General features: G+C 58.5%; 83 protein-coding genes and 1 non-coding gene across 84 annotated transcripts; 42 read left to right on the forward strand and 42 right to left on the reverse strand.

Moving 5' to 3' along the window:
• Positions 1-2,550: 2,550 nt before the first annotated feature.
• On the reverse strand, positions 2,551-4,458 carry PSEUBRA_003466 (protein of unknown function DUF21; the record flags this gene model as incomplete). Its single annotated transcript, XM_016436585.2, has 1 exon — positions 2,551-4,458. The coding sequence occupies one exon, from the start codon at positions 4,456-4,458 to the stop codon at positions 2,551-2,553; it is 1,908 nt and encodes a 635-aa protein (XP_016292007.2).
• Positions 4,459-5,116: 658 nt separating this feature from the next.
• PSEUBRA_003467 (uncharacterized protein) lies at positions 5,117-8,209 on the forward strand (the record flags this gene model as incomplete). The annotated part of the gene is made up of 1 exon (XM_016436568.1): positions 5,117-8,209. One exon carries the CDS (start codon positions 5,117-5,119, stop codon positions 8,207-8,209), a length of 3,093 nt encoding a protein of 1,030 aa, XP_016292008.1.
• A 175-nt stretch (positions 8,210-8,384) lies between these two features.
• Positions 8,385-10,085, reverse strand: PSEUBRA_003468 (Golgi pH regulator, conserved domain protein; the record flags this gene model as incomplete). The annotated part of the gene is made up of 1 exon (XM_016436581.1): positions 8,385-10,085. One exon carries the CDS (start codon positions 10,083-10,085, stop codon positions 8,385-8,387), a length of 1,701 nt encoding a protein of 566 aa, XP_016292009.1.
• A 491-nt stretch (positions 10,086-10,576) lies between these two features.
• PSEUBRA_003469 (DASH complex subunit Duo1) lies at positions 10,577-11,902 on the forward strand (the record flags this gene model as incomplete). Its single annotated transcript, XM_016436569.1, has 1 exon — positions 10,577-11,902. One exon carries the CDS (start codon positions 10,577-10,579, stop codon positions 11,900-11,902), a length of 1,326 nt encoding a protein of 441 aa, XP_016292010.1.
• Positions 11,903-12,139: 237 nt separating this feature from the next.
• Positions 12,140-14,215, reverse strand: PSEUBRA_003470 (uncharacterized protein; the record flags this gene model as incomplete). Its single annotated transcript, XM_059465086.1, has 1 exon — positions 12,140-14,215. The coding sequence occupies one exon, from the start codon at positions 14,213-14,215 to the stop codon at positions 12,140-12,142; it is 2,076 nt and encodes a 691-aa protein (XP_059321406.1).
• A 1,150-nt stretch (positions 14,216-15,365) lies between these two features.
• On the reverse strand, positions 15,366-15,968 carry PSEUBRA_003471 (uncharacterized protein; the record flags this gene model as incomplete). Its single annotated transcript, XM_016436580.1, has 1 exon — positions 15,366-15,968. One exon carries the CDS (start codon positions 15,966-15,968, stop codon positions 15,366-15,368), a length of 603 nt encoding a protein of 200 aa, XP_016292011.1.
• Positions 15,969-17,428: 1,460 nt separating this feature from the next.
• On the forward strand, positions 17,429-19,837 carry PSEUBRA_003472 (TRP-like family; the record flags this gene model as incomplete). The annotated part of the gene is made up of 1 exon (XM_016436574.1): positions 17,429-19,837. The coding sequence occupies one exon, from the start codon at positions 17,429-17,431 to the stop codon at positions 19,835-19,837; it is 2,409 nt and encodes an 802-aa protein (XP_016292012.1).
• Positions 19,838-20,298: 461 nt separating this feature from the next.
• Positions 20,299-21,385, forward strand: PSEUBRA_003473 (Protein of unknown function DUF1749; the record flags this gene model as incomplete). The annotated part of the gene is made up of 2 exons (XM_016436579.1): positions 20,299-21,119; positions 21,199-21,385. 2 exons carry the CDS (start codon positions 20,299-20,301, stop codon positions 21,383-21,385), a joined length of 1,008 nt encoding a protein of 335 aa, XP_016292013.1.
• Positions 21,386-21,468: 83 nt separating this feature from the next.
• PSEUBRA_003474 (Glutamine amidotransferase) lies at positions 21,469-22,893 on the reverse strand (the record flags this gene model as incomplete). The annotated part of the gene is made up of 1 exon (XM_016436582.1): positions 21,469-22,893. The coding sequence occupies one exon, from the start codon at positions 22,891-22,893 to the stop codon at positions 21,469-21,471; it is 1,425 nt and encodes a 474-aa protein (XP_016292014.1).
• A 655-nt stretch (positions 22,894-23,548) lies between these two features.
• Positions 23,549-25,636, forward strand: PSEUBRA_003475 (CASP, C-terminal; the record flags this gene model as incomplete). Its single annotated transcript, XM_016436571.1, has 1 exon — positions 23,549-25,636. One exon carries the CDS (start codon positions 23,549-23,551, stop codon positions 25,634-25,636), a length of 2,088 nt encoding a protein of 695 aa, XP_016292015.1.
• A 327-nt stretch (positions 25,637-25,963) lies between these two features.
• Positions 25,964-26,890, reverse strand: PSEUBRA_003476 (Homeobox domain protein; the record flags this gene model as incomplete). The annotated part of the gene is made up of 1 exon (XM_016436591.1): positions 25,964-26,890. One exon carries the CDS (start codon positions 26,888-26,890, stop codon positions 25,964-25,966), a length of 927 nt encoding a protein of 308 aa, XP_016292016.1.
• Positions 26,891-31,349: 4,459 nt separating this feature from the next.
• PSEUBRA_003477 (Cytochrome b5-like heme/steroid binding domain protein) lies at positions 31,350-33,132 on the reverse strand (the record flags this gene model as incomplete). The annotated part of the gene is made up of 3 exons (XM_016436586.1): positions 31,350-31,727; positions 31,830-32,370; positions 32,477-33,132. The coding sequence occupies 3 exons, from the start codon at positions 33,130-33,132 to the stop codon at positions 31,350-31,352; spliced, it is 1,575 nt and encodes a 524-aa protein (XP_016292017.1).
• A 486-nt stretch (positions 33,133-33,618) lies between these two features.
• Positions 33,619-38,046, reverse strand: PSEUBRA_003478 (LAG1, DNA binding; the record flags this gene model as incomplete). The annotated part of the gene is made up of 1 exon (XM_016436590.2): positions 33,619-38,046. The coding sequence occupies one exon, from the start codon at positions 38,044-38,046 to the stop codon at positions 33,619-33,621; it is 4,428 nt and encodes a 1,475-aa protein (XP_016292018.2).
• A 4,529-nt stretch (positions 38,047-42,575) lies between these two features.
• Positions 42,576-44,852, forward strand: PSEUBRA_003479 (PAS domain protein; the record flags this gene model as incomplete). The annotated part of the gene is made up of 1 exon (XM_059465075.1): positions 42,576-44,852. The coding sequence occupies one exon, from the start codon at positions 42,576-42,578 to the stop codon at positions 44,850-44,852; it is 2,277 nt and encodes a 758-aa protein (XP_059320621.1).
• A 1,007-nt stretch (positions 44,853-45,859) lies between these two features.
• On the forward strand, positions 45,860-49,675 carry PSEUBRA_003480 (AT hook, DNA-binding motif; the record flags this gene model as incomplete). Its single annotated transcript, XM_016436576.2, has 1 exon — positions 45,860-49,675. The coding sequence occupies one exon, from the start codon at positions 45,860-45,862 to the stop codon at positions 49,673-49,675; it is 3,816 nt and encodes a 1,271-aa protein (XP_016292020.2).
• A 105-nt stretch (positions 49,676-49,780) lies between these two features.
• On the reverse strand, positions 49,781-50,432 carry PSEUBRA_003481 (Signal peptidase 22kDa subunit; the record flags this gene model as incomplete). The annotated part of the gene is made up of 2 exons (XM_016436589.1): positions 49,781-49,940; positions 50,023-50,432. 2 exons carry the CDS (start codon positions 50,430-50,432, stop codon positions 49,781-49,783), a joined length of 570 nt encoding a protein of 189 aa, XP_016292021.1.
• Positions 50,433-52,703: 2,271 nt separating this feature from the next.
• On the forward strand, positions 52,704-53,609 carry PSEUBRA_003482 (Mediator complex, subunit Med11; the record flags this gene model as incomplete). The annotated part of the gene is made up of 1 exon (XM_059465076.1): positions 52,704-53,609. One exon carries the CDS (start codon positions 52,704-52,706, stop codon positions 53,607-53,609), a length of 906 nt encoding a protein of 301 aa, XP_059321407.1.
• Positions 53,610-54,097: 488 nt separating this feature from the next.
• PSEUBRA_003483 (Arf GTPase activating protein) lies at positions 54,098-55,423 on the forward strand (the record flags this gene model as incomplete). Its single annotated transcript, XM_016436572.2, has 2 exons — positions 54,098-54,296; positions 54,540-55,423. The coding sequence occupies 2 exons, from the start codon at positions 54,098-54,100 to the stop codon at positions 55,421-55,423; spliced, it is 1,083 nt and encodes a 360-aa protein (XP_016292022.2).
• Positions 55,424-55,810: 387 nt separating this feature from the next.
• PSEUBRA_003484 (Alpha/beta hydrolase fold-3) lies at positions 55,811-58,807 on the reverse strand (the record flags this gene model as incomplete). The annotated part of the gene is made up of 1 exon (XM_016436583.1): positions 55,811-58,807. One exon carries the CDS (start codon positions 58,805-58,807, stop codon positions 55,811-55,813), a length of 2,997 nt encoding a protein of 998 aa, XP_016292023.1.
• A 632-nt stretch (positions 58,808-59,439) lies between these two features.
• Positions 59,440-59,521, reverse strand: PSEUBRA_006474. Its single transcript is given in 2 exon segments — positions 59,440-59,475; positions 59,484-59,521. It is a non-coding gene; the product is annotated as a tRNA-Gly (tRNA).
• Positions 59,522-60,335: 814 nt separating this feature from the next.
• Positions 60,336-62,375, forward strand: PSEUBRA_003485 (Squalene/phytoene synthase; the record flags this gene model as incomplete). The annotated part of the gene is made up of 1 exon (XM_016436570.1): positions 60,336-62,375. The coding sequence occupies one exon, from the start codon at positions 60,336-60,338 to the stop codon at positions 62,373-62,375; it is 2,040 nt and encodes a 679-aa protein (XP_016292024.1).
• A 264-nt stretch (positions 62,376-62,639) lies between these two features.
• Positions 62,640-64,811, reverse strand: PSEUBRA_003486 (Flavodoxin/nitric oxide synthase; the record flags this gene model as incomplete). The annotated part of the gene is made up of 1 exon (XM_016436584.1): positions 62,640-64,811. The coding sequence occupies one exon, from the start codon at positions 64,809-64,811 to the stop codon at positions 62,640-62,642; it is 2,172 nt and encodes a 723-aa protein (XP_016292025.1).
• A 3,679-nt stretch (positions 64,812-68,490) lies between these two features.
• PSEUBRA_003487 (uncharacterized protein) lies at positions 68,491-73,668 on the forward strand (the record flags this gene model as incomplete). Its single annotated transcript, XM_016436575.2, has 1 exon — positions 68,491-73,668. One exon carries the CDS (start codon positions 68,491-68,493, stop codon positions 73,666-73,668), a length of 5,178 nt encoding a protein of 1,725 aa, XP_016292026.2.
• Positions 73,669-74,055: 387 nt separating this feature from the next.
• PSEUBRA_003488 (uncharacterized protein) lies at positions 74,056-75,793 on the forward strand (the record flags this gene model as incomplete). Its single annotated transcript, XM_016436577.1, has 2 exons — positions 74,056-75,342; positions 75,422-75,793. The coding sequence occupies 2 exons, from the start codon at positions 74,056-74,058 to the stop codon at positions 75,791-75,793; spliced, it is 1,659 nt and encodes a 552-aa protein (XP_016292027.1).
• A 109-nt stretch (positions 75,794-75,902) lies between these two features.
• On the reverse strand, positions 75,903-76,497 carry PSEUBRA_003489 (Galactose-binding domain-like protein; the record flags this gene model as incomplete). Its single annotated transcript, XM_016436588.1, has 2 exons — positions 75,903-76,329; positions 76,412-76,497. The coding sequence occupies 2 exons, from the start codon at positions 76,495-76,497 to the stop codon at positions 75,903-75,905; spliced, it is 513 nt and encodes a 170-aa protein (XP_016292028.1).
• Positions 76,498-77,097: 600 nt separating this feature from the next.
• Positions 77,098-77,592, forward strand: PSEUBRA_003490 (Ribonuclease H domain protein; the record flags this gene model as incomplete). The annotated part of the gene is made up of 1 exon (XM_016436592.2): positions 77,098-77,592. One exon carries the CDS (start codon positions 77,098-77,100, stop codon positions 77,590-77,592), a length of 495 nt encoding a protein of 164 aa, XP_016292029.2.
• Positions 77,593-78,155: 563 nt separating this feature from the next.
• On the forward strand, positions 78,156-78,743 carry PSEUBRA_003491 (Ribonuclease H domain protein; the record flags this gene model as incomplete). The annotated part of the gene is made up of 1 exon (XM_059465077.1): positions 78,156-78,743. The coding sequence occupies one exon, from the start codon at positions 78,156-78,158 to the stop codon at positions 78,741-78,743; it is 588 nt and encodes a 195-aa protein (XP_059321408.1).
• Positions 78,744-79,415: 672 nt separating this feature from the next.
• Positions 79,416-80,387, forward strand: PSEUBRA_003492 (Ribonuclease H domain protein; the record flags this gene model as incomplete). The annotated part of the gene is made up of 1 exon (XM_059465078.1): positions 79,416-80,387. One exon carries the CDS (start codon positions 79,416-79,418, stop codon positions 80,385-80,387), a length of 972 nt encoding a protein of 323 aa, XP_059321409.1.
• A 112-nt stretch (positions 80,388-80,499) lies between these two features.
• Positions 80,500-81,236, reverse strand: PSEUBRA_003493 (Ser-Thr-rich glycosyl-phosphatidyl-inositol-anchored membrane family; the record flags this gene model as incomplete). The annotated part of the gene is made up of 2 exons (XM_016436587.1): positions 80,500-80,840; positions 80,909-81,236. The coding sequence occupies 2 exons, from the start codon at positions 81,234-81,236 to the stop codon at positions 80,500-80,502; spliced, it is 669 nt and encodes a 222-aa protein (XP_016292030.1).
• Positions 81,237-82,008: 772 nt separating this feature from the next.
• PSEUBRA_003494 (uncharacterized protein) lies at positions 82,009-82,495 on the forward strand (the record flags this gene model as incomplete). Its single annotated transcript, XM_059465079.1, has 2 exons — positions 82,009-82,290; positions 82,388-82,495. 2 exons carry the CDS (start codon positions 82,009-82,011, stop codon positions 82,493-82,495), a joined length of 390 nt encoding a protein of 129 aa, XP_059321410.1.
• An 812-nt stretch (positions 82,496-83,307) lies between these two features.
• PSEUBRA_003495 (Vacuolar protein sorting-associated protein 26, Vps26) lies at positions 83,308-84,519 on the forward strand (the record flags this gene model as incomplete). Its single annotated transcript, XM_016436573.2, has 5 exons — positions 83,308-83,457; positions 83,539-83,611; positions 83,700-83,856; positions 83,926-84,090; positions 84,168-84,519. The coding sequence occupies 5 exons, from the start codon at positions 83,308-83,310 to the stop codon at positions 84,517-84,519; spliced, it is 897 nt and encodes a 298-aa protein (XP_016292031.2).
• Positions 84,520-85,184: 665 nt separating this feature from the next.
• Positions 85,185-87,011, forward strand: PSEUBRA_003496 (uncharacterized protein; the record flags this gene model as incomplete). Its single annotated transcript, XM_059465080.1, has 1 exon — positions 85,185-87,011. The coding sequence occupies one exon, from the start codon at positions 85,185-85,187 to the stop codon at positions 87,009-87,011; it is 1,827 nt and encodes a 608-aa protein (XP_059321411.1).
• A 115-nt stretch (positions 87,012-87,126) lies between these two features.
• Positions 87,127-88,719, reverse strand: PSEUBRA_003497 (WD40 repeat; the record flags this gene model as incomplete). Its single annotated transcript, XM_016436641.1, has 1 exon — positions 87,127-88,719. One exon carries the CDS (start codon positions 88,717-88,719, stop codon positions 87,127-87,129), a length of 1,593 nt encoding a protein of 530 aa, XP_016292032.1.
• A 293-nt stretch (positions 88,720-89,012) lies between these two features.
• On the reverse strand, positions 89,013-91,268 carry PSEUBRA_003498 (GPI mannosyltransferase; the record flags this gene model as incomplete). Its single annotated transcript, XM_059465081.1, has 1 exon — positions 89,013-91,268. One exon carries the CDS (start codon positions 91,266-91,268, stop codon positions 89,013-89,015), a length of 2,256 nt encoding a protein of 751 aa, XP_059321412.1.
• Positions 91,269-91,560: 292 nt separating this feature from the next.
• Positions 91,561-93,036, reverse strand: PSEUBRA_003499 (Transcription factor TFIIH subunit p52/Tfb2; the record flags this gene model as incomplete). The annotated part of the gene is made up of 1 exon (XM_016436633.2): positions 91,561-93,036. The coding sequence occupies one exon, from the start codon at positions 93,034-93,036 to the stop codon at positions 91,561-91,563; it is 1,476 nt and encodes a 491-aa protein (XP_016292033.2).
• Positions 93,037-93,488: 452 nt separating this feature from the next.
• PSEUBRA_003500 (Diphthamide synthesis, DPH1/DPH2) lies at positions 93,489-95,438 on the forward strand (the record flags this gene model as incomplete). The annotated part of the gene is made up of 1 exon (XM_059465082.1): positions 93,489-95,438. The coding sequence occupies one exon, from the start codon at positions 93,489-93,491 to the stop codon at positions 95,436-95,438; it is 1,950 nt and encodes a 649-aa protein (XP_059320622.1).
• A 149-nt stretch (positions 95,439-95,587) lies between these two features.
• On the reverse strand, positions 95,588-96,751 carry PSEUBRA_003501 (protein of unknown function DUF125, transmembrane; the record flags this gene model as incomplete). Its single annotated transcript, XM_016436624.1, has 1 exon — positions 95,588-96,751. The coding sequence occupies one exon, from the start codon at positions 96,749-96,751 to the stop codon at positions 95,588-95,590; it is 1,164 nt and encodes a 387-aa protein (XP_016292035.1).
• A 901-nt stretch (positions 96,752-97,652) lies between these two features.
• On the forward strand, positions 97,653-103,133 carry PSEUBRA_003502 (DNA replication checkpoint mediator, MRC1 domain protein; the record flags this gene model as incomplete). The annotated part of the gene is made up of 1 exon (XM_016436595.1): positions 97,653-103,133. The coding sequence occupies one exon, from the start codon at positions 97,653-97,655 to the stop codon at positions 103,131-103,133; it is 5,481 nt and encodes a 1,826-aa protein (XP_016292036.1).
• Positions 103,134-103,252: 119 nt separating this feature from the next.
• On the reverse strand, positions 103,253-105,376 carry PSEUBRA_003503 (Peptidyl-tRNA hydrolase; the record flags this gene model as incomplete). Its single annotated transcript, XM_016436631.2, has 1 exon — positions 103,253-105,376. One exon carries the CDS (start codon positions 105,374-105,376, stop codon positions 103,253-103,255), a length of 2,124 nt encoding a protein of 707 aa, XP_016292037.2.
• Positions 105,377-105,810: 434 nt separating this feature from the next.
• PSEUBRA_003504 (NADP-dependent oxidoreductase domain protein) lies at positions 105,811-106,955 on the forward strand (the record flags this gene model as incomplete). Its single annotated transcript, XM_016436613.2, has 2 exons — positions 105,811-106,713; positions 106,797-106,955. 2 exons carry the CDS (start codon positions 105,811-105,813, stop codon positions 106,953-106,955), a joined length of 1,062 nt encoding a protein of 353 aa, XP_016292038.2.
• Positions 106,956-108,287: 1,332 nt separating this feature from the next.
• Positions 108,288-109,700, forward strand: PSEUBRA_003505 (uncharacterized protein; the record flags this gene model as incomplete). Its single annotated transcript, XM_016436617.2, has 1 exon — positions 108,288-109,700. One exon carries the CDS (start codon positions 108,288-108,290, stop codon positions 109,698-109,700), a length of 1,413 nt encoding a protein of 470 aa, XP_016292040.2.
• Positions 109,701-110,055: 355 nt separating this feature from the next.
• PSEUBRA_003506 (Mitochondrial substrate/solute carrier) lies at positions 110,056-110,973 on the reverse strand (the record flags this gene model as incomplete). Its single annotated transcript, XM_016436632.1, has 1 exon — positions 110,056-110,973. The coding sequence occupies one exon, from the start codon at positions 110,971-110,973 to the stop codon at positions 110,056-110,058; it is 918 nt and encodes a 305-aa protein (XP_016292041.1).
• Positions 110,974-111,345: 372 nt separating this feature from the next.
• On the forward strand, positions 111,346-112,143 carry PSEUBRA_003507 (Exosome complex RNA-binding protein 1/RRP40/RRP4; the record flags this gene model as incomplete). The annotated part of the gene is made up of 1 exon (XM_016436598.1): positions 111,346-112,143. One exon carries the CDS (start codon positions 111,346-111,348, stop codon positions 112,141-112,143), a length of 798 nt encoding a protein of 265 aa, XP_016292042.1.
• A 192-nt stretch (positions 112,144-112,335) lies between these two features.
• PSEUBRA_003508 (uncharacterized protein) lies at positions 112,336-112,943 on the reverse strand (the record flags this gene model as incomplete). The annotated part of the gene is made up of 3 exons (XM_059465083.1): positions 112,336-112,367; positions 112,451-112,715; positions 112,941-112,943. The coding sequence occupies 3 exons, from the start codon at positions 112,941-112,943 to the stop codon at positions 112,336-112,338; spliced, it is 300 nt and encodes a 99-aa protein (XP_059320623.1).
• Positions 112,944-113,206: 263 nt separating this feature from the next.
• PSEUBRA_003509 (Autophagy-related protein 13) lies at positions 113,207-117,313 on the reverse strand (the record flags this gene model as incomplete). The annotated part of the gene is made up of 1 exon (XM_016436644.2): positions 113,207-117,313. The coding sequence occupies one exon, from the start codon at positions 117,311-117,313 to the stop codon at positions 113,207-113,209; it is 4,107 nt and encodes a 1,368-aa protein (XP_016292044.2).
• Positions 117,314-118,303: 990 nt separating this feature from the next.
• PSEUBRA_003510 (uncharacterized protein) lies at positions 118,304-119,896 on the forward strand (the record flags this gene model as incomplete). The annotated part of the gene is made up of 1 exon (XM_059465084.1): positions 118,304-119,896. The coding sequence occupies one exon, from the start codon at positions 118,304-118,306 to the stop codon at positions 119,894-119,896; it is 1,593 nt and encodes a 530-aa protein (XP_059320624.1).
• Positions 119,897-121,128: 1,232 nt separating this feature from the next.
• On the forward strand, positions 121,129-124,971 carry PSEUBRA_003511 (Protein kinase domain protein; the record flags this gene model as incomplete). The annotated part of the gene is made up of 1 exon (XM_016436611.2): positions 121,129-124,971. The coding sequence occupies one exon, from the start codon at positions 121,129-121,131 to the stop codon at positions 124,969-124,971; it is 3,843 nt and encodes a 1,280-aa protein (XP_016292046.2).
• A 33-nt stretch (positions 124,972-125,004) lies between these two features.
• On the reverse strand, positions 125,005-125,598 carry PSEUBRA_003512 (uncharacterized protein; the record flags this gene model as incomplete). The annotated part of the gene is made up of 1 exon (XM_016436622.1): positions 125,005-125,598. One exon carries the CDS (start codon positions 125,596-125,598, stop codon positions 125,005-125,007), a length of 594 nt encoding a protein of 197 aa, XP_016292047.1.
• A 263-nt stretch (positions 125,599-125,861) lies between these two features.
• On the forward strand, positions 125,862-126,893 carry PSEUBRA_003513 (Ribosomal protein S9; the record flags this gene model as incomplete). The annotated part of the gene is made up of 1 exon (XM_016436596.1): positions 125,862-126,893. One exon carries the CDS (start codon positions 125,862-125,864, stop codon positions 126,891-126,893), a length of 1,032 nt encoding a protein of 343 aa, XP_016292048.1.
• A 720-nt stretch (positions 126,894-127,613) lies between these two features.
• Positions 127,614-128,507, reverse strand: PSEUBRA_003514 (uncharacterized protein; the record flags this gene model as incomplete). Its single annotated transcript, XM_059465085.1, has 1 exon — positions 127,614-128,507. The coding sequence occupies one exon, from the start codon at positions 128,505-128,507 to the stop codon at positions 127,614-127,616; it is 894 nt and encodes a 297-aa protein (XP_059321413.1).
• A 25-nt stretch (positions 128,508-128,532) lies between these two features.
• On the reverse strand, positions 128,533-130,679 carry PSEUBRA_003515 (DNA-binding RFX-type winged-helix domain protein; the record flags this gene model as incomplete). The annotated part of the gene is made up of 3 exons (XM_059465087.1): positions 128,533-128,555; positions 128,630-129,702; positions 129,811-130,679. The coding sequence occupies 3 exons, from the start codon at positions 130,677-130,679 to the stop codon at positions 128,533-128,535; spliced, it is 1,965 nt and encodes a 654-aa protein (XP_059321414.1).
• A 12,827-nt stretch (positions 130,680-143,506) lies between these two features.
• PSEUBRA_003516 (uncharacterized protein) lies at positions 143,507-146,836 on the forward strand (the record flags this gene model as incomplete). Its single annotated transcript, XM_059465088.1, has 1 exon — positions 143,507-146,836. The coding sequence occupies one exon, from the start codon at positions 143,507-143,509 to the stop codon at positions 146,834-146,836; it is 3,330 nt and encodes a 1,109-aa protein (XP_059320625.1).
• A 603-nt stretch (positions 146,837-147,439) lies between these two features.
• Positions 147,440-150,589, reverse strand: PSEUBRA_003517 (Biotin/lipoate A/B protein ligase; the record flags this gene model as incomplete). Its single annotated transcript, XM_059465089.1, has 1 exon — positions 147,440-150,589. The coding sequence occupies one exon, from the start codon at positions 150,587-150,589 to the stop codon at positions 147,440-147,442; it is 3,150 nt and encodes a 1,049-aa protein (XP_059320626.1).
• A 561-nt stretch (positions 150,590-151,150) lies between these two features.
• On the forward strand, positions 151,151-153,070 carry PSEUBRA_003518 (DNA/RNA helicase, DEAD/DEAH box type, N-terminal; the record flags this gene model as incomplete). The annotated part of the gene is made up of 1 exon (XM_016436603.2): positions 151,151-153,070. The coding sequence occupies one exon, from the start codon at positions 151,151-151,153 to the stop codon at positions 153,068-153,070; it is 1,920 nt and encodes a 639-aa protein (XP_016292052.2).
• A 522-nt stretch (positions 153,071-153,592) lies between these two features.
• On the forward strand, positions 153,593-154,216 carry PSEUBRA_003519 (uncharacterized protein; the record flags this gene model as incomplete). The annotated part of the gene is made up of 1 exon (XM_059465090.1): positions 153,593-154,216. The coding sequence occupies one exon, from the start codon at positions 153,593-153,595 to the stop codon at positions 154,214-154,216; it is 624 nt and encodes a 207-aa protein (XP_059321415.1).
• A 139-nt stretch (positions 154,217-154,355) lies between these two features.
• Positions 154,356-156,626, reverse strand: PSEUBRA_003520 (GWT1; the record flags this gene model as incomplete). Its single annotated transcript, XM_059465091.1, has 1 exon — positions 154,356-156,626. One exon carries the CDS (start codon positions 156,624-156,626, stop codon positions 154,356-154,358), a length of 2,271 nt encoding a protein of 756 aa, XP_059321416.1.
• Positions 156,627-157,028: 402 nt separating this feature from the next.
• On the forward strand, positions 157,029-159,104 carry PSEUBRA_003521 (Endonuclease/exonuclease/phosphatase; the record flags this gene model as incomplete). The annotated part of the gene is made up of 1 exon (XM_016436601.1): positions 157,029-159,104. One exon carries the CDS (start codon positions 157,029-157,031, stop codon positions 159,102-159,104), a length of 2,076 nt encoding a protein of 691 aa, XP_016292053.1.
• An 84-nt stretch (positions 159,105-159,188) lies between these two features.
• Positions 159,189-160,321, reverse strand: PSEUBRA_003522 (uncharacterized protein; the record flags this gene model as incomplete). Its single annotated transcript, XM_016436647.1, has 2 exons — positions 159,189-159,611; positions 159,680-160,321. The coding sequence occupies 2 exons, from the start codon at positions 160,319-160,321 to the stop codon at positions 159,189-159,191; spliced, it is 1,065 nt and encodes a 354-aa protein (XP_016292054.1).
• Positions 160,322-160,562: 241 nt separating this feature from the next.
• On the reverse strand, positions 160,563-162,188 carry PSEUBRA_003523 (Initiation factor 2B-related; the record flags this gene model as incomplete). Its single annotated transcript, XM_016436634.1, has 1 exon — positions 160,563-162,188. One exon carries the CDS (start codon positions 162,186-162,188, stop codon positions 160,563-160,565), a length of 1,626 nt encoding a protein of 541 aa, XP_016292055.1.
• Positions 162,189-165,455: 3,267 nt separating this feature from the next.
• PSEUBRA_003524 (uncharacterized protein) lies at positions 165,456-168,530 on the forward strand (the record flags this gene model as incomplete). The annotated part of the gene is made up of 1 exon (XM_016436593.1): positions 165,456-168,530. One exon carries the CDS (start codon positions 165,456-165,458, stop codon positions 168,528-168,530), a length of 3,075 nt encoding a protein of 1,024 aa, XP_016292056.1.
• A 241-nt stretch (positions 168,531-168,771) lies between these two features.
• PSEUBRA_003525 (Mediator complex, subunit Med14) lies at positions 168,772-173,088 on the reverse strand (the record flags this gene model as incomplete). The annotated part of the gene is made up of 1 exon (XM_016436627.2): positions 168,772-173,088. The coding sequence occupies one exon, from the start codon at positions 173,086-173,088 to the stop codon at positions 168,772-168,774; it is 4,317 nt and encodes a 1,438-aa protein (XP_016292057.2).
• A 1,381-nt stretch (positions 173,089-174,469) lies between these two features.
• PSEUBRA_003526 (Protein kinase domain protein) lies at positions 174,470-177,280 on the forward strand (the record flags this gene model as incomplete). Its single annotated transcript, XM_016436600.1, has 1 exon — positions 174,470-177,280. One exon carries the CDS (start codon positions 174,470-174,472, stop codon positions 177,278-177,280), a length of 2,811 nt encoding a protein of 936 aa, XP_016292058.1.
• A 75-nt stretch (positions 177,281-177,355) lies between these two features.
• On the reverse strand, positions 177,356-178,210 carry PSEUBRA_003527 (DnaJ; the record flags this gene model as incomplete). Its single annotated transcript, XM_059465092.1, has 1 exon — positions 177,356-178,210. The coding sequence occupies one exon, from the start codon at positions 178,208-178,210 to the stop codon at positions 177,356-177,358; it is 855 nt and encodes a 284-aa protein (XP_059320627.1).
• Positions 178,211-179,063: 853 nt separating this feature from the next.
• PSEUBRA_003528 (Proteasome component (PCI) domain protein) lies at positions 179,064-181,754 on the reverse strand (the record flags this gene model as incomplete). Its single annotated transcript, XM_016436619.1, has 1 exon — positions 179,064-181,754. One exon carries the CDS (start codon positions 181,752-181,754, stop codon positions 179,064-179,066), a length of 2,691 nt encoding a protein of 896 aa, XP_016292060.1.
• Positions 181,755-182,874: 1,120 nt separating this feature from the next.
• On the forward strand, positions 182,875-183,971 carry PSEUBRA_003529 (ATPase, F1 complex, OSCP/delta subunit; the record flags this gene model as incomplete). The annotated part of the gene is made up of 2 exons (XM_016436604.1): positions 182,875-183,197; positions 183,635-183,971. 2 exons carry the CDS (start codon positions 182,875-182,877, stop codon positions 183,969-183,971), a joined length of 660 nt encoding a protein of 219 aa, XP_016292061.1.
• Positions 183,972-184,326: 355 nt separating this feature from the next.
• On the reverse strand, positions 184,327-185,262 carry PSEUBRA_003530 (Fumarylacetoacetase, C-terminal; the record flags this gene model as incomplete). The annotated part of the gene is made up of 1 exon (XM_016436625.1): positions 184,327-185,262. One exon carries the CDS (start codon positions 185,260-185,262, stop codon positions 184,327-184,329), a length of 936 nt encoding a protein of 311 aa, XP_016292062.1.
• A 710-nt stretch (positions 185,263-185,972) lies between these two features.
• On the forward strand, positions 185,973-186,809 carry PSEUBRA_003531 (Glutathione S-transferase, C-terminal; the record flags this gene model as incomplete). The annotated part of the gene is made up of 2 exons (XM_016436612.1): positions 185,973-186,325; positions 186,407-186,809. The coding sequence occupies 2 exons, from the start codon at positions 185,973-185,975 to the stop codon at positions 186,807-186,809; spliced, it is 756 nt and encodes a 251-aa protein (XP_016292063.1).
• A 354-nt stretch (positions 186,810-187,163) lies between these two features.
• PSEUBRA_003532 (NUDE protein, C-terminal) lies at positions 187,164-189,062 on the reverse strand (the record flags this gene model as incomplete). Its single annotated transcript, XM_059465093.1, has 1 exon — positions 187,164-189,062. The coding sequence occupies one exon, from the start codon at positions 189,060-189,062 to the stop codon at positions 187,164-187,166; it is 1,899 nt and encodes a 632-aa protein (XP_059320628.1).
• A 1,282-nt stretch (positions 189,063-190,344) lies between these two features.
• Positions 190,345-196,884, forward strand: PSEUBRA_003533 (CLASP N-terminal domain protein; the record flags this gene model as incomplete). The annotated part of the gene is made up of 1 exon (XM_016436608.1): positions 190,345-196,884. The coding sequence occupies one exon, from the start codon at positions 190,345-190,347 to the stop codon at positions 196,882-196,884; it is 6,540 nt and encodes a 2,179-aa protein (XP_016292065.1).
• A 163-nt stretch (positions 196,885-197,047) lies between these two features.
• On the reverse strand, positions 197,048-197,923 carry PSEUBRA_003534 (Glycosyl transferase, family 2; the record flags this gene model as incomplete). The annotated part of the gene is made up of 1 exon (XM_016436621.1): positions 197,048-197,923. One exon carries the CDS (start codon positions 197,921-197,923, stop codon positions 197,048-197,050), a length of 876 nt encoding a protein of 291 aa, XP_016292066.1.
• Positions 197,924-198,618: 695 nt separating this feature from the next.
• On the forward strand, positions 198,619-199,241 carry PSEUBRA_003535 (Glyoxalase/fosfomycin resistance/dioxygenase domain protein; the record flags this gene model as incomplete). Its single annotated transcript, XM_016436618.1, has 3 exons — positions 198,619-198,659; positions 198,749-199,115; positions 199,197-199,241. The coding sequence occupies 3 exons, from the start codon at positions 198,619-198,621 to the stop codon at positions 199,239-199,241; spliced, it is 453 nt and encodes a 150-aa protein (XP_016292067.1).
• Positions 199,242-199,668: 427 nt separating this feature from the next.
• PSEUBRA_003536 (Peptidase M20) lies at positions 199,669-203,256 on the reverse strand (the record flags this gene model as incomplete). The annotated part of the gene is made up of 1 exon (XM_059465094.1): positions 199,669-203,256. One exon carries the CDS (start codon positions 203,254-203,256, stop codon positions 199,669-199,671), a length of 3,588 nt encoding a protein of 1,195 aa, XP_059320629.1.
• A 366-nt stretch (positions 203,257-203,622) lies between these two features.
• On the forward strand, positions 203,623-205,188 carry PSEUBRA_003537 (RNA polymerase Rpc34; the record flags this gene model as incomplete). Its single annotated transcript, XM_059465095.1, has 1 exon — positions 203,623-205,188. The coding sequence occupies one exon, from the start codon at positions 203,623-203,625 to the stop codon at positions 205,186-205,188; it is 1,566 nt and encodes a 521-aa protein (XP_059320630.1).
• Positions 205,189-206,340: 1,152 nt separating this feature from the next.
• PSEUBRA_003538 (Glycoside hydrolase, family 45) lies at positions 206,341-207,528 on the forward strand (the record flags this gene model as incomplete). The annotated part of the gene is made up of 2 exons (XM_016436609.1): positions 206,341-206,467; positions 206,585-207,528. The coding sequence occupies 2 exons, from the start codon at positions 206,341-206,343 to the stop codon at positions 207,526-207,528; spliced, it is 1,071 nt and encodes a 356-aa protein (XP_016292070.1).
• A 626-nt stretch (positions 207,529-208,154) lies between these two features.
• On the forward strand, positions 208,155-213,560 carry PSEUBRA_003539 (Pyridine nucleotide-disulfide oxidoreductase, NAD-binding domain protein; the record flags this gene model as incomplete). Its single annotated transcript, XM_016436605.2, has 1 exon — positions 208,155-213,560. One exon carries the CDS (start codon positions 208,155-208,157, stop codon positions 213,558-213,560), a length of 5,406 nt encoding a protein of 1,801 aa, XP_016292071.2.
• Positions 213,561-213,893: 333 nt separating this feature from the next.
• On the reverse strand, positions 213,894-217,160 carry PSEUBRA_003540 (Acyltransferase 3; the record flags this gene model as incomplete). Its single annotated transcript, XM_016436623.1, has 2 exons — positions 213,894-216,934; positions 217,019-217,160. 2 exons carry the CDS (start codon positions 217,158-217,160, stop codon positions 213,894-213,896), a joined length of 3,183 nt encoding a protein of 1,060 aa, XP_016292072.1.
• Positions 217,161-221,046: 3,886 nt separating this feature from the next.
• Positions 221,047-222,888, forward strand: PSEUBRA_003541 (uncharacterized protein; the record flags this gene model as incomplete). The annotated part of the gene is made up of 1 exon (XM_016436594.1): positions 221,047-222,888. The coding sequence occupies one exon, from the start codon at positions 221,047-221,049 to the stop codon at positions 222,886-222,888; it is 1,842 nt and encodes a 613-aa protein (XP_016292073.1).
• A 396-nt stretch (positions 222,889-223,284) lies between these two features.
• Positions 223,285-224,430, reverse strand: PSEUBRA_003542 (Glycoside hydrolase, catalytic domain protein; the record flags this gene model as incomplete). Its single annotated transcript, XM_016436620.1, has 1 exon — positions 223,285-224,430. The coding sequence occupies one exon, from the start codon at positions 224,428-224,430 to the stop codon at positions 223,285-223,287; it is 1,146 nt and encodes a 381-aa protein (XP_016292074.1).
• A 1,866-nt stretch (positions 224,431-226,296) lies between these two features.
• On the reverse strand, positions 226,297-230,811 carry PSEUBRA_003543 (Protein kinase domain protein; the record flags this gene model as incomplete). Its single annotated transcript, XM_059465096.1, has 1 exon — positions 226,297-230,811. The coding sequence occupies one exon, from the start codon at positions 230,809-230,811 to the stop codon at positions 226,297-226,299; it is 4,515 nt and encodes a 1,504-aa protein (XP_059320631.1).
• A 2,315-nt stretch (positions 230,812-233,126) lies between these two features.
• Positions 233,127-237,026, reverse strand: PSEUBRA_003544 (CAP Gly-rich domain protein; the record flags this gene model as incomplete). The annotated part of the gene is made up of 1 exon (XM_059465097.1): positions 233,127-237,026. The coding sequence occupies one exon, from the start codon at positions 237,024-237,026 to the stop codon at positions 233,127-233,129; it is 3,900 nt and encodes a 1,299-aa protein (XP_059320632.1).
• Positions 237,027-237,844: 818 nt separating this feature from the next.
• On the forward strand, positions 237,845-240,589 carry PSEUBRA_003545 (Phosphatidylinositol 3-/4-kinase, catalytic domain protein; the record flags this gene model as incomplete). The annotated part of the gene is made up of 1 exon (XM_016436597.1): positions 237,845-240,589. One exon carries the CDS (start codon positions 237,845-237,847, stop codon positions 240,587-240,589), a length of 2,745 nt encoding a protein of 914 aa, XP_016292077.1.
• Positions 240,590-240,708: 119 nt separating this feature from the next.
• On the reverse strand, positions 240,709-243,654 carry PSEUBRA_003546 (Protein kinase domain protein; the record flags this gene model as incomplete). The annotated part of the gene is made up of 1 exon (XM_016436645.2): positions 240,709-243,654. One exon carries the CDS (start codon positions 243,652-243,654, stop codon positions 240,709-240,711), a length of 2,946 nt encoding a protein of 981 aa, XP_016292078.2.
• Positions 243,655-244,895: 1,241 nt separating this feature from the next.
• On the forward strand, positions 244,896-246,482 carry PSEUBRA_003547 (Peroxisome membrane protein, Pex16; the record flags this gene model as incomplete). Its single annotated transcript, XM_016436599.1, has 1 exon — positions 244,896-246,482. One exon carries the CDS (start codon positions 244,896-244,898, stop codon positions 246,480-246,482), a length of 1,587 nt encoding a protein of 528 aa, XP_016292079.1.
• Positions 246,483-246,621: 139 nt separating this feature from the next.
• Positions 246,622-248,352, reverse strand: PSEUBRA_003548 (Protein kinase domain protein; the record flags this gene model as incomplete). The annotated part of the gene is made up of 1 exon (XM_016436639.1): positions 246,622-248,352. The coding sequence occupies one exon, from the start codon at positions 248,350-248,352 to the stop codon at positions 246,622-246,624; it is 1,731 nt and encodes a 576-aa protein (XP_016292080.1).
• Positions 248,353-249,090: the final 738 nt, after the last annotated feature.

The raw sequence follows: 249,090 nt of genomic DNA on the forward strand, positions 1-249,090 counted from the left end.
ACCGGGTCAAAAAGGGGGTCAGAAAATAGGTTCCTAATCAAAAGTGGGGTGCTCACGCCGTTTGGCAGGCGCCCGAAATTGGACTTGGAAAATCAGATTTCGAAATCGCGAGCGCATTGGCCACTGAGCGAGAATTTTCGATTTTCAAAAGAGCCAGTCGGCCAGCGAACCATTTGGTCCACTGCGTGAATGTTCGAATTTTCGAATTTCACCTTTTTCTGGCTAGGCGACTGACTGGGCGGGTCACGGCATTTTTCATTTTTCGCTGGCTGGTTGGCGGGCGGGTTCAAATTTCCAAAATTGCGGCGGCGTGCTAGGCTGATCCGCCAGCAGACCCCACGATTCATTTTCGAAACTCTCGTCTGGCCTCTCGCTCAACCGTCCGCCAGTCGATTCAAAATTCAGAAAAGTCCAGCGCCCACTCACTCGAGAAAAATTGCCGTCTCGCTCCGCCTTCTTCATTTTCGCCAGCTGCGTGATAATTTTTTTGAAAGTTGGCTTCTCGCCAGACCCGCTGAAGAGAACAGAGCGAGATTGCAGCGCGAAGCAGCGCAATCGCTCGTCACTCTTCTGGTTCGAAAAATGGAAACGGATCGATGCATTCCTTCAACATGAAAATCGCATCGTATCTAAGTAACTTTCTTCCAGACCATGGTCGATCTCAATGGGAAAGGTCGTTGCCGGCACAGAATGGCGAAGGTCTCTGTTGAGCAAGCAATTCAGCTCGCAGCGAGCATCAAGGATTCGCAAAGCACATAATTATTCGCTTGCTCGCTCTTAAGAACTGTATATAGGTGTGACATCGCATTAGAGCGATTCCAAATCCTCAGACACAGGCAGGCAGAAGCGTCGATGTCCCTCGTCATGCTGGGTGAGCGATCGCCGAGCTTGGTCTCAAAAGGGAGGCAAAGAGATCGTTTATAATGGCGAAAAGCCCATTGACGAGGCGGAGAGTCGAAAGTGTTCGGCAGAATTGCGGAGCAAAAATTGCGAGCGAGAAAGTGAAATTGACCGGCAGGCGCACTGAGACAGCGGCGTTTACCTTCGACGACGGCATTTTGCAAAACAATTCGTTGGCACGCAGCTGCTAGATCAGTGCGAGCCGAACGACGAGAACGAATGCCGTAGCTTGAAAGCCACATCGACGAGTTCTATGCAAGCTTTTGCTGGCGGCAGTGAAAGAACAGCCGCTTTTTGAATTTATCGATGCGCGGTGCTTTGAGATTCAAACCGAAGGCTCACTTCGAATCAGCAGATCGCGGAGTTGCTTGATTAATGCACACGGTTCAGACCTGGCGCAAAATAGCACCTCGGCGGCAATCGGTTTCAATTCAACTATGGCAAACGCCAAAGTTCTTGGATTGTTGTGGCGTTTGTGTGAGAAGTCTAGCATGAGAACTCGCGACGCCATGCAGAAAGTTGGTAGTCTCCCACCCCGCATGTCCGAATCGGATCATGCAGGTCTCACTCCTCGCCGTCAATCGCAAAAGTCTCATCTGGACCGCCTCGCATTTTTGCACATCAAGTTGTTTCGCTCCGGATCTCAAGATGTGGGTTCGAGTCTGTATATAGATCGACAATGGTGCTTAGCAGCGAAAATCGAAGCGAAATGCGTGTTCAAGAAAAGGGCAATACAAGAAGGCGAAAGGTCAATGGCGACCTTGCAAGTCGTCCGTTGTGCGAATGATCAAAGAACAGAAAGCAGATGCCGAGTGCTCTGCTTAACCTTTCGACCTCGCCTCGCACGTGATGTTGCTTCTCTTCCAACCCATCGCGGAGATCTGCTTCTATTATACGTACGTCCGGTCAAATGTAAGGAGCCGGGTTCGGTTTGACGCACCGTTGAGCGAGCCGATTTGACTTTCAACTCAAAGCTAGTCGATCATGTCGTCCGCCATTCCACGTTTTCAGTGCCTTGCCTTGTCGTCGATGCGTGACTCGCCCAAGAAATCAACACTGTCGAGGGTACGCTTCTTTTTCGCGACTGCAGCTCCACGCTCGACAGCGTACCTCACCTGCCTTCTAGAATCTCTTCGGACTCTGATGCCAGTCGCTCAGATGCCGCCGGTCTCATGCTTCTATGATTGCAAGACCGCGATAAACCCAGCTTCTCCCAGACACGCTGCTCATGTATAACACATCATACGAAAAGGGCCGCCAGCGAGCCTTTGTCAACGAGGCTCTTCCTGATCGATTCTATCAACGCTTAGTGTGGGTGACGGGGTTGACGCTCACTCCTTTGCTTGCAGCGGTAAAGGGATTGCTTCCCGGATCGCGGTTGGGCTCGATGACATGAGCTTTCGAGGACGTCCAAACAGAAGTCGAGTCTGTGGGAGCCTTGCAACTAGACTCCATCAGTATTCGTCGACAGGAGACCCCGTGTGCCTGGTCTGCTCAAGTCGACAGCCCGGGGCAAATGCTGTGTAATTCATTGAGTTGAGTCGGCGGCCGAATATAAGTGATCTCAATTGGATTGCTGATCAAAAGTCCATTGATAATAAGTTATGCATGAGCGACACGAGTACTGCGAGCCGCCGAAGTTGGACGAGACTACTTGTCTGCTCCCAACACCTTCTTCGCCTTGTCCAGCAGAGGTCGTCTCTCTCCGTCGTCCTCAGTGTCGTCGCGTTGCGACCCGTTGAGCTTGTCCTGCTGCTGTTCCAGTCGTTGCCGCTCTTCATCTCTCTTCGCTTTCGCTTCGGCGCCTGGGAACTCTTGGATGTCGGATATCCTGACGATGCGAGTCGTGTTGTCCGGGCTGCCCACTTCGACGATGAAAGGCTCCTCCGTGTACGAGTTCTGCGCGCTGCCAGTCGCCTGACCCAAGACGGCGGCGCGATGCAAGTCTTGATAGTTCGTGCCGTCAGTCGAAGTGGCCATCGACGAGGAGCTCTCGCGACGCATGGGCGTGCTGGGCTCGTACGAGCCGGATGCTTTGCGAGAGGGAGTGTTGAGAGACGAGGGCGAGCCGGGCCGCTTGATGGCAACCTTGTCGACGGCGCGAACGTTGTTGGAAGGGAGACCGTACTTGCTGGTGCTGTTCTTGGCGCTGCCGTCGTTGCCCATCATGCCCATGGTGCCGTAGGTGCTGCGTAGGGGCGCCTTCATAGGACCGCCGAGCTTTCGTCGGCGCTCGATGATGCCGCGGATGAGTGGTTGCCAGTTCTGGCCGGCATTGCTGTTGGCCCTGGGGTTTCGGACGACCTTGATCTTGTTGTGCACGTCGACGTAGATGTCGGTCTCGTCAACGATCTCCTCTCCAATCATCTCCTCGATGACATCTTCGAGCGTGACGACGCCAAGCGCACCTTGCGATTCGCCAGGGTGAGTCGAAACGAGGATCATGTGGCTGCGACCTTGCTGGAAGTAGTTGAGGCAGTCGAGGAGGGTGAGGTCGCAGCTGGCTTCGGGCAGTGGAGTGAGGTGGAAGCTGGAGACGGCCTGCGCGTCTTCGGGGTCGTACTGAATGAGGTTCTTGACCAGGAGCATACCGACAATGGCGTCCTTCTTGCCAGGCTCATGAATGGGGACACGCGAGTAGCCGGATCGGACGAGCTTGGCGACTCCCTCTTCGTCGAGAATGGTGTCGCTGGACATGATGAAAACGTCTTCGATGGGCGTCATGACGTCGCGAACGGTCTTGTCGTTGAGCTCGAGCACGGCGCGGATGATGGTGACCTCGTCTTCGTGAAGATGCTCGGTGCCGATCTGTTGATGGAGCGAGACAAAGGTCTTGAGCTCGGCCTTGCGGTAGGTGGTGCCGTGCTCTTCGCCCAAGCACCAGTCGAGGAATTTGGCGGTGGGCCAGGCGATGGGAGCGAGGAGGAGCATGGTGAGGTGAACCATGGGGGCGCAAAAGGCGCCAATGGCGAGACCGTAGCGGGCGCAGATGCTCTGAGGGACGATTTCGCCAAAGATGACGATGAGCAGGGTCGAGGTGAGGACGGCAGCGATGCCACCGCCAAAGTCGGAGAGGAAGACGGGCAGAGTCTCGTTGACGATGACGTTGCCGAGCAGCAAGACGACGAGGACCCAGTGACGACCCTTTTCGAGCAGTCGGAGCACCTTGGTGGCATGCTTTCGTTCCTTGTCGGAGCCAGAATGAGCGAGCACCTGCAGGTTGACCATGTCGAGACCCATGAGACCGAGGGTGAGTCCAGCAAAGATACCGCCGAGGACGACGAGAGCGGCGATAGTGAGAATGTCGAAGGTGAGCTTGAGCGGGTTGTCGCTGACGGGGTCGTCCTCTTCGTGGTTGTGACGTGCGGCCTCGGATGAGTTCGAAGCGGAGAGAGCGTGATTCGATGTGAAGGAGAATGGCGCCGAGATGACTGGGACGATGAGGTGGACCAAAGCTGTCAGCGCTACGATGGCGAGCTTGATGAAAGGCTGAGCACGGTACTGCATTGAGCTAGCCGAGATGCCGTTTCGAGCCGGGCTCATCCTTGCTTGCCCCATTGAAGGAGCGATTGATGTGACCATATCGAAAAGAGCGTGACCACGAGACCTTGACGTGGATGTATGGAAGGAGGGAGGTGAAGGTCGGAGAGGAAAGAAGATGGTCCCCACCGAGCCAAGAAATTGGAAGGATTGTGAACCGTCGCCTAGGCTCTGATCAGCAAGAATGCGTCACGACGAGGCAGAAGCGACTCAGCTGTGCAACGTGAGAGCTCGAGGCTCGAAAAGAAAAGGAATGAGACGCCGCTGCAGGCTGAAGCACGTTATCGTGCATGTAAGCTTTCTTTTTTCGGTTTCGATTTTGTCTGTGCGTTTCAGGGGCAAACTGCCTGAGCAAAACATTAATTGGCACATGTTAAGCTCGGAGCTTGCGGGACAGATCGTAATCGAATCGGGCACAAAGCATTTCACGCAACAGCGAGACAAGAAAGAGCAACGGCAAGCCAAGAAAGAGCAACAGAGCAACACACACAACTGAGCTTTGACTGTGCGGCTGAACGTGAACCTGCGTGTGAGAAAGGCTGCCAGGGTCCTACTCTCCCTCGACTCGCACGGCCTTGTGATCGCAAGGCTACCTCCATCGTCTGCAACATTCCGCTCATCGACCGCGGATCGTCTCGCTCTCATTTGGATCGCACATGCTGTGCTGTCACCGGTCATGACTGACAACGAGCCGCGTCAGCTCTTGCCCGAGACCGAATCGCACCACAATCTCTCGTCCAAGCTCGGTGCTTCTCGACCTCTTCCACCAAGAAGCCGTGGCAGCAAGGCGGCCAAGTCGCCTTTGATTGGATCGAAAAGTCTCGAGATCAACGACGCCGACGAATCAAGTCAACATGCAGATGACGACAACCTCGGTAACTCGCACGACTCTGAAGCAACAGCCAGAAGCCCCGATGGCGAGCGCGCCGACCTCGAGGCAAGAGGCACCGCATCGCCTGTACCCATGGCGGTGCAGAGGGTCGTATCTAGCAGCTCAGTACGCAGCATGCGCTCCAATGATGCGATGACACCCGACATTCCCAAAGAAGAGATCGAAAAGGCACTGGAAGGGCTCGACCGCGATGATCTCGTCGTCGCACTAGGTCGAGCAAAGGTGCAGATGGACGAGATCGAGGCAAGGCTCGACCAACAGGTGCTCCAGAACGAGACCCTTCACGACTCGACCGCCTCTTTGACGCAGGAACTTGCTCAAGCCGAAGCACAGACCCAGTCACTACAGACGCTCGTGAAGCAGAGAGAAGAGCGAATCGACGAAATCATGGCCGACCAGGAGCGAATGGAGGGCGAAGTCTACTCTACCATGCAGATCATCGAACGTCTTCGCAAGCAGCTTTCCGACAGCGAGAGGAGTCGCAGCGATGCCGAGAAGCGCTACCTCGATCAAACAGCCACCATGGACAAGGAGCGTCAGTACTACCAGGATACCGAAGCGCTTCTTAAGTCGCAAAAGGCTACTCAAGCCACCGCCTACGACAAGCTTCTTTCCGGTCACAACGAGCTGCTTCGTGAGCACGAGCGCGTCACCAATCGTTTGGCTTCGATCAAGGCCAGTGCAGGTATGCCCGACGTTGACTCGCCTCTAAATGCACCACGCGACCTTGCCTCCGATTCGACGGCCACATCGGACAGCATCGCACCAGAGGATGTCGCGGACGCTGATCAGCAGAACTCGAATGGCGATGGCGAAGCGACCGCTACATCGCAGCGAGCTCGCATCGAGGCAACCACAAACACCGTCTCCTTCGCCGAGGAAAGAGATGTAGTTGCTCTGACCGAAGAGCTCGCCACCCTTCAAAAGTCTCACTCCTCGCTCTCCGAAACCATGTTTACCTTGCAAGCCGAGCTCAGAGACGTTCGGGCCGAAAATGTCACCTTGCGCGACCAGAACGAGACCTTCATGGACATTCTGCAGGAAAAGACTTTCAGCGGCGCCCTGCTCAACGAGAGTGCCATGCTTCGTGGCATCCGACGAGCCTCGCTGGGCGGCCGCCTCCGCGCTCGCGACGGCCTCGATGATCCCTACGACGACGAGTACACCACCGAGTCTGACTCGCTGAGCATCGATGTGGATGAAGATGACGACGACGATCGCACTGGTGGCACATCCGTACCGTCCGGCACCATCCCCGAGGAGGACGAGGAGGACCTCGATGATGTACCTGACACGCCCAAAGCACCACCCAAGCAAGCAACGAGCTCTCGTCGAAGGCGTGCCGACTCCATCACTGTCGTATCAACCACCAACTTGGCCTCTGAGCTCGAGGGGACTTCCGGCACAACAGCGCCCGTCAGCGTCGAGGACATAGCGACCCGAGAGAAGCGCTCGAACCATCGCATCGGCACTGTATCTGACAGCGTTGAAGAATTGCAGCAAGAGGTCCGAGAGCTGCGCGAAGCCAACCAAGCGCTCACGCTCTACATCTCCAAGATCATCGACCGCATCATCTCGCGCGAGGGCTACGAACACGTTCTCGCCATCGAAAGCCGAGGAACCGCTCGAGGTCCACGCCACAAGTCTTCCCGCGCCAATCTCTCCCTTGGTCCCACTCCCAAGAAAGCAGCGAGCAATATCGAAGACGACCCTGGCTCGCGCAACGTCTCGAACGCCAGCAACACTTCGAACGCTTCGAACGGCAGTGCGACCAGTTTCGGCAGCAGCCTCTTCGGCTTCGGCGCAGCATCCAGTGGGCCTCCACCAACAACAGCGCCCAAGAAGAGCAAAAGAACATCGTCGATCGACTGGCGCAACCTGCCCTTCCTCGGCGGTGGCAGCAGTAGCACGGACAAAGCGCCCGAAGCCAACGCCAACCTGCGACCTCTGGCCCTGCAGCCGGACAACCTGCTGATCCCCGCCCGCGACAACTCAGCTCGCAAGGTGCGCACCAGCGAAGAAATCGAAGACGAGCACGACGTCGCCGAGCGCGAGCGCATTCGCCAAGAGCTGCTCACGCGTGGCATCCAGCCTCCTAAGCATCAGCTCGTGCAGAGTCCTACCAGTCCGCCTTCCAACCGTCCTCCCAGCCTCTCGCCTGCTGCTGGTACCGGAGGCTTCGCAGCCTTCTTCTCCCGCGTGGTAGGCGGTGCAAGCGCCAGTACGCTCAGTCCGACGGGATCAGACTTCCAATCGCAAGCGTCGAGCACACCTGTTCGATCCGCGGACTCTGGTCTGGAGCGCGCTATCTCATCAACACCTGCAGCGTTACGCGACGCCGAGCGAACCCGCGCACTCCAGCTGTCGGCAGGCAGCGGATCGAGCCTGACCAAGCTCAGCGGTGGACCCGGCATCGCCTCGCGCGCACGCCAGCAACGCGCCGAACGACACCAGCAGACACTCGATGTCGCCGCCGAATACCCGTTCCCTTCCTCCCTGCGCAGCAGCCCCGACAGTCGCAGCGGCGCGAGCAGTGTTGCGGAGAGCTCGATGTTTGAGACGTCGATTGCGGGAGATGAGAGCTACTATCTGCCGAGTGGACCGCCGTCCGAGTCGGGCCGCTCGCCGTTGGAGGCGTATGGAGGTGCTCTGCCGCCGCTGCCGCACGAGACGACTGGAGAGGAGGACGAGAGGGCCGTTCGATCCCCGGCACCGACGAGCAGCCAGGACCAGGGATGGAAGCGCGCGTTCAGGCGGATCAGCCTGTTGGGCGCCACGTCGCCCGATGCGCAGCAGGGAGAGGGAGAGCCGCAGCGCAGCCCGCTTGCCACACCGACGGCATTGCCCACCACATTGGAGCACGAGCAGGAAAAGTAGCCCTGCGAGCAACTCTGGAAACTGAGGATTTCGGCCCCAGCCTGTTTTGTGGCTCTAGCCTCACCATCGCATGTTACCACCATTCATTGATACCCACGACCGTAATCAAGTCACCGTTTTTTCACCGGCACAATGGATGCAGGGACTGATGAAGAATTGTCTATTGCTCTCCAACTCATCGCATGCTGGCACCAAACAAAGCGCCACCGTCACCCGAAGACGGTCTCTGCATGTAGACCAGATACTTCCATCCCGCCGTGACTGCCGCTGCGAGCAGGAAGGCTGAATCGAAGAGACTGCCGAAGACGACCTGGAAGCTGGGCAGGGTTGCGATGAGCGGCGGCGTCGTGGTGTCACCGACCGTGTCCCGCCGCATCTGGTCTGGTGTCAGCACCGGCGTCGGGTTGGCCACCGATGCGGGTAACGACGAGCGCAGCTGGATGAGCGTAGCTAGCAGATACACCGTCATGATCTCTGCCAGGAACAGCACGAGGAACGAGCTGGATACGCCCGTCCCTGCTGCCCGGAAGGCCGACCCGAGATAACTCAATACACTCCCTATCCTCCCCCAGATCAGTATTCCCACAAACAACAGCGACACCTGCTTCGTCCACGCATCCACGTCCAAATCCACATCAAAGATGCGGATCATCTCTGCGACCAACAACGAGATAAAGTCTGGCGGCGCGGTGTCGCGGTAACCAAGGATGAGCAGGTTGAGCAGCGACAGAGCGATGCGGAACGCGCAGTAGACCGCCCAGATCCATCCGATGAGGATCCACACTTTGCCGATGGGCGTGGACTCGAGCTGCGCCTTGTGCTGGAGCGCCGTCATGCGGTCGAGGTCGTCGCGCATCGCAGCGGCGATTGAGGACAGACCGAAGATTTCCGACTTGAGCGACTTGATCTCCCGACTGCGGCTGGAGCCACCCCAGAGACTGCTGACGCTCCACCGGGCGTCAGTCTCGGGCGTTTCATTTTCGAGTCGTGCGAGGTTGGCTTTGGTCGAGGCAAGATCGGCGCACGTCTTTTGGAAGGATTCTTGCGCGAGAACGATGTCTGATGCGGAGGGAGACCGTTGTGACTTGCCCTTGAATTGCTCGAATGCCTCCCAGGCTGCTTGTAGCGCTGCGGAGCCGGATAGGACAGCGATGAAGGTGACCCCAATGACAGCCGTTCTCGCCATGAGGCCGTCGAAGATACCTGCGCCGCTACGAGCGTCCGACAGCGCAGCTGGGAGCGGCACCTTGAAGAACAACACGAGCCACGGGAGGAACGGGATGAGCAGGTAGGCGATGCGGCGCGGCAGAGGCGTGGATGAGTTGCTGCGATACGTGAACAGGAGACACACAGCGAGCGGGATGAACACGATGGCTAGCGCCTGCACTGCAGCTAGAGAGAAGCGCCACGACTTGCGTAATGCCGTGCCGTTGCCTGCCGAGAAACCGGCTGTTTCGAGCAGGACCGCGACGTAAAGCGATGCAGACTCCTCGAATGCGAACGAGAAGAGAAGCGCAGATACGCTGGCGAGATCAAGAGCGCCGGAAGTGTTGCGAATGCGCACAGGAGCGAGCAGCGAGGCGCGAAACTGCGTCCAGGAGGGACGGGCTGATCCTCTTTTGCCGGCTAGGAAGGGTGAGGTGTCGGTAGCGCTGAGGCCGTCGTCCGTGTCGTCGTCATCGTGTATCGAGTCTGAGTGCAGCGGATGTGAGTTTGTCGAGGCTTGTGCAGTGGCCGGGGTGGGTAGGGTGGACGCGGGCTTGGTGCTGACGTCTAAGGAGGCATGGCGAGCTTGTCCGAAGAGGAAGGGGAGGGCGGCTCGAGCTGAGAGGTAGAGCGCCAGCTTGATGGCCAATATGAAGAGATAGTCGATCATGGTCGTGAGGCTATGATTCTGTCATGCTGGTGAGTTGTCAGATCGTCGGTCGGCTGCTCTTGGACGAGGATGGTGGTGGGTGGCTCGAAGGCGAAGGAAAGTGACACTTTTGAGGTCATGCCGCCTCCACAGGGCCGGGATGCGGGAAGCTGTGCCGAATTTCAATAGATGTTAGACTTCATACACTGATGACTGGAGGGATTTGTGCTTTCGCCCGAGACATGCCGACGCGTCAAATGTGCGCTTGAGTGAGTGTTGATTGCCCAAGAGCAGTCAAGGGAGACGCGCGCCGCGTAGACTCAGTTGGTCACTTCATCAGTCAAGTGGGTTGGTTGCATCGGGGCGCGCGCGCTGCTCTTCCTGTTGGTTGCGCAGAACAACACTTTTTTGGCGAGCAAAGGTAACACGCGGACAACAGAGTCAGGGTCAGCGACGATCTTCTCCACCATCATTACCGTCACCAGCTCTGTCGCTCGACCTTGTCGCCCATCATGCCGGCACTGCCTCACACACCAAAGCCATCCAACCCAGATGCAGCCGACTCGTCCTGGCTGCTCGACGAGAACCTTTCGCCAGCACTCGTGCAAGGCTCCTTGCGCGATCTCAACATCTCCGACTCTCCCGTCAACGGTCCTCTTCGATCCGGCGCATCCGCCAATGCATCAGCAACCACCGTCTCGGGCATCAAGAAGCCCATGAAGTCACGCCCATCTTGGGGATCCGCTGCGGTGCTCGACTCGACCACTTCTACCAAAGGCATGTCGAACATGCGCCTGCTCGCCGGTCTCGATGTGAACGACGAGAACAAGCCGCCCATTTCGCGGCGCGCACCCACCGCTTCAGGCGCTGGTCGACCACGCTTCTCGCTCTTCGCCAAGCCCGGCGTGCCGACCAACCTCGTCCCCAAAAAGACTGCCACCTCCGAGCCGGACGAAGACGACGATGACGACCTCACCATCGCCGGCCTGTCCGATGCCTCTGCACTCGCCCCCACCGCCCTCGACTCGTCCGCCATCGACGTCGACGATGAGTACATCCGCGAGGCTCTCCTCGGCACCCGCTCCTCCGCTCGTCAGTCCATCGGCGGTCCCACACCCACCGAATCCAAGGAGTCGCAAGAACAGACCGCACGCCAGCTCACCGAGCTGCGCCGCATGAATGACGTCTTCGAAGCCTTCGAGCGCATGCTCCGCGGCAGCGCGGGCCAGATCAATGCCTTTGCCCGACGCGTTCAGGAGACCGACGACTTGCTCAATATTTATATCGGACTGCTCAGACAGACGGAGAAGACGCAGCAGCTACTGCAGGATCAGGACTGGAAGGGCACGAGCGAGGATGCGTCCGCGCATGCGCTCAGTGTCGCACTGGCAGAGAGGGAGACGCAGCGATTGCAGGCAGAGGCGGCGGCGAGGGAGGAGGAGGCTCAGCGCGCAGCTGAGGAAGCAGCGATGCGGGCAGAGGAGGACGAGAGGAGGAGACAGGATGATGCGAGGCGCGCCGCGGCGGGAGGCGGGCGTGGAAGAGGTCGCGTTGTGTCGACAGGAACGAGAGGTACAGCGAGGGGTGCGGCTCGAGGTGCGTCTACTGCTGCCACTCGCGGCCGCGCCGTCAGCTCTCGAGCCGCCACCACAACGGACGCAGCTTGCGGCACAGCATCGACAAGAGGCGCACCCGCTTCGACGCGTGGGCGTTCGGCTTCAGCTACGGGCACTGGCATCTCGCGCCCATCAGGCATCCCTACACGCGCCACCTCGGGCAGCGCCGGTCTCGGCGGCCAGTATGCCAACGTCAAGAGCTCTGGGTATGGGCCGCGATGAGGTTGCTCGATGCGCCCTCGGTCACCTCGATCCTCGTTACTTTGTCTCTCGTGTACGATACCTGCTCAATGTACTTGTTCCCTTCGCCATTGACTGTCGACCAACTGACAACTCACAGACACGATCACGACGAGGAGGTGAGAACCACAGCGATGATGACATTGATATGAAGATCCAGTGGAGGTGATAGCAATTTGTCGCCTATGCTGACTTTCGCCCCTCTGCTCTCGTCGACGCTCATCGATGAAGGTAGCGGAGGTGCTCCTTCTCGAGCCTCTGTCGCTCTTTCTCCGCATCGGTCTCTTTGGAGCTTCGCCAGGCAAGGCACCTCGTCCAGCGCTCCTGCATGCGCTTGTCCTTGAACGAGATGTCGAAGAGCAGCCCGGGCGGCGGTCGGTCCTTCTTCTTACGAGGTGGCTGCGCCACCTCCTCCGGCTCGCCTGGGTCCGGTCGATGCTCAAGAGGGAGCACGGTAAGTGGCCCGACTGGGCTGCCGCCGCCCACCACCTTCTTGATCCAGTCCGGGATGATGGCGTCTTCGACGTCAATCCTCAGGTCCAGTTTCTGGCTCTCGTCGGTGCTGGCGGGAGAGGAAGCCGGAGAGGAAGCGGCTGCGGGGGTTGCATTGTTGTTTGACCGGGGCCGAGGCCTTCCGACCCTGAGGTCGAGCGAGAGCTGCGGATTTGCCAAGTACGTCTTCGTCTTGATCCTGTGGAAGGCATCCAGCACCTCAGCTCGGGCGTTTGGCTCGTAACGGCGCAGCACGAAATCGTATGCCGCCGGCGCTTCGAGCGACCGGGATCGACTACGCGACTTTTGCCTCAACCGCGGGGACCGGCGCAGGAGTAGGCTCTGCTCGAAAGACTCGGCAAAAGCTCGGTCCATGGCCACGTCCTGTGCGCACTTGTACGCAGCATCGAGCGGCACGTCATCGTCCGAATCCTCCGAGTTGCTGAAGGGGAAGTAGGCGGCAGCATCGAGAGAGCTGTCGGAGTCGTCAATGATCTCGATAATGGGAACACGACGCGCTTGGGCCTTGCTCGGAACGGGGCGAGGCGGAGGGTCGATGGCGCGACTCTTTTCGCGACGTCGGTCTGAGATTGGAGCGGGAGCGGATGGTTGATCTTGTGGTGGAGCGGTAGGTGGACGAGGCGAGGACTGCCCGGCAGGGCTGGTTGCCTGGCGTCGCTCCGGAGGCGCTCTGCGAGGGGAAGGAACCTCTCCACGATCATTGCCCTTGGGTTGCTCTGACGACTGGACTCGAGGCAGAGGCTGCACGATTTGATCCTGCTGTCGACGCTGAGGGTTGACTACTCTGCGAACGGAACGGGTACCAGTGCCACTATGCTCCTCCTGACCTATCGAGGAGACGCGCTCTTGAGGCTGTGTCGATGGGAGCGGACCTGCACGCTCTCTACCGGTACTGCCCATCGATCCAACGGTAGGAGATGTTCGCTGTCCACCATGTTGATTTCGCTTGACACCGCGAGCCAAGGAAGCAGCAGAGATGCTGCGACGGGGCGTTGAGGATTTGACGGTACTCGTGAGAGCCGAAGCCGCTGACGAGGGGCTGGAGTCGTGACGAGGAGCCGTGAAGGCGGGGGCGCGGCGAGCTGCTGCGAGTGGATCGAAAGAAGTGGTAGCGCTGCTTTGGGTGATGCCAGGCGGCGCAGACGTTATCGGTGATGGAGCTGTGGACACGGATGGCGCAGTGACCGAAAGAGAAGGCACGTCCTGACCTGGGACTGAGCTTTGTCGAGGTGCCGATGCAGGCTCAACATCAAGACCAGAATCCTGCCGTTCATCCGTCGAGTCGATCTTGAGCGACGCCAGAACTTCGTGGAGGTAGGCGTCGCTATTGGCAACTTGCCAGTTGCGTGGCTGCGATCGAACAAGGAACCCCTTGGTGTGGCCGCGTCCGTCGTAGGCGCCGGTGTCCGTGAGTCCCACAACCAAGATCCAGACGAGGTCTGTCTTGCCAAACTCCCACTCCTGCAAGTGAAACCTCCAGCACGGATCGAGTCGCCCAGCCAAGGTCGGATCGTCTTTGTAAAAGTTCCAGACATCGTCCCTGATGCCCTCGAGGAAGCGATCCGTGCGATTGGCCTTTTTGCGCGTGTAGATATGGACGCCGTTCGGATAGGCGTCCTTGCTGACGATGAGGTTGAAAGCGTCGCCCTCAAATCCTCCAATAACGCACTTTGATAGCGGGATGCTGGTGTCGGGCAGCTCCTCGTTCAGCTCCTCCCTAATTCGCTGACCGCTGTGGGTGAGCGAGAGCCAGAAACGGCTCTCCTGGCCCGGCGTCGCCATCGCTGCGGTGATTCGGAGTGCAGGGCTTTGTCAAGTCCTGAGAAGAGAACGTACTGATTGTGATGAAGCGGGAACGCAGTCGCTACTGATGTGAGGAGTTGATGTACTGCGCTAGGGTGGGCGACAGCGAGGGATGCAAGAGGCCCGGCGTCGATGGGGAAAGCCGGCACTGCGACGAGGATGGCTTGAAGGTGCGTCGCCACGAGTGCTGGACCACAGAGCTGCGGTGATGGGGCGGTCTGCCTGTTGATGATGGTGCGGCGTTCGGCCTCGCGTCGGAAGCTTCGACCTCGTAAAGAAGGGCGAGCAAGGTGGAGGCTACTGGATCATATAGGCGTGAGGAAGCTGAGCAAGAGAAGAGGGAAGAGAAGAGGGAAGAGAGAGAAAGAGTGCGGTGACAGGTGCAAAAAGGGGCCCAAGCGCGCGGCAGGTTGCTGCGCTGCGTTCCTTTGTTCTAGCGTCTCCTTGCTTCGATTCTGCTGGGTCGGGAATGCTCAGCCTCGTCCCACTCATCCCTTCGCTCGCTCACTGCGCCGAAGGTCACTGAAATGAAGTGGGAAGAGCAGCAAGTGGGCACTGCCGCTCTGTAGCATCTGACGACCTTGGGCGAGAAAAGCGTGGGAAAAAGCGGCGTGTCATGGTGCAGGCTCAGTCGGGTCGCGCCGTCTCAGTAAGGCAGCTCGGACAGACAGGTAAACTCATGTCCGAGTCGAACGTGATCCATCATCTTTCGTCTTGGCACGGCAAGAGTCTGACCACAAGGAGCAGTCGTCGTATCACATCCGACGGAAAGCGAAGGAGACAAGCCTTCATGCGTACAGTCCAAGCGCAGTTGCTTGGCAGTCTGACTGCCATTGCAGTCATATCAATTTAGAGTCGGTTCGGCACGATAACCAGGCTCAGCCAGTTGTGAACCGGCCAAATCTTGCGATTAAGCTCGGTGGGTCACCTGCAACGCTGCCGAAAGGCAAACTCAACTCGTCTCATTGGGTGTGTGGTGGAAGCTCAATCGCTGGTCGTCGCCTCGCTGAAATGAGCCGCAGGTGAGAGCCACCCTGGGGCGACTTGACCGGCCCGCACGATGCGATAACGATTTGATCATGTTTGTATTGAACTGTGCGCGCAAGATACGATCACGGGGCCAGCGTTTCTAAGCGTAGTTCTCGGCAGGGTAGTAGGCGTGAGGGTCGTGGGGCACGGCACCCTTCTGCAGCTTGAGGATGTGGTGAGGCTGCTTGAAAGGAGGGCGTGGTGGCAGGTTGGAGGCCGAGTAGAAGCCTGCCGACGAGGCATCCGACGACTTGTGAACCTGGGCAAGCACGTCCGTGAAGGCGGTGGGCGATTCAAGATCAGCAGGGCGGGTGAGGGCGGTGGTGTTGGAAGCGTCCTCGGGGGCTTGCAGGCTTCGGGTGCCGTCCTCATTGGGCGAGGAGAGGAGGAGCGTGGTGAGGTCCTTCTGGGTGATCATCTCGAGCTTGGGGTATTTGCGACGGAAGTCTCGGGTGTGGTAGAGGTTGCCAGCCGGGTCGGAAGCGGCGCTTGGAGGCGTGTGAGAGCGCTCAGGGCGGGAAGCAGGTTGTGGCCATCGGTTCGACTCGATCGAAGGGATACCGGAAGAGATCTCGGGGTTGGCAGAGAAGATCTGACGGAACTTGCGCCAGAAGGGGGTCTTGCCCTCAACGTAGGTGAAGCTGTGCGACGAAGCGTAGTTCTTGGCGTCGTTCAACAGGGTGCGAGAAGCTCGGAAAGCCATGGTTGCTGAGTCAGTGCCCGAAGGTGGCAGCGGAGGGTGGTGCTGATGTGGTTGAGGTGATATCAAAGACCAAGTCGGAAGAAGCGAAGGAGCGATCTGATGTCAGTGCGGATCGCTCGCTTGGTGGTGAGATGTCGGTCCTGGCTTGTTCGAAATCTCCCGTGCGTGTCGTTGAGGTCAGTGATTTTCGAGAAAACTGCAGTCCATCGAGATCTTACACTTAGTAAATCAATCAAAATTGCACGCGAGCGGCAGGGTTGCATCATCGGACCATGCGGTCGCGGCAAATTTCACTCTTGTCAAGTCGGATCAATTGCGATAATGATGGTGAAGTCATAGACAGACCTTCGCCATTGTTGTGATCACTGGTCGATGATCTTAAATCTGGCTCGCACGCGCCTTCCGACTTGATCTTGATGTTCGACAGTTTGCTTCACGTTCAGCTGACGGCAAGAGGCGCAATGAAGGTGCACAGCTGCACGGTGCTGTTGCGCGCTTAAGACAGCGTTTCGAGAATTCTCGGCAGTGTGCCGGACCCTCGTCTCTCTCTTAAAGATGACACTTTTCCACTCAGGCTGGCCAGGGGATGTGTTATTGCCGCATCCTCTTCGTCGGCGACGCCGAGACGGTCGCACTCAAGGGCCGAGCAGAATGATCGTGGCTCGAGTCAGTCGAGCAAAGAGGTCCGAGAAGAAGAACGAGAAGAAATGAACGAGATCGTTATCCGCGGGCCGTGACGCTAAATTTTTGTTTCAAAGTCCGATGGCCAAGAAGCTTGGAGATTGGGCGGCTGATGGTCGCTGTCTCTGTCATCATTAGACCCTTCTTCGTGTGTTCACTTGTCTTGCTCCGCTTGCTTACTTTGTTCGGAACGCAGCTCCCTTTTTGTGCAAGCTGCAAGAAGGTGACGCTTGCTCGCAGAGTGACAGCAAATTTTGGAAGAAGTGTGCGGCAGAAAGCATCTCGGCTGCTGACGCAAAGCTTGCTCCTCCTCCCCTTTGTCCGCTACACCATCTCTCGTGGCTCGCTGCATCGCCTACCACCACCACCACCATCATTATCACGTCCTAGAGGACTCATGGTTGCCTCGCTAACTTCGGATTTCGGAATCGCATTCGGTCTCGCCGCTTTCTCGATCACGACCCCTGGAATCCTTCATCGGAACAACCGCGCTTCACAGCTGGTAACACGGCTCGACTTCCGGATAGGTAGCAGGTTCCGCCCTCTAGTCAAGTCGCGAGCATCACAGCAGTCTGACTGACTCGCGCGTGACTCTTTCAGCTCGCTGACAACCGTCGCCTGCATCCATCGCTCGTCTCACTGTCCGATCTGCGTTCAGCACCACACACCAACATCCAGACGACAATCCCTCATCCCATCTAGCAAGCAGGCGGGCCCTGCGTTGAACCACAACGATGCGTTGGCGATCGAGCAGAGGGGAGCCGTCCTGGCTCTCCCCGATGTCTGTGCTTCCGGCTCTTCTCGCCATCCTCCTAGCCAGCTTGCCCTCCACCACGGCTGCTCGTAGCGGCATTGGAGGCGAAAAGCAGCTCTACACATCGTCTGCAGTCTACTGTAGTCCACCCGAGGCCATCTTGATATCCGCCCTCGACCTCAAATTCTACCAAGAGAACCGCACGCTCGAATTCGACATTTCAGCCTCCTCGGTCGCCGACGACCTCCGAGTCTCTGTCTCCATCAACGTCAACGCATACGGGCTCGGCCTCTTTTCTCTCACCATCGACCTCTGCGACACCATTCCAGCGCTCTGCCCGTTGCCCACATATCAGTTCGCAGGCGCCGGCGTCTTTGCCGTACCCGAGCAATTCGTCCAAAAGATCCCCGCCATTGCATTCAACGTCCCCAATCTCGAGGCGGTCGCAACCGTCGAGCTCACTGATACCTCCAACAACTTCGTCGTCGGCTGCGTTCAGGCTACGCTCTCCAACGGCAAGACCACATACCAGCCTGCTGCCAAGTATGCCGTGCTTGGCGTGTTCCTGCTCGCTGTCATCAGCTCGCTCCTTCACACGTCGCTCGCCGCCAGCCTCGGCGCAGCACAATGGCGCGTCGTCGATGTCTTCACCACCATTCAGCATATTCCAATGTCTGCACTGCTGTCTCTGAACTATCCGCAGGTCTTCCTCGAGTTTGCCCGCAACTTTGCATGGTCCGTCGGTCTCATCGACATCCCCGCCGTGCAGAGATCCATCCTCTCGACACGCGAAAAGACCGGAGGCACTCAGGACGGCATCTTTGGCGCCCTCCTCACAGCTGAGAGTGGCAAGCGATTCAACCCCTTCACCACCGCGGGCGTCGCGTCGGGTGCCTCTTCAGCTTTCACTTCGACGCGACCCTTCTCTTTCCTCAGCCTCCCTCAAGGCGCTCAAGGCCTGAATGGAGTTGCTCAGCAGGCCAACGCGAGCGGAGCCGCTGCCGCCTACAGTCGATTGGCCGAGCCCATTAGGTTCCACATGACCAATCTGGGCAAGCGTCAAATCTACGCTCCTAATACCGGCCCCGGCGGCCAGATCGATCAGAACGTCGGCTCCGATTACCTTCCGGTCATCTCTTCCAGCACGCCATCACCCAACGGACTGGGCTACTTTGCTGAGCTCAACAACATTTCGCCTTCCAGCGCGTTCCTCACGGTCCTCGTCAGCTTGGCTATGCTCTTCGCCGCTCTCCTTGCCATCTGCATCATCGTCTACCTGTTCGCTGCGGTTCTTCACCTGGCCACACGACGCCGACATGGTCGAGTGGCTGCCTGGTCGTCGCGTTTGGCGGGCCGGTCGTTCTTCGGCACGTTCTCCCGCCCACTCTTTGGTCGCTTCCTCATGGCCACTTTCCAGGTCTATCTAGTTTTCGCCTTTTGGCAGTGGCTTCGTGGCGATTCGTGGGTGCCCGACTTGCTCGCCGCCGTCATCCTGGTGGTCTACCTTGCCGGCATCGCACTCATCTATGCGCCCGTCTTTGTCGCTTCTCGCAGAGTCGGCAAGGAAGAGCTCTTCTACGGTGACACGCCTCCCGCAAACGCCGGACGCACAGCGACCAGGTGGGGCGCCATCGCGCATCCTTTCCGTCCACGCTTCTTCTGGTTCGGCCTCGTCTTTTTGCTCGTCTACTTCATCCGCGCCTGTTTCATCAGCTTCGCCCAGGGATACGGTCACGGCCTGCGACAATCGATCGGACTCGCTGCGACGGACCTGCTCTTCTTCCTCGCGCTCTGCATCTGCCGTCCCGGTCGCGACAAGACGAGCGACTTTGTCATGATCTTCCTCATGGTCTTCCGCGTCATCTCGTGGGGCATCTGTATCGCTTTGACGCCGCTTGCGGACATCGAGACGATTCCACGCGTGGTGCTGGGTTTCGCACTGATTGTGGTGACGGGCATTCCGATCATCTTCCTGTTCTTCCTAACGGTGTGGGATCTCATCTCGCCGTTCATCAGGAGGAGGCAGTGGAACGCAACGAGGGTCGGTGACGCAGAGATGAACGAGAAGCCGTCCTATGCATTTGGCGCCGTTGGAGCTGGCGAGGCTACTCCAGGCACGACGTACCATGCTCAATCCGAGGCTGTTAGCACGCCCAGCTCGACAGGCTCGGACAGTGCATCGTCCGAGCAGATGGGTGCTGCCTCGCATTTGAAGCCCGACGGGCCCATGCCAGTACGACAGAGCTCCTTGTCGCGAGAGACGCCCGTCAACCACACCGCTGCTCCGACCACATCGTCGGCCAACGTCACCGGCCACCCAGTCGAGCACCCTGCAGCAACACCACAGCATCTGTCGCGACCAGTCCCGTCCCACGCCAACTCGGCAGTCTCGAATGTGTCTGGCCAGACGGTCTACTACGAGGCGAGGAGTTGATCCCCGACCTTAGCCCTGAACCTTCCTTTTTTCGCATACTTTCACTGGCATACCATAGACTGTCCCTATCTGCACACAGCATAGACCACTTTCTTTTGCCTTGTCTCGTCGCTCTCGCTCTGCATGTTCATCGTTGCATCGACTCATGGAATTCAATCTGCATGTATATCTGGTTCGCTGGTTTGGTTCGCTGTGAAACTCATGAACGCATGTCATCGTTGATGCTGTTTGCGCTGCGAAGGTCTGAATACAATTTTTTTTGCTTCAAGGTGTTAGAACGCCCGCGCACGGCTCAGCTGGACCCTGACCTCCCCGGATTGAAAGCCTTGTGAAGCACTTCTTGCACCTTTGGCCCTCGCCCTCGCTCTCATCTTGACATCGCTCCCTTGGTATCGCTCACCTTGACGTTGCTCACGTCGATCACCAGCTCCGCGATCACGCGCATAGAGCTCGATCCCACGATGTCTTCCAAACCCTTTCCGGCGCCCATCAGCGGCACCCTCCAGCTGTACCGCCGCACGCCCATCGCCTTACCCTACTTTGACACGAACGCTTCTCTCCCCCATTCACTGGTCTTCGTCCCCGGCCTGAGGGACACAATGGGTACCCTGCCCTATCTACCTGCGCTTTCGCGCGTCGCTGGGGAGCACGGCTTCTCGCTCGTTCTCCCGCAGCTGTCGTCCAACATGGGCGGCTATGGGCAGTGCACGCTCGAAGGGGATGCGCAGGAGATGGCGAGCTGTGTCGCGCACCTGCGCCAGCAGGGGAAGAGTGGCAAGATGGTGCTGATGGGTCATTCGACGGGGTGTCAGGATGCCATTGCGTACCTGCTTGGCGCTGAGCGCGCACGCGGCGAGGCGACGCGTGTGGATGGGGCGATTCTGCAAGCGCCCGTATCCGATCGCGAATGGTACGAATCGCAGCGAGACGTCGTCTCTGCGGCTGAATGGGACAAGATGGAGGCCGAGCTCGAGCATGCCACGAATCTAGTTCGATCGGGTCAAGGGTCGAAGCTGCTACCGCGCCAAGAGGTTGTGTTGCCCACCCAGCCGGGCGATGCGGGCGAGGGCAACGCCGCTGCGATGCAAGATCCTGCGATGACAGCCTACCGCCTCTGGTCGCTACGCGCCAAGGGAGGCGACGACGACTTCTTCAGCCTCGACCTCAGCGATGAGGACATCACAGCCAAGGACGAGGGCGCAAGGGGATTCGGAAGGGCCGTAGCAAATCTTCAAGCTGCAGCATTGACAGCAAAGATCCTCGCGCTCATCGGCGATCAGGAGTAAGTAACCGCCCCCATCCACAGCTACTTAGAAAGACCGATGGCTGATCAGATCTCTGCTTGCTTGCGCGACCAACAGCGACTCCCTGCCCGAAGGCAATGCAGACCGGCTCCTGGAGCGCTGGACGCGCCTGCTCGGACCCACCGGCGGGTTCGAGGCCAAGATCCTCCAGGGCGCCAACCACCAAGCTTCGAGCGACGAGGCGACCGCCGCGCTCGCCGAAGCCGTTTCGGCGTTCCTCGCGCCACTCGGCACACAATCCTGACTTGACCACTTTGCGAGAGACGGGCGACAATTCTATTTCATCCTGACAAAGCACAAGAGTGTTCGGACTGGTGCAGCGATCTCTCAAAGATGAGCAGGGCTCTGACCAACGATGCCAAACTCGCTGGCAGGGAACTTCGGCGCGCCCTCTTTGACCTTTGTCCCCTCGGGCAAACCCGTCCCTGCCTCGCTGCGACCCTGCTGACCCTTGATCCTCACCACCTCCTCGACAAAGTCCTCAAAGATGCCATTGGTATCCTCCGGCCCACCTGCGTGCTCGGGATGGAACTGAACACCCCACACCATAGCCCTTTGCTCGCTCAACTGCGTCCTAATGATGCCCTCGACACTCGAATCGTTCGCGTTGACGAACCAGGGCTGCCATCCCTCGGGCCACTTGTCCTCATCCGGCGTCAAGGCGTAACCGTGGTTCTGACTGGTAATGTAGACGCGACCGCGCTTGACAAAGTTGCCGGCGCTCTTGAGGGCGACGACGGGCTGGTTGTGACCTCGGTTGCCGAACTTCATGCGGTAGGCCTCGACGCCGGCGGCGATGCCGATGACCTGGTTGCCCATGCAGATGCCGAAGATGGGGCGGTCCCACTCGGCGATGGCGCGCTGGGCCATGTCGAGCGCCGGTTGGATCGAGTAGGGCGATCCGGGGCCGTTGGAGAGGAACAGACCGTCAAAACCGTTGCGCACAGCGTTGAAGTCGTAATCCCAAGGAAGGACGGTTACGGAAGCACCGCGGCGCAGGAGAGAGCGGAGAATGTTGGCCTTGCAGCCAAAGTCCATGAGCGCGACGTGGGCGCGGGCAGCCTTGGCGCCACCGACGGGATGCAGCACGTACGGCTCCTTGGTTGAGACCTTGGCGATGAGGTTCTCGGCCATGGGGTCGATGTACTGCCCCACGTCGGGCGACTTGTCGTGTCCATCACCGACGAGGATCGCGCCGAGCGTCGAGCCCTGGTCACGCAGAAGCGAGGTGATGGCGCGGGTGTCGACACCAAAGATGCCAGGTACGTTGTGTCGCGCACACCACGTGGCGAGCGATTCCTTCGCGAGGTAGTGCGAGAAGCGCTCGGCGAGGTTGGAGACAACCACACCGGCAGCCTGAACTTTGTTCGACTCGAGGAAGGCGCCAACGTCGACATCGGCAGGGTGTTCGATGGGGCTCTGACCGGAACCGTTGTCGGGCACACCGTAGTTGCCCATCAGGGGCTGGGTGAAGGTGAGGATCTGACCCTGGTACGAGGGGTCGGTGAGCGATTCGGTGTACGACGTGATCGACGTGGTGAAGACCGTCTCGCCAAAGACGCTGCGAGGAGCACCAAAGGAGCGACCGGTGAACGAGTGGCCCGACTTGAGGTGGAGCGTGGCGGGCTTGGAGGCCGGGGCTTCGGTGTAGGTGATGGGACCTTGGTTGGCAGCGTGCGTGGCGAGCGAGCGGACGGCGCCGACGCGGACAGCGCCACGCTGAAGCAGGATGTTGCGAATAGGAGCAAGCATTGTTGTAGGATAAGACGTTAAAAGAAAAAGCGATTGCAGGCAGGCCTCTCAGTTGTGAGAGGACTTGTAGACGGAATCACTGATGTAGTCGTCTCGGGTCTGCTGAACGAACATGCGCTATACAGCCCTGTGAAGGGGCGGGAGGATGTGTTTGGGTTGGTGGATACGATGGAGGCAAAGATGATATGCCTTGAAGATGTGCGAGGTAAGCTACGAGAGAAGCTAGGTGCTTGACAAGAGAGTGGGACGATGATGATGAGGAGAGGAGAGAAAGGTGATTCGAGCGCTTTCAAAAGATAAGGAAATTGCTCGACTCGACGTGTGCCAACTACGCTGCGCTGTGCTGCTGTCTTTTTGGCTTTGCTCGTCGCGAGGTCGAGTCAACTCTTTCTCATCTGAGCGAAAGCACGGACGCCTGCAAGAAGAAAATTTCCTCGTCGAATCAGATTTTGACTTTTGGGCGTTTGAGCCTAAGAAGGCCGAAGCACGATGAAATCACTCAGTCATCCAAGCAGCGGTGTAACAAGGCTCCATCGAAAAATCCGACGCCTGTCCGTGCGAGACGTCTGAACCACTTCCAGCAAGGGTCCTCGCTCTCCTCGTTCTTTCTTCAACACCAACAGTCACTATGGCCTACACCGCACACCGCTGAACCATGGCCGCAGCACCGCCACCATCCGCGGCGCCATACACCATCTCCAGCGATGGCGCCGGCGCCGGCCCCTCTCGACCCCCCATCGACTTCTCCGCGGCTCTCACCACCTGGCGCACCCTCAACCTCCCTTCCCTCCAAGCGACACTCAACACCGTCGCGCCCACTCTTCTCTCATCCCAAAAGTCCGCCGTAGCATCGCGCAAGCTGCTCGCTGACCAGACTCGCGAGTTCAAGAAGCAGCCCGATGCCGGAAAGCTCGAATCCTTCAAGCCGCTACTCAAGTCGTACCAGGCGGAGATCGACGTGCTCACCAAGCGAAGCAAGGTCGCTGAGAACGCATTCCTTCAGCTCCAGGGCGCGATCGGCGAGGCACCGGATCCGTACCCACTGCTCGAGATTGTACTCGAGCAGGCGGCGAGTCTGAACGACCTCGAGACGTTGCGGAAGGAGAATGCGCGGTTGAAGGAGGACCTGACGAAAACCTCAAGTGAGGCGGAAGCGAGCAAGGCAAGGGAGAGCGAGAACGCCACGCTGCAGCAAAAACTCGTGTCTCTAGAGCAAGATTTCGACTCGAGGTTGCAACAGCGTAGCTCAGCGTTGGAGTCGGAGCTATCCGCCAAATGGGACGAGAGGATACGCAATCTCAAATCGCGCGAGGCCGATCTGACAAAGTCGCTCCATGTGGCGCAGGAGCAGTTGCAGCTGCTCAAGTCCAGAGACGAGAGCGCCACGGCGAGGCTGCTCGAGAAGGGGCCGGGTGAGGATGCGAGCAGCGGCAATGGCAACTTTGCCGAAGTCGAGATGCTTTCTCGGGATCTAGAGCGCGCACAGGCGAGGGTGGAGAACGTCGAACGCCGCAACGAGCAGCTGCGCGTCGAGATCGAAGGCGTCAAGAGCGGCCGCCAGGAGTCCGAGAGCCTGCGCAAGCTCGAGATCGAGGCGAGCGAGAAGGACCGCAAGCTCGCGCAGATGCAGTCCATGCTCGAGCACCAGAAGAAGCAGAGCGAGGAGTTGGCGAAGCAGATCACGACAGCGAGGGAGGACAAGTCCAAGGCACACGCCGAGAAGCAGGCCGAGCTCGATGCGCTTCGGCTCAAGCTGCAGCAGCGCGGGGACTACGACGAGATCAAGCGCGAGCTGGACATTGTCAAGGCGGTGCATTTCAACGTGGAGGATGAGGAGGAGGGGGATGCGATCAATGGGGATGGCGATCAGAGCTTTGTCCGGCGAGCAGCGGATAGTCTGGAAGGCCGGCTACTGGAGAAGAACAAGCGGCTCGAGGACCGACTCGCTACCATGCGTGTCGCCAACGCCGAGCTGTCCACCTCGCTCACGCAGCTCAACGCCGACCTAGCACAACTCCGGCAAGACCACTCGCACCTCAAATCGCTCAACGAGAAGCTCGAAGTGGACCTTGCCTCTGTCGGACGCGATCGTCGACCAACCAAAGGCGTCGCAGCTATGAGCGCCGAGGAAGCCCTCCGAGAGATGGAGTCTCTCGAGGCGCAAGCTTCGCAACCACGCACCATCACACCGTCCGCCGCACCTCGCGCCTCCCCCTCGACCCCCTCGGCGGACAGCAACGAAGGCATCCTCCCCATCGTCACCTCGCAACGCGACCGCTTCCGCGCACGCAACGCCGAACTCGAGGAAGAACTTCGTCGTCAATCCTCGACGATCTCCGAGTTGCGCGGGGAGATCAAGACGCTGCAAACGGACAACCTGGGGTTGTACGAGAAGGTGCGGTACTTGCAGTCGTACGGTCCTACCACTTCTCGGGAGGCAGTGATTCCCATGGGCGTGGCGGCGCGATCCGTCGGGGAGGGTGATAAGTACCGTGCGCGGTACGAGGAGGCTATGAACCCGTTCGCTGCGTTCAGAGGCCAGGAACGCAGTCGTGCACTGTCGCAGCTGAACCCGTTGGAGAAGGCATTGCACGTGCTGACACGCGTCGTCATGAGTCATCGACGCATGCGGGTGTTCTTCATGGCTTATGCGATCGCGCTGCATCTGCTCGTGTTCGGCATGCTGTTGGAGGTGAGCTCGACGAGCTCGGCCGACACTTGTGCGTTGCCGAAGTCGAAATGAAGTGGTGGTTCGAAGCGACGAATTGGACGTTTGTAAGTAAGGGTGGGTGGGTGTGTGGTGAGCAATGAGCGCCATCGTTGTGCACCGGCTCAAGTTCGGCCTGATCCTCAAAGGTCGTGTCCGTCGGGTGAAAGAAAATGTGCGCTTCACAGTCGAAAATCGGCCTTGTCGCCATGGATCTCTTGCGTAGACTATTCGTCCTACGCCGGCTCAGACGTGTGCATCTTTAAAATGTGTATGGTGCACGATATGGTACGGTGCCTACTTCGAGCTCAGCTCAGACGTGTGCGTTGCTCAAAAGAGTGTTTAGCGTGGCTAGTGATACATCTATGAGGAGGATCGATATCGTTCGTCGAAACCGCGCGGATCACGTTGGTATGCTGCACGATTTCGATCGGGCATGCCAGCGCTGAGGGTGCTTTCCTCGAGCGCGCTGGTGCGGTCCGCATACTCCGCGTAAGCCGGGTTGGTGACCGAGGCGCCTGCCATGGCTCTTCTTTCGCGCAGCGTCGCGGATCCAGAGCCGGCGAGGGAGGGGAGGGTGACATTCGAGGACCCCGAGGCGTAGCTCTCCTGCCTGCTTACTGCATCGTTCGGAATACGCAGTGGGGGCAGGTCCATCGATCGACCCGTCCCCCGTGCTTCCTCGTATCTCTCCTGACCTCTCTGCCTCTCCTCCCCTTGCCCTTGCGCAGGACGCTTCTTCTCCACAGCCTTCGCTTTAGCCCTTCGGTTCTGGAACCAGATCTGCACCGCGCGCACAGGCATATCCAGCTGCGCACTGATCTGCTTGCGCAGCGCCGCGTTGGGCTTGGGAATCTCGCGAAAGGTCGACTCGAGCACGCGGAACTGCGTCTTGGTGGTGCGTCGGCGGTGTTTGATCTCGAACGGGTTGAGCGGATAGAAACCGCGCGAGTCGGCGCCCATCGCGGGCGGAAGGTAGGACACGTACTGCGAGTGCTGCGTAGGGAAACCCGAGGAGGAAGATGGGTAGGCGTCATATCCTGGAACCGACGAGGAGGCGGAGGAAGGGCTGTACATGAAGCCGGGCGAGGGGAGCGGGTTCGAGACCGGGTAGGGGAGGCCGCTGCTCGTGGGAGCGTAGTGTTGCGTCGACATGCCCGAGTTGATCGACAGCGCGGTGGGAGGACGGTAGTGGTGGTGTGACTCCGAAGCGGTGCCCAGGTAGCTGTGCGAGTTGGCACTGCCGCTCACGTAAGAGGAGGACGACGGGTGGGCTCCCGTCGGCGACATGGCGGGCAGCGATGCCGCACTCGAAGCGAACCGGCTGTGCATCATTTCTGGCATGGCTGAGGAGGATGCCATCATGCCGGGCTCGCCATCGCTCACCGCGCCTTGCTCCCAGTACGACATCAATGACCCCGACGAGGACGACGAGAGCGGCGCGGAAGAAACTCCAGCGTTGTTGCTGGTCGGCGTGATATGAAGCTGCACCGATGGCGGTGCATTCGAAGTCGATGACCAGGCGGAGGTATTGATGCTGCGAGGCACGCTCAAGCCCTGGTTGGCGCCACGTTGCAATTGCTGTTGACCGTCCACGTATGCCTGTTGCTGCGCTTGCGGGTGAAGATGGTGGCTAGCGTGAAAAGCTTGTGGTGCCTGCAGCGATGGTGCTTGCTGCGATGGCGGCAGGTAGTGGTGACTCGACGGGTAGGCCGGTGCCCTCGGCTGGTGTTGTACTTGATACATGGACGGCGACGATGGAACTGCTCCAGCTGCTGGAGGGTGTAGCGTAGTGGGTGCGGATAGCTGCGGATGGTATGTCTGCGACTGCGATAGTGTTCTAGAATGCTGCTGCTGAAAAGATTGCTGATGTTGTCTGGTGGGATCGGAAACGTCGGCGGCGTGTGGGTCCTTGTCGCTGCTATTGCTGAGCTGAATGAAGCTGGCTTGAGATGGTGGACTGCGCTCCGTAAAGCCCGTGTTCATCGTCTGGATGGTAGTAGCTCCGGAAGAAAGAGCATGTGCGATGCTGATCAGACGAGCAAGAGACGGCGGAGGGAATTGGTGAAGAAAGGAGGGCGGCAAGGATGTGACTTTGCAGAGGCAAGGAGTGAGGACGTGACGTGGACCGTGATGGGGCTCAGCTCAAGGCAACCCCCGGAAGAAGATGGACTGTTCGCGTGCAGGTGGCTGTTGTGGTTTGCTGGTCCTAAGGAACCCGGAAAGGTTCGCTCTTGAGCTCGAAGGATGGGAGTTAGACGCGGCGTTCGAGCACAATACGGGGGCGGCGCACAATTCACTCGTTGGACAGGCGAGCTGGCACCGACGGATTTCGCTTTGAGACCGAGATTGAGCAGCAGCAGGGGCACCTTTGGTTGAGATGTTGGTGCAGTCGAATGTTGTACGGTCGCAGAGGATGATCTCGAAAGAGGTTGCCCGAGGAGAAGGCAGCCGGGAGGCGAGGAGGCGAGGGGGCAGGGCGATTCGATGCAGAGAGCCGAGCGGGGATGGATGCGGACGGGGAGTTATATTGGTTCAAAGCAGATGAGGAACCGGAAGGAAGGGCTCAGCCACAACGCAGGAAGTGGCGTTCAAGCGACAATGAAGCGGAGACTCGGAAGAGGGCAATCGGATCGAGCAAGGAGCGACGGAAAAGCAGGGACAATGGGGAAAGAGACCGAAGGGGGGTTTAGATGAGAACCGGGTCAAGAGGTTGCGCAGAAAAGATCGTCGGGCCCCTTCTCAGGAAGCAACCAGGGCGTCCGTCGGGACTGAAATCTGGGACGGGATGCTGTGCCTCGGTTCAAAACGGCGTGGGGGGAGAGAGGGTGCTTGATGACGCCGCATGAAGAGACACGAGGCTGACAGCAGCTGAGACTGCATCCGAAGAGGTGGATGCCACGTTAGCAAAATGCCTACAGTAGTACAAACAAAGAGCAGAAGCGAAACGAGCGGAAGCGAGACACGACTTTTGCAACTGGTGCCGCTGCTGTCGCTGCTCCCTATGCAGCGAGAGAAGGAGCATGCTGCCAGTTGCGGACTATCAAAAGAGCCAGCGTTTCGGGAAGCCAAGCCCGGCTCAAGTAGCAGCTGTGCAGAATAGCGATTAGGTGCTGTCAAGCTCGTCGCTACACAGGCTTGACGCGCAAGAGGGACGGGTCGAGGCGTGGCGTTGGTTGCGAGATCCGAAGTGGTGTGCTGCATCAATGCGTGAGAAGGCCAAGCGGAGCTCCAACTGACATGTGGGAGGGGCTCGCATGCTTCGAGGCGAGATACAAGATCAGGCCAAGTCGTGATGGAAACAGCGGGACTCGGGCATGACTAGACGAGCGGAGCAAGAGAGAGGTATCATGAGATGTTTCACAGCGAATGGACCCGGGAGATCAGCCGACCGGTTCGATGATCTCGGTTGCGGGGAGCAAAGCGGTCTAAAGCCAATTTAATTGGCAGAATGCATCCTAAGATTGTCTAAGAAAGAGCTTGTATCAAACAAGCATTGGAAGAGGCACGCTAGAAGATCTGGCGATATCTGGCCGAGTTTCCTCCGGCAGGGATCCGGGGTCTGAACGAGCTTGTCAGTGTTGGCTATTGTTGTCATGGTTTTTATCGACCAGCCAGGTGGAAGCGAGGGGGAGGCGGGCGCGGATATGGATACAATAGCGTCGATGATGGGGCCGGCATGGCATCCATTGTGCTGAGTGGATTGACCGAGACTCCGCCTTTGCGATCTGCCTCGTGGCGATTGCTCTGCGGCTGATGGATGGAATCAGCGAGTGCAGACCGAGAGACGGCGAGAAGCAAGAGACGCAGTGCCAGGTGATTCTGCGCTTTCAGTGGTTTGGCTTGGGGACTCGGTCGGAGTTTGCCCAGCACAGCGCAACAGCGGGAAGCGGTGCTGGAGGAGCAGCAGCAGCAGCAGCAGCGTCGTCTACGAGAGTCGGCGATGCACCCCTCTACCGTCTGAGATTGCATTCGGGGATCAAGGAGAGCGGAACAATGGGACAGCGACGACACATGTTCTCGACTCCGCTCTGCGTCACGAGCAGTCGAAATGCATAAGAAAATCGAACTTTATCCGAGCTGCAAAAAAGGGCGGCACCAGAGCAGAGAAAGTCGAAAAAGAGGCGTGACAGATTTGCTATCAAACAGTGCCGATGCAGGTGCTGTTCCCGCTTTCTGGCTTGAGAAAAGAAATGAAAAGCTTATCCGCTCGGCTCGAGTCGAGCTCGTCTCGGTTGTTGGTGGTCGTATCCCCCACAATGATCATCAAAGCAGACGCAGGCGAATCATGTCTGGCGATGCCGCGAGTGTTTAGGCTCAGAGCGATCACCAAACAAGCAGCAGCCGATGGCGCACTCTCGGGTCGAAAGCTGGGCTGATCAATTCAAGTGAATGTGCCGCGCAATCGAGGAAACTGGCACGGGAAGGCATACCGGCGCCAGCTTGAAACTCAGAAGATCGACCGTGGATTTCAAGTGCAGCGCTGTCAGTGCAGCCATGTGTCGCTGCTTCAAGTTCGACCCTCGATACCAGAGACCTGTTCGCGTGCCCTGAGGCCACCGTCATCCATGGATTGAGACAGCGACGAGATTCAGGAACGCGTTGTGTGGACAACTTAAAGTGGTGCTCGATCCCTGACTCCTTAATACTCAAAAGCCTGTCTTGCACTGCCGCCGTCAACACCAACTACAGTAGATCGTCATACATGTTCCAGACATTCGAGCCTGTGATAACAATATGGAACCGCAAGTTCGATGCGAAGCTCGCTTAGCAAGCCGAGATGCTTGTGTCAAGTGCAAACAAAAAGAAATCTCATCTCGTATCCATCCAATGGTCCAAATGGTCCACTGTACTACCTTGTTTTAGACTTCTACCATATCATCCCAACGTCGCTTCTTGATAAGTATGTCTCACGACAAGTCCGAGTTCCTGAGACAAATCTTCGACCCTGGCTTGGCATGATGTCGAGCAAGATGGATTATTTCTGATCCCAGAAATTGTGAGCGGTGTTGGAAATGGGGGCTTCCCGTTGCAAACACACACAGACACATAACGCGAAGCCGCGAGCCCGTGGACCACGGAGGGGGGCGATGGTGGCTGGCTCCTAAAGTGCTTTACACGTGTCGAAACACCGCCCCGCTGCCAATCCGCGGCTTCCCGTCCTGATCCTTAGCCGAGTCATGCAAGATGCTTGCTAGCCCTTGGATGACCGAGCTCGATCCAGCCCGCACCTTTTCTTGCCAGCTGAGACCTGTCATCCTTTTCTTTCCCATCCCTGAGGGGCGCCAATCTGAGACCGTCATGACGAATGCATCCGCACACCACCCCAGCGTGCCTCGCGCGGAGTTTCGAGTGCCGAATGCGTGGGTCCTTCGTGTGCAAAAGGAGGAGGAGAGAAGATTCGATCCAACCGTGGTACCTTCCTCCAGCTCAGCAGGGGTACAGTAGCGATTCAAAGTCCTACCTCGTCGCTGGGGAGCCGAGCTGCCCTACGGGCCACGATGCTCAGCGCAACGACCTTGTCCTCACGCTCCGCTTCATGCCACCGATTCGTCCCGCCGTCGTGACCAATGTCGATCGTGCTTGGCACGTCGGAGACACAATCGTCCAGCCCAACATCACCGGTCACCATGGGAGCGCGCGGGTACACAATCTCAGCTTCTCGGACATCGGGGGAGTCCACCACCTTTCACACCTCTTCGCCCCTGAGCCATTCGGATGAGAAATGACATCGATTGGCACACCTCGATCAGCTTTTTGGCGCCGAAGGATCCTCGCATGGCTCCGGCAGGGGCACACTAGCATCGATGGGCGGTAGCACCACCCGTCCCACCTTGAAGTACTTTTCGTGCTTGTCGTAGAAATCCCTCCAGGTGACGAGATCGCTCATCTGCTTGGCGTCAAAGTCGCGCACGTCGTGCGTGAGGTGCGTCTTGAAGCAACCCGTCACGTAGGCGCGACTGGCGTCTTTACCGCTGAAGAACGAGTAGAAGCCTCCGGGCCCGTAGATGCGTCGTCCCTCGGTGACGTCGTACACGTCGCCCAGGATTGCCACGTAGATTGGCTTTTTCGGGTCGCGACCGTTGTACATGGCCAGCTCCGGGAGCGAGAAGATGCGTTCGCGGTACTGTTTCGCGAGAAGGCGAGGTGAAACGGAGCATTCGTGGGATGGTATGATTGGATCAGCGTGTGTAGTGGGCGGTAAGGTGTCGGATCGATCGTCACTTACAGGCAGGTACGTTCGCAGCTTCGTATACTTCCCACGATAACCCCAGAGCGGATCGCCGGCAACAAAGAACCCAGATGCCATCACCAACGCCGTCGCCATCATCAAAAAGCGGAACAGCTTCACCATCACCCGCAATCCTCCTGTCAGATCCGTCGTTTGCTCCTCAAACTCCTCTGCTCCTTTGCTGCCCTTGTTGCCGGTGCTGCTAGAGCCGGCCTCTTCCGCCGCCTTCCTTCTTCGCAGCTCCTGCTCCGCCTTCCACTTCTGATGCACCAGAAACGGCGAATTGGCTTTCTTTTTAGGAACACTTCGCGAGGGGTTCGAGGGATCGATGTCACGCTCACCTGTCGTAGCGGCGGCGGCAGTGGTCGCCGCCTCGGTGGCTTCGGGCGTCGGCGTCACTGTGCCGGATCCGGCCGGCGTGTCGTTCCCGCGTGGTCGATCGGATGGACCAGGGATCGTCTTCCATTCCGAGTTGGGCGTGTATGGGTCCGAGGCGAAGGTCGTGAAGAAGTCGCGGAAGAAGTTGCGCCACGGAGCTCTGTTGTGAGGACGCGATGCACAAAGCGTCAGTCGATCGGGTCAGTAAACGTCAATTGATCCACCTCAGTAGGTCAACACTCTGGCTGCCACGTCAGACCACTTACTGAGAAGGCAACGAATGTCCTCCGTCGTGCTGCTCAACCCTCGAGTTCTTGCAAACATCAACGAGCGTCTGGGATCGTTCGAGATCCACGATCTGATCAGCGCGACCGAGCACATGCAGCATAGGTGTCTCGATGGGCTTCTCGAACAGCTTCTGATGCAGCTGGTCGCGGCTGCGGAAGCCAGAGACGGCGACTGCGAACCTGAACGGTCCCTGATCCTTGGGCAGTTTGAGCCCAGGCATGCGGCTAGAGTCTTCGAATGCGCTCGCTAGGATGCCCGTCAGGCACCCGCCTTGGGAGAAGCCAACGATGCCATCAAACGGACCTTCTTTCTTAAGAACATCGTTGATGTAGTCGACCGACTTGTCCCAATCCAAATAATTGCCGTCGTCGTCGGCCCTCCACCACGCCCGAGGCTGCTCTTCAATCGGCGTGCTCTCGTCGACCAGCTTGCCGTCTTCGACATCGGGTGCGTCGAGGTCTCCAGCGGACGTGATCGGTTGAACGATCAACGGCCCGTTGATGAAGGTAAAGTCGGCCACGTCCCGACACGCTTTGCGGATCGCACCGGAGCGCTTGAAGAATTGGAAACTGTTGCTCGTGTAGCCATGGGCCATGAGGATCTTGAGCTTCCTCGTTGCGCCGGCGGTCGTCATGTTTGAAAACGGTGGCGTGGAGGTGGTACGTGCGCAGTGGGTGGAAGCGTTCGCTCCTCTCGCTCTTGACGTACGGCGGCGTTGGCGATCTACAGCGGCAACGCAGATCGAGAGCTTATTTGATGCTCTTGCTCAAGGCCTGAAGACGAGTGACTGTCTTGGATCCGTATCGAGTGGGGGTGATGCGGACAGGAAGAAGAGTGCGATGTATTCACACTTTGAGCTTCTGCCGTCGGCAACGGACCCTTGCGATCCGAGCTCACAATTTCCACATCAGCGCGGCTATCTCCCTTTCGGCCGGCTCAACCACTTCAACTTGCACAACATCGCTCTTCTGTGACGTGCTATCGAGAAGGTACTTCTGTAGATTCGCACTGCAAGACTTCTTTTGCATGCAGACCCTTGACATGAAGCTGAACTAATGTACGAGACGCTCCGAGACGCTCAAAGCTGTCCAGCAAAGTGGACCAGGAGGCTCACGCTGCATCAGCAGTGGTACTGAAAGTCGGTCGGGAAGATGACACCGTCGTGCCTCACGACCAGAACCGGCACCTGTCCTCGTGGCAGTCCCTGGTCCAACGGCGGAGGAGCCGCGCAGATGATCGTCTGGCGGCTTCTGACCTCGACGTGCGTGCTCTTCCAGTCGCCGAAGAAGATGAACAGGTTCGGATGGAAGTTGTCGCCCAAGATCGTGACCAGCCCGGGGCTTTGATCGCTCGAGGGCGCTGGCATGGGCGATCGGCCGTCCTGCGGGGGCGGCACCACGTTGGTGATGATGGGAATCGGCGTGATAGGCTGCGCGGGGGCAGGGACCGTGATCAGATGCGCAATGTTGCTGTCGGTGATGTTGGTCTGCGGCTGGGCTCCACCGACGATCTGAGGCGGTACGTAGAACGAGTGGCGCGCAATATCGGTGCCCACCACCGTCCAGATGTCGGAATCGGCCACATCGACCGACCACATTGCGCCTGGTGAGATGCTGCTGCTGCCCGCTGCGGAAGAGTCTGATCCTACCGAGTTGGCGTACGAGCCTGTTCGACGGAGGATCTCGACATCAGAAAGACCTTGATGCTGCATGGTGCTGATCGAAAGCGACTGGCCACGTCGACGATTCTTGCTGGCAGCGGCTGCAGCAGCGGCACGTTCCTTCTGCACCACGATCGAGGACGAGACGCGGCGTGGACGCTTGGCTTTGCCACCGTCCGAAGAGGGCGGCGGCTCCATCGCAGACACGTCGTGCGAAGAGGAAGAGGCCGACGGCGACATCATCGGCCCTCCTCGGGCAGCGGCGAGAGAATAGCGAGTCTGCGCCGCTGCATGCGCAGCCGCAGCGGTCGGGCTCATGGGCAGGTGATCACTCGATCCGACCCCTGCGCCCTCCATGGCCAGGCTCATCGATGTCATCGGCGTCGTCGGCGTTGAGGGCATGCTGAGGCTGCTGCTGCCGGTCACCCACTTCCTCGGCTCGCTGGGTCTATGCATGCCCACGGATTCGTTGAGGCAGGCCAGGAAGGGTCCGCTATTGCCAGGCGACGCGGATTCGCCAGGCTGCTCGCCCGTCGGTCGGGGATCCTCGAGCACCTCGAGCGCAATCTTGTGCAGCTGCGACACAGGATCGCCAAACGCTTCGCGAGCAATCGAATCGGTAGAGCCTGCTGGAGCGCCTCCGAGTACTGATGTGCCCTTTTCCACCTTTCGCACCACCATCACCGGGCTCACGACCGCCGTGTTGAGACACTGAAGGACGATGGGCTGATTGTAGTGGATCGTCATTTGCGAGCTCGTCAGCCCAGCCGTAGGAAGGGCGTTCGGAGGCGGTGGTGGATAGCCTTTGACGGGGGGTTGTAGCGGCTCGGACGGCGTAGCATCGGCGCGCCTCTTGGGATCCACCAGATAGACGATAAAAGGGTCCCAGCTCGACATCTTGGCCACAAAGCAGCTCGGTGGCTCGGAGCTCTTCTGGTCCCGTGGATTCATGTTGAGGAAGGGCTGGTTGTCCGAGCCCTTGAGCCACGACGGTGCCCCTGAGACGCACAGGTAGCGCGTCGATACGGTCTGCGATCGCAATCGATGGAAGAGCGAAATGACGGTGCCGTGGTTGACGCAGAGCTCTGTATTGCGGGAAGACTGTCGCTTCTTGCTTGGCTTGCTGATGACTTTGATGGGCCGGCTGGGGAACGTGCCGAGCAGACGACGATCCATGGGAGAAGGACCCGGAACGGAGATCGCGACGAGTGCCTCGACGTGACGTCTCTTTTCGTCCACGTCCGAGATGTAGAGCTGCTTGCCGATGCAACGGCCCGAGATGGCCATCTCGGACGATGGATTGCCGACGTCGATGAGACGACCGCTGCTGGATGCCCACTCGAGCGCCCCATCCTGGATGCCTGGCTCACCGCTGATATTGATGGTGACGCGTGGCGGCGAGAGCACCGTCGGTGCCGGCTGGTCAGGATCGGGCGGACCGGAAGGCGAGAAGGGAGACGGACGCGCCGAAGCCGGGCATGCGTTCCACCAGCTGCTTCCCACCAAGATGACAAGAGGTGGCGGGCACAAGAAGCGCTTCTCGGCACCGTAACTCTTCTGTGCCACCCTCGTCGTCATGATCAGCACATTCCTCTCTCCAAGACCAAGTCGACTGGGGGTCGAGATGTACTGCCGGACATAGTCTTCGATGAAAGCCGAGCAATCGCCCAGGCTGCTCTCCGAGACGCCCAAGCCGTGGATCTGGCGAATCTGGTTCATCTCGCTCATCGACACCTGTTGGTACAGGCTCGGGCGCATGCTAGGCGGATACGCCATCTGGGTGCGTAAGCTCGGCGGTGCGTCCATAGGGGAGCCCGGGATCTGGTCGGAGCGAGAACGCTGTAGAACGTGGGGGATCGAACCCGCCGCGTATTGCTGTGGAGACTGCTGCAGTTGCGGGTGATGATGCTGGTGCGGATGCGGATGTGGATGCTGATGTGGACTCTGGAATGGATGCTGATGCTGATGCTCGTATGCAAGCGGATGATGCGGGTGGTGCGAAGAAAATGCAGGGTCAAAGCGAGGGTCGTTCGGCGCCTGTCTCAGGACCGTAGCACGGGTGTGCAACGGATTCTCTTCTTCTTCCAGAATTGTTGGTGTGCTATGGCCCTCGCGCTGATGGCCAGCTGTCGGTGGACCAGAACTGATCGATGCGCTGTTGGCTAGCGCAGACGAGAGATGCTGTTCGTTGAAGGCTGCCATCTCGAAGCCATCCTGGCCTCCGCTCGAGGACGCGAATCGATGCGTCGTGTCAATGGGAGGCGAGAAGAAGGGCGGCATGCCCCCGGCGTGTGGGCCCATGTGCGATTGCGGCGAGTATTGCGACTGCGCTGGCGAGGTGAGCGTCGGACTGAATGGTTGCATCTGGGGTGTCTGAAAGCCTGGACCTGTGTACGGAGCGCGGAAGCTAGACGGCGGCGTCATTTGCGATTGGACGGGGCTCCACGGCTCCGTTCCGTGGAAAGCGGGATGACCAGGACTCGCCAGGGGCCCCGACAAGGCTGGACTGTGCATCTGGCCGAGGTTCTGGACGCTGCGACTTTGCGGCAGTCCCTGGTGCGAAGGGTCATTCGGATAGGAGGCAAAGTTGTTCTGCATGCTGGTGGTCCTGGTCAGCGCCGAGATGGGACGACCAGCATAGACACTGCCCGAACCTGAGCGTTGGCGGCTGGACATGGCATCGCTCCCGGAAGCTGTGCCTGTTCCAGCCGACGAAGTGAAGCTGGCGACCGACTTGAGTCCGCGACTGGCGGGACGACTACCGGGCCGCGACGAGAAAGCGCCTGATAGGGTCGAGCTGGGGCTGTGATGAGCGCCGCCGATCAGCGGCGAGCTTGGAGATGCAGACACACCCAGGTGGCTGGTGGACGGACCGAATTTGTCCGCGAGTCCAGGTACGCCAACATATCCCTCACTTTGGGTAATTTGAGGGCTGTTTGTGACATGCTCTGGGCCTTTCCGCTGTCGACTATCCGTATTCGAGATCGAAGCATCGTCCTTGTAGCTTAACTCGGCGCCAAATGCTGGCATGAGGCCGGAGCTGGAAGGCATGCTGGTGTCGTTCATGGCGAGCTGGTCGACGGTATTGGAGTGCTGCTGCTGGTGCTGCTGCTGTAGGTGGTTCCCTCCGTACATCGACGGGGGAGCAAAGCGAGTTTGGAAAGCATGCGGAGTGACTGCGCTGCCTGGCTCTGCGCCCGTGGATGCGGTCGTATCGTGCAGCACGCTTGGGGTCAGAACGCTCGGCGTTAGAGGCCCTATGTCGATCTTGAGTGCTGCAGGGCGAGATGGCCTTTGCAGACCTGATGGAGGTGCTGCGCCCAGGCCATGCTGATGCGCATCGCTCGAAGCCGCGACTTGATCCGACCAGCCTTGTTCCGAGCCTGTGTGTGGGCGTGAGCCATGCGGACCGTTCTGCTGCGCGTGGAAGTTGTCATTCGGGAGTTGCGAGGGCTGCTGACCGCCACTTGGATCGAAGCCAGAGCTGTTGAGGCCCGTGGACGAGCCGTCGAAATACAGCGAGCTCTCGGATTGCATTCCGTGAGGATGGCCTAGAGACGTGTTTGGCGGAATCTGAGCACCAAAGCTGTGATCATGCTGCTGCGGGTCGTGCATATGGTGGAGATGGTGATGTTGGGACTGCTGCGGTTGCTCTACTGGATAGGAATACGACGGAGCGCCGAAAGATGCCGCTGCATTCGAGTCTGGTATCGACGAGCCTTGGAACATGGGGTTCTGCCCTGATGCAGGGTCATGTGCGATCTGCTGGCCGTCGTGCTGCATCTGTTGAGAGAAGTGCATGCTTTGAGAAGCGAAGATGGCGTCCTGTTCTGGAGGGTTTGGCTGGTGGGATGCCGAGGCCTCTTGGGACCATGTAGGCTGGAACATGCCGTGCTGTTGGCGGCGCGCTCCGCAGCCTGTTGCGGGGCCTTGACTGATACGATCTCAGCGCAGTGCAGCGGAGTAGAGTTGGGGCCAGCACGACGCCAGAGCCGAGTCGGGTCCGATCCAGGTCGTGTCTATGTCGTTGAATGCACCTTGCTGACTCGTCTATGGTCTAGGAGGTAAGGCGCGTTGGGAGTGTGCCGATGCGGCGAGCTGTTGAGAAAGAGGGTCGGAAACAGCAGGCCATCTATGAGCACCGTTTATGAAGGGTTGAGCTGGTGAGCTGGGCGGGGAGGTGAAGAAGAAGAACACGAGTGAGGGTGTGCTCGTTTGCTGCCGCCAGGCGCGAATGGGGTGAATGTGCCAAGGAAGAGGTCGTGTAGCAACCGAGAGGTGGTGGCGATGAAGGTGAGTGTGGGAACGGCAGTGTCAAGATGAAGCAAGCCGCAACAGTAAGCCAAGCAAACAACGGCTTGAGCTGACGGCAGCGTGCGAAGAAAGATGAAGTCGGGGCCAGATCTATCTCGATAGGCGAATCAGCGGCTGATGGCGGGTTGCTGACGGTTTCTGGCACCGGCTGCAGCTATGAAGGCGTCCAGGTAGAATGAGCTGCGAGTGCCGAGGTTGCCGATGCACCGCGCGGGAAAGCGATGAATGGACGGGGCCGATGCTTGCTCGTAGCCGACCGTTGAAGCGGGATATGAAGTCGGGCGGGCGAGCGGCGTCCGGATAAAGCGATCTAGAGGCGCAAGGATGTGGGAAACCACTGCGACGGGAAAGGATGGCTGCAGAGGGACTTGATGATGCGCAAACGTCGACGCCAGGAGGGAGTTGGAGGCGCACCTAGTTGGGCGGCAACGAGGCTGCGATGGAAAGAGTGTATATTGGTTCAGCCGGTGAGGAGATGGACGGGGGAGAAGCCGGCTGATGGTATCTAGGTGTTGGTGGCGAGATGGAGGAGATGATCGAAGAAGCGAGCCGTGGGCGCTGCTGCTGCTGCGGAGGGTGACAGTGAGGAGAAGTATGCCGAAAGGGTGCCATGCGGATCAGCTCTAAAGAAAGTGTGACTGAACTCAGAGCCAAGACAGGCAGCCAAGCGAGCGAGCGAGCGAACGGGCGGCAAAGCCAAGCAAAGGCAGACAGCCCAGCCAAAAAGCAAACGCCTCACTCGAGCTGGACCGTGTGTCGAGGAAATCAAATCCAATTCGGCTCTTTCGCCCTCGCTTCTAAGCTTGCCTCTCTGTCTCGGCACACTTTGCAGTGGCAATCGTCACTCCTCCGTTCTTTGTCACACGCACAGACAAATGCAAACTTGCTTCTTGCTCACTGCGGCCTTTACCAGTCGATCAGACGACGTTGCCTCCCCATTTGATCTCGGTCAGTAGGCGTCTACTGGGTACTGTCATTGCCGCGCCGATCTATATTTTAGAATTGGTGCAGCAGTGAAGGTCACGAGAGGTGCTGCTTTCAGCCACAGCCGCCAATCGTAGGCAGCGAGACACGCCATGGATCGAATCGAGTCGCGAGCTCGATATGGGCCTCATCCACTCCCCACGACAAATGCGCTGAAGGACGAGTCGGTTCGATGTCGGCAAGCATTGCTGGATGCACATAGTGTGGCGGCGACCAAGAAAGCTCGGCGTGGACGGCAGGGCGGCTAAAAATCCGACTTGACAGGCCAGAAAGACCCTGTTCGGGGAAAAAAGGCGCATGGAAGGGCTGCATGAGGGCCAGACGAGCGAGCACGGTGGGAGGATCAGCGAAGCCAAGGGCGATCCATCTTCTTGTCGATCCATCCGCTCAGCCAGGGGCAGCACGCACGCAACCTCTTGAGTGGGCAGAGGAAAGCGAAAAGGTCGTTTATTCTTAGGCGAGCTCGCTTCCTGTCCGCTTGGCCTAACGGCGCTTTCAAGCCTGGCTTGTCAAGGCGCGGGCGAGAGCTGTGCCGCGCGCTCAGACATGGAGAAGGAGGGTCCATCGGGCCACAGCCGCTCTATTTCACCTCGATCTTTTCTTAGCAGAGTGCCGCCCTGTGATGGGCTGGTGTCGTATACGCTGCCTGCTGCTTGCTGTCGCTCTTAGACCACGCTGTTCCCCCCGTCAACTGCTTCCATGCCTGACTGGGTGGATGGATCGATTGTAGGAATCTCGCTGCTCAGCGTCAAGGGATGAACCCACCCAACCTCCAAGAAGGCTCGTCACCGCTGCAGATCGGCGATCCACGCCCGTAGCTGCAACTCGATTTTTGCGACCCCTTTTTGTTCGGGCTTTTCTTGCCGCTTCTGATTCTGTCAAAAATGAACCGACCATCTCATCTTCACCTGAGCTGGGTTACGCCTTTGGACCCTGCTGAGAGCTCGGCATTCGGGGTCAACACCTGGCGATCTAACAGCGGCGCGCCTTTGCTCCGGACGAGACCGAGATGGCCGATTGAGCGAGGCACTTCGTCAACGGACCCTCTCCCGCAGTCCGGATCCCTCAGCGACGACAGCATGTGGTGTATGCTGGGACGGACTGCCATCGGTGCCTTTTTGACCGACGCGGAGGGAGCGGCAGAAAGAGTGGGTAACCCGGGACGCGACGGCAGGCCGGTCAACCTTGGCTCGCTGCGGGGGAATCGCCGTTTTGCTTGCTTCTTAGACAGGCCGGTCTGCACTGAAAACAAAAAGCTGGTGCTGAACTGGCAGGCTTGCCGTGCAAAGATCGTCGAAAAGGACAAGTCCCATGCCGCTGCTAGATAGACCGGCTCGAATCACAGAGCCTGCTTGCTAGACGTCGGGCTGTTCTCCTTCTCCCTCACACCTAAATCTGGAAAGGAGAGTTTTCGGTCGAATTGCTCTCGCTCACCTTGTTTTCGCGGGGGAAAGCAGCGACGCGGGGCGGAGACTTTTTTTCGAGAGGCGTGAGCTGGAATGCAGCCGAAGTTGAGCCGTGATCCAAAGCCGACGACAGACAGACTGCTCACGCGGACGGAACGACGAGGGCCGACCGACCTTCAAGCAAGAGAGCAAGAGCAGGGAGCGGAAAGTTCAGTTGACCGCGCCTCCCCAGCCACCCCCTGCGCCCCCCCCTTTTTGAGAGTCGAGAGCTGCCCCTCGTGGCCGAGCAAGCAGGCACAGGCACAACAGCCTCTCCGCCAGGGTATTCCAATTTCGTCGGCAGCCGGCCATCTTTATGCCCTTGCTCCGCTCTGCGCGGCCCGCACTCCAGCACCTGAGCGTAAGTCTGATCGAATGCGTCCCTTGCACCTTGACAGTCGAAGAAAGAGGCAAGTGCCTCTGCGCTTGCTTCAAGCTGCTAGGCCGGGAGCAAGCGAAACAGCGTGTCGTCTCTCTGGACCCCACTTTTGGATCTCGACTCGTGTACTGCTGCGCTTTTGCGTTTCTCCCCGCGTTTTTGTTTTGCCTCGCTTCGCTGTGAGCTCGGCTGAGATTTGCATGGCATTCGCGGAGGAAGAGGACAATTTTTGGCTATTTCTCCGTTCTCATGCTTCGCCCTGGCTTTGCCTTCGAGTGCCCGCGCAGCCTGCGCCATCTCTGAAGCCATCTACCCCGCTTGATCCGAGGAATCCAGGCCAAGCCCAGGGACAGTCTTGCCATGCCACGCCCACGCCTTCGCCCTCGCCTGCGCACCTCTTTCTCCGCTCGACCCTGTTACCCTTCCTTTCTTGGCCGCTCGCTCTCTCGCTCGCTCTCCCTTCGCCGGTCAAGCTCTGTCGCTTGGAGCTGCACTTTAATTTCTCCGTGTCACCGGTTCATCTCGAGCTGGTTGTTCGGACCGTGCTACGGAACTCTCCTTTGCCCCATTGTCTCGGCTGAGCCTTTCTGTCATAGATTGCCCACCTCTCTGTCCCTGCTGCTGCTGCTGCTGCTGCTGCTGCATTGCGCCTTCCCTTTTCTGCGCATCCGCAGCATTGATGTCCATCAAGGTGTGTCTCGTGGCTCACAGCTGCTCGTCCCAGCTCAGGAACCACGCTTCTCCGCATTTTCCCTCGGGCCTCTCCTCCGACGCCTTTGCCCTTGCCCTTGCCCTTGCCCTTGCCCTTGTTCGTCACCCAAGCAAGCTTGTCCCTGTCCGCCATCACCATCCTCATCACCGTCATCATCCCATGCGCACATCCTTGCTTCAATCCGTTGCTCGCTCGCCTGCAAATTCGACCTGACTTGCTATCGCCGACCTCCTCTTCAGTGCCGAACCGAGCCGCACTACATCACATTTGCGCCGGCTGAGCCCCGTATCATCACGTCAGCAGCCTCATCTTGGCGGCCAATCCGTGGCGAACTCATTTCGGACGCCCCGAAAGCGATCTTCCAGCGGTGATTCATCAAGATTCGTTAGAGCACAGCCCAGCATATCCTGCGTATTCGAGGCAATCTTCTGATCGCATAGCCGCGCAGCAGCATTCACGTAGCAAAGCCGCGCCATATCCGATCTTACGACACGATTGCTAGACACTGCGTGACAGTGGACAGACGTGGTGCATTCCCACGCCCGCCATCTCCTCTCTGCTTCGCTCCTTCGACACCGCCGCAATGACGGAGTCTGACCAACGTGGCGGTTCCGGCCAAGCCAAGCTACCCTCGCTGGGCTCATCCCTCTCTCGCCCATTCGACTCGTCCAGCTTGCGACGCCAGCCGCTCTCGCCGCCTCTTCTCCCCTCTTCCTCATCCGGGCCTCTGCCGCCACCACCACCCACTCGGCTCCACTCGTATCATCACCCTATCGCAGCATCTTACACCTCGAGCAGCAGCTACAACGAGCGCAACCGCCAGGCAGCACCATCACTCTGGAAGGAGCCTCGTCCACCTCCCCTCGAGCATCGAGTCTCGGAAGGCGCCGGCGCTTCTTCCTCCTTTTCCCGGCTTCTCCCGCCTCTCACAAGCTCCAACTCGAACAGCAACGCCTTCCAACTGCCTTCCTTGTCGGCAAGCCTGCCGTCCTCGACATCTTGGCATGGTCGCGAACTGGCCTACCAGCCCGGCCAGCATACCCAAGCAGCTCATATCGCTTCCTCGCATGCATCGAGAGACGCATACTCTAACGAGCAGAGATCCGTCGGCCAGGATCCAAAGCTGCTGTCGCTGTCTGGCCAGCTCCGCGACTTGAACAGGCCCCTTCTCGTAGACTCGTCGCCCTCTGGTCTCACCTCTCCCGGCGCCGATGAACGCAGCCAGGCCAGTCGCAAGCAAGCAAAGGCGCATGTGCCTTCTGCCTGTCTCAACTGCAAACGTGCACATCTGGCCTGCGACGTGGGCAGACCGTGCCGACGCTGCATCAACCTGGGCAAGAGCGACACCTGCATCGATGTGCAACACAAAAAGCGCGGTCGACCTCGCTTGAAGGACCGACCTTCCTCGCAGGCAGGTGTGCCCACCTTGCAGACGCTCGAAGGCAAAAGCGACAACTCTGGCTCGCCCGCCTCCGGTCCCTATACGCGCCAGTCTCCTGGCTCTGAGCAGGGCTACTTCCGATCGCCCACGCGCACCAACGACATGGTCTCCCCGCCGCTGCTTTCCTCGAGCGCCGTCATGCAGGTCTCTGGTAGGACACACGGACCGGGAGCGCATCCTCGCAGCGCTTCCAATTCGGTCTCGGCTTCGAGCTATCCCTACTCGCGACCCGACCATCTGCGTCATCCGATGGAGGTCTCGAGCAGCCATGGAGCCGGTCACCCGATCGCACCTTGGTCGTATCAATCACAGCATCCAACCCACGTGCCCGACCGTACGCATCCGATGACCGGACGACATCATTCGCATTCGCTGTCGTACGAGCAGCCGCAGCATCCACATCACCATCAGCCGCAGCAGCCGCAGCAGCACGGTCTGTACGCTCACCCTGCATCGCATCCTTCATCTAACGTGCAAACGGCCGATGCAGCGGCGGAGACCTCTGATGGCATCGTGTCTGCCGTGGTCACGATGATCTGCTCCACCAATCTGCAGTGCGCTCGCAGCTCGGAAGAGTGCATCGCGCTGCTCGGGTACAAGCCGAGCGAACTCAACGAGCGATCCTTGTTCGAGCTGGTCCATCCCTCCGAGACGAGTCGATTGCAAGAGATTTGGACATCGCTCATCGACCCGGTGGGCGTGATTCCTCAATCGGTACCGGCTGCTGCGGACGTGGTGATGAGCACGCCGGCCGCTCGTCTGATGGCACCCGCTGCCGGTACGATCTTTGTGCAGGAGAACATGCGTCTGAGGCAGCGCAACGGCATGTACGACTTCTACAGCGTCCGACTTCATCTGGGCGGTGGCTTTGGCGTGGATCTGTATCGCAGAGAGACGCTCGACCGAGCTTATATTGTGGCCAGCCTGCTCAAGCTGGGTAACGACGCTGTGCATCCGGATCCGTCGATTTTGCGTGCTCCGTACTCGCACGACTCTTCTCCATCGCAAGGCTTCCGCACCCCGGCGGGACCACAAGCACACGGACGCGCCATGCAATCTGCTGGACAGCATCAGCGTCATCCTTCTGACTCGCTTCATCAGCGTCCCTCGCACCTCGAAAGCAACACTCGCAGAGACGACGAGCCACCGCAGTCTACGTCAGTCCCCAATGGGCTGTCACGTCAAGACTCTTCACGAGGCGTCAAGCGCAGCAGCGCCGAGATGGACCTAGACGAGCCAGCGGCGTCATCGCATCCGGCATCGTCTCGAACTGCGTCGCATACCAACGGAGCAGCTGCAAATGCATCGACATCCTACCCCGCCTCCAAGACCGCTGCCTGCTCGCCGCCTCCTGTCGTTCGCTCGCTGCTCACGGACCGAACGCGTGGCAACACCGGCCGTGACGGCATTCTCTGCTGAGGGCTCGGATCCCAGATCGACTCTCTTGTATTTCTAGCAATGTTATCGCATACGCATCATCATCAAGGTCGAGTCAGTCTGTGCCGGGTCTCGCATGAATCTCCGAGTCAGTTGATACAGGGTGACGTCGACTTTGTCGCCATCGTTGATGCTCAAGGGCAATGTCAGCGTAAGAGTGTTAGAACGTAAGAGGAGACCCGTAGGCGAGCAGTGCAAAAAAGACGTGACCGAAGAGAAGAAGTCGAAGGTCGAAATTTGGTCGAAGCCCACCAACCCACCTTTCGGCACCTCCACGCTCTCGATATCCTCGGCGCTTCCGTGGTTTCATTTGCTCCATCACATCCTCCTCATCCTCTACCGTTTGTCAACATTGCCACCGATAAGACTCGACCTCTCCGGCATGTCAGAGTCTCACTCAGCCCAGCAGCATTGAACAACCTCTGAGTCCATCACAATCTTGACAGTCTTCAAAAAGGCGCAGCAGCAGTCGAAACAAGGTTGACCACCGATCTGCGCCCAAATCGACCAACAGCATTCGACCTTGTCCTCCACCACCAACTTCGACAGGCTCGGTGGCTCTCGATCCATCTGATAGCTTGAAGCCGCATACATTCATTCGCTTCACTCCTCACTTAACCCCACGCCCGGCCACGGAAGCGACTTTCGCGATGGACTCTCTCAGCCAGCACTCGGCACACGCCACTCCTCGCGCGACATTGGATGCGTCGGCAAAGGCAAGAAAACGTCGAGCTCGCGGCCGACCATCGACTGCGAGCATCGTCGCCAGCTTTGACGATGAATTGCCTCCATCAACTCCTCTCAACAAAGCTGGTTTTCGCCCACACGCCGGGGCCTTCTCGCCCTTCAGTCACCGGTCCTCTCAAGATTCACCCCGACCGACACATCTTTCCTCACCCTCTGTCATCCTCTTCAGCGGTCCTGCTGATCGTGGCTTTGAGCGTGTACACGATGACAGCTTCCCACAAGATCTACGAAGCCTCCAGAGCATGGCTCGATCCAAGTTCAGATTCGCGCCCACGCAGCCCATCGAGATGAGCTACATCAACCCCGACGGTATCGTGTGCGAACTCGACGACGAGCACGATTTGAGGGCCCTTGCAGTGCATGCCCACCTCGCGCCAAAGCTCCACGTCCATGTCACCTCTGCTGCATCGGATCTACCAACAGCATTCGCCAACGGCAAGGCTGCCCTCGCCTCGTCAGCAGTCGCACCGCAGATCCTCTCCGACGGAGCCACAGCAGCCAATGAACCGCAAAGTGCGCCCGTCGCAGCCTCCAAGGTGGCCACGCAGCCAATCACTGCCATCATGCCTCCTCCTCAAGTACCAGTCCCTGCGCAAGCGAATGGTCACTCCAACGACGCGGCGTCACCTCCCAAACCGCAAAAGAAGGGCCGAGCGAAAGCCGGCTCAACTCAGCTCACATCCACTCAAGTTGAGGGGACCCAAGCATACACTAATGGCTACGACCATCAGTTCGAGGCCTCGCAGGTGAATGGCAGCTCTGCGCCGCAGCCTTTGACGCCCGTCGCCAAGAAGACGTCCAGCAAGCGCAAACGCACCAACGATTCACCGCCATCTTCCGCATCTGCTGCTCGACCTTCGGAGTCCACGGCCGCCCCGACCAGTCCTTCGACGCCGTCTGCACCTGTTCACAAGAAGCCGAGAGGGCGCCCGAAGACATCGCTGGCTTCCACTACGGCTGCCGGAACTGACAATGTCCCAGACACCGCGAGCGTTTCAACAGACCCCGCGTCTTCTACCTCGGAAGTGTCCGCTCCAGCTCAGAATGCTGATATGACAGTCTCCGCTTCGCAACCTGCCGAGACCGTAGCCGTGCCGCAGAAAGAGGCTGCCATCGAGACCCGGAAACCCGGCCGTCCTAGGAAGAGTTCAGCAACTACGACCGTTCAGCCCACCGAGAATGGAACGGTGCGCAACGACGTCAGTGCCGACACACCGAAGCGAGGGCGTGCAAAGAAGCTCGCACCGATCGAGGAAGCTGCCTCTGTTCAACAAGCCCCTCTCGAGACACCGAAGCGTGGTCGACCGAAGAAGGCTGCCACTCTGGCCGCGGATCAGAGCGCCACACCCGCTTCTGCAGCACAGCAAACCCCCACGCAGACTCAAGAGTCGTCCAACGGTAGCGTGACCGCAGCAGCGAGTACAGAAATCGAGTCAGCTGTGCCTGCAGTGAACGCACAGCCGGTTGAGGTGCCTGCAGCTTCACAGCCAGAAGAGTCGTCTCTCGAGCAAACACCTGCAGCGAAAGCCGCAGCCAACCCCAAGCCGCATGGAAGAGCTTCCAAGAAGGCGATCGCAGAAACAGAGTCGATGGCAGTAGCGCCTGCGGCTGCCTCCGAAGAGGCCAGCGCCCCGTCGACGACGGCAGCATCCCAGCAGACACCCTCCGACACTTCTCAGACAAACCCCGACCTGCCGGTCAAGAAAAAGCGTGGTCGTCCCTCCAAGGCTGACTTGGCGGCCAGGGCGGCGTTGCTAGCCTCTGCTGAAGGTGCCAGTGCGGTGGATGCCGCCGAGACGCCAGCATCGGGCGCCAATTCTCAGGCGCAGCCGGTATCGACAGAGAAGCTCGCAGAAAGCCCGGAAGCTGCTGCTGCGGTGGTCGCGACACCCAAGAAGGTCGGCCGCCAGCCAAAGACTGCGAAAGCAGCAAGGGCGGCGGCAGCTGACGTTGAGCCCGTCACCGAGATCGGTGCAGCGGTGACAGCACCAATTGCAGACACCGTAACATCACCGGTCGCGGAGCAACCAGGCTCAGTAGAGGCATCAGCGCAACAAATGACGGCAAACGATGACGAGCACAGCACGAACGCTGCACAGCCCGACGAGAACGCAGCTGGCACAATTGACGCTGCTCCTGCTGCTGCGCCTGCACCTGCAGAGGTCGCACCGAGCAGTTCCGCTCCGTCTCAAGTTGACGCGACTTCCCTAGAATCGACTGTGGCCGCGACTCCAGCAACTTCAAAGCGCGCTACCGCTGCAACAAAGCCTCGAGGCTCAAAAGCAAACGGGACCGACGCTGCAGCTGCAGCCTCCGAATCTTCAGAGGCGTGCGTTGTCTGTGGCGCTACTCCCTCCCACGGTCGTAAAGACTGTCCGATCTGGAAAGGCGGCTCAGAAGCGATTCTCGAGCTGCTCGCCATGCTTCGCAAGAAGAGCTACAAGAACAAAAAGGACAAGGAGACCGTCCGGATGCTTCAGGATTGGCTTTCGTTGCAGTTCAACGCGCCTGCTCTCGATTTCACCATCAGTCAAGACTCAATCCAGCCCTCGCAGGACATCTCACTCCCACCGGCTGCTGGTCAGCCTGTAAAAGACGCTGCCGCGGCCGTTAACGAGAGTGCGGACCCCATTGTATTCACGCAAGAGTCGGCCGTCGAAAGCGCACCGGCGTCCAGTCCGACAACCGGCAAGAAGGCTTCGAGCGCGAAAGCCAGCGTCGCCAAGAAAAGTATCCTTGCGCGTGCGACGCCAGAGCCCGAATTGCCACCCCCTTCTGGCGTTGCGGCCCCAGCAGAGCCGCCATCAGCATCAACAGCCAAGCCCACCGCAAAAGCACCGCGAGCTCAAAGCAAAAAGGCAGCAGCAACAGCGCAGGCCAAAGCGGCCAAGAAGGCGGTTGCTTCAACGATGTCAGAGCCCAACATCGCCCTGACGCCCTCCTCACCACTGCAACCAAGCCAAACGCAATTTTCGCAGCCGCCCGGCACCGGACTCAGAGCGCCATCCGAGTCATCCGAAGCGGAGCTGGCCACGAGCCCCCTCTTGTCGGCTGTGCCGCGAGCAAGTGATGACATGGACGTCGACGAGCTTCCATCCAACACACCGTCTCGGCCGAGCACAGCGGCGCAGCAACTGGAGGAAAGGAAACGCCGGATGAAGCTCGCCGATGCTGCAAGCACTTCGAGTCCCAGATCGAGATCTGCTTCGATCACCAGTTCCGACACCTCGCACGGTGGGCAGAGCAGCGATGACGAGTCGGATGCGGACAGTGATGCCGGGGGAACCGCTGCGAAGGTCGGTCGCAAAGGCACAGGCAAGCAAGCCAAGCCCGCTTCAAGCAAGCCACCTCGCTCGCCGGTGGCCAAGAAGGCGCGCACTGCCGCTGCCGCTCGCAAGGATGCCTCCTCGGGGACCGACACGAGCTCCTCTGATTCCGAGACGGAATCCGAGCCCGACACGTCGAAGAAGAGCACTTCGCGCGCAAAACCCAGCGGCGACAATGCCAACGTCAAGACGCCCGCGAGCAAGACGACCAAGCGTCTACCGCCACCGGACAATCCGTTCCTGCGAGGACTCACGCCGGTCTCGTCCCGACAGAACGGTGCGGGCAGCAACAAGTCGACGCCGTTTACGCGTTTGTCGGAGCTCAAACCGGCGAGTCTGCGCCAGAACCTCTCGCAACCGGGATCGCCGTTGAGCACGGGTGGATCGACGCCGTTGAGCGCTTCGGGTCAGACGCCGTTCTTCGCCAGCCAGCCGGTGATGAACGGCGACGGGAATGGGAGCACGGATAGCAGTGCTGCTGCAGGAGCATTCACGACGGCAGCTGCGACCCCCGAGCCAGCCCAGGCGGAGACCGCGTCGGAGGACGACGATGAGAGCGATTCTTCGTCCTCTTCTTCGTCGGAGGATGAGGCGCCCAAGAGAGGAAAGGCGTCAGCGAAGGCGTCAACAGGAGCCAAGCGTGCAGGCAAGGGCGTAGGAGCCAAGACGGCCACACCCGCGGCAGCCAAGAAGCGCAAGAGCGTCTTCGACGTGTTTGGCAAGAGCGGATGAAGACCATCGTCGTTCTTCTTTATCACATTGTGTATGGGCAATGTATGCTTTTATGTGCTTCTTTTCGTTTGATGTGATGCAGATATGAGATTGAAATTGCTCAGTCTAGTAGTATAGTCTTTGCAATTTGGGCTGTTCTCCGTTGGGGAGGAGCTGCTTGGCGGGGATGGGGATGGAGCGGGAGGTGAACTCATCGCCGTAGTGTAGGAGTCCCACTTTGGGCATGATGTTGTATTTGAGCGTGAAGGTGGTGTTGGAGATGTCTCTGTGCTAATTCAAAAGCAAATGGAGTCAGTGATCTGTCGAGCGGGAGGCATGTAGTGTGCGTGTCTTGCGAGGGAACTCACTTGAAGGAACGACCGACTTCACGAAAGCCGTACTTGTTCTTGGCGCTGTTCAACGCGACATGGGCGTCCTGTTTGCTGCGCAGGATTCGGTCCCAGATGACGACCTCGTTCCTGGTGTGTCGCTTGCTATCGTAGGTCGCAGCGAGGCTGACAAAGACCTGCTTGGTGTTCCAATCGAACAAGGGCGCAAAGTCGGCATCGATGTCGAATTCGACCTCGACAAAGTCCTGGATGTTGCGGTCCATGTGCCAGGCGGCTTTGGCGCGCACCACCTGGAGTTGGTTGATGACGACCTGGCCGGTGGGCTTGTGCGTGCCAAGGCGGGAGAAGTCGATGAGCACCACGAGGATGAGGACGATGGTCGTCGCCAACGCCGAAACGGCGTTGAGACGCGAAAGCGTGCTGTGCATCGTCGCGACACCAGCGAGGGAGGCAAGGGTGTTGGTTGGGTGTTGGAAGGGATGAAAGCCACGTCGGCGGAGCTTTGGCCAGCAAAAGTGTTGGACCCTTGTCTTGCAGATCTGCCACATCGGGCAACTACGAATCTGCAGATTCGCTTTTGCACCAGACGGTAGGTCTAACATACTAGCAATTTACCGCACCCGTCGAGCCATGGTCCGAAGCTGCACCTCTCTCACTCTCGCTCGCCCTTTCGCATCGGCTCCCATCCGCGGCCTGAACCGCTACTTATCGCACGCATGCTTCGGCATCGAGTCACCCGAAAACAATGGCGCTGCTCAACGTGATCGTGGTCGCATATCACACGCAACCTCGGCTAAGCACCGAGCTTGCATGGAACGAGCACTTTAAAGTTTCAGACAACGCTTGGGTCGCTCGGCAGACCTCGAAGGTCTAGACAAAGGAGCAATCGACCAATCGGGCGCCGCGTCGTCAGGGCTCGGCAAGCTTGTGATGGTGTCGATCGAATCGACCATGGGGAGCTGCGGGTCTGACTAGCCGAGGTGGGATGATTGGGAACGAATCTGTTTCGACTTGTCTGCGATCTTCCCATCCACAGTCTGACGCGAGTGTTGGGATGGAGCATAGCCATTTGGCTGCCATGTGCGTGCCGTGCGGGGGCATATATGATCAGCTGGGATCGAAATGTAAGACAGCATGAAAGATGCTCAGCTCTGGTAGCGAGGAAAGAGGAAGGAACGAGGGACGATTCGAAAACAAGTTGCATTCACGCCCGAAAGATGAGGTCATAGGTAGAGGCTCGCGGTGGAGTATTTTTATCTTCAGCCTCTTCGCCCTCGTCCTCGACGGTGACTTTGGCAGTGTCTTAGCCCTTCGAGTTTACCGGTGCACACACGTTTTTCCGTGGCCAGCGGAGGTCCAAGTACCACCGTGATAGACAGCTCGGGTTCAATTGACCGAGCTCGGCGCAGAGAGAGAGGGATGTGGTAATTGACGCTGACAAGCAAAAGCTGACGTCTTTGGGATGGTATGGTGTGGGTGCGCTTCGCTTTGGCTCGGCTGCGTGGATTCGGTGCGATTCATGCGCTGCTCCTCGTCTCCCTGTCCACACATCGTCCAAGGCTGGTTGGCTTGTTCATGTCATCCTGTTGGAGGGGGACTGTCGACCCCTTCTCGCTGCAGCAGTCACCTGAGAATCTTGTCCTCATCGAGTCTATCGGCATCGTCCGGGCATCTACCCCTGTCTGCTGCTGTGAACGACATAAGGCAGCTCATGCGATGGCGTGGGAAAGCGAGAGGAGGCGAGTTCTTTGGGCGTGTGATATGCACAATCCATCGCGAATATGCACGCTCGGCCAGTCTTCGGAGAGACGAGCCGATCTGTGTGAAGCAAATTTGCTTTTTGTACCGCCAAACAGGCGAAAGATGGTCCTTCTTCGTCGCAATTTAAAATTTGGTTTGTATCAGTCACCCTTTTTCTGGCGGTTTCGATCGGTGGGTCGGCTGGCTCCGACGCTGCTGCTGCTGCTGCTGCTGCTGCTGCTGTTTTGAGACGCAGAAGCATCATCATCATCATCGCTCCTTTCGCTCTTCTTCTCTCGCCCTCTCTCCTGCTCCCACGTTTCTGTTTTCAAGCGCCGACGCAGCGGGTGACATTACGATTGTCGAGCCTTGTTTTGCATCTCAGCCCTGGGCCTGTCACAGCTCCTCTGCCCTCGGTCTGATCGCAGCCGAGCCCCCCAGCAGCAGCCCAAGCAGCAGCAAAGCGCACATCTTTCTTTGTCACGGATAAGCGAGCTAATTAAGGCTTGCCTGCCTTCTCACTCCTGTCACACTGTCACTCACGCACGCCCACCGCTGACGCCTGACCCGCCGCGCCCTCGCCCTCTTGTCAATCGGGTACCATTGTCTTGCCAGCCCACCTAGCGTTCCTCCGGTACACCAGCCCCGCTCAGCCTCCCACCTGACAAGCAGCTTCTTTCTCAGGCGTCACTCGATCCAGGCCGCAACTTTGCCTTGCCTCGCTTTCAATATAACCAGCTCGCCCGTCGCTCTTTTCCCCCTTGTCTCCGCTCCCTATCATCACTGAACAAACACCATCCTCGAAACGCCATTTGGATCGCCAGCACCTTTCTGCTCATCCTCCTTCTCGTCGTTCGAACATCCATCTCACTCCCACCAGGCTTCCCATACACGACCAGCCTGCTCTCGTCTGCACCACCGCACCTCACTCAGCATCCCCAGCTCATCCGAAGAACAACATGTCGGCAGCACCCGCCGTCGCACCCGTCGTTGCACCAGCTCCGATGGCTTCCCGCTCATCCCCGTCCCGCCGCCCGGTTGAAACGAGCCTGGACGTCCTGCCCGCCGAACTGCAGAACACAATCATGGAGCAGAAGTTCGCTCAGATCAAGGAGCAGCGTCAGGATGCACGCACCGTTCTCCGCGAGGCCAAGCAGCGTACGCGCAACCAGCAGACCGATCAGCAGATCCTGCAGCTAATGCAGGCGGACGAGCGACTGGCTGCCCTCCTGTCGCAAGCGGCCGACTCGATGCGCGCTCTGCTGCCCGTTCCGCCTCCGGACGCTGCCGATGGTGCCGACGCAGCAGCTGGCAGCAGCAGTGCTTCCTCAACACACGGCGCCAAAGCATTCGAAGAAAAGGCCCAGCAGTGGTTCTCGATCCTCAACGAGGTACAATACTCGCTCCGCAGCGCGGTTCGCTACCTCCGCGAAGCGCAACTGTCGCCCCTCACACCGCCCGCCGGACCCGAAGCGCGCCTGCGCGGCCGAGCAGGCTCGATGAGTCGCGGCCACAATCTGTCGCTGCTCGAAGTGTTTGCCGACATCAGCGGTCTCGATGGCGCGACTTTCAAGCTTCCCCCCGCCGACCCGCGGCCGACTTCGCGGTCCCCCTCGTCATCAGGCGCCGGAACGCCAACGTCGATGACCTTCCCACCAGAAGGCAGCCTCAGCCTGCACGCGCTGCGCGAGAGGCAGCGCAACTGGAAGGCTCTCTCCAGCTCGTTGCAGCAGATCCACCAGAACCAACGCGCAACCTCACCCAAGCCGAGCGCCGAGATCAGTCTACTGGAGAGCATCAAGAATGGATGTTCGAGCGATCGGATCTTGATTGAGGCGCTGGTGAATACCAACCACTTGGCGTGACGACGGCGTCGTCGTAGCAGTAGCATACACCGCGTTTCGATAGCATGCCTTTTGGCATACACCCTTTCTTTCAGCATTGTACTTTTATTCCCTTGCGTCGAGCACCCATCTAATACCTGCATCTTACTTTCATCCGGGATGCATGCACGAGCGTGTTGAGAGAAAGACGACGAGGACGAGGACGGACGATGGTCACGGGGTGAGAGAAGATTTTTGAGTGTGAGATCGGCATGCGTTGAGCTGACGCAAATTGGTCGGCCGTGTGTGTGTTGCTTTTGCACAAAGTGAGGTGCGTGCGCGGGTGCTGGAAGCTTTCGAACACGACACCACCACATCACCTCCCACCCTATCTCACCGCATCATTTCTCGCCGATTTCCACTTCGCGCCCTTATCACGCCGCCTAGTCGAAGCAAGAACTGCCTATCGCTCCTGGGCTCGAGGAGAATCCGACTATCTCAACCAACTCTCCTCCACAGCAGACGCCGCGATGTCCCGACCAACGCAATCGCGCCAGCAGACCGAGGCGAATGCCAAGATCCTCCGCGCCCTCGTCAAGTCGCCGGACAACAAAGTGTGCGTTGACTGCAAGAAGAACGATCCGCGCTGGGCGAGCTGGAATCTGGGATGCTTCCTGTGCATTCGCTGCTCCGGCATTCATCGATCTATGGGGACGCACATTAGTAAAGGTATGTTCACACACTCATCTACCTGCTTGGGACACCGCCGAGTGGAGCATGGACTCTGACTTCTTGATTGCCTCCTCAAATTGATACTCATGCTCTGACACTCGCTTCACACCTCTCACTGCGACACGTTGCGCTCGTCCCTGCCATCTCACCCACATTCCGCGCTCGCTTCAACCATCTGCATCACCTCGAATTCGGTCCCGTCTCCTCATCCTCGACCACATCTCCATCGAACCATCGCAGTGAAATCCATCGACCTCGACATCTGGACTCCCGAACAGATGCACAGCGTGCAAGTATGGGGCAATCGGCGATGCAACCTGTACTGGGAGGCGCATCTCAAGGCGGGCCACGTACCCGCCGATCACAAGATCGAATCGTTCATCCGGTCCAAGTACGAGTCGCGGCGGTGGGCGAAGGATGGGCCTGTTCCTAGCGATCCTAGCGTGCTGGATGCGGGTGAAGGTGCGAGTGTTGCAGCTCCGGCGGCGAGTGCGGCGGTGGAGACGGTGGCAGTGAAGAAGGTGATTGCGCCAAAGGTGGATTTGTTCGATGACGAACCGGCTGCGCCTGCACCAGCACCCGTGGCGGCGGCGGTGAAGGCAGCTCCGGTACCAGCAGCACCAGCCAAACCAGCGGCCCCGGCAGGAGGCGGAATCTTCGACCTCGACTGGCACGATCCTGCCCCCACTTCCGCTAGCGCTACTAGCCCGACAACAACCGGCGCAAAGGGCAAGAACGATATCATGTCGCTCTTTGCGGCTAAGCCTGCTGCGCCCGCACCTGCACCGAGCACGGCCGGTGGGAATGGTTTCGGTGACTTTGGCGCGTTCGCTGCTGCCCCCGCCGCTGCATCCAATCAGGGTGTAGCCGGGTTGAACGCGGGTTTCGGCAGTCTCGACCTCTCCTCCACCACCTCATCAAAGCCTGCACCTCCGACAGCAGGGTTCGCCGGCGCAGGCGGCAACCCCTGGTCCACCCCCGCCCCCACCTCGTCAGGAGGCCAGGGCGGACTGTTCGACACACAGGACGTCTGGGGCACCTCCTCCAACGCCACTGCTCCCGCTGCGAGCAGTAAGCCCAAGGAGAACGATGCCTTTGCGGACATTTGGGGCGATTTCAAGTGATGCTCTCTGTCGAGCGGGGGTGGTAGACGCAACAGAAGCTTTCTCCTTCAGCTTTGTCGAGCGAGTGAGATGTGTGCAGCGTGTGAGTGGAATGGACGCAAGTTGGAGAGTCTGACATGAGCATCGCTCAAGGTTTTGTGGCGGACAGTGAGAGGCAAACAGCTGGAGATCAACAGCTAGAGGCAGACCGTGGGCGGTGAATGAGTTGAGTGCGCAAGGGCCGTCCACAGTGCTTCCTTGAGAATGACTCTTGATGCCGCTTGCAAGCGTCCTCACTATGCTTTGGCACACTTTCACACATTCGACACGGTCGAACAATGGGCGTGGAGAAGGAAGCCGTGCATGCACATTTGAGAGTCAAATGCATCCCGAGAGAGGCTAATCCCGCTAACCGACCACCCTCAACTCTGTGTCGCCACTCGACTCACCCTCGGTCGCACTCCTGTCCACCGTCCCACTCCCCCTCGTCCCCCTATCCTCCTCCACATCATCATCGTCCTCCCCGCCCACGACAGCACTATTCCCCTCCAACCCAAACAGCACATCGTCCCTGCGCCTCGACAGCAGGCTCGCCTCCTCAACCAACATGCTGCGGTACTTTTCGTCGATGCGCGAGGGGCCGTTCTTGCTGCCGCGGCGTGCGGTAGGACCACTACCGGGGAAGCCCGAGCGAGCGGCGGCGTCAGCGAGCAGGTTCGTCTCGCTCTCGGCTCGACTCGGGGGAGCGAGACGGTTGGCGCGCGGACGAGTGGTTTCGCCATCGCTATGTGCGCGCGTGTCGGCGTCGTCTGCGCGCAAGGAGGCGATCTGCGAGTGGGGCAAGGGCCGAGTGGCGGGTTTGGGTGAGGCGTCGTCCATCTTTTGAGGGCTCGCCGCGTGGGATGCGCCTGGACGATGCTTTTTGGGAATCACCATGATTGGGCCGTCGTCCTCTTCGTCATCGTCATCCTCGTGGTCTTGACCCTCGTCGTCTGCGTCTTCCTGCACGGCTTGTGGCGCCACTGCAGCGGTCTGATCCACCTTGTCCTCCGTCACTGTGTGGGTATCACTGCTGCCGACTGGGATGCCACTGGCGTGTCCCGCGGAAACAGAGGTTGGCGCATCACCCAACGTGGCATTCTGCGGCATCAACGGCGACGTCTGTCGACTAGCACGCCCACGGGCCTCCACCAGCTTCTGCCTCGCCTGCGCCTCCGCCTTCTCCCTCTCCTCGTCCAGTTTGTCCCTAAACTCCTCGAATACCAGCGACATCCACGTCCCCAGGAAGCCGATCACTTGCTTGGCTTCGGGCATCAACGACGACATCTGCAAGAATCCATGACTCCATCCTTCGATGATCCTCATCTGGACCCAGTCCTCGGGCGATTCCTGCTCGATCGGGTCGATGGGCAGGTTGCTTCGAGCCGCTGACGACGAAGCAATGGGCGTCGTGCGTAGGCCCTCACCAAATCGCGCAGATGCCATCGCTCGACGTCGTGCGAGATCGGCCTGCTTGGCGAGCTTGGCTTCTCGGATACGACCAGCCATGATGACGGTGTCGTCGCACAGCGGGTCCTTTTCACCGCAGATGAACAAGACCGGCGGGAATTCTGCGAGGAGATGTGCAGGTGCAAGCACCGGCGAAAGGAAGTAGTCGTGGTCCAGATCCGGCTGACGGCGCGGTCCGATGTAGAGAATAGCCATGGCTCGAAGCATGCCTTGCGTGATGATCCGGTCCTGAAAGTAGCCGGCCATCGAGGTGACTGTGAGGCGTGTGTTGAAAGGTGCTCGCTTCTGATCCTTGTTTTTGCTATCCGCTGCCTCTGCTGCTTCCTGAAGCGCCAGCTGCTCCTTCTCGAACCGAGCCTGGGCTCGTTTTTCCTCTCGATCCGCAATCTCGTCCAGCATGGCCTGTTGTGCTACTTGACCCCAGGGTAGACCACCCTTCTCCCAGGACGGCGTTAGAGCCCCTTCAGCCCAGATGCGGTCGTACGACGAATCAGGTGTTGGAGAGAAATCGTTCTCATCCGAGGTAGGCTCGACCTCTGCGTAGCGTGCACGCTCGTCGAGATGAAGCTCGGCGGTTCGTGTGAGAGACTGATACGAGCGAGGGTCTTTGGATCGCTCCTTGCTTCGAGCACGGATCGCCTCGGCACGTTTGCGATCGGAAGCGCTGCTTGTGCCTGCCAAGTTAGCCGCCGACCTGCGCCTCGAGGAGCGCAGCGAGGAGGAAGAGGAGGAAGCAGCGATGTTGGACTGGTGCTGCGCCAGATTGTCGAGATTGACCTCGCTCTGTTGACGCAAGAGGCGTAGATGCTCGGGCTTCATCCAGCTCGAGAAGCCAAAGTTGAGACTCGGATAGCTGAGCACCACGCCGATGGGTTTGGGCAGCGGAGGCGGCGTCTGAGGTGGCTGAATGCTGCTACGGGATGAGAGGGACGAGTATGCCAGCTGTATGCGCGGCTGTGGGTACTGGATGATCTTGAGAACGACGCCTGTAGCCAGATTGCCGCCAGCACTGTCGCCAGTGAGAATGATGCGGAAGTTGGGCGAGCCTGACATGCCAATCACCTTGCCAGCTGTCTCGTTGAGGGTGCGATACAGGTCGAAGCACTCTTCGAGTGCGAACGGATAAGGGTATTCGGGTGCTTTGCAGTAGTCGACAGCAAGCACGGGCTTCTGCATCTGCTTTGCGAGCTGTCGAAGCCTCTCCTCGTGATGTTGCGGATTCATGCAGATGTATCCTCCTCCGCAAAAGTCGAGCACCAACTCCTCCTCCATTCGCAGCTGACGCTCGCTCTTTGCGTAGAAGAGCCATGCTTTGCTCGGGCGAGTATGATGTGCTCCCACCTGCGGTCTCGGGATGAGAAGCGGCCGCGCGATGGGAAGCGATGGTCGGTGGAACCACGTCACGAAGCGCACGTACGGGTTGGTGGTCTTCTCCCAAGTGGTACGCATCATCTCGACGGTGCAGAAGGCTCTGTACTTTCTGAGCTTCTCGTCGGCCTCGTTGGCATAGACGATGTAGTAAGCGGAGAACACGAGGCTCATGATGTCCCGCAACCACTTGGGCTTGATGTTCATGGCCGTGGCGAATCCAGCATCGAGGGCAGTGACCATCCAGGTGGTCCTGTAGAAGTTGCGCGAATACATCCTCGCCAGCGGCTCTGGTGCACCGAAGCCGAGGAGCGAGTCGAGGTGTCGAATGGTGTAGATACCAACGGAGCTGAAGACGACAATCTGCCATGGCGAGAAGCGTTTGAGCTTTGCGTTGATCTTGCGGATCAGCGGGCTGGGACCATCGCGGTTGCCAGTGACGAGAAACCAGAGCCAGAAGAGGATGACCGAGAAGATCTGTACCCGTTTGAGCTTGGTCGACGGACGACCGAGTAGATGGTCGATCATCTTGGTGGTCTGCTGAGCGCTCGGGCAGCGTCAAAAGAAGATCAGACCACCGCTGCTGTTATCCGCAAGGGCGTGACTCGATCCAGATCAACTGAGCGTTGATATGACTAAGGGGTGATCAAGAGATGAGCGACCTGCATCGGAAGGCGTGATGGTTGTCGCGAAGAAACGAAGACTTAGCGGAGTTGCTTCCGTCAGATTTCAGCTTATCGGCATGGTTCCGGCAGTCTGGTGTGTCACTTTCCTGTTCGCCAAGGCAAGCGGGAGTGCCGTATGTGGCTTGTTGGCTTGAGCACCCGCTTAGCGCGACAGCCGAGCCTCCACCGCAACCAACACCTGAGCAAGGACCCTGGCTGAGGTTAATTTCAAGCTACGCGCTGTCACAATTTCCCACGCCCCCTCGCTTTCACGCTTCTGAAAGTGATGCCTCTTTATCACATCTTGAGAGCTTAGCCAGTCATGCAACTCGACGGTCCCACGTGTGATGTGTGACGGTACAGAGTGCCTAGGCATTGAAGTTCTTCCGAGGTCGGACGAGGTTGTCCAAGATCATCATCTCTCGTCCCCAGTCCTAATCATCGTCGTTTCTGAGACCAAAAGACATGGCCTTCATCGACAAAAAAAACACGCCTTGCGTCCAGCGGGGATCGAACCCGCGGCCTCTGCTTAATCCGCGTGGGAAAGCAACGTGATCAACCGCTACACTATGAACGCTCACGGTCTAACGCCAATTAGGCAGTACATATAAACAGCTTGAACCACCATGAAGGGGGAATTCTTGTCGAAGCCATGTGAGCCGACACAGAGCTTTTGCCGGGTGAATCAGAACAGCTGTGTTTGTCACAAACATGACAGACAGGTGCGGTCAGTCACAGCTGCACTTACGACATGAGACTGATAAACATGTTGCAGTTGAGCACGGCAGGTAGGTCCAGCCGATCCGGAGATTAAGGAAAGCTCGGTGGAAGCGGTCATCGGCTTAACCGAAAAGCGCTTTGCCTGCCTCGCGGAAATCAAACATCGCCTGTGATGACCGTGATGACCCTTTTCGACCGCTTTTGGACCCTCTTCCGTCAGCCGCCGTTGCCTTTTTCTCACGCACGGCGGTCAGCTGCCGAAGTGAACCCGTCTCGCCCGTCATCATCACACAGCGTCACGTCCATCATCCTCAACCTCCTCATCGGCCTTGTACAGAGCTTCGAAGCTCTTGGCTCGCACGTGCGTCTATCAGTACGACCTTGCGACACCGAGTTCTGCTTATAACGCCGACATTCATCCCTGTCGAGCCCTCGAAGGTCCGGACCGGCGGCTTGTAAGAACGAGCCACAATCCTCGCACCATCCACACCGAGGCGCCTTCCAATGGCGCTGGCTGCCTTCGCCATGCATTGCGCATAACGATTTCGACCCTGCCTCGCCCCTGCCTCGTCCATCAACACGGTCCCGCACCGAGTGCCGCGCTGTCATCAAAAAGGCCCCGGCTTCCGCAGACCTGAGCCTAATTTTGCAAGGCTAACACGGACCTAGCCATGACGAAACTTTACCAGCCCAATCAGGACTGGCCCGCTTGCACGCTCAGCTATCGCCACTTTCATCTACTCTGGACGCTGCCGCTCTGTGCCGTGCTCTTCCTCATCGCAAGACCGTTCCTCACCAAGCTCGATCGCGCCAAACTCATCCTGCTTCCCATCATCGCCTTCGTTTGGACGACGCCATGGGACAATCTCATCGTCATGAACCGCGCATGGTTCTACCATCGCCACTGCATCTGGTTCACCATCGGCTACGTGCCCATTGAGGAATACTTCTTCTTCATCATCCAGAGCCTTATCTCAACCCTCTGGTGCACTCTTCTCACGCGATGGACCCTGCCGAGCCTCTACATCGCGCCCACCTCGTCTTCGCGACAAAAGCTGGCTACACCGGCTCTCGTCGCCTGCCTACTCTGCTTCGTGCTCGGCCTCAAGGTCGCCGTGCCCGAGACGCATTCGTACTACTTTGGCATGATCTCCTGGTGGGCCTCGTTACCGCTTGCACTTCTTCTCTGGGGATCGGTCGACTTTGTTCGCAACATGGGCATCCGAGCTGGACTGCTACCCTTTGCTTTCTCGGTGCTCGTCCCTACTGTCTATCTGTGGGCCTCGGATGTCTACGCTCTGCGTCGAGGGACATGGCACATCAACGAAGCAACCTCGCTCAACATCTTTCCCATCCCGGATCTTCCGCTCGAAGAGATGCTCTTCTTCCTCGTCACCAACCTCATCCTTGTCAGCGCTTGCTTCACTTTCGACCGCTGTGTAGCCATCTGCAGGCAATCAGCACCCATCGATGCCCCTCCTTTGTCGCCCAGCTACCTGCCACTCGGGTCCTTGGCCACGTACAGCAAGCTTTGGTCCGCCTTCGTCTCCTCAGACCATCAAGCGGCACAGACCGCTGTCACGTCGGCGAGCGTAGCGCCACATGATCTTTCAGCCTCGCTCAAGGTGCTGCGCGCCGCTTCCAAGTCCTTCAACGCCGCCAGCCTGCTCCTCCCCTGGGACCTTCGCACCGATCTCGGCTGCCTCTACGCTTTCTGCAGGGTTGCGGATGATCTAGTAGACGATGAAGCGGAAGGGCTGGACGCCAAGACAAGGAATCTACACATCATCCGCTCTATCGTGGACAGCATCTACACCGACTCCAAGCTCGGTCGCAAGCAAGCAGAGGACGCCCCTGTCAGCGAACGAATCAGTCTCATGCTCGCATCGGCTGCGCTCTCGGACAAGATCAAGCAAGACATCTGTGCAGCCGCAGCATCAATAGCACCGCTCGCGCGGTATATCCCGAAACGACTCTGGTACGAAATGCTGGATGGATACGGCACGGATCTGCGCTTCGAGCATCCCGACGCGGACAAGCGGACACGGTTGCGGAGCATGGATGATCTGGTCGAGTACTCTCAGTGTGTAGCTGGCGTGGTAGGCGAGATGTGCACGCGTGTCATTCTTGGCCGATGTGGCCTGTTGGTGCCGTTAGACCTGCAGGTCGATAGGAGGATAGCGCTGCAGACGACAAAAGCGACGGAGCAGGAGTCAAGGCCATTGGATCTCACCCAGCCAGCCGACCTGCACACGTTGCTCTACGAAGCAAGAAGAATGGGCGTCAGTCTGCAGCTCGTCAACATCGCTCGCGACATTGTGCCGGACTCGGTCGAGTTGCGGCGCTGCTACCTCCCCTCTGACATGTTCGACAAAGACGACGCAGACATGCACGAAGCCCTGTTGAACGGCGATCTCAACACCTCCAAGACCCAAAGCAAAGGTCTTGTGCAACCGGCAGAGGTGCGCAAGTACGCCCTTCGACTGCTGCAAATCTCACGGCGACTCTACGACCAATCCTATCCCGCGCTGGGTCAGATACCCAACCGTCCCGCACGCGCAGGTCTCAAAGCCGCCTGCTCCGTCTACGCCGCCATCGGCACCAAGATCGAGGCGCAGTCCGAGGCCGAGATCGCGCTGGGGACGAGAGCGCGCATGTCAAACACCGATCGCATTCTCAGGGCTATCTCGGCTGTGTACTTTGGCGTCTGAGGCTTTTATGTAATTGATTCGAATGGAATGGAACAGTATAGCTTTGTCACCGCGTGTGTGTGCCATGTGAGAAGCGCGAGGGTGGTTTGAGGCAGACCAGGAGCGTCACGCAGGGCCAGCGGAAAGAATTCAGCGGGACCCGCCAACTGCGGTAAGCAGAGCCAGCCAAGCACACACACTCACACACCAGCGGCTACCGTCAAACACACAGCGGACGAAACCATTAGCACAACGACTCTATTACGCACTTCACGAAGCGCCAGACTAAGACCAAACATCGAGCAACAACCTCGAACGCTCCTTGAGTAGCTTCATCTCCTTCTTGCCCTCCCCAGCAGATCCCTTGGCCTCCTCCAGAATCTTGCCGAAGATAGCCTCAACATCCTGAGCCATACCCTTTGCCTCACCGCAAATGTAGATGTAGGCCTTGCGCTCGAGGATGTCCTCTGCGATCTGCTTACGTCGCTCCCAGATGAGGTCCTGAACGTAAAGCTTGGAGCCATCAGGCTTGAACTTCTCGCGGGAGACCGAGGTCTCCATGAGGAACTTGCCGCCGAGCTTCTGTGCGTACTGCGGCCACTCATCGCGGTAGAGGAAGTCCTCGTCCGTCTTGCGGCAACCGTAGAAGAGCCAGATGTTGCCCCAATCCTTGAGCGTCTCCTCGGGTGTCTTGCCGTTGGACTTCTCGAGCGCCTTCTCAGCGCTGCAAACACGGTCCTGAACAAAGGAGCGGAAGGGAGCGACACCAGTACCGGGTCCGACCATGATGACAGGGATCTTGGGCGAGGTGGGCAGGCGGAAGTTGGATCGTCGGATGTGGATGGGAGCACGGAACTTGCCGTCCTTGGTGTAGGCGTCGCGGGGACCGTTGAGCGAGTACTTGGGAGTGCCGAAGCGAGGATCGGTCGAGCCAGAGGGCTTCTCGCCGTTCTTTTCCATCTTGATGCTGCTGATGAAGTTGGTGGCGAGGCCGTGCACCCAAGGGCTCGAATCGTTGGCCTTGTATCGAAGCACGACTGCGGTGATGTGGACCGACTTGGGGTGCATCTTAGGGCTCGACGAGATGGAGTAGAAACGAGGTCCAACGCGCGGTAGGTCCGAGATTACACGGTCGAAGGGGATGTTCCACGGCGTGATGGAGCTGGCATCGGCCTGGAGGTCGTCACCGGCGATCCACTGCATGGCCTCGGCAGTCTTGAGAAGGCGGCTGCCGATCTCAGCCTGGAAAGTGTCCTTGTTGGCGCAAACCTTCTCGAGCTTCGCCTGGATCTCGGGGGTGGGTGCAAACTTGGCAAAGCTATTGAGCGTCTGACGGGAGGCGGTGCTGGTGACATCGATGTAGTGTCGGAAGACGGCTTCGTAGGTGGTGGGAACGGGGAAGGGCACCTTGGCGAGAGTAGGGTCAAGCGACTCGACATCGATCACAGAGAGGCGCTTATCCAGGAGACCAAAGACGGCAAGCACGCGGTCGACCTCCTGTTCAGGATTGTGCGCCCACACAGCGATATGGTCACCGTGCTGGTACGAGATGCCAGATCCTTCGATGTCAAACTCGACGTGAACGCAGGTGCGGTCGGCGGTACCCTCGACGAAGAGCTCGCGAGCTTCCTGGATGACGGCGTTGTATGGGTTCTTGGCATCGTGGATGCCCTTGGTGCCGAGCAGCGCTCGAGCCGAAAGCTCTCCATGGTAGACCTTATCCTCGGGGTGATCGGCGAGCTCAGTGACCTTGAAGTCGGGCACGTCGCCTCCGCCGCCCTCTTCGAAGTTAAGCGAAGAGGCGAGCGCCTCAAACATGGAGTCCTTCCACGCCAGGTAGTCCTCCTCCATGCTCTTGTCGTCATCACCCTCACCTCGTTCGCCGATGCGCTTGGCACCGAGAGACTGAAGACGGGTGTCGAGCTTGCGGGCCACGGCGTTGAAGTGTTCGTAGGTTCGGTTTCCGAGACCAAAGATGACGTAGTTGAGGTTCTCGAGACGCTCGCTGCCGTTGGAGAACTCGGGTGTCTCGTTCTCGAGGAACTCCATCAAACCGACGGCGTTGTCGGTAGGCTCGCCCTCGCCGTAGGTGGCCATGACGAAGACAGCAACCGAGTCTTCGGGCATCTGATCAAGCTTCTCGAACTCGTACTCCTCGGGGTCCAGTACAAGCGAGGAGGTGCCGAAACGAGACTTGGCCTCCTTGGCAAGCTTGGTAGCGTACTCCTCGGCAGTACCCGTCTGGGAGCCGTAGAAGATGGCGATGCGCTTCTTTTGGGACTTGAGCTTGGAGACAAAGTCGGAGCCGCCTTCCTCGGTAGCAGCAGCGAGAGCAGAACCGTTCGCCAGCTTCGAGGCTACATCCTTGGAGCCGCCAAAAAGGCTGTCGCGGAAGAGGTAAAGGACAGCGAGCAAGCCGCCAAGACCGAGAACGATCAAGTCGAGCTGCGAGGCCATGTTGAGAGTCGTATCCTAGCGAGACAAGGCGATGACCTGATGTGCGGAATCAGAAATGATACCGAGTGTGAAGCTTGAACAGAGCGAACACTGGTCGGCGAGATAGGTGAAATGGTGTGATGATGATCGTGAGAAAGATATCCACAAAGAAGGATGGGTCCGAGTTGTTGAAAGCGTGCGTTCTTCCTCGCTGGTCTCACAGTCTTACACTTTCGCTGAAAATCTCAGAGGGCTCAGTCAAACGTGGGGGCGGCAAACACGCAGCGCAGCGCGACTCGCTCGCTCGCTCCGCGAATTTCACCGCCTCAGCTCGGCTTGGCTAAGCTTTCGCCACGTCTTCAAAATATCGAGCCACAAACTCAGCTCGGCGGTCACTCGGCGGTCACCCGCTCTGAGCTTCAGGTCCCCACCCAACCTGGGAGTCTTCCTTCAGCAGGCTCCAAACCGAGAACCTTCCAGTCCTCGAATTAAGCATCATTGTACTGCAAGCGTGGTCTGACCAACTCAATTGAGAACTTAATGGAGAAGTTGACCCCGCAATATCATTGTGCTTGACGAGGTGAGCATGTGGGAGGGCGGGTTCCGGCAGTCACGGCGGTGTTGCGGGCGAGTTGGAAAGGACGCGGAATTATGGGCCGGAAATCTGTTCCGCTCAGGCCTGTAACATGGCTCGCCCATGATGGCGAGCCAGACTTGGAAGCAAAAGGTGTGAGGTCTGACGAGGCAGTCTTCAAGCAAGGGTCCTCAGGGCCGCTGAGCGCCACAACTGAGAACTTGACTCGGCACAAAGACGTTGTGTACACCAAACGGCGTAATGTGATCTTTGGTCCGACAAAGGCACATCTCAAGAGGTTTGCAGCTTAACACGTATCGCCGAATATATAGATCGACGGATCGGCAGACCCGACCTGTCATCTTGCAGGGAAAAAGCTTCCTTTGTTAGTTTCACCTGCCGAGCAACTTGACGGGCCGAGAGAAAGTCTTGAAAAGAGAGACATCCTTTCCTTCTGACGGAAGCGTCTCAAAATGGCATCCGCGATACCCGCACGCGAAAAGATCAGCCGACAGAGCGCCAACGTCAGCGTGCGGCATGCATCAGTCGATGGTTGCCTGCGCATGAAAGAGAGACTCTCTTCAGCAGCCCGCGAGATCGGAGAGATGCGCGTGGGGCGACGATCATAGTGACGATCATGAAGGGTCTCGACAGGCACAAGCGAGGCTCGAGCGACAATGAGAAACAATGGACGTGATCTCTTGTTGCTATCTGTAGACCGGGATGGATCTCCCGGGCACGGTAAGGTGGATCACTGTCGCCTTACCGCAGCCTAGAATCGCAGCCGATTGCCGCTGCGCTGATTCGACGCGTTCCATGCAGTCGCGTCGGCAGAAGCCGCTAGGGTCGGGTTCTATACCGCTATCGATCAAAGAGGCGAGCACACAAAACGGGACGGAAGGCTTTTCGCTTTGAAGGAAGAACGTCGGTCTGCATGGATTCACAGCTTCTGTCGGGGCGCCCAGCAAGGAACGTGCTGCAAAACAGAGCCTAGCTGAGACAGTCACTCTGTACCAGTGCACGCCTGATGGCGAGCCAAGAAGAGCCAGGCCGGCTGTGTGACTTTTCCCGACTCCGCTCAGTTCATCTTGTGCTACGCAGCGCTGGACACCTTTCTCTCTGGGAACATCGGGTCACGATTCACTCCGACAAAGGAGCGACTCCAGTTCTTGCTCTTGAGAAATTACAGAGGGCAGAGACACGAGCCACAGGTGGAGCGACACAAGGCTCGTTGCGATCAGACGATACAGCGCTGGCAGAAGCTGTTCATCGTGCTCGCTGCTCGACTGCAAACGGATCACGGACCGAGGGATGGGAATTTCTTGTTGCACTAGCGCGCTTGACTGCTCAGCGGCGGATGCTCTTCGGAACGGTCGCACTTCGCCTTGTCCATCACTGTCATCGTTCCCACGATGGACATGGTCCTCCAATCAGAGAAGACAAGAAGAAAAGCGAGCCGAGGTGAGGATCGGAGGACCCTTTGCACGTCGGAAGTTGGACGGGTTAGCAAACAGAAGGGTACAGATTCAAACTCGGCTATTCCTTACCTCATACTTTTGTTTGCGGTTCATGTCCGCTGCAAGCACGGCTTCTGCCGACAATCTGGACCCTCTTTGCTAGCTCAGCTGCTCGTCGGGTCGGCCGCCCTTGCTTTTCCCGGCGTATCGCGGCTCCGAAAGCAAGCCAAGACGAAATGGGTCGTTCCGTGGATGATCCGACGCAAGATGCTCGCCAGAGACGGAAGGTGACCGTGCCAATGACCGGTATCGAGTACGTACAATGGCTGCAGAGGCGAGGCGAATGCAATGGATGCTGGTGGCCTCTTTTCAGCGTTGTGCGAACTCCGAATGTGCTTAAGTGAGACATGGCCTTGGCCTCAGGTCGAGGTCACTACTGTATTTCACACGCAGCAACCGCCAAACTCAGACGGTCAAGTCATGCACCTTCCATTGTGTTCCGGGGGGCTGCACTCGCTCTATCGCGAAGCCACACTCACAATTGATCCATCTCCGTCCAATCTCACAAATCAGGTGATGACAATAGTGGATGCTAACAAAGGAGAGAACAGCGGTGGCGTATGTGCCCGTGGAGTGCTCTGCCATGAAGGAGCTCAAGCCGAAGCTCAAGCTGATATCCAAATGCGATTTAATTAAATTGCCAATTATTCGGTCAAGGCCCTGTCTCAAATTAGAAAAGAGAGCCACCTCTGAGCGGATGCGCGAGAGGGCAATAGACACAGAGAGAGCTCAGCCAGGGCCGCCGCCTGGCCTCATTCACTTTCCGTCAAGGGTACGTACGTATGCAGTCCGTGACCCTGCTGCCTCCGCTCGGAATCGCGACACGAGGACCTTTTGACTGTCGCTGCTGCCTTGATTTTGTTGGTCCTTTGGCTTCCGCTTCGGCAACGCCGTCGAGTGCCTTCGCTTGGCGTGTGTGCGTGATTGATTAGTGCGTCTCTCTCCCTCCTCTCTTTCTCGCTCGAGCTGTCCCTCGCTTCCGCAAGCACACGCTTGGTTTTTGATCATTCCATCTCTTCGTCCAATCATCACCATCATCATCAGCGCGATCGCAGCTTCGAGGCGTGATTGGCTTTGCTTCATTGTGCTTCGCCTACCTTTGGTCTCATTCACCATCTCCTGGCGACCACCTCAACTGCGACGACCACGGACCGCGCCTTCCCTCGATAGTCCCCTACCGCTTCAACCTGTCATTGCACCGCCTCGCAACCACAGACGGATCAAGCGTTTCGCATCGCGTCTAAAATCGGATCGAAAAGCATTTCAGACCATCATCCGCTGCCTCTGCTGCCTCTCGGCATCCTCGATTGGTCCTCTGCCGAAGCCCAAACCTCACATCGGCTTTCCCACGCCGAGTCAGCCTCAGTCACAGTCTTTCGTCCATCTGAAGCAAACAGCATCCTAGCGCATACCTACGCATCGACTTCAGAGCATTGCAAAGCACTGCCCACCGCGCGACGCAACCTCCTTCTGCCAAATGCGACGTGTTAACGCTTCGGCCTTGTTCTAATCTCGAGCTCTTGCTGAGCCGCCAAAGCGCTTCGGCGCCGCATCCGCATCCTCAAGCTGCGGCACTTGACTCGAGGCCAAGGTCCTCGTTGTTTGCAAGATGCAGCGCACGCCGCTCTCGCTAGCTTCGCCGTACAGCGCAAACGGCCTGCAGAATGCTCCCAACGGAGATTCCGACAACGATCGTCATCATGGCGCTACGCTTCCCCGTTCTTCGTCCTTGGCATCGCATCTTCCAGCATCTTTAGGCATCGGCACACCTCAAAAAGCCGTCACGCCATTAAGTGAGCGCCTCAAGCTCTCCAAATCCACTTCCTCCTCCTCCTCCTCCTTGACCCGCTCCACTTCCAGTGCGGATGGACTCCAATTCTCCAATGCTACGGCCGCATCTGGCCGTGATGCGAGCGACTACAGCTCTCGCCCCTCCCTTCCCAGCTGGGGCTCCTCCGGCTCCACCTCTTTCGCACAAACGCCGCGAGGTCTTTCTGCAAGCAGCAGTACCGGCTCTTTTGGTTCGGCATCCTCGTCCGCCTCCTCGCGCAACTTTCTCGTCCCCATCGGCGCAACAGGCGCACGTCAACGACTGTCGATTGCCAATGCATCTCAGCAACGCAAGGTGTCTGCTACCGAGGACGGCACGTGGTCCGTCGACAGTCCGACGGGCTCTGTCGGTGCTCAGCCGCAGCCTCATCAGCCACGGAACGGGCTGGGTATTGATCGATCTCGATCCGACATGCACAGCCTCCAGGTGCAACAGCGCACGTCTAGTCAGGGCTTGGTCCGATCTCCTACCACGAGTGCTTTGGCGCCACCCTCAGGCGCAGCAAATATGCGTCCATCTGAAGAGTCGACTACACCGATTGCCGACCCGGCAGAGCAGGTCCAACAAGCTGCTTTGAAGCGCCTCTCTTCGCAGCGCATGATGCCTTCCCCCAAGGATCGAAACTTTCCCGACTCAGTACCCACTCGATACTCGTCTGGTCGCCCATCACCGTTCACGTCCGGTCCCTCGACACCTGAGCGCGAGCAGTTTCCATCCGCCGTATCAGCGATCTCGTCGGCCACATGGAGACGGACGGAGCCAGTGGCCACGAGCTCACATCCTCCCGTGCAACCACCAACCGCCGTCACAGTTCCAGACCGGACCGCATCCAGCCTCGATCCTTCTGCGTTCCAGGGCGCAGGAGCTGCCACTTCGTTGTCCAACGCCGTCCCGCGTCGACCCGAACCGCAGCCACGAGGCGATGTCCATGACCTTGGAGATGACGGAACGATCACATCGACACCCCTCACACTCGCCGAAACCTATAAGCGCGCGATGCTCGAGCGCGAAGCTGAGCGTGCAAAGTCGATGCCTCGTCCTATCATGCCATCGTCAATCGCGTCTTCGCAAAAGTCAGCGCCGATCTTGGACCTCAACCTGCCAAGTTCGAGCCTGTTTGCTTCTTCCGACGAAACCATCCAGACAAGGCAAGACTTCGAGCCTCAACCATCTGGCTCGACCCTCCCCTCTCGCAACGACGAGTTGATGAATGCAAGGACGCCAGCACGCACCAACGGCCCTGCAAGCAACTTGATATCCCAATCAACACCCTTGCCCCGACGCGTTTCGAGGTCCACCCGTACACCACCAGCGCAAGATGCTGTCGACTCGTCCGACGTGCCCAAGCCGCAGAACGAAGCGAGGGGCACTGCGGACGACAATCGTCTGATGACCGACCGAGCTTCCGCTACTGGCGTGCTCGTTGATGGCGTGACTGACTCACCTGCAAGGCGTCCTCACGGGCAAGTTGCAGGCTCATATCTGGCTCTTCGTGACGATGACGACGATCGCTCGGAAGCTCAGAGCAAGACGACGCCCAAGCAAGAAACGATGACGTTGAGAGAAGCTCGACAACAGGCACAGCGGCCCTTTGCATCGACCCCTGTCAAAGAAGCAACGCCAGCTATCCAACCACCACGGACGCCCCCGTCCGACAAAAGCTTTGTGGAATTCTCCACACCCCCGGAAGAGGATCTCACCACTCCGAAGGCGGAAGCTCCGTCGATCGAATTTGTATCGCCATCCAACGGTGTCCAGCACGCTTCTCAAGAGGTAGACACGACCGAGATCACCGACGTAGATAGACCCGGCATGTCGCGCGATCCATCGCTCAAGACATTGCAGCCGCCGCCCCACAAGCTCGAAGCGCAGCCCGCTCCTCGTGAAGAAGCGGCTCTCCAAGCTGGTGCAACGGCGGCTAAGACGACTTCTCCGATCGTGCCAACCCAAAGCAACTTCTCGAACCCGAACCCGTTCAAAGCCGCGTCCCCTGTGATCAACGGCGAGCGAACTGTGCAGGCTTCGGACGAGACGGCAGACGCAGCAAGATGGAGACGCGGACCAGAGTCGCTTGCCACCTTCTCGCCACTTCAGCAGAGTCGCTTCTCCGAGGCCAGCACCGATCTCTCCGACTCGCGAGCGCCCACACGCAACGAGGACCGCTGGTCGAGACGCGCTTCCAGCGTCTCGAGCAACGATGCGCTCGAAGACGAGCCGAGTGACGCACAGATGCTTCCTGCCAGCGCATGGCACGAAATCGAGAACGCCCTCCGACGCTTCCGCGACAAGGCATCCAGTGGCATGGCCGCGGAGCGCGGCAACCTCTTGCGCGCCATCCTCTTGCCGTTCCTGGCCCTCGAGGCAGAGACGGCCACGGTCGATGTCATTGGTTACGGGCTCTATGTTCATGGAAAAGCAAGGAGAGCGTTGTTCTTCGACTGGATCCGTTCGCTGCTGTTGGAGCTGCAGCACGTCCAGACGTCCGCCGACCGCGGCGCGCTACTGGAAAGCATCGCTTGCATCATCGAGAGCCGCAATTTCTCTGCCTCGATCCTCAGCACCGATCCCGAGGACGAAGCACGCTTTTCGTCCGTCTTTGGCCACATCCTGTCCTACGCCATCGGCGAGCTCAACAAGAAGGGCGTTTACCAGAACACGCTCATCTTCTCGGGCCGTCTGTTGGCCGTCGCCTTCTTCAGGGTCAACGGTGTCGCCAGCAAGCTGCTCCGAGCGCTGCCCGTCAACCGCTTTGCCCTCGAGCGAGTGGCACGAGAATTCAACTGGCATAAGAGGAAGCCTACGGACTTTACACGCTTCGCCAACCGTTTCCCTCCGTCGCTGCGTCAGCTCTGCTTCAAGGACTCGCGCGAGTACCTCAAGATGCTCGACAGCGAGTCTGTCAACGTCAATGACTCGCAAGGTCCCGACGACGACAGGTACTTGGTATGCCAGCCCGAGGTGGAGGTCGAGATGTCCGGCAATTGGCTGCGTCGATGGCAGTCGGACGACTCGGAGCTCTTCTTCAGCTTCTGTCGCAGCTACCACCGACAGCTGGCTGGCTTGTTTGCAAGTTCCAAGTCGCTCGAGAGCGTGTCTAAGTACTTCTTTGGCGGGCCTGGTTACGCCCATCTCGCCACCTGCGTCCACCAGAAGTGCTTGGCTCTGGTGCACCGTGTCATCCTCTCGGTCACCACACTCTCCTCGCAGAAGAATTTCAACCCGGCTGGCGAGACGGCCAATGTGCTTTCGGGAAGCACCGCAGGCAAGCCTCGCATCCTCGAAGCAGCCAACCGCCGATGCACGGCCATCGTGGTCGACATTGTGCGGGCACCTGCAGGCACCAACATGATCTTCGCGCCTATGCTCGGTCTGCATGTGAAGGCACTGGTCAAGCGCACATCGCTCTACGACGTTCAGGGCGTCTTTTGTCTGCTCGACTGGCTCGACGGAGTGCTCAGCCACATGGAGTCGAACGATCTCATCAACGAGGGTCTGATCGACGTCTCTTTCGTCATCACCACCATCGGCATGCTCCTCGAGAACGCCGACCACGCCCTAGCCCTCATGCGCACCATCGCCTTCTGCTACGCCAACTTTGGCGTGCTGACAGCGACCGCCGAGAACCGCGTTCACTTTTGCGAGCAGATCCTGCTCAAACCGGGCGTCTTCCATAAGCTCTTCCTCTCGTGGTCGTTCACCATCCGCGCCTACTACCTGCATCTTCTAGTGTTCCGTCTTGCGCGCATTGGCGACTTCCCGAAGCCCAAAGACGATCCTACGGGCAAGTCGGCCATCCATGTTGTCCAGCTGTTCAACCAGCGTCTCGAAGCGCTGCGCAAGCGGCACGACATGCTTTCGCCCGAGATCGAGTCGAGCTCGGACGGCACCAAGTCGGACGACGGCACCAAGTCTGGCCGGTCGGGCTCGTCGACGTTTGTCAGCACCATTAAGCGCACCTCGTCGGAAGGGACGAGTGTCGAGGGCAGCACCGATGGAAGGGTCAAGGCGGAGAAGATTATGCCCATGACCGCGGTCGCGCCGGCGGTGACTACGCCTCAGGCCAAGGCGGCGGAGGGCAAGAAGCCGGGTGGACATTCCAAGACCAAGAGCTGGCTCAAGGCGTTCCGCGGCTCGGGCAAGGGGGATGGCAAGGGGTCAGGTGGGAACTCGCCAAGACAGTCGCAGGCGTTGAGCTCAACGCATGGCAAGATGGGGTCGACCGAGTCGGACGACGATACTAAGACGATCGGCAGTTCGCGGACAACGCCAAGGACGTCGTTCGATTCGGTCAGCTCGGATGCTATGTCGGACGTCTCGACGCTGGCAGGGAGTGTGCGGGCTGGCAAGACTGGTAGGAGCAGCAGTGGCGGGTATGAGTTCGACATCAAGGAGCAGCAGCGACAGCAGCAGCAGTCGGGTCGTCCGTCGTCAACATCGCAAACGGCCAGCAATGGGTCAAGCTCGTCGCCTTCGTCGTCGCAAAGGGTCAGCAACGGGTCAAGTTCGACATCGAACATCGCACCACCTCTCTCTCCAACGCACGACGCGGGCATTGCCAAAGACACCGTGTTCGATTTGCAGAACACGCATGCGCAGCTGCCTACGCCAGGACGCACCCCACCGTCTCCTCGCATCTCGCGCGCCTTCTCACGCCGCGCATCCATCCTGCCGGCACACGCATCCGAGCTCGTCGCCGGCCTCGACGCCGAACCCGTGCCGCCGATGCCCGACCTGCCCGCAGAGCACTTCGGTCTTGGCCTCACCGGCGTCCATGCCGACTCTGTCGAGAGCTACAGCGAGAGCCTGCATATCTACGCCGTCCAAGGACTCAGGGAGTATGAACAGACGGTGCAGGAGCACGATGATTTCTTTGCCTCGTTGGGTGCAGACCAGTCGACTCAGGTGCCTAGGCTGCCGGTCAATTGGCCTGCCATGTGGTCCAGTACGGGCGAGTGAGTTTGGAGTTAGATGGGCTTTGGGAATATATTGTCATTCGTATTGTCAAGCGCCAGTGTGTGAGTGAAGATGCGGTTTGACGGTTGAAGGGTGTTGAGCTCCGCGGATGCGGATGAGCCCGATTTGGAAGCGCGGTGATAGCCGCGCCTGAACATGGCTTAGGGTAAGGGAAGCGAGATCTCCGTCAGACGCCTCGCGATCGTCAGTTTGCAGGAAAATTGTGCTGTGTGGACCCTTGTGCTGGCCGACTGGTAAAAGCCGGTGAGGGAAGAAGTTGCCGAGTTGTAAAGCCGAGATGTCGTCCGACCGAATCTGACTGAGCGTCGATCCCTGCTGGTGTCGTGAGTACCACCATCTGCTTCTTCTCAATCAGGTGTCGTTGCGAGCATGTCGACCTCGTCCACACCAGCGCCCGGTGCTGTGCAAGTCACCAACTTCGCCCTGCCACCTCCCACCGCCAGCAACGGCTACGGCACCATCCCCACCCATGAGACGCCGACCACCAAGCCGACGAGCACCTCGACCCGCGTCCTCGCGCCCGATCTGCTGCGCGGCCTCATCCTGCCGCTAATGTCGCTCGACCACGCCGCCCTCTTCATGGGCGCCTGGCTCCACGGCACACCCGAACAGTCCGAGTCCGCAGGCACCATCTTTACGCGCTGGAACTTCAACGCCGCCTACATCAGCCGCACCGTCACGCACCTTTGCGCGCCTGGGTTCTTCTTCCTGATGGGTATGGGGACTGTCTACTTCCACAGGTCCAGGGCGAAGCTCGGCTGGGGTCGGGGAAGGATGACGAGGCACTTTGTGGTCCGGGCGCTTGCGCTGACGGCGGTCAATGAGGTGATGGGCCTGACGCTCATGTGGGGAAGACACTTTTGGTTGATCAACATTGTGCTGATCGGGTTGGCGGTGGACTATCTGTTGACGGGGCTGCTGTGTCTGGTGGTGGATGGGACTGAGAGGTCGGTTGCAGGGGCGATCGATGGGATGCTTGTGAAGGCTGGAAAGGGCAGCGATGATGCTGCGAGGAGGCCGCTGCTCGCGAATGGCGGAAGTGCGGCTGCTGAAGAACAGCGTGGTCACAGCAACGGCAACGGCACGACAGCAGCGACACCGGTAGCATCAGCTCGAGCTCAGACTCTCTCGTTCTGGCTGCACAATTTTGTCCTCGCCGTGCTCACCTACATCACCATCTTTTGGAACGTCTGGCTGTCACCGAGTGGAGGACACTGCTCCGCCACATCCGCTCAGCCCTCCTCCTTCAGCCAATCGCCAATCGAACTCCTCGCGCTCGCCCCATCGTCGGTCAGCACCATGGCTGAGCAGCCACCCTCTCCCCCAGGATCGCGCTTCGGCCCCTGGTTCGATTTCTGGTTCTACTCGGTGCAGAACAAGCGGGTCATGTCCGGGTTCCCGCCGCTCGCCTGGATCTCGTTCTGCATCTTTGGCATGCTCTACGCGCGCGTGATGCTGTACAAGCGCTGGACGCCTCGAGCTGTCGTCGCATGGAACCTGGGCGTGGGCGTCGTGCTGGCAGCCCTGTTCGTCGGCACGAGGGTGCTACACTTTGGCAACCTCTCAGAGGGGTGTCTGCGGATGCCGGAACAGCTCGCACACCCCGAGAGGAACCAGTACCTCGTCTCGATCAAGAGCTTCTTCTACATCACCAAGGTATGTTTCTCCTCATTCGAAAAGATCTTTCGTTCTACGACCCCCGAGACTGACAATGGCATCTTTGACGACCGAACAGTACCCGCCGAGCCCGGCGTTCTTCTTCCTGACCATGTCGGTCAACTTTGCGCTCCTCGCCCTGTTCAGCGCCATCCCACCCGCGGTAGCAACCGCCATCCCGGGGTTGATGAACTTTGGCGGATCGGCGCTGTTCTTCTACGTGGCGCACATGTACCTGTACTTCCTGCTGGCGATTCCGGCGCGCTACTTCTTCGAGCACGACCTGCCGGATACGCCGCCGAACGCGTGGGAGAGGACCAAGGGGTTGGGCGCCAGCGCTCCGTTTTGGATCACGTGGATCGCAGGGCTGTTCATTCTTAGTCCCATGTGCCGCGCATACGGGAGGTTCAAGGCTGCACAGTCGGCGGATTCGCTCTGGCGCTTCTTCTAGATGCTGGTTGCTATGTAGAGGCTGGTAATACAGATGCTGGGTCTATATGCTCGGGATCGTCGTGGGTATCGTTGAGACAGGGATTGTTCCTGTATCGAGAGGTTGGGAGTTATGCCGAGCTGCTGGCGCCAAAGATCTCGGCTTGATAGATGGTGACGCGACCGTAGTCGTCCGTGCTGCCATTGAGCTCGAATCGCAACCAGCTGGCTTGCTTCGCTTCTCGGGCTATCGCGCTGATGTCGAAGTATTGCTTTGCGTTTGTGTCCTTGGGGAAGAGGTCGGCGACGACAGGGGACCACGTCTTGCCGTCCTGTTCCGAAGCCAGAATGTTGAAGGACATAGGGCTGAAGCCGCCTGCAAAGGTGAGCGAGAGGCTGTGCAGGTCCGCTATCGAGATTGGCTGAGCCAATTTGAAGGAGAGCAGGTAGTGGGCGGAAGAAGGGTCGCTGTTGGGTGGGAGGTTGTCGGATGTCCAGCAAGTTTCGGGCGAGTCCGAGAGGATGGACTTGCCATCTTTCGAGGTGCCTGATGAGACTCTGTGGTGAAAGACAAAGGAGCAAGCGTGAGAATGTGACAAGAGGGAAGGTGGGTTGTATGCGCGGAGGAGGGTCGACTTACTTGACTTTCACCTCGCCGGAGAGGAGATTGATCAAACTCGCACCCTGCGGCGCCGCGGGAGCACTAAGTGTGGGAGCAAGAGTCATCTTGCGACTCAGCTTCGACGGCTGCTCTCCGATCTGAAAGAAAGGGCGACGTGCAGATGGCGTGAGAGAAGCGATGCGGGTGATCCGAAAGGAAGATGGTCAATCACGAAATCGGTGTGGCTTGCTCCACCTTTTTGTCGGTCGGAAGACTCCGCACAGAGCAAAGTCGGTCTGGACCCTGAATTTTGGTCAGCAGCGTGAGAACCAGAAAAGCTTAAATCGAGACAAGCAGGTGACCTGTTCGCGTTCACAGGTCAAGAGGTTGGGATGGTCCCTTTGTCCGCTTTGTGCTCCGACGATGGGCCGATGACAATGAGACTTGCATCTGCCGCAGGACATGCACTCGCTGTGAAGGCATTGTAGCAACCCAGCATTGTCCTTCATTTTGCCTTGCGCCCACATGCTGCTCGGTCCTCGCCGTGCCCCGTGCTGGGCCGAATCGGAGGCAGGGAATTCTTGAAAGGGTGCCTCGCCGCTGCTCACCATCAACTCGGCGTGATCAACCTTGACTGATTCAGCATCAAGCAGGAGTCACTGCGAAGCGACCTCCATTGCTATCAGACAACTGCTGCTGTGCTCACGCCAACACGAATCGTAGCGATGTCGTTCTCCTACGATCCGGACGAGACAGTCGTTTGCTACGTCGACGGCTCATGCCTTGGCAATGGCACAGCTAACGCGCGAGCAGGCTGGGCCGTATGGTGGGACAACTACGACCTCAAGCATCTCAACAAGGCCGGTCGCCTGACTGGCGACATTCAGACCAACAATCGGGCCGAGCTGACTGCCATGATCGAGGCCGTCGAACGCTTCCCTGACGATGGTCGCAACTTCATCATTTTCACCGACAGCTCTTACGTCCTACGGGCCGTGAATGAGTGGCTCCCGTACTGGGAAGAGTATGGATGGAACACTTCGGCCGGTCAACCTGTCAAGAATCAGGATCTCATTGCGCTGCTTGACTTCAGGATGAGCAGATGCGATGTGAGACCTGAGCTCCGAGCTGTCAAAGGACACTCCAACACCTTTGGCAACGACAAAGCGGATCGTATGGCCAAGTACGGCGCCAACCTCCCACGTCCCGACTATTACTGATTTGTTGCGGCGCCACAAACAGCCAATATGCGCCCTTCCTGTTATCGGCATCTTTGCTCCTGCTCGAACACACAATCAAGCTTAGTGTCAGAAGTCCAACAGCAGTGCCTACGAGGTGGTAAACAGCAATCGCAGCATCTTCTCCTTATGTGTTCAGGCTGAGGAAGGATCTGACAGTGATGTGCAGCTTGCCGTGATACGAGATGCAAGCCACAGGCGCTCGGACCTGCCGAAAAACGCTTGCCCTCTGAAGTCACACAGCGAAGCAGAGCCAGAGCTCCTCCTCAACCAAGATGCGTAGCCGTCACACTGTGGCTAGCAGCTGCCTCGCAGTATGGACACGCCGGCGATATGCCTGTATCAGCTTCTGCGGGCGCAGCTCAGCTCTTGCTCCTCGCTGAAGCAGACTGAGGGTGCGCCTGCTATAAAGGGCGTTCCCTCGCTGTCCCGCCTCTGTGTCTGCCTCCAGACATGTCTCTCTGTGGTCAACGCGATCGATTTCACAGCCGCCACCTCTCTCTTCCCCAGTCTACAACCTCGCACTGCGAACAACAGCATACAAAATGCGACGATCCACATCCTCGAGATCGCTTCGGTCCGTCTCGTCTTCGACGAGCGACGAAGACAACACCATCATCGTCTGGGTCCACGGCGCCACCATCGGCGGGCGCAAAGCTGGCTACAAAGCCGGATGGGCCGTCTCTTTCCTCGATCCTGCTCTCTCCCATCTTAACGAGATGTGCCGTCTCTCCGGTCTCGTACAGACTGCCAATCGTGCCGAGCTCACTGCCATGATCCGTGCCATCCAGCTCTGCCCCAACGACGGCCGCAAGCTCCTCATCCAATCTTCCAGCAACTACTGCGTCAAGTCGATCAAAAGGTGGATCAAGGAGTGGAGGAAGAATGGCTGGTTGACCAAGCAAGGCGAACCCGTCAAGAATCAGGACCTCATCGTGCAGCTCGAGGACCAGAGATGCTCGCGAAGACCTCGACCTCAGTTCGAATACTTCAAGTATACTTATGGAGTCCCGGGCTTCGATACGGTACAGGGCATGGCAAAGGAAGCCGCCGCTCTCCCGCGCACCGATGGCTACGATTCTGCGGACGAGGCATCAAACGACGTCGGTGAGGATGAAGTCTTCCTCAAATGAGGACGTCAAGACTAGCGCATATGGAGTCTTTATGCAGCATTCCATTGCGGTTGACAGCTCTCGGTGTCCCTTCGAGGCTCCTTGTTTGGTGCGGTCCGCGAGTTGCTGATCGAGGTTGGGAACGAAGCGCGACCCACGTCAAGAAGAAAGCAGTCATTTGTTGTTGTATGCACATTTTCGCGGTCCGATCAAGTTGCCGAATCAGCAAACCTCTGTCTGTCTGTCTGTTGGACCCTGAGTCGACTTTGGCTCGCTGTGCTCCATCATCTCATCTTCACGCTGCATACATCCGCACGACCTCTCGCCCTCGCTTCAAGTGCAAAAGCTTTGTCCCTGCTGTCTCTCACACAATGGACAAAGGGCACTCGTAGACGACTCTCGACGCGCTCAAATGAAGTCTTCAGCTGCATGACCAGCTCGAGCCGCCTCGGCCCATTGTTCGCCCGCGCTGGTGCACGGACATCTTTGGACCTCATAGCTGCGCATTGCACACGTCCGACCTTGCCACCACTCGACGCGCTGCGCAGACACGCGTTTCTGCGATCCGTTCCGCTAGCTTCGGCCCCCTCTAAAATAGCCGTGCGGCATCTATCGACGCACCTTCCTTACGACCGCCATCTCCACTACGCGCACCTCTTCGTCCCGCTCTCACCCAACTTCGAGCCAACAGGCATGGGCAAAGCAAGCAAAGGCGGCTACTACGCCGTTCAAAAGGGCAAGACACCGGGCGTCTACAGATCCTGGCCCGAGTGCGAGGCGCAGACGAAAGGCTTTGCGGGCGCGGTCTACAAGAAGTTTGACACTGAAGCTTCCGCAAAAAGCTTCGTCAAGGGTGATGGATACGGTGCTGGCTCATCTTCTGGCGCAACGCGGTCGACAATGTCCGACAATCGCTACCAGCCATATGCGAAGAATGCTCCGAGCAAAGCAGGCAAGAAGGGCAAGCAGTCCCCAGCTCGACCTCCCACGGAGCTGGGACCCGTCATGCACCCGTTTGTCAACCCGGTCTTTGTCAACGCCGGCACGTCGAGCGGCCGCAAGACGGTCGTCTACTGCGACGGCTCTTCCATCGGCAACGGCAAGAAAGGCGCGCGCGCTGGCTGGGGCGTCTTCTTCGAGGATCCCGAACTGCACCATCTCAACGAATCGCGTCGCCTACCTGGCGAACCGCAGACGAATAATCGCGCCGAGCTCATGGCTCTCATCCGCGCCATCCAGCTGTGCCCGAATGACGGTCGTCAGCTGCTCATTCAGACGGATAGCCAGTACAGTATGGACTGCGTGGAAAAATGGATATCTGGCTGGAAGTCAAAAGGCTGGAAGACGTCCACGGGTGACAATGTGTCGAACAAGGATCTGATCGTGCAGCTCGACCAGGAGATCAACTCGAGGTATCCGCCACCGAAGCTGGTGAAGGTCAAGGCGCACTCGGGGATCGCTGGGAACGAGATCGTCGACAGGATGGCCAAGTATGGTGCGAGCCTGCCAGAATCGGACTCGATGGACTTGACCAAGAGGTCGGAACCGGAGGAGAATCACGTTCACAGGCCTGAAGCGGCGTCGTTCACCATCAACGTCACGATCACTCCCACCGGTTCGGTTTCTAGCTCGGTCTCCAGCTCGAGCTCTTCGTCCAGTCACTGAATTTGTCGCTTGAGTCGTCACTCGATCGCACATTCATTGTATCATCACAGCATCTCTCATTATTCAAAGAGTGGTGGACGAACAGTGGCTATGACACGACAGCCATTGGGGTCTAGGAAGTGACCACGAGAGCGGTGAACGCAGCGACCACAACGACGAACAGCACATCCCCAACTACAGTCATACTGCTCGCGGCTGCATTGTGCTGAGTGGGATGGAAGTCCTTGAAGGTATCAGCGGAGCCGTCGAGTTTGGGGAGTGCGCCGTCGGTGCTGTTTGCGTTTGTTGTAGTGTTGGTGACCTCGCTGGGACCTTTTTGGGGCAGAACGATGCCGGGTGTCTCCAGATACGGTTGATATCGGTTGGGGATGCTTGATTGCCCCGATGCCGGGTCTGGGGTCGACCCCTTGGGTTTGATACCGAACTCGTTGGAGGTATAAATCACTTTCTCCGCTGTTCATTGCAAGTGTGTCAGCTATTCTCTCTCCATGGAAATCTTCACTCAAAGGGTAAGAACTTACGCTTGTGATCATATCCACTGGCATTGACAAACAGCAACGCGTACCCATCCGCTGCTGGTAGGCAGGGGACGTAGACCATCGCCGCATTGTCAGCTCCCTCGAGCGCATTGCCAATCTCAAAATCGTCGTTGAGCAACGTCTTGTTGGTGTTGGTCAGCATGATCGTCACGATGGAAGGGTCGCTGGACTGAGATCTCCAGGTCATGTTGTTCCAGCCACAGGCGACCCAGTAGTTGGTCGGGGCGGGGAAGGTGATGTCGAACGCCAGGGTGACGTTGACGAGGAAGAGGAGCGTGAGGAGTCGGAGGAGGGGGGCGAAGGTCGACATTGTTGGCGAGGACGGTCAATGTTGGAGAGAGGGAGAGACAGAGGAGACGGGAACAGGAGAGTAAAGATGACGTTCGAGGTTGACAAGAAGAAGAGCTGATTATATAGACCGACCCACAGCCCGGCCCTCCTCGAGCGACGCTCTTTGTATTGTCAAGAGGAAGATACGGTCGATGTACAACGTCACATGAAAAGCTGCACCCACTTCGAAGACGCTCCATCTCATATCGTGCCGTCCAGCCTTGCTTTCCGCGTCGATATCGACACCACCTGTCTCAGCCTTGTTCCTCAACACGGGCTGTGTGCCGTGGAATCGCGGCTGGAGCGGCGTGACAAGCCATGATGCTACACGGCTTCGGCTTCAGTCTCGGTCCACTCTCGGAGATTTCAATCTTGATCTTTATGAACTTGTGTGTGTGTAAGACAACGATGCGAGGACAGCATAGTGGTGGGTCTTGAGAAGTATGAAGTCGTCGGTCGTCGTTACGGATCTATCGGGTTGAGGACGGAGGGTGGCGCTGGATTTGGCGTTGTTAGAGCGAGGCAAAAAGTGGGCCTGGATGGAAATTTCACGTGATGCTGCCGTTGCGAAGCTCTGGAAATTTTGAGCAAGAACGGACCCTTCTTTTGACGGTCTTTACTCCACCCTCTCCTCCTTCGACCTTTGACACCGTCCAATCCTCTTCAAGCGCAACACACCATCCTCTCGTCGGACTCATCTTTATCGACAGCCTGCTTGAACAAGGAGCCATCACATCAGCACATCCTTCACAATGAGACTGCTCACACATAACCTGCTCGCGTGTCACGCCAAAGCGTGTCAAACGACATCGAACAACTTCCCCCTCCTTCTCAAAGACGTGCAGCTCGAGCTGATCGAGGCGGAACAGAACGACACATTCATCAAGGGCTTCCTGCCGAAGCTCGACTGGCCAGCGCTGGTCAAGACGGCAAGGAGTCTGGGCGACACTTCGTTGCCAGACCAAGGACCGGACGCATCACAACCGCTCGAGGACGAGGCGCTGATCAAGTTGCTACATCACGTGCTGCTCGAGGTGAGTATGCGGACAACACCGCAGATAGATTGCTGTGCAAGTGAGCAGATTCGACTGACCAGCTTTGTTGCCTTTTGTGCCTGCTTGCGACCCACAGATCCACGTCGTCGAAGGACAAATGATCTGCCCCAATTGCCAACACATCTACCAGATCCGAAGCGGCATTCCAAATATGCTGCTCGCCGAGCACGAGATCGGAAAGTGAAGGGGGTCCGACTTGGCGAGCGTTGCAAATCGCTCAAGCGGGAAGCCTCCAGCCTAACGAGCTGGCGACCACATTCGACGACCTCTTGCCAGCTGGAGCCTTCGGTCGAACATTGTCACAGCATCCTCTGCTATCATACTGTACTTGTACTAATCATCACATCTTGCGGACCGAACTCAATCGAGCGCTCGACCGCATCCCACCAGCGTATCGTGCAAGCCGTCAAGCTTGAGCTGCCCGAGCACCTGCTGCTTTTTGCGATGATTCTAAGATGGTTGAGCCTGCCTCTCGCCGTCGATATAGCTAGACCTGGTGGTATCTGTGACGTTTGCCCCATCACAGCGCCCTCCGCTAAGGCCAAAGGAGGCCCTCCTCCATATCATCTTTGAGCTCGACGAGGCTGGCAAGCTGCAGGATCGGGCTGTGAAATTTCTACGATCCGAGATGCGAGCCCCGCCAAATTTGAGCCCCTCAGCCAACGCGTTCTTGGGTGAGACACAGCGACGCACAGGGCGCAGCGTGCACCACCAGATCAACACCTTGCTCACCGCCTCCACTCTCGACGCTATCGAGGCTGGCATCCGTCATCACCGTCACCGTCTCACGCATCTCATCAACCAACTAGCGGCGCATACTTCTGCATAACGATCACACTGCTGTGCACACCCTCTCGTCACAGAACGCGCCTTCCAGACCGTTTAGCAATCTGGAGGAATCTTCGCAACCACATCGCATCCATTCAGCAATCACCTACGCAGCACGGCACAGCATTCCACCAAACATAGCCGAGCAGCAGGTCCAACAACACACAGATGGCATCTTTCTTCTCGTTCTCGTCGCCGGTCGACGTCGACGTGCGTCTCGACGGCGAGGATGCGCGCAAGCAGGTCGAGATCAAAATGGACAAGGCGGGCAAGGAGAAGTGTCCCATCTACTTTGATGGCGAGGCGGTCAAGGGCTCGGTAGGTACTCGTTCGCTCAAGTGAAGACAGGCAGCTCTTCGAAGCTGACATTTGGAAGATTTCGCTCGGTCGCGCCCACAGGTATCAGTTCGTGTGCGGGACGGCAAGAAGCTCGTGCACGAAGGCATCAAGATCGAGTTTGTTGGCAGCATAGGTAGGTGCTTCCTCGCCGACAACGACCCCTATTACAACTCGGAAGTCCAACTGACTCTTTCCCGCGCTCAATGCTTCGACACGGACAGAGATGTTCTACGACCGCGGCAACCACTATGAGTTTCTCTCGCTCGTCCAAGAGCTCGCGTCACCGGGCGAGATGCGCGCAGCGCAGAACTTCGAGTTCGAGTTCAAAAACGTCGAGAAGCAGTACGAGAGCTACAATGGCATCAACGTCAAGTTGAGGTGTGTTGTAGCTCCCCTTTCATTCCAGACACGGCGTGATGCTGACTGTTCCCTTGCGATGACCGACAGGTATTACATTCGAGTGACGATATCGAGGCGGCTGACGGACGTGGTCAAGGAGCGCGACATCTGGGTGCACTCGTATCGCATGCCGCCAGATTCCAACAATGCCATCAAGATGGAGGTTGGCATTGAGGATTGCCTGCATATCGAGTTTGAGTACAACAAGTCAAAGTGAGCACCCACCCACCTTTCTCCCCCTTCCTTTCCGCGCATGACATCATCTCACCACCCTTTCTTTTGCACTGCAGATACCATCTGAAGGACGTGATCGTGGGCAAGATCTACTTCCTTCTCGTCCGAATCAAGATCAAGCACATGGAACTATCCATCATCCGGCGCGAAACTACCGGTGCAGCACCGAACCAGTACAACGAGAGCGAAACCATCACCAAGTTCGAGATCATGGACGGCGCCCCTGTTCGCGGGGAGACCATCCCCATCCGCCTCTTCCTTGGCGGCTTCGAACTCACCCCCACTTTCCGGGATGTCAACAAGAAGTTTTCGACGAGGTACTATCTCAATCTCGTGCTCATCGACGAGGAGAACAGACGGTATTTCAAGCAGCAGGAGATCACGGTGTTTAGGATTCCGGAGAATTGATCGTTGATGGAAATGCCGAGAACATACCCTCTAGGCTCAAAGTGAAGACGTCGGGCTGTGATGAAGTTGTGGTAGGCTGTGCGAGCAGATGTGGCGAGTCAAGAGCACGGACCGCGGATGCCTTACGAGACGTTTGTTGACGCTGCGAGCCGTGGTGATCCGATTCATCCATGGTTGACGGATGACGCCAGATCCTTTGACATTGATGGAAACTTGGTCGGTCCTCCTGACCCGAAAGTGGCCGGAGCGCGGCTCTCCTCCATGCTTTTCGGCGATGATGTCCGGACGAGCCCGACGCCTGTTCCTGCTGCGCCAAGGGGCGCAGACGAGCTTCATATTGAGGCGATCTCGCGCCCCTTTGTCACGCTTCACCAGTCGCTATGGAAGTGCGTTTGGCCGATGAGACGCACGCACGACCCTTGATCGTCTCTTGGTTCTCCACGGGTCCATCAGCATGCAGAGCGATCAGACGATGAGGCCCTTGATGCACGAGCCTGAAGACGCACGGTTGAACGTGCCGAGCGGTCGATTTGCGCGCTGGATGCTGAGCCTCGGACCTGTGTACAGCGGTGTGTGTTCAGAATACATATAGAGGGCCTCGTCTGCCTCTCGTTGAACGCAATAGGACCCCGTTCCAGCCGTGCGTCCAGGTCAACCTTTGCACTATGTCGTCCACATGCGTCGCCCGCCGTCTGAGCCGGGATCACTTTCCTCTCCCACTGGCGCTCACCACCTCCTCAATCCACGTAGCCCCTCCTCCCCGAGGTCATATCGAAGCCTGCCCCATCACAATCCCGACGGATCAGCACGACACCACGCGATGCATCATCGGGCGTCAATCGGCACCGCAGTCGCCCCTTTCCATGCTGTGCGAGGGAATCCTGGCCGACTACGAAATGGGTCGACTGGAGAGCATATTTCCGTACAGCCCTGTCTCCTCGTTCTCTGGCGGATGCGATTCGAGCCAACCTCGTACGCCACCGGAGGACCGCATGCGGGTGCTATCCCAAACCTTGGCGCGGGTCAAGGGGGGAGGATGGGAGGAGAGTCTGCTCTTCGCCCGCGTTGGCGCGTCGACCGAGGTGCAAGTAGCACGACAGACATGTGTGCTAGACACCACCCTGGTGCGTGTCAAGAACGGTGCGGAGGGGAAGGAGGTCCGCATCGGCACGCTGCCCTCAACACCAGCGTGGACGTCGAGGCACAAGACGCAGGCACCCAAGAGACCACCAAGGCCAGACCACTGCCGAGAGAGCCTGGAGGAATTTGCTGCGGTGGGCAGAGTGAGTTTGAGGAGCGTGCGGAAGTCGCCGAGGGAGTATTTGGGTTTGCCACCGAGCCCTCCGAGCAGTGACGGGGGCAGGATGCCGACCGTGGCATCCACGTCGACTGAAAGTAGACGGGTGCCATCGCCTCGTGTCGCAGGTGGGGAAACGAAGACGTCGACTGTGAGGAACGCACCCTCGCCCATCACCACCCCCATCCGCAGCCAAAGGGAGCAACACCAGCCTCCCACCGTCTCATCAGCTCGCCAGTCGAGGGGCCGAGAAATCACCCTGTCAGTCGCCACGTTCGTATCCGCGTTCGAGGGCCGCGAGCCAATCGAGCTGCTAGACGAGGTGCACACACCACACTTTCCCGGTCATTACTCGCCTCCCACGCGCAGTCCTTGTGCCACTTCACCGAAGATGTCAGGAGAAGGAAGTTCGGGGCTGTTTAGGAAGTTTTCGTTGACCTTGCGCAGTGCGGTGAGGCGGACGACGACGGAAGGTAAACCAGCAACACCGGTCAGGATGGTGTCCGGGTCGCCTGTTGCCGTGCATCGTGGCTCGTCACCGCCAAAGACAGGTGGGCAATTGCCGCTGGTCGCGGTGTGTCGCTCGCCATCGTCACCACCCGCTGCTATTCGTCCAAGCGCGCCAGTATCGCAATCAACGAGCCGCCAAGCCGTGCACATGCGTCGTCCTAGCGCCCCGATGGCACCAACTCAGCCCCACCCGCCATCGACCACAACCACCCGCCCGGGAGTCGCCACGCGCACCCGATCCACCAGCCAGCCTTCCGGTCTGGGTCGCAAATTGAGCTTCTCCCGCGCCACCCCGCCTTCGTCCGCGTCTGGGGTGGGGTCAACTTCGAGTGCAAGCGTCGAGAGTTGCCAGCCTTCCCTGGGGCGCAAGCTGAGCTTCTCACGCGCCCACCCACCGCCGTCCGCGTCAGGCCTGGGTATGGGCTCACCGTTAAGCAGCGCCAGCGTCCCGTCCCCGAACGAGACCAGCGGTATGGGGCTGCTCTCACGCACCACATCGAGAAGCACCATCGTTAGCGCGGCCAAGATCCCATCGGCCCATCGGTGGATCTTTACCCGCAAAGGGAGTATTGCGAGCGTATACAGTGAGCAAAAGGGAGACCAGGTGGGGTTGATGAGGACACCGTCCAGAAGCACCATTGTCGACGGCACCAGGCGGGTGACAAAGAAGATCACTTTTGGGTAGAGACGTCGTGTAGTATCTCGTCTACTGGCAATGTTCACCGTCTTTTTACACTTGCGTAGCTTCGTCGTATCACACAAGGACTCGAGGATGACGAAGGAGGTGTATTTCATGTGCTTCAGTAGCGTCGCACGGCACCCTCTGCACCCGCAATGACAGTGCGACCATTGCGATCGAGCCCGATCCAGCTGGTCTGGTCGCAATCCCATCCGGCGTATTCGCTGACCACCTTTGGCGCGGTACCCGTCCAGCCTCCCTCGTATAATCCCTCGTTCGGTGCGAGGCTAGCGCGGTAGGGAAGTCCGTCCTGCGTGGCCACTAGCACGTCCAGCCCGTTTGGCGTGGAGGTGAGGCGAAGATGGTTGACCTCGGCGTTGTTGCGCCTCCACGCCGTCACCAGGCCGGTTGGCGGAGCGGTCTTGTCCGAGAAAGAGGAGGGAGTGTGGCGCAGATCCCACACGCTAACGATGCCGTTGGTTGTGCCAGTGACAACGGTGTTACCGGCCACGTCGATGGCAGTGACACCCGCGGTGGGCGTCTGGGTCCACACCTCGGACGCACCCGGCTCCTCCCCTGGCGGAAACACGTACTTCCCCCCACCGACGCTCGCCGTTGCTGTACGCAGATCAAACATTTGCCATCCCCCACTGGCCAGACCCACCACAAAGTGCTCCTGCTCCCCCTCCACCCCCTCCGCCTGCTGCTTGAGGGCGAGGCAGTTGGCAGCCGAGAATCGCTCGCTACCCATCAACCGAGCCTGCTTGTCCGCTCCCACGTCCCACAACCGCACACTCCCATCCGCTCCACCAGTCAGGACCGTTCTCCCGCGCCCGACAATGCCCGCAGCCAATACGGCCCGTTTGTGCCCCCTGAACGTACGCGGGTTGTCACCCGTGAACGCATCCCACACCCGCACCGTCAAATCGGACGACGTAGACAAGACGACACGGTTGGACGGAAAGAATTTCACGCAGCGCACATCGCCCACATGACCCTTGAGGGCGGTCTTCTTCGTCACCCGAGCACGAGCGGCGTTGACGTGCGTACGAACGCGTGCTTCCAGCTCCCATTTCGTATCGCTTTCCCCCGCCAGGGTGTCTCGTTCCTCTGGAGTGAGCAAGGAGAGTGCCTCCGCGCGCGCAGCGTCCGTATCGAATGTGGACAGGTAGGACGTGTACAGTGCGCCCTCGGATCCACCGGCGACAAACAGATCCGTTTCGTCCACTGCGGTGCCAAGAGAGAGGTCGAACGCCTCGATCGTCGGATGGTTGGTATAGTTGTCGTTCACCTTGGACGTGCGTTGCGTTGGGAGGAGATGCGTGAGCGTTTTCTTGGGGAAACGGATGGTGATGTTGGGATCGAGGGTGATGTTCGGTTGGAGGGAGCGTGCTGATCGCCCATCTTCGGAGTTTGCGGGGGACGTTTGGGTGAGGGAGAGGTCGAGCCAGCTACCTGGGACGCGGGAGATGGAGAGACCGTTGGGGGGACCGCCGGAGGATTCAAGCTCGCCGATGCTGACGGAGCCTTGGGTGGAGGAGGTGCCGTCGTCCTTGGTCTGAAGGAGAGGCAGCTTCACGTGCACGCTGGAGGACGGAGCGTTGGAGGAGTAGTACGAGAGCCACACTTTTTCGCCTGCGATGGTGGACGAGGAGACGTCCGAGAAGACGTCTGCATAGTTTGGCTGGACGGATATGTAGGGTAGGGCTGCCATGATGCCGGACAGGAAGGGCGTTGACAGACAGATGGGTAGGAGGGATGGGCAGAGGGGAAGGAAGGAAGCTTCGGTTCCATGCCGCGCGTCACTGCACCAAAAAAAGGGACACGGAAGTCGGGCATGTGGAGTCGCGGCTGAGCCGTGCGCCATCTTCTTCTCAAGGGTCTTGCTCATTGGCTTGTCGATCATCATTCACACCGTCTAACTACTCAGGGATCAACGGTCGGAGAGATCTCTCCTGCTCAGAGAAGCAGCGTCATGTGTTTTGTAGCTTTGACTGACATTTCGACCTAGCGATGCGACTGCGGGCCCTTGTACGCGAGCACGACGATATCCCCGTCCCTCCTGGGATCCTCGTGCTTGGGCGTATTCCAATACCTCCCCACCTCTCTGTACCCTTTCAAGCTCAGTAGATTCTTCAGCGTCCTCGTGTGCCCCGCTTTCCGCGTCCCTTCCTTCAACAGACTCTCAAAGACGACCAAATGGCTTGGCCAGGAATGTCTCCAGCCTTTATCCCAAGGATTCTCCCCAGCCCCCCTAATCGGGTCAGGCGCGGAGGGATAGGTCGTGTCGACATTGTACGGGAAGCGGTCGACGAGATACCGGATCGGGTCATGGTAGAAAAAGTCGCTCTGATCCCAGTATTCCCTCCCCTTCTGTGCTGGCGTCATCGAGGAAGGGGGTGGGGGACACTCGATGAACCAGCTACGCTCGACCAGCTGTTGGTCATGCAGGTGCGTCGCCCACGGCGTCGAGTGGCACGGCATGAGGAAGCCCAGGTTGTGAATTCGACCAAAGTCCGGACCAAACTCGACGGGTTCCGTGGGAGGCGAGAGCTGTTGTTGGCGGTACAGCTGGCCGAGCTTATACGGCACTTGTTCTTGGGCGACGGAATGGACGGTGATCAGGTACACCGCGGCCATTGGTTGAAAGGTAAGGAGAACAGCGCGAAGCCAGAACGGCAGCACGTTGAGCGATCGCCATAGCTGTTTGGGTGGGGTTGCTGATTGGCGTAGCCTCGCGATCGACTGCGGGTCGCGCGCGTAGGATTCTGCAAGCCCGCTAGCAGCAAGCACGCTGAGCGCAGGGAGAAGCGGTTGGAGAAAGCGGAACTCTTTGTGGCCCAACAGCGAGTAGAGCGCCATCGTGACGCAGACGAGCTTTGCGAGCGACCGCTTGGCACTGTCGCCCAGGCTCCGTCGCATCACGGCGTTTGTGTCGACTTGCAGTGCTGTGATCAGGCCGAAGAGCGTTGCGGGTAGCCAGGTGGTGCAGAGCACGGGCAGACCTTGAGAGAGGTAGAAATGCCATGGATTGGCGCCGTAGAAGATGCTGATGTTGGAGACGACGTTCTTGTGCAGGAACGAGACTAGGCTGAGCGCGGGTAGTAGCCGACCGCCTCGCGGTGCTTGGTTCTCGAGACAGTCGTAGGCCGTGTCGACCGCGAGAGCGAGACCAAGGGCGGCGAGAGCGGTAGTCAGAAGGATGTTGACAAAGCTGCCAGCCTCGCCGATGAGTTCGAGCAGAGGAAGCACCGATCCTTCCTGTTGTTCCGCCTCGCCGCCGAGCTTGCCTTTGCCGCCGGATGCAGGTGAAGATTTCGGGTGAAGGCAATGCAATTGACGCACCAACAGCTCCACGGCCAGGAACACCCACAGCACTCCGCTCGTCGGACGCAACAAACACGCCAGAGCCGCAAGCACGACACTTTTTCGAAGCGTCCGGTCGTACACGAGCCTCGAAATCTGCTTCTGGTCCAAATCCCTGTCGTACTCTGTCTGGTCGCTGAGGTCCGTATACGTCTCTTTCGGAGCCGACTGCTGCCAGATGCATCCTGGGCTTTGCAACGCCTGCAGCTTCACTCGCTCCTGGACCGTCGAGAAGGTATTGACGTCGAAGCGCGACGAAAAGAACGGCACGTACGGCCAGTAGAAGAGCGCCGCCGCTGTAATCGCCGCCTCGGTCGAGTTGCTTAACGTCCTCGTTGCCGTGAACAGCGTGTACAGGTTGGAGAGATTGACGAGGGTGGCAAGCCATGCGACGACAGGTCCACCGACGCGGTTGGCTAGTCGAAACGTGTAAAGGTCGCCGACGGCTGCGATCACCGCTTGTTGAAGCCGAGGGAAGAGGACGAGCAGAGAGGTCTGATCGAGACCTGTCAGCTTGAGCAGCGTGTAGCCGGGCACGAAGAGTAGCGGATGGAGGATCGAGCGAATCGGTCCGTGGAGCAGGTTGCGCAGCGCAGCTCTGAAGTAAGATTTGGAGAGCGAAGAAACGTCATTGCTAGAAGACCATTCCCAGCTCTTGAAGCCATAGCCAAAGACGATGCGATGCGCAATCTCGGTGGTCTGGTAGTGCTCGTCGGGCTGGAAGAACGTTCTTGTGCCCAGGGCGACCAGGATGCGGAAGACCAGAAGGAAGGAGAAGAGTGCAAAGTGGTTTACTGGCGAACGCTGCGGTACTGTCGGAGCTGGCGCGGTCGACACTGGCGGCGATCTCGAGTCATCTCCAGCTGTTGACAGATGTGACCGATGACGAAGCTCCATGCTGGTCCACGTGAAGCCAGCGACTTCGATGTGAGTGTGGGCGATGCGGGTCAAAGATGGTGGATGTGCATCAAGAAGAATAAAAGGGTCGCTTTCCTCCACAGCGTGAAAGTGTTGGTCTCCACCGCCGTTCAAATCAGAGCGGATCGAGACGCGACATGGTCCATGAACCCTTTCTAGAGCGATCGAGCCAGGACAAGAAGCCGCCTTCAGCTCACTTTTGATCAGAGCCTCATCACAGGGTTGAACGCACTTTGAAGCACAAGTATATCGCGTCGCATTGCATGACGGGTCACGCCCTCCTACGACGAATGTAGTCGCGCACCGGCTCGTTCCCCGCTTCGTCGACGAAGAACCTGCGCTTGCTATCGTCCTCCCACACCAGCACGCCCAGCTGCTTGGCATAGTTCCTCACCTCCTCAAAGTCAAATTGACTGGTAAAGTCGGTAAACAGCGAGCCCAGATTCTGCTGAACGCGGTTCTTCTCTCGCTCCCATAACCTGATCTGATCCGACACTGTGACGGGGAGCAGCGGGTCGTTGCGGTGCATCTGGACGTGCGCATGATGCGTGAGGTACGTTATGATCTGTTCCGCCGTGATGCCGTTGGCTAGTGCGGACTTGACCGAATCACGCGTGATGGAGCCGACGACGAGGTTGGGGAATCTCGCCTTGATCGTGACGAACAAGGACAGCACCGCGACTCGGAGTGGATTCGAGGTGTATGCGTAGAGACGGTAGTTGGTCTCAAGGATGATGTAGCCTCGCTCTTCCTGCTCTGTTCCGTTGCTCGACAGCAGAGGAATGGCAGCAGATGATGTGAGAGTGGTGGCGAGACGAGTGGGATAAAAGCGTCGGCTGGAGGCTTTGCGTTGGTAGACGAGTCCATAATCGCGAAAGTCTTCGAGCATGTGCAGTTGCGTTTCGGGCAGCTCCTCGGTCGAGTAATCTCGTCCCAGCTCCAAGCTTCCGAGCATGAAGAGAAAGGCCAGCACTTCGACTAGATCCATGTTGCGCTCCTCTGCCATGTCGAGGTACTGCAAGAGCAGATCCCATAGTTGCGTGTTGACGTCCTCGAGCAAGAACTGGAATCCTCGACTGGTGATGTTGAGTCCTCCGCCTGAGCTCGCGCTCGATCTAGGCTGCATGAGGTTGCTTCTCCGTAGCAGGTAGAGGACGGGTTCTCGTGGTGTGCTAGAGTTGTCGCTGCCGACCATGTAGTGCAAGATGGTCTCCCACTTTGTTCGTGCGTATTGGTCCAGGAAGGCCACGTCGACGGCATTCTTGTCTTCCGTATCGCAAGGTACTCCGAACGATCTGTGCTTTCCTCCGCCCGTCAACGCCCTACGCATCCCCTCTGTGAAGACGGCATTGAGCAGGAGGATCTGCTTGCCTCCGGTCGTCTTGAGCTGCACGATGGACAAGCGCGAGAGCTTGTCCACAGCACCATCAAAGTCCTTTTTGGCTTCCTTCTTGATCCAAGCAAGGAAGTCATCTGCTGCAAGTGGCACGTCGAGGAAGAGCATGTGCATGATGAGTTGACGTGCCATCATGGGCAGCAGGCGGAAGATGGCGAGACATGATGCTGGCTTCTCGTACAGCCGGATGAGGACCGATCGTGGTTGTCGATCGAGAAAGTCGTCGATGGTCTCTGCTCCAATACCAGCTGCTCTAGAGTGTTCCGATATTGAGAGGGCATTGTTGTTGCCTCCCTTTGCTGTGGACGTGAGACCCTGGCCCGGACCGGGCGTGTGCCTCTGGCTCGCCATGGCTGGCTATGCACGAGCGCGGCGTGCCTGCAAAGACGATGCGTTTACGACTGCATATGCTGCTTCGGATGTGCAGCTGGTCGCAAGGCGGGAGTTGCGATCTGCTGGTCGTAACGGCGGCTGATAGCTGTATGGAGCGAGTGAGGAGGAAGGATGTGTCATGGAAGGATGGCTGCTGCGCACTGACGAGCGACTTTGCCTCCACACCGCGGCGACCCTAAATTTCCGATTTCCGGGTAAGCTTAAGAGAGGTCGAAATTGATTGCGACTCTTCAGGCAATGCTTTTTGCGCTTGCTCAGTCTGAATCAATCCTCTGCGGGACCCTCCACAGCTTTGCTGCTCAGAAGAAATTTTTGGTTGGACAAGGAGCAAAAGGGTCCTCGACACCATCCTCTCTTCCTCTCGATATCATTCCACCGAGACCGAATCGACGGCGAGCAGTGCTACAACGATGGCGGCCTTCAGCACTACAGACGAGGCTGTCCTCACCGCTCCTCTCGAGCTTAACCCTCTCGCACAGTCGGCCACCGCTTCTTCGTCAGGCCGCTCCATCTACCACATTTACGACATCGTCTCGACGGCAGCCAAGATCCACAGCGGCCGCTTCCAGCGAGTAGCACTGCAATTTCCCGACGAAGCATTGATCGACTCTGTGCCCGTATACTGGGCGCTGAAGCGGGAGGTTCGGACACTCTACGCTGCTGACCCGGCCAACACGAACGCAGCTTCAACCTCGACTGCAGCGAACAAGAGCCTGCCGGAGTTCTACATTCTAGCAGACACGAGCTACGGAGGATGCTGCGTCGACGAGGTCGCTGCCAAACACGTCGATGCGGATCTAGTGGTGCATTACGGACATGCCTGTCTGTCAGCCACGGCGAGGCTGCCGGTGATCTACGTGTTCACCAAGCAGCCGCTAGCGGACGTCTCTGCTGCTGCGAGGAGCCTGGCGGAACAGGCGAAGCAGCAGATGTGCAATGGCGCTGCTGAAGGAGAGGTGAAGGCGATCGTTCTTACGTACGACGTTTCATGGGATCACGTCGTGGAGGACGTGTTTCAGGCTACACAACAAGCGCTGAAAGAGCAAGGCGTCGATCTGCCGCTCGTCCGGACATATGTGGATTTCAGCCGCAACTACGATGATAAGCTCGTCCATGGCAGGGCAGCCGTTTCCAACCAGTCGACACAAGCAGGATGCTGTAGGGGCATCGAAGCGTCGTGTGCCTGTTCTGCAGAAGCGACTTCATCATCCTGCTGCAACGGAGGATCGTGCCCGTCCACAGAAGCCTCCTCCTCATGCGCAAAAGCAACATCAACAGCTTCAACGACAATCAACGCACCACCAGCATCAGCGGACATTGACAACATTGCTGCTGACAACGCAGCGCAACCTCTCGGTCCTTCTCGAAAGGTCACCCTTCCACCCTCCACCACCTTCTCCGAATGCCTCTACCTCTACCTCGGTCCGGAGTCTCTCTCGCTCACCAACCTCCTCCTGACCCTCGGCCCCTCGACACCACTCATATCGTACAACCCTCTCACCGCCTCATCGCGTATCGAGACAGGTTCGACCAACCGTCTTCTCATGAAGCGCTACACCTCGGTGCTCAAAGCGCGGGACGCCTCTGTCGTCGGACTTCTCGTCGGCACTCTCGGGGTGCATTCCTACCTCCCTTTGCTCAAGTACCTGCGTCGCCTGCTCACGGGCCCGACGAGCGGTCGCAAAGTGTACACGATCTCGGTGGGCAAGCTCAACCCGGCGAAATTGGCCAACTTCCAAGAGATCGACGTATTCGTCCTGGTTGCTTGCCCAGAGAACACCTTGGTGGACAGCAAGGAGTTCTTCAGACCGATCGTGACGCCTTTTGAGATGGAGCTGGCGGTGAGGGCGGCGGAGCGGATGGAGAGGGGAGAGGAGGGCGTGGATTGGACTGGGAGGTACGTGCTGGATCTCGAACGGCTGGTGCCGGAAGAGGAAAGGATGGGGCTGGAGGCGAAGCTGGAGGAACTGAAGGTCGACGATGGCGAGAGTGGCAACGTCAAGGAGGACGAAGAGGATGCGGACAGACCCCACTTCTCGCTCATCAGCGGAACGTATGTGCACAGGCGCAAGTTCAACGCGAAAACAGGCAGCACACCTCAAGGCGTTAGCGCGGAAGAAGGGACATTGCAGATTTCAAACCAGGCTGGAGGAGATGGCGATAAGGTGGTGGTTCGCAACCCAACAACGGGCCAGCTGACCACAGTGCTCGAGACAGCATCGATCGCACATCTGCAGAGGCGTGGGTGGAAGGGCTTAGAGCAAAGGTTGGGCATGGACGAGCCGAGCGAGCTAGAGGAAGGGAGAGAGGGCATCGCCAAGGGCTATAAGGACGCCGGTGGTGCTGGCGAGATCATGTAGCGCCGCACCGAGTCATACACACCAGTCTTGATTCAACGATACGGTGCGACAGTCTGACGATGTGTGCGTGAGATGAAAGGTTTGATTATCGAGACCTAGACCGAAAGAGAAGCTGCGAATGTTTGCGAAGACGAGATTGCTACGTTCGCCTAGATGCCTCCCTCGCCACCGCCCTCCAGCAGCCCGACCAACAACCAACTCGCTCCCGCAGCCACACCTCCGACGGCCAACGTCGACACTGCACCCCACACGTACCCCTTGACCCCTCCCTCTCCACCCGTCACGCGCTGCTTGACCACACCAAACACCAACAGAATCACCCCCGTGATCACCACGGACCACATCAGCGCCCGGCTCGCCTCCACGATAAACATGTACGGCAGCAGCGGGATGATTCCACCCATAAAGTAACTGAGTCCGATGGTAAGCGCCGAGATGTAGAGGCGCGAGGTGCTGACTGGTTCGAGACCCTCTCCGAGTTTCAGCAGGAAAGGGGTGAGACCAGCCTGTTCGGCGTCGTCCTCTGCGAGCAGGGCTTCTTCGTCCGTGCTCTTCTGCTTCGCGCCGACGCTCGACGACGGTACGGGGATGCAGCCGAAGATCTTGCGTCGAGCACCCTGGGAGGAGCGCAAGGCCTGTGATGCTGCCAGATGTTCCGCCTCCCGCCTTGCCTGCTCTTTGGCGGTGAGCTCGCTGGCAATCTGCGCCGAAGTGTTTTCAGCGATACCGTAGCCCTTGAGAATGTCGTGTACCTGACGCTGAACCTCTGTGCCACACGAACGCTGCACACGCTGCTGCGTCGACCGCTGCTGGAAGGCAAAGTGGCTCAACTCGGCTTGGGCCGACAAAAAGCCGCCAATGCCCATCGAGATGGCGCCCGATACGAGCTCGGCCAGCCCCGCGAGGACGACCAACCTCGTCGATCCAGTGGAGGACAACCCGGCAGTGAGAGCAAAGGGCACGGTGAGACCGTCCGAGAGACCCACGATGCAGTCGCGTGCAAAGTCCGGGTCGATCAGCGTGCGGTCGTCGGTAGGGATGATGTCGCGACAGCAGACAAAGTCCGGGTTGTGAGGGGTTGAGGAGGGGCACTCGTGCGAGGCGGAGAGGGTGGACGCGGAAGAGGAGGCCGTTGCCGAGGCATCTTGCGAGGCGGACTGGTAGTCAGCGGAAGTGGTGGACCACAGAAGGGGCGTGGACTCGGATTTGGACTTGGAGGAGGGAAGCTTGACGGAGGCGCCGTTAGAGGAGGAGGCGGCGCAGGAGCAGTTGGCACAGCCAGCGCCGGCTGCTTTGGTGGAGGAGCAGGCCATGTTTGACAATCTTGGATGCGTTGAGGGGGAGATGACGATGGAGTGGGAGGGAGAGAAGGTGAAGGGGAAGCAGATGAAACTTTATATCACTTTGCGACTGCGCTCTGTTCTTCCGACTCTCCGCAGGCGCTCAGGTTTCTTGCAGAAACGGCGAAGGATGCGACGCGGATGATGACAATGCAGGATTGCGAGCTCGTTCATTCGCTGACCGGCGGCTTTCCTTCGCTCAGCAGGGTCCGCACCCAGACGAACCCTGACAGCAGCTGCGCCAAAAGTTGATAAGAGCTCACTGCAGATCTTCTCGTTCGGATGCGTGCCGAGCGAGCTCTAATTTTGGCAGAAGCACGCCAGCCTACAGTATAACGCAAGGCAGCTGGCCAATCAGAGTCAACCTATTGCAAATCACAAAAAGCGGCCCTCAAGCAATTTCTTTGATTGGCAGCAAGACCGTCATAACAGAGTGATTTGAGGTTGAAAGATGTAACACCCTGAAGCTAAAAATCAAACCCAACGCGCGACGCGTACAGCGGCGGAGAGAGATCAAAAACGTTGAAACTGCAAGAAGAAGGGTCCGCGCTGACTGACACGCAACTCCACCTTAGCGTAGCCAAAAGATACGCTACAGCACACCGCGTACTTGACCCTGAGCAAGATAGGTTCGGCTGAGCCTTCTTCAGTCCTTCCTACACCATCACCTGTCGCTGTCATCACGCTCCCTCCCATCGGCACCTCCGACTCATTCGGAAGCACTCCGACCAGCTTCTTGGCAGAAGCTTCTCACTCTCTTTCGGCACATCCGGCCCGTGCCGCTCTTGGCGCTCTTCGTATGACCTGATCCGACCTCGTCCAGGCACCATCGCAGTCTCGTCGGGTGACGCGCTGTCACTGCTACACAGTCGCCATGCAGGTCGACACAGCCGCGGTGGCCACATCCTCACCGCTCTCGTCGCTCGTCTCGTCGTCGGTCCCTTCGATCGAGCCAGCGCCTCCGGTGGCCGGTGCAAGAGCCAAGGTGACCTACTCGCGCAAGCCACTCGCTCCCGAGAACGAGGCGTCCTCTTCTTCTTCGCAGCCTACCTCGCCCTCAGACAACCTCTTCGACTCGCCTATGCGATCCTATGGGCGCAAAGCAGCCTCGCATCTCGATCACGACGCCAACGACGTCACCATCACCAACGAGGTCTCCCCTGCCACCACGGCTCCCGCTGGCAACTCGGCCATCAAGATCGGCGCCTCTTCCCTCTTTCGTCGTGTCGACTCGCACAACTCCCAACACAGCCAAGATAATGACCAGCAGCAGAGCTCAACAGAGTCGCCCGCCGTCAATCGCACCAAAAAGTTCCAGTTCGGCGCGGCTAGGGCTATCTTTGACTCGGACTCGGATTCAGATGGCGATCTTGGCTCCAAGCTCACATCAAGACCGCTGGCCGGCAACGCAGACCAGACTGATGACGAGGTCATTGCACGCATCCGTGCTCAACAAGCACGCTATGCAGACTCGGATCCCTTCACCGGCTCGCTCTCGTCGGTGCCCCCATCCAGCTCTCAGGCACATTCAACCATGCAGCGCCCTATGCACGACTCTGGGGACGAGCACATGGCGGACGACGATCAAGATAACAGTGCAAACATCTCGCGTCCTCGCGGTGGAAAAATCTCGGCCATGAGAGGCAAAGGTGGTAAGCCATCACGCTCCAAGTTCTCCGAGTCGTCCGACAAGGAAGCCAGCGCTGGCTCGGACGTAGACGACGACGAGGTAAATGCTCGCAAGCCTCGCACATTTAAGCTGGTCAGCTCCGCCTCCTCTGCCTCGGCTACACCAGCCAATCAGGACGCATCGGTCGACGATGAGCCAGCATTGACCCGTCGCGACAAGGTGGCCGCCCTTGCTGCCAGGGCTAGAAAGGCGCACGGTGCAGGGGAAGGCGAGATGGACGCAAATACGGAAGCTGATCCACTCCTGGATGCTTTCTTCGGCGGCGGGAGTCCCGGAAGGATTCCATCACGCTCGCCTTCTCTCGACATCCAGGGCAGCGACGAGGACGAACACAACGACGCCATGCCAGCATTCATGGCGCTAAATTCCAAGTCTGCAGCAGCAAAAAGCAAGAGCAAGAAGAGCAAAAAGGCCGCACCAGTCGAACGAGATATCCTCGACGATCCTCAAGACGATCCCAAACATGCATCTAAGCGCGCCGCTGCTTCAAAGGAGAAAGGTCCGCCAAAGATCAAGCCTCTGAGCAAGAAGGAAGTGGACGCGATGCACAAACAAACTGCCCGTCTCGCACGCGAGAACCGCACTCGACTTGCGCCCGCCCATCAAAAGAAGACGATCGGTCTCAACGACCTGCTCATCAAGATTTCAGCCGGCGAGGCTTTCCGAGGCCACGCCAGTCAGGCGGCCAGCACCAGCAACAGCGCCGATGCTGCTTCCGACAGTAGCGCTCAGCCCTCTTCCCAAATCCCGTCCGGTCAGTCCAAGAGCCAGCACGCTTCTGACCCAATTGAGTCGGATCCTATTCCAGAACGATCGAGCCCGCATCCCGCATACTCAAGCAGTCCTGTCCTGCCCGTATCGAGGCAGCAGGATCGCAGACTTGGGCTAGACCAGAGCAGCAGCAACGCAAACATCTTGCAGAATAGCGCCGCAGGCCGAGTCGGCGGTCTCGCCACCAAGCAAGGTCCAAACGCGCAAATGCTCCGGCAGCAGCACCTGCTCGCTGGTGCCGACGACGACGAGGACGCCCAGCTACCTGACCTTGCGTCGATCGTCAAGCAAAGCCGCGATCAGCAAGAAGCCGACAAGGACGCTGCGCGCAAGAAGCAGCACCTCCTCGAGATGAAGCTCCGTCTTCTCGAAAAGTCTCGTCAGCAGGCCTTCGCTTCGAACGAAGCTGCCACCAAGCCCGTCAACGCTGATGCTGCGGACGGAGACGACCTCGAACTGTACACGCCAGGCTCTGTCCTGGCTGCAAAGCACAACATCCTCACCACGCCCGGCAAACCGCGGCCTACCGACCAGTTGTACCGAGAAATCGGGATCCGCCCGGGCAAGACATCGCCAAGTCGCAAGTCCTACACCGGCACCAACGCCAATGGCTCGCCCAACGCCGACCACCACAGCGCCGACCACGTTGAAATGGCAGACGGTCACGATGAGCTTCTTGTCACCGACAGTCAACTACGGACTGCTGGCAAGGGTCTGTTCGTCGCTTCTGACAAAGCCGCAGGTCACGTCCCGGCGACGCAACCACCGCCTGTCTCGACACAGCCTTCCGTACAGGCTTCATCTCGACAAGCTGCGCCTCGCTCAGGTCCGCTCAAGTTGACACAAGCTCAGCTCAATGCGAACCTGATGCGCCAAATGCAGTCTCAGAGCCTCAAGGCTCGATCGCAGAAGGACGCCAAAGATGCAAGTGCCAAAGCTGCAGCTGGTTCTGTGGTCGACAAGTACGGACGATCCGCTGCTCCCGATGTGCAAGCCATGCTCCAGCGATTGGGCGAGACAGCAAACGACCAGGCTATCGATCAGACCGACAGAGTGGACGAGGATGAGGATGATCCCGACTACATCATGCCACCGGCACGCAACGCCGAGTCTGCCGTCGGAAGCGATGTCGACATGGGCAGCGCGAGCGAGATCGACGAGAACGACGATTTCATTGACATGGGCAGCGCAGATGAGGGCGACGAGAATATGGATGTCCAGGAAGCTGGCACGCGGGACACTATCGAGGAAGCCGATGAGGAGCACGACAGCGAGAAGGAAAACGCACCTCCTCCGGCTAGTCAGCAGTCGCAGCGGTCCAACGCCTCTCCGAGTCTCAGCCGCAGTCTTTTGCCCAGTCGCGCTGTCATGGACGATGATGAGGATGAGTTGCCTGCTGCGCGTCCACACGCGCGAAGGGGCCGACGCAGCGCCTTGGCGGACGACGACGACGACGCAGACGATGAAGCCGCTCTGCAGCCGGGTCCCTTCGATCGTAATCGCGGCAATGTGCACGCAGACGAGGCGAGCCAGAGCCAAGGACATTTCAGAGTCCCGCTCGGCGACATTTCGAGCCAATCGATCGACCAGAGCATGCCCTTCTCTCGCTCCAACACCACTTCTCCTGCCATGCAGCACGCTCCCGCACCCCGCAGAGATCCCCTCGTTGTCCCGCTCAGCGCCGGCCACGACGAGGACGAGTCCTTCCGCACCGACGACATTCCTTCGCAGGCTGCGTCCCTCGGCCGCTTCTTCGAGCCGACTATGCCACCGCCGCCGACCGCCAAATCCGCACTGGCCGCCTCCTCCGCTCACAAGTCCTTCTGGGATCAGACGCAGACGCAAGACGAAACCCAGGACCCGAGCCAGCTTCCATCCTCCGTCCATCCTGGTCCACGCGACCTCACTCGCGACGAATCAGCCAATTCTGCACTCGGCGCCTTCTTCCAAGACACCCAACAGGATTCGCTTCGCGGCGAGAGCCTGGACATCTTTGACAACCCCAAAACGGCGCATGGCAAAGCGCCCGGTTTCACGCAGTTCTTCTTCGACGGCACGCCTCCACCCTCCGCCTCGGCCAAATGGGACGCGTCGACGATGCCCCCACCCAAGTCGACCGAGGTGGACGCCTTTGCGGCGCTCCGCAAGGCGCAAATGAGCGACGCGATGGGTCTGCTCGAGCCGACACCCTCGGTGCTGCCGAGCTTCGACGAGAGTCAGGCGGAGCGCGAGGCGTATGCGAGTGCACAGGCGAATGCGTCGCCCGAGAAGATGTACATGAATCGCGACGGATTCTTTACGCAGACCAAGCCGAGCACGCAGGCGGGGCTGTGGTCGCAGTACGATGACAGTCAGAGTCAGAGTCAGAGCCAGCTGAGGGGCGGTGTGACGCAGAGTCCGGCACTGCGTCGCGGCAGCGAGATCAGCAACATCGGTGATCAGGGTGTGTCGATCTTTGACGATGAGGAGGATGCACCGGTACAGCTCAAGCGCCTGCGTCGCGGCGCGCGGTTTGCCGACGAAGAGGTTGTGCATCAGCCGGAGGCGAGCGATGCGGGTAGCGACATGGACGACGACGCCGGTCCGCCATCGAGTCAACCCGAGCCAAAGACGCGCAACGCATTCGACGTGCTGCGCGAAGGCCCGCTCCCCGACCCCGAGGTGCGCAGCAAGAAGCGCAAATCCGCCTTCATCGAGGGCGAAGCCGAAGAGTCGGAGGACGAAGAGCTGAACCCCAAACGTGGCGATGCCGGTGGTCTGAAGGGCGTCTTTGGCGACGACGCCGACTCTTCGGGTGCCGAGGAGGAGTCGGAAGACGATGCGGACGCGGCGGATCTCACGGAGCTAGTGGACAACGAGCGGGATCTGGACGAGGCCACAAAGGACGAGATCGCCCGAGCTCGCTTCCGCGAGGACATGGACGCGAGGGACAGGGAGGACCTCGAGATCCATCAGAAAGCCATCCAGGGCGGATACCGCAACCGGCGACGCGGGGTGGGGTTGAATGGAATCGAAGGGTTCCTGGACGACGATGCGGATGATGAGGAGCTCAAGCGGCGTGCGACCATGGGTGGCGGAGCAAGCTGGAAGAAGCGCAAACTGCTCGACGGCACAGAGGATGGGATGGACAAGCTGGCTGCGCACGAGGAGGCGCTCCCATTCGTCCAGGGATACGCCGCAACCCACAGGGTCGACCACGAGAGCGACAAGTACGATTTTCTCACGATGGAGGTCGCCGCCGATGATGGGGAGGAGAGCGACGAGGAAGAGGAAGAGGAGGATGTGGTGGAGGAAGATGCGTTTGGACCTGTCGTGGGCCAGCCCAAGACGATGAACCGCAGCACGCTCGCTAGTATTGTGCGGGAGCGGCGGAAGGCAGGCAAACGTGCGCTGAGCGATGATGAGGAGGAACGACGCGACAACGACTGGGATTCGGACGAGGATCGTGATGAGGCGCTCACCGCCGCTATGCGGGATCGCACCAAGGCATCTGCCCCTTCTCAGCCGGTACCTTCCAAAAGGGTCCAACAAGGCGCGCAGTACGGTCGCAACTCCCGCCCCGCCCCTGCGCCACAAGTCACCGACGAGCCGATGGAGGACGACCCCGACGACGAAGGAACCTCCCTCATGGCTCGCATGCTCGCCCGTCCCACCGCGTCCAAAACGGTCGAGACGCTGGACGACGTCGAACCGGAATGGGGCAACGACGCGGGCATCGTACGTGCTCCCAAACCTGCTGCCTCTGGCACCTCCCAGTCTTCTTCCTTGGGCAAATCAATAAGCACAGGCATGAAGACAGGCGGCGAGAAGAGGAGGATGGGCTCCATGCTCCTCAGCAAGCAGATTATGAGGAGGGAGAGCGGGTTTAGTTCGAGTAGCGGGAGTAAACGTTGAGCATTGCATTTGTTATCGATTAGAGAGCTGCATGGAATTGTTTCTACTTTATCGCGGGGTGAGCGAGTCGGTCTGAACAAGTGTGGGCGGTGAAGATCGGCGCTCGTCAATGGTGAGTTCTAGGACACCCACACAGTGCGCAGCACGCCAAACTGGTCCTTCCTCGACGATACGCGGTCGTGCTTCTCCACGTCGGCCCCCATCTCCCTCGTCAACGTGGTACATCGCTCCCGGACCCATTCGAGCGTGTGTCTCTGGACCTGACTCAACACGGTTCCTTCCGCCTCGGTCTTGCAACTGTGCATCTCCTCTTCCGTTAGCGGGGAGAGGACCCATCTGTCGACCCTCGTCCCTTTACCCGTTGGACGGCCAATACCGATCCGGACACGACTCAATTTGGGGCCTTCTTGACCCTTCTTGGTCGGTTCGACGGGGATAGCTAAGCGGGCAATGATGTCCCGTACACCATTGTGACCTCTCGCACTACCGCCTTCGCGCCGTTTCGCCTCGCCAAAGGGCAGATCCAGTTCGTCTTGAAGCACCAGCACGTCATCCGATGGTGGTCGGTCGGAGGAGTATTCGGCACCGTGCGATGCGAGAAACGCTTTGAGCGCCACGCCAGACCGATTCATTGCATGGGCCGGCTTGAAGAGCAATACGTTCACCTGGTAGACCGTTGAATCTTCCGGATTGCGCGAGCTGAAGAAGCGCGGTGAGGACGGGATGAGGAGGGGTAGGGTGGCGGTCCAGCCCCCGCTCGGGCCTGTGACTTTGAGCAAGGAAGAGGGCAACGGCGGTGGTGGAGCGTCCAGGTCCAGGTTGGGCAAGTGAGAGGGTACGGGCACGTCCCACCCCGCTCGATCAGCGTGGACTAAACGACCCTGCTCGAGCACATCCCGTACCTCGCGCAGGCGCGAACGCACGGATCGATCCTGCTCGACCAAGCTCGTGAGGAGCGGATCGAGAACGATCTGTCCAATGGAGTGACGAGTATTCGGATGTGTCGTCGCATTCCCCACCCCGATCACAACGAGCTGGCCGCTCACTTTGATGATCTTCGGCAGGCGGTCTTTCGGCGGCGTAAGGTGGATGTGCAGTCGTTCGACGTTGGCATGCTGCGCCTTGCCGTACTCTGCGACCAAACGAGGCAGGCCCGGGGTGGAAGTGGAGAATGAGGACCGGTAAAGAAGGTGTGCGAGACGTTCATGGAAGGTCAGGCCCATCCGGTCGAGGTGATCCTGCCTGCCGTTGCTGCTCGGATCGGGTGGGCTGGTCGCATCGCGCTCGCCGATGAGCGCAGCTGGATCCTCGTGCTGCTTGACCTCTGCGGGGAGGCTCAGCCATTCTCGCCGCGGGATGTACGGCGGATTGCTGAGTATCAGATCGAAAGGTCCGCCTGCTAGGCTTGCGAGCTGATCCATAGCCGCATCGTCGAAGATATCTGCTTGGACGATGTGCAGGTTTGAGTCTGGTTCGTTGATCGTGAAGCTGAGTTTGACGGCATTCTCTTGCGCGAGCTCTACTGCTTGCGGCGATTGGTCGCATGCTACCACCCTCCAGCTGCCGCCCGTGCCGAGTCGTGTTCGTAGCGCATCAGCGACAAGAAGCGCAATGCACCCTGAGCCGGTGCACAGGTCGACCACTCGCACGTGTTCTAGCTGCGAAGGATCCATCTTGCTCAGAGTGTTGACCACTTCCGTCGCCCAATGCTCTGTCTCTGGCCGTGGCAGCAATGTTGGCGGTCGGACAATGAGCTCTTGCGGGAGAGCTCCAAATGGTATACTGCCTAGCAGGTACGAAACGGGCACGTTCTCCCTCGTCATCCGCGTTGACATTGAGATGAGCTGCCGCCGCGATTCGCGGTTCAGCGCTTGTTTCGGCTGCGAAGATGTGCCTGCTGCCTGAAGCTTGCGTAGGTGTTGAACGATCCAGCGTATCTCTGAATGAGCGAGCTGGATCGCTTCGTCTCGCTCCGCTTTCTTGCGCGCGTTGCCTCCGAGTTGGGCGAGGCGATAGGCGTCTTGGCGTCGACGTAGCGCTTTTAGCAGGGGATCGTCGGATGTCCAGAACCGTCTTGCTCTTGCTGCCGTTGCTGATGCTGATGTAGACGCTGAAGATGCTGAATAGTCGCGAGCGTACCAAGGATGGCCATTTGCATTGCTCCTGCCGTTCGCCAGACAGGCGAGGTACGAGTGGTTCCCTTGTCCTGCCACTGCTCTGCCTGCACTGGTCAGCAGCGTCATACTTGTCCAGTGACGGCCTGATCTTGATGCATTGCGAATAGGTGAGGATAGGGTGTTTCTCGAAGAACAGGACCCTGAACCAACAAAAAAGTTGCCTTCTTCTCAGCCGACACCCGAGCTTTGTGTTTTCGATGCAAACCGGCCAAATCGCCGTGGAGAAGAGCTGCCGGCGAAGGTCCTTCCGAACGCTCGCTTCCGGCAATGATTTGACTGGTCCGTGCAGCGTGTTCCGGCAATGCATACTGCGCTCGCAGCATGTTGTGGCTCCACCGAGGCACTCGCTCCGAGGCTGAATCACTCCAACTCAGCGAGAATCTCTTCGTCTGAGACTGCACTGACTGAGCCCGCAGCGTATAAAGACGTTCTTCTTGCTTCCCGGCTTCCGTTCCCGCACACCACCAACAAAGCTTTCCGACTTTGATACTTTCGCGAAAATGGCTCCCACCGCTGCCAACCCCAAGGACTGCCCCGAGTATGATCCGAAGAACATGATCTTCCGCCGACTTGGCCCCTCGGGTGTGCGCGTCTCTCTGTTCTCTCTCGGAGGCTGGCTCACCTACGGTGGTACCGTCAACAGCGACGAGACCAAGGAGATTGTCAAGCTTGCCTTCGAGAATGGCATCAACACGTTCGACACTGCCGAGGTGTACTCTGCTGGCCAGTGCGAGGTCGACATGGGCAAGGCCATCCGCGACCTCAACCTCCGTCGCTCTGACCTCGTTCTCATCAGCAAGATCTTCTTCGGTGTCGGTTCCAAGGACCCCAACGGACGAGGCTTGAGCCGCAAGCACATCATCGAGGCTGCCAATGCCTCTCTGGAGCGATCTGGGCTCCCCTACTGGGACGTGCTCATGGCCCATCGTCCTGATCCTACTGTCCCTATGGAAGAAATCGTTCGAGGTTTCAATAGGTTGATCGAGTCGGACAAATGTTTCTACTGGGGCACGAGCGAGTGGTCAGCGGCCCAGATCGAGGAAGCCCACGCCGTCGCCAGCCGCCTCAACCTGATCCCTCCCATCGCCGACCAGTGCCAGTACAACATGTTCCATCGTGAACGTCCTGAGAAGGAGTACGACCCGCTGTACAAGGTGCGCAACTACGGCACCACCATTTGGTCGCCGCTTGCTTCGGGTCTGCTGACCGGCAAGTACAACGACGGCATCCCCTCCGGCTCGCGCTTCGACACGAACAAGAACTTCTTTGACAACACGGTCAAGGAGCTGCAGACGCCCGAGGGCAAGGCCAAGATCGAGAAGGTCAAGAAGCTGACCCAGATTGCCGACGGTCTAGGTGCCAAGGTGACCAATCTGGCGCTTGCCTGGTGTGCCAAGAACCCCGTAAGTTGCCCTTGTCTGATCGATTCTCGAGGTGGAGAGTAGCGTGCTGACCTTGATCTTTTATTTGCTTTGCCGTTATGCAGAACGTCTCGACCGTGATCCTGGGCGCTTCCAAGCCGGAGCAGATCATCGAGAACCTCAAGTCGCTGGACCTGATCGAGAAGCTGACGCCCGAGATCATGTCGCAGATCGACGAGATCCTGGGCAACAAGCCCGAGCTGCCTTCGCTGTTTGGAAGGTAAATGTCGTCCGTCATTATTGGCGCACCGTCGTTGGTGGATGAGAGCTAGGACTGGAAAGTCGTTGGAACACGAAGAAGGATGCCTTTCCTTGCACAACGGTGCGATATGCTTGCAGTCGATCGTGGACGAACGACGTATTCACCTCTTCCCACATCTTGCCTTCTTCTGCGTTGTGTGGTTGATGGAGCAGAGGTCGGACATCATTTGCGCCCAATCGCGCAAGTGCAAGAAGCAAGTTGTGAAGCGAAGTCAAGCAATGTTCAGGCTCCTTTTCCTCATGTCTGTTCGCTCGCTGGTGAGCCTATCACATTTGGCGTGGTGCCAAAGCTTCAGGTTGATGAAGGCGTGGGAAGGATTGTGATCTCAGAGAAAGGAGGTCGACTTCAGGATTGCACGCTCTTGCTCTCACTCTCGCACCCTTGCCGCCATGCCGAGTGGAACCTACAGAAGAAAGGGGAAATTATGCTAAAAGCAATTTCAAGATGAAATCTGCGGCTCGGCTGGGTTCCTGACCGGCAGCCCATGAATTGATTGCTGCTCGCTGTCAGTTGATCAAGCGGGTGACAGCTGCCCGCGTGATCCTGCAGGCCAGCCAGCCAGCGGTCAAAGAGTCGATTTTCGAATCGAATTTGGAACTGCGCACTCAAAAAGGCCGCATGAAGCCACGCGCTTATCGAGCCCACAAACCCAGCCAGGCAGCCAGCTAGCAGCTGATGCGCCCCCCACACACAACCGGATCGACCGACTGGGCTGCAAAGGCGGCGATGATGCATCGAATCTGCGCTTACCGTCCTTGTACCCCTCTTGTGCGCTGCCGTGCTCGCCTGCGCCTGGGAAAAGACGCCGAGCACATCTCCGCTCCCGTGTTTCTGTTTGTGTTTCCGTCCATTTGTGCCTCTTCTTTCTCAAAGGCGCAGCTGATGCTCCGCTAAAGTGGGCTTCTGTCGGCAAGTCAAGACTCGGTCGATCCATCCAATTGTCAATCATCCTCTCTAACTTATCCCCACTTCCTCCTCATCCTGCCATCTCCGTCCCTTGCATCGCTTGTCCCTCCCATCGATACTCCTCAAGAATCTTGCTCCGTTGTCAGCGCTCTCGTCGTCATCGCCACCGTCACCGTTACCGTCATCTGTTGCTTCATAAGTGTGTGTTCAAGTCATTGGTTCTGTCACGGTTCTCATCAAGTTCAATACTCGGCTGCACACCACGCAGAACAGGCAGCTCAAAGGCCATCGATCAACATCGGCTCTCCCAATTTCAAGATCTCGTAAACACTCATCAAGATCAGCGTTTCCTTTATCTTGGCTCCAAGCATTAGCTCTTCCAGCAACCATGTCTGAATCAGAGACCACCAGCCAGACACTCCCTCAGGCGCCTTCGCTAGTCCTCGTGGCGCCCAAGCCTCGTAGACCGATCGCGCTCGTAGCTCGCAAGCACCACCATCGTCACACTTCTTCGCAGTCACACTCTCGCTCCTCCCGAACTATCTCTAGTGCGGTCACCAAGCCTCTTTCGGAAGAGGCGAAAGATACGGTCGAGCGAGTCACCTCTCCCGCGTCGGCCTCTTCCACCGTGAGAATGATCGGTCATCCCTACCCACGGGCAAAGACGCCGAGCAATGTCAATGTCATCTCAAGCGCGGTCTCGCCCGCAGCTGCTGCGCTCGCCGGCGTCACTGGCTGGCCTCTCGGCCTGGGCATCTCGCAGGTCTCGCCTCCTCCTCGCGCCAAGGCTTCGTCCCGAGAGGGCATGGGCTCGCGCCCGCTGTCCCGTCTCTCCTCGAAGGACAGCGGTACCAACCCTTCGTCCCTGATCCTCGCTACTGCCGAGCCCACGACGAAGCTGGCCTCCGTGCCGGATGTCGTTGGTGATAACATTGCCCTTGACGGGTCTGCGGCCGACCAGACCGATGAGCCCATGCTGGCATCTCCGCCTCTCAAGAATCGAGCCGCATCTTCCGACGTCCAGCGTACGCCGACCAGGAACAAGAGCACCGCTCATCACAACCTCGTGTCGGCAGCCTCGCACCTCAGTGCCCGCTCCGCCCTCGAGGATGATCAGGAGCCTCGCTCCACTCCTACCCTTGGTGCTTTGTCTCCTCGTCCTAAGGACAGCACCCAGGGCCTCACACTCTCGCCCACGTCTCCCACCGAGCAGCGCATCACTGCAGCCGCCTCTGCCAATGCAGCACGGCTTCCCCTCCCGCTCTCCTCGCCTCCCGCTGTGCCCGCCGCAGTGACCAACAGCGTCGACCAACTCATCAAAGAGAGCCCTCGCCGCGAAAACACGGCATCCGTTGCGCCCTCGCCCTGCCTCTCGCAGAGTCACTCGCGCAGTCCCTCTGCCAGCCCCTCTCCCTGCCCGTCTCCCGGCTTCAGCACGCTCCTCGATACTCACTTGAATCCTCAAAAGCACGCCGACGAGCCGCGCAAAATAGCTCTTCCCCTTCCACCCATGCCGACCTCTCCCATTCCCCGCAAAATGACCCGCAACCCGTTCGAACGCTATCTCAGCGTCCACACTGCTCGCGACGGGACCAGCTGCACCCTGCATGCTCGATTCGCCATGGCTGTTGCTAACAATGTGCACAAGCCCAGGTCTGTCTTGGAGGCGATGGAAAGGCAGATCTCGCGCGAGATGGCGCAGATGGACGAGGAGATGGCTACCGTGGGCATCTCTCCGGCCAGACCCAAGCTGCTTAGCGTCCATTCGGGCAGGAGCACCGGAATGGATGTCGAGGAGTGAGCATCATCAGCTCTGCTTGCTATCGGCACGCTCCACCTTCTCACAAGATCTAACGCCCTCAGTCACCGTCACATTCGTCACCGCACCTTTGGCTGCTTTCTTTACGCAGTCCCGCTCCGTTTCCACTTCGTCTCGTTGATCTCTTTCTCTTCGCATGTTCCGTTGCATCGCTTTCCCGTTCTTCACATTGTCACGTCGTCTAAGTCTCCAGTCATGGTCTCATCTCGCCCTTTCATGTCATCACGTTCTTCATGCCATCAAATCATCTCTTGTCAGTCCTGCATTGCTCTAGCCTTGCCCGAAAGTCTATCTCCCATCGCCTGTATATCTGTATCCGATCGCTCCTTCTGCGCCTCTAAACATGCCTAAGGTTCCTAGCGGCCCATTCGAACGCTACGAACGTCGCCGCGTTCGCGAACGGACTCCTGACCAATGTTGGCAGCAACCCTCTAAAGAATCCTCTTGCGCCATCCGCCCTGTAGGTCTGCCTGATACAATCCAGTACGCCCTTGTACCTTCTCTCCTTGGGATTCAAGCTGTCTGTCTGCAACTTGCTCTTGATGATGTCTGCGGGGTAGGCGGTGAGCCAGAGGCCATAACCGGCCATGGCGCCTGCGAACATGGCATAGCTACTTGGCAGTTGATCTCTTGTGATGTTGGAACTCGCCAGTTTGTGGGAGACGAGAGCTTCGTAGGTCAAAAAGTACATGCCCATGCCGTGGAATTCGCGTGCGAAGGTGGGGATTTGACCCCTGTAAACACCGTTAAACAGGCCACTTTGCGCAAGGACCTGCTTGATGCAATCCACGGGACCGCGGTAGAGTGGCGGGGAGGGTTGGGTTTGCAATCGGATCCTAATATGTTCCACCGGCCCAGCAACGACCGAGTTGGCCACACCAGCAATACCTCCTGCAAGGTAGAATTGACCATACGACAAACCCTCTCCTTTGCCCTTCGCGACGTTGGATGAGGAGAAGGAACGTTTGAGCGCCTCAACAACGCCGAATTGGATCGACACACACGCGCCTACACCGAGCAACGGCGTCAGGGTGCCCTTGTAGAACGCGAAAGGTCCTTCGTTCCGCACGATGCGCGAGGCGCAGTCGACCATACCCGTGTAAGTTCCTGGTGGTGATGTCTGCAAGCGCACTTTGAGAATGTCCAGTGGTTGACCAACGAGCACTTGGGCGATACCACCGAACGTGCCGGAGAGAACATCTTTTTGACCCTGCGAGAGGAGTGGATCCTTGGGGAGGGCGTTGAGCTCGGCCATGGCTGCTATGCTGCCGGCTCTGAAGCGAGCTGAAGTGAAGGATGACGGTGGTGGAGAGGGAGAGTTGTTGGTTGCACAAGATCCAGGGTCGAACAAGAAGATAAGGATGCTGACTCGTGCCCATTTTCAACGCCGTTTTTTTACCCGACACTTTTTTGCATTTCTTCTTTCCGGACGACAAAGCTTTTTCTGGAAAACGCTCCACATCAAACATCTTGCTCACCATCCTTTTCGTCCACTCCTACCACCACCCTTGCAGCCACGCACATCCGGGTCGACATCCATCCGAGAGGCTACTACGCTCCACGATCCTAGCCAGACAAACCAGGCCCTCACTCTTGTTCCCAACCAACGTGCCGTACTCAGTCTCCAATGATCGTTCTTCCAGGGGACGTTCTCCCCATCCCCTCATCTTCATCGGTCAAACTCGGCCCCGGCCTCCTCCCAACGCCGCACACCTCCACCCTAACCGCCATACGCCCTGGCTCCATCGGCATTCTTCCCTCCACCAAAACGACCTCCACCGCGGCATGGGTCGAAACGAACACCCACCGCTACGTACCCTCACCCTCCGACCCTGTCATCGGTCAGATCACCGCTCGTTCCGCAGAAGGCTATACCGTGACCCTCTTTTCCGCGCACACGGCCACTTTGCCCGCCCTGTCCTTCGAAGGAGCCACCAAACGACACAGACCAAACCTCAAGATCGGCTCCCTCGTGTACGCGCGCGTCGTGTCCGCAGATCGGTTCACCGAACCCGAACTAACCTGTGTCAACCCCGTCACGGGCAAGAGCGACGGCTTTGGAGATCTCAAGACGACCGATGAGCGGGGGGAACGGAACGGCGTGGCGATGCTATTCAGGGTGAGCGTAGGATTGTGTAGGAGTTTGCTCAGGCCAGGGAATGGGGTGTTGAAGAGTGTTGCCGCGCACTGCGCGTTCGAGGCTGCGGTAGGGGCGAATGGAGCGGTGTGGGTGCGAGCGGGGGAGACGAGGCACGTGTTGGCCGTGGGAAAGGTGCTCAGCGAGGCAGATGCGGGGAAGACGGTGTGCGATGCGGACGAGGTGGTGGATGACGGGGAGGAGGTCGACGCGGAATATGTGGTCAAGAACAGAGGTAGGGAGCTCGATCCCAAGCGGATCAAGGCCATTGTGGGAGAGTTCTTGTAAGCACGACAAGAGAGTGATTGCGACCATGCAGCGAGTGTGTGTGTGTGTGCTGCGTTTTTGTGAGTAGGACGTCTGTGTGAGCGTGCGCGATGTGAGAGGGATGCGAAAGCACCACGAGCTGGCTGCAAAGGTCGATATACCGTCGAAGTTCGAGAACGTCCTCTTTTGCTGAGAGACCGGCTGAGGTTGCGATTAGAGGAACGCTCGCATGAGCTCGAAGAAGACTGCAAAACCATCAAACATGTCAGCATTGTCTCCTCTCTTCCCCTTCCCCTCTCTCCCCTTCTCCCCTCGAGGCAATACTTACCGCCGCCAACAACGACGAACACAATGAGCGCAAGCGCGACCTTGTTGCCGCTCAATCCGCCGCCGACCTGCTTCTTGACGCGGTCTGCGCGGGCGGGTTTGACGATGTTCCTCCCCCTGGCGCGCGCCGTCTGTCTGCTTTCCACGGTCTCATCGGCGTCCTCGACGGTGGCCGATTTCGGGTTGCGAATGCGCGGCTTGCCGGCGTTTTCGCGCGCCGACGCTGCGAACTGCGCATTCTTCGCTCGGATGTCCTTGTTCGTCGGCTGCCACCGGCGTCGATGTCGGATCGATGCGGTTCGGGTGGAAACAGGGATGACGGAGGGGTGAGATGGGATCGGTTCGATGTGTCAGTGAGTGTCCAGAAACGTTGAAGTGGCTGGTGCACAAGCTCTGCAGGCTCGTCATGCCGTGGTCAGCGACGCACATCAGAGCTGTTGCTAACCGACGCAGCAATTCCACAAGCCGCCGAGCTTGAGCGCAGCACTTACCATGTTGGCAATCCTGCGGTCGTAGATGATGTTGACGGAAAGGTGGAAGATCTCCCCACACTTTGTTCACGCGTGATGTGGCCAGGGCGCGCTGGAAGAACGGGCAGAACCCTAAATTCGCCCCTCGCCCAATTCTCCGAAACACCGACCAACGCTGCTTCCTTTCCACGTCACGAGGCCTCGCTCACGACTCACTTCGTCCTCTTCACAGCATGGGTCATTCCTTTTGGCTTTGAAAACTTGACGCTGATTGCAGTGTGCTGACTTCACTCGTCATCTTCCTCGACCTCGTCGTCGAACAGCTCGTCTCTCGAAACAGGGAACGACTGAGCGCCGGGCCTTGTGGGTCTCGGCTGGTAGTGAAACTGTGCCGAGGGCGCGCTGACCCCGTACCCTCTCCTTGCATCACCGGTGCCGCTGGGGCTTGAGCCTGCCAGACCCGTAGCGACACCGCTCAACCTGCTTGCGCCACCGCCGAGCGGGCGTGTCGAGCTTGACCTGAACCCCACTGGCCCCGCTGCTGCTGCGTTGGCTGCAGACCCAGCTGCGCCCATTGCTTGTGCCATGTTTGACGACGAGCTGCGCCACGGGCTGTGGGAGCCTCTTCCGCGAGTGCTGGCTCCAACCTCCTGGCCAAAGTTGCGCGACATTTCTGCGTCAGCGCGACGACGTTCTGCCTCCTGAGCACGTTGGCGCTCCCAGCGATCGGTGGCGTGCCAGTCATGAGCTCGCCCTTCTCGATGAGCTCCGACGGGGAGGGTGGCTCCCATCCCGCCCTCCACGCCCCCAGCGAAGGACGTCAGAGCCGTCTCCGATGACCGCGGTACTGCAGCGCCTCCGCCGCCTTCTGGCACCATCTCCATCTCACCAGGCAGCTCGTCTTCCGGGTTGTAGTCCTGTTGACCATCCACCTTGAACATGAGATCTCCTTCCGCTTCGTAGTCCGGATGAGCTGGCTGCACTGCGGCCGTCGAAGGCGATGCTTGAACTCCAGCATCGGTCAGATTCCTCTCGTCCTGCGCGGCAGGCAACAAGTTGCTGCCAGTGTGTGCTGCTGCGATGGTGCCGTACGCCCGAACCTGTTGCCCGATCGCACTGCGTGGTCTGAAACCTGTTTCGCCAGGCAGAACGCTTGCGAACGCCCCAGGACTGGAGACCCGACTGATGTGAGTCTCGGCCACGCCTTCCGCCTCCTTGCCAGCGGTCCCTCGCCCTTTGCCTAGTGTCGCCGCGATCTGTGCAGGTGTGAGTGGGCGTGATCCAGCAGCTGGCACGATCGGAGTCTTCACCTCGCCCGGCGTCGCCACGTCCGACACATTCTCGCCGCTTGTACCCGAACCCGACTCCTTGGAGCCAACGATGCCGACCGACTCGGCCATGCGATTGAGCAGATCATCGAGCTGGCTGCGCGACAAGGGGTTCGTCGTACGTAGACCGCCTGAGCGCAGACCACTCCCAGACAGTGGCGAGCGTCGATCCTGGCCTGGATTGGACTGCACCGAATCTGCCAAAGCATCAGCGGCACGCGGATGTGCCCCTTCTTCGGGCGTGCTGCTGAGGCCTGGGGCGTTACGGCGTTCGTTTCTGAGGCTAGACAGCTTGCCCAGCGATGAAGCGCCAAACGCTGGTCTGCTTTCCAACAGCCGCGCCAGATCGTCCATGTCGTCCTCGTGACTCTTCGGACTCGGTGTAAAACCACCACCGCCGACCAGATGGCTGGCACTTGCGCCAGAGATCGTCCTGTATCTTGATGCGGACGAAGCTGATGCTGCAGCTGTTGCATCCTCGAGACTCGCAGTCCTGGCAAACGCTCCACCTGATCCCAATCCCTGTCGCTGCTCCATCCTCGAGATCCAGCTGCGCCCGTATGCCGAACTGAGGCTTCCACCAGCCCCTCCGAAGCGTGGATAGCTCGATGGCTCGGCCCCAGCACCTAGGGAGCCAGATCCCTCCGAGCCAAGGCTGCTGCCGTATACGCCGCTTCTGTCACGATTCTGGCGATACGAAAAGTTGGTGCTGTACCGTTTGATCATCTGCGGCTGAGCAGCTGAAGAAGACGAGACGCTGGCGCCAAACGCAGAGCCAGACCCGGCATCGCTGGTGCTCGAATTTCTTCGGATGCTTGAATTCCTCATCCCGGTGCCCAGGATGGACGGCGAATAGCTACCCTGGCCAAGGGCGCTCGTAGAGGTGGGAGGGGTCCTCGAGATGGAAGCGATGGACACATTTTGCGAGCGCGGCACGTAGTTTTGAAAGACACTGCGAAGGCTTGGGCCAGCCAGGCCGCCGGTATTGGAGACAGACGAGCGCAGACTCGAGCTAGATACGCTGCGGAAGGACGACGTCGACTGATTGCCTATTGGCGCCAAGCCAAAGCCACCGCCGGTTCTCATGCCCTGCAGTGACATCTGCTGTGCAAGAGGCGACGGCGACGAAGGGCTAAACGAGACGCTGGGCCGTGGCTGGGTTGAGGAAGGCGGTCCCATGTTGCCCGTAGCAGAACCAGCAAATCCACTCGTTGTTCGAGTCGAGATGGATCGGCCTGTGCCGCTTGTCGAGAACGCGCCTGACGAAACGCTTCTAGGCTGACTTGTCCCAGCTTCTGGAAGGTCGAAAGAGGCAGCAGCTGGAGACACTGGCGGACTCGGTCGTCCACTCGAAAGACCACTGAGCGTTCGAAGCCGTCTTTCACTGGTGCTCGATCGACGCACAGCGCCCGGCACCACGAACGCAGGCTCGGTACTAAGGGCAGCAGCCAGCACGGGCCTGGAAGGCGCTCCGGACGGGTTGGTGGTACCAATTATTGACACATTGCTCTTTGTCGAGCCGGTCCTCCTAAGACTGGACAGGCCGGCAGAATGTCGCCCTGGTGCGCTTGTGCTGAACACACTCGCATTGCCGGGTGACTGCGATGTGAGAGCCTCGGAGCCTGTCGCAGTATCTGGTGAGCTCTTTTGAGATCCTAGGATCGCCGGGCGCGCTGCCGAGATGCCGCCAATGCGTTGCTGGCCGGGACTCGTCACCAATGGCATGGGATGGCCCGAGACGGGATCTCGTGTAGCGTCGCTACTTGCATCTGGTAGAGGTTCGGGCTGGGTTGCTACGGCAGCGACTTCCCTGTGCGGCGCTCTGAAGTAATCTTCGTCCAGATCCACCTTGAGGTCGTTGGCGGCGCGGAGGCTGTCCGTGTCCTCGATCAAGTAACCAGTCAGCCTGCGATACGTGACGGAAAGCTCGAGGTGACCGATAGGCGTGGCGATAGGAGTCAAGGTGCGAGTGGCATAATGGCCATGCACACTGCTGCCATCGACGCCGGATTCGGTTGTCCCCGCGTTGTGAGACGGTGTCGATAGTTGTTCGACTGGAAGCGGGATCTGGACGTCGATCTCGTTCGGATCTGCTTGGGCCTCTCTCGGGTCCAAAGTCATGCTAAGCCTACAGCCCAGATTCATCTCTGCATCGTAAGTGCCGATGTCCTCCCGAGCGGAAAGAGAGGGATGAGATGGCTGTATCGAGTCGCTGCGACTCTGTGGTGCAGCTTTGAGCGATTCGATCTTGGCGGCGAGGCGATTCGACGGCAAAGAGCTGAGGAGATCGAAGAGAGCACGGAAATGGACGACTGAGCGTTTGTAGAACGTGGACAGATCTGGCGGCGCCGAGGGCTGGCTGGGATCGAAACGCAGTTGCCAGCGTTCGAGCACGATCCTGTGAGGCCGTACAGAAGATGTCGCTGAAGATGGAGCTTCGCCGGGTATCCGCCCGTCGATGCAGACTCGACTGGTGTTGGCGTCGGAAGCTCGAGAAGATGAAGCGGAGAAGGCTCTAGTCATCAGAAGGATCTCGTGTCGGTCCGAGACGTTAGACAGATCGAGCACTACATCGATGATGAGATCAGGCACAGCTGATGGTGAAAGGGGTGGGTCGACGTTGCCAGTTTCGAGACCCAACAGGGAAGTGACGGAGCGCCAGAGCCGCAGCTCATCCTTGAACAGATCTGTATCAGGGATGTGAAGGTCAAACCATTTCGAGAGCTTTGTGTGTGGAGTGTGGCTCTGCTGCGCAGGAGCAGCGCCTTCGGGGGAAGAGGCAGCAAGGAGGGAGGAGCGAAGATGCGCCAGACGAGACTGGATGATGAGGTTAGCGGTGGTGGTGTAAAAGTGATAGATGACTCCGTCGAGCTTGGTCAGCTGGGTCATCGGAGTGGACGACTCTGGGCGCTCGGAGGAGCGTCTTCGAAGCGAAGGCGACGGCTCATGCTGGTACTGCTGCTGTGTGTCGATGGCGGGGGAAGATTCGGGTGCTCCGAGCGAGGACGACGAGGATGAATATCGCGAATGGGCTGACGGAGGAACTCGACGAGGTTGCGGCTCCATTCAACCAGATCACGGTTGGGCCGACGCTGGCGCAGACACCGCGACGGTGACCAAGGGCTCAAGATCCACCGAGAAGAGACCGGAAGCAGTGCGGTGTGCCCTGACTGGTTTCAGGCTGAGAGAACGAGGCACGAAGGATGAGCCGAGGTCGTATGTCGGTAATGCCGATGTTGCTGATGATGGTGATGGTGATAGCTGCTCCGAAAGACGAGTCACCGAGTCAGACCCTTGTTGGATACGGTCAGCTAGCGAGGCTACAGTAGACAGCGCCTCGCCCACGATAAGCCAAGCCGGGGTTGAGCCGGATGACCGTGCAGCCGCTTGCTGCTCTTGCATGTGGAGCAAAATCGGTAATTTGGACCGCGACTTCGGCTTCAAAGCGACTCAACTCCTCGCCCTGTGTTCATGCGCGTTCAGACCACCGCGCCAGCATAGGGCTGCCGCAGGCATGACAGTCAGAGTCGATCGAGTTTCGACCTGGTAAACACCTCGGATGACACCGAAATAGTATGCTGAAGCTGCGTCCACTCCTTCATTGTATGAATGAGCACTTCCGAACGGCCACGAAAGCTCTCTCTGAAATCACGTGATGCCTTTGCCCTGTGACGCGGAAGTCGTGCGGTGGGGATAGGTGATACCCGAAAAATGTGATTTTAGAGAAATGGCGCTGTCCTGTCTCCTGTATGCAGGTTTGAGTCAGACTCCAAGTCAATCTTTGTGACTTGACCTTCCACCTCATCCATCTCATCTCGCGCTCTTACGATCATCTTTCGACCCAGCAGCTAGCACATCGTCCTCAGCCAACACCGTCTTCGACCTGCACGACGGTGTATCTGCCTTCAACGACAGCGTCCGTGCCAGGTCGTCAGCATAGATCAGGGCGCATATCTACATAGACACTAGTCACCCAGCCAGCCCCAGACAGCGGCGACTTCGATTCTATATCATCACAGTCCCTATTCAGCTCAGCATCGACCTTACATACCAATCATGATGCACTCAAGAGGTTTTGTCCTCTCCGAAAACCAGGCCTTCGCCGGTCAGACTCGAACACCCGGTCCTTCGCGCTTGCATGCCTCGCCCACGCGCAAGAACATGACCACAGGCAAGAAGGCGCTGGGCCAGTCCTCGAAGCTGACTGGACAAGATCTCAACTCGGCAGGGCCCAAACAGCTCTTTGGCGATCTCAAAGCGTCGCAGTCTCCCGTCAAGGCGCTTGGAAACCGCAACGCTTCCAAGACGCCCGGCCCGTCTCGCTTGGCGCCTGGCAAACAGGATGCATCGGCTGGCAAGGGCAAAGGGGCATCAGGGAGCACTCTCGACTCATCGCCCACCAAGAAGGGGTCATCCGAGCTGAGTCCACGCAAAGCAAGCACCTCGAACGCGCTGCGATCTCTCAATGGCAAGCAGCGACAGACGACGGATCTGCCCTTCTCCAAGCCGGGTCAGAACTCGAGCAGCGGGAACGATGCTTCAAGCACAATGTTGATGAAAACACCCGCTCCGTCGCAGCTTGGCAAGGCAAGGGCAATGAGCCGACAGAACAGCTTTGTCACTCCGGCCGCCAACGTCGGAAGAGCCGGCGCGATCAAAGCACGCATGGGCGAAATGATGGATGCAGAGATGGGTCTGTCGCTGCAGAAGGGAGACAACGCCACGGAACAGGTGACCCAACAGCCAGCGGTGCAGATGACCGAAGAGGAAATGTATCCCGAGATCGAGTACATGCCGCCCAGCCACCACGCCAAGCATCCGGTCTTCGAGTTCCCTGATGAGCTCGACGATCTGCCCAGGGCAAAGGAGCTCGGCGCTCAGCTTTCCCGCTTCTCAGCGATCGGACTTCGGGCGGCTGGTCCTGATGACCTGAGCGATGTCGAAGTCACGCCGATGGAAGAGCTCATGGACAATGATCTGGTGCCGCCGACGCCGACGACGGATAGTGACGACGACGACCCGTGGCCAGACGTGCCGGTGACAGAAGAGATCGCCGTCCAGCAGAAGGCACCTTCTGCTCGATCCACAACCGTTGCTGTCAACGCAGGCAGCAAAGTTGCACAACGTCCGCTCACGATGGCTCGACCTCTGGCAACGGGGGCCGGCGTCCGCACTAGTATCGCTCAGAGGGGTCCCGTCAGCTCGAGCATCCGACCGTCTGCCACCAGCTCGACCACCGCAACTTCGCGCGCAGTGCCGGGCAAAGCCACGCCCAAGCCGGTTGTACGATCCACTGGCCTTCAGCGGTCCATCGCATCAGCGCCAGGCAGTCGACCTGTCTCCTCGACTCCAACTACCACAGCAAGAAGTGCAAATCTCCCTCGGTCGTCGGCGAATGTCGCCCGTTCAGCATCATCCGTCAGCGGCGCTGCGACTCGACCGCTGAAGGCAGCTAACACGAGCTCTGCTCTCAGACCAGCACAACAACCTTCTGCTGCACCCAGGACCAAGCTCAATCCCAAGCTGATTGATTTTGTAGACGACGATTTGGGCAAGCAGACAGCAGCGGCGCTCGATCGTATGAATGCCGACGAGGTTCTCGAGCCGCTCCAGCTGGACCTGGGCGAAGTGTCAGAACTCGAGGCTTAGGCGGGTCTGACTACTATCACCTACAACCATTTCTTCGCTTCGTATTCATATCCATTCGTGTTCGGCTTTCTTATTGCCCCTTGCATTGCTCGCAATATACCATGTCTTAGACCGTCTACTTTCATGCCCGTGCTCGTGTCAGTCCAGTGTCGCATCAATGATTTCATCACCGAAGTCGGTCCTAGTTCTGAGGTGGCAGATGGCCATGCTTGGCAGCAATTGGCTGCAGAGTGCAAGCCTCGGCACAAGACACAGCGCGCCGCGACTCGCCTCGCCTAGCCTTGTGGCCCTCGACGCGCGATGACAGGCTGCCACCTGCAACTGCACCGCCAGAGAAACGCACCGTGCGTGCACGGCTCTTTTTTCGAAATTCGGATTTTTGAGAGGTGTGTGTTTCTCTGTGAGGCCAAGCGAGGCTCAGCTCCAACCTCGCCGAGTCGAAACACACACCCACACACGCTCGCTCGCTCACATGTGGTCGACTGAAATTACCGCTCAGCCAGTCAGTCAGACAGCCAACCAGCCAGCCAGATAGGGCACACCAACAGCAGCAGCGGCCCGGGCGCGATTTTGTGTGGGTCTGCAGATGCCGCCCGACCGACTTGCTCTCCGAATGGTCTTCATCTTCCTCCTCCTCCTTCTTCTCAACTCGTCCAGGCTCCCGTTCGCGGCATCAGTTCAGCTCCGTCTTCTCGCCAGCTCGTTGCATCACAAATTCCTGGTGGACGCGATCCCCGGCCGTCTGACCACCTTTGCGTCTTACCGCCGACACAGTCTGTGCCAGCAGCAAAGGAGCACGAGCTCAGCTGCTCAGCAAGGTGGGTCGTGACGAGCATCGCGCGCTCCATTGGCCGACTTTGTCTCGAGTACTCCCTCGTCTTCGACAGCAAGGCGCTCGAGATTCGTCTCGGCACGACCTTTTCTGCACCTCGACCCGTCACGCAACGAGACGCCTGGAGCATCGGACTGTCTTTCCAGACTCTTCATCACCTGGCCCATCTTCCATCTTCAGTCACTTCTATCATCGCTATTCCTCGGATGACACTTAGCTACACCCAGCCTTACGGTGTCTGACTCGCCCACAGGCTCACTCTCTTTCATTGTGGACCGGCCATCCATCTTTGTGCTCAAAGACGCCCTCCTCCGCTATCATCCTCTTGGCTTCCGGGATCTACAGCGTCACCCGCGTCACGTCATTTTGAGCTGCCTGCTCATCTGCCAAACGTTGGAAGATGTCGAGACAATCCAACGCCTTCTTTGGCGACGAGACCAACTCGCTTCCCCTCCACCACGATCCTCACGTAGGCATCAACATGGCGGGTCTCGATGCGCTGGGAGGACAACATCCGGCCTTGGCACCCAGCAACCCGTATCCACCCAGCCCATCATCAATGCGGTCACCACACTCTTCCCACGGCCACGCCTCTTCCTCGACCAAATACATGCAGGCGTCCAGCTCCGGCGCCAATCCCAACACAGCCAACTACACCTCACCGCGTCTGCACCACTCGCAAGCAGCTGCGTTCGGGCTTGCAGATGCTTCGAGCGGAGGTGAGCGCTATTCGTTCGACAACCAACGACAACAGCAACATCATGCTTCTGCGCAACAGCAACAACACGAACAGTCGCACGCTTCGTCAGCCTATCGCAACGAGGGCCTGGGTCGATCGCACTCGATGGGTCACGGCTCGCACCCGAGTCAGTCCCGATCAGCTGCGAATGCTGCTGCTGCTGCTGCTGCTGCTGCTTCTGGCTCGGCAATGTACCTATCTCCTCAGACGGGTGCTGCTCAGCCGGTAGGCTCGCATTCGTCCTCAGGTCATGGCAGCAACGGCAGTGGGGGCACCTATCTCTCATCCTTATCGCCCTCGGGTATGCGACACAGCAGTTTCATCAGCGGTGGTAGTGGTGGTGGCGGGAGCGGTTTGCCGGCGACGTCGCCTCAAGACTCGTACAGCGGTCTTCCCAATCTTTCAGCCGGCTCCTCACATCCTGCCAGCCTGCTTCCGGCTCCCCAGATGCTCAACAGCTCCTACAGCAACCACGGCAGTCGCCGATCCTCCAACGCCATGGACACCTCTGGCTCGTCAATACGAGACCCTACCTCCGGAAATCCCTACAGCCCCAACACGTCCCACTCGAGCCGCTTCGGCAGCAGCAACGCAGCTGCTGGAGCTTCCGGGTCCCGATCTGCCAGCCACGACACCACCAACTTCATGGACGTCAGCTCGCCCCGCGAAGCGCAGAGGTCTCCACATCAGCTGTCTCAGCAATACAGCAGCTCAAACGCAGGCCTCGGCGACCTCTCCGACGGACTGCCGTACGCCTATCAGTCGAGTCACGGGCAACAAAGTGCTTCCAATCAGTATCTGTCGTCGAGCGGGCGGCAATCTGGGAGGTATGGTGCTGAAGGCGGCTACGCCTCGTCATCACAGGGAGCAGGAGGTCTGTGGCCTTCTGCCAACATCGGATCGGGTCGCGGCAGCATGATCATGGACTCATCTTCCAGAGGCGACAGCACCACTCGCAACCCTGCCATCTACAGCGACGGCACCTCCTTCGGACAGCACGGTCTAGGTCTCGGCTCTTCCGGATCCATGACTACAGCTTCGGACAACTCGAGAACCAGCTCTAGCCGACGCGATGGCGGCTCCTCCGGTCGCTCCTCTCGCCGCAATGAAGGCTTCCGACGCGTGCGCGATTTTGACGACCTGCGACCCGTCATCGATAAGACCACCGCAGCGGCGACCGGTGCAGCCGCCATCTCGGACGGCAAAGCGGCCACAGAAGCAGCGCTCGCCACTTCGCGGCGTGCCGATCCAGCAGGCGGCTTCGTGAGTCCGCTCAAGGCCTTGACGGCGTACCTGCATCACACCTACCATCTCGTCAATCCGGCCTTCTTCTACGAGCTGAGCTTTAATCCAAGACGTGTGCTCACCAAGCCAAGCAAGCCGGTGCAGAACGAGGGCAGGGACAATGAGGAGAGCGATTATATCCTGTATGTCAACGACTGGTTGGGAACGGAGGAAGGTCACAAGTACCTCATCCTCGACATCCTAGGTCAGGGCACGTTCGGTCAGGTGGTCAAGTGTCAAGACATGACGACGCACGAGATCGTCGCTGTCAAGGTTATCAAGAACAAGCCAGCCTACTTCAACCAGAGTATGATGGAGGTGACGGTGCTCGAGATGCTCAATGGCAACTGGGACCCGAACGACGAGCACCACATCTTGCGGCTCAAGGACACCTTCATCCACGCAAAGCATCTCTGTCTGGTGCTCGAGCTGCTCTCGTCGAACCTGTACGAGCTGATCAAGCAGAACTCGTTCCAGGGTCTCAGCACCAGCCTGGTGCGCGTTTTCACGGCACAGCTGCTGGACGCTTTGACGGTGCTCAACGAGGCCCGTCTGATTCATTGCGATCTGAAGCCCGAGAACATCCTGCTCAAGACGCTGCAGACCCCCTCTATCAAGCTGGTCGACTTTGGCTCGGCGTGTCACGAAAAGCAGACGGTCTACACGTACATTCAATCGCGTTTCTACCGTTCGCCCGAGGTGCTGCTAGGTCTGCCGTACAACTCGGCCATCGACATGTGGTCGCTCGGCTGCATCGCTGTCGAACTTTTCCTCGGACTGCCGCTGTTCCCTGGCACCTCGGAGTACAACCAGATCTGCCGCATCGTCGAGATGCTCGGTCTCCCCCCGCAGTGGATGCTCGACAACGGCAAGCAGACCCAGGAATTCTTCAGCGTCTTTACCGACGAATACGGGCGCAAGAGCTACCGTCTCAAATCCATCGAGCAGTATTCCAAGGAGCACAATGTCCAAGAGCAACCTTCCAAGAAATACTTCAAGGCCACCACGCTGCCGGACATTGTCAAGACCTACCCGATGTCCCGAAAGAGCGGCAAGTCGGCCGATGTGCAGAAGGAGATGGCCAACCGAAGCAGCTTTATCGACTTTGTCACTGGTTTGCTCAACATGAATCCGCACGAGCGATGGACGCCGCAGCAGGCGAAGTTGCATCCGTTCATTTCTGGCGATAAGTTCACCAAGCCTTTCCGACCACCGCTGTTGCCGACGGTGGCGAGCAGCACCGCTTCCAGCTCGGCGAGAACCAAGACGTCCGAGTCGAAGCATCCCTACGGCGGGTTGGTGCAGCAACAGTCGTCATCGAGACCGAACAAGGGATTCCAAGACGCAGCGGCGTACAACCAGCACCTGGCGCAGCAGCAGGCGTACCATTCGGCAGCATCCCGCGCCCAGCCGGCGCTCAACAACCCCTATGCGCGCGAAGAAGCCGCTGCCGCCGCCGAAGCCAAAGCCGTGGCCAAGGCGCAAGCTGCGCAGCTGGCGCTGCAGCAACAGCAGTATGCGAGGCAGTACTATGCGGACGATGCGGGTGGTCGACGGGGTGGTGATAATCGGTTGAGCATGATCCCTCCCCAGCTAGCCAAGTTGGGGTTGGACGCGAGCATGGTTGGTGGGCAGAACATGGCCGGGTTAGTAAACCGGGATGATCCACTTCGCGAGTGGGAGAGACGGCAGAATGGGTTGGCGCCAACAAGTGGGGTGAGCAAGAAGAGGCAGAGTGCCAACTACCAGCAGCTGGATCTGCTGCAGCAGCAGGCGGAGATGGGGACTGGGTGGAATGGCGCCGGTGGCTGGGAGGCGCTGAACAAGCCTTCGAGCAGCGGTAGTGGTGGGCAGGGGAGCTTCAGCGTCGTTGTTGATGCAAATCAGACCGGTGGAGGAGGGATCAATCCTCCTCCTGCAGCCTACTCCTCCACGCCTGCCGGGCCGGGGAGAGGATACCAGACTTCGCCGCTGTACATGAACGGGGCGCCGATGAGTGCGCAGAACAGCACCAGCGGCGGCGGTGGTGGGCAGGCAAGTGCGACGTTGCCATTCGACATTTACGACGCAGGGATGGCCAACCTTCTCCCACCCTCACTAACGCCCGTTCGGATTCAGGATCATCAGCAGGCGTTCATGCAGCAGCAGTATGCAGGGCAGCTCCAATCGCGCGACAAGAACCAACGGCGGGACGGCAGTGGTGGCTTCGCCGGTCTTTGAAGGGCTACAAATACATTTCTTGCTTCAAGGTATCTAGCGCGAAAGAGTGTGTGTGCAGGCATCGCGTATGGCTTTCTCGAGGATGAGCACGGCTCGTGAGTCTTCGGGGCTTTGGATGCGACCGGGGGAGGCGATGAGGGATGGTGGTAGGTCGAGCGAGAGCAGGAGGTGAGGGATGCGGAGCTTGGAGGCGAGACGCTTGCTCATGCTAGCAGCGAGGCTGGATGTGGTGGTGGCTGTGGTGGTGGTGAGGATGGGGGTGCCTTGTGAGGAGCCGGAGGGGTGGGCCATGGCCAGGGCGAAGTCTGCTGCTAGTGCGCCGAACGGTGCTCCCGACGCGGCTGTAGGTTCGGGAGCCCGACCAGCTGCGATAAGGGCCGCTTGCAGCTCGGCATCCTCCTCACTCTCCCCTGCAGTGGTGGAGAATGAGTTGGACGAGCTAAGAGACCGTGCCAAGGTGGAAGAGATAGCCGTGCAGTGCACGAACAGGCTATCCTGCGACGTGGGCGAGCGGAGGTGCACGATCTGTGTGAGGAAGTGCGGATGCGTCGGATGCGCGAGCGTGACGACATGGTTGGTTATTGATGGACCTGCCATCGTGAGTTGTGCTGCGGACGTGGCCGACATTGTGTGAGGCGATCAGGGGATGGGAAGAGATGGTGTTGGTCTGAGATCTCAGGAAGAAGTGCTTGCCGAATCTCCACTTGCTCAGGACGCGGCCAAAAAATAGCACTTTGTTAGACCGCTGCTGGATGCGCTCCAGCATTTTTTTGCCGGAGGGAAGGGTCACGTGCAACGGAAAAAAGGGGGAAGAATCAGAAGAAAGCGCTGCGCTCCTCCGACTCCTCACCCATCATCATCGTCAACCATCATCCATATCACCGACAAGTATGGCGCTCACACCCGCTGCAGCACGCAGCTCAGCACGGTCGCTCATCCGCACCCTGGGCGAACTTCATCTCACCGCACCGACCTCCGTCCGATATGCTTCCACCTCCTCCTCCTCCTCCTACACGGAAGCGCGCACGCCTCGTCTGCCACCCGTCGCGCCCCTTGCAGCACGCCTAAAACCCGCCTCGCCCGCCTACTACACCGGTCGTCCCGCCTACATCGACACACTGCTCTCTCTCGAGGAGCTCACGCGTCAAACGAAGCGTTTGCTCGAACAGACGCATTTGCTGCCACCCAACTCGTCCCCGCCGTCGCTCGCCGCGACGAACCGGGGCAACCTCTGGCTTGGTTCCGACGAGCTTTCCGAAGTCATCGGTTCGGGTCTCAAAGCAGCGCAGTATCGACAGATCGTCTCGCGCTTGGGGTTGCTTTCGAGGTACGCCGGGTTGGTTCGTCTGCTGGAAGGAAGCGAGTTGGTGGGGAAATACCACGAGACGTTGGAAAAGTACATGAACGAGAATGCCAAGAACAACAACATGCTTGCGTCCAAAGACGTCGATGGCGCACTTTGGGCGGCAAGCGAGAAGAAAATCGATGGTAAGGGACGAGCGTATTCGATGGGGAGGAGGAAGGAGTCGAGTGCGCAAGTATGGATCGTACCAGCCAAAGACGTTGGTCAGGTGCTGATCAACAACAAGCCACTCGCAGAGTACTTTACGCGGACGGCGGAGAGGGAAGCCGTGACGTGGCCGATGAAGTTGACGAGCACCTTGGGGGCGTACAATGTGTTTGCGCTGACGAGGGGTGGGGGGAAGAGCGGACAGGCAGGTGCGATCGCTCATGCGTTGGCGAACGCTATTGTGGCCGAAACAGGTCATGGGCTGGGCCAGGAGAAGGGCATCGAGGCAAAGAGGTACGTCATGAAGGTGTTGGCCAAGGACGGCGTGCTCAAGAGGGATCCCAGGATGGTCGAGAGGAAGAAGACGGGCATGTTGAAGGCTAGGAAGGCGTTCACTTGGGTCAAGCGTTGATGGCTCCGAGCAAAAGTCACACAGACGGAATGCCAAGACTGTCAACGTCACATTTGAGATCGGTGTGCGAGAGAGACGGCTGTGGCTGGTGACTGCGCTCATTCAGAGATGAGACATGGACGGCGTGGCAGCACCCGGCTCTGCGAGGTCAGAGTTGATCGTGCAGCACCTGATGGCTTCTCGTCTCTGTGTGGTTGTCAACTCGCCGATCAGGGGGACCGTCGATCACTTGCGTCCCACTCGCTGACAAGCCACTCTAGGCCCCTTCAATCGATCTCCTTGCCTCGCACCAGATTCTTGCCCAACCAATCACACACATTCCACAAAGCAGCATCTCTTCGAAGAACCATGCAAAATTGAGATTGATACCAAGTTACATTGATTGGGGGAAAGAAGCATGAGGGAACCAGAGGAAAAGGGGATATCGTGTATGTTGGTCCGACTGCATCAAGCAGCCGGATAGTGGAGTGGGCAATGCTGGAGAACCGAGGAACCGAGATTCGTGTATGTGTTTGGGGTGCAGATGTGCGTGTGGGTGTTGGAAAGATCGTGTGTGGGAGAACAATTTGTCCCGTGAGCAGTGACGAGTGAGAAAACCGAGAGAAAACGAGAGAAAGGGAACCTTGACGGGGGGATGCTGAAGGAGAAAAGGGGTGATGGATTGAGCGAAGGATGCGTGGGCCGCAGAGGAGAAGAAGCAACAGTGGCGAACGGCGAGTATCAGTCTTGCATCTCAATCTTGGCCGGGCGTGGGGTCCAGTCCGCCGCCAGAGTCGACGGCACGATGGTGCTGCTCGCCTGAGTCATCGAGTTGGGCGGCATCGCTAGCGCCAGACTGCCAAACGTGAGACTGATGCTTCCGCTTCCGTCCGAAGCTACTCTCGACCTTGACGCCTTCTTCGCCAGAGGCGCGTACAGAATGTTGGGCATCGCCTCGATGGTGCTGGAAGAGAAGTCGCTTTCGAACGACGACGATGGATCGCGGTGACTGTGCATCAGACTTCGACCCCAAGTGGGCTGCGAGTCTTGGTTGACGCTGCGGATGAAGTTGTCTCGGCGACGAAGTCGAAGGTTGGCCAGAGGAAGGGAACCGAGAGGAGTGGGCGTCTTGGACCGTGAGCGGCTGTCGTAGGGCAGACTGGTGACCTTAGCCGGACCGCGCAGACCGAGGGAGAGGGAGGAAGTGCTGGCGGCACCGGCTGCGGAAGAAGGAAAGGAGTCGGCAGAGGACGACTCAAGGTGCTGTGAGCCGGCATGCGCAGAAGACTGTCGAGAGCGGGGGCTGAGCGAGCGGCTGAGAACATCGCTGTCGCTGTCGAGAGACGATGCCTCTCTAAATGCCTTGACCGCTTCAAAGACCTCGGCGACCTGCTCCAGACTCTGCGCCATATTCTGCGATGCCTGCACCTTGGCCGTCTTGCTATGCTCTGGCAATGCCTCGGTCACAAGACCCTCCATGCGGTCCGCCATCATGCCCGCCAGCGTCTTCAATCCGAGCACCATCTGGTCCGATACATCGTCGCCGATCATCCCGTCCAGCTGAACAAGCAGCTGCCGAAAGATGATCTCGTCCGCCTTGAGGATCATGCCTTGCACCGTGGCGTCGTTGCGCATCGCCTCGCGGCTGTCCGCGTCTAGACTATTCCAAAACAAAGTGGTTCGCTGTTGGAAAGAGACAGGGTCAGGTCCTGTGCACACGGATTGAAACAACGCCTGACAGAGGGATTCGTACTCACGCCAAGCTTTTCGCGACGACTCGTGCGACGCAGTATTACTGATGGGACCACCGGTGGCGTACGCCGTCGAGTTGGAGGCACCTGTGCTGGTGCTCTGCTGATCGGGCAAGGTCGGCCAGTCGGAGAGGTCCTGACAGGAGCGTCGGAAAGGCATGGACGTAGGCACGTGGCGAGGATCCGGAAGGTATTGATACCCGTGCAAGGAGGAGGCGGGACTGTTGACCAGAGAGCCCGATTGCGCTGGCTCGCTGGTGATGACGCCGGTACCGAAGGCAGAGATGTCGCTCGACGGATGCATGAGACTGGGCTCACCGGCTTCGCCGGAAGAATGCCATCCAGGCAGGAACGACATGTCGCTGAGACCTGAGTAGGAATGCGAAACCGTGTGACGTCTTGAGATGCCCGATGCAGCGCCTCCCGCCGATTGCGCAGCCGGGACGTGACCTTGCGAAGGGACCTGCGAGTATCGTACCGAGTCCTGGCTGTCGTAATTGGCACCCGAGCTGGTACCTGGCGGAGTGTGCATGGTGCTGTTGGGATTCACAAAGCTAGGCGCAATGAGCCTGTCGTCGGTAGCGATGGCAGAATTGCCGCCCAGGCCGCTGCTCTCAGAAGAAGCGTGTGGCGAATTGTCGTACTGCGCAGCACGAGTCTTTTGACCGTCCATCGGCGATGCGTCGGAAGAAGGATGAGCACGATACGAAGAGGACGACGACTCGCCCTCGTGACCTTCGGATCGAGCTTTCGCCCTCGCCTCCGAAGCATATTCGGCGCTCAGACCAGCGCTGAGCTGCAGCTTGCCCGCCTTCTCGTCTTCGAGCAACGACTTGACCTTGATTGCCTCGCGCTCGTTGGACGTACCGAAGCCGCAATAGTGAAAGCGAGTCTTGCCACGACCTCCGAGACGGCGTTGAGCGACGTCGGGGAACTGGCTGCGAAGCACCTTACCGAAGGAGGCTGCTTGCAGAGGCTCGAGACCAAACGAGTCGCACGCTCGTCGATAGGACTCGTGCAAGATCGTGCGCGGAATCGAGATCTGGATCGATGACTTGAGGGTATAGTTGCAGGTCAGCCTAGCGTGACACGAAGAAACAGAGAATTCAAGAGATAGGCAGAAAAAGTCAGTCGTTGGCGTCAAAGTCTGAGGGCTGGGGTCATTCTCGCTCTGCTGAGATGCTTACCACATGCGCGCCCATTTGTCGCGATAAAATTCGGCCATCTTCTTGGTGTTGGCCGTCTTGTAGAAAGAAGAGACCTGGTTGAGCATGCCGTCGATCTCCTCCGGTTGGTACTCCGGCTGCGGTGCGGCGACGTAGGCGCCAGCGCTACCCATCTTGGACGTCGAAGGGCCGTACATCGGATAGGTTTGCGAAGCCATGTGCGAAGAGTAGCCGGAATGATCGAAGTGGTCTCCTGACACGTCGTAGTACGCCTGCGACCGGTTCGGACTCGTGTTGGTCGAAGACGAAGAGTCGTAGATGACACTCTGCGACATGGACATAGGCATGCCGCCTGGCGTCGTCCACGAGCCTGCGCCTGTCTGGGTCGGATACGCGTATCGACTGTAGGCCATAGACTCGGACTGCTGTTGCACCGGGCTAGCCCATACCGATGGATGAGTCGGCGAGGCAAATGTGGGTTGAGTGCCTACCAAGGTGCTACTGCTGCTGGTGCTGCCAAAGTGAGCGGCGCGAGGCGTATCGCTAGGCACCATGGCAGGCACTCCGTGTTGGAAGCTATCCATGGCGCCTGACGTAGCAAAGTGCGGACCGACTTCCATCGGGCCTCGTGAGAAGGTCGTCTGGCGCGGTGTGATGGCGTTCGCCCCGAGAAAAACGTCCGCCGGCGTGCCACCGACTGTGGATGATTGAGATGCCGGCAGTGAGTCGAGACGAAGTTGCGAAGGCGTAGAGCTCGGCGCTGCGTGAGCAAACAAGTCAGGTCGAGCCTCTCCCATGGTGGATGGCCGACTCTGCTCCCAGGAGCTATCTGCGGTGCCTGGACGATATGGCGAGCCGGATGCACTAGCTTGACCTGCGTATCCGTACATATTGATCACCAAAGAGAAGGGTCGGAGCGCTCCAAGATGGCCGCTTTTTATCGCGTTTGAATCCTTGCTCTCGTTGACACTGTGACCAGACAGTGGTTCGAGCAACCTTGACCGAGACGCACTGTTGACGGGTCGGTGAGGGGACGAGGGTCGCTACCGGTAAGCGATCGCTCCGACAATTCGGCCCGGTGGCTGATGGCTGGAACGTGATGGATGCCGCACGACGAGCAGCAGAGCAGGCAGAGGTGGTGCTTAGGCCGGAAGTCACGATCTTCGCGGATGGGCCGGGCGGAAGCTTCGATCGGAAGTGACGGCCTGCCCAGGCAAGATCATGAGCGGATTGAGCAAATAAGATGAGATCAGGGGGGAGAGAAAAAGAGAGAGAGTAAACGTCAGTAGGCTGAAGGAGAGAGACGCCAAATGAAGACATGTGCAGCCTTTGAGTCTTGGCGAGCAGGACGTCCGCCAGCCCGAGCTTCTTTTTCCACAGGCCATGCCTATGCTGCAGGCCTCGGATGCACTGCATCTCTTGACTGCAGGATCGCCTGGGATGGTCAGGTTCAGATGCACTCGCATTCTGAATTGCTATGTCCAGGTAGCGAGGCGCATAGCGATGCGAAAGTCTGAATGGATGTACGCCACTTTGGCAGTGGGACCGCCTGTCAGGATATGCAAGGCTGGCGCGGAGACGCTTTAAGTTGCAATGATGACGCAAAGCTAGATCATCGCCGCGAGCGAGAGATCAGGCTGAAGCCATCCGACAGCAGAGGTGCAAAGGACACAAGCCGCGAAGTGACGATGAAGCCAAAGTCGAGATGCAGATGCACGACGATCTAGGCTCTCGAGCGGTCGTCTCCTTTGAGTCGCACCAAATTGGCAGCCCAAATCTTGTGGCCAACCTTATCGTGGAAATGACCAGGCCATCTGTGCAATCAGCAAGCAGCTTGGCCTAGAGATTGTTCCTCGATACGGCGACGACAACCGGAACTGCAGGAACGGAGGTCGCGGCTGCTGTAGACGGTCTCGCGGCTGCGATCGTTGACGACGTTAAAGCATACGCAGCCAAGAACGGTCCTTGGTCGAGCTACTGAGCGCATGATGGTCACGCAGATTCGTTGACGCCGATCGTGGGACCGGGTCAAGAGGCTCGAGTTCCTCGAGTGGCATCGGTGGCACCGCCGAGCCCACGTCATCAACTGAAACTGAGCAAGTACCTCGACGTGGGAGACATAGCCTCTGGCCAAGGTACGTGGCGTACGCAGCAACGACCATCGTCTGAAGCCAAAGTCAAGATCGAGGAGAACGCAAGGCACGGCCGGGAACGGAAATGTCCCGATCGGATCGTGACGGCGAAGGACCGTGGGGTCTGAGCATCGACCATCTCTGCGACTGTGAGCTAGGAAACTGCGGCGACACGGCGCGACGAGTGGAATATATTTTCCTTGCCAGCAGCGCGCAGTACTTCTCAGCCACAGCAGCCTTGCCAAAATCAAAAGAAAAGACATGGAAATGCGCTCTTCCTTCTTTTTGCCAAGCTGCAGCACACGAGACGAAAGAAAACCCTTCTCGGCGCCTAAGCGAGACCGTCCAAGACAGCCAGAGCAACCTTTCCCTTCTCTTTGACGTGTGAGGGTGCCAACGACGTGCTGAGAAGGTCTCCATAGCCAAGGCGTGAGGGCCATGTCGATAAATCGAAGCACTCGAACAGACAAGAGAATGCGATGTGCAAAGCATTTCGCAGCAAAAGTGGATCGGACCGTGACGAGAAGGCCTTCCTGCAAGGCAGGGAACAATCGGCCTCGTTCGAGCAGACACGGGCAACAAAGCCCGGCGGAGTGCTCCATGCTAAGTCGGATCGGCGAGCAGCCGGCGACTGCGAAGCTTCCTTCCTCTTACGAGCGCCAGAGCATTCGCCCTGACGGCCGAGACACCTCGCACTAGCAAGACAGAGCAGCTGCCGACAGCACCGATCAGAGCGGCCCTGTGAGACTGACGAGTTTCGAGAGGAACGTGACGTCGGAGATGATCGAGCCAGGGTTTGGCGGCTGCATCGACCGAGCTTCGAGTATCGTATCTAGGATCATGGGACGGCAGGCTGGGCCCTCGGCTCTGACGCCGAAAGGGTGAGCGCTCTGCGCTGGCGGCGAAGAAGCTCGGAAACGGAAACGGTCGGCCATGTTACCAACTCTACTTACCTTGTATGTGTCAAGTGAGACCAACTTAGATCGATCGAGGACAAATGATGCTGAAAGGCGAGTGGCGGAAGAGAGACGCGATTCGTGCGCTTGCAACCTTGATGAGCTGCATATAACCAAGAGTCGAGGAAGGGTGACAAGGCTGAACGAGTTAGCGCGTGTGCAACAGCGTATGCAGAGTGAGAAGACGCCGAGAAGTTCGAGGCAAGGTGGGTAAATGGACGAGCAGATCTGGTTGTCGCAAAGAGGTCAACAGACCAACCACCCCGTTTGCTACCAGACGACGACTTAATCTGCCGGTGATACGTTATTCGTCATCGCCCGCGATGAAGTGTCGGTGTCCAAGCAGGATGCCGTGAGACGTAGTGAGGAGACAGAGAGCAGAATTTCCCACGGCCGCTTCGGTGCTGTCGGCGCTGGGAAAGACGAAGGTGGTGGAGACGATGAAGATGAGAGCAGAAAGCCGTCGGCCTCGCTCTGCGTTGTCGCGGCCTCACAAGCCGAAAGACGCAGGCGCTTCATTGCAACACGGCACGGAAGGCGCAAACAGGGCTGTGACCTTCATCTCGTCTGGGACCGAGGCGCTTCTCGTTTCGTCACACTTTCCGTCACCCTAAAACCAACTCGAGCTGGACCCTACGCGCCGCTGCCTCGGTGTGACTGTAGCGCTACTTACCTTGTGTGTGGTTCCGATCGGAGATCGGGTGTCGGATTTGGGCACGACGAGAGCCAGATGAAACGAGCGGCACGGTGGGTCCTAAGTTTGGCGTGCAGATGGTGGGCTGCAGGCGGAGGAAGGACCGCAGACGGCGCAAATCGGCTTGGCTCGGCTGACGACTGCTGATGCGAGCGTGGAATGAAGCAGGTGTAGGATGGTGGGTGGCGGAATAGGCTCAGTCGGACAGAGGCGTACGAAGCGTTGTTCGATCGCCAGCGCAGGTGGGTTTGGGCGAATGGGTGGTTGTAGGGCTGCGCTCAACGCATGCACGTCGTTGCTGTCGAGCTTGGCGTTTGCGGCGATGCTAGTGGGTGAAGATTGGTCGAGCCACGATGCGGAAGATGTTCGCCAAAAAAGTGAGAGGCGGTGACGGCGGTGGTGGCGGCAGCGAGCGTGGCAGGCGGTTTCATAAGAGGTCGTTACACTGGATCGGGAGATGCGCGAGATGTGGCGCTGACTGAGCGTCCTGAAGGGGGCTGTTGGTGGTGGCGAGTGCAAGATTAAAGGCGAAGCCAAGTCGAGCGATGTTGGGAACGGAAGGACGATGAGAGAACGCAAAAGGAAACCATCGAAACCAGGACGGGGAGGGAAGATGGAGAATATAAGGAAAGAGGTGAGAGCAGGGTGAGGGAGGAAGCCAGGTTGTGGAGACCGAAGCAGACCGTGGCCGCAGGCATGGATCAAGAGAGGCAAGGCTTCCGAAGATCTGGCGCAGTGGAGGCGAAGCGACGGCGTGGCAAGGCGTGGTCGGCCAAGCGAGCTAGCTTCAGGTACACCCGTTTCCTGACGGACCGTCAAGAACGCCGCAGGGGTAGACTGACCGCGCGTCAGCAGCAACGTCAGTCAAGCTACGTCGAGCCCTATGCCCCCGGGCGAAGGAGGCAGACGTAGAGAGGGCCGGGTAAAGCAGCACCAGTTTGCGGATCGTCGACGCTCCGATGCACGACGGCGTACAGCGGCACAGTGAGAGAGAAGGCAATCAAGGGACCACGAATCAGGAAACTTCAGTTGGAAAGGAAAGAGACCGGGACGAGGAGGGAGGGAAAGGCAGGAAGGGACAGGCGGAGAGCATTTGCCGTAGAGGCGTCAGTCGGGAAGATGGGACGCAGGAAAGGGCACATAGCAGGACCCTTCTTACGCCTCGTCAGTTGCTCTCATCATCATCATCACCTTTGTCGTCGTTCACGTCAATGCGATGGGCGTCAGGCAGCCCTATTATTTCGCAAAAGCAGCGGCGGCTGAGTCGGGGCTCGAAGGGATGCGCAGACAGGGAGAGGGTGCGGACCCTGTTCTGGTCAACAGGCGGAGTAGGAGAGGCGAGCAGAGAGCGGCGAATGCCAAACCCGGGTTGGGAGATGTGCACTGCCTGGTTTGCTGACTGGACTTGATTGACCAGATCGAGGGGCCAAGGCTTGCTCACTCGTTTGCCCTGCCTTGAAGCGTAGCTGTCCTGTGCGATACCTGGATGGAGGCGGCGTGCCAGCACAATGCCCTCGAGCAAGCACCCAGGCTCATGCAAGACAATCAAAGGAGAGCGTAGTGCAGGGCTGTTCATTGCCATTGCCATCCTTTCCCTTTCGCCTGTGTTCTCTCTTCTTTCGAAACAAATGACCAGAAAATCCGACTTTGTGCACACACGACTTCGGCGAGCCAGGCACAGCCAAAGCGCACATTCGGGAGGAGTAAGAGAGGGAGCACAGCAGCGGTGGCTCAGCGGATCAACGGAGAGCTTAACTCGCTGGCTCATTGACTGGCTGGGCAGGGCAACTGACCGGCCGCCCCACCTCGGCTACAGCTCGTGGCAGTGACATTTGTGTTCGCCGTGACTGACCGGTTTTTATTTTATAACTTTTATTTTTCTTGAAAAAGCACCATCCGAAACACATTTCAACGCAGCACCACCAGCTCAGGACGCCGGGCTGAAGACCGAAACTGCCGCGGCACACAGCCGTATTCTTGCTGCTGAACTGAAGCATGGCTCCTTCAGCTGGGCTCCACCTACATTCGCGCAAAACGGTTTGTGGCCACTTCTCGCTTCGTGAGGAGATGAAGTCACACCAACTCGAGAGGTCCCCGGTGGCTGTTCTGCACTGCTTCACTGGCCGACTGAACCTGCCAAAACGGGAGTCGGGAGTCTCCCGAGACCTTGTTCTGGAACTGTCCTCAGACGAGCAAGCGCATTCGAGCCAAACGCTTGAACAAGAGACTTCGGCCGTGACAGCTCTCAGCCAAGAGGATCACGGATACCCTAGCTGGACAGCCGCCCTCACGTTCGGCCCGGATGAGCCTGGGTGAAAGGTTGGTCCTTCGACGGCCCCTCTGCAATGCATCAATTGATGAATTTATTTTAATTTTGAGAAGGGGCGGAGAGCGAGAATGCTCAATCAACAAATTCCTCGAAATGGGCGCAAAAAGAAAGATTCCGAGCATAACGCCTGCCTGCAGCTTCCTCCGCCCTTGCGCCCGTCCGCCTCAAGAGCATCTACGGTAAGTCATGCGCTGCGTCCATCGAAGGCAACAAACACCTACGCTGCAGACCATGCTGCCGCTAGGCTGAAGATACGCCATCATCAGCCCGCCGCCATCCTTTGTTTTCTTCGCCATTCCATGGAAATGTCGTTGGGCGTCTGTCTGGCATGCAGATCGACACCAAAAATGATCGCCGAGCGAGACAGCAGCCAATTTGGAAACGAGGGTCCCAAAGCCTCACACCCAAACCTTGTTTTCGCAAAACACCGTGTTGATCGCGCATCTTTTGCAGAACGGGCTCCTGCTCTCGAAGCGGCTCATTGGACGACGACAGAATGGCATGGCCACGATTGTAATCAGTCCGCGCCGTAATTACCGCTTAGTCAAATTTCACCCACGATGGCCAGCGGATGATTAGCTTTGCTGGATTCCCGAACAGCACTTGAGCAGTATTCAGCGCGGACGGCCGGCCCGTAGCAAGCGACGGGCCGAGACCGAGACCTGAGACCGTCTGTCAACCTGCCTTTGTGCAGTCAAAAGTACCCACGCTGTTGCCGTATTCAGGCTGATCTCGCTGGCCCGAAAAAGCGGAGAAGGGGAGGTTGGTCCACGGTACAGCCAGCAAAGACCAAAAACATCGGAAGGCGGTGCTCGAAAAAATTCAATTAAAACCTTTCTTAAGGGTCCAATCGGCAGCACGACAGCAGCCCGTCGCACGCTTCTCCCTGAGTTGGCCAGCTTCGGGGTGCATAGCCTCGTGCTCTCATGCGCTTCAATTTGAGACACACAAACGATCAGGGTCATGGAGCAGCAGCAGCGGTCACATGTGCTCTGCGCTCTCCTACCCGCCAGTTTCGGCTTTGCACTCGAATTGCATATTCAAATTGCCGCCCCAGGATCCAATCATCACCTCTCTCGGGCTCCGAATGATCATCCATACTCATCACTGAGACATGATTGGTGTTGAAACCACTTCTTGACCTTGATTTGGATGGAACAAGTATCCGAAAGGACAATAGCTCGGAACACAGGCTGCCATCTCACGATGAGCACGGGTCATCGACTCGGCTTGCCGCATTGTCTGCCAGCAGCATCAACTTCGAGCCTGCATGAAGGTCAATGTATCCTGGAAGCACGTCGTCGATCTCCAAACTGGCCCTCTCTCGACCGCAGAGCCCTGTGCAAGGTGCGACCTGCTTTCAAGGTCTGCTGCTGCTGCCCTCTTGACTCGCAGCGCGTGGTCGGTTGACCGGCCTGTCTTTCGCGCTGGCTTTCCGCCCCCTCTGCCTGGCCCATCACCAACGAGACCTAGCGTGGGAATCCGATAGAATTCGCTACGCTTCGGCTCGGTGCCATGAGGCTCGCCTGTACCTTGATCCTAATCTATTTTTATTTGAACGGGCAGTGCCTCGCTTGACGGGTCGATTTCTGGGGTGGCGACAGACGACGTGGGCGTGAGAAAGCATTTTTAGTTTTAATTTTAACTCCATGACTCGCCAAATTCGGTCGGGTAAATCCTTTCACAGCCTGACCCGGCGACCTGTTCCTGAACTTCACTGGTATGGCTGTGCCTCGCTAGGACTCGAGCGGATGCGGGCCGGTCCGAATCGGCACATAGTCATCAGCTCGATATCAAATCACAGAGTGAGACCGAGGCTCAATACAAGGGAACGAAGAAGGTTGCGATCATGCGTTCGTTCAATGCAGCCACGCTGAGCTGTATGGTCGATCGTTAAGAAGGGGGTTGTACCTTCGGAAAGTCGCTGTGGTTTCACTTGCTGCATGCACCCTTTGCTTGATTCGATCTGCATCGCATGCTGAATCGTTAGCAGAACTTCCCTCCTCTAATAATCCCCCTTCTTTCTCTGCCCGACCACGAGACCGAGCAGGAACACGGGGTGCATGGCTCGGCGACCTTCAATCGCGCCTTGCTTTGCCTCGATCATCGACGTGCCTCGTGTGTGCCAGCCGCAGGTATCGCGTGTCTCGCATAGACCCCGGCATGAGAACGGTTTGGTGCCCCGTCTGAGCCCGTTCGCCTTACGATCGACGCAAAGGAGCCTGTTCGCGGGCCTTCCTTTCCGTTCTCACAAGCCGCTTTGGCCGCTTCTTCTCCGTCGCTGTGACTCGAAAGGAAGTCCTAACGGTGGAATGAGCTCGCGCCTTCTTGTAGGGCGTGCAAGCCACCCTCAATTCTGTGACAACATGGGTGCCAGGACGCTCCTCAATGCACGGTCGATCGCGGACCGTCCTCGTTGAGCTGGCAAAGGACATCACGAATCGAAAGAGAATGCAAGCCTTCGATCGGCAACCTTCCGATGCAGGTTAATCCCACTCGGCACGCCTCCTACGCCCATCTGCATCATCACTCAAGGGACAAGCATCGGCAAATTCCCACTCGTGAGAGTCAGCTCGATGCGCATCACGCGCCAGAGCAACACACTCCATCAGACCATGCGAGTGACCAACCCTGCAGCGTGAGAGGCAAGCAAACGCCAAAGAACACGGCAATCAAAACTCGAGTCGAAAAAGCAGCTCGCGAATCGCATAAAATTAGGGGCAGCAGCAGCTGCGCCCTTGTGCTGTGACAGCGCCTGCCGCAACCTTCTTTTCAACGTCCGAGATGACTCAAGTCGACTGAGCTTCAAATTGTGAATGGAGATGGATGCACTGCAGAAAGGCGCATTTCGATCTCTCCATCATGATCATAACCTATGTCCACGCTGGCGTACATGTTGGTCATGACCAGCGCACACAATAGGCAGGCGATGCACAAGGTCGATCTCTGCATCCACTCCGCCATCTCTTCGGTGACAACCACAATCTGGGTCGCAGCATCACTTTGAAAGCCCGCGATGAAGCAGATCGCAGATCCTTCTTTTCTGCCACGTAGTCAAAGCGATCGCCGACATTGACAGCGCATCGACTTGAATTCGTTCACATCGGAGCATGCTTCGCTTCTCTCCTGCGGTGATGTCGCTCGTATGGTCTCCTCTGACGAGCGGGCTGGGCCATGTTACCAGCGAACCTAGGGTCAGCGCTGTAGGCGAAGTCAGGGCCGCCGATCGGCACCCTCGAAAAAGGGAACAAGGTGGCCATAAAAATCGAGGGGACTGCTCGCTTCCCAAGCTACTGTAGCTCAGTCGCGTAGCGCTTTCCCCGGCCACACCTTGAGAAGATCGACAAGACCGCTTCTGCTTCCGTCTCGCGTGGCCAGCTGATCCTTCGTCTCGGCGCTTGAACCCCATAATGATCATCTTTCTTTCGCATCGATGCGCCTCGACGATCAGGTCTGGGCGGCGTCAACGGCGTATCGCCGTCTGCAGCTTCCACCCATTCGGGACCCCTTGTCGGTACATCATGACACTCTGCGAGAACTGGAACGAGGAAGACTGCATCGATAGGCGTCAATTCAGGAGGCCTTGCAATCAGCAACATGGCCAATCTGGTTTGCAAAGAGACACTGAGATCTCGTCGATGTACCAAGGCGTCGATTTCAACGCTAAATGTCACTTTCACACATCCACTCTCCACAAGAGTGGCCGATCACTGCGCTTGAACGACATCTCGTCCTATCCGCGGAATCTGCAGAGCGGGTTGGCAGCCTCGCTGAAGGCTGACCGGCACATGAAAAGCTTCGGGCACTATCGTGGGACGGTTGTCACCCTTTGTTACTTCAAGCGGAGCGGAGTACGAATCGGAGGCGCGTTCGCTCATTCGGCACCATCAGCCCTTCCGTTATTGCGGTTGAATGGCCTTCTACGAAAGACCGTCTCATCTTCAAGGCAACAGGCCGGACCATGCTCGGACCATGCTTGCAGATCATGCTGCCGTTTCGGCGATCGATCCCTTATACTAGCGGCGTCAGGGATCTTCGGCGATCGATCCACCTATGGGCGGGGGGAGCTGAAGCGCCGTACAACCAAGCTCGAGCATCATTGCGAAACTTGAAACTCCGACTACCGAGATGCAGAGCCCAGAAACGAGGGTCAGCTTCGTGCGTGGTTCACGATTGTGCGCCTCACCCTCCCCATCCACTATGTCGCGGAGCGGCTCCCCTCTCTCACCTTCGGAGTCGTCCCGACGTCGCGCTACCACTTGCCCAGAGGCTCGGACTCCGCTCTTGCTTCCTCTTGGCAACCTTGGTACTAGCCTAGGCAAGAGCGAGACAAGTTGCAAAGCGAATTCACATCGGGCCAAGATCGTCCTGGGGCTGACGGCTGTCTAGTAACACCCTCAAGCAAGCCTTTTGCCCTATCTCAAAGACGACGGCGTCTTCTTGTCGATTCGAACTTCGAAAGCGTGCGATCGTGCCCCTCCCCGCACTGTCCTTAACGCGAGCAAATGACGTTCAATAGACCCTGCCACCTTAGGCGAGGTGCAAATATACGAAATCTTCGCGGGTGCGTCTGGCCTCTACCGGCGCTCGCTGTTCTCGCCGTATTCATGCTGTGGACCCTGACACGGCGTCTTCGCCTCCTCCGCCTTTGCCGCGACTGCCACGAGCCACGCGCGGCTGTATGCGAAACCGAACGGCGTAAGCGAGCACTGCCTCCTCTCTCACACCAAACTCTATCAATCGATCGTGGCTGGCTTCACAGCACGTTCGTGGGTCCGGCAATCCTTCAACTTCTGGACCCAGCCTTCGGTCTGACACTTCGTCTTCGGTGTCTTCTTCAGCGCATAGTGCCAATTTGCAATCGCACATTTCAGAATGCAGCCAGCGGTCGTATCTATCAGCGCAAATTCAGGTGCACATGCGAGCATGCACGAAGACTCTCACTCAAGGAAAGCGAGCTGGCATCGGCTACTATCCGAGACACTGGCCGGTATCGTGCATCTGAACGCCAATTTGTCTCTTCGTACCCCCTTCCAATGGCCGGCGTATGGTCTGCCCTGCGGCTCAACGGATTGGAGCGGCGGTGACCTCGTCTTCCGCTCGAGCTCGCCAGCTGGAGCTCGCGGATGTCTCGCCAGCGTTGCGAGATGAATGACCAGTCCGGCTATGCACGACAAATTGCCTCGTGGTGTAGGAACATCGAGGCGAGCTTTCATGGGTATATAGTTCAGAGCCGGAGGTCGGACGCGTCCAATCTGCAACCAAAATCATCATGTGCAGCGATCGTTCCATGACTATCAATCAGCCCGCAAGGTGCGGACTCTTACTGAAGCAGCGTGTCAGCTTCATGACCTTCCCAACTGCGGACAGAACGCCGGACACAGACTGTAGACCCTGAAATCACGGCGACCAAGCGATCATCACAAGGAAAGGGTCTCACGAGACCCGTGTCTCGCCGGCCGCATTTCAAATTCGTATCGACGCCTGCCTCATCGTTCCAGCACCATCAGCCGGCGACGACGAAGTGCGAGGAACTGCGAGTGCGAGACCGGCCTGTGGTGCCTGGCCGAAGCCAGTATATCCGCAGGCCGCATTAGCGTGGCACTGTACGGGCCAAGATGCGCCTCGCTTCAAGGCGTTCAAAAAACATTGCCGAAAGACTCGACGACACCGGCAAACAAATGGCTCTGTTTTCGCGTGCAGACCATTCAGGAACGGCGATGCGGTACTACCTCACAGCCGAAAGAGGAGAGCTGTCATCCGGAATCCGGGTCCAAGACACGAAAGCATGTCATCTCGGCGTGAGCTGGTGACACACTGCGTCCAGCAATGCAACCTGAAGTGCCCCGAGGATGCTCAGACGTGAACGAAGGAGGCTAACTGACACTGTGTCGCAATCGAGGAACGAACCGCCATCTTGGCTACGTCGCAGCTCACAAAGAGCGCTGCGTCTGCAAGACGGTACCCTGATGCGGAGAAGAGGACCTTTATGCCAGCAGAAATAGCATCGGTCTCCAGACAGCAGCCTCGCTGCGTGCCGCCAAGCCAAATGGCCAAGGTCGAGAGCGTGGGAAAGTCTTGCGTCTGGCCACTTGGCTCCTCGCAACCCTGCAAGCGACTCGCAACACCTCTGCTCAACTGAGAGGCTTCTCTTTGACCGGTGCGCTTCTCGCAAAGTGAAGCTAGAGGATCCAGACCCGTGCCTGATCCTCTCGTTCTGGCTACACCGCGAGCCTCGACCAAGATAAGCAAGACCTGGAAGTTCGAATGGCCCACTGAGCCATCGGAAGTCGGCCTTAACACGAGAAAACTTTGCAAAAAAATTAATAAGGCGTAGCACAGCCATCTCGCTTGCCTGGCGAGGCTCTCATTGCATCACTCTGCGTAGGCGTCTTTTCGGCCGACAGATCCTTCACGAGGAGGCCTACAGCCTGGCTTCTCGACAAGCCACGTGCGATGCCTCGCTGCGCTGCGTTGGCGACAACTGCAAGCAGAGCGACGCCCTGTTTTGTAGGCCCGCGAGGCGAGCGAGTGGCTTGCAAGCTGGCGAGACCGCGATATGAGTGTGCATGCATAAGGGGAAGGACCGGTCAGCGTCAAGCGGGCAAGTACGGCACCGATCGACATTGCGGACCTAGACTCGCAGCCGCAAGTCATCACGTACACAAGGTCAAGCTCAGGGAGCATGGAGCTCGAATTGGGCACGACACGCCTGAGCAAGAGAGGCGAAGTCGACGTGAAAGCTTCGACCTCGAACTGAGCTGCAATCGCTGATCCTCGACGCAGCAGCCTTTGTCGATCTTGGCTCAGAACGCACCGAAAATTGCCGCACGAGATGCACTACCGAAGTTTTGCTTGCTGAGAAGAAGGCAAAATTCACTCAGCTGACAGTGAAACAAAATCGATCTTGCTGCCTGCCCCCCCCCCAAGGTGAAATTGGCAAAAGAGCGGCAGCAATTGGCGCAACTCACACATTGTAAGTCGGTGGGCGTAAAAAGGTTTTGCGTGCTGCCTTTCCAAAGGAAAGTGTGGTACGCAAGCCTCACAAATGTGCACTCACTGATCTCGGTAAAGCGTCAAGGGTCCACTCTCCCCCTGCGGCCCGAGATCGCCGTTGCGTGAACAAATGACGGTGCAGAGCATCCGACGCGCTTGATGGTCGACTGACATTGTCGTTTGCACCTTCATTACGGCCAACACAACCCATCAGCATCGCGACCTCCACACAAGCTAGCCATCGACCGGCTTCGCTGGCCTACCACCACATCTTTCGTCGAATCAGCGTTGCAGTGGGCTCGTACCTAGCCGTTGCTGAGGAGGGTGGATCGAGTGCCAGTGGGAGCTTCTCGGTCCTTCATCTTGGACAGCTTTCCGTTCTGGCAGAGCAACCCGGGACGCTGTCGACTGGCTGGCCGATGCCGGCACCCAGACTCTCATCCGCTCGACGCTGAGCTCGAGCAAGCTTCATCCTCACGTTGCTCAAGTAGCAACCGCATACAGCGAGGTCTCTTGGATGAAGGGCTTGACGCTCTTCAGGATCGAAGCAAAGGCATTGCGAGCCTAGGTCGGGGACAACTCGACTTCTGCTGACAGCACAATCGCAGTTATGCCCGCAATCACCTTCGTCACTCCTCCGGGCAGACCCTCTGTGCTGAGGGGCAACACTGTTCAGGAGGCTAAGGCTCAGCAATCCGAGTTCACAAGCACGGACGACAACGAGAAAGTAACGACGAGTGCGCTACGACAATCCGATAGCGACCCTGCAGCTGACATGGAGACGAGAGCAGAGGCAGAACCGCTCAGCTTTCAGAAGCGCATACTGCCGCATCTGACAACTTCGCCCGAAGCAACATCAGGCGCATTCGCTCTCGCAGCGTCACGCAAACCCATCGACGAGACCGTCTCACGTCCTTTACACTCCGACGAGGCGAAGAAGCGGTCGCTGCTGTCAACTGCTATGGCTGGATCGTCTGCTCAACCGCCCCGCAGTCTCTCGACAACCAATCTGGGTATTCTGCGCAGAGCAGAGTCCGAGACTGCCCGGGCGAGTCTGGACGGGGCGCGAAAGGAAGCATATACGGCGACCGAAGCTCCTGTGACAGTGTCTCGACCCCGTCTGCACTTCGTCGAGCCGCAGAAAGATCACATTGCCGCCTATACGTCTCGACAAGAGACGGCATCCGCGCACGCCGAAGCGACAACCTCGACACAACCGCGTGTCCAAGTAGCAGAGCCAACCCCAGCAGCGGCACAGCCGTCAGACACTGAAATTGCCCCGAGGAAGCGTAGTCTGGTGATTCAGGAGCACGCCGATGTCCTTGAACGCGCAGCAGAGCGAGCAGCTCGTCAGACGGGCCATCTCAGCTCGGAAGCCTTGGAGCAGCATTCCCACACCGTCACTACCTCGACCAGATTGCGGCAGCACAGCGGGTCATCAGCGGGAGACGAGACGGCATCCACCCGATCCAGCTGGGCTATGCGCAGCAACTCTCGTGGTTCGAGCATCGGAACCTCGCCGGGTGTCGAGTCAGCCGACAATGCGGACGAGCCGATTGAGCTGGAGCTGACAAAGCCGTCGGAGCAGCCAACAATGGTTCCGATCTTCACCAAGCCCAGTTTCAGCGACCGTGACAACGATAAGCGTCAGACCGTTCCCACACAATCATCACGCAAGCTAACCTTCATCAGCCCAGCTCCTTCCAAGAGGAGAAGATCACCAGCGGAAGGCGCAGTTACACCTGCTCGTCGCGAATCCGATCCTGATACAGCTTCCTCTTCCAAGAGTGTACATGCTGTCAGCGATAGCGACGGTCAAACTGCTGCTGAAACTTCCCGCAGGGTCCTGGCTTTCGCGGCTTGTCCCAAACCAGAACGATCGGCCAAGTTGTCACCAGCCCATGCTACACGAAAGTCGAAAAGCAAGCTCTCCGCCAGCCCGGCCCCGCACAAGCTGGCGTACTCTCAACGACTTCGAGGCATACGAGGTACCGACCCCATTCGCTCACCGGCACCGAATCAAGCTGGTCAGACCGCAGCCCAGATGAGCCGATGGGATCAAATCCACGAGGACGTCTCTTCAGAAGGCTCAGGCTATAGCGAGGACGAAGAAGATGGCGATTCGGACGAAGATGATGACGACGATGACGACTCGGACAATGACGATGACGATGACGACGACGATTTGAGTCAGTCGAACGCATCCGACATTCAAAGTCTGGCAGAGTCGTTGCTGCAGCATAGTGAAGACGGTGCCAGTCTGCGATCAGACGCTGCTCCTCGTCTACCGTCCAACGCTATCGAAGGATCACGCGAAGCGGCCAAGCCGGCGAAGCACCCATCAGCAGAACAGCACATTGCTCGAATGACTCCCAGCGACTCGCAGCCGGGACCAAGCCAACAATCTTCACGCAGGCAGTCTGGCAGCTCCTCACAAGGCCCGCCATTCCCTGCAAGCAAGACCTCGCCCGGACCGACATCGCCGACTCGAGCGTCGCAGTCCTCGCGGTCCAACCAGACTTCTCCGCTTTCACGCAAGCTCAAGCCCAAGGACTCGCTCTCGCATCCAATGTGCTTCCTCCCTGACGCCTTTGAAGAGTCTGCTCCACCTACTCCCACAGAGCCGGATTCGGACGCATATGACCCGCTGCAGCGGGCCAACTTGCTGTCAGGATGGCTCTCGGAAGGTGGCAGTGCGTCAAGCTCACGCCGCGCTAGTTGGCAAATGCAGCACCCGACAGGAGCAAGTCGCCGAGGCAGTGGTGAAGAGGGACTAGCAGTGCCCATTGATACGTTGCCACCCTTCCGTCGTGCCCGCGAACGCGCCGCTTCGCCTGGGCTGACCAGCGAAGGTGAGAACACAAGCAGATCCCTAGGTGGCAATGCCGCTTTCATTCGCGAGTCTGCTGGGCTTGGGAGATCTCCCTCTCACAACGCCGAGACCGTAGCATCTCCACGCAGGCCATCGCACGTCGATGCGCTTGGCATCAGCGTGCCTGTCGCTGGTCGGCCAGCCCAACCCTTCTCGTGGCGTCAAGTTTCGAGCCATCAGGTCCCGCAACGGCCTTCCACGGGCATGACTGGCTATCGCAGAGCGAGTCATTCGGTCGAACCGAGGAAGGCAACTTCAGCGTTTACTAGTCCGGTCGGATCCTACTCGCAGCAGGTGCACATAACTGGCAGGATTACACCTTCACGAGGCGCTGCTGTGTCGAGGCCCTCGGCAGGCAAGCAGAGAGCCGTCTCGTCTTCGAGTCACATCCGCAGTCGACCCTTGGTAGCCCCTAGCACACACGACGACGTGGTCGTAGCAACCTCGCCACCGCGACACGATGCATCTGCTCATCTCAAGCATCACCTCGCCCACTCGCCAACGAGTCCCATTCGTCCTGAGAGTCAACGCCGCGACACGCACGCATCTGGCAGCACGACACCAGGCTGGACGTCGGAGGGTCAACTTCCCAGCCAGAGCACCAGTCGGTACTGGACGCAGCGACTGTCTTCGCTTGCGCAGGCCATGTCGGAGGAGCTGTCGATTGTAGGCAATGCGGTGCTTGGCAAGGAAAAGGTCAGCACAGAGGTGGTCGAAGGCGAGGAGGGGCAGGCGTCACACCGACGTTCGCGCTCGGTCCCGATGGAAGGGGCGGTCGTTGACAGTGCGGCGTCGATCGTACCTGAGGTGTCGCAACAGTCGCTCTCACCGTCCGTGTCGGCAAGACGCAACTCAGCCGGCGTACCCGTCCCCAAACCCAACGCAGCAGGAGCATGGACAGCCAAACGCGACGGTCAAACCCAGCCACCAGTCCGACGCAACAAGCATGCATCGGAGGAAGACGCATCATCAGGAGACGAAGGGAAACCGTTCCGGTTTGCCAAGAAGGAGGTCGGCGAAGACGGCATGACCAGGCTTGTGGTGATTCATACGTCGGAGCGAGCATAGTGTTTGCATTGCATTGAACAATATTTCACAAAGCGATCGCGGTGAGCTGTGTGGGGCCGATGAGATCCGACTTGAGTTGGTGTGAGCCAGTGAGTCGTCGTTTGACAGTGACCTCGAATTTGCGCGACATGGTTTCAGTGGCCGGTGGTGACAAGCCAAACGGCGAGACCTTGCTCTTCCCGCAAAGGACGCAGTGCAGCTTTGGCATTGATCTCGACTCGTTGGGAGCGGCTGACTTGTGCAACAGGATTCAGTGGGCTCTGCCGGTGAGCAAAACGGTGTGGCCTCCGCCTTGCTTGCGCCGTCCAAAGACGCAGTGCAGTGTCGTTGGCCCTGACCGCACGTCGACCGCGGTTGGCATCTCGACCGCTCGTATTATTCGATGAGCCCCTGCGTGCCAAGGCAAACAGTCAGCTTGACAATCTCGAAAGCACTCGCTGTCCTCGCACTGGCATGCGACTCTTTTGGTCGCCTCTGGCTCAGCTTGCGCCGTCAAACGGTCTTCTGATGCTCAGGCACGCAACCGCGCAATCCCTCGTTCGCAACTGTGTCAGATTGATCGGCTGGAGTCTACGAAGCAGACCTGCACATCGTCCCGAACATTCACTCGACCCGCACCATCACACCGTCCACCATGACACTCTTGACCACCCTCTCTTCCTCTCCAACCTCAACATTGAGTTTCTCCCTCAGCCTCGCCCTGTCCGTCTCCTCGACCAGCTCGAACGCGAACTCCTCCTCACTGGTCTCCCTTACTCGTCGACCAAACACACTCGCAAAATGATCCTTGTAACTCCTGGCCACACTCTCCACGCTCTCCTTAACATCGCGCTCACCGTCAAACACCGGATTGTGTCTCGCAAACGGCCCACTGGGATCCAATCTGTCGTGCAAACACGTCATGTTCCTCCCCACAATGCCGCAGGCCACGATATGTCGAAACCCACCCATGGCCCGACCCTCCACATTCAGTGCGAAACCATGACTGCTCACGCGGTGACGCACCTGAATGCCGATACTCGCGATCTTGTGGTACTCATCCGCCCATACGCCGGTGTGGTTCTCCGGTGGGTCCACGGTGAGTATTCCGCGCGCAGCCAAAAGCGAGATGAGCGAATCCTGAATCTTGTCCACATAACACCGGCTGGCCAGGTTCATACTGGACAGATTGAGGATGGGGTAGCCAACCAGTTGACCGGGACCGTGATAGGTGATTTGACCGCCGCGTTTGGTGAGGTGGTAGTCGGCACCGAGAGAGCGCAGAGCGGTGGCGACGAGGTTGTCTTCGGTATCGTGCCGTCTGCCTTCCGTGTAAACGGGTCGGTGCTGCAGGAGCAACAGCGTGTCTTGTGCTGCGAGGATTTCAAGCGTCGACTGTCTGGTGGACGGCGAGATGCTGCTGTGTCCAGAGAGGGTCGATGCGGAGGAGGAGGTCGAGTCCGAGAGAGCGCGCAGGGCGGCTCGTGCGTCCGAGCGTTGCTTGACAAGGTGCTCTTGCAGCGCGAGGCCAAGGTCGTACGGCACAAAGCCAGGGATGTAGATGGCGCGAACGGGAGGAAGGTGCGTGTAATCGCCTTTGGTAGCTGACGCCAGATCGCAGCTGGCTCCAGTCTCACTGTGGGCTCGGGCTGAAGTGGAGAACGCCCGAGCGCGTGCTGCTGCCGAACGAGCGGAGGAGATCCGCATGTAACGTTGCTTGTCCCCATTGGAGACTGGCTTCGTTCTTGTGCCGGGCTGCGATGGTCTAGCTGGCTTCGGAGGTTGCTCCATCCCGTTCCGACGAGGCGTGAGCAAAGGCGCTGTCGCAAAGCGACTTCCTTTTGACCGCGAAAGCGACGACCCAATGAAGGGGTTGTCCTTGCGCTGCTCTTTCGGACCTAACAACTCATCCTGTGCTGTCCTCACAAGGAACGACACGCGTTTCATCGCCTCGTCGTGCGATAGCGGCTCCTCCCTGTCTGCGTTCCTTCGCACCGTCAGCCAGCCCGGCACCGTGCGTGAGGCGTCTGTAGATGTGATCTCGGCGGCGCAGGCCTGATTGAGGGTGCGGATGAGGTACTGTGTCTGACGCAGCGGCGATGCGGGCTGAGCGCTGGTGACAGAGGTCTCGCTGAGAGCGGAAGAGTCGCCGAGGGCTAGGCGAAGGGTCTCGGCCTGCTCATTGTTGCCTTGACGGGCCATGCTTTGCAGTACAGTGTCGAGATTCATCCTGCTCTCCGAGAATCTCTCCGATGCTTCGTTGGAAAAGAGTGCGGCTTGATGTCCCTGTGCGAGAAGAGCATTGACGACCGTCCTGTACGTGCTGGTGGCAGGAGTAATTCTCCACCTCTCGAACAGGTTCAACACGACGATGGCAGCCGGGTAGTCGGCCTCTGCCATGACTGCCAGAAGGGCGCCATTGAGCATGTGGCGATTTCGACAGGCTGCCAGGTTCTCAGTCGAGGAAGGGATCTCGCCTTCGCCTACCTGGACGAGCGAACGGAGCAGGGATCGTGTCGACGGCAGGCCTTCCACGCCGCCCTGTGCTCTAGCAGAAGAGCCTCGGAGTCCTGTGGTCGATGCCGTTTCGGTGTTGGCGATGGACCTGCGAAAGCTGAACAGAGCTTGGAGAAGGTCCGCATCGTTTGCGACATTGGCTCGAATGATGCTGCTGGCTTGTTCGAGAAGCGCGGAGCCGCCGGCCGTCCTGCCGACTTTCGCTTCGAAACCAAGGATAAAGGCGAGCGTCGAGCTGGTGATGGGGACTCCATCGCCGCGCATGAGGCGTATCACTTCTCCAATCTTGGCCGACATTCTTCGGATGAATGCCTCGGAGGACCTGGGAGCTTCTGCTTGCCTGCGGATCCCGGCCATGTATGCGAGATAAGGTTCGGGCACGGTAGGCAGTCGCGGCGTTGAAGAGAGTTGCAGATCCTTTTCTGAGGGCTGCAGCGCGAGTCGATATCGATCCAGCCATCTACGAGCGCCTTCGTGGTCGGCTGCGTCAACACGAGACCGGATCAAGGATGTCCAAATCACAGCGTTGTTGCCCCAACCTGCCAAGTCTACCGGGTCGTCTGCATTGAGCATCGGCATGTCCTCGTGCGTCTCGCCGACTCTCTGTGCACTCGCCCATGTTCTGAGCAGCTGTTCACCCAGCTCAGGTTTACCAATGCCGCCATACACGCGGATGAAGCTGGCCAATGCGCTGTGGGTTATCTGCCTCAGGCACGCGTCCGGGTTGTGTGCTTCCGGCGGTACGAGATTGCAGAGGGCGTTGTCGGCAGCTCGGAGCATTTGTTGAGCGTCGAGGTGACCGTCGAAGGTGGAGAGCATTGCCGAAGTCATTTTTGATGTGGGACGAAGGTTGCGCTCGAGGCCAGCATCGTAGATGGTGGCCATGGCGTACATGCACTGAGCTGGGATGGACAGCGTCTTTGCTGATACGGAAGGATCCAGCATAGAGGGTCTCCAGAGATATCCGGTAGTGGACTCGACAAATTTGGGAGCTGGCCGTGTTGTGGGATGCTGTTTGCTCTGGACGCGCAAAGCGATGACAAAGCTCTCGAGTTGCTGGGAGGTGAAAGGTTTCCGGGCTGGGTTGGCGAGGTCATCAACGAAGGCAGTCATGGCGGAGAGGATGCGATTGAGACGGATAAGTCGGATGATCAGCATGGCTCGGTTGTCGTAGAGCTTGCTTCCGGTCGCTTCAGAGATGGGTGGGGTCCTCTCGACGATGTCCGATTGAGGTGCCTCCACTTGCGCCGATGGCATTTGTGGTCGTGTGGGGGCATCATCGGTTTTCCAGCCTTTCGCCAATGGCCTCGCGGTGGGCGACAAGAGGAAGTGAGGGGGGTTTGCCGAGGTCAAGGCGTCATTGACAAGTCCTTGGAAGGGAAAGGAGGGTGTCCTCTCAGTTGGCTCCGATTGGGTCGCGAGGGTTCGTGATCCGATGTGGCGAGCCTGGTGCAGCATGGATGCGCACAGGCCGATGCTGCTACTCGGGCCTGCAGCAGAGGCTCTTGCTAGAGCTAAGCGGGCCTTCATCGTCAAAAGGGCGCCGCTCCGCAACGATGGTGGAGGATGTCTGCAAGGTTGTCAACGGAGAAGAAAGGGTTTGACAGGTCGGTAGCCGCTCAAAAGGCCGTGGCTGAGTTGCAACACACTCGGCCGATTGGAAGAAATACCTCACAAGAAAGGGGAAGAAAATGATTTTTAGCGGCATTTTTGGAAGAAATTGCACTTTCACGTCAATTTGGGCGCACTGAGCACAAAGTGTGTGCATCAGTCCTGCTTTCCTCCGACCCACCATCACGAACAAGCATCATCACAACTATGGATTCGAATAGCTTGTTGAACAGAATCGATCCTCAAGGAGGAGCAGCCAGAGGCGGGGGTCGTGGTCGAGGAGGTCGAGGTGGGAACCGAGGCGCACCCGGAGGCGGCAGAGGACGAGGTGGTGGACGTGGACGAGGCCGTGGCGGCGCTCGCGGTGGAGCAACACAGCAGCCAGGCTCAAACGTTGTCAGCAGCGTCGACGCAACTCCCGACGAGACACCCGCGCCTTCTGGAACCAGCACACCTACGTGGACGCCCAAGGCAATCGCTCCTGGCACAGACGCTGCCGTCTACCTGACCGATAACAAGTTCGCCGACCTCAAGGGTCAGATCGACGACCGACTTCTCTCGGCGATTCCTTTCCCAAGCATGTCGGCCGTCCAAGCTGCGACTCTCTCTACGGCGCTCGCTGGCAAGGACGTTCTCGCACAGGCAAAGACCGGAACGGGCAAGACGCTTGCCTTCCTCATCCCTTCCATCCAGAAGCTGTGTGCTCTGCCTCGCCCGCCACCTCAAACCTCGATCTCTGTGCTCGTCCTCTCGCCCACCCGCGAGCTGGCGCTGCAGATCGAGAAGGAAGCCCAGATGCTTCTCGCCAATCTCCAAGGCACCTTCTCCGTACAGCACGTCGTGGGCGGAACCAACATCGGAGCCGAGCGCAAGCGTCTCTCGCGCGATCGCAAGGACCTTCTCGTCGCCACTCCTGGTCGTCTTCTTGACCACCTTTCCTCCGACTCTCCCGGTCTCGACCTTCGCAAGGCATGTCAGAACCTCAAGGTGCTCGTCCTCGACGAGGCCGATCGCATGCTCGACATGGGTTTCCGCAACGAGCTCGAAAAGATTCTCAAGATGCTCCCCGATCCGGTCGCTTCCCAACGTCAATCGCTCTTCTTCTCGGCAACGATCCCATCCTTCGTTCACGAAGTAGCCAAACTTCGACCTGACCACGCCTTCATCTCGACGCTCACCGAGCAGGACACCAACACGCACGAGCACGTGCCCCAAGAATCGTACGTCTGCACCCTGCGCGACTGTCTGCCGCGAGCCTTGCAGGTGGTCTTGTCGGAAGCCATCCGGTATCCTGCCAACCACAAGATCTTGGTCTTCCTGCCGACGGCGCGATCGACGTCGTTGGCAGCAGCGGTGTTTACGCAATTGCGAGCACAGCGCGGGTCGGCGTATGCAAAGATGGGTCCGATCTTTGAGATTCACTCGCGCAAATCGCAGGCGATGCGCACGAGAACCATGGAGACGTTCCAGACGAGCGCTTCGGGGATTTTGTTCTCGTCGGACGTCACGGCTCGTGGTATCGACATTCCGGGCATCTCGCTCGTGCTCCAACTCGGGGTGCCAAGCAGTCTGGAGCAGTACATTCATCGATTGGGTCGAACCGCTCGAGCGGGCAAGGAGGGCCGCGGTGTGCTCATCTTGGCCGAATTCGAAGCGTTCTTCCTCAACCAAGCCGATGTGAGGAAGTTGCCGATTACAAAACTCGACATTGCCCAGGTGGAGGCTTCGGCGGGAGTGCCGTTCAACCAGGTGCTTTCGAATGTCGACGGTGCTATGCAGAGCATTGATCCGACCACAAGGAGTCAGGCGTACCAGGCACATCTCGGTTTCTACAAGTCCTATCTCAAACAGCTGAGGTGGACACCGGAACAGCTGATCGCGTCGACGAATGAGTACGCACGCGACATCCTGCAGTGGGGTGCGGGAGAGAGTGGCGCCTGGGTCGGCCCACCGTTGCTCCAAAAGACGGTTTCGATGATGGGCCTGAAGGGCAAGTCGGGGTTGAACATTGTCAGGGAGCTGCCTGGCAAGTCGAACGGTGGCGGCGGTGGGGGTAGGGGAGGCGGTGACAACGGGCTCAAGAGACAGGGTCAGGGTCAGGGCGGACGTCATGTCAACAAGCGATAGATGCGATACTTTGCGCGATAGAGGCTGGAATTGATGCTCGAGCTACAACTGCTCACCATTGCCCACTGTGACGTTGCAGCCTGGACTTGTGATCAAGCGATGAGCGTGTAACGGGAATTTTGCAGATTGAGTGGGGTTGTGAGACGGATGGCGACCCGGTGATGAAGAGCAACCCCCACGCTCGGTCTCATCAACCACTGGACAGCTGCGTGGGAAAAGGGCGAGCGTGCGGATGGCGTCTTCGCAGGATGAAGTCGGTCTCGACCGGATCATGTGAGGGTGAGTGGGCGACTGAAAAGGGAGATGAATGTGATTCGACTGTTGGTCAGGTTGACGCAAAGACAGGCAACGGCTGCAATGGTGAGTAGCTTAAGGGAGCCTCGCAGCGTCCGCAGGAGTACTTATATCGTAAACACCCCTCAGCCCCTTTCGCAGCCTTGCCCTCTCGTCATTCGATCAGCATCAAGCTAGTCCCAACATCTGCCGTCTACATCCTTCAATCACTGTTCCGATAGCGGCAAGATGCGTTTCACCACTCCACTCCTCACCTCCCTCCTTCTGGGCCTCACCCTGACTCACTCAGCCTTGGCCTCGCCCGCGGCCTCCTCCAAGCCGAACGAGGACCTCAAGTTCATCAAGCGTTCTCACCACTCGCACCACTCCTCCCCACCCTCCAGCCGTGGTGGTGGTATGTTCGGCAGCTCCTCCGGCTCGATGCTGCGCACCGTTGCTGGGGGCACGGCTCTTGCCGGTGGAGCAGTCTTTGCCGGTACCGCGGGCGGCATTGCTGCGCACCACCTGTTCGATGACCACGAAAGGGACGAGTCGCCTCGACGAGAGGAACGTCAGGAGGACGACAGGGTGCAGCAGAAGGTGCCGATGGCCCAGCAGCTGGGCGTGGAAGGTGTGAATGCGAATGGTAGGGTGGAAAAGGGACAGGTTTATCCTGTGGCCGTGTTGATGTCCGATGGCAGTTTCCGGGCTGTTCCGAACGATAACGGTGGGGGCCAAACGGTGCCGCCTCCGTTCATTCAGACGGCTCCGGTGTCGGGTCAGACTGGAGGTGATCAGACTCAGACTGGCACTGGTGGTGCCGCCGGTAGCGGCGGATCTGGTGCCCCGTTCATCTTCCCTGATGGCAACTGAGCAGCCCTCGGCGCTATCACGAGTGATACCTCGTATTCATCCGAATCACGATCTTCGATTTGACCTCTCATTCTATTCGAGTTGCGCAATCGCCATCGCTGTTATGATCGATCCTTTTCAAAGTGTGATGTCTGCTGATCTACAATCTGAGTCGTATCCCTCTCCTCGACATTTCCCTTGCCAGCCCACAGCACACACCCGTATACACCAGCAGAATCCCCACCGCCACCGCGTCGCTCGTATACATTGTCCTCACCGTCACGTTCACCAGCCCCGTTAGGAGGTTCGCGACCAAAAACACCGTCAACGAGTGTCGATTCACATCCTCCAACAGTCCCGGTGTCACCCCGTCTTGCCCCTCAGCAGGTTGCAGCACCCACAAGTACACCAGCACGTATGCGAGCAAAAACGACGTGTTGAACGCGACGACCCACAGTACGTAGGGCAAATTTGCGAGTCGTCGACTGGTTCGCAATCCCACCGCACCCGTCATGGCGTAAGCGGCCCACCAAAGGACGGCGAGACTGCCCAGAACCATGGCCAACTTGTCCGTCCGCGGTCTTGTTCTTCTCCGCCTCAGCTTGCGATACGCGAAATACGGATCGAGCGGTAGAACGTAATGCCCCAGATCGAGACCGATATAGAAGATCGCCAGATACCCGACCATACTCGTGAGACCTTCCTTGTTTTGGCTTGCCAACGTGGTTCGTGGGATTGTGTCGGACAACGCCCACTCCTGCCATTGCGTCAACTTCAGCAGGGTTTGGTGGGACAGCGTGAGCGCAAGACCGAGCAGGCTATACCGAATGACCCGCGCAAAAGGTCTCGACAACGTCGCTGCAAACGGCAAAACGCTGAGCGTGATGAAAAAATTCCAATGCACGCCGTACTCGCTGAGATGCTCCGGATACTCCACGCCCTTGACCATGACCACCCGCACGGAACCCAGCACCAGCAGCGGGAGAGCCTTGCGAAAGTCCGACAGAAGCTGCTGTTTCAGCGGCCGAAACCGATTGCGCGGACTCTTGAGGAAGGGAAGAGCCGAAATGATGCCAAGCGAAAAAACGAATGAGCCAACCCCCATGTCCATCCAGCTGGTGCCGAAGGATTCGCATTTCGAAAGAAAACGCGGGAAGACCGGAAAGTCGACGGCGAGGATCGAGATGATTGTGACCAGCATCATGTGTGCGCGGTAGACGGTCAGGAAGGGTTGGGGCCGGACGAAGAGGTTGCGATCCATTGTCGTGGACGATGGTGTTGAGGATGAGGTGCGAGTCGGACCTCGTCGAGCGGAAGAATCGTCGATCGAAGATGTCGAGTGGTCCAGCGATGACTGCTGCCTGGCTTTGCCGAGCGGGTCCACGACGCTTCTCGCTAGAGGCGACAGGGTCGACGATGCTGACGCCAGAGACTGCGCATCGGATCCATCGCGTGAATGAGGCTGCTGGATGGCTGTCGTTCTGAGTGCGGTCAGTTCCGCCCGTTTGGGCGAGGAAGAAGCTGAGGTGGACGCTCCCGCAGGCGACAGCAGCGAAGCGTCTGTGTTTCGAGAAGAGGTCGCTGAGGTGGACGAGCCAGGATTTGGACTTCGAGATGCCGTGTCGATCGCTGTGTCCAGCGACAGCTCCGTGTCCAGGCGCAAGGGCGAGCCGGGTCCATCGTAGAAGGTAGGCGGAGCAGCAGCTGCATGTGCGGCGTCGGCTGCTGAGTCGACTGACACACGGAATGGCAGATCTGCCTCTGCAGCAATCGTGTCAGTAGAGTCAGACGGAACCGATGCTTTGTGGTCCTCATCGGCGCTGTCATCGTCGGACTCCTTCTTGGACCAGTGTCGTTTCTGCCTCTTGTCCTTGTTGGGCCGCAGGTGGCCCGGTAATGGTGGTCCGCTGCGGATTAAAAAGGCCAGCACAGCAAGCAGCACACAGTTTGTCGCGATGAGATGAGTAGCTAGCACAGTGTGTGCGCTGACAGCTGGAACGATGAGGATGAGAAACTCGAGCTGCCAGTCGGACAAACTTGCTGTCGCGGTCGATATTGATGCTAGTGTTGCCAGCTCTCGCGGTGGACGTCGATGTTGTGCGCGCACGAAACGAATACGTTTTGCCCTGAGCACGGCCCATACCGCGTAGGTGAGAAGCATGACAAGGCCGAGAGCATTGATGGAGTGAATCGAGCTGCCGGTCTGGTCGGCGATCCAGGCCTCCTTGAGTTGTTTGTACGAAGCGCTGTCCGCGGAGACAGCCGTGCCAACAGCTGGATGGTATGAAATTGGGAGCGCGATGTTTCCGAGTGGTGGTGGATCATGTTGGCTGCTATGTTCGTATTGCTGGTGGTGAGTGCGATGGCGATGGCCAGCATCCACCGCAGCGAGAGGGTCATGAGCACCTCTGCCGCCGACCGGACGATCCATCGTGAAGATGCAAGTCAAGCCTGGAGCTGCCAAGGGCGTCAAAGCATGATGAATCGGATCGTTCTGGCTTTGAAAGTGCCTTTTACGAAGACGAAAGCTGCTGGTGATGTTGATGTAGTCGTGGCCGTCGGTAGTAATTGGACGAGAAGAACGTCAAGACGCCGTTCGTCGTCGTCGGCCTTTGACCGGCGCCGCCTGAACCCTATTTTTTGAGCACGGTCCCTCCACATGGAGTTGGCATGCATGAATCAGGGGCCATGTAGCTCGCCTGGTAGAGCAAACAAGACTCTTGCCTCTACACCATCCTCCTCCTCCAGCCTCCCATCCTTCATCCTCGTTGCCAAGTCCGAAGGAATCGGCCTTTGCTGAGCTGCTATTGCAGCTCCATCGACATTGTGCAAGATGTCGACGACACCCGATCCATACCTTCTAGCATCGACCATCCTCACCCCAGACGAGCTCCCCAAACTCGCTCTCGTAACATACGACCCCTCTACCACCCAGGCCTCCACCGCCAGTAGCAGCAGTACACCTCTCACGCACACACAACGCATCTTCGTCATCGTCTCCAACATCTCGTTCAACGTGGAGCAATGTGCAGTCCTCATCATCAAGCCGCGTCGCAAAGATCCTTCCACCGCCATCCTCCTGGACGTAATCCCCATCCTGCCGGATCTCAAAATCGAGATTGAGCCGCAGCAAGGTCTCACCGCCTCTGCTGCCACTCCACGTAATCGTCCCCCCTCAGCTACGACGCTAGGTCTGTCGAGTCTGCCACAGACGCTGCCGACCATCCACACGCTGCTCGAGAGCGTCGTACCCGATCTGTTCGATACCAAAACCGAGAGCTCGAATGCCGCACTCAAGTTCACCCTTTCGCACTCCACCCAGTCTGCGAGTGGGATCACAAGCGACGCTGCGGGGCTCAAAGACTTCCTCAGCGTGCTCAAAGACCTACTCAAAGTGGCGGAAGACGAAGCCTTCTCAATAGACAGGTCGCATCAATGGATGAAGGCTTACACGGAAGACCTCTCTCGGCCACATCATGGTCCGGTGAAAGAAACGCCCATCTTCTCGCGATTCTCCCACAGCGGATTTCTTCCGAGCACGGCTGCGCGGCAAGAGCCGCCCCGACCAGCCTCCCCGACCTCCAACGACCTGCGCATCTCGGTCGGCAGTTTTAATGTCAACAGCCACCTCCCCGCGGACGACATCCCGACGATCATCGGACTCAAAAAGTGGATCCGCGCAGAAGAGGATCCTGACTTGATCATCGTCGGCTTTCAGGAAGTGGACAATTCGTCCGGTGCATATTTGTACCACTCTCCAGCCCGAGAAGAGGCATGGACACGAGCGATCATCCATGCTCTCGGAAGACGTGCCGAGCGGTATCGCAAGATCGCCGCAAAGCAGCTGGTGGGGCTGATGATCCTGGCGTTTGCACGGGCGGAGGTGAAGGCGGAGCTCGAGGAGGTCGTGACGGCGAGTGTTGGTGTAGGGCTGGGAGGGTTCGTTGCGAACAAGGGCGCGGTGGCAGTGAGGATGAAGGTAGGGAACAGGACGCTGTGCTTTGTCAATTCCCATCTCAGCGCGTTTGAAGGGCTGCAGGCGATGGAAAGGAGGTGTTGGGATTGGAACGAGATCTACAAGCGTTTGCGGTTTCGGGTGGAGCAGCCGAGGATGATGGACTTTTGGGAGACGCCTGGGCGGCATGCATTTGATGGCGAAGGGGTAGAACGAGAGGAGAAGCGGTTTAAGACGAGTCAGAAGGTCAAGGAGGACACTGTCGCTGTCGATCCACCAAATGGTAGCAACGAGAGCAGCGTTGATGGGAGCAACGACGAACCACCCACTCTTCACGCCGCCGCCGAGACCCTCACTCCACCACCCAGGTTAGCAACCGAGCTGACGGAAGCCTCTTCGAACTCCATCACCGCCTCCTTTCGTCCCCCCTCCACCTCCCCGCCACCCACCACCACCGCCCACACCACCATCCCCTACGTCGAACACGCCATCCTGTCGCACGACCTCGTCATCCATTTCGGCGACCTCAACTTCCGTCTCGACATCTCGCACTCGGAAGCCCATCGATTGATCCGTCAACGCGACTACCCCACGCTTTACCGATACGACCAGCTGGAATCGCTTCGCACATCCGGTTCGCTCTTCGACGACTTCCACGAAGGACCGCTGGACTTTGCACCCACGTACAAGTTCGACAAGGGTACAGATCGATATGACACGAGCGAGAAGGAGAGGGTTCCCGCGTGGACGGATCGGATCCTGTGGGCCGTGACGAGTGAGTGGGAGGACCAAGGGGAGAGTGCGACGTGGGAAGGCGAGGATGGGGAAGAGGAGAAGGAGAGGGAGAAGCAGAGGAGACAAGGAGTGGTGTTACAGTCGTATGAGGCAGTGACGGATCTCAAGTTCAGCGATCACAGGCCTGTCAGGGCGACGTTTCTTGTGCGCATTCGATGAAATGTAGCATCAAACGACGTTGCAGATGTGTGCCGAAGGTCATGGTTCTCGCGGCAGCATCAAGTGACGATACAAGCCGCAAGATTATAGACCTAGACTCCTGAGAACGCCCAACCAGCCCCTCCCACCCCACCGCACCCATTCACCGGCATTGCCGGCTATCCCGCCCAGTGTGGCTGCCAACCCCGTCTCCCTCCCCTCCACAGCCCGTCTGAACAGCCGCTGCGTGTCCTGAAAGTGCGCAATGCTCGGCGAGGCAGCGTGAAGTGTTGCTGCGGTATATGCGAGCGTCAGCCTCGTCCGCAACGAATACCAGTCGGGACCATCCGGGTCGATGTACCCCGTGCGCGCTTGGACAGTCGGATGCGTCAGCACCGTCGAGATGAAGCCCGAGGTGAGATTTAGCAGCGGAAGAGGCGTGGGTAGGTTGGGTAGCACCGTTTGGTGCGGAAACACCGAGTGGAGGGTCGATGATGTTGGCGACAAGGTGGACAAGGATGTGATACCCTATGCGAGATCAAATGGAGGAGTGTCAGCGTGTGAGTCTGGAAGAAGTGTGGTGGGGGAAAGCGTACCTGTGTCAGATGCCCCCGAACGGACCAGCTCAGTCGCAACCTTTCTTCAATCACAGCTGCTACCTTCTCTATCGCCGCCCGCTCCTCTGCCTTGGAGAGATTCTTGCGCGTGTTCACGGGCTTACCCTGCGTCTTGCCCGCTTCTTCCCCGGTCCGCAGCGACGCCAGCACGGTTTCGGGCGAGACACCGTGTATCACAGATAGGTCGCATAGGCTGTTCCACGCTTCAAACAGCTTCGCGTCAAAGGAGGACTCCGGACCAGGGAAGAGCGTCGAGACGACGCGCATGCGTTTGGACAGCTCGTCGGTGTCGAGGGGGTCGGCAGAGGTGCGCAGGTAGGCCTGCCGGGTGAAGCCATATTGTGGGATGTGTGGGATCGAGTCAAGGAGCAGAAGTGTGCTTGCATCTGGTGCGCTGTGCGTGGTGTGGTGTGGACTGCTGCTGCTACTGCTACCAATGGGTGTCTGAGACGAGCTAGCTGATGGAGATTCTGAGGTGCGCGAGCTCGATGCGATCGATCGTGAAGATTGCCGGGATCGTAGTCGAGGCTGTATCGCTGAACGGGCGGGGATGGCGGCGCGCGATGGTCCAGCCACGCGGGCGACGGTGTGCATCGCTCTCAATGCAGATCTCACCGACATCGTTGCTCGTATCAGCCCAACGGTGAGGACGGTGACGATGAGCAGGAAGCTAGAAGCACCCGACGTTTCTTCTCGAATCAAAACCGGCTGCATCAAGTGGAGGCAAAATCAGGTTTTGCGCTCCCACCATCTCAACTCGACGGGCTTTCTGCGAAGCACCTCGCCTCAAACGTCGACCACCCCAACCTGACACACACACACACACACAATAAGCGTTTCGCAATCATCATTGAGTGTGCGTCTAAACACCATACAGCACGCTCTTGTAATCGCGCAGAATGACACCCACACTCTCGGGCCCAGACAGTCCGACCTCGCTCGCCACGGCCGAGATGAACCTCGGCGGGGTCACATCGTACAGCAGGTTGACCACCGCCAGATTCGGCGAAGTCTCCCACTCCTTGACATCGATCAGCCCTCCCTTCCTCTCCTTTTCACTGTCCTCCTCCGCATCGAAAGCCTCCTCCGACGATGGCAGGAGCAAGTCTCTCGGGTTGCCCGCCTCGTTTTGGACGAACGAATCGAGCTGCACGCGCTCCGAAAACTTGTACGTCTCGCAGCAGACGATGACGGGGATGCCCTTTTCCTTTGCCATCATTGCACAGGTGGCTGTGCCGGCGCGAGAGTAGAGTGCACCGTTGGCAAGAAGCGCCGATGTGCCTAGAAGCAAAATGTCCGCCCGCGGCATGAGCGACGAGAGGCTCGAGATCAGGCCATACGTGCACGGAATCCCGGCCGCAAGCAGCACCGACAACAACGCTTTGCCCTCGAGCAGAGGTCGAGTGTCAACAACGATCACCTCGAAGCGGACCCCACGCTGCCATGCAGCAAGAAGCGTGCCTTCAACAACCGACGAGCGCGCAAAGGTCATGACCACATCGCCGTCCTTGATCTTGTTACCCGCCTGGGTGCGGATGATCTTGGATGCGTAGACGATTCGATCGCGTACAAAGTGGTCGATGCGTTCGAGCAGGTGTTCTTTCGCCTCGTCTTCTGTGAGGTCCGCACTGACGACCGAGATTTCGTACTTGAGGTATCGTACCGCGACACCCTGCGAGGTGCCAAGTGCACGCGCATCGACGAGGTGCCCGACCTGAACAGAGACCGTCTTGAGGAGATCACGATTGAGCATCTCGCCTCGGGGAGTGGTGTAGTCGCGAATGACGTCGGCCATGGCGCGCAGCAGAGCGATGGCGCGAGTGTCGGCGCCCATGAGCTTGTACTGTGCCAGCTGGGACGAGAGCCGCAAGATGGAAGGGTGGATGTTGGAGCGGAACGAGGCCGAGACGAGGGCTGCAATGTGCGCATTGTGCGGCTTGCCGGAGGAGACATTGCCAAAGAGGGCGACGCTGGGATGCTGAGGGATCGCTTTTGCGGCGACTTCAGCATCGTGTGCGCCTTTCCTTGCTCCGCCGGTCGAGGCCACGGCAGCCCCTGTCGCACCAGCAGCAGCACTCGCTGACGCTATTGCGGCTCCGCTTGCACCGCTACTCCCACCTGCTATCCTTGCGTTGCCTCCGGCGTTGTTTGCAGATGAGGATCCGGGTCGCCTTCCTCCTTGAGCATTATCGCGACTCGACTGCTGGCTGCGGTCTGCCGCACCGCCTCGCTGAGCAGCACCGGCTGCTGGCGGTCCCTTGTGAGGCGTAGAAGCCGCTTCCGGACCCCTCTCAGCTACCTTGGCTGCTCTGCGCGCGGCCTTGAGCTCCTTGGCCGACTTCTTGTCGTTGGCGCTTTCCTTTGCGAGTTGCTTAGCTGCCTCGGCTGGCTTTGAGGTCGTCGCTGTGCTGGGACCTGCAGCTGCGCTAGAGCTTGTTGCTTGAGTAGCGCCCGCTGGTGTTTCTGCTGGTGCTTTCGAGTCCGACATGATCAGCGTTCGACGGTGCGTAGCTTGCGTTCCGACGATGATGATGGTGTGGAAGCAGTTAACTAGGAAGAAAGGGTGTCCGCAGCCAACTTTTTTCCAATCGGACCCGCGCAGCTCGCGAAATTTCCTAAAGCTGTTAGACTAGTAAGAGACTGTGACTCATTTCGACGATACGACGGCCTAACAACGCGTTTCCGAGATTTAGCACTACGCCGCCGTCGTCGTCTCTCTTCAAGGCCGACGTTGGAGCTGACATCGCCCCTGAGGGCCCTAGGCGACATGCATCGTGCAAGCTCGATTGTTTGTGAAGAGCGTCGCTTGCTAGCAGGAGCAATTCCGTCCCCGCGACACATAATTCCGAACTCGCATGGACAGCGCTGTGCCTGACAGGTTCTTGCAGTCGTCATCACCCTTTGTCTGCCCAGTCAAGCTGCAAGGTCCTAGGGGCGCGCTACAGAAGATGTCGATGTGCTTTTGACTTAACAATGATGGCCCTGCAAGGTCGGATACCATGATACTCAGTAAGAGAATCAGGTTCAGCCTCGTTCGGCCGTACAGATATCCAACGAACGCTCATCTTGGTTGTGTTGCGAGAGAAAGATTGTTGCTGGTCGGACGGGGTCTTTGCGAGCATTAATCTGTGGATCATTTTTGTGGACCAGGCACACCGGGCGTACCAAGCAGCACGGCTCGACTCGACATGCTCTCAGAAAAGAGGGTGGCTGCGGCTGCTGCTGCTGCGAAGCGTGGCAACTTGTCTCGCTTAGGACAAATTTAAGTTGGCGGTGAACTACACGTGAAGACCTCGCTTAAACTTTGTGTCCCTGCACGGTCGCGTTGCTGCATTTGGACTGCGGCGTGCGTGGGACCGGACTGCACTCGTTGCGACTCGAGCACCGTCCCATGGCCAGCGCAGGTCATGCGATGGTCGACGGCGCGGGTCAGGAACGATGCTAGGCGCCCTGAGCTTGGGCCACGATGGTGTCAGGGGCCGTTGCGAGCGGTACTCGGTCCAGGAACGCTCCGGTGGGCTTGAGTGAGGGGTCTAGTGCCGTGGTGACAGCGGAGAGTTGATACCACTGGGTGCGCATGCAGAAGCCTTGGCAAGCCCTTCCCGAAGAGGCGAATAAGTTCGGATGCAGCGCATCAAGTTGAGTCCATAGCAGAGTGGCGCTCCGTCGGATCGACACACGAGGGCGCCCGGATCGCACCCTGTCACGCTGCGGATCCCGAAGTCACAGTGCGACGGCGGATCGGACGACGTCGAAGAGCGTCTCTTGAACAATGTCCAGTCATGCCTCGGTGTCCAAAAGCTTGTCTGGAAGAGCCGACGGCTGCGAGTCGAGTTGCAGGGTGGCAACAATGAATGCAACAGGCATGGCAAGCGAGTGAGAATGGCTTACGATTTGTGGCGGCAGGCATGCGTGCAGATTGGATCGGAATTGCCGCTCCTCACTGTCCAACACACGCCAAATCCCACGCTCGACCTAAGCGACATGTACGAAGTCACTGAACTGCATCTCGCGTGAAGAGGAAGCCTCTACATCGCTCTTCGGCGAGCAAAGCCGATGTTACGACAATGGAAGAGGCAAGCTTAGTGAGGCGAATCGATGGAAGTCCCGACAGATTGTCTCGCTGATCTGCATCGACAAGAATCTACAAGGGTTATCGTTGTGGCTGGTGACGGCGGCGTCGGATGATTCAATTCGGCGTGGGAACTTGCAAATCAGTCTTGGCACGCGTTGATGCTTTTGGCCTGTCACGCCCAATCGCCCGCGGACCAAGCCTGCAAGGTCGACGAGCTGCATGCTACGCTGCATTGTAGTTGACTTGTCAAAGCCTGTGCGTGTGCATATTTCATTGTGCGGTACCGCAGCTCGCTTAGGCACCACGCGGGGCAGCCGTTCTCAAGGAACGCTCCCGCTCAACCCACCGACCCCTTGCGTCTTTCTGTTGATCGAACAACGCCATGCGACTCCCGCCCTCCTTGCTTTGCTTTGATACCCTTCCACGATCGAGCACTACATCGAAAGCCGATCACAAGCAGTGAATAAGGTTGGCCGGCTTATATTGAGTCTGATCAGGCTACCCCTGTGACGATTTGGGCTAGGACAAGCTTGCTTGGCAGTGACGAGCAACGGCTCAAGACAATGGACCCCTTGCAGCTCAGCTGAGCTCCGCACCACTTTGACATCCAAATACGTTCGGGAAAAGGAGTCAGCTTGAGATCCGACGGAAGCTCCAAGCTGACTTGCAAATGGATCTGCCGCTAGCTTTTGTCTGTTTGTGATCCCGCTGCTTTGGCTGGTGTTGGTTAGATCTAACTTACCGCATTTTCGAGGTCAAGAGCATCGCAAATTTGCCCTTTTTTGCTACTCCGACGCGCTGAACCGCTTCAATCGCTTTCCCCCGAATTCGGAGAGTGTGGCAGCACCAACGGTTCGCTTCCGGCTGGCTGGCGGGCTGACTGGCAGCCAGCAGCGCGTGTGATACCTCGCTTAGCAGACACGACGCCTCTTTTTTTTTTTTTCCGTGGCTGGCTTTTCCCACGAGTCTGGGCTCGAGTTTGAGTGAGTGACAGCAATTGTGCCTTGTCTCTGCTGCTGTTCTGCCGCTCCCGTGCTCTTGTCTGCATCAATGCACACAATCAAGCGTATGCATGCACTGCTGAGTGGCTGTCGGCAAGATGAGTGGACTGGATTGCACTCGACTTGCACTCGCTCTCGACCTTTGGCTCTCCGCCTGAACCTCAGCAGCGGCTATCCAGTCGTTCTTCGCTTTCCTTTCGCGGTAGACTGCGTGACAGGCCAAAAGGGAATCACCTTTTCTATGGAGCCGAGGTTCAGCTGGTCTCCTACCTTTGCACCGGCTTGAGCTTATTGTTCCCCATACGCAGCGCAGCAGAGACTACAAAAGCGAGTTGGGGTGCAGCCGCTTCCTTCCCTTTGTCGACATCGTCCCTCCCCACCTCCCTCCCTCCCTCCGTCATCCATCCTTCTCATCACGGATCGCTCATCCTCGTCGCGCTTCTCCTCCTTCATCAACAAGCCTCGTTCATCTCGGCTTGAGATCCGGTCGCTGTCCGCATTGCAACTTGGTCTCGTCTGCTCCAGCTTAGATTCAGGAAACACACTTTCGGTCATCCATACTCTTGCCAGCCTTGCTCTTGTCTTCTGCAACAAACCGTGTCTAGCTCTATCTAGCATTTGCCCTCCACGAGAGCTTCTGTGAATCATCTAAACGGCCACCCAGGCTGAAACGACAACAATGGCCGCCCTTCACGAGCTGGTGACTCGCGGGCTCTACAAGGAGCCCATCCTGCCCGCCAGCGTCAACACCGCCAACCTCACCGCCGTCGCCGAATACTATGTCGTTCACCGCATCCCCCAACGCTTCAACCCCGGTATCGTCGTCGCTTCCATTGCTGTCGCCGCTCTTGGCTCCTACTCTACCCTGCTCCTTCTTGGAAAGCGTACATCGAACAAGGGCAAGAAGAACATCTTCCTCCTCTCCTTTGCTGCTACCACCATGGCCGCCGTCGGTATCTGGGGAATGCACTTCATTGGCATGCACATGAGTCTCCATCCCATGGAAGGCGTCAACTGGTACATCAAGGTCGACCCCGGCTTCACCGTGCTCAGTCTCTTTGTCCCCATCATTGCTCTTCACGCCGCCTTCTTCATTGTCGACGCCGCCATCGCCTTCAGCTTCATTCGCACCACCATCAGTGGCATCCTCACTGGTCTCATCGTCAGTCTCATGCACTACTCGGCCTCGCTCAAGACCAACTATGCCGTCAGCTACAGCCCGGCTCTCGTCGCCATCTCGATCGTGGTCGCCTGCGTCGCTTCCACGGTCGCGCTCACCGGCTTCTTCAAGTTCCGTGCGCAATGGGAAGATTCGTGGTGGAAGCGTATGCTCTGCGCCTTCGGCCTCGCCGCGGCTGTCTCGGGCATGCACTACATCGGTGTATGGGGTACCAGCTACAAGGTCAAGGCTTCCACCGTCACCGGTGCCATGGAGATCAGCCTGCTCTCGGGTCGTCAGCGCAACAACATCCTCGTCATTGCCATTGGCTGCATGTGCTTTGTCATCATCTGCCTCTCCATCTTCATCGGCGTCTCGGACATGCTCGTCGTGCGTGATGCGCGAAGAAAGTCCAAGAAGGTCGTCCTCTGCTCGGCTACATTCGATAAGCAAGGTCGCCTCCTCGTCAAGCCCGACGGCACCATGCCTCTCATGATCATCGAGACCGACGTCAACACTCGTGACATTCTGGATGCGCTTGACAATCGTCAGCCCACCTTCCAGTGGCTCTACTCACTCTCGTGGGATTGGGCTATCATCGCCCCATGGCTTCGTGCCATCACCTCGCGCTTCGCTCAGCAGACACAAAATGTTGAACGCAACGAGGCTCCCTGGAAGAGCCGCGGCAAGAAGATGATGGCCCAGGGACGACGATCCGTCGACCTCAACGACGACCGACGCAAAGGTCCTCAGGGTCTGGCCGACTTCCGCGACCGTTTCGTCGACGCTGCCTTCCATCTCGCTAACGAGCTTGACATCCCCTTCGAGGAGATCGGAGTTCTCTACGATCACGTTCTTCCCACCGGCACGCGAAGGAATGGCATCAACGGCAACAACGTCATCACCGACAAGTTCACCCCTTCGCGTCAATTTGCCGACGACGAAAGCTCGATCAACGGACCCGTGCCCAGCATCTTCGGCGAAGGAGGCGATCAGGAGGAAGGTGCGATGCTCTTCCTGGTCCGCGAACTTCCCAACTCGGCCGCCTCGACCGAACGTTTCCGACAGATGGGCTACCGCATGACCGAGACGCGCTTCCTCGCCGGTGTCCTCGCCGACCGCGTCGCCGTCCAGAAGGAGGAGATGGAACCCCTGCTCGACTCGCTCAAGGTCTACGCCAAGCGTGGCACGCGACCCGTCGTCCAGCCTAGTGGAGTCTACTGCGGTCTCTTCGGCGTTCGTGCCTCCACCAGTAAGGAGGGCGGCCTCGACGTGCTCGTCTACAACTTTGCGCGTCACCAGATCCCCGCCTACCGTCTTCCCGATGTGCAATGCATTACGCCGGAGATGAAGACGTTCCTTGGCTCGCTCGATCAAGCGACGATGGAAGAAGCGATGAAAGTCTGCGAGCGCGAATCGATCCGATCGGGCGAGCGCCGCAAGTACCTTCAGTCGATCTCTTCGGTCAACGTGGCCAACAGCCACGAATACGAGGCGGAGCAGGAAGCGGTTGAGCTCATGATTCAATTTCAGACTGCGCTGTTCATCGCTCTGGATGCGCTGCACAACTCGGTGCGCTTCTACCCGCGCATCTGCCAAACCGCCCGGATCAGCGCCGAGGTGCTCGAGGTGCCTTCGAGCCTGGACGACTCGACTGCCCCCGCGGAGATGATTCTCGTCCAGGCGGTATTGCCCGAGGCGCGGCTGGCTCCAGCTGGCTACGAGGCGCAGCATGCAGTACTCGACGTCGTGCCCAGCGACAAGCCGAGCTCAGCCACACCTTTCGTGTTTGTTCCCTACACGCTCTTCTCCAAGTCGCAGATGATGCTCCTCCGCGGTCGACAAGCCGATGACTTTGAGCACGAAGTGGTTCTCGAGATGCGTCGTCGCTATCCGTCATCCCTGCAGACGGAAGCGGAAGAGCTGGGTGCCTACGAAACGCCCCTCCGTTCCACGGGCAACCCTTCCTCAGGACGATTCACCAAGACCTACACCTCGGAAGACGAGGACAAGCTGGAAACCTCATCCAAGTACAGCGACGATCATCCGGCGTCGCCCATCAGCAACAAGGTTAACCTGTTGCCGAGTGGCAAGCAGTGGGGTGGACGGGAAGGGGAGTATTCGTCGCCGACGGCGCTGTCGCCGGCTCGTCGTCCGTCGGTGACGTCGTCGAAATCGCGCGAGGATCACGAGATGAAGCAGCTCGATTCGCGCAAGCCCGTGTCGGGTCGAGGGGCGGACGATTCGATCACGGAAGAGGCTCGCTCGGTCACCTCGGACATTGTGGAGAAGGAGACGCAGTCGCCGGTTCGACCGCGCTTGTTGCAGTCTGCGAGCGCCAGACCGTCCACCGCCCCGGCGAACGTGTTGAGGAGGGACATGAGCTTCCTCCGCCCCTCGTCGTCGGGTAATGGGGCGACGGGAAGGACGACTGCGAGTCAGAGACAGCAGAGGCGCGGAAGGACGGCGGTCCCTGGTGGTGCAAACGAAGAGGGCGCCTTCAGCAGGTTGCAGAGCGACGGTTGGCACGCGAGGCAGATTCAGAGCCTCGAGAGGAGCCCCGCCGGAACCGCGCTTCTGGGTGTGGATTTCTAGAAGTCTAGCATGCTAGGGGTTTGTGTGCAATGGTCATTCTTTTTTCATGGATGCGCAGTTGTGTGACAGGAGACGCGTGATGAGCTCGAGAGGGTTTTGCTTGACATCAAAGATCAAGGTGAGATGACAATTCGGAAGGGCAACTGCTCGAGGTTCGCACGAGTTGTTCCGACCGCACTGGAGCGAGCAATGAGACACGGGCAATGTGATGATTGAGATTTACTTCGAGCAGCAGACATGACTACCGACCAATCTCGGCCACGACCGCCTCGACGAGCATCGGAATGAGCCTGCGCAGCACAGTCCCACTTCCCCCTGCCTCTGCTGGCGTCAGCGAGACGAGCAATGCCCGACGCAAATCCCACACGCCTCTCATCCCAGCTTTCCCCTTCGCTGCATCACCCGTCTGCAGCGCTGTCGCAACCCTCTGCATCAGCAGATCCATGTTCGGGATCGGCTGAAACTGCAATGCTGTCGACTCGACCGGTGTCACCGTCACGGTGCTCTTCTCTGCCGCAGTAGGAATTTTGCCCGCGATCAAGTCGTTGAGCAAATCCGATCCGCCGAACAACCCTTCCTCCTCCTTTGCCTCCGTCGTCGCCATTTCGCTGCGAAACAACGCCCGACTCGCATCCGAAACAACCAACCTCGCCCTCGTGGCCAACTGCACATCCACCGCATATCGATCCGCAAAGCGCAATCGCACCCACGTGGCACTCTTGATCTCCACCTCGGGCACCGTGGGGTCCGACAAAGACGCGGATGCAAAGGGGGCGATCTCGCGCACCAGCGGCAGTGTCTCCTGCAGCAACTTGAAGAATCCTTTCCACACGAGACGTTCTGCGTTGGGGTAGGTAGGTGCGCTGATCGCCGCAGAGCGGGCGGAGACATTGACGGTGCGTCGCAATTCGAATGCCATCACGTTGTGCGGGTTCGCCGCTGCGTGGGCGTCATCGAACGCTTCCTCCGTCAAGCCATCGCTTTTGGCCATCGAGCCGAACTCGAGCGTGTACCCGCCAATCTGGGTGACGGGGATGTTGGTGAACGGCTGCATCTCCACCTTTGCATCCTGCCACCGCACCCGAACCACCAGCTTCCGCTCCTCCCCATAACGGTCGATGGTGCCGTAGGACGCGACAAGTGTATCAAACTCGAAGCGCTGCAGCTCGACCAGCTCGTCGGGCTTCTTACAGCTCCGTCCCTCCCGCACCGCACGAAGCTGCCACGCCCGACTCGCGTTGAGCACCTCGCGCGTCAGCTGCACCATCCGCATCACGCGCTCCCACTGCGCGTAGAAGATCGGGATGCAGTTGTCCAGGTCGCGCGTCGAGAGCGTCAGCAGCGAAGTCTCGTTGTCGAAATCGATCCAGGTGAGGGGAGATGTGGTGTGCGCATCGGCGGTGGGTGCGGACGAGACGATCTCGTGTAAGGGACGGAAGCGGCGCGACTTCATACGAAGCTTGATGTGCATCTGCACGCACGAGCGGTCGCTGTCGTTCCAGTGGCAGACGCGAAGGGAGACGTTGGGCTTGGTGAGGTGCGCTTTGGCCGGGCCGAGCAGGTCTGTGGCACGGAGGCAGAGTGATGGGACGAGCGCAGCGACACCGTCCACTCCGTCCTCTGTGGACTTTTCGGCGGGGTCGGTCGCAATGCTGTCCAGAGCTGCTTCGCCACCCTCCTGCTCTTCAAACAGACCGTCGTCCTGTGCCTCGGCGGCCTGCGGGGCAGATCGAACCGGCGACAGTCGCTTTTGTCGTTTGGCAGGTGGGGACGAGCGCGAGGTGTTGCTTCCAACATGCAGATATGGAATGCCTCGCATCCGCAGCTGTTGCTCGACGCGGAAGTACGAGACGAGGGCGATGCAGTAAGAATGGACGTTGGCTAGCTCTTCCATGGTGAGATCCTTCTTGCCAAAGCTGGCATCGACTTCTGCGGTCTGACTGCCGACCGGTGGAGCTTTGCGCTTCGACCCAACTTCAGCGCCCAAATCGAAGGCATCGTCCGAGCCCTCGCTTCCAGCTTTGGAAGCGGCGTCGATCTTGGCACGATCGAGCCACTCGATCGACTGCAGAGTCAGCGATGGCGCTCCCAAAGCGTCCATCATCTGCACCACATAGACCAAAGCGATGCTGACGCCCGATAGCTCTGAAGGCTGCAGCGCCAAAAAATAGCCCGGAAAGCTGTTGCGCAAAGGAATGAAGAGTTGCGGTGCCGCTTCCTGCGGCATCGACGCCGTCGCACCCAGCTTGGCCAAGTCCTGCGGCCGCAAATTGAGCTTGCGGACGGCGCGAAGGCCGACGTAGGTAGCCATCCTCTCCCACTCCTCGACGCGAGCGAAGACATCGAGATTGTAGAGCACATCGAACAGGGCGTCGATCGAGACATTGATGCGATCGGACGACTCGGCAAGACGAGCGTAAGTGGAACGAGTTGCCAAAGCAGAGGCTGTGAAGCTCGCAGCCTGCTGTTGAGATGCGCCTGAGTCTGAACCGGTCGCTGCTTCTGAGTCGAGTAGCACACGGCCCGTGACAGGGTCGACGCTGAGTCGCAGAGGAGGCAATGCAGCAGCGGTTGTCGATGTGGAACGGGCGACACGCTGACGATTCTTTGCGTGTAGGACAATCTGAAGGAAGCTGAGGCTACTAGCCTCTGTTGCCGTTGAGAACTCGTCGCCTTTTCTCTGGGCGTGCTCGACGCAGAGTGCGCAATCCTCGGGACGCAGCAGGCGAGAGACTGGGTGGTCGCTGACGAGGATGCGACGCTGCAGGTTGCGCAGTAAGGCCAAAGTGTGTCGCTTGATGACCAAGCTGAGCAGCGCTTCGATGTCGAGACTGTCCGGGGAGACGACAAGATCGGAAGCCTCTGAGTCGGCAAGGATGCTCGAGTGAGCATTCCAGGTGGCCTGCAGGCCTCTTCGCTTGACCGTCGCGAGGCTTGACTTTGCGTCCGGCGCTGGATCGCTAGCATCGCTGTCATGGTCGAACAAGGCAGCGAGCGTCGTGGACGCACCAGCCTGATCAGGCAGGTCGACAAGGGTGATCTGGATGCTTCCGCCCACGGCAGGTCCTTCAACCTTCTGAGTTGCATCAGCCGCATTTTGAGCTTGCGTCCAATAGTGAACAGTGAGTCGTCTGGGACGCTCTCCCGTCTCGATGCGCAAATTCGAACCCCAATTGAGCCGACAGAGCTCGTAGGCTTGGTGCTGCAAGATGTGCATCTGGTAATGCAACGAGCGCTCTTGCAAGAAGGCAAAGAGCCTGAGAAGAGGTGCATCTCGTTCGGCCGCAACCTTGATTGCTGCTGTGTCATCCTGTTCCGCGGTTGTCGGCAAGGCTGCCTCCGTTGTTTCTTCCGCGCTGACTGCTTTTGTATCTGAATCCTCTACAGTTGTCGCTCCTTCCACTGTTCCTGTTGTCGATTTTGCATCGTCTGCATCCTCAGACTGCGATCTTGGGGCTAGCTCCTGGTCTCCCCAGAGACGAAGACGCTCTCGGTAGGCCTTTTTGGGCTTGCGTGGGTATACGCGATTGCTCGATTCAGCACCTGAGCCTGTCGGCGTGACGTCGAAGCTGAGGTCGAGGAGCCACCATCTGTCATCGTCTGGGGACGTTGCAAGCGTGTCAGCAGTGGACAGGCCAGATTGAATGTGTGCATCGACTTCGGTGTCCTGTCCGCCGCTACTGGCCGTGAGCTGAGCTTCGAACAACCCTTGGACGCGGAAGTGAACCTTGCCATCTCGTATTGAGTAATTGGAGAGCGGCGCAGGAACGAGCTCGCGACAAGCCATACGGGTTCGAAGGGCATCCTCGAGGCGCGAAACGATGGTCAGCGCTTGGTCATCGGTGAATGGCTTGGGCGCCACAGCCATATCCTTGATGCTCGTAGGAAGCCTGCGATAGGTTCCGGTTTGAAGCACGTCAATGGCGGTGGGAAGGTCGGCATTGCGCATGCGAGCATTGGGCAGGATTTTACGAATGTCGGTAAGACCGGCAAAGACGTCTTCGTGCTGCCATTGCTGTTCGGACAGGAGGGCGATGATGTTTCTCGACTTTTGAAGATCGGCGACATCTTTTGACCAGCGCGAAAGCACAAGGAGCTTGATGAACTGCTTGCGTACGTCGAGGGCAGTGTTAAAGATTTTTGCGCGCTTTGATGAAGAGGGCAAGGATGGAAGCGTTTCGGCAAGGTTCTGGAGCGATTCATAGCCGTAGTTGGCGAGTCTTTCGACAAGAGCAGCAAGAGAGACGAGATCGGCCTCTTCGAGTGGTAGTTCCTGCTCCAGCTGTGCCAGAGGAATCTGCTCGATGAGATCGATCTGCTTCTGCTTGCCTTTTGTGTCGACAATCATGCCGCTGGTGTTCGCTGGGGCGACAGGATCTGGCGGCATTGGATGATGTGTGGAGGTGCCATTGGCAGGAGCGGACTGATTTGGTGTGGCTGCTGGTGGAACACCAATCATGAGCTTGTGAGGTGATGTTGGCATCTGCTTGACGTGTGAAGGGGAAAGAGAACTGGAGGGCGAGGCAGCATGGTAGCGACCATTACCATTGGACGCCATGATGGGTTTGATCGGCGATGCTGACGGAGACCGAAAGGAAGGAGAAGGAGTGTGACGGTGCTTGTTTACATGATGATGCGGAGGTGAAGTGGCGGTGCCATGTGGAGCGGATGGCATGCGCTACTCAAGGGGTTGAGGGCGACGGTCTGGCAATGTCGAGGATGAGAAGGTGATGCAAGTGTCCGGGTTGGGGCAGGGCAGAGAAGAGGATTTGCGAGCTGAGTTGCGCTCCGCGAAGGTGCAGACTGTTTGTGAAGTCGAAAGCTTGCGACGCTTGAGCGGTCCAGCCCAAGTGGAAGAGGCTCGTGAGACGTGTGCTGCGAGGAAAGGAGCGAGGATGTAACAACTGCGGCGATGCTTGAGGCTATCGTCGATGCGAACAGAGTTTTGGAGAAAGCACAGCAAGCAAATGCGTGCGGAAGCGATCGTAAACGAGTCAAGTGAGCCCGCTGCGGAAGGACGCCGAGTCGACCAAAGGAAAGAAAAGGTGATGGAGGAATAGCAAAGGTGATGGTGATAGGCCAAACGGGATCCGAATGGAATTGGCCAAAGCAGACCGACGTCAAAGTCTTCCCAGATTCATCACCAAAAGCAACACACTGAGCACCAGCAGCAAGGCAGCAGTCACCGCCGCCGCTTCCGCGAGCAGAACGCAAAGAATCAATTTAATTTAATTTTTATCCTTAAAAATAAGTAGCTCAGACCCGCCCTTTCCGCCTCGGTGAAGCGAATTCTAGCTCCTCCTTTGCAGGTGAGCCGTACCGCAAAGGCGTTTTATGCTTTTTATTTTAATCAAGATAAATTGGCTCCACTGCTGCTTGCTGCTTGCTGCTTGTCGGATGCAGCCTGCAAGGTGTGAGGAGACGCTGCGATGTGATTGCTCGCCAAGACGGTGATCCACAGCATAGAAGAAGCATCGTTGTTTGAGTCATCGACAGGACAGTGAAGCGAGCGAAACGGCCCGCAAGGTGCGTTTATCACTTTGATACCTAGACACTCAACCTCGCTGAAGACGTGCTTGTTGCTCGCAACCGAGCCTGACAAAGTCGATGATGATCTGATCGCTTCTTTCCGAATGCTGTCTCAGCAAACAGGCCAAGCTCAAGACATGGTCGGATCGCTCCCGAAAGCCTCGTGAGAAGTGATTGTTCTCGAGAAGCGGAAAGGCCGACGCTCGGTGCTTCCGGATCGGGCGGGACCCGATTGGCCTCTCCACACGCCCACTTCTCTTCCTACACAGCGCCCTGGACGTCAATTTCATTTCGGACTGAGACCGACACCTGTTCAACTTGCGCTCTCAGCAACCTTGTCCTCCATCAGCTCCAAACACAGCAGTGGCGTCGTCGAAGAAGCTCAGCTTGGGCGGACTGCGTAGTCAGCGATGGACTACTTCAAATCCCTCAGCTCAGCCGCTTCCTCGGTGCTTTCCTCGGCACGCTCCGGTCCCATCGCCAACATCACCATCGGTCAGGAACTGCCAGAGTACCGTCAACAGACACTATGGTCCCTCTATTCGGCCACCAAGCGTGATGACAGCACACCATGTACTGTGCTCGCTTTCGACCTATCTCACCCACACAATGCGAGCCGAGCAAACCTGTTGCCTCTCGCCAAGAATGCCGCAAGAAAGCTTCGAACAACACGCCATCCCAACGTGGTCAAGCTCATCGACAGCGTAGAGACAAATCAGTCCGTCTACATTGCCGTCGAGAAGGTCACCCCGCTCTACAAGGTCCTTGCACAATCTGAAGACAAACGAGCCACCCCTCAGCGTCAAGATTGGATCGTCTGGGGCCTCTCTTCCATCGTCAGTGCCCTCAAGTTCCTCAATGTCGACGCTGCTTCCACACACGGCAACCTGCGTCCCGAGTCTATCTTCATCAGCGCTTCTGGCGAATGGAAGCTCGGCGGCTTCGAGATCTTGACACCTCATGCCGAAGCTCCACATGGTCTGCTCTTCAGTCAAGGCTCCTTGATACCCGATGGAAACCGATACGCGCCTCCAGAGGTCAAGCGCAACGGTTGGAACGTCCTTGCCAGCATGGACTCGACCTTGTTCGACAGCTATGCGCTCGCTCTCGTGACCATGGAAGCGTTCAACGGCCCCCTGCCGCCACAGACTGGAACCAGCGCGCCTCCTCGTGGTCATGTGCCCCAAGAGCTCTACGCAGTTCTGCAACGCATGCTGGTCCCAAACGCAAAGACGCGTACTACTGTCGCAAAGGTATGGGAGGCAGGCGAGGCGGAAGGCGGCTTTTTCAAGGAGAACACGCTCGTCAAGGTCTCGAGAGGTCTCGACGGGTTCCTGCTTTCAACCGAAAACGAGAAAGCGTCCATCATTCAGCTATTGCAGGACAAGCCCGACTCTTTCACTCCCGACTTTCTCATGTACAAGGTCCTCCCAGCGTTGACCGCTGCTCTGGCCGCAGTACCACCCCCAGGCACCATCCCGTCGGCGAGTGTGCAGCCCTCTGTCCTGCTGCCTCTCGTACTGCGTCTCGGTAAGCCTCTGCCACAAGACGAGTGGACTTCCACAGTCGTTCCACCGCTGCTCAAAGCTTTCGCATCACCGGACCGGTCAACGAGAATGGCACTGCTCGAGAATCTCTCCCTCTATGCCGAGCGCATGGACAATCGGCTCGTCTCGGACAAGCTCTGGCCCAACCTCATCACGGGCTTCAACGACTCGGTACCCGTCATCCGCGAAGCGACGCTCAAAGCTATCCTTCCACTCGCACCAAAGCTCTCGGACCGCATTCTCAACAACGACCTGCTCCGCGTGCTCGCTCGCACCCAGGTCGATCCTGAAGCTGGCATCCGCACCAACACCACCATTCTCCTCGGCCGACTCGTGCCGCATCTGTCGCTCTCGACGCGCAAAAAGGTGCTCATCCCGGCATTCTCAAGGAGTCTCAAGGACCAGTTCGTACATGCCCGTGTTGCAGGGCTCATGGCGTTGATGGCAACCGGCGACTCGTTCGACCATGAGGACTGTGCAAGGCACGTTCTGCCAGCTGTGGCACCTTGCATGGTGGACAAGGAGAAGCTCGTCCGCGATCAGGCAGATAAGGGTATGAAGATGTTTCTTGAAAAGGTCGAATCTGGACGAGTTGGGATGCCGGACACGGTCCTGTCGTACGACCAGCTCAACGGCGCGACGTCGTTCAGCGGAGGGTTCGGTGCGGGTGACGCGACCAACGGCTCTGGGTACGCAACGGCGATGGCGGCGTCGGCGGGCAGTGCAGCTACAGCACTGGCGGGTTGGGCCATGTCCTCCGCCCTTTCCTCTCTGTCCAACTCCACCTCGGCACCGTCAGTACCCGAGGGCAAACCACTTTCAAGCGCTGCAGAGCTGCAGTCCTCGATGGACGGACGTAGCACTTCGTCAACAGCATCAGCGCCAGTTCCACCATCATCCGGTCTGGCCAGTCTGCGTCTCGGTTCAGGTACCGCCAGCGACAGCATCGCGCCCAGTGCAACACCATCAGCAAGCACAGCAGCGTCGATGCTCGATTACGACCTGGACGACGACGCACCGTCGACCTCCACCGCGTCCGCCTTTGCGATCCAGCAACCAGAGGCCGACCTCATGGATGTCAACGATGACAGTGCCGACTGGTCGAGCTTTGAAGTTGGGCAGCCGAAGAAGAAGAACGCGGTCGGACGGACGAAGATGGCGAAGGCCAAGCTGGGACCAAGGAGGACCGCTGCGAACAACGCTGCTGCGGCGGCGGCGGCGGCGGCGAAAGTGGCACCACCACCAGCAACGCCACCCCTGGCAGATCCAAAACAGGCGATCAGCAGGAGCAGTCTCGCTGTCGCCGCTCCCGCCGAAGAGGCCTGGGGCGAAGACGGCTGGGATGCCACCAACAGCGCCGAACCAACACCAGCAGCGGTCACCCTCTCGGCATCCAACTCCACCACTTCGCTGCAGAACGATCTGGCGACATCGCAGGAGCTCACCGCACAGGCATTCCAAGCGCCCCCACCAAGCGATGATGCGTGGGCGGCCTTCGACGATGATGATGACAACTCCCAAAGTGGGAGCGCTAGCCCCGCCGCGGTCGTGGCAGCAGCACCCCTGTCGAAGGACCAAAAGAAGGCTGAGCTGGAGCGCAAGCGCAACGAGCGGCGGTTGATGCTCGAGCAGTTGAAGCGCGAGAAGGAGGAGGCGCGCTTGCGTGCGCTCTGAACACACGCCCAAGTCAATGCTAATTGTGAGGTGTATGCAAGAGTGTGATTTGCGATGCTGAGGGTGTTATGCGGTCTAAGTCTGAGCAGCTTGAGCCTTTGCGAACCGTTCCTGCGCCGCCTCTTTTCCACTCGGTCCACCATGTCCGATGCCATATACTCCCTCGTTCGCCCCTGGTGCCTCGATCGACGCCATCCCTTCCCCACTCAGATGACCCCCCACCTCACTCTCCAAAACCTTCTGTTCCCTCGCCCGTCGTCGAAACGCTGCCCATCTCTCCCTTCCCTCTCTGCTCCGCGCCGCGTCTCTGGCCTCGTTCAAACTCCTTGCTGCATCCAGATGACTCTTGTCTGCCCTCTCGACGGCTTTTTGGCTCTGCAGACTTAGTCGGCTGTACTGCAGACCGGCGAGGATCCAGGTGAGCACGAAGAGGGTGGAGATGAAGATGCCGTTGGAGGTGTAGTGACCTTTGGCGTTCCAACCTGCGCTACCGGCGGTGTGGGGACCGGTGAATTGGTTGGAGTAGAAACCTTGGTGTTGCCACCCGAACCGGTCGTGACCTGGGCTTGTGTAGGAGGGGTTATAGCGTCGCGTGTAGCGTCGATCTTGCCATCCTCCCCATGGATCTGAAGCGGAGGAAGGGGAAGTGCCCCAACCAAGACCCGCCCGATCATAGTTCTGTTTGGCCCGCGGGTTTTTCAGGAGATTGTACGCCGAGACGATGCATTTGAATTCTTCTTCCACTTGCGTCTTGGATTTGCTGGAGGAGGCGGTGTGTCGATCGGGATGACACACGCGGACGAGGTCGTAGTATCGCGCCTTGACTTCTGAGGGTGTGACGGTGCGAGAGGGGAAATGGAAGATGTCGTACGGTGTCGGATTGGCGTGCGTGGGGTAGGACAGGTCTGGTTTGCTGGAGGTGGACGCCATTCGGACTGAGGGTCGGCGCAGGGATGAATCTGACCGGGTGAATGTGATGAACAGGTGCCGTGAGGGAAGGAGGAATGCCGGTGGCAGACTGAGAGTGTCTCGTGATGAGGTGAGGGGAAGCCGGCTCGTCGAGGCGCGTGACAAGCTCGATGTTGAAGCGCAAGCTACACGATGAGCCACCGAAGCGGCCGCCCGTGAACCCGACGCTATGCCCGTCGAGACGATCGACATGCTTTTCCAACTTTCCCTATGTATCTCGCATCTATGCCGTCTTGCTTCATCCGCTGTCTGTGAGAATCGATGCTGCTGGTGAGCTCGGCAGCCTACGAAAGGTGTCCCTCACGAGCTCGTACTCGGTGCCGATTGCATGGCTCGACGTCCAATCCTCGATTCCGTTAAAGTAGAGTCCGAAGCTAGCGACCAGGACCGAGGGGAGATGCTGAAGGACGACTTGTGTGTGGTGATGATCATCAGAAGCGTAGCTCGAACGCTTCTTCCCCACGAAAGTGTTCAGCTGCAAGCTTATCCAAGGTGCATGTCCAATTTCCCGGCGACTTTTTCGGAATGGTCACCATGCAGCGAGCCAGCCGGCCCCACGCGAGACCAGGCCAGAGTGTGCTAATTTCGGCGCCTTTTCGACTCTCGCACGACAAGTTTGCCCTTTCTCCTCTCCAAGATGAGCCTGATCAGACACACACGACGTCAAAGCGATGAGATATCAACAGCATAACAGATTGCTCCTGACCGTTTTGAGGCGTACAATATACACAAAGGAAGACCGCCGTGGTGACAGCAGGAGCTTTTGAGGGAAGAAATCGGGAGGAGAGAAAAAAAGGACTCGCTATACAGACGCTCACACCTTCTGCCCGAGCGCCTGGAACTGCTGTGCGCGACCCCTTCCACGACCTCGACCACGCGCCGACGATCCGCCTCTCCTCTCCCTCCTTCCACCAGCCTGTCCACCTTCGCGCTCGCCCCTCTCGCCCGCGCCGCTCCTCTGCTCCTTGCCCTCGCCCAGCTTGGCGTCCAGCAGACGCTCGTTCTGCTCGAGCATCGAGTTGGCCTTCTCGGCCAACGTCGCGGCGAGCTGCTGCACCTTGGTCAACTCGAGCCTGTGGAACGCCACCACATTCGCCGACGGGTCGAGCGAAGCGGCCAGCTCGTCGTTGTAGATCATCTTGCTCACCATCGCCTTGACCGTCTTCTCGTCCACATCGAACGTCGCCGCCAGATGCGCGAGCGACACCGACTCGTAGTACGCCGAGTACGAGAAGAGGTACGTGCGAAGACCCACTTCTTGGATCCGCTTGGACAGCATCGCCTTGACCTCGTCCGATCCAGGCATGAGCTTCCAGATCTTGATCTCCGAGATGAGCTCGATGCACGCAGCGCAGTCGCCGTTCTGCAAGGCTTTGCACGCCTGCATGATGTGATCGCGCGTGTTCTCAGGCGGACCCGAGAAGACTTGGCGGTCCGTGTAGTCGAGCATGCGACGGAAGGGGCGCGAGATGACCCGCTTGCGCAGCTCAGGGTCGTTGCCTGCAAGAGCCATGTTGGGCACCTCGAGCAGCATCGACGAGATGAGGTAGATGCACTCGAGCAGCTCGAGGTTGATGTGCATGTGGAAGGGAAGCTGACGTTGACGCTCGAGCTTCTCCTGTTCGGGCGTGATGGTGCTGAATTGGTTCTGCTTCTGGACGCCCTGGGCGAGCAGCTCCTTGACACGGCCAGTGGCGAAGATCTCCTGCAGCGCAACCTGCGACTCCTTGATGAGGCCGTTGCGGAAGGCGCAGATACCAATCTGGACCACGACGCGGTTGTAGAGGATCTGGGTGGCCACGTCGGCCAGCTGGATAGCATCTTGCAAGTGCGACATGAGGAACATGTCGCGGGCAACGTGGTAGTCGGCGTGGAGGGCGTGGAAGTAGATGTGGCAGAGGACAGCGCGTGTTCGTGGACGCTCAGCCTGGACACCGCGAGCCTGGTAGAGGTACGTGCAGAGAGCGCGGACAAGCACGGCAGGGCCATCCTGCTCGGCCACTCGGGCCGCCGATGGGAAGAGCTTCGACTCGGTGTTCTTGGCCGCATCGCCCAGGGTCGACTCGAGCGCCTTGATGATGACATCCTGCTTGGCGTAGACGTGGTCAAGGCGGCGCATGGTGCAACGCGACAGGGCCTCGCTGTTGTTCAGGCTCTCAAAGTAGCCCTGAGCGAGCACGATGGTCTCGTAGAGCTTCTTCTCGTCCGAAAGTCGGTCGACGTACTCGGTGGTGTGCGGGTCGATGTTTTGCAAGCTCTTAGTGAACTCGTCGTCCAGACGGTCGACAAAGCTGATGATGCTGCCTCGCACGGCCACGGTGTCCTTCTCGCCATTCTGGTTGGGGACACGCTCGACCTCGTCGTCGTAATCCTCGGTCTCTTCGCGTACAATGTACGAGCGGTTCTTGCCGAGCAAGGCGATGATCTCGTTGATCTCCTTGCGTGCCGAGTCCCACATCTCGACGGGCATGTAGGCAGTGGCCGATGCGTTGTAGTCGAAGCGGGCGGCGGCGAGGGCCAGGATGACACGGATCTTCTTGTAAGGGGTGTCGGCAACGCCAGAGAGGTCGTGAAGCTTGCGGATCTGCTCGTTCTTGTCGGTGCTCTTCTTACCACGAGCCTCCATGATGGCGGCGAGGCTCTTGAAGAGACCCTCAGAGGTGAATGTCTCGGTGCGACCGCCTCGGCCAACAGTCTGGAAATCATCGTTGGCGTCAGCATCGAGAGCAGCAGCGAGACGGTCCTTCTTGCCCTTGGAGATGGCGGTCTCGCCTTCGACAGGAGCGGCAGCGGCGGCAGTAGCAGCCTCGGCAGCGGCCTCGAAGCCCTCGGGGTCGGAGCGGTACTTTGCGATGGTCTCGTCGTTCTCCTTGATGACCTTCTTGAGCTTCTGCTTCATACCGTTCATGGCCTTAGCGACGGGCGCCTTCATCTTCTTCTTTGCGTCCTTCTCCTTGGCGGCGGACTCGTTGAGGAACTGGTCGAGCTGGGAGATGGCCTTGTAGAAGAAGGCAGGGATGGACTCGTTCAAAGTACGCTGACGCTCGATGGAGCGCATGAGGTTGTCAAAGTCCTTGTTGATCGAGGTCCAGTCGCTCGACTTTTTGGCTGATTCGATGTGGTCGACAATGGTCTGCATGTCGTCGATACGCTTGTCCTTGGCGGACTTGACAACCTTCTTGACCTCCTCCTCCGAGTCGCTGTCGTCGCTGTCGGCGGCACCCTTCATGAAACGAGAGGTGGGCGCCTTCTTGCCATCGCCGCGAGGCTCGTCGTCATCGTCGTCATCCGAGTCGAGCGACTCGTCGTCCGAGTCATCGTCCGAGTCATCGTCCGAGTCGGAGTCGTCATCGTCGCTACCCTTGAGGAAGCGCGAACGACCTGCGGCGGGCTGGGTGGTCTTTGGCTGCTCGTCTCCGGACTCGAGCTCAGAAAGCTCCTCCTCAGACGAGGAGATGTCGGATTCAGAGTCGGAATCGCCGACCTTACGGAAGAAGCCAGACATGTTGTTTGAGTTGAAATGCTAAAGCAGAGAAGCGTGGTGATTGCTGTCTCTGCAGGTGTCGGTGCTGATGCTGTTACTGCTTTGCGGGCAGTTGATGGTGCAAGGGCGGGAAAGGAACCTGCGAGGAAAAGGAAGGTGTGGATACCGCTTTTCCGTCAACAAATGTAGATGAGGTCCAGGAAGTGATGGGCTCTGAGATTAACAGACGCCAGGACTTTCAAGGAGAAGTGTGATGGAGGATGACGGTCGAAAGCCAGGCTTGATAGTGAAGCCAGCTCTTGAGAGTGCAGTGTGACAATTTTTCGCTGAGCAGAAGGCAGTCAGTCCCAAGCTCGACCCTGGCCTCTTAGACTGAGTCTTTTTCTTCTCGCTTTCTTCTGATTCTTCTGGCGCTGTTCAGTCAGTCGTGTGCTCTGCTCTCCTTGCCAGACTTGTCCTTTTCTTGCTCGAACTGCAAGACGCGCTTTGCAGCTCTTTCATTTCATCTGGACCCACCAGAATACAATCTTGTTGAATTCAGAGCTCGTGTTGGCTTCACCTTTTTGAATTACGAGCCTTGAGCTTGCGCTCATTGGCGCCGCAGCTGGCTCTCGCGTTGCATTCCCACACCTTCCCACCGCACAAAGGGACCTTCGTCTCAGCCTCGACGACACCTGCGGCTTCATACTCCTGCCCTGAAGCCAGATCATTCCCACGCAGAGCATTCAGATGACTCGACAGCGTCAAAGGCTGAGATGAACCTGTCATTCTGATGGCAAGAGCAGCGGTGGGCGGGATGTCGAATTTCGAGTCCAAGTTTGTTAGAGCTCGGTTTGATGGAGTGTGCAACACGCGCAAAAAGGATGCGTTTTCTTTCGCCCGGCAAGGAGAGAGTGCATGTTTGCGGAACCGATCGGTTTCGAGGCAGCGAGCAGATGAGGATGAGAAGAAGTCGAAAATCGCAACTTGGGGCTCAAGCGTGTGCTCGCTCTGTCCGTCGCAGCAACTGGGCCGAGAGAGAGCAATTCGCGATTTCGAGCTTGAGCAACATCCTCGTCGTCGTCGTCGCTATCAACGTTGCTCCACCACGCTTCTCTCTTTTCTCACCACATCACCCTCATCACCCTCGATCATAGCAGTCATGGCCGCCCGTTTCACCCCTCGCATCTTCCAGCAGGCCACCCGTGGCTACGCCTCGCAGGCTGCCGTCCGCGCTCCCCGCCAGCTCGACGGCCTCGCCGGCAAGTATGCTTCTTCCGCATACGTCGCCGCTCTCTCCAAGGACACCAAGACGCTCGAGAAGGTCGAGGCCGACCTCAAGGCCGTTCAGGCCGCCCTCGCCGGCTCTGAGGGTGCCAAGCTCCAGACTTTCATCTCCAACCCCACCCTCAGCGGTTCCGACCGAACCAAGGGCCTCGAGCAGCTCCTCGGCTCGGGCAAGAGCAAGGCTGACCCCATCACCCAGTAAGTTATCAATCGACAGCAGCAGCGCATCGTTCGACGTCGGAGATAGTAGCAGATGCGCAGTACAAGGACAGCATGGTAGAGCAAAGGAAGTGACGAGGAGATGACGGGACAATGCACAGGACATCAGCAGGCAGAGCAAGAGTCAGGAACGGCGCTCGTATCAGTATCGCGAGAGCAATGTTGGCGGCGTAGTGCTCATCAGAGCCAAGACCCGCAATGGCATCGAATGGAGAATGTTGCTGATTAAGAACGCCAGATGGGTTCAGCGCAAGGAAAGGATGGTGAAACTCGGAAGACCAGCGCCGAGCCTGGTGTTGACCAGGAGCGCAGGCGTGGTCGTGCAGGATCTGGAAATGAAGGGATCGCTCCCGCTGCCAATAAGGCAAAGCGTCAACCAAGATCTTTTGACTGACCCTCCATCTTCTCTCCAACAGCAACCTCTTCACCGTCCTTGCCGAGAACGGCCGTCTCGCTGAGACCGAAAAGGTCATCGAGGGCTTCCACGACCTCATGACCGCCTACCGCGGCGAAGTGCAGGTCACCGTCACCTCGGCGACTGCTCTGGACAAGTCGACCATCTCGCGCATCGAGTCGGCGCTCAAGGGCTCGCAGATCGCTTCCAAGGGCAACGGCAAGTCGCTCAAGATTGTCCAGAAGGTCAACCCCGCCATCCAGGGCGGCCTCGTGGTCGACTTTGGCGGCAACACCGTCGACCTCTCGGTCGCATCCAAGGTCAACAAGCTCAACGCTCTGCTCGAACAGGGCGTGTAAGCGGTCCCCAACTAGATCCAGTGTAGTCCCGCATTTGTTAAAGAGAAGCGGAATGCATCATGTTTGAAAGACGACCGGAGAGTGGCAGACGAGCCAGAAGATTCGATAGCAAGGGAGAAACCCTTGTGGAAGATCATGGATCGCCTCGTTCGAGAGTGTGTATGTCGCCCAATCCCTTATTTGAGCCTGACGGCGGGTAGCTGTGATGCTCTGGCTCACGATCCTCGTCACTCGTTCCGACAGGGCGCTAGGCCCATGTGGAAAGCGCAGACGCCGGTTCATTCTGATCGCACTCGTCGTGTAAAGCACACTGATGGCAAGTCACATCGCATTGGTGGACTGTACAAGAAGCAGATTACAATTTCGCCTTGAACACAGGTACCTTGTCGCCCTTGCCTTCGTTCCTAACCCCATTGATCAGACTACCCAGCCCGCCGCTGCCCCACAGCTGCACCGTATCACCGTCCTTCAACCAGACCTTGGGGTTTCTCTTGAACCCTTCGCCGGGGGGCGTGCCCATGCTGACCAAACTGCCCTGTTCCAACGTCGTACCTTTGCTCAGCTCCGCCAGCGTCTCTGCTGTCTTCCACAGCATCTCGCTGGTGTTGCCATCCTGCATGACTCTGTTGTTCAGCTTGGTGGTCAGATGGACGCTGTCCGGGTTCTGGATGCCTCTTGCGTTGCTAGCGGAGACGAGGCAGGGTCCAATGGGGAGCCAGCCATCGAACGATTTGCCCAGCCCCCATTGGGGTACGGCAAACATCCGGACTCTCGCCGAGACATCGTTCGATAGCGTATACCCAAGGATGGCTTTCATGCACTCCTCAGGGGTGGCATCCTTGATCGTCTGACCGAGCACAACGACGAGCTCCACCTCGTAGTCCGACTCTCCCTCGGCACATTTCGGGAGCACAATGTCCCTTCCTGGCCCCGAGAGGGTGGAGAGAGGCTTGTAGAACAGGATGGGGATAGTGGGTCGCTTTTTGATTGCGTCGAAGGCGTTTTGGCCTGGTTGCACAAAGTTGGCGCCCAGCGCACGGATTGTTGGCACCTCAGAAGGCAGCAATGGTGGGAGGAGGGTGGAGACCGTCTTGATGACGCCGGACAGAGGTGCAGGTCCAGAAAGCGGGTGGGCGTAGAGGACATTGGCTTTGATGAGGGGCGAGGCGTTGGCATAGGCGACACCGACGTCGAGCGTGTCGTCGAGGGGCTGGCCGAAGTAGGTTTGACCGTCTTCGCGCGCGACGAAGCGGATCAGCCTCCACCAGGAGGTTGCGGTTGAGGAGGTCATGTTGTGTGGTGATGCGTGTGGTACGTTTGTCGCTTCTCGAGGCTCGAGATGGTAAGTTCAACCATCAATGAAGTACAGCGAGAGGGGAGGTATGAAGAGGATGAGCTCGAGAAGGAGTTTCCCCACAGAGATGAAGGCCGGAGACGCCGGAGCAAGAGCGCTTGGCTGCAGCCCTGAAAGCCGCTGCTGTTCCTCGCTGTGACAGCTGCGCGTGCAGCTTCGTAATTTCGCCTCCACCACGCTTGATTTTTGGCCAGCTTGTTACGTCGTCTGCACAAGGTGTCGTCGCCGCCGGACCATCATCTGGTCCTTACTGTCGGGCGAGTTGTGACCAGTGACATATCACCAAGCTCACGGCCATGGTCCAGGCAGCCTCTGCCTTCCTCTGCAGTGTCTCAAGAGTCCTGAGATAGTAAGTCCGCGTTGAACTTGCTTGGCCGCCCAAGTCCACGGATGACAAACTCGTCAAAAAATGCCTCCACAACGGCAATTATTTGGTCTAAACGCCGTCATACCTCGACACGGACCACCTGTCACAAAGGCGCTGCTCGGAAGGACTGCGCGAGGCTACAACAGCCCGAACTCTGGTTCCTCTTCCTTCCTGTCCATCAACGCTCTTCCATATGAACACGTTGCTAACCCGCCTCGCTCCCACTCTACGAAGCCAAGTCAAAGCCCGAGCTTTCACAACCTCTCGAATTATCGCAAACATGAAGCCCGTCCAACTCTACACCGCTGGCACGCCCAACGGCCAAAAGGTCTCGATCATGCTCGAAGAAATCAAGGCGGTCAACCCGTCGTTCGAGTACGAGACGCACGCCATCGACATGGGCAAGAACCAGCAGAAGGAGGACTGGTTCCTCAAGATGAACCCCAACGGTCGCATCCCTACCATCTTGGATCCCAACAACACCGCGACCCACGCCGAGGGCTTCCCCGTCATGGAGAGCCTCGCTATCATGCTCTACCTCGAGAAGAAGTACGACGACGAGCACGTGTTTTCGTGGCCCAGCTCGGATCCTAAGGCCGACAACTTCCGCAACCAGGTTCTGCAGTGGTGCAGGTAAGTGCATTGTTCTCGGTCACACCATCTCGAGCCTCACACTGACAATGATGATCCTCATTTTGCATCGACGGCGTTTAGTTGGCAAATGGCCGGTCAAGGACCGATGCAGGGTCAGGCCAATCACTTCCGCATGCAAGCCACGGGTGACTCGAAGAACGTCGTCCCCTACGGCATCAAGCGCTACCACGACGAGACCGTCCGACTCTACCAGGTCCTCGAAGCGGGTCTCGAAGGACGCGACTACCTCGTCGGCGACGGAAAGGGCAAGTACTCCCTCGCTGACATGCTCACCTTCCCCTGGGCCCTCTGGTACCGCTTTGCCGGTATCAAGCACGAGGAGGTCGGCCCCAACGTCAAAGCCTGGATCGACAGGATCAAGGCTCGACCCGCAGTGCAGAAGGGCCTGCGCGTGCCAACCGAGAGCGAACTGCTCAAGAACTTGGACGATCCCAACTGGATGCCCCCCATGCCCGAGATCTGAGCTCGTCGGTTCGAAGAGTGTCGCCATGTACGAACAAGAAATGATATCGTCTGTCAGGTGTAGACCACGCTTGATCCGTTCGGGGTGCGAGCAATGCATCTGCGAGCCAGTGTATGCCGCCGTCGCTTGTGTGCGAAGTCAAGCTGCTTGCATGAGATCTTTGACCGTAGGATGAATCGAGACATGGAAGGTCGTTGGTCATCCGCATGATCAAAGGCGAAAAAAGTCACTGCGGAAATTGAGGCTTGAAAATTCGGTCATTTCACACCTCTCACTCGCATCGCTCGTAACGACATCGTGACTATCTTCGTTGCAGAACTATCGTTACAGGGCCCCTTTGACGGCCGACATCGTTCACAAATCTTCGTTCGCCCCTGTGCTGCCGGTCCGGCTTCTCGCCGCCGCCACCTCTCTCCCCGCTGCGCTCTTCCACGAGCTCGGTGGGCCTGTGACACTCCCCCTTGCACTGCTCCCGTTTCGATGCGACGAAGCCAATCGCGTCGACAGGGGCGTCCTGATTCCCGAGACGTCTCCGTAGTGCGTCATGGAGCTCTGCGTCACTCGTGGTGCTGCGACGGTCGACGGCGTGGTGGATCTCGGGATCGTCGAACCGGAACGGATCTTGGCGAGCGAGCCATAGGAGGACGAGTGGGTCATGCCTGAGCCTATGCTGGTGCGACGCTTGGCTGCGCCTGCCGACGGTGTGGAGAGCGCGGCTTGGGCTGCAGCGTATCGTGCTACGTGCGGCAAAGTGCTGGCTGGATCGTGGTCCATGAACTCGTGCGGTGGGAGCGGAGAGGAGCCGCCTCCGCGACTAGTGACGCGCGCGTGCAGCGTGTTGGGCGTTTGAGATCGTGGCAGGCCGAGACTGGGCATGGGTGGTGTGCCTCGATCGTCGAAGCGTGAACTTGGTCTTCGCACGCGTGACGGTACAGGGATGGAGGAGCCAATGGTTCGATTGCCGTCCATACTGGCTCGAGGTGTGCGCGGAGTCGACGCGGGGATGTGGAACGATTGATGACCGTTGGCGCCAGGTGAGCCGAACGTTGCCATGCGCGAGCTGGGTCGTGGAATGGCGCTCTCGTCGCCTGGCCCCACGACGCGTGACAGATCCTTGGCCGAGTTGATTCGTGCCTCAAGCGCTTTCATCTTTGCGATCATTTCGGCCATCGTCCGTTTCGATCCAGCAGCGCCATTGGCAGGGATGACGGAGCGAGGTGTTGATGGAATACCGGCTGTTCGTGTTGCTGCGCGGACAGAGGCGCGGAGCTGTGCCCGAGCCGAGGGTGACGATGTGAGACCATGGCTGCTGGAATGGCCTTGGTGCGAGGGAGTGCCTAGGAGCGTTTCTCTGCGAGACAGTGTCGAAGATCGTGTCGGTGCAGTGGATGTGGTGTTGGCTGGGCTGTCGTCTTGCACGGCTGCAAGCTGAGAGGGCTCGCCGGGTCGGACGTCACGGCTCATTCTGCGATTGTGGCCCATGGCTCCAAGCCTGCGTGAGATGGGCACCCGATTGATGCTGGGCGAGCTGAGGGTCTGCCGTGAAGATGGACGCTCTGCTGCGAGTGCTGATGAGGTATGCTTTCTGGGCGAGCTATCGAAGCTCTGCTCGGACCGCGAGACGGGCTTCTCGTCGAATGTGGAGCTGGCGAATGTATCTGCACGAGAGACGGCTCTGCTTCGAGTGACCACATCGCGAAGCACGGTCATCTCTTCGGTCATTTCGCGGAGCTCGTCCTTGAGACGCTGGTTTTCCTCTTCCAGACGAGTCTTCTCGATAAGCTCTTCTTCAAGCAATGCCGTCTTTTCGATGGTCTTGTTGTATCTGCCCTCCATGTCGGCTAGAGAGGAAGCGACCATGCGTTCGGCATTCTCGAGCTCGTCGTTGGTGAGCTCGGTATCTCGAAGCTTGGTCTTGTAGATGTCTACCGACTCTCTGAGAAGGGCAAGCTCCTTTTGAAGGTTGGTGAGCGTCGAGTTGTGTTCGGAGAGGGCGCGCGAGTACTTGGACTTCCAGTCTTCGAGGTCGCCCGTCAGCTGATCATTGCGACGCTTGAGATCCGAAACGGACTTGGTCGAGTCGGCAATCTCCTTCTCCATTTCTGTCTCGAGCTCTTTGCTGCCTTCCATGACATCCTGGAGCATGGACTCGGTTTCGCGGAGAACATCTTGCAATTCGGCGGCTTTTGACTTCCAATGCTTGATCTCGTGCTGCGGAGAGTCGAAGCGGAGGTCGGCACCATCTTCGCTCATCTTGAAGGCTGATGGAGCGCCGGCTCCAGCCTCTGCGGCAGTTGAGCTGATCAGATGGGGTGGAGATGTTGAGCAATGGAAGCCGTGAGGATAGAACACATTGAGTGAAATTGGCTCAGCCAGGTCAAGGCGCTTGGGTGGAGGATTTGGCAGGCAGCCCACTCGAAGCTTTGACATTCAAAAATCCAAGTCAAGCTAACAGAGACCAACACTTTCATTTCATATCATCGATCAATCGACGTTACAAGCCGATGTCCTGGATCTTTTCACGTTATCGCTGGGGCTTCGTTCTAGACGAGGGAGGCCCATGTGTTCAGCAATTCGTTGTGTCCATGCTCTCATGAGATCATCCACTCAGCTTTGCCTGCGAGCACAGCATGAGTTCCGGTGCAGAGAAGAGCAATCAACACACAGCTGTCATGCTCACAAGCCAATCGCACCGCTGTGTTAACTTATGTGATCACGAACCGTATCATCTGCGACAAGCTTGCCCCGAGTCCAGGTCGTGTGCAAAGGAGAGACCAACACAAAGACGCGCAGCAAAGGTGAATGACACGCGTGCAGACAGCGGAGGCTGTGGGGGCGTAAACAAGGTCGAGTGCGCCCAAAGACAACAACACTTCCCCTCAAGGCGCGCGCGCGCGTCCGTTTTATGATGTGAGATTGTCATGCTAACAGCTCAAGTCAAATTGCTGGTGTTGCTTTGCTGAGGCGCGTCTGTGTGCTGAGCCTTGTTTTGAGGCAGGCAAAGAGCAACACTTTTTTATGGCAGCCTCAGCCTCAGGCACGCAAACGACAGGCCAACTGCCTTTCCCTCCATGGCTGCAGGGCAGATCACGCTCTCTCGCCTGTTCGACCTTTATTCTGCAGCAGCAGCAGCAGCAGCAGCAGCAGCATCAACTCAGTTGAATCACATTTCACAACGCGACCATTCAGCAAGCCCGCCTTTCATATGATCACTGCTCACTTGCTCCTGAACACCACCATCATCACCACCACCTCCGCCCCTCAACAAACTGATTCCAAAGCGCATTCGGCTGAACTTGGCACAATCACACCTACTAGTCCGCACCGCTGCAAGCGCGGATCGCCTACGAGCAACCCGATCGAGCTGTGTTCTGCGGCCTCTCCTCCTCACGGTCACCACTGTCCTTCTGCGGCATCGTCACCGGCACATTCGCTTTCTCTTTCTTGGCAACGGATTCTCTCGGACTAAACACTCAGCCTTGAAAGAACTCACGCTCAGTCACCTAAGCCAGGCTAGGCTCAACTCACATCCACCATGAGCATGGACATTATGGGCGGCGCCGCCCCAACAGAGGACGACTTCACTAAATTGTCAATAGAGGAACGACTCTCCTCCAAATTATGGAAAGCACGCGTCTCCGCTTATGAGGACCTCACCAAAGCTTTCCCAAAAACCTCATCTGAAAACGACCCCATCTTTCGCCAGTATACCCGCAATCCGGACATCTTGAAAGCCATCGTAGTCGACAGCAATGCGGTTGCGCAGGAGAAGGGTGTGGACGCTGTCCGCGCTTTTGTCGAGTTCGGCGGACAGGCTGCCGGCAAGACAAGGGAAGTCGTCGTTCCCGCTCTCGTCGAAAAGTGCCTTGGCTCCACCCGAGCCGGCACAAAGAAGAATGCGCTCGAGCTCATCTCGTTCTATGCAGAGATGGAGGACGTAGTCGGTTGCGAAAGCCTCCTTTCGGACCTGCTTGACGGCCTCAAAGCTAAGCAACCCAAAGTCGTGGCTGGCTGCATCACCGCCATCAAGGACCTCGTCTGCGATTTCGGTCACAAGCAAGTCTCACCAAAACCCATCCTCAAGCGTCTTCCAGACATGTTCGCACACTCGGATAAGAACGTCCGAGCGGAGGCATCGCTCCTCGCACACGAGCTTCACAAATACATTGGCGCAGCACTCGAACCCACCATCGACTCGCTCAAGGACATCCAGGCCAAAGAGCTCCGCCAGCAATTTGCAGACATTGACGCAGCATCACCGTCCAAGCCCACACCGACACGCTTCCTGCTCAGCCAGCGCGAAAAGATGCAAGCCGCAGCAGCTGCGCCCGTGTCGCAATTGGGACCTGCTGATACACCCGGCGCGTCAGTCTCACATGCCGCTGCCCAAGAAGAGGACGATGACGTGGATCCGTACGACCTCGCTGAACCAGTCAATGTCTTTGGCAGTCGCGAGTTCCCCGCCGACTTTGAAGAGATGGTCAACTCGAAAAAATGGCAGGAACGCAAAGAGACGCTCGAGACCATTCTCAAAATTCTCAACTCGTCGCCCAAAGTTCAGCCAGACAGCCGCTTCGACGGCCTCGTTGACCATCTCGCGCTCAAGATCCAGAAAGACGCCAACATCAATGTCGTTCTCGTCTCGTGCCAGTGTCTCGAGGCAATGGCTAAAGGGCTTAGAGACAACTTCTCCCGCTACAAGGACAAGGTCGTGCCGCCCATCATCGAGAAGCTCAAAGAAAAGAAGCAGTCCACCGTCGAAGTGCTTGCCAAGGCGTTGGATGCTATCTTCCAGACCGTCTCCTTCTCCGAGATCCTCGAGCACATCTTTACCGGCGTCAAGCACAAGAACCCTGCTGTCAAGACCGAATCGATCCGCTTCCTCGTCCGTTGTCTTCGCACTACCAAGGTGGCGCCCGCCAAAGGCGATATCAAGCCGATCGGCGACGCCCTCGTCACTGCAATGGCAGACGGATCTCCCGACGTACGTGACGCAGGAGCTGCCGGTCTTGGTACTCTGATGAAGCTCATCGGCGAGCGACCCATGAACATCTTCCTCGACGGTCTTGATGACATCAAGAAGGGCAAGGTTCAGGACGAGTACAAAACAGCCGAGGTCAAGGTCAAGATGGGCTCTGCGGCAGGCGCAGCACCATCTGCGTCTAGCGCACCAGCGAGGAGACCGCCCGCCGCCGCATCTGCCGTGGCCAACCGCGCAGCGCCGCCCGCCGCCGTACGGGCCAAGCCACCATCGGCTGCACCTGCGCCAGCCGCGGGCAAGGAGAACCAAGCGCCAAGACCGGTCGCTCGTCCACCGATGGGCGCGGCAGCCCGACCTATTGGCGCCCGACCCGCCGCCCCTGCGAGTGCGCCAATCAGGAGACCGGCAGCAGCGACCTCATCCGCTCCCGCTGCTCGCCCCGCGGCAGCAGCTGCTGGTGGTGGCGGCAAAGGAGCAGCATCCGCTACCGAGCCAGTCAAGTATCGATTCCATCCCGACGATGCCGAAGCACGAGCCGCCGACCTGATCCCAGCTGGAATTGCAACACAGCTGGCTAGCGGCGCATGGAAGGAGCGTCTTGCTGGCATGGCCGACTTCAACGATTGGCTCAAGGTAGAGGCCGAGACCGTCGAATCTGAAATCATTGTTCGCGCCCTGGGCAAGAAGCCCGGGTGGAAGGAGAGCAATTTCCAGGTCATGGCAGAAGTCTACAAGGCGCTTCAATTGCTCGCCAACGACTGCCCTACCTTTGGTCGCCCATCTGTAGCGCTGTCTGTCCAGCCACTTTGCGACAAGCTCGGCGACATCAAGCTCAAGACACCTGCTGGCGAGACGCTCGTGACGTTCGCAGAGAAAACCTCCTTCGGCTTCCTGCTCGCGCAAGCACTAGGCCCGCTCGGCGCCCTCAAGGCACCAAAGGCGATCGCGGACTCAATCTTGTGGGTCGATCAAACGCTGCTCGAATTCGGCACGGCAGGAGTCGACGTACGCTCCTTGATCGACTACCTCGTCAACTGCCTCAAGTCGGCCAACGCGGCTGTGCGAACCAACGCCACCAAAGCGATCGGCACCCTGGCGCGCTTCCTCGGCACCGCACTCAACTCCTTCGTTGCAGACCTCAACCCGCAACTTCGCACTACTATTGAAGCAGAGATCGAGAAGGCCGCCTCCAACCCACCGCCTGCGCCAACTCGCTTCAGCGAAGAGACGAAAGCACCGGCCGGCAAGGCTGGAGCGGGTGGTGCGGGAGCAGCAGGAGCGGCCTCGGGATCCGCAGCACAAGTCAATGGCGTTGACGAGGACATGCTGGATGAGCTGGTCCCGCGAGTCGATCTGGACCGACTTGTGCCCGCCACCGCCATCGCACGAATGGGCGATGCAAACTGGAAGGAGCGCAAGGAGGGTCTCGAGGAGGTCCTCGCCGTCGTCACCGCGAATACCCGCTTGAAAGGCACCATGGCCGAGCTCGCCAATGCGCTCAAGATGCGATGCTCCGACAGCAACATTATGTGCAAGTCCATGGCGCTCGATGCCATTGCCAAGATCGCGACGGGTATGAACAAGCACTTTGAGCCGCAGGCTCGCCTTCTCGCTGGACCCATCACGCAGGTGCTCGCCGACGCAAAAGCTCCCGTGCGAGCCTCCGCAACCACGGCGCTGACCGCCATCGCTGAGCAGGTCGGCGCTGGCCCGCTGCTTCCGGGTATCGCCACGGTCGTCGAAAGCAAGACAGCCAACCCCATGCTCAAGCAGGAGATCTTCGCCTGGATGGCCAACTGGTTCGAATCGCATCCGCCGGAGAAGGGCATGGAGCTGGCGCCGCTTGCCTTGCCATGTGTGCAGTGCCTCGACGACAAGCTCGCCGCGGTTCGCAAAGCTTCTCTAGCATGCTTGCCCTTCATCATCATGCGAGCTGGCTACAAGCATGTCATCGAGCAGGCCAACCAGCTCAAGACTGCCTCCAAGAACACCGCTATTCCTCTGATTGATGCTGCCAAGGTGCAAGCGCAGGCAGCGGCCCGAGCTGCAGGTGCCGCTCCAGCAGCTTCCCCAGCAGCACCCACTTCGGCGCCTGCTCCTGCTGCTCGCGCTCTTGCGGCAAGTGCACGAGGCGCTGCTGCCTCGCCTGCCAGAGCTGCACCTGCTGCCGTCCCAGCATCGCCTCGCGCCTCGACGATTGCTCGTCCAGGCGGCATCAAGCCACCCACCGCGGTGGGACGTTCACTCAAGGCGCCGTCCTCGAGCATTGCACGCCAGCCTCGCCTAGCTTCGGACGGCAGCGACGGCACCACTGCATCGCGAAGCGCCTCGGCTTCTGCGAACGGTGCAGCAAGCCAAGCTGGTAGTGCTGCGGACCGTTCTGCGCCCCTGATTTCGGCGGATATCAAGGCGAAAGCGATGCGTGAAAAGCGCGAAGGCAAGGCCGCCAACTGGATTGCCGCCGACGGTGCACCGCGTCCCGAGCTCGTCGAAGTTCTTCGTCAGCAGTGCGACGGTCAGCTCAGCCGCGGCGTCACTGACTCGATGTTCAGCAAGAGCCATTCGTCAGAGAAGGACTTCTACGCCGCATTGACGCTGCTGTCCGACTTCATCTCGAGTCCCACATTCGCAGAAGAGCAGTACGGACTGTCGCCAGAAGAGACTGTCGAACGCACGATTGCCAATTCGGATCTCATCTTCAAGTACGTCTCAATCCGACTCACGGACAACAACACGAGCTTGTCGCTCAAGTGTCTCGACATTCTCGAACATCTCGTTGCGCTGCTCAGCACGCAGCAATTCCACATGAGCGACTACGAAGCCGCCTGCATTCTGCCCTGCCTCACTGCCAAGTTTGGTGATGCCAAGGTCGCCTTCCGAGATCGCATCCGCGAGATCTTCCGCAAGATGACCTTCATCTTCCCGCCGAGCAAGCTGCTCACCAGCTACCTCGAGAACGGCCTGCCGTCGAAGAATGCGCGCGTCCGCACCGAGTGCTTGAGCGAAGGCGGCTATCTGTTTTCCAAGAATGGCCTTCAGGTGTGTTCGCCCTCGCGGACCTTGCCTGTCATTGCCAAGCAGATCAGCGATCGAGACGCCAACGTCCGTACAGCTGCGCTTTCGACCATCGGCGAGGCGTACAAGATCATCGGTGACGAGGTCTACAAGCTGGTTGGCGCTTTGCCAGGCAAAGAGATGTCGATGCTCGAAGAGAGGCTCAAGCGAACGACGGCGCCGTCAGCTTCCGGCGCAGCGACGGCAAAGCCCGCGGTTGCGCCTGCTGCTGGCCGTGCCGTACCACGCGCATCCGTTGTGCCCTCTTCTGCGGCACCTCCGTCTTCTCCAGCGCGAAGCTCTGCAGGAGCCCCTTCCTCTCGACTCGCACGACCTGGCTCGACATTGCCACAGGCAGCAGCTCCATCTGCTGGCGTCAGAAGCCGTCTGCCGGCTCCAGGCGCCGGTCGCCGCGAATCTGCGATTGGTCTGCCCCGTCCCGCAGCGTCGTCGAGCGGTCTTGGCTCGCCTCGAGCATCTGGTGTGCAGGCCCCTCGTGACATCACCCGTCCAGCCCCTATCGCGGTCCCGGCTCGCGACGAGCTACTAGCCGACGAGCTCCCCGACGACGAGGACGAAGAGCTTTCCGTCGATCAGGCGATCAACCTGGTCGTAAGCAACAACGTCGAGCAGAGCGTTCTCGCGCTCAAACACGTCGAAGCGTTCATTCGAGAGGAGGAGCCTCAGCTGATTTCGCACGTCGACCAGCTGGCCATCGTGCTGAGCAAGCAGATGCAGCGCGCCTTCACTCCCGAGTCTGGCGTGTCGGGCAACGAGCGTCTCAAGAAGCACCTGCTGGTCGTGAGCACGTCCCTGTTCGACAAGACTCGGGTCTGGGAAGATGGACGCACGCTCGGATCGTACCTGTCTCGCTCGGCCCTGATCCCGCTTTTGACGGTCCTGCTGCAGCTGCTGATCCAGTCGACCTCGCGCACCGACGATCCGACGGCGCAGAACGAGTCCAAATTCCTCAACGTGATCGTGCTCCGCTGCTTCTCGGCATGCAACCTCAACCTCCTCTACGGTGCATGCCTCCAGATGCTGACGGAAGCCACCGAGGACTTGCGCGAGCTGGAAGGCGAACTGCTCGAGACACGATCCAAGTTCTCCGAGCTGCTGGTCAAGTGCTTGTGGAAGATCGCCAAGCGTCTCGAGGACAGTCTATCCCAGGGCCAGGTGGAGCCGCAGCAGCTCTTCGCAGATGTCGAAAGCTTCCTCCAGGCGATCGCGCCGTCGGAATGGCGTCAGCGAGCCCAAGACGGCGTTCCGCTCGCCGATTTGCCCTTGCGCACGGTCAAGATCATCCTCTCGCACACGTCGAACCACTTTGGCGAGGAGGCGCTGAGCATGCTCGACATGATCCCGCAGCCCGAGAACAGCTACGTGTACAAGTACCTCATTCGGATGCTCAACACGGCTGCCGAGGGAAGCGCAGCGGACACGGCGGCAGTGGCGGATGTGGACGGCGATGCGGTAGCCAAGCCGAGGTCCGGTAGCAACGGTGCAGCGCACGAGCGAACCAACAGCCAGAACGGCAACGGCAACGGCAGCGTCGCCGATGAGGCGAGCAGCACGCACCACGCCGAGCTGCGAGACATCTTCCAACGCATCTCGAACAAGTCCGAGTCACGACAGGGCATTCGAGAGCTGTACGAGTTCCAGAAGCGAAACCCGCACCTGGAGAAGCATGTGGAGAACTCGCTGCAAAAGACGGGCCCGATTTTCCAGAGGTTTATCAAGCGGGCGCTGGCGAACCACGCTGCGGAGGATCCGGATGTCATCAACGGTGATGGTGCCGATGCTGGGGTGGCGGGTGGGGAGGAGATCAAGCGTGTCAGTACGCCGTCTGGGGGTAGTGCGAGTGGAAGAGGCACACCTGGCACGCCCAGGTCGAGTAAGGGTCCTGCAGGGACCGGGGCAGACGGGTCCATGGGCAGCCCGACCAGCTCATCAGCTACCCAGTCGCCAAGGGGATCATCGATTCGCAGCTCGGCTGCGGACGATCGTCTTGCCCAGCTGAGGGCCAAGTTCTCGCAATAGTCGCTCAAGCATAGTTAAAGTGTAATTTGTATCGTTATCACACCTTTGCTGCTTGTGCTGCAGAAACGTTTGTATATGAGGCACAGACAGCACAGTCGCACACCCACCAGCGTCTCCTTTGCGATGGACGACCTTGCCATTACCATCCCACTTCCGTCGATCCTCACCCGAACAGCACCGGAGACACCACATGCGCCCACACATACAGCGCCAACACCAGCAGCAGCAACAACACCAACACGATGGCCAGCAACCCGAACCTGTACCTGTACAGCTCGGCCAACTGTTCCAGGTACTTGAGCATGACTTTGCCGTCCAACTTGCTCTCGCCCTCCTGTCTCAATCCGAAACTGAAGGGGACCTCTGCGATGGCGTCTGCGGAGACGCCGCTCTTGACGAGCAGGTCGAGAGCGATCTTGAAGCCTTGCGCGTTGATGTTCTGATCGGCGTTGGCGAAGGCGCGTTTTGAGATGCCGAAGAACCCGGACATGGGGTCGGAGGCGGTGGTGAGGGGACGGGCGAGCATGCGTGCTCCCGAGGAGATGATCTGTCTGTGCAGCGGCCAGTCTTTGTCCATGCTAACTCCTGCGCCGTACCTCGTACCTAGCACGAATTGCTTCCTGTCGGTGATGGCGAGTAGCAGGTCGGGCACTGCCTCGGGTGGATGTTGCAGATCCGCATCCATGCAGATCATCCGTTCGCCTTTGGCCTCTCGAAACCCACGAACGACGGCGGAGGACAGACCGCGTTCCGAGGTGCGAACGACAATCCGCACATTGTAGCCCTCCGATTGGAGGGTGGAGACGGTCTCGACGGATCCATCGCGAGAGTTGTCGTCGACAATGATGACTTCGGCATCCCTAAACTCGCTCGCCTGGGGATGCGAGGCGAACGCCTGAAAGAGTCTCGTGACCAGAGGCCGGATGTTGAGGTTCTCCCTGAAGGCTGGGACGATCACGGAACACGACGCCGTTGACGATGAAGAGGAAGAGGTGGGCTTGCGGGACTTGGCGGCGTCCATGTCGAGTGCTATTGACATCGTCAAGAAATGTGGTGTGGTATGGTGATGGTCGAAAGTGACACGCTGCACCACTTTTAGAGTTCTTCTCTTCTCCGACGTGCGGCGCGGGGGCTGCAAAGAGGTGCATACGGCGCGTCTTGGGCTGGTCTGTGATCATTCTGAAGTATGTTAAACCGCGTCTGCCATGTAAAGGGTTGATTCCTCGACGCCCGTGCGCGAAAGTGGAGGTTTGGCAGCCTAAAAAAAGTCATCCTTCTCATGACACACACACACGACACTTCACACGGCAGAACGTCACTCTGGCGCTGAGTGAGGCGCCGATGATGATGCCGCCGACTTGAGTTGCCGAAGCTAACAAGGCGGGGTTACTGCTTCTATCGCCGCACGCCCGCCCTTCGCCGTGAGATATAAGCCCTTCTTTTCGCACCTCCTGCATCTGCCTGCCATCATCACCATCACACCACGACAGAACCACAGCAGAACAATCGCCCAACATGCCCGCCTCCGCAGGTTCGTATGCCCTCTTCCAGTTCGGTCGCCAGCTTGCTCCCCTTCGCGCCAGGGCGATGTCGACCAGCACCCTGGCGGGGACAAGAACGGCGGGCGCTCGTCAGATCAGGCAGCAAGGCTTACACTTCTCCTGTTCACCTCCGCGTGTTCTTCCACCACCAATCTGCTCTTCGCGATCCTTTTCCACCTCGATCTTTCGTACGATGCCGCGCACTGCAGAGACCGCCAGCTACCGTCTGAACCAGTAAGCGTTCCACACCCCCAACCTCCCCTCCCTCTTTGGCCCTTTCTTCCTGTCGACTGACGCTCTCCTCCTGTTTTGTGTGTGTGCAGTGTGATGCTTCGCGTCAAAGACCCCAAGATCTCCCTAGCCTTCTACCAAGACATCCTGGGCATGGACCTGATCGATACGCACGAGGCCTCCGACTTCACGCTCTACTTCCTTGCCTATCAGCACCAGAAGGGCGTCCCGCGTGGTGAACGCGAAGCGGTGCTCGAGCTCACCCACAACCACGGCACGGAGAACGACTCGAGCTTCTCCTACCACAACGGAAACCAGGAACCCAAGGGTTTCGGTCACCTCTGCGTCAGCGTCGACGACATCGAAAAGGCCTGTGCCAGGTTTGAAGACAAGGGCGTCAAGTTCCAGAAGAAGCTGACGGATGGAAAGATGAAGAACATCGCGTTCATTTTGGACCCTGTAAGTTCCCGCCCCGCCCCTTCGGTATAAGGTAGACGTAGAGACTGATGAGTTTTGATGATGTGATGGGTGACAACACAGGACAACTACTGGATCGAGATCATCTCGTTTGCCAAGCCTCAGTAAGCGTCCTCACACCCCGCAAGTGTTCTCGGATGAAATCAAGCCTTTTCGCCCCTCAAGTCGCTCTTTCGCGTGGCCGTCGAGACGAGCGTGCTCGACCGACTGTGTGGCTTGCTGCCTTCCCCCTTTTGAGGCGTGTGCCAGCCTGGGCCTGTGTCGGAGTGCGGTCTGATGAGGGCCTCGTTGTGAGCACGCGCCGAAGAGGGCCAGGCGCGGCTCACAGCAAGAGGCAACGCTGTCTCTCTGCGCGAAGAGGGCTGTGAGAGCGACGCTCGCGCTCGGAAAGGACCGTCGCTGATCTCCTCCCTGTCACACTTCCATTGCTCTCAGACGCACAGGGGCAAGAATCTGAAACCGCATCCACACGATCACACTCGAACAATCACCAATCTGCATCCGTTTGCTATCCGTTCGCCTTCCTTCACAAGGTCTATATCGACGCCAAGCCCTGAATGAATCGCCGAACAACATTCTGTCCTTTGACCAAGTTCCTCTGTCTCAGCCTCTCGTTGGGCAAATGGGCATTATCGCTACTCTGTCCCATGGGCAGGTGCACCGCGCCCGCACCCAGCTCCTTCTCCAGAATCGCAATGGCGGGAATACTTCCACCCTCTCGAATCGAGATCGGCTCTGCGGACCATTCCTCCTTGACCGCCTCGCGGAGGAGCTGGAAGTACTCGCTCGAGTCGGAGCCGAGCCACCAGTCGGCGCGGTGGTCGACGGTCAGGCTCACCTTGTTCTTGATGCTCGGCCGCGCCAGGGTTGGGTAGAGCGAGTCAAAGGTCGTGTTGATGTGCTCCAGGAGCGAGGCTTCGATGGTGGGCAGGTCTTGGTCCGGTACGAGACGGAGGGAGACTTGTGCGGAAACGCTGGATGGGATGACGGTCGAGTTGCCGGGCCCGGAGACGCGGATGTTGTGCACCGAAAGGGAAGGATTGCGCCACTTGGCCATGAGAGAGTCCACCGTCTCGCCGGCGTTGGATGTAGACGATTGGAGGGATTGCTTGAGGCGCACGATATCTTTGTACGCCTGGATCTCGAGGTCTGTTGTCGGGCGGACGGAGGAGTAGAAGCCCGGGAGAGCCACCTCCTCGCCGTCTGCGGTCAGCCGAGCTAGCAGCTTGACCATGTCAACCATGGGCTCGCGGATCGCACCGCCTTCAACTCCAGAGTGGACATCGCGATCGCCGCTCGAGACGCTGACGGTGGCTCGGACAACTCCTCGGAGGCCAATGGTGAGACAGGGTGTCTCTTCGTCCAGCCAGTACGAGTTGGAGAGGAGCACCACGTCGATTTCGCCAATCTCGCTCTTGTACCTTCTGACTGCCTCGACGAAGCCGACCGAGCCGTTCTCCTCTTCTCCTTCGATAAGAAACACAACATCGGAGTGGAGTCGACGTGTTGAAAGCAGATGATGAACTGCACAAGCAGCTGCTAAGATCGGGCCCTTGTTGTCCGACACACCGCGACCGTAGAGGTATCCATCTCGTCCATCCAGCATGAATGGATCCGACGTCCAACTTCCCTCAGCTGCGATGCAGTCGTAGTGGCCATAGAACAGGCACCTTCTCTTGCGCTTTGGTCGTGATTGGCGACCATCCTCGTCCTCGTCTTCTCCCTCGACAAGGTCCTGCAGATGGTCAAACATGACAGATCCGCTCAGACCCTCTCCTTCGCCCTCGTCCTCGTCAAGAGCATCCCTGTCGACAGTCATGTAGGATTCGGACGAGTCTGTGGTTGCCGAGGTCGAGGTAGATGCGGACGTTGAGGTGCTTCTGGAACGGTCGAGATTGTTCGCCGCTGTGCGGCGTCGCCTGGATTGCTTGGCGTTAGCCTTGAACGTGGCGAGCACCAAAGGATTGGTTCCTCTTGGATTGGGGAGGATGCGAGCTTCGGCGCCGAGCTCCTGGAAACAGGTCTTGAGGAAGTGAGCCGCTTGTCGGCAGTCTTCCCTGTGCTCCTCGCTCGAGCTGATGCTGGGATAGGAGATGAACTTGCGCAAAAGCGACCGGAGGAGCGGCCACTGTGCTGAAGCAGCCTCTTCTGTGTTGCCGTTTGTCGTGATTGTGAGAGGGTATGAAGGCTCTGTTCCGGCTGCATTTGCACGTATGGTGGTGGCGGCGATTGGCGTCGAGCTGAGCGAAGGGGAAGTATTTTCGAAAGAGCGCCGCTGTGCTTCTCGTCTGAGTGCTGTACAAGTATCTTCCTTGCTTGAGGAGAACGATGCTGGTTGCTGACCGGGAGAGGCATCCCAAATTTTGATGAGGTTGTCGCTTGACCCTGTGATTAGCTGAGAGATTTTGCTGTGCGTGTCGTTCGTAGTGTCTGCCCCGTCATCGTCTGTAACCATGCTTCTTGAGTCGTAGCTCTTAAGCTTTGCCAGCGAAAGAACGATGCCTTCATGAGCTTGTACCCTGCTGACGCATCGGAACGATCGATCCCAAGTATGCACCTTTCCATCTGCGCCGGCCGTGAAGAGCAGACCCGATTCTGGACAAGTCTCGACACAGATGACATCGTCGGTGTGCGCTCGGATGGTGCGGACCAAGGTGCACGTCTCGAGGTCCCACACTTCGACCTCTCCGCCCTGCAGTCCTGAAAAGAGGGTGGTCTTCCACGAAGCAAGCGCAAGGACGGCGTTGCCATCCGCGTTGGGGCTTTCGAGGGTTGCGAGGAGAGAGAGGCCTGAACGAGTTGCGTGCCAGAGCTTGATGGTCTCGTCGCCCGAGCCCGATGCGAGAACCGTAGGATGCTGAGTGTCTCCTTCCAGAGTGAGCAAAGCGAGGCAGTAGACGTAGCCAAAGTGGGCAGAGACAACTGATGAAGTCGAGGGAACGAGCAGCGTGCGAACAGAATCGGAGTGCGCATCGTCAGTCGAGTCGGCTGCGTCCATCGCAGGAGAAGAGGAGACAGCTGCACTGTCGAGGCGCTGTGATGCGGCGTGAAGCACCTTTTCCGTCGATCCTGCAGTAGAGAGAGCGCCGTTCGAGAAGGTGCCTTGGTCGGAGCCTGCCAACGGCGAGTTCTTCGAATGCGTAGCGAGTTTGGCGCTGCTGAGTGCTGAGACAGCAGCTGGCCTTGTGCTGGTGCGTGTCGGGGTCGAAGTGCCTGCCGTTCCCATGCCTGACCTGCTGAGCGCGACGGGAACTGAGTCAAAGAACTTGTGCGGTCGAGCCGTCACGTCCGGGGTCGAGATGATCGGACTATCCGTGCCGCCACGTTCGGTGACTCCGATGGCAGAAGAGTCGCCATCGGGCTGCTTCCTACTTGACTCGCCGACAGTTCCGAGTGTTCCTCTCGCGCTTCCGCCTCGTTTATCGAATCCAGCGAGGCAGATCCACTGTATCGATGTTGATTGACAACCGATGTAGAGCGTCTCAAGAATGGAACACCATTTGAGCGCAAAGATGTCACCAACGCTGTCTTCGGCTGGCAGCACCACGAACAGCGGAGCGTTGGTGACTGTGTCCCATATCCGCACCGTGTTGTCGCCAGAGGAACTGAAGAGCCAGTTCTTCTCAGGAGCTAGCTCTAGCGCAAGAACACTGCCGGTGTGGCCTTGCAGTTGAGCAGTAGACTGGAAGGTGCCAAGATCCCAGACATTGATATAGCCCTCCTGTGAGCCTGAGTAGAGCACATTGCGCTTCTCGTCCACTGCCAAAGATAGAACCGAAGAGTAATGATTGATCGTGTGGCTCAGCAGCGTATCGCGAGAAGCACCGCCGGATGCTCTTGTTTGCAGAGAGGACGGTCCGGCAAGCTTAGTCTGAGATAGACCGTGGCTGATGTCGCTGAGCTGACGAGACGATGCCGAGGCCTGGTGGAAAAAGTGTTCATAGTGAACGTTGGGAGAGCACATGCTGATTGTCCATGACCGAGACTGCCCAAGTGATGTGGACGGGGCGGGACGGTCTTGTGGGTCGGGTCGGGTGGAAGAACAGGAACCGTGGTCGCCTGAGGTGAGGGGCACGCTCGTCTTCTCGTTCTCCTTCAGGGTCTTTCGCTGCTGTGTGTGCATGTGACTGCAGCTTGGTCAAGGCGTCGGTGATATGGTGTCATTTTCCACGAGAACAGGCTCATTCTCTGTCACACGATAACGGCGTGGCCAGCCGATTCAGTCTAATCTCGGACCTGGACCCCGATGTGTAACTGATTCGGATCGCGGGACTGCAATTTGGAAGACTTGGATTTGAACCAGAAAAAGTCGAAAGTGACTTGCAGGAAGGGTCACTACTGACCTTGCTTTGCTGCGTGTCGCATCTTCCTTCGATTCTGACCACGACCTCCTTTCTTCCATCCCACCTGCTCCCTCTCGCAAGGCTCAAACCGGTCGCACTGGCGCGTTGAGCTCTCGAAGCTTGACAAGGCATCCGTGCTGCCCGCCATGCCCAGCGCCAAGGCGTCATCGTCCTCCTCGGCGGCAGGGTCTAAGCTCACCAAGCTCGAGACGGCGCTCTATCGAGCTGCTCAATCAGCACCCGGCGGCATCATCACTCAAGACCAGATCTCGGAACAATTCAAACATGAGCAGATCGATGACCGGCTTCAAGCCATCAACGGTCTTCTGCGGAAGAATCTCTTCACCGCACAATCTCTCCAGGGTACCATCCAATTCGCCGCTACCGCCAGGGCTGAGGCCAGCATCATGGGCAAGCTCGACGAGAACGAAACCATGGTCTACTCGCACATCAAGGACGCGCGCAACGACGGTATCTGGACAAAGCAGCTCAAGAACAGGACCAACTTGCACCAGACCATCATCAATCGATGCCTCAAGTCGCTAGAGCAGAAGCAGCTCGTCAAGGCAGTCAAGTCTGTCAAGTATCCAACCAGGAAGATCTACATGCTGTTCGGTCTCACTCCGTCGATCGAGCTCTCGGGTGGTCCGTGGTACACCGACAACGAGCTCGATACCGGCTTCATCAATGAGCTGTCCATGGCCATCCTAAACTTCATTCGGTCCAAGTCCTTTCCCAAGAACGGCCAGTCAAGGGCGCTGTTCCCGACCAGCCACACGTCGCAACTCCCATCAGCCAAAGCTATCCACTCATACCTTCGCAACGCCGAGCTCACTGAAACCCAGCTCGAAGTCGAACACGTCGTTTCCCTGCTCGACATTCTCGTGTACGACGAGCAGATCGAGAAGATCCCAGTGCTTTCGCTCAACGGTGGAGGTGGAGGCATCAACGAATTTGACGAAGAAGATCAAAACTACTCGGACTCGGAGCGCTCAACGGACGGCAGTGGATCGGACAGCGAGTCAGCAAGTGGGTCAGACAGCGAGTCGTCGGCGCAGGAAACAGGGTCAGACAAGGGCCACGGAAAGAAGAAGATCAAAAAGGAACGCAAAGTTGATGATGATGAAGACGACGACAGCGACGACGAGAATGCTGGTCCGGTCAAGAGTGGCAAGCGCAAGTCGGGCTCAAAGTCAGAGTCGCGGAAGAAGAGCAAGAAGAGCAAAACATCTTCGCGGCGGACCAAATCCAAAGACAAGCGCAGCAGTCGTTCAAGGTCACGCTCTAGGTCCCGCTCTCGCTCCCGCGCCGCCTCCTCAGACGTCGAAAATGGATCCGAATCCGATGCATCGTCCTCATCTTCAGATCACGGACGCAGACGGTCCAGCAGCAAGAAGAGTCGCTCCAACGGCAAATCTTCCTCAGGCATGGGTGACGGTGACTTTGTCCCATTCGTATACAGAGCCATCCGACCACACTCGGTCAAGGTCAGGTGGACGGAAACGCCCTGTGGACACTGTCCCGTCTTTGACTTCTGTGACGATACCGGCCCTGTCAACGCCGAGACTTGCGAGTACTTTGGAGGCAAGGAGGACGAGCTCGGCAGGAAGGTCAAGAATGGCTGGATCGACACGATCGCATTCGACGACGACGAGGAGGAGCCAGAGGAGGCCGACGAAGGGGACGATGTCAAGATGGTGGATGATGCATGATTTCCGAGCAAGACTCTTTTGCAAATAAGCTTCTTTGTCACATTGGCTGCGTATGCAAATTGATTGTGGGGTTGACCGGCTCAATGATCGCCGGAAGTGGATATTGTGAGACCCGTTAAGCTCCCACCCTTGGAAGACTCCAAGGCGAATCAAAAGCAACCTTTGACTCAACATGCCGAAGCACGAGCCTTGACTCATGCCTTTTGAGCGACAGCTTGAGCCAGCGTTTGACTCCTGCATCTTTCATGCATGACGGCGTAAGATGCATTGGCGTGGGACTCTCCGTGCCGCTTTCCGTTGTCAAGGAACGACGATTGGGAGTCTGTGTCACCACGCTTCGTCTCCTTCAAAAAACCCCCACCCCATGAAAGGAGTGGGCGGACAATGCTCTTGAAGTGCAGCCGCCGGGCTCAACTCGGTGCATGTAGTAGCTTGCCCATTCGTTCTGCTCTTACGCCCACGCCATTCAGAATAAGTCATTGAACGCCCCAGACTGAGAAGATCTCGCGGTGGTCTTCAGTCTCTGAAAACGTCTATGACCGCATCGCGCTGGCATCATTCTCATACACTGAGCTGACTATGTTGCACTTCAAGCTGATGGCGGACGCGGCTGTCGACAGCGGTACAATTACTTCACCGACCAGTCACAATGCCAGATCGACCATGCATGATGCAGAGACTCCCGCCAACGAAGCAGGGATGAGACTTGCGTCGGTGGATTGGTTGACAAGCTTCGCCTCGGTTCACGCGTGCCTTGAACTGTAAGCTCATCTGAACACCTGACAATGCACCAAGAAGTTCATGTGACCCACAAAGGTAATTTGACTGCATCATGGTCAACACTTCCAACCCCTGTCTCGAGTCGTGCAGTGTGAAGCATGCCGGATAGGCCTTTCACTGCTACAGGGGTGCTGAAGCATCAACGGATGCTCTGGACCGTACCAGGGTGTTGGCTCGGCAGCCTATAAGAGACCCTCATCGCTTCTTACCCTTTCCTCTCGGCTCCTCACTTCCCTCCTCTCTCATCCACTCACCGTAGTCTTGCCGGTCAAGCACCTTCTGAATCCTCGCCCCTGTCCACTTCTGCTTTCTGCCTTTCCCAAATCACCTCGCTCCCCGAATTTTCTTACACCACGCGCCATTTCTGTCAACATGGCTCTCAAACTCAACATCGGCCTTCTCGCCGTCTCCCTCTCTCTCGCGCTCGTCCACCTTGATGGTGCCAGCGCCGGAATGGCTACCCGCTACTGGGATTGCTGCAAGCCCAGCGCCTCATGGAGTCGGTAGCAAACTCATGCGTCGTTGACGATCTGTGACATTCACGGAGCATCTGATATGCTTTATTGAACGAAAGGCTGACCTCTGAACGAAATATTGTCCTTTCCTCTACTCACAGACAACAAAGCTCCCGTCTACGCTCCAGTTGACACCTGCAAGGCGGACGGTGTGACCCTCATCGACCCTTCGCAGGCCGACCAAGGTCAGAGCGGCTGCAACGGCGGCAACCAGTACATGTGCAGCTGCATGCAGCCCTTCAACGATGAGTCGGACTCTACCCTTGGTCTGGGCTTTGCTGCCTTCAGCGCTGGTAGCGAGTCGGAGACCGACTGTGCGTGCTACTACGCCGAGTTTGCTCACGACGGTCAGGGCAAGCCGATCAAGCGCAACAAGCTTCTGTTCCAGGTGACCAACACGGGTGGCGACGTTCAGAGCGAGAACATCGACTTCCAGATTCCCGGTGGTGGACTGGGCGCCTTCGCCCAGGGCTGTCCTGCTCAGTGGAGCACTCCTGCCTCGCAGTGGGGTCAGACCTACGGCGGTGTCTCATCCGCCTCGCAGTGCAGCAACTTGCCCCATGCCCTGCAGGAAGGCTGCCAGTGGCGATTCTCGCAGTGGGGCGACAACCCGGTGCTCAAGGGCGCACCCAAGCGCGTTCGTTGCCCCAAGAGTCTCATCGACCGATCAGGCTGCCAGCGCAAGGACGACAACACGGTCAGCCCTTACTCCGGCCAGGTGGACAGCGGCAACACGGCTGCGCCTGCTCAGTACAAGCGCAACCGAAGTGTCTGCCTGGGTGGCAAGAAGGAAAGCTACGGCGCTCCCGGTACTGGAGGTTCTCATGTTCAGCCGATTGGCTACGGTTCTGGAAACGGTGGTGCTGCTGAGGGCTCCAACAACGGCGCTGGACAGGGTGCTGGCGATAAGCCGGCTCCTGGAGCCAATAATGGCGCCGTTTCTCCTAGCTCGAACGGTGGGGGCTCTGCTCCGCAGGGCTACAGCCCAACCAAGCCCTCGGTCCCCAAGGGCCACAAGAAACACCGCGTCTGCCAGTGGGAGTGATCGCGTTTCCTGCTGTTGCTGCCCGTAACTGAGCTCACTCCCGTAGCTGTCCAAGTCCGCCAGCCATCGCTTCGCTTCGCTTCTCTTCCGTAGACACTCTTCTCCTTCTGCGAGGGAGATTCTTCAATTCACTTCCTCCTTTCCGTCGGCGTAACAGCCATCCATTTTCTCCTCGCGTGTCCGTGATTACGAGGTTGAAGATCTAAGCGAGTCTGTCAAAGTCTGAGCTTAGCTGCAGTGCCAAGGGTGAGTAGTGACTCGAAGATCGTGGCTGCAGATGGCGACTCTGCATTCGGAAAATTTCAAGAAGATCACCGGCTCGGGTGGGAGCATCAGCCTGAGCTAGAAGAAAGAGCTTCGACCTCATGAGAAGGTGATGCGGGTAGAAAATCTCCACTTGCTAAAGTCACACATCAAGGTTGCTTAACATAGCTCATCCTGCCAAAGGGTTAAACGAAGGTCGGCTTACCTCATTTCATCCCACCTTCCTGGTCCTTGTACTCGTCTTCGGCCTGTCAGTGTCACTGCAGACCCTTGGATCTCGCGCAGCAACCTTAGTCTGGCAGTCGAAGGGGCACCCTCGGACTCTTCTTGCTCTGTCCTCCCGTTCCGAGTCTATTTCCAGTATGCCGCCGACTCCACCACCTCGTCCGGAGGGCTTCTCTTCGTCCTCAACCACGACTCCATCCAAGACTGGTCAGACAGCCTCTACCATCTCGGCCTCCAATTCATTGCTCGATCTACTCGCCGGCGCTCCTGGGCGCGTCACTTCGCCGCCTTCCTCATCGGCTGCCGCCTCGTCTTCACTTGCTTCTCTTCTCTCTCAGCCATCGGAGTCGCAACAATCCCCGTCGCCCGCGTCGTCCGCACCTCTCCCTACGCCTTTGAGCGCGCCTTCGACAAACGGAGTGCACAAAGCCCCAGGGATCGCACCAAGCGCCATGTCTGACTCTTCGCAGCAGCAGCAACAGCCGGGGCGAGACGTGAGCCACCTCATGCAAAAGTTCTTGGCACCTTCCTCTCCGCTGCTAGTGGTATCACCGAATGGCAAGACCGCTGAAAATGCGGATCCAATGGAACAGACGTCCAGTCCCAGTCAGCCTTCACAAGCCCCTCAGAACAAAGTGCTCCAACTGCCACCTTCCCCTCCTAGCTCCGAAAGCAGTGCGACCGCCACAAAGCTTCGTCCAGCGCCTACAGATCAGAAATCCTCAACTGATGGAACAAAGCCTTCAGCGCCCGGTCAGGAGACACCTTCTGCCAATGGTCCCTCTTCCAAGTCGTTGCCGCCTCCACCTGCTTCGAGTGCGCCCGCAGCCCCCTCGCCCTCGGTCAAGACACCATTTGACTTTGTCAGTCCCTTCGACATGCTTTCCAAGCGCGATGACCCTGTCACAACAGCCCCAGCAGCTCCCTCTCAGTCATATCCCGCCGCTCAAGCCAAACAGGAATTTATCCAGTCTTCCAATGGATACGAAGCCGCGAGCGCAGGTATCGAAAGCTTGCTTCAGAAGCTCTCGTCATCAGCGCAAGCAAACAAAGCTTCTCAAAGGCCCTCCTCAGCCGGTCAGACAACTTCGCTTCTGGCCCTTGCTGGACCAACTCCACCACCGAAGAAAACGGAACCAGAGAGCCAGCCATCAGAGACATCTTCAGCTGTGTCTGCAAACACTCCCGCTTCATCGGGCTCGTCTCCAACTCGACCAACATTCCGAAGGCTGCCAACCGTTCCCGCCGTACTCAATGCACCGGACAAGCAGCATCACGCCTCACGCCACGTCGCATTGCTCAGACAAGAAGATGCTTTCGATGATCCCAAGTCTTCGGGACTCTCTGTCCTATCGCCTTCTCGCTCCTCCAGCGCTCCCAGCATTGCTACCCTCGATCTTGCCGCCAAGCAGCCAGGTGGCCTTTCCAGCTTGAGACACACCAAGGTCGAGACTTCGGGTGTCGCTCTCATCTCTTCACCCTTCCATTTCCCTTGCAACGTCTCCGCTGCCGGCCTCCTTCCAGCCTCGCGCGTCGCCAACTTTGGCCACGATGTTGCCTGCTACAGCATGTCGAAAGGCAAGATCAGGCTTATCCACGTCGGAACAGGAGCGAGGCTGTTGGTGCAAACGCCCAAGAAAGCTTCCATCAGGTCCATTGTCGCCTTCGAGTCGGATGAGAACGGCGGAACTTTCCTGCTCGCCGCCCTGGTTGAGCGATCGAAGGATGCCCAGGACGAAGGCGTCGTCCTCTGGCAGGTCCCTTCTGCCTTTGTGCTGCAAGGCAAGGAGGATTCAGAACCTACTCTGCTCGCTCGCGTCACCGCCGACCCTTACAAGAGCACCTTTGTCTATCGCTTCACAGCTATTGCCTGGAACCCGACGCAGCCCAAGCTCGCCATCTCTACCAGCGATAGCAACGTCGTTGTCTTCGACGTAGGACGACAGCTGCTCGCATCATCCAAGAGCTTCCGGTCATTTGACGAATCCGAAGTCGACCCGCAAAGCAAAGACGTGGCTCGCAACGAGCCTCTGGCCGGCTTCGCTTTCTCCCCGGACGGGACCATGCTTGCCACGATCTCGGCACCGCTCGAAGGCGACGTCTCGTGGATCCTGGGCTTCAAGAGCCTGGACGGGAAAGCGTCTGCCGTGGACGACATGTCCTTCCTCATCAAGTCACCTTTGCAAGAGCCAATGATCATCAGCCATCTCTCCTTCATTGCTGGATCCAACACGGACGGCGCTGAGAACGACGATGCCTCCCAAGCCACAGCAATTCGAGGTGTCCTCATCGGCTTCAGATGCAACACCATCTTGGGTCTATACGATCTCGCCTCGCGCTCTTTCAAGCATGTCTGGAAGTTCCAAAGCCCACCACAGGCATCCGCGGGCGTGGAGGAGCACTTCAACCTCGTCCACCTGGACAAACAGAGCAACACCCTGTTGGTTTGCAACAGCTTCCGCTCATCCATCTTTGCCGTGCCGCTCGATCTGCAGCCGCTCCCCTCCCTTTCGGGCGGCACCAAGCTGGCGGATCGTGCATCGCTACCAACCCGCCTCGAGCAGGGTCTGCTGCCATGGAGCATCCAACTCTCCTACCCGATCGAAGAGTATGCTCTGCAGGACCCATGCACTTCGGTGACCATCAGCTCCAATGTCGATGACGCGGACGAACCGGCCAGGCTCTTCGTGGCCTTCCCGGAGGGCATCAGCGTGGTTCAACTGCTGAAGCCTGAGTGTCCTGCCGAGGAGTCTGAGAACAACCTTGCAGCACCGGCTGACGAGAAGCCCGAGGCCGAGCCTGTCCCGGTTGCAGCGGCACCAGAGGAGCCGTCTCAAGCATCCGCGATCGATGCACAGCCAGCACTCAGCAAGTCGAGCAAAAAGAAGAGCAAGAAGAAGAAGGCTGCCGCTGCTGCTGCCTCTGCAGAGGAAGCGGTTCCCAGCAGGCCTGAGGAGTCATTTGACATCAGCCAAGCGCCCAGCGCCGAGCCTCCTATTGTCGCCGCTTCGGACGAGGAGCCGAGCGAACAGCATCCTTCAGCTTCGACACCCAGGGGAAGCGCATCCGTTAAAGAAGCTCCAGCGCAGCAGCCTCCAGCCGAGATCAGCTTTTCTGCCGATGATGTCAATGCCGCCCTCTCGGACACGATCACTTCGGCAGTGCACGACGCCGTTTCTGCCAACATCAGCAACGGCTTCCAGCAATCCATCGAGACCGCCATACCTCAAGAGGTAGAGCGACTCATCACCTCGACCGAACTCAAGGCCGAGCTCACCCGCAACATCGCCCAGACCATCCTGCCCGCAGTACAGCGAACCGCCATGGAGGTGGTCAGCCGCGTTCTCGCGCCTCACTTCGAGGAGGTCATGATGCAGGTCTCTGACCGCGTCGAGCGCACTATCGTCTCGGAAATCACCAACGTCAGAAAGACGCTGATTGCCGAGCAGGCCACATCCTTGAACGACACGGACAAGGTGGTCAAGGCGATCCAAGAACAAGTCAACGACGTGCTTGTGCGGGTCAAGGACCTCAAGGTTCAGCAAACAGACAAGATTGTCGAGCTTAAGACCGAAGAGGCTCCTCGCGAAACAACAAAGCTGAACGGTGCGAGCCGACTCGTCTCCACCTCTGCAGACGAGCTCTCCGAGGTCGAAGCTGCTCCCGCCGTCAAAGCTCGTGACTTCTCCGAGACCGCACCCGCTCCCACCACCCCTCCTCAGCAGAACGCTCGCAACACGTCACTCGAAGGCATGCAACTCGCGCCGGCTGCCCTGCCGACGAAGTGCCGCCTTCCTGAGCGCGTTGCCATCATCGGTGCCGGTCCCGTTGGTTGTCTCGCCGGTCTCGCTTTCGCTCAGCGTGGCTGCAAGGTCGACATCTTCGAATCTCGCCCTGATCCGCGCACGGACGAAGCGGTCGCACGTGCATCGCAGCGCAGCATCAACCTCGCACTCTCCACTCGTGGCATCACCGGTCTTCGCAGCGTCAGCCTGGTTGGCCTAGGCAAGTACGCCTCGAGCGGCAAGGACCTTGCTGATCTCGTTCTGCAGGACTCCGTGCCTATGAGGGCAAGAATGATCCACGTCGTGACGAAGCAGGCGACCAACGGCAGGGACGCACAGGTCAAAGAGATCAGCCAGTTGTACAGCACCAAGGGCGAGAGCATCAACTCGGTGGATCGCGGTAGGCTCAACAACATCCTGCTCGACCACGCCCTGATGCATCCCAACGTCGACGTGCACTTCGAGCACAAGCTGCAGACCGTTGACTTTGACCACGATACGAGATCAGCGGGACAGCAGGCGTCGGTGCCTGTCGCCAACGGTGTCACTGTGAAGAAGTCGATTCGCGGTGCCAATGGCAACAGGCCCGGCGGGGAGTCGTCTGCTGATGAGTCGTATCGTCGCGGCGGGAAGGGCAAGGCTCTTTCCAGTAAGAACCGACGCAATGGCCAGCAACAGCAGCAGGCCAAGTCATCTGCCGCCGATCGTCTGCGCCTCGAGTTCAACGTGCACAGCAACAACCAGCGTATTCCCAAGACGACGTCCACGCACCTTGCGTCCTTCGTCGTGGGCTGCGACGGCGCTCACTCCTCCATCCGCTCCGCCATGGGCAGCCTCATCCGCATGCACTACACGCACAACTACATCGACACGGGCTACGTCGAGCTTTCGATCCCGGCACGCACCTCGCTCTCCTCGGGCTCGCGCATCCGCGGCTCCGGCGGGTCAGACGGCAAACCCGGTGGTCACGACGCCTTCCACCTCGACCCGAACCACCTGCATATCTGGCCGCGCCACTCGTTCATGCTCATCGCGCTGCCCAACCTCGACGGAAGCTTCACGTGCACGCTGTTTGCGCCGTTCAAGATGTTTGCCTCTGAGCTGTCCAACAAAGACGGCATACTGAGTGTGTTCAGGGAGCACTTCCCGGATGCACTGCCTCTGATCGGCGAGGAGAAGCTGGTGGAGAGTCTGACGAGTCGTCGCGCGAGTGCGCTGGGGAGCGTCCAGTGCGATCCGTACCACTACAAGGACCGAGCGGTGCTGATCGGCGATGCGGCGCATGCGATGCTGCCCTTCTACGGCCAAGGGCTCAACTGTGGGTTTGAAGACGTCCGTGTGATGTTCGACATCATCGACGACAGTGAGGTGCTGCAGGATGCGCTGGAGAGGTATACCAAGGAACGCCACCCGGATTTGGTGGCCATCTTGCAGTTGGCCGAACAGAACTATCGCGAGATGGCGCATAGCGTCGTGTCGTGGCCGTACCTGTTGCGGAAGAAGCTCGATGGGCTGCTGATGAGCGTGCTGCCGGCGAGCGTGTGGAGCAGCTTGTACGCCATGACGACGTTCAGCAATCTGCCGTACTCGACGGTGATCAAGGCCGAACAGCGACAGCAGCGGGTCATCAGCAATGTCCTGCTCACGTCGGTTGTTGGCGTGCTGACGGGTGCTGTGGTGGGCGCGTACAGGACAAGGGGCGTCTGGCAGCCGGTTACGAAGGGATGGATCGAGGGGCTGCAGAAGAAGGTCGCGTAAAGCAGCTGACGTTGGTTCATGTCGTCTGGAACACCAGTCACGTAGCAAAGCGAGTAGCCTTGCAATCTCACTGATGATTCCAGACCAAAGTGCGTGTTTCTGAGCACATTTCTGGTGAGGACATGATGCACTGACAGCGAAGGCAGCGAGTGCAAGGCCAGGAAATGACAACGCTCAGCTCATCCGCACAGTGCTTCACCGCTCACCCCGCACTGAACGCTTCACAACCCTCGCCCTATCTCACCATCTCACTCGTACAGACCTTTCTACTCACCTAGCCTGATCACAACCCACCAAATGACTGAGCAAAATACTGAATTGTCCACAACATGCCTACTTCTTGATAACCTGGAACCCGACCTCGCCATCGGCGGTGCTCATGGCATACACCACCGCCATGCCCTCCACGAACGCCATGATCGGCTGCAGAATCAACAGCGCCACGGCGTGCACAGGAATCTGCCAAACCTGGTGCCACTTGTACCCGTAATCCAGCTCGGAGAAGAACAAGCCCGAGTAGTAGAGCCAGTAGAAGTTTCCGAAGCAGAAACAGCTGATGACGTACAACCATCTCGGGGTTGGACCTGACCACTCCAACAGCAACGAGAAGGGGATGTTGATGAGCGTGGCGACGAGGCAGAAGATGCCGGCTGTCCAGAGTTTGATCGCGATCTGGGGGAGGAAGAACAACCCATCGATCCCGCGGATACCCATGTACCAACGACGACGTTGCTTGATGAAATCGGCCCACCCTTCGGGACTCTGTTCGCGGACGACACCGTGAATCCTACCCAACGTAAACCCTTTGCCCCAGGCAGCTTGGGAAAATTCAAAGTCTTCCGCCAAGGAGCCAAAGTCCCACGTCACCTTGTTCTCCACATCGCCATTGATCATCAAGAACGAACCGTGAACACCAAACACCGGCCGCTTGATGATGTTGCCCTGCAAACTAAACCTCGCCAACTCGTCACCAACCCTAATGCAATCGGCAACAGCGAAGAACCAGTTTTTCCAATACGTCTCGCGCTTACCATTATAAATAATGATCCCCTGACCAATGTGCGCTGTGTTGTAACGAATAAAGTCGAAACAGCCACGAAGGGACTCGGCATCCATCGTACTCTCCTCGTCCATATGCAACACCCAATCGTACGGAGTGAGGTTCATCGACGAACGGAAGTAGTCGAGTGCCTTGGCCTTGTGTTTCGCCTTGCCTAGCGGAGACTGATACGCCTTGGGGGTCATAACATTGTCCAGATCGGGATAGTAGTAGGGTTCGTCGGTGAGCACAATCGCGCGTACCGCCGGATGATACTTTTCCAACTTCTTGAGATGCAGGTGCGCCCTCCGGGTCGTTTCAGGGTTGGATCCGCGTGTGACGGAAACGATAAACAGTCGGTGGATGTGCTCCCGCACCACCGGCTTCTTCTTGAGCTCCTCGGTCGTCCTCGTAATGTCCGGAGTGGCAAAACCCAACGTGGTGATGAGACAGTACGGCAGCGCTAGCGCCCAGAGGAGTCGCCAGACGGTCGAAAAATCGGCAAACCCATCCAGGATGTAGCTCGACCAAGGGTTGAACCACATCCAAATGAAACCGAGTCCCAGGATGATGCCAACCTGAACGGGAGCGAGGAAGGAAAGCATGCGCAACATCCACCTCGTCCTCACCGCCTGGGTGTCATCGCTGATATCGGCATCGAAGAGCGACGAGTGCAAATCATTCATCTGCAAACCGACCTCCATGGGGTGCGCGGGTGGTTGGGGTGCCTCGACCATCGTCCTCCAGTGGAACATGAGCCACACCGTGTGCTTGGTCTTGGCCCACGTGTCGCGACACCAGCCAGGAACGGCACGGAGGAACGCAGGAGGTCCAAACACCACCCCCTTAACCGTGTTGATCGTAGCCTGCTTGAGCGTGGCATACGTATCCTCGCGAATAATCGTCTTGGCGAACCAGTCCGAGAAGATCATGGCCCACTTGTCCAAGGTGTGCGCGATCAACCAGGCAACGATGTAGGCGGTGAAGAACGTGATGAGCCAGGTACTCCACATGTTGCTCCAGAAGCTGTATCCTCGATCACGGAAGTGGATCACCAAGTACGGCATGATACCGTAGATGATGGACATCTGGCATACGTAGAAACCCAGCGCGACCCTGCCTAGAGCCTTGAACGCCCAATTACCGATCAACCATTGGAGCACGACCGACATCTCCAACCAGAAGTAGAGCACGCCCGCCATGATGAGGTAGCTAGGCATGCGACCCGCCGTAAAACTCGTGATGCTGTACCCCAGAGTACCGTCTCGGTCGGTAACGCTCTGCAGACCCTGGTCGATGTTGACAAAGATGGGGTTGTAGCAGTAGGCGGCGACGAAGAAGGCGGCCATGGCGGTTTCGGTGGCCAAGAACGCCAGTCGCGATTTCTGGTTGAACTTCTTGATGTACCCACTGGCGACGAGGTCGGCTGCAATGGCTCCCACCGTAAACGGGATGTTCTGATTGTACGTGTAACCTTGGAAGATGAGCAGCAGTGCGTAGAGCACAAATCGTCGCGAGGCCTTGAGGTACATGACGATGGGCAGCATCATGAGCACCGAGAGCATGCCCCACAGCTGGGGTACGATGGACCAGAGCATCGACGTGTTGAGCAGCTGCTGCAGGTAGTCTCGGTTCGTCGCCAGTCTAAGCAGACCAACGACAATGTCACCGACACTAGTCGAGATCGCCCAGTCGCTGGCGAACGGCGAGGGATTATCATAGTTGACGTTGCACCATAGTGGGTAACCGAGGTTGCCGCTCTGCAGCCAACCTTCCGCAATGACCGTCTGGTCAAACGCATGAGCGCCACACTCGACCTTCTGAATCACCAACCAAACACCTCCTACGATCAACAGTCGCAGACTGCGCCTGATCATGGCTTCGGGGACGACGCTCCAAATGATCGGTCGGCCGAGCGCCTTGTTCCTAAAGTAACTCGTCGCGTTCAACCTGCCCGAGAGCATGTAGAAGAGCACCAGTCCAATCGGGCTCCTGAGGATGCCGACGGGTGTACCGTTCTGAATCGTCCCCGGGTGGGTCGCAACAAAGGTGTTGTCGATGAAATGACCATTGAACACAAGGATCATGGCGATCCCACGGAGACCGTCGGCGTAGTCGAGGTAGCCGTTGGCCGCCGTCTTGGCAGGTTGATCCGCACGGGGCTTCTTTTCGGAGGAAACGACACCGGAACCGATCGCTCCAGCAGAGTCCTTGGCTGCTTTGAACTCCATGGACTTCTGGTCGGGCATGTTGACGGCTGTGCGGTCGTACAGGTCGGGCGTCTGGGTGCCGGGTGTATAGGGAAGCTCGCCATAGGGCGTGAGTGTGCTCGAGCCTGCATGGACACCACCAGAAGAAGATTGAACATGTCAGTACAGAACTTTACACGGATGAGCGAGAATGAGGGTGGACAACTTACGACTCTGGAAACTGTGGTGCGAGTTGTAGGGCATCGAATGGCCGATAGGTCGGATCTCGTCGTCGTTTTCGCTCGAGGAGCGCGGTCGCTCGCTCGAGCTGTCGCTGCGACGCTTAGGCTGCGTCTTGACGGGCGACGACATGATTTGGCTGAAGCAGCGCCGTCGGGCTTCACGATCTTTCTGAGCCCCGTCAATGAGAGGTGTGCGCTTGTCGCGATTCGAATGAGCGTAGCAGAGGGGAAGAGACAGTGAAAGGAATGCGCTGGGGAGCAGTGGCGTGCGCTCCGTTGTGAACAAAGTGTGTGGGAGACGGGACGACGGAACGATGAAGAGAAGTGACCGATGATGGGGAGGGGCGCAATTTGGCCAACTCTTTCGACAGCTTGGCCGCCGCTGCTGCTAAAAGCGTATATGGGACAGGCGGGTGCTGATCGCTGCAGAACAAAGCTCGCTGCACTCTCAGATGACAGGACACAGACCGAGCACAAATTTTTTGGCGAGGCGAGGCAAAGAGCAGGGGGGGAGCGGCGATCTGCGCAAAGAGCGATGAACAACCCTGCATGCGAGCCAGGGCCAACAAAGGTTTCGAGAGCCGCACAAGGGGTCGAAAACTAGAAGGAAGCGGTGTGAGGCGCAAACAGATGAAGGCGGCTGACTGGCTGCTAGAGTGGGGTGGAGGCGTTGAGGGTCTTCATCGACGACGGATATCCGACATTCGAGCGCACGGCTGACAGGCCCGTGATTGTGAAGCGAGTTTCGAGGGTTCAAGGGTGTGTGTGTGTGTGACCAAGAAACGATGCTCGCCCGCTTGTTGGCGAAAGAGGGCTTGGAGGCAGAGCGAGCGAGCGAGCCTCGATGGCTTTGCGATCTTGCGGCGAAAATTCCATTCCAGCCCCCCAAGGCCAGCCCGCGGTGATCCGGGACATTTTCAGGAATTCATGGACGAAGGAAAATGTTTTGCGTCAGCTTTGGCGAGCTATTGTGCCTGAACGAAAACAGTTGACCGTCAAGCAAACCAAAACCTTGTCTCGACGGCTTCGAATCCGGCAGGCTTGCATGCCAGACGATCCTCAGGAGCATACAAATTCGGTCAACTTGCTTTCAAACAAAGAGCACGCTGAGTCGTCCATCGACCGTCGGTTGAGTTTTTCAGAGAGAAACCGACAAACGAATCGCAGGATTGATTTGCGAGACATTGCCTGCTCGGCAGAGGTACAGTCTCTCGGCAGCGTTATTCCACGACGACTCAGGAAGTTGTCTCAGGACAGAAGCCTCGCACTGTGATAGAGCGTTATCTAGCCACTCGTATCAGTGTCATGAAGAGGCATGCTAGAAGAGGAAATGTGGGCACGGGCCAGACACAGCGGTATCGGGCTATGTATTACGCTCGCCGGAGGACCCTGCCGCAAGCTGTCACACGAGCGAGGGAAAACGAAGAATTCCATTTCATCCAGCGTCAGCTCAGTCTAGCGTCGAGGGACAAGCCCAAATTCAAGGCCATTTTTTTCGCTTTTTTCTTTTCAGACGAGCGCGTGGCTTTTTCGAGTCTCGCTAAGTTAGCCTGCAGCGGTTCTTAGTGTGGATGCAGCATTGTGAGCATCGAGTGACAGCGTAAAAGCGCGGGGTAGGGGTCTTGCATCCTACGACCTTTGCTGCTCACCTACTTGAACCGAGACACCAGCTATCTCTCCGGGCGCTACTCAATCTCACACGGTCGGATGATGGTTCTCTATCACGCGGCTTGGTGGGAAACGAAGCGTCGAGAAAGAAGAGGCTTGACAGTCTGTCGCACCGGGAAACGGGTTGTCTTGGGTTACGATTTGTTTGCTTCGCACGATGACCTCATGGTCGGAGCCTGATTTACCGTCTTGCTCGCTTGTTGCAAGGGCAATCACAATCGACACCTTGCAGATCGAGGCAGGCGACCAAGAAAATAAAAATTCTTGACAAGAAAATAATCGGGACACGAAAACGAATCGGCGGCCTGGGCTTGGGCGTTTGGGTTTTGATTTGTTAGTTGCATCGGAAAACAGGGTTCTTCTAGCGTGGGCGTTGTGGTAAGGAGAATCGAACAAGCAAATGCGTTCGACGCCCCTTGGAGTTTGCCCATCCGCTCGTTCGGTGCCATGCTTTTCCTAGGACCGTTTCTGCTTCGACGGAGCGCGGGTGCCGTTTGTATGGTCGGTGCCTCATTCCGCGGCTCGACTGGTCACCACTGCGCTCGCTGATAGCGGTTGCTCTAGACGAGATTGCGATTCGAGGGTGCCCATCTGTGCAAACAAAAAGCGCATCTCGTCTGGATCAGAGCGAAAAAATTTCAATCGCCTGCATAGCAATTGAAACTCAACTCTTTCATCCCTCGCATCTCGCCTGACCGTCTCCAGGAGATCATGATCGACAGATTTGCCGCCTTGTTCAGCCTGAGAGGCTTTGGAAAACTCTTGTCGGTCAAGCATCTGCCGTGCCTGAACCAGTCTCGAATCGGCGGCGGCTCCCACCACGGCCAACACTGGGACGGCCACCTCGCATTTCACGCTCGCTGCCGTGGTCCAAGCGAAGATCGACAGTCAGCCGTGCCGGGATCGATCGACTGCGCAGCCTCGCAACGGTGTTCACACGACCTGTCTGTCTTGAAATGACTGATTCAGACGACCTCGTCCGGGCGCTTCCACGCAACTTGGTGGGCTCGAGCCCAAATTGAGCTTCGACCCACCTGGACCACGCTGCCAAGGCTTGTGCGCCACGAAGCAACAGAAAGCCACCTCCCAACCTCCCGAATCTTCCGAAGCGTGTCAGCTATCGCTAGTGACTCAGGCTCGATGGCCGCTAATCGCCTTTGCACCTTTCGCGTAGAGTGCGGCTGCCGGCTCAAATTTTCCGTTGGATTGTCACAATAAAAAAAACGGGGGTGCAGACGATCGGCTAAGGGCTAAGCGAGCCAGACAGCTGATCCGCGCCCTCCGATTTTCGGGCAAAATCGAGGGATCAGCGTCGGAAATGCGCGGTTGGGCAAAAACGTCACTTTGCACTGAGCTGACACGCGTCGATTTAAGGGAAAATCGCATGAAACAGGCGCGGATCGGTGCGGCTGTCGTACAGCGCAGCGCGCGCTCTCCAGGGTGAACGGTGAGCTAGCCCAATCGACGACCACCGTCATCGTCCCAAATGCCAGACGACGTCTCGAAGCCCCGTCACGTTGTCCCGCAAATGATCAAAGCTCGAGCTAAGGTGGGGCATGCAAAAGCGTCACCGCCGGAAGCCCTGCGTCGCGCCGCAAACAGGTCAAATGCCACACACTCAGACATTCAAACAAGCCACAAGCAAAGACTGGCTAAACAATGGCGACTGCCATGCCAAACTAGGGTCTATGCGGAGAGAGAGGGGGGTTTCCAGGGTATCGATGGGCCCAAGCGAGACAATCCTATTCAGATCGTATCGTTGCTGAGCGGTAAAGAGCGAGTGAGGTCACAGAGGAGCGACTGGGCGATATCGCCGAAAATCGAGCGACCAAGCGAGCGAGCGCTAAATTTATTTTCTTAATCGACGCACAAATGGACATGCGGGCACTTCTTCCAGCCCTCCGTCTTCATCGACCGGTGGGGGTGAAGCCAACGGCGATTTGGGTGGACTTCCGTCCGTTTTTTTCTCGACCCTCGTGAGCGGATAGTGTGAGCATCGCCTGTGCAAGCCTCGTTCGAGCTGGTGGACGACGGTGGGCCCTTGACTGCAGGGTTCGACCGTCGGTGTTCCTGTCATTGGACTGCCGTTGCTACAACTTTTTTTCAAGCCTGAGATTGAGCGTACGCACCTATCGGTCCCCTGGTCGCTGTGAGGGAGGCTCCAACTTGATCCTGAAGGACGGTCTTTTCATCTCTCCCATCATCTCGACTTGCTCGCTCTCTTCAAGCATACCGCTTCATCTCAAGACCACCCCTTCATCTCTGAGCACTCCGACCCCATCAAGCACCACACCCTTGTCGCTCCAACACCTTCTCCCGACCTTCTCACTCACAAGCAGGCACCAACCATGTCCAAGCCGATCCCGCCGACCTGGCGTCGGGGCGCTTCCTCGTCGCCCTCGCTCACGCCCACCGAGTTCCCCAACGGCGTCGAGACGCCTCATTCCGAAGACGACATGGCCTATCTTCGATCCATGTCGTACGTGCACACCTCTGGCCGCTTTTCCTCGTACAGCACTGTTGCGGGTCACGATTCTCCGCGAGGCGGCTCCAACTCGCCTCACGGTACACTCGTCAACCCCTCCGCGGCACCCACCGACTATGCGTCGAGCGACAACGAGAGCCACCATCCCAAGACCAAGCTCGATTCGCTCGCCAAGCGCAGTCCGCTGAAACAGAGCTCCTCCTGGGAGGCGCAGGAGCTCGGTTCCCGACCCGTCGAGGTCGACCCTGCCGCGATGCAAAAGATGAAGTACGGTCGATTGCGATACCTCGACGGACTTCGAATGATCGCTGCTCTGCTGGTGCTCACTTCGACCGTCATCGGCAACACATCGCCGCAATGGGCGGTGGGATCGAGCATCCTCTACCCGTTCAACTCGAAATTTGGTATCACGCTCTTCCTCGCTCTGCAGGGACGAGCGTTGACGTTGCCCTGGTTGATCTCCCGCGCCGACTGTCTGGCCAACTTCAAGGAGGCCGCTGCCAAAGCCAAGGCTGCCAAGCTCGCCAAGGCTACACCGCCGGTCAAGACGTTGGATGAAAAAGTCGCCCCTCCCGTCGCACCCGTCGCGCCAGTCATGGCAGACCGCAATCGACCCGATTTCAAGCTCTACGGTATGGCCATGATCTCCCGTCCTTTCCGCTTTTTGCTGCCCATCCTCTTCGTCACGGGTGTTCAGTACGGCATCTGCCGCGCAACCGGGCTCTACCCAGACAATGTGAATTTCGAAACCCTCATCGGAACCCGACCGGGATGGTGCTACGCCAGCGGCGCGCAGTGGATCGTCACCGCCACCAACCTCTTCACGTCAGAAGACCGCCCGACGGAATTGCTCCAGGAGGCAGGTCCGATTTTCGCTCTGCCGTGGTTCTTCCAGAACAGCTACTATCTCTACGGCGTCACGATGATCGTGGGCATTCTGCAGCGGGATACGCGGGTGGCGTTTTTGGGCGTTATGGCGCTGTTGAACTGGACGACGTTGAGCTATCTTGCTCCGGCGATGCTCGGTCTCATGGTTGCGGAACTTGACGTTTCCGGTCAATTTGCTCGGGTTCGTCGTTCTCCAATCGCCAAGTGGGGATTGCAGATTCTCTGCACGGTGCTGTTCCTGGTCTTCCTGCTGGTGCCGCAGGTGCGCAACCCGGTCAACTCAGGGCTCGCCCACCTCCAGGTGCTCAGGCCAACCAACCGCGACGGCGCCAACATCTACGACGTCATCCGGTTCACCGACGTCCTTTGCTCCACACTGCTGCTGGTGCTGCTCGAGCTTAGCCCGATGGCGCAGCGCGTGCTGTCCGTGGCACCGTTGAGCATGATGGGTCGTCAACTGGCTGCAGCGTTGGTGGCGATCCATGCCATGGTGCTGTGGAGCATCATGCCCAAGGTGTTCCCCATGACCGCTGCTTCTTCGGTCACGAGTGGGGCTGCCACCAACCTCGCGGGGATTTGGGCGCTGACCTTGATCATCTCCCTCGCCCTCAGCACCGTGTTCAGGGTCGTAGTCGAGATCCCATCCGAGTTGCTCGGCAGAGCAACCCTCATCTTCTTCTACGGCCAGGAGGAGATTCAGCAACTCACCATGAGCGAGAAACATGTAGAGAAGGCGAGACGCAGTGGATACTTGATGCCCCTCCCCAGTCTTGGCAACCCCATGGCCAAGTTGGGGCTGAACAAGGTTCCCTGGTAGGCTTCAACGGACATTTGATGAAATGGACACTTTTGCGACCCTTTCAAAAACGATGCGTGAGATGAGAAGAAGCGGTCTCGTGTGAGCCCTTGTGAAGGAGACGCATTGATGCGTTTCAGACGTGTGTGGTTCTGTGAGGATGCGAGGTGTTTGTGGGTGCGAGAGGTGCGTGTGGGGGTCATGCGCGTGCAAGCGTGCTGTCTGTGACGGTGCAGATATGAGCAAGATCGAGAATTAGTCGTTGACACTTCAGATATGGCATTGAGGAGCTGCGATCTCATCTCACAACCGCTTCTCAACCACGCAAGTACACACGGTAAGAGAGTGTCCATAAATAACGATTCCAACGAGCACAAAGGTGGAGCCAAACGAAGCATCAAGGTATCCTCCAAAACTCTACAGATAAGCCAACGCAGACAGCGCCGCGAGCGCGGTAACGGCCAAACCACCCATCGAGACCTTCTTGGTTCCGGCACTGGAGCTCGAGCCACTACCCCTGAGCGAGCTGGGCAGACTGCTCGGGGCAGCGCTCTTGCTCGTGGCAGTCGCCTGGCTGGCGACGCTCACGGCGCTGAGACTCGCCTGGGCGTTCTGCACCGTCGGGAACAGATCCTCCGCCAGGTTGTTCGGGAACGTGCTGTTGTTGGGATCCAAAATCCTGAAATCGCCTCCTACACCGTTGCTCAGGATGTCCGTCTTTCGGAGCGCATTGTACCAGGTAACACTCTCGAGGTTGGGCAACGAGCTCTTGACTTGGTCGGAAGTGAGGGTTTGCAACCAAGCGATGCGTTCCTGAATATCGGCGCCCTGAGCATGCGTTCCCGCTTCCGCGATGACGAAGGGTACGCTGGAAGACGAGTACTTGTCGTGGAACGGCTTGACCGTTTGGATGTAGTTGCTTGCCGTCGCTGCGTCCGTTGTGGGCGGGTAGTAGTCCACGCCGATCATCTGAACCGTGCTGTTAAAGTTGTCCGGCAGATACTTTTCGTACACCGTGAGATTGGCAGCGTTGGGACAGTACCACATTTTGACGGCGGGAGCGATGGATTGGCACGCCGCCGAGACTTGGGCCCACGCCGTCTTGAATGCAGAGACACCCATGTCGGTGCCAGGAGCGTACTCGCCCGTGGTGACGTAGTAGTTGACCTCGTGCGCGAAACGGAGGCGCACTTCGACGCCGGCGTCGGTGAAGCGCTTCATAACCCGGCAGACGGCCGTGGCTTGCGAGTTGTCGGTTCGGGTGTAGCCGCCCCACGATCCGACGGGCATGATCGACGCTTCCAGGATGGCACCGGATGCATAGATATCGGGGGCGTTGGCGAGGAGCTTCGAGCCATCGTAGGTGGTGCCGTAATTGGTCTGGTCGTAGAAGCCGTATGCGTAGGACTGACCGCGTCCTGCAAGGAGGCCGTTGATGCCAACCATGGTTTGAACGTTACCGCCGTCCGAGCCGACGTCCGGGATGAAGCCGATAGGCATGCCGTTGAGCGTGATCGGGTCCGAGACCGCGCGTGGGTGGAGCGACATGGCGAGATGAGGCATGGTGGGCGAGAGTTAGATGGAGCGAGGTTGTGAAAGTGGGAAGATATTATTCTTGAAGGTCCGGTCTGCTTGTCCGTGTGTGAAAGTCTCCGAGCAAGGTGAATTCGATATGATGGTTCGTCGAGAGCAGCGAGATGATTCGTACCGAGGATGGGGTTGGACCGGAGCGAAGGGGAGGGTCAAGGCGGATGGAGATAGGAAGGAAGGAAAGTCTAAGTCGATGGAGGAGCGGGGATGCGATTCCGGATGAATGAGAAGGAGCACGAGGAGGCAACAACAAAGCCAAAAAAGTACGGGGACGAGGCTAGAGGAAGGAGGATGCAAGGGGAGCAGGGTCAGGGTCAGGGTTCAGGCAAAGGAAGGGTTTGAGGAACGGACGATATGCGAGTCGATGCAGCGTGCAACAAGAATGCGCCCTTTGAAATTCACTTTTCTTTTTCTTTCCTCACGATCATGAGGGTCCCTGCTTGTGGGTCTGAGACAAGGCAGCCAGCCAAGCGAGACAGAGTGGACCCGCAAGCATGCTCCTTTTCACTTTGGCTCATCCTCATCCAACTCATCCCCCCCCTTCTTCACGATCTGAGCTTCTTCAGATGCTCAAGCTCAAGCCTTGACTTATTCCCGCCGATCCGTATTTCTGCCAAAAGTGGGCTTGCTTAACACCGTCTTGGCGGGGTCGTCTGTCGCGCTAAGGGCAAGCCATCGCGATCAGCAAGGGAAAGCTTGGCTTTTGAGCCAAATGCTCGGCTTGTCCCTACGGCAGAGATCGAACACAGCCATCTTCTCTTAAGGACGGCAGGCGAGGGTGAGGCAGCGGCAAGGGTCTCCTTACCCTCGATTGGCATTCTTTTTTTTTCAGCTGCGTCTGATTTGAGGGAAAAACTTGCGTGAGGTTAAGCGAGGTTGGAAAAGGAATGCGAAGAAAAGTTTTGGTCTGAAAGCGGTCAACCCGGCCCAAATGGGCCAGAGTCTGCTCTGCTTCTGCTCCGGGATTCCGTGTGGTCAGACAAACGGCCAATGTCTGCTCTGGGACGACCAGCAACGGGTGCCGGGATCTGGTCCTGGAGCGGCATGCTTAGAGCGCACACGACCTCCAAGAGTGTGTCTTGAGTGCTGATCAGGCACGGTCGCACCGTGATCGGCATCGAATGATTCTGCTTGCTGCGGTGTCAGACAGTCAGCCGGCAGCCTAATCTGGCATCCTCAGGAGTCTCGTGTGATCGACCTCGAGCATGTTGTGGCCTACCAAGGCTGTCTTGAAAAGAACAGAGGGCAAGCAAGAAGGGACGACTTTCAAAAAAGGCAGCCGCCGGTAGCTCTCTGGGCTTTTCGTTCTCAGATTGGGCTCAAGAGCTAGTCGAATGCAGACATCCTTCATCTCGATCCCGCTCTTGATAGTGACCACGAACCTCGAACGACGAGCTCTATTCAGAGTAGCTGCTCCATCGTGATGCCTTGCGTCGATCAGCGCATGAGAGCGAGTAGACCTAGCCAGGAGATTGCGAAGATGGTGGATTCGCGCCAAAAAAGGGGGTTCATCTTCTGATGGGCGGGGTTTGAATGTCTACATCTGCAGGCGGTCCATCGTGCATGGGCGCTCAACCACACGAGCCTTGCCCTGCAGCTGGGAGGGATTGCCGCGGGGAGACCGTCAGATGCTCGCCCCGCCGCTTCGCTGAAACCAACATCCCGATTCGCACTCATCGGGCCCCCCGTCTTGCCCTTTCGCTATCAACATGATTGGGACAGCTAATCATACGGACCTTGCACAAGACGCTTTCGACACCTCACGCGTGGAACGCTACTCTGTTTCAAGGTATATTGCAATGACAACAACGAATAAATAATCACCATCTGCGTGCCGATTCACACATCGAGCTCCATCGAGAAGCGTCTGCTGCCCAACGTCGCCGTGCTCTCCTCCATCCCGTGTCTCTCCCCGACCCACCTCGTCGCACCTACATCTCCCTTCCCGAAGAAGCGCTGCTCCACTGTATCTGCGCCCATAACTTCGCGCATAAACTCCTCCTCCGGCTCCTGAATCAGTGCGCCGCGAACGCGGATCACGGCGTGGCTCGAAAACGAACTCATCGAGGTCGAGATCGAGGTATGACCCGACATCGAGCTAGAAAGTCCGCTGATGCCCATCGTCGAGTCCGTCTCGGACAATTCCGCTGCACTGCTGCCAGCTTCCGAATCGCTGAGGCCCAGCGTACGGCTTGATAGCTCACTCGCAATCGAGTGTTGCGACGAGCTGTCCGCCAGCATCGCCAACGAGCCAGACACTGATGACGACTCTGTGAACTCGGGCAGCTGGTCCATCTCGGACGCTGACAGTCCTCGAGACATGATCGAGCGCACGCACGTTAGCGTCGGCAGCCCCACAATCTCGTCGATGGTAGCACGTTGCTCCGCATCAGAGCACAGCAGTCGCTCCAACACACGCAGCATTGGCCCGCTGATGGCGGTGAGGTCGACGTCGGACAAATCGTCCCGACGCAGCTTCTGCCACGGCTCGCCGTTGTCCGGAAGCTCGACGTTGCCCGCCGCCTCCAGCAGGATGAGGCCCAGGCTGAAGACATCCGCTGCTTTGCCGTACTGGCCGTGAAAGATGACTTCGGGTGCGAGGTAGACGCGGTCGCCCTCCCTCTCGAGTCCGCGCTGCGAAGGCCAGGGCTCGGCCATGTGCTCCAAAGTGTATCGGTGAGGCTCCTCGTCCAAGCCGGCGCCCTTCAGTGTCGTCTCAGCATCCACCAGCGGCCAGCGTGTCGCCATGCCAAAGTCGCCAATCTTGAGCGTGCCGTGCTCCGTGATCAGCACATTGGCCGGCTTGAGATCCAGATGGAGGATGTTGTGACCGTGGATATACGCAACACCACTCGACAGCTCCGCCAGGATCTTCCACAGACGCGGCTCGTCCAGCGCGCCCACTTGCTGACCGTACTCTTCGAGGAAGAATGCGAGCGAACCGAGCGGACACAGCTCGAGCTGCAGGAACAGATGTCCTTCCTCTTCCCAGGCGCCGAACAGCGAGACAATGTTGGGGTGAGGCTTGCCCGGTGTAGACAGGGCACGCAGGACGTCGACCTCTTCCAGCCTTCGCAGACGATCCCTGGGTCCGAGGTAGGCCCTCTTCATGCGCTTGACGGCGTACGCGTATCCAGTCGAGCGCGAGACAGCTTTGAGCACCTCGCTGAACTCACCTGCGCCGATGGTCTCCTCGACCGAGAAGGCCGTGTCCAGATGTCCGTGCTCGAGGCCTCTAGCGCGCACGTCCGACGTTGACTCGTAGAGGCCTAGAGAGGAAGCGCCAGCTGGTGCCTTTTGCGGCGTCTCCTGGCAGGTCGATGTCTCGGACAGGCGTGACTTGCGGCGTGACTGCATGAGCTCGAGGCGATGAGCGCGCAGCTTCTGAGCAGCCTGTCGTCGCGACGAGGGGGAGGGAGTCGTCAAGACCTGCGCTGCCTCGAACCACTTCAGGCTGCGTGTCGGCGTCATTGGCTCCATCTGGTCATCGCCGGGCAGCAGCATCGTCGAGGTGACAGGCGTTGCAGGCGGCAGCGCATCGTTGCTGCCGTCGCCACTCGACTCGGTGCCGCTTCTTGCATCCCGGGCGAAGCTGGCGTTGCGGCTCATGGTGCGTTTGCCCAGACCTGCCGATCGCACACGCAGCGCTTTGGGTGCACCGGCAGCCTTACCAATGTCGACCGAGAGCATCTTTCGAGCCGGAGCGGGCGCGGCGCTGGAACCAGGTGTGTGGATGGCTCGTTTGCCTTTCTGAAGTCTCTGCACATCCCTGATGCGGCCCGAATGGACACTGGGGCTGTGTGTCACGTCAGAAAGACTGCCTTCGTCCTCTGTGACATCGTCGACACTGGTGCCGAAGACCGAAGCTTGGCTGGCCTCGTTCATGGCGGAGCGACGGCTGCGAGGGAGATTGCCGAAGGCGGAGCCGTGTCGGCCAGAGATCGAGACGGGCGTGCTGGCGTTGGGAAGGCTGAGATTGTTGAAAGCGGGCGTGGGACTGTCGCCTCCGTCTGGCAGGATGGGCGAGCCTGAGCTGATGATGCTTACGTGTGGATCGTGAGCAGGCGATTGGGCACCCAGCGGAGACGGACCAACACCAGACGTGTTGGCTTCGGCTTGACCCCGAAGCGCGGGAGCAAACTTGGGGAACGGCACTAAAGGGGTGGAGGTGGCTTTCTTGACAGGCGTGTCGGGCATGGTGCTGCTTGTGCTGCGATCTGCGGCCGCAGATGCGTGGGCGGTTGCTGCTTCCACCACCTGGCGCAGACCAAGCGCCTGCCCGAAGTTGGGAGCTTTGAGCGGCATAACAAAGGCGTCGCTAGCCCCATCAGCACCCTCCGAATTCTCGCGAGCTCGATTGCGTTTCGAGACGAGTCCAGTCGACATGAAGGCAGCCTGCAGCGGCTTGACGCTCTTGAAGTTCTGCGGCGTGAAGTAATGGCCAGTGGCGTCCATGGATCCGGAGGTGGGTCCTCTGCGATCGTGTGCTCGTCTGGCAGGGCTGGCGGCGCTCGTGCTGGTCCTTGATCGCACGCGAGGGATCGGATCCGGTGACGAGTTGGCGGAGTTGGTCTCGCTCGAGAAGCGTGTCTCGTGCATTAGCGACGATCGCTCCTTGGGGCCGAAGGCATGTGCCACGATTCGATTGGAAGGACGTGGAGCGGGCGAGTCGCGATGGAAGCTGGTCTCGTGTCGTCGGGCCGCATCCTGGGAGGGCGACTCTTCGAGCACATCCGCGGTGATGGGCGGCGCGGGCATGGGCGAGTCCTTGCTTGCTGTCGAGGCCAGAAGCGAGCCATTCCTCTTTCTGCTGCTCTTGACGCTGCTGTCGCCGTCAGCGAACGCAACTCCACTATCATCAGCTGGAGTGTTGGCCTGGAAGGAGCCGAAGAGTCGGTGTGGCGTGGCAAACTGCGGCGTCTCGAGATAAGTCGGCAGAGCGCTGGTTGATCCGCGAGCAGATGCACTCTTTCGTCGAGCGGGAGTCGAGACAAGGTTGAGAGGCGCAGCTGCTTCGACCCCGCCCGAAGATTTGGCGGCGGCTTCGATCTCGTCTTCGAATAGCTTGGCGGTGGGGAAGGAGCTCATGGACAGGTTGGCTGGCCTTCTCCTGGTGTCACGCAGAGGTGTTGTCTCGGTATCTCTGTCGGATCGAATGATGGGACGAGGCTGAGTAGCAAATTCGAAGAGATTGGCAACACCAGGCAGCTTGTCACTGAGGCCGGCCGAAGCACTGGCACTGCGAGGAGTGAGGAATTCAGTAAGAGGTCGATGCAGCGCGGCAGAAGAGGAGGCTCGAGCGCGATACGGCATGCGTGGTTGAGTGGAAGGTAGCTCGTGCAAGTCGTCTGTCTTGGAAGTGGTGTGTACAGCCTCGTCGACATCCATGCCTCCGCTCGTGGTGGACCGTTGTCGAGCGGGAGTGATGAGTTGCTGCGAAGGGTGTGCGGACAAAAGCGGGCTGTTTGAGGATGGCAGTCGTGAGCGTGCTGGACGAGAGCGATGAGATGCACTTGCAGTGATCTGAGCCGACAAGCTGGCGAGGGTGTGAGTGCTGGCAGAAGAGGAGGGTTTACGACTGAGTCGGTGTGTTGGTCGCGTGCCTGGCTGCAGCATGGGCTCGTTGAGATCCAGATTGAAAGCTGAGCTGGGCTCCAAGAGATCCTGCTGATCGCAGAGGGGCGAAGGCGAAGCAGGCGGTTGAGCGTAGGCGCCCTCCTCGTCGGAATCGACGTCCATCTCGGTATCATCGAGTCGGCGGTGTGAGTCGGACGAGCCAAATAGGGTGCGAGGACGCGGCCACACGTTCGCACTGTCGGCGTCTTCGCGTGAGCCCGCACGCAGCATAGGTTGAGACGAAGGACCGGCGACAGCGTTGAGCTCGAAACCAGCGTTGGCGGAGGCAGAGCTTGCGTCAGAACCCGAGCCATTGCTGATGCCGCGGTGGTGCCAAAGGGCACCTGCATTGACTGCTGTCTCCTGCGACTGTCCAAATGAAGGCAGATGCTGCAGAGGGACGGTCCTCTTGATGTTGTTGTAGATGATGTGTTGGTCGGCCTCCTCCTCGGCTTCCATGTCCATGTTCGAGCATTCCTGGTTAGGCGAGAGCTTGGAAAGTGGTGCCAGAGAGGAGAAGGCGTGAGAGCGCGGTATAGATAGCGTCTGGGGTCGATGTTGTGTTGCAGGTGCGGCTGGGAACTGATAGGACGCGAAAGGCGATTTATTGTGGTAGGCGTGCGAGCCAAAGTTGGAAGGAGGGGTCATTGCCGCTTGAGATTGCAGGTTCATGTCGAGGGTACGAAGCGGAAGGGTGCCCTTCTTGGGCGAGATGAACGCGTCGTCGTTGCGATCCATCGTGCCCGTTACCTCGTACAGGGGAAGATGTCGATGTGAGCGCTAGGGTAGCGTTGAGGCGCGTATGATTGTCGAATCTGATGTAAGGCCAGTCGGGAGGATGTGGACGATGGGACGTATGCTGTGCAGCAAAGGAAGGCGAGCTAGAAAGATTGCATAGGGCGAGCCGACGGTGTCGTCCGTTTGCGGAATGAATGAATGGATTCTCCAGGCTGTGACGATGGGAGTGCGGATGCTCCTGATGCGGAAGTGCAGGTGACGCGAAAGGAACGCGAAGGTGTTAAGCGGATGCTGCGTCCGATGATGATGTAATGGATCGCGTGTATGCTTTGCTACTGCGAGTATGAGCTGTCGACTGGTCGTCAATAGGGAGATCGCTCGTGATCAAGACGGCTCTGTACGGCCAATGCAGCCGGATGCGTTGATTCAAAGATGGATGCAGGTGGAGTCCGAGGCTGGTAGAGTGGACGAAAGACGGGCGAGCGGTAGACGATAAGGACAGAAGTGGTGAATGCGAGTATGCTGTATAGGCGACGAGAGATGATGATGGAGATGAGAGATGACAAGGACGGATCGAGAGAGAGAAGACAAGAGGAGAGAGGATAGAGATGGAGGCTCAGTCGATTGAATCTGCACGAGGAGGCGTGGACAGGCACAGGCGAATGTCGCGACGAGCAGCAGCCGCAGCGGAATTTGGCCTCGGCGAGCCAACACCAACAGTCACCAGTCCCTCTCCGCCCTGCAACGGCACTTCTCTGCTGAGTGGAGTTGTCAGAAAATGAAAAATTCAGAAAGAAAACGCGCCTTTTTTGGTGAAAAGGGGGAAGGAAATCCAAAACTGAGCCAAATTGCAATTGACTGGCAGGCAAGCAGAGCGAGCGAGCGAGCCAAAAAGGAAAAAGAGAAACAACTCAAACGCGAGCAACGTGGCAGGCAGGCACGACGCGACTCACCACGAATGCACAAAATCGGTTTTCTTTTTTGCCTTTTTCAGTGAGCTCGGTGGGGACAACGGACAGCGGCGACAGCTCTCAAACATGATAGCGAACGTGTTCAATGACTTTTGTTGTTGCCCTCGCCGTTACCACGGAGATAGCACGGTGGCGACCGCCCAGTATTGATAGCTTTGGACCCTTTTTCACATCACAACAGGCAGCGATCTCGTGGCCGTCGACATGGCTCGCCGAGCAAGCTCCTGACGCCTCGTCGAGAGGGTGTGTCTGTCTCTTGCTTCGTCTAGGCCAGCGACTTGGCCTACCGACGGAAGGCAGTAGTCCTGAACGCTGCTCTTCTCCATCCTTTGAAATCTCTCGCCACCTAAGTGCAGCGATGTTTGCATTACTTCGCTGGAAGGAGTGAAGGCTTAACTCGGAAGGAGGCGGCGATATGTCAAGGTTGCTTTGACAGCGGCTCCGGCCCTGCTCAACAATAGACCCTTGAACCCTGTTTCACATGGCCGTCGTACGTGTCGGCCCTCTTCGACACTGTGCCGCATCGACTGCCGGTGTAGAAGATAGCGTTGCCCTTCCGATCCGGTCAGGCCCGTTCTACGCCTGCCTAATGTCAACTTCACCGGTACCCGCTTGGTCACGGTATGGCGACCTGCGTCATTGCGTGAACTGATGCTTGCCTCCCCACCAAGGATTCGTCGAGAACGCACCCAGCCCTTTGTGAGGGCGTCCCTTCGCCTGCCATCTGCTACAGCGAGCCGCACGAGCAGCTCAAAGAGGCATGCGCCAGCCTCCAAGGCAAGGCACATCAAGCCCAAGCAAGCATGCACACCAAAGCGCCAAAAATCATATGTCAAAAATCCTCTTTTATTTTTTGCCTTTTCTCTCACGCGCGCGACCCTCGAAGCTGAGGACACGAAATTGGGTTCGCGTTTCACCGCGTCGAGTCACGTGCCTGCTCGACCTCACACTCTGACCCGCTGTTTCTCAAGCCTGGCCTCAGATTCTCCCTTCAGCTATTGCTTGATGACTACTGGCTCCGCTGACTGATCTTGGCGTGCCGTGTGCTTGACTTTCATCTCAACAGAGCGAGCTCGTTCCGAGTCATTGAGAGTGAGCGTAACAGTCTCGGTCGTTCTACCAGGCGGGATGCTGAGATCCAATTGTCAACGGAAAAGCGGCGTTGGAAAAGGAGCGTCGAAATCAAGGCGCAATAAATCAGGGATGGTCTTGTCAACACCATCGAGCCCTACCTTCTCAGCCTCGACCACACTGATCAAACGAGCCGGCCGCCCTGTGGATCTTTGTGACAGTCCTGGATGTCTAATGACCGATTGCAGCGGACAGATGATAGAAAAAGCATCTCTAGAAGATCTCAGCAGCGTACGGACAGTCTTCAAAGCGGTGTCCCACCTCGCCGCAGTCATCGCAAGGCTCCTGCTCTCCCTGCGCTACCGGTGCACTGCCAGCGCTCGCCTTGGACGATGCGATCGAGCTCGTACGTTCCATCAGCTTTTCGCACTTGTCTAGCGTGTGGCCGCGCTGCGAACACAGTCCGCAGAAATCCAGCTCCTCGTCCTCCTCTTCCGCGGTCTGCCTCGCCAACAATCCGCTCGTGGCAGCGCTGACAATACCTTTGCTCGGCCCCGTCACCGCACTCAGCGCCGCCGACGACTTGCTCTCCGTCCCAAGCGTCGCCTCAGGCCTGGCCTTGTTGCTACTGCGAATCGGACTGCGCTCGTCCAGCTTCTTCGAGAGGCGTTCCACCTGAGCCACTAGCCCCTCCTCTCGGAAGACACGCGCTTCCACCAGCGCTTCCAGCTGCGAGACCTCCTTCTGCAACGAGTCGGCCGTATCGCGTCTCTCCATCTTGGTCGCCTCGAGCGTCGACTTGAGATGCGCCAGCGTACTCTCGCTGCTCTGCAGACGTGCCTCACTGTCAGCGAGCTTCTCGGCCAGATCCGAAGTGTCGGCAGCACCCTCGACACCTTCGTGTGCCTCGAGCCGGCTTCGAAGCGATTCGACGGTCAGCTCTAGGGCGCGACACTTGGTCTCGGCTTCTTGTGCGCGAGCTTTGAGTTGAGACTCGAGCAGCTTGTGCTTGGTCTTCATCTCGTTGTTCTCTTCGCCCAGCTGACGCACCAGATAGCTGAGCCCAGACATCTGGTTGGCCGAGGAGACGTTCGAGACGTCGCTGGCAGCATAGGTGCCGTTTGACGAGATGCGTTGCGAGGACTTGAGGTTGCTGCCCGTACTGGCGTTCGAGGCAATGGACAGGCGGTGCCCGTCCGTCTGCCCAGGTGAGTTGTCCATGGGCGAGCGAAGAGAGGCTTCCAAGGCGGACAGCTCCTTGCTCGAATCGACACGAAGCCGCAGCGAGCGGAGCTCGACATCCTTGGCTTCGAGCCTGGCTTCCAGCTCCTGCTTCTCGCTGCGCCACTGTGCTTGAGCCGCCGTGGCGGAGCTGCCCTCGTGGCCACTCTTGAGCGCGTTGAAGTTCTCGGCGTCGGCACGCAGACCCTCGAGCTCGGCTCGTTCGCGTTCCAACGCCTGCTGGCTCTCTTGCAGAGCATGTCGAGTCTCCTGGAGAAGCACGAGCTGCTCCTTGCCGGCCCTTGTTGCGCGATCCAGCTCGGTCTTCATGCGCTTGAGCTCGTTCTTCAAGCTGGTTTCGACCTCGTGCGACTTGTCGCGCCTCTTCTGGGCATACTCCTTCTCCTTCTCGAGCGCCAACACGCCTTCTGCGATTTGGTCCTCGTATTTGCCGAGCTTGTCCTGCAGATGAGCGACCTGCTCGCGCAGAGCCTCGTTGTCGATTGCTGCAGCGGAGCCGGCCTCGGGGCCGCTGCCATTCTGCGATGAAGCACGCGCGGCCTGCAACTCCTCGACACGAGCTTCCGCCGCTCGGATGGCTTCTTGCGCCTTGTCTTGGAGCAACTGCATGTTGTCCAACACCTGGATCCTCTCGCCGTCAATCTCCTCGATCCTCTGTTCATAAAGACTGATGGTCTCGCGGCCTGCATCTTTGAGCTCGTCGATTTGACGAACCAGGCCATCTCGAGCTGTTTGTGCCTCGTCCTCGATGCGCTTGACGGACGCCTTGAGGCTGTCGATCTCGGCGTCTTTGAGCTTGAGCTGCGTTTCGAGCGCCTCTTTTGTCTCGCCTTGCTGCTCCAATGCTGACTGCTGTTCGATGCGACTCTTCATCTCGGCGACGAGCTGCTCGCTGGCTTCGAGCTTTAGCTGAAGCCCCTTCTGACGGCTCTCTGCCTCCTTTTGCTGTCGTTCGTAGTCGTCGCTGCTCTTGCTGAGCTGGAGCTTGAGATCCTTCTCGCGCTCTTCAATCTCTTTGCGTCGTCGGACCTCGTCGTCGCGCTCGACACGACGCTCCTCCTCCATCTCGGCTTGCCTGTCGCGTGCTTCGGCTCGCATCTTAGCCCGTTCGGCCTCGAGGACAGCTTCGTTGGAGCGCGCCTCTGACATGCGAGCCTTCCGTGCTTCTTGGGCACGACGTAGCTCTGCGTTCTGCTTCTCTAGCTCTTGCAGCTGCACTCGGAGCTGTTCGAACTCGGCCACCTGCTCTTCGTAGAGCGACAGAGGCACCACAGCCTCGGCGACAGAGTCTTGTGTCAGATCGCCCAGGCCGGCAGCACCATCGTAGGTACCTGCGCGACTCTCTGCTCGAGACTGCGAGCGAGAAGCCAGCTGAGCTGATTTGCGCGGCGTGAGGTCCATGAGATCGAAGAGCATGCGATTCTTCTCGAGATTGGAGTCAGTGGTGGAGGTGGCCTCTTGCTTGGCAACAGGCGAGCTTTCAATGTCGGAAGGATCGCGACCAAGTCGGCTGTTGGAGCGGAAGGAAAGCACACTGGATGCTCGCTCTGGGCGTGGCTCTTTGCTCGGGCTGGGAGGCGGTGGCATGCTCGCGTCCGATGTGGTTGGAAGTCCGCCTGGACGAGCAAACATGGATGTCCGACCCTTTGTTGCTCGAGGAGTAGGGATGCCGCCGAGACTCTGACGCTTCTTTGCGAGACCGGGTGTGCTCGGGAGCACGCTCGAGGCTGCACGTACACCAGCGAGCGAGGACCGAGGAGTCCGAGCTGCCAAGGAGGGCGTGGTAGGTGGCGCGGCACTGCGGATGGGACTGGTCTGCGCGGTCTTTTCCGAATCATCGCGAGCGGAGGGAGTAGGCGCCAAACTCTTGCGGGCGGTGAGACGGCTGGCTGGGCGCGAGGTGGAAAGCGAGGAAGCGGGTCTGCTGCCTGGAGTGACAGAAGGAGGACGTACACCGAGGCGAGAGGAAGCGCGTGACGGTGTCGCAGAGGGTGGACGCGCAATGGCGCTGACTCTTCTTCTTGACGGTGTCACTGCCCCTGAACGGTCTGGTAGATCCGAGGCACGAGAGGAGGGTCGATTGGACATGGACGAGGCGGGACGAGCGACAGCATCGGTGGGAGGTGCATCGTTGATGGCAATGACCTTGCTAGCCGGACAGAAGACGCCGTTGCCTGGCGCACAAGCAAAGTACTGCGTCCCTTGAACACTACCGTCGTTCTTTCCTTTGCCAACACTGTCACCGGTGAGCTCGAGACCGGCGTAGAAGCCAGGCTTGAAGTCCACGGTACCGAGATGACGAAGGACACCGACGAGCTCGGATCCTTCCATGTAGACCAGGTCGCCGATCTCGAGCTCTCTTCCGCGTCTGATGTGTTCCCTTGCGCGAGAAGCCGCGGTGGATGAGGAGTGAGACGGCGTCCTGCTCATAGCTGACGGAGTGGCGGTGCTGCGTGCATGGACGTCTGAGTATCTCTTTGGAGTGGCTGCTGTGCGAGATGTGCTGGCGACGGGTGCTTTGACTGGGCTCGCGGAGACAGGGGATGCGTTGGCAAGAGGTGTCGCTCTGGTCGGAGGCGTCTCGGATCGGAGGGACGAGTGTGACTTGCGTGATAATAGCGAGGTGCGGGGTAGCCGACCTGCTGTGAGCAGAGGTGACTGATCGTCGGCATCGCTGGGCTCGTTGCGAGCTGCAGGAGAAGCAGCTGACGCTGGCGAAGCAGTCGAGAGACGATACTTTGCTGGATCGTTCTTTGAGATGGCTTCGGCCAGCGTCTGCTTCTTGAAGCGTGTGTCGGGACTGTCCGCCTGTGGGCTGATGCGTGATGCTGTTGCGAGCGAAGTGCGTCGGGCAACGCCGCTGGAGGAGGGTGTCGGCAGTCCCGATCGCAGGTGCGAGCTGTTGGGCGTAGTCGGAATGCCCGACGACATGATTCACGAGGTTCAAGTCGAGAGCCGACGAGATAGCTCCAGTCTGAGAGGGTGTGATGATAACCTGCTGTGCCGAGAAGTGAGGGAGATGAAGAGACAATTGAGAGATGGTCAATTGCGCATCCTCCTGCTCCTCCTGCAGCTCAAAGTGTCACTTTTTCAAGAAGCTCGAGCATTTTTGGTGTTGATTCCCATCGTGTGGACGCGCGCGCTCTTTCTCAGCCTCCGACTGTTTTTTGGCCGCATGTTTGATGTCAGATTTCGAAATAGAGCTTGTTCCCTAGGTCAGCCACAAAGCAAAACGTGGCTCTCCGCCGGGACCAACAGCGTGCAGAGCTCCCTCAGCATATCCAGGCCTTGTCGCAATCGTCAGCCGTCAGAATGACTGTGCGTTGACTTCAAGCTTCGACTTGTGGATCTCGAAGCTGAACTCGCTAAGTTGCTTGTGCGCAGATACTCGCCCCTGTTGCTAGTGGGTCTTACCCTCAGCACACTGCAGCGCGAGAGGGTCTCACCGGCTCGCTTGCATGTGGAGAGAAGGCGCAGCAAAAAAGTGGGATCCGAGCGTCATCGATTTTTGTGGGCGTGCATTCACTCCCAGACCGAGCCTCGACTTTGGCGAAGCGAGAACCCTTTGATGACTTGGCTGATGATGGCTGAGTAGACTGCGGTCCAGTCCTCCTCCCTTGTATCTTCCGCTCCACCATCGCTACCCTTCGACGTCCAGCTATCAGCATGTCGAGTCAATACGTTCGCCCCCAACACGATCTTTGAAGGTCATCTCTTGCCCTCCTCGAGAGGTCGCGCAATAGACCGCCATGGTCACTTCCGACCACGACGAGAGAGCGCCTCTGCTGTCACAGCATGCCGAGCCCAGCAATGGTGGGGCCAACCGACGATCTGCATCGCGAGATGATGACGACGATCTCGACTTTGACGCAAGGTTCCGCAAATGGAAGGCTGCCGTCGCTCGCAAGTTCAGAGGCAAATCGCTGCGCGACACCAAGCCAGCTCTGCTTATCACTCAATTCGATGGGCTAGGCCGGGCTCGATCCATCCTTGACGCCAAGCGTACAGGATCTCAAAGCAGTACGCTTAAGGAAGCCACGACGATGACATCGCAGGAATTCCAGGATCAAGTAGAGCAGGTCAAGCGTGCTATCGAGCAAGGCATATATCCAAAGATGATCACCACCGGATCTAGCGGCTCCTATTTCGCCCGTGTCATCAAGGCGGAGACAGAATCAGAAGGCACTGCCAGCTCATCTGCTCCGTCAAAGCAGCCCTCTCTCGCCACAGTGGCTGTATTCAAGCCCAAAGACGAGGAGCCGTATGGCAACCTCAACCCCAAGCGACAGTTCTTGCGCAAGTACCTGTGGTGGGCTATGGGCAGACCCTGTCTCATTCCCAACTTTTCGTATCTCTCTGAAGTCGGCGCATCTTACCTCGACGCTCGGTTGGCATTACGGATGGTCCCTCGAACCGAGCTTGTAGAGCTGTCGTCTCCTACCTTCCACTACGCCTACCACGATCGCACCGCTTTCGACAAGGATGGCGTCCCACTTCCCAACAAGATCGGTAGCTACCAGACGTTCCTGAAGGGCTTTGTCAACGCCTCAGATTTTCTCAGAAGACATCCTTGGCCATCGCATACCCGCAGCAAAGCAATGCTCATGCGCGACATGGATGATGAAAGCCAGGCGCACAAGGTCAGTCGGAAGAAGGAGCGGGCTCGCCTGCGCAATTGCGGAGTGGCTGTCAAGCGTCTTTTACTCTGCCGGCCTTCTTGGGACGACCTGTACGCCGATGACGAGCCGGACCTGTGTCATCCTTCTCCTTCCGCCAATTCACCGGTACTCGGCCAAGCCTCCCCGACGGATCAGCCCGATGCCTTCTACTGGACACCCAAACGCATGGAGCAGTTCCGACTTCAGCTCGAGAAACTCGTCGTCCTCGACTTTCTCATGCGCAACACCGACCGCGGTCTCGACAACTTCATGATCAAGCACGACGTAGAGAACGACGAGATCAAGGTCGGCGCCATCGACAATTCGCTCTCCTTCCCCATCAAGCATCCGAACGAGATCCGACAGTACCCGTTCGGCTGGCTCTTCCTTCCCAGTGATCTCATCGGTCTTCCCTTCTCCGACGAGACGCGCAACCATCTCCTGCCGATTCTCAACGATCCTGTCTGGTGGCAGCACACCGTTCAGGGGTTGCGAGAGATCTTCGCACAAGACCCCTACTTTGACGAGTCAAAGTTCGAGCGGCAAATGAGCGTTATGCGTGGTCAAGGCTGGAATCTGGTGCAGTGCTTGCAGGACCCGGACGAGGGGCCGCTCGACTTGTGCGCCCGGGAAAAGAAGCTCATCCGCCAAGAAGTGCAGGAGTTGGCGGTGGACAAGCTGGACAAACTAGACGGTCTCAAGGTGGCCCTTGATGCGGAAGGCAATGTGCTGCCGGTGTCGAATGCGTCTCGAGCGTCGGCTGCTGAGACGCTCGCGGTACCGAAACCGCCCATCTCCCGCGCCATATCCTCTGGGCTGATCGTGACGGATAGGAGGCCGATTGGGACACGAGCTTCCGAGTCGTACAGGAGGGCGCTGCTGCAAGCGGCTGGAGCAGGTGGCGAAGTTGACGTGGACGAGGAGTTTGAGAACGAGCTGTCCGCTGACAGTCTACCGGCGGCAGCAGCTCCTGTCTCTTCTTCGCTCCCGCATACCTCGACACTGGAGGGCCGTATGCAAGCGGAAAGCGCGACGCAAGACGCACAACAGCCGCAGTCGAGTACCACCAAATCCGCCAGACCCTCCCGACATCAGCGCTTCCTGTCGGCTCAGGACGCCGGCACCTTCCCTCGTCGGCAACGCGACCTGTCTGCCAGCACTTCCACCCGCGGCAACCGGGATAGCATCATCGGTCGGACCGGCATTGAGGTGCTCGAGGGCCTCGATCGCGAGCGCAAGCAACAAAACAAGCTCCACTTCTTCCGTCGCAAGCGCTCGAGTACCATCTCTAACGGCAATATACCCAACCACGCTGCCGTCGTTCCAAGCATCGGGGGAGGGCAACCAGGCTCCAAGGACGCCGTGACGGACAACGACAGGTCGTACGACCTGTCCAGCTCGATTGTGTCGGATCCGGGGGCGAGAGTGGACGGTGGACGCTGGCAGCGATCCAAATCGACTTCAAGACCGGCTCCAGAGGGGATGTACGGCTCGCTGTACGACTTGTCAAGTCAGGAAGTGCTCTCAGAAGAAGAGGAGGAGGAAGACCAGCCGCGGCAGAGCAGAGATGCGACCCCTTCCCTCACTCGAGCCTCCCGCCAGCCAGTGCCGAACATTCAAACCGTCCTCCAGGCGCACGACGCCAAGACGGCGCCAGACAACGAAGAAGAATCCAGCCCCAACGCTTTCACCCCTCACATCCCGCATTCGAACGCAATCGGTCCCTCCGTAGACGAGAACAACACCGGCCATCGCGATCCCTCCAATCGAACCGTCAAGGTCATCATCGAAAAAATCTCGTCCGATACCAAACAGGCGTGGCTCAAATGGATCTGACCTTCCTCTCCTCACCACTCACACAGCAGTCACGCAATAGCAACAATTCATGGGGTCCACCGTTTCGCGAGATTGCATGAGGCTGTTCCTGAGATTGCCTGATGGGGGGGTATATGCGCCTAAATCTGGGTCGCATGTGCGCGTAGTCGCTCTCGCACCTGGACGGCGGTGGGTCTGGCCGCTGGGTCCGCCTGAAGCATGAGGCGGAGCAGCTCACGCGTCCAGTCGGGCAACCGGCCGCCACCGGGGAGAACGATGGCGGGATGGCCGTCATCGTATGCCCGTGCGTCGTCCACCTCGTGGAACTGCGCCTCGTACGGGTGTGAGGGTTGCGGCGAGGTGGGCGACGGAGTGGCTGGCGAGACGGGCGCAAACATGGAGCGCAGTCGGCTGGGGTTGGACGCCGTGCTGTGCTCGACGATGGGCGCTGCGGGGGCGAGGAGCGTCGCTGTGGATGTGGGGGCGGATTTGAGCTCGTCCCCGTACGACGAGCGGCGACGCAGCCAGTCCGGACGAGAGGTGGATTCGAGCGCAGCAAACCTGGTGATCGCCGACGGGGGCGTGGGGACGGCGGTGGATGGACTGCTGGTTTCGCCCGCAGCTTGCGACCGCTGCATCCCCACCATGCCCGCTGCCATCGCTTTCTTCCCTCCAGTAGAAGCACACCTTCGCACATCCGACCCGCCCGCATCCCGCAACAGCGACGACCGCCGCGGCAGATTCGGGTCCTCCAACAACCCCCGCGGCTCATCGCTCGGCTCCAACAGTCGTGCTACCGCTAGACTCGTCGCGTTCCGCCCGGAGATGGTGGTGATGCTCGTGATGCTCGAGGCGACGCTGTCGATGCTGTCGCTGCTCGTTTGACGGCGCATGTGCGTTGGCGATGTGGGTTGATGCAGCAACCGATTGAGCGACGAGACGAGCTGCGCCGATGACGCTGCTTCGTTCGAAGTCGAGTGTCGACCGCGCAGACTGCTCCTCCGACTCGCAGGGGCACTGTTGGGATTGCTCCCCGCTTCCACCGCCAGTCGGGACGCTCGGTCGTTCTCCTCGCTCTCGAAGAAGAGCCGTTTGCGGTGGAGCATCTCAACAACGCTGCGCGCCTTGCTGAACGGCTCGTAGCCCGTAGCGAGCGAGTAGAGCACCGCACCGAGGGAGAAGATGTCGATGGGGTAGGAAAATGTCGTCGCAGTCGGGCCGCCAGTGGCACGGCTTAGCTCGGGCGCGCAGTACGCCGGTGTGCCCAGACCAAGGCCGTCGCGCGGAGGATCGCTGGGGTTGGGGAAGACGGCCGAGTTGAAATCGCACAGCTTGATGTTGAGGTCCTCGGTGAGGAGCATGTTCTCCTTCTTGATGTCGGCGTGTACGCAACCCTTTTCGTGGAGGAAGACGAGCGCGTCAGCCATCTGCAGAGCCCAGTCGAACCATTGGTGCAGGTCGATGTGTTCGCGGTGCTTTCGCGCGAACAAAGCGAGGTTGTTTGGCAGCAGCTCGAGGAGGATGAGGAGCCGAGGCGGGTCCATTGTGCTAGTCGAGGGCTTTCGACCAGGAGCCGCGATTGCAGTATCGTCGCTTGACCGCACGGTCGTGAGTGCGTCGCCATCTGGGCCTTGCACCAGGAAAGTCGGAGTCGGCAGTTTGGTCGAGCGTGGTATTTCCACCGTGCTGACTCTGGTGCGTGGTGCTTGACCGGACGATGCGATATGATCTACTTCATTGAGAAGGCCGCGGGCGAGCGCGGCTTCATTGCGCTTGTCTTCGGCAAGAGCTAGCTTCCGAGTTCGCGCTTCGTGCATCAGTTCGTCCCTGCCTGTCATGTGGCTGGTCGATCTCAAATGACTTGCAAAGCCATTTGGACTGGATGCACCCGAAGCGATCCTTGGCAAACCGAGACCAAGTACCGGTCCCGTAGACCCTGCCTCTATGGTTGCCTGTTGTAGATCCGGCAGGGTTTGAGACGTTGGCTGTGGGGACGGCAAGAGATCGACTTCGTCGCGGATGTCGACGAGCTGAATGATGTTGGGATGCTTGCCGAGACGACGCAGCGCAAAGGCTTCCTCGAGACCGAGCAGCTGGCTCTGACGGTCAGCATGCAGCCGCTTGATGGCGCAAAGCTGCCACTCTGCCGATGACGCTGAGTCCGCGGAGACATCCTTGCGGGAACGATAGCTGCCCAGATAGACGGAGCAGTGCCGCCCTTCGCCGAGGAGGAATTCGTTGGTGGGGCAAAGACGGAAGTCGACGTGCTTCGTTGCACGTATCCTTGCTTCCTCCTGCAAACACTCCTCTGAGCTGGCTCGACCGAGTGACGAATTGCGCGTGTGACCCTTCTTACGACCTGCGGTCTGTTGTGTCTGCTGCAATGCTGATGTCGACGCGAGTATCGGTGCAGTACTGGCTGAAGGGTCGGCGACAGTCGTGGTTGGTGGTCTGTCAACCTTTGAGCGAGTCGACGAGAAGCGAGGCGGCGGAGGCGATGGCGGAACGGGCGAGGCGGTACCCGAAGACGAGAAGAAGAGCGAGTTGCGGGATGGCGGTGGAGGCGAGATGGGTGTGGTCTCTGGCGGTGGCTGATTGAAACGAGAAGGAGGTGTCACCCAGGTGATGGGTGAGTTGAAGATGTCATTCTTGCTGCTTCTTCTCGGAGACGTCTTGATCTGGTCTTCGGTCAACAGAACAGGAGGAAGTGTTGCATTCGCGACCAAAATTGCTGCACGTTGGCTGCTGCATGTTGGCTGCGGATTGGTAGTCGTCGCGCCAAGCTGGAAACCAGAAGCGCCCGAGTCAGGAGGAGTCAAGGGGAGGTCTTGAAAGTCGAAAGCGTGATCCTCTGAGTCGACACCATTGGAGCTATCGTAGGAGCTACCGAGCACGGAAGGAAGAGGCGCATGAGGTTTGATTGGCGAGCCCTTCTTGTTGGAGCTGGACCAGAAGGTGTCGAGTGGCCACGGACCTTTGGTCTTTGTGGACGGTGACTTTGCGCGCTTGATTGCCACCATGGGTGAGGTGCTCGGGCCCGCTTCGTTGGACGAAGCCTGTGAGCTGCGAAATGGGCTCGACACCATGGCGTTGAAGTGAGCCTAGAGAGCGCCTACTGGGCGAGTGATTTGGGTGATGTCAGTGCGGACTGCATGCATGAGGATGTGCTGTTGGTGCGGATCGAGATTGAGGCAGAGGATGAAGAGCGAATGGCTGTACCGCCGACAAAGGCAGCAAGCAGCAACACGACTGCGGATGGCACAATGATGTGGATGGTCGAGGGAGACAGTGATGGACAGAGATAAAGAGAGAGGGGAGGACACTTTTGAGCAAAGGCTGACGAGGACGACAGACTGAGACATTGGCCAATCTTGTTTGGGTGTCAGAGTGAGGTAGCTCCGACGTCGGCTGACAATACCGTCGCCGTGGGACAAGCTGACACACTCCCGATTCGGCATGAATCCGTCTTGTTTCTCTGGCATGTCACACGATGCCATTACAGTACGACATCCTCCTCTATCTTCACATCTTCACATTCGCTGTCGTCGTTCAATTCACAAAGACGATTGATAGACTGCAATATGACGATACCAAACTGCTGGATGGATTTGTGATATCAGACGGGTCATCTGAGATGCGAGCCAAATTTGTTTCAGCCCAAATCCTACTTAAGCTCAAGCGGGCTCATCCCGCTCATTGCGGGGGCTTGCAGCCTGCACAGAACGTGCGTGCATTTCGGGTAAAGAAAGCGGCGGACGGGCGAGCGAGCGGGCGAGCGGTCTTGTTTGCGAGGATGACTGCAGAGAAATTGAGTGAAAAAGCAAGGTTCTGCCGGCTGCTTCTTTCCCTTTTGAACCTCTCGTCTGGCTGAGTTGAGTGAGGCGACACAGATTCTGGAATGCATGCTGCTGCTCATCACTGCCGGACTTACTCTCACTGTCAGCATCGCAGTCGATCATACACGACCGACCGCTCAGAGGGTCGCTTTGCGAGGGTCAGCAAGGTCAGCTATGATCATGGCTGAGTTCCTGCATCAATTCCTGCATGATCAAAGCCCGAGCCCGGGCCGAGGCCAGCTCATCACCCGATTCTCTTACCCCGATTGTGCTCCTTTGCGCCTGCGCTTTCAACCCTTTCCCCCTTGAGCTTCAAGCCATGCGCGCACGACGATGTTCTCGACCGGCAACGAAGCTCGCGCCTTGAACCGGACCCTCTTTTGCGCAGCTTGCTTGCACCACACAGACCCTCTTCCATCTGCCACGCACCTCCATTCCATCTGTCTCTCATCACTGGCGGCACTCGATCAAAGGGAGCAGCCTCGGTCATCATGGCGCTCTTCAAACAGTACGACGACTTCCTCCTCAACAACGCCTCGCAAATCACCGCCGTTGAGAGCTCGCTTCGATCCATCACTTACTTTCTACCAGGTCGATTCAAGGATGCCGAACTTGCAGGTGAAGCCATTTATGCATCGCTCAACCTGCTCGGTCTCTACCACGACTCGATCCTAGCTCGAGCGCTCGAGAAGCAGAATCCGCTCGCCATTACCAGCAGCAACGCTTCGGAAAAGCAGGGCTTTCAATCCAGCCTCGCGCCGCTGGAACCATCACAGCGCGGAAGCGCCCTCACCGGCCTCACGCCTTCCGAACATGCCAGATATACTCAGCACTTTTCGCGCAACTCCAAGAGCTACAACCGTGTAGCCAGGACGCTGGTCGTGGTGGGATACTTGGAGCTGGTTGCAGAGATGGTGGCCAGGAGGAAGCTCGGACGGAGGAAGGCGTGGGATGTCGTGGCTGCTATCGAAGGCTTGAAGGTGGTACTGCGTCTCAGTCTGGTACAGATAACAGGGTCGAGGATGGCGATCAACCCTCCCATTCCGGAACGCGAAGTCGACCCAGCCGCATTGGAGCAGGAACGAGTCAAGACCATGGGCAAGCTCGCCGATCGCCTCGACACCGCCGCAGCATCCTCGAGCTCAAGCCTCTCGCTATCGAGCGCAGAACAACCACCCAAGGGCTACTGGAAGGGATCGCGCACTGGGCTATTGCGGCCGACACTCGCTTCCCTTCGACCGGGATACGACCAACTCGAAGATGAGCCGCTGCCATCCACCGCAGAACTCGATCGTCGACCACCTCACTTGCGCGCTTTGCGCATCAACGCAGCTCAATCCGGTTCCGACACCGATGACACGCTCGTCGACTCGACCCGACTCAACGCATCCAGTACGCTCACACGGACACCCAATGGACAAGATGCCGTGTCCCCAGTCGCACGCAAGGATCCACCCTCGCCGCCAATTCACATGAAGCCGTGGTCGGAATCGCAGATCAACGACTACCTCCTCTCGCGCGTCCTCACGGTGAACGACGTGCGTAAGCCTGAAGACCTCGTGCGCCCACTCCGCAATCGCACCGGTCACCTCGCCGAAGTGCTCTGGATCCTGCGTCCCTTCCTCTACGTCCTCGCCCTGCGCCGATATGGTCGACGCGCCACACTTCCCTTCGCACTCTCGTTCGCCCTCGAGTACCTTGCCAAGGAGCTCCGCGGGCGCTCCTTCGCGCCCGCCACTCCTGGCCCCAAAAACCTGTTCGCCACCAACCCCCTAATGGCGGCTCTGATGGGTCAGAACCCGCTCACCTCGATCCTCGCCTCGGTCTTCATGGGCGCCAACCCAGCCGACAAGGCCAAACGCCCCATCTCGTCCGTCGAAGACTCGGAATGGGCCAAACGAGGCAACGCCTTCTGGTGGTATCTGCTTCGAGGTCCGCTCTGGTACTCCTTCACCCGTCCTAGACTCACAAATCTGGTCAACAGAACCCAGGGCAAGTTCTTGATCGGTATGGTCGGCGGCGTACTCAGCGACTACCTCCCCCTCATCGACGAGTACTACTACTACTCGGCAACCTAGTCGGAATGGAGAGATGGGATGCTACGATTGATCGTGTATGCGTAGAATGCTGAATGGATGTATAACAAAATGCATATGATAAAAATGAGTGAATTCCGGCGCTTCCTTGTGTGAGTTCCGTCTAAAAAGCGATTCCATTTCATGCGACGGTGGACGATGATCCGGGTGCAACGGGTGCGTTGGCCGCCTCTTTCCTTTTGGTCCTTGCATCGATCGCCCTTGCGACCCAACCGACCATGTCCACCCCTTCCTCGCCCTTGGCCTCGTCCTGCGCCAAAAAGTCGTGCTTGAGCAGCTGCGCATACGTCGGTCGACGCGAAGGGATCTTCTCCAAACACTTGTCGACAAAGTCCCTCGCCGTCTCGCTGTACAGCTCCGGGGGCAGCTCGGGAGGGTCCCCATGCACGATCGCCTGCAACTGCGCAAACACGTTCGAGTACGTCTCGGGTGGGTAAGGGTACGTGCCCAGCGTCGTCTCGACCATCGACAAGCCCAGGGACCATACATCCGACGCCACCGTGTACGTGCCCAGCATGTTCTGCGACTCACCCTTGATGCGTTCCGGCGCCATGTACGATTGACACCCGATGTTGGTCTTGGCGAGCGACTTTTCCAGTTGGCCGGAGACGCCAAAATCGCACAGCTTGACTTGACCCTTGCGGTTGATCAGCACGTTGGTCGGCTTAACGTCGCGATGCATGATCTGAAGTTGATCTTTGAGGAAGCTGAGCCCTCGAACCATGCTCCCCGTGATCCGTGCCAGCACATCCTCGGGTACACTCCCCCGCTCGCCATACAGCTTGTCCAAACTCCCCGCATTCATATACTCCATGCAGTAGTACACGCACGACTCGATGAAGAACGCTCCGTAGAACTCGACGATCTGCGGCGCAGTAGCCCGATGCAAGATGTCGAGCTCCATGATGATCGCATTGAGTTTCGATTCGTCGAGCTCGAGCCGGATCTCCTTCATGGCCATCTCGACGTGCGTTTGCGTGTGTCGGACTTTGCGGACGGTGCCGTAGTTGCCCTTGCCCAGCTCGTCCTCGAGCTCGAGCTCGGCCATGTTGATCTTGAAGGAGGTGCCGTTGCCAAATTCGACGCCCGAGGCGTGGAGGACGGCTTTGCCGCTGAAGTTGAGGCGACCGGAGGGATCAACGATCTTGGAAAAGTTGCTGAAGGGGGTCGACATGGCATCGCCGTTTTCCTGTGCGCCATCGGCAGTTTTGGCAGAGGAGGCACCGTCGGGAAGACGACCTGGGGGAGGAGCACGGCGTCCGGTGCCAGCACCCATGCCGCTTGGTGGAGCACCCGCTGCCGAGCCATCTGCTCCGAGACCCATATCGCTCAGCTTGAGACCTGGTCGATTGCGTCTCGCCCCGGGCCCTGCACCTGCGGCTGGAGATGCTGACGGTGGCCCTCCTCCCCCGATGGCGCCTGGCACACCTCTGCGAGCTGCGAGACCGCCCATGCCCGGCGTTCCCGCTAATGAGCCGGGTCGATTGCTCGCCGAGACAAAGAGAGAGGCACTGGCACTGCTGTCGATGCGCTGATCGTGGCCCATGACAGTTTGACCAGGTCCTCGGTTGGCGTTGGCAGCGAGCTTGGCTTGCAAGCTAGGCGGGAGACGAGCGCCTGCCATCTGACGAGCGCGTTCGGCCGCACCGACGGCTGTGTTGGCCGGCCTCGCTGCCGAGGGTCCGCCCGTCCCTGGAGAAGGACGGAGCGATGGCGAGGGACCGGACGACGGTGAAGCTCTTGAAGGAGGACCACCGGTAGCGCTCTGGCCTGATGGTTGATTTGGCGCATCCTTGAGGCTCATCTGAGCCGTAAGACGCTCCATCTCTCCTGACGAGATCGAGTCGGTCATGCTGTTTGCGGGCGGGGTCGTCTGTCGGAGTCTGAGAGGCAATGCTTTGCAAGGACGGAGACAAGAAGATGCTGAAGCTATTCCTAGACGGCGCGGCAGAGACTGTCGACGGTTGATGTATCCTTAGGAGCGATTCCGATGCAGATTAAGTCAAGTGAAGAATGTCGTCGGGCTGCTGATGATATCAATTGTGTTCCGAGAGGAGTGTGCGAGCTTTGGATCAGTCAGCTTGTCGAATGCTTTGGACGTCGGTGCTGCCGAGTGTCGATAGGACGCGATGCGATGGCTGCGTATAGAGCTTCGGCTGTGTCCGATGAACCAAGCGAGGTTGAGTCCACGCAGTCTCGACTGAGAGCGAGTCGGAGGATCCGGAGCAAAAGAGAGTGAGTAAAGTAGTAGGATCGGACAGAGCCGCACTGCGTGTCTCCGCCGTGTTCCTCTGCTGTTGTTAGTGGTGATGGCAAGGACAGTAGGAGCCAGATGCAATGTGTGATGGGGGACGAGCAATCGATGCAGTCGACATCGGAAATTGGGCGAGTCCAGTCCAGCCAGAAGTGACAGGCTCAGCCAGGCAGCCCAAAGCCCGGCAAATTGCCAGACTCCAAAAGTGCTTGCAAAAACGGTGTCGATTCGGTCAACCTGGCATTTCACTTCGGCTGCTGCTGCCGCCTTTTTCGATTCTCGCGTCACACACGCCGACCGCACACACACACACACACACACACACACACACACACA

Source organism: Kalmanozyma brasiliensis, assembly GCF_000497045.1.
Source record: "Kalmanozyma brasiliensis GHG001 unplaced genomic scaffold PSEUBRA_SCAF22, whole genome shotgun sequence".
In the NCBI taxonomy this organism is placed as follows: Eukaryota; Fungi; Basidiomycota; class Ustilaginomycetes; order Ustilaginales; genus Kalmanozyma; species Kalmanozyma brasiliensis.